We start from the raw sequence: 288,358 nt of genomic DNA, 5'->3' as shown, positions 1-288,358 counted from the left end.
TAATTATGCACACCCATAAAACGCCCGTTTTGACCTTTAAGCACGCCTGCGATCGGATCTCCACTCCCCGTTTTCAAGCACCTTCCCCTGTTACCACCCACATACGCCTCATCCTGTCACTCAAAGTAGCAGGCATTCGCTATATAGCGAACAAATGATTTTCGGCCGCACTGACTGGTTCGCGCATGAGTATTATAAACCGTACGCATGCGCAGATGGGCGAACATCGCTCGGAACGAGCGTACTGCCGCTTACGAGCGGCTTTGAATCAAGGCCTTAATGTTGTGTACCAAGCCAACGTGTGATGCAGCAGTTCCCAGCATTGGCATGTGCATACGCACTTGCTGATGACAGCAGCGATGGCGCGACAGCCGGGCCATGCTGCATTTTGCATGAATAGCGTAGATATCTCATGCTTTAACCAAAATAAGGCTCAACAACACTGTCTCCATCATTTTTTTTCTAGCAAACTGCAGTCTACAGCGACCTGCAGTAATTTACTAACCTCTAAAAGTGCACTTTCTGTAAGGATGGCACTAACAGCCAATGGCCACCGTACCACTTTGGTAGAAGTAGAGGCCAGGATTTTGTCAGATCCCTCCCCTGACAAGCTATCGGCGCATTCAATGATTTGGGGACATGCAGGTGCAATTAGGTCAATTGGGGTGATAAACTGGGATCGTCAATTACACTGCACTGAAAGCAATCTCATTGATATGGTCTTTGCCAGGACAACCTCATATAGGAGCCAATGCCCCAGCATGATTAGGATCATAAATTGATCAGCGCTCACGCTCAGCGGCAATAAGAGATGCTGCTTTGCAGCCCTAAAATGAGATGGTACATAAATCGGTGCCTTAGGGGCATATTCAAGTGGCCGCAAGTTATCCCACGTAAAAAATTCTGAGGACCAATTCTGAATTGCCGCGGGCATGCGCGCTCCCAATATCCATGGTATCCAATTTAAAAAGATGCACGTGGGTTTTCTGCATTGAAAACTCTGCGGTGTGAGAAACAAAGAAAAGAACCACTGCATCCTCTGACCGCTGGGCTGGCTCCTGCGCTCCCCTGCATGAAGAAGGAAGCCGGCCAGAGAAGGTAAGTGTAGTGTGTGTGGGAAGAGGGTGCAGAGTGAGAGGTAGTAGAGTGTAGTGTGGGCAGGGAGAGGGTGCAGAGTGAGAGGTAGTAGAGTGTAGTGTGGGCGGGGAGGAGGGTGCAGAGTAAGAGGTAGTAGAGTGTAGTGTTGGGAGCAGGGGCGTTTGTAGAGAGGAGGGGCTCCGTGTGCAGTCTCCGACACAGGCCCCCTCCTCTCCGCCCGGCGGCCAGCAGCGCACTGAGCTGTGCGTGGCCAGCGCCGGAGTTATAGACTCTGGGCACTAGAGTGTGCCCAGAGTATATAGTGTTTGCACAGGTCGCTGGGTATATGGCCATGGCGGGCATTTTCCCTGTACTGCGCATGCGCAAACTATGGGAAAATGGCCGCTGTGGTCATTTTCCAGTTGTATTACAGAGCCGGACCCCTGCGCCGACGTGAGACTCCAGAGAGGTAAGTAAGATTATTGGTACAGGGTGTGCGGTGTGGGGCCCCCCTGGACCCAGGGGCCCGTGTTCCCCGCACACGCTGCACCAATTATAGATACACCCCTTGTGGGGAGGGGGGTGCAGGGTGAGAGGTACTTGAGTGTGCAGGGGTAGGGATGTGGTCAATATTCTGGTACATGGGATGCTGGCGCTTAGAATACTGGTGCCAGAATCCTGACACCTGTCAGAAACCAGGTGGTGGCATCCCGACCGCCGGCATCCTGAAGGTAAGTAGCAGGGTTAGTGGGAGGGTTAGTGTTAGAGGTTAGGCACTACGGGGAAGGTTAGGTTTAGCCACCGGAGAGGGCGGGTTAGAGTTAGGGCAGTGGCGAAACTACAGGGGGTGCGCTTGCTATGGGGCCTGGCGGCTTGGGGGCCCGCCAGCCCAGCAAGAGCCCCCCTGACCCTCTGTAGCTGGTGCAACTGGGAACACTGGTCTCTGAATCGATCAGAGACTAAAGACACCTCTGCTCGCTTCAGAGGCCAGCATTCCCAGTGATGCAGTGCGCGGGTGTGTGGGTGATGTGATGACGTCACCTACATCACCCGACATGTGAGGAGCCTGCGCACCTGCTGGATCTAGCAGGCACAGATGCCGGAGCAAAGCTGGAGCGCTGACAAGCTTGAAGACAGGTAAGTACTGCACAGTGGAGGGGGCACAGCATGTGGGGCATTACCGGGGGCACAGCATGTGGGGTATTACCGGGGGCACAGCATGTGGGGCATTACCGGGGGCACAGCATGTGGGACATTACCAGGGGCACAGCATAAGTGGCATTACAGGGGGCACTGCATAATGGGCACTGTATAAGGGGCACTGCATAAGGGGCTCTATTACAGGGGGCATTGCATAATGGGCACAACTTCAGGGGCATTGCATAATGGGCACAACTACAGGGGGCATTGCCTAATGGGCACAACTACTGGGGGCATTGTATAAGGGGCACTACTACAGCGGGTATTGCATAATGAGCACAACTACAGGGGCACTGTATAGGTAGACCTTTGGGGGCCCCAAGGAAATTTTGCTATGGGGCCCGCATATCTGGTTACGCCCTTGGCTTAGGGAGCAGGAGCGGGGGATTCAGGTAAGTGGTTTTTTTTTGTTTTGTTTTTTAGAACGTGTGTCTCTACTGGGGGGGGGCTACAAGGGGGGATTACTACTGGGGGCACTTGAAGGGGGATTACTACTGGGGGCACTTGAAGGGGGGATTACTACTGGGGGAACTTGAAGGGGGATTACAGGGAGCACTAGAAGGGAGGATTACTACTGGGGCACTTGAAGGGGGGATTACTACTGGGGGTACTTGAAGGGGGGATTACTACTGGGGGAACTTGAAGGGGGATTACAGGGGGCACTAGAAGGGAGGATTACTACTGGGGCACTTGAAGGGGGGATTACTACTGGGGGTACTTGAAGGGGGGATTACTACTGGGGGAACTTGAAGGGGGATTACAGGGGGCACTAGAAGGGAGGATTACGACTGGGGCACTTGAAGGGGGATTACTACTGGGGGCACTTGAAGGGGGGGATTACTTCTGGGGGCACAGGAAGGGGGGATTACTACTGGGGGCACTTGAAGGGGGGGATTACTACTGGGGGCACAGGAAGGGGGGATTACTACTGGGGGCACAGGAAGGGGGGATTACTACTGGGGGAACTTGAAGGGGGGATTACTACTGGGGGAACTTGAAGGGGGGATTACTACTGGGGGAACTTGAAGGGGGGATTACTACTGGGGGAACTTGAAGGGGGATTACAGGGGGCACTAGAAGGGAGGATTACTACTGGGGCACTTGAAGGGGGGATTACTACTGGGGGCACTTGAAGGGGAGGATTACTACTGGGGGCACTTGAAGGGGGGATTACTACTGGGGGTACTTGAAGGGGGGATTACTACTGGGGGAACTTGAAGGGGGATTACAGGGGGCACTAGAAGGGAGGATTACTACTTGGGCACTTGAAGGGGGATTACTACTGGGGGCACTTGAAGGGGGGGATTACTACTGGGGGCACAGGAAGGGGGGATTACTACTGTGGCACTTGAAGGGGGATTACTACTGGGGCACTTGAAGGGGGATTACTACTGGGGGTACTTGAAGGGGGGATTACTACTGGGGGTACTTGAAGGGGGGATTACTACTGGGGGAACTTGAAGGGGGATTACAGGAGGCACTAGAATGGAGGATTACTACTGGGGCACTTGAAGGGGGGATTACTACTGGGGGAACTAGAAGGGGGGACTACTGGGGGCACTTGAAGGGGGGATTACTATTGGGGGCACTACTACTGGGGGCACTTGAAGGGGGGCTACTACTGGGGGCACTTGAAGGGAGGATTACTACTGGGGGGGACTACTACTGGGGGCACTACATGGGGGGGAAACCTCCACTAGGGGCACAACAATGGGGGGACTACTACAAGGGGGGGGACTACTACTGGGGGCACTGTATAAGCTTACTAATGGGGGCACAAGGGGTACTGCACAGGGGTGACCACTACCGCGGGCACTGCATAGGGGGGGCGCCAAAAAACCTACTCGCTTACCAAAAAATTTGGGCTAGGGCCGGCCCTGCACGCAGGCTATAGATGTATGATGTATGTACGCAGGCTATAGATATATGATGTATGCACGCAGCCTATAGATATGATGTATGCACGCAGGCAGCTTTGCAATTGCGATCCTTGCAGATATGGTAATGCACAAGAGGCACCACGCCTCCTGTGCATTACTTAACTGAGCTGCATTGTCCAACGCAGCATCGGTTAATCTGCGTACCATCGGCCGGCTGCGGTGACCCATGGGATCCTGCAACCGGCCGCCGTAGTTTAGGGAAGAGGCCAGGAAATCTCCGTCAGCCGACGGAGATCCTAGCTTCTTCCCTCCCCTGCAATGGCGGCAACATGCCTCCGTTTCAGAAAAAGGATCCTCCGTTCACTGCTGGATCAGGCCCTAAGTAAGCTAATTGAAAACCTCCAATTGCTTAATTAGCCCTTGGGAAGGGGGGGGGGGTGCAGGGGTTCCAGAGCAATTCCCAACCACTTTGTGTGTTCTGGGCAATATTTCTTGTCTTGAAAGTTGTGCAGCCACATGTAATCACCCGATGGTAGATTGTAAGCTTGCGGAAAGAGAGTATGATTCAGGAACGCACGCTAGCAGACGCACACGAGTATATGCTAATCAATGCATACGCACGGAGACCGCGGCACAAGGTGCAGACGCCCAGCCTCATACTAAGCCGCCCATCTCCCTTTACTCACAGCCTGATCAACACACAAGATAGCGTAAACATCGGTAACATCGAGAACCATCGGACCCCTTAGTGCAATGGTGGTTGACCTGACCTACCGCAGGAATTTGTCCGCTTCCTGTGTACAGCTTACGGTATGGCTCGTGACCACTCACAAACGGCAGTTCCTGTCAATCAATTTCGGTAGGGTCTGCGTACACACTGCGTGTAGTCTGCGTACCCTAACCTGATCGCACTGGCTAGTTTGTGCATGCGCAGTGCATAAACATCAGCCAAGTGCGTGCGTTCTCTCCTGTGCGTTCCTTGCTGAATCAGGTACAGAGCCCTCTTACCTCATTGTCTGTTATTAACAAGTGTCGTTTTTTTTTTTTACTTTTTTGCTCTCAATTGTAAAACGGAACAGAATATTTTTGCGCTATAGAAAGAAATGTTAAAAAGATTCAATTTATGTTTTTGTCCAACTCTGGATAAGGCTCAATGTCAGCAGTATGTGAGTATCCAGCGTCATTTTCTGTGATGACAATATCCGGTCATTAGACCGGAGTGCAGAACGGCTGTGTCTAGCTGTGTAAGAAAACCTTAAAGATGGCCATGCACGTATACATCTGACTGGCCTCTTGTGTACCCCATGCTGACTCTGACCCTGATTCAGAGCCGGACGCTCTGAAAGAGCGCTCGCTCTGAATCAGGGCCGGCCTTCTTGTTTTTTAGAGCGGCCTCCTGGTCGCTCGCATAGCTGTGGGTGACCACCCACAGCTATAGCGAGAGGCCAGGAAGATGGTCGCGATGGTCAAGACCATCGCGACCATCGGGCTTGCGACGAGACCCTTGTGGTAGGGTCTCGTTGCCGCAAGCTCCAGAGAGATTTCGGCTCTCAAAGAGCCAAAATCTCTCCCACTGACATCACTCGTGATGTCAGTGGGGCCGCCCCCAAACGGAGGCGTTCACATGGGAACGCCTCCGTTTGGGCAGCCACTCCCCCGGCCCGCCCACCAAAGGGGGCATGCTGTCACTCAACATCGACAGCACGCCCCCTTTGGTACGAGACCCGGAGCGACGGTTTGCCCGTCGCTATCCAGGTCTCGCGCATGCGCGTGATGGAGCCGGCTCCGTCGTGCGCATGCGCACTGGGCCACCATCGACCCGCTTGCAAGCGCATAGCGCTCGCGAGCTGGTCTGAATCAGGCCCTCTGACTGATGCTACTCCACCTTCTCCACCTAATATGCTGCTGCGAGAGTTAATCAGTTTGTATTAAGAATTAATTGTATTTAATCTTTCTTTTGTTTTTCTTACGTATGCATTATGGGGGGTGGGGGATTGTGCTGCGTGAGAGAGGTTTCAGCATTTAAATTGATGACTAATAATAAATGCAAATGTTACACATAAGCAAAGTGGTCTGAGATGCATTTCGATAGCGGGGGTCATGAGGGTACTGCATGTGTTTTGCTGTCTTAAATCAGACGCATATGTTGCAGTTTTAGAATAAAATAACCTCGGTCGTAGCTATGGCATATGGGTGAAAAAAAAATGTCTGTCATACTGCTCTTCCACCAAAAACCCAGATCCAACCTGGATTTTCAGACATGCATCCAACCCAGTCAGACACCATTTACACAGCACCATCGATCTGGGTTATTCTCAGGTCAGCCCCGTTCACACTGAACCTGGGTCTGCCCTGCTAAACGTGTGAGGTCATAAAAAGTGGGAGGTGGCTGCTCCACAATCACCAGTCAGCTCATTTTAGGCATGACCCAGGTCGGATAACCTGGGTTGCGCAGTTTACACTGCACCATTACCCAGGTCCATCCTGGGTCTGACCCTGATAGTTACCTGGGTTGGATTGCAGGGTCACTTGACCCGGGCTGTTTTTCAGGGACCCTTTTACACTGAACTGCGATCCGGGTAGACCCAACAAAAACCCAGGTTTTTGCTCTGGTGTAAAAGTGGTATCAGTAAATGTTTGATATAGCCCCAGAAATACAACATTAATTTAGATTGATTTGAATGCGATTCAAATCGATTGAAATATTCCCCCCTGGAGTTACAAATCCCTGGTACAGTGAAGTGTGTAAAAATATTACATTCAACTAAAAGGTAGTTTCAAGATTTCCAATAATCGTAATGTTTTACACCATGTTGAGGGAATATCAGTTCAACATGTGCAAAAAAATTAAAATAAAAAAACACAATAGTGTACTCTGATTGATAAATTGATTTAAGAATGGTTATGCTATCTGCTCACCTTTGTGCCTCCAAGATACCTGATATAAGGTAGCATTTATCATCCAAAGTGGATGTTGCAGCCACTACTATTACGCGTTTCACAATTTACCTCTTGCTTCCTCAGGAAACGTAGCCTGTGTCACAAACTCTTTTACATATCTATGAACTATGTTGGCCTAAAACCTCCACCTCTGCATGTGTGAGGTTATTGGCCAATCTGTAAGTAAAGGGAGAAAAGCAGACGGACGTGCTGTGGGATTGGCAAGGATGGTACCTATTTGACTCAGTGTCACTTGCATACTAGAAATTATTAATTTAATATAATAACAGGATTCCTTTGCACAGAAAAGCCTGAATATACAAATGTCCAAAGAAATAATCCAGTCTCTCACCTGTTCACCTGTTTTCTAGGAACAGTTGATCCACAGAAGCTGGTAGCGTGAGACTCAGGGCCTGATTCAGACCCGCTCGCGAGTGCTATGCACTCGCAAGCGGGTCGATGGTGGCCCTGTGCGCATGCGCACGACGGAGCCGGCTCCATCGTGCGCATGCGCAAGACCCGGATAGCGACGGGCAAACCGTCACTCCGGGTCTCGTACCAAAGGGGGCGTGCTGTCGATGTTGAGTGACAGCACGCCCCCTTTGGTGGGCGGGCCGGGGGAGTGGCTGCCCAAACTGAGGCGTTCCCAGGTGAACATCTCCGTTTGGGGGCGGCCCCACTGACATCACGAGTGATGTCAGTGGGAGAGATTTCGGCTCTGTTAGAGCCGAAATCTCTCTGGGGCTTGCGGCAACGAGACCCTACCACAAGGGTCTCATCGCAAGCCCGATGGTCGCGATAGTCTTGACCATCGCGTTCATCTTCCTGGCCGCTCGCTATAGCTGTGGGTGGTCACCGACAGCTATGTGAGCGGCCAGGAGGCCGTTCTAAAAAAAAAAAAAAAAAGACTGGCCCAGATTCAGAGCGAGCGCTCTGTCAGAGCGTCCAGCTCTGAATCAGGGCCTCAGCCGTCTTATCGTGAACAGTAGACAGACACAGTGATGTCAGACAGATGGCAAATCCAGTTCTGTCCAGGGCCTGATAACAGATTATCTGTGTGTGGGACAAATGCAGAAAGCAGGCCCGGTCCAGTCTAAAAGGTCTGGTAACAGAATATCCAAGCCTGCAGGGCAAAGGCAGAAACAGGTCAGGTTTGGCCCGCGGTCTATTAAAGTTGTAATAAGTAATCAGGGCAGATGCTGGTCTGAACCAGAGTCTGATAATGAGTATGTAAGGCACTGCTGGCAGGCACAGGAATTAGGATGCAAGCATTCATGAGAAGACTAATCACATAACAATTACTGTTATGCCCTTATATACTGACCCGCAGGCTAAATGTTTGCGCTGGCCTATGCTTCCTCTACCGCCCAGGAACCCGAACTTCCGACTGCTGCATTCCAACAGCGCAGAAACTATGACGCCTCTAGTGTTCACTCTAGGTCCAGTGCCGGGCAGGGAAAGGGAAGGGGGCATGTTAATGAGAAAAGGGGGAGTCTGTTAAGATGCGCCCCCTTTTCATCACTCTTGAGGAGTGTCCAGCACTTACGAACATGCAGGGCTGCCCCCAAACTCTCCTCTCTCTGTGAATAGATGCCGTGCGCACCGCTATTTTTCTCACCCGCGTGCTGTGGGTGGGGACGGCACCTGCCATGATGTTTTAGCGGGGCACCGCAAAAAAAGGCATGGCACATTCTGCCTTTTTGAAATCCGTCAGGGCGCGGCACCCCGCTAAAACAGCCTAGCGGGAACGCTAGTCTCTGAGCAGTTGCCTTACCTCCATCAATTTTATTAGCAGTTTATTTATCAGTTACTTATATCGCGCCCCCATATTCTGTTGCGCTTTACAATTGGGATCAAACAGTAATACAATAAGACTGGGTGATAACAGAAAGATATAGATTTTGTCAGGATGCGGCCTGGGATCGGCCTTTAGTCACCGCTGAACTGGCGTTCTTCAGCTCTGAGGCGTTTGGACGCCAGAGGTAGTGGTGAGTTATGGCTGAGTATTCTCCACGGTGTCCGCTAGGACTTCCATGTGTGTGTCCTGGTGCCCGTGGTGGCGGGCATGGGCGCAGCCATGTTAGTTCATCTCACCTGATCAGGCTCCTCCAATGGCAGTCCTGCGGTCTCTCAGCTGATCTCACGATCCAATGACCAACTGCCTAGGGGTATTTAGGTCCGACTCCTGCTACAGGAAGTTGCCTGAACAACATCACTGTACGTCTGTATGTCGCTGTTTCCCTGTGACAACCTTCTTATGTTCCAGAGGCTGTATTACTTTCCTCAGTGTTTCTGGCTTCCTGTTGTCTTCTGTGACCTCCGAGTACTCACTACCTGTGTTCCTGTACCAGTCAGTGTCCGCATCTCCAGTGCGCCTCAAGTAGCATCTTTGGCCCTGATTCAGACCCACTCGCGAGCGGCTGTCCGCTCGCAAGTGGGTCGATGGTCTGCAATGCGCATGCGCACGACGGAGGGAGCTCCGTCCTGCGCATGCGCGAGACGCGACGAGCAAAGGACTTTCCTTCGCTCGTAGTGTCTGATCAAAGGGGGCGTGCTGTCGATGTTGATTGACAGCATGCCCCCTATGGTGGGAGTGCCGGGGGCGTGCCTGCCAGACGGAGGCGTTCCCAAGGGAACGCCTCCCGTCAGAAGCCGGCCCCACTGACATCACTAGTGATGTCAATGGGAGTGATTTTGGCTCTGATAGAGCCAAAATCACTCCTGGCCTTGCGGTTGAGAAACTCAACCGCAGGCTTCTGCTCGCAGTGGTGATGGTCGCGATGGTCAAGACCATCGCGACCATCATCCTGCACGCTCGTATATGCTGTGGGTGGTGACCCACAGTTATACGAGCGTCCAGGAGGACGCTCCATATTTATGGAGGTGTGCCCTGATTCAGAGCGAGCGCTCTGGTCAGAGCGTCCGGCTCTGAATCAGGGCCTTTGTGTACTAAGTTCCTGTGTCTCAGTGCAAGTTCATCTCTGCACCTCCAGTACGACCCCGGTGCATCTGTGTGTACTCTGGGCCTGATTCAGACCCGCTCGTGAGCGCTGAGCGCCCGCAAGCGGGTCGATGGTGGCCCAGTGCGCATGCGCAAGACCCGGATAGCGACGGGCAAACCGGCGCTCCGGGTCTCGTTCCAAAGGGGGCGTGCTGTCGATGTTGAGTGACAGCAACCCCCTTTTGGTGGGCGGGCCGGGGGGGGGTGGCTGGCCAAGTGATGTCAGTGGGAGTGCTTTTGGCTCTGTTTGAGCCGAAAGCACTCTAGGGTTTGCGGCCACGAGACCCTGTCACAAGGGTCTCATCGCAAGCCCGATGGTCGTAATGGTCTTGACCATCGCGACCATCTTCCTGGCCGCTCGCTATAGCTGTGGGTGGTCACCCACAGCTATACGAGCGGACAGGAGGCCGCTCGAAAAATCAAGAAGGACGGCCCTGGTTCAGAGCGAGCGCTCTGTCAGAGCGTCCGACTCTGAATCAGGACCTCTGTTCCTGTGTTTCAGTACAAGTCCGTTCCCGCACACCTGGTGCGTCCCCAGTGCATTTTTATGTACTCAATACCCAAAACACAGTACAAGCTCATCCCTGCTCCTCCCGTGCGTCTCAAGTGTATTCCCGCGTACTCACTCCCTTTACCAGTTTGTGTCAGGGGCTCCAGTGTGTCAACTGCAACTCCAAGGTTATTCCCTTTGTTTTCCTGAGCAAGCCTACCTCTGGAACATCCTCTCCCAGTGCTTCTAGTGCCTCTTAATTTCAGTTAATTTTTAATGTTTATCCATCCCCAGTCTCCTTGTGTTATTTCTAGTGTTCCCAGTGTTAGTGATTTTCTCGTTATATTTGTTACGGTCTTCTGTCACTCCCAGGCACCTGTCCAGAGGGCCGCGACCTGCTCACTTGGTGCAGCGAAAACCAAATACCTACTGGTGGGGTCACTGCAGAAACCACCAAGTGAGTTAGACTCCGCGCCTCTGGGCAGGTCTAGCCAAACCTGGGTTTGGCCGCAATTAGAAGACTTAGGCCCGTATTCAATTAGAAGTGAAAAGCCGAGATCGCCGATTGCGACTTTTCGCCAGTCGGAAACTTATCTCCCTATTGAATTGCAAACACTTTTCACGTACGCGAAAACGCAATGTAATGTAATAGGCGAAAAAGATTCGCCTCTGAATACGTGGAGGAAAAAAACCCAAAATCGCTATTTTGGGGTGCAAAGGTGGGGAAACCACTCTGCACCCTTGGGACAGCCCCTCCCCAAAGGATAACTGCGTAAAAAAAAACTAATAAAAGTGAGGAACACCCCAAAAAAGCACTTTGAAAATGGGGCCGAAAAAGCGCAAAGCGCGTACTAACATAAAAAGTAACGAAATGGACTTTTGGGGGGTCTGCAAGTATGGATAAGGTGCGTTTTTAAAGTTTTTTAAACGTTATTTTAGCGACTTTAAACCATGCTTGCACCTATTTTCAAGTACCCAGAATTCGACAGAACTACTTATTTTCTCCAAAAAAAACTGTGTAATACTATTCTTCAGCACTAGTGCAAATACTAGTGCTATTCGGGGGCATGTACATTGATCCCTAATGTTAGTGCGTCATTTAGGGGGTGTCAGGCAGATTTCCCCATTTCTGTCAGCACTTTTCGCCTGGTATGCATTTGCCAGGTTGCGTTTTCGCATCTTTTGGAACTGAATAGGGCAAATCGCAGGTACGCGCACGATTAGTTTCCGCAGCTAAAATACACGATGTGGGTGAAAAGTATGGCAGGCGAAACTTTATCGCGTACGCGAATCTAATGGAATATGACCCTAAGAGCCGTATTCAGTTAGCGGCAAAAACGGTCTTTTTTTTCACCATCGACGACAACGCCCGTTTTTGTTTTTTTTTCGCCCAAAATTTGCGCTGTCGATTTTTTTTCTGGCAATTTATCATTAGGGGGGGGGTGCCCTAAGGGTTTTAAAAGAAATCCCCACATTTTTAGCCAAAAATTGTGATTTTGCATTTTTTTTCTCCTGGTCTTGGCTGGACAAAACTTTTCTCCAGTTTTTTTTTCGCTTGTTGCCGTTTTCACCTCTTTTTTGGTGAAAAATTTTGCATTTTTTTGGTCAAAAATGGCAGTTTTTGCCGCTAATTGAATACGGCCCTTAGTCTGTCATCCCCGTCATTGCTTCACAGCTATCCTAAACCCCCCCCCGGTTCTTGGTATTCCTAGTGCCCGGTTGTGACAGTTTGATCAGGCCCAAACATGCAAGCCGCCTCCGGGTTACAGGTTCAAGCAAGTTTCCTGGGATTACTTTCTGGAGTAGCAACTCCTGAGTCAACAGCTGCAAGAATTTTCTGGCCAATTAAAAAAATGTTGTTCTGTTCTTGCTATTATTATTATTTATTTATATGGCACCACAAGTGTTCCGCAGCGCCTTACATAGTACATAGAACTAATAGGTGAACAAGAAACAAGTAACTTACAGTACATTACAGTGCAGGACAAGGACACGATTTATATACATTGCTGCAATAGTGATTAAAGCACTCACAATAAGCAGCCGGGAGTTGGCAGTCACGTATTAGGTGCCCTAATGGGGAGAAAAGAGTAGAAGAAACTGTAAAGAGAAGCACATGAGGGAAGAGGTCCCTGCTCGTGAGAGCTTACATTCTAAAGGGTGCTTTATAAGTCCCGTAGTGCCCCCATAGTTATGCCCCTGTAGTAGTGCCCCCATATAATGCCCTTGTAGTAGTGCCCCCATATAATGCCCCTGTAGTAGTGCCCCCATATAATGCCCCTGTAGTGCCGCTTGTACAAAAAAAACAGTTACCTTAATCCCCGCTCCTGCATCCGCCTCAGTCCTGTCCGCCCGGCTGCTCCACGGAACTATGGGAGAGACGTCATGACGTCTCTCCCATAGTGCACATGGAGAGAGCCGGAAGCTGGAGTTCAGAAGAGAACTCCAGCCTCCGGCTAATGTGGCGCTGCAGAGAAGGAGCCGGGCGCCCGTTGGTAATAACATTTCAGTGGGCGTCCGGCTTAGAGCTTCGCTGTGGCACATATGCATGCCCGGCTGTCCATCCATTACCCCAGGAATTTCATTTTTACCCAATGTGGGGTAATTTACCCCTGTTCCTGACCACTGAACTACAACATCTTCACCCCAGAATTTTTCATGGTCTTTCTAAGTTTTCTAGTGCCACTTCTGAATCAGTTACCATCTCCTCCAGTCAAGATAGAGTGAGGCATCGCAGTTTCCTGCGTCCTCGGCTTACTGAGCTTGAACGCCAGCGGACCCGGAAATTACACCTCTGCTTATATTGTGGTGCTGATGATCACTTTATTAGAGACAGTGGGCCTGATTCAGACCCGGTCGCTAGGAGCGTACGCTCGCTCGATGCGTATGCAAATATTTGAAAGTGACACGGCGGGGAGCGGTCACTCGCCAAGGCATAAGCACGCCCATCTTACCTGTACGAGTGTTCGCTTTGTTTATGCAGACTCCCCTTAGCGAATGCAGAGACGCCCACTGCCCCACGTCATCTCCTGGAAGTTTGTGAAAACATTGGTACATCGAGCACCATCGGATGTGAACGCAGTGATTGTGGTAGCTTTTTTCTACCGCAAGCATTGCAAGGAAAACAGAGTAAAAAAATGGCTGGTGACGTGTACTATGACGCTGCCTGTTAATTATGCACGCCTCTAAAACGGCGTTGAAACACTCGGGCACGCCTGCGTTCGCACCTCCACTCCCCCATTATTACTGGACTGCCCCTGTCACCACCCACAAACAGCCTCTCCTGTCACTCACTCTGCTGGGCTGGCTTTGCTGTGCGAGCGAGGGATCTGCGAACGCACTGTGTAGTTTGCGCACGCGCACTGCGATGCATACGCATGCGCAGATTAGCAACCATCGGCAATAGCGAGCGCACTTCGGATAGCGTCCTGGTCTGAATCAGGCCCTGTGTTGTTCGCTCACTGGGAAATGGTGGAAGATGTGAGACCCCCAAGGTCTGCACTTTAGGTTCTTCCCATCAATCTTCGGTGATTCCTACAACTCTAGTATCAGGCGAGGAGGTGAAGTCTATCAAGGACAAGAAAATTAAAGTTTTCAATTGGGGCCCAGTTACAAGATGTTATTACCCTCGTCAGGGCAATTTAGGGGAAGTACTCTTCCCTACGAAGGTCAAAGAGACACAAGTTTCTAGTGATCCCGGTCTCAAACCGGACGACGTCTGTTCCAAACCCTGCACCAAGAACACTTGTGATTCATTGGGTTCTGGAGGGGCAACTATTTTGCTGTCCACTGGAGGGGAGTCTGACGTCAGTACGCCAGAAGAAGCGATTGTGCTATCACCTTCAAAGTAGCAATTTACCTTGCCTTAAACCAGTGTCCTACCTGAGTTTTCAGTACCAATAAGGGTACGCTGTACTAAAGTTTCTAGGGGAATTTTCAATACTCCTATATCAGCTTCTAGTATGGTTCAAGAAGGGTCTTTGGAACAACCAGTTTCTATTTCTGTTATTTCGAGTTTCAAGCCCCAGGAGGGGAATTCAAGTGGTATACAATCGGGAAGCCGGCTGCCTTAATACCGGCAGCCGGCTTCCCGACTGTCATATCCCGGCGAGGGTGAAATGCCGGGCGTCTAGATGTAGATGTCTGACATTTCCCCGATGCCGGGAGACCGGCGCCCGGCATCCCGATACTAGGGATGCCAGACGCAGCGAGCGGACAGCCGCGGGGGGGGTTTAGGTTTAGGGCACCCAGGGGGGACTTAGGGTTAGGCACTCCCCCGGGAGGGGTAAGGTTAGGCTAGGGGGAGAGAAGGTTAGGGTTCGGCACCCCCGGGGGGGACTTAGGGTTAGGCACCCCTCCGGGGGACTTAGGTTTAGGCAGCGGGGAAGGGGGGGGTTAGGGTTAGGCACTTAGAAGGGGGATTACGGTTAGGCACTTGGGGGGGAGGTTAGGGTTAGGCACCCCTAAGGAGGGTTAGGGGGTTAGGTTAGGTTAGTCAATACTTACCTATCGACGATCGGGATTTCCAGCGCTGTCGGGCTTCCGCTGCCGGGAACTCTGCTTTGGTCGGCCAGGCGCTGCCGGGAATCAAACCGCCGGCCATTTCATACTTATTCCATTCAAGTTTCATTTCTCAGGGGGAGATTTCAAGTGCTGTACCACAGGAGAGGGTTTTGAGTTTCTCACCCCAAGGGAACATTTTGAGTTACAATCCCCAGGAGGGGAATTCAAGTTTCAAGCCCCAGGATGGGGATTCAAGTTTCATTCCTCAGGGGGAGATTTCAAGTGCTGTACCCCAGGAGAGGGTTTTCGAGTTTCTCACCCCAAGTGAACTTTTCGAGTTTCAAGCCCCAGGAGGGGAATTCAAGTTTCGTTCCTCAGGAGGAGATTTCAAGTGCCGTACCCCAGGAGAGGGTTTTGAGTTTCTCACCCCAAAGGAACTTTTTGAGTTTCGAGCCCCAGGAAGGGGATTCATGTTTCATTCCTCAGGGGGAGAAATCAAGTAGCATACCCCAGGAGAGGGTTTCCAGTTTTTCATCCCAAGGGAACTTTTTGAGTTTCAAGCCCCAGGAGAGGGATTTAAGTTTCAAGCTCCAGGAGGGGATTTCAAGTTTTGTACCCCAGAAGGGGGTTTCTAATTTCTCACCCCAGGAAGGGGTCTCAAGTTTTTCATCTCAGGAAAGGATTTTGTGTTTTACACCCCAACAGGGACTTCCAGTGTTATGTCTGAGAAGGTAGCTTCAAGTGACTTGTCCATTCCAGTCTGTTTCACTACCATGTCTGAGGTACCTACATTTCAGAAAGGAAAAGGTTCCAAGTTAAAGACCAAGAAAATTTCATGTTCACAGTCAGATCTTTCATCTTTGTCTGTAGATAAGACCAGTTCTTCAGCTAAAGTTCTTAGCACTAAGCAAAGTCTCCAGGGAGCAGATAATTGCATGAAGGGCTTAACCTTTGTAATCACGGGAGTCTTGGAGTCCATTGAGAATGATGAATCCAAGTTGTTAATAGAGAGTTATGGAGGCAGAGTTTCTGGGAAGATTTGCAGTAAAACCAATTATCTTATTATGGGCCATAACGGTGCATAATCCAAGCGAGTTGAAGCAAAGCGATTCGGGACCAAGATTATTAATGAGGATGGCTTGTTTGAATTGATTGGCATTTTGTTCAGCAGGGAATTATTTTTTGAGCAAATAATCTCAGGGTGCAATATTCTAGCACCTTCTAGAGTTCCTAGTTTCAATTCCATCTGTTGATTCGTGAAAAGAGTCTTTCCTACGTGTCCTCCTTCAAATACCTTGTATATCAAAGTTTTTATTGAGAGTTTATCATCCTCTGATATTAAACTCAGATATACCGCTTTAAGCCCTTCTCCAGATTGTATGGTACAGATGCTTACACTCCGAAAGAAAAATCTTGAAGAGCTATTAGAAATCAGCAAATTGATACCATCAAGATTGGTAAATCTACAAATTCCTCATGCCAAGTCTGAATTATTTTTTTTGGGGTGTCTCAAAGTTTCGAGTTCTTGAAGTTCAATTTAAGATTGGAAAGCCTACAGTTCCTCACACTAAGGAGTAAATTTACTAAAGTGAGAGTTTTTAGAAGTGAGTTTTAGAAGAGATGTTGCCCATAGCAACCAATCAGATTCTATTTAACATTTAACTAGCACCTTCTAGAACAGTGATTTGCAACCTTTTTTAATTGGAGTCACACTACAGAAGATCATAATATTGACAAGGCACACCATTCGGCGATGCGACGTGCGTGACCATGGAAAAAACATACATTACGGACACATTAAAAAACCACATACATTGGCTCTCACAGGAATAACAGGCAATACATTGGCCCCCACAGTAACAAAAAAAAAGACATTGTTGGCCCCCAAAGAGAAAAAAAAAACCCACATTGCTCTCCCCAAAAAAACGAAGTACACTGGCTCCCACATAAAATATTAATGTACATTTTTTTGTCATTACCTGTTCAACAGAGTGCAGGCAGGCTGGCTTGTGGCCACGGGGCTGGCTGGCTGGGCGTGCAGGTAGAGCTGGTGACTGCGGGGCTGGCTGGATAATGAGGCAGGTAGGCATGTTGGGGGTGCTGGTGGTCGCGGGGCTGGCTGGTGAGGCAGGCTGACTGGGGGTGCTGATGGCCTTCATGCAGATCATCTGCAAGGGCTGCGGAGCTGGCGGGCGGGCAGTCTGACTGGAAACGCGGCGTGCGTGACCTGTGATGTCACGCTGCCGCGTCTGCATAGATGATGACCCGGGTGCTCCTGAGACTCCCAGAAGAGCTCAGCGCTGCCCGGTCCGCAATACGGCAGATCTGACTGGCAGCACTGACCGGCAGCTCTGACCGTGCGGCACGCCTAACAACCGCTCGCGGTACACCAGTGTGCCACGGCACAGCGATTGAAAAACGCTGTTCTAGAAGATAATAGTTAGATAATAGTTAGAATCTGATTGGTTGCTATGGGCAACATCTCTTCTAAAACTCACTTCTAAAAACTCTCACTTTAGTAAATTTATCCCTAAGCCTTTGTGTGCATCATTTTTTGAAGGTACTCCTTTTTCAGGCATTACTAAAGAATTCGTAGATGTCTGAAAATGTGTTTTTCAAGTTTTGTGGAACCTAATTCTGCTCCTAGGGAAGATCTTTCAACTTTTTTGGAAGCTTTTTTCTGTATTCCTGGAATTTTTTCTGTAAAGAAATTCTTGAAAGTTTTTGGTGTCCAGAGTCCACCCTGAAAGGGGGGGTACTGTCAGGATGCGGCCTGGGACCGGCCTTTACTCACCGCTGAACTGGTATCCTTGGGCTCCGAGGCGTTCGGACGCCAGGGGTAGTGGTGAGTTATGGCTGAGGATTCTCCACGCCGTCCGCTAGGATTTTCATGAGTGCGTCCTGGTTCCTGTGATGGCGGGCATGGGCGCAGCCATGTTAGTTCATCTCACCTGATCAGTCTCCTCCAATGGCAGTCCTGTGGTCTCTCAGTTGATCTCACGATCCAATGACCAACTGCCTAGGGGTATTTAGGTCTGACTCCTGCAACAGGAAGTTGCCTGATCAACATCACTGTATGTCTGTATGTCGCTGTTTCCTTGTGACAACCTTCTTATGTTCCAAAGGCTGTATTACTTTACTCAGTGTTCCTGGCTTCCTGTTGTCTTCTGTGACCTCCGAGTACTCACTACCTGTGTTCCTGCACCAGACCATGGCCCTGATTCAGAGCCGGACGCTCTGACCAGAGCGCTCGCTCTGAATCAGGGCCCACCTCCATTAAAAAGGAGCATCCTCCTGGACGCTCGTATAGCTGTGGGTCACCACCCACAGCATATACGAGCGTCCAACAATATGGTCGCGATGGTCTTGACCATCGCGACCATCGGACTTGCGAGTGAAACCCTGTGGTCGGGTTTCTCAACCGCAAGGCCAGGAGGGATTTTGGCTCTATCAGAGCCAAAATCACTCCCACTGACATCACTAGTGATGTCAGTGGGGCCGGCTTCAGACGGTAGGCGTTCCCATAGGAATGCCTCCGTCTGGCAGGCACGCCCCCGGAACGCCCACCAAAGGGGGCGTGCTGTCAATCAACATCGACAGCACGCCCCCTTTGGTGCGAGACCCGGAGCGACGGAAAGTCCTTCGCTCGCCAGGTCTCGCGCATGCGCACGACGGAGCTCCCTCCGTCGTGCGCATGCGCAGTGGGGACCATCGACCTTACATCGACTCGCGTACTGCCGCTCGCGAGTGGGTCTGAATGACCCCCCATGTCTGCATCTCCAGTACGTCACAAGTAGCAACTTTGTGTACTCAGAGCCTGATTTAGAACCGCTCGTGAGTGCATAGCGCTCGCAAGCGGGTCGATGTTTGGCCCTGCGCATGCGCCGCCTCCAGCATACGCATGCACGAGCCCCAGTGAGCCACTGAAGTTCAGTCGTTCCGGGGCTCGCTACAAGACGGGGCAGCTGTCGATGTTGATTGACAGCTCGTCCCGTTTTGTAGGCGGGGAGGGGGGGGGGCTGCACAAACGCAGGCGTTCCCATAGGAACGCCTGGCGTTTGTGGGTGGCCCTAATGACATCACTCGTGATGTCAGTAGTGGACTTCCTGCTCTATTAGAGCAGGAAGTCAACTCGGGCTTGCGGGAGCCGAGACCCTACCACAGGGTCTTGTCGCAACCCCGATGGTCGCTATAATCGCGACCATAGCCAGGTCGCTAGCACAAGCTGTGGGCGGTCGCCCACAGCTATGCGAGAAGCCTGGGGGCGGAAAAAACAAACGAAAAAAAACCGCCCTGATTCAGAGCGAGCGCTCGCAAACAGCGAGCGTCTCTGAATCAGGCCCTCAGTAACTGTGTCTCAGTACAAGTTCATCTCTGCACCTCCAGTACATTCCCAGAGCATCTTTGTGTACTCAGGAGCTCATTCACACCCTCTCGCTATGATGCGAACGCTCGTAGCTGACCGATAGTTGCGATCTGCACATGCGTATGCATCGCATTGCACGTGAGCGAACCTCAGCGAGAGAGCTACGGTCTACCTTAAGCGCTGCGATCGCATCTGATGGTGACCGATGTACCAATGGTTTCAAGAACTTCCAGCAGATGACGTGCGCAAGTGGGCGTCTTATGAATGTCAGGTGGGCGTCTGCATACACATAGTGATCGCACGCCAAGACATGGTGGGCGTGCTAATGCCTTGCCATGCTTCATGACTATCCTAACCCCCCGGTTCTTGACCTCAACAGAGGTATTCCTAGTGCCCGGTTGTGACAGAGGTAAGAGGGCCCTACTCGCAAGCTTACAGCCTATAGGGAAATAGACATGGATACACAAGGATAGCTATTATATATCGGCCCAGCCAGGCTGTAGAGGTTCTTGTGGGCTGTATGATCCAGTAACACAGGAATGTTGGCCTGGGGCCAGGAGGGTGGTTCTGGCATTTGAAACACTAATATAGGATCCGGGTACAACAGCCTGCTCATGGCGAACAGACCGCTGAAGCTGACACATGGGGCTATATTTACTAAAGTGAGAGTTTTTAGAAGTGGAGAAGTTGCCCATAGCAACCAATCAGATTCTACTTAACATTTAACTAGCACCTTCTAGAAGATAATAGCTAGAATCTGATTGGTTGCTATGTGCAACATCTCTACTTCTAATAACTCTCACTTTAGTAAATATACCCGTGTGTGTGTGTGTGTGTGTGTGTGTGTGTGTGTGTGTGTGTGTGTGTGTGTGTGTGTGTGTGTGTGTGTGTGTGTGTGTGTGTGTGTTATGGGGATCTATTTATTAATAACACTGCACAACAATGAAAATGTTTCCGATGTGAAAATAACTCTCAGTTAGCTCTGAGTTCTGAGATATAGCCCATGTATGACGATGTAGGGGTATTCCTAGTGAAGTGGGCAGAATGGAGAGAATCTTACCAGCAATCTGCGTTCCGCGCAGAGGGGGCGGGGCCTAATGACCCAATTAAATGAATCAGTTATTTGTCCCCTCCCCTATTCAAATATATGCGATTCACGGGATTCCCCACACAAGGTAACTGTGGTGCACTGAGTGACAAGCATAGTGAGTGATTCCACCAAGACATTTCAGCAATGGAACAAAGATATCAGGGTAGGTGACAGTGACAAAAGATGGCCCAGAGGAGGAGTACAAGCGACAAGCAAAGAGAAAGCACCCCCATGAATAGGCCACTATATTACATAGTACTTTCCTATGCTGTATGTTTGTTTCGTATACTGTATGTTTGTTTCGTATGCTGTATGTTTGTTTCCTATGCTGTATGTTTGTTTCCTATGCTGTATGTTTGTTTCGTATGCTGTATGTTTGTTTCCTATGCTGTATGTTTGTTTCCTATGCTGTATGTTTGTTTCGTATGCTGTATGTTTGTTTCGTTTTGTGTTCTTATTTGTGATTGATTGAATTAAAGCAACTGTTATTTATTTTCTATCAAGAAAATATCAGATTATTTTAAAATAGCTTTTCACTATGACTATATTACTAATGTACATACAGTATAGTGCAAGTAGTGTAGCTCAAAAAATAGAGCTAGTAAAAACATTCTGAAATCATTTTAGTTTTTCTTGACCTCAAATTAGTAATGTATGACTATTAGTAATGTATGACTATTAGTAATGTATGACTATTTTTAGAAAGGAAACAAATGAAAAGTATTAATTTGTTGTACAGTGTAATCAGTGTTACTAGACTGAATCACTGTTTATCACAGCAATACGGTTTGCACTTGCGCTGGTATTTACCATGTCAGGGCTCTTCTTGGAGTTCTGGCAAAAACCCGTCTTCTCTGCCTATCCCCCTTCCCCAATTAGTAAACATAGGTAACACCAGCTCAAGATAAATCGCATGATTCCGCAGTTTCCATAGAGGTCTGTTGGGGATGGGCATAAGCGGCGCTAAATAGGTGAGCTACGGAGAAATCTCTAATGACTTTTTTAATATGAACAAATTCCATGAAGTCAATAAAATGTATAAACTTGTGATCTCTTCTTACAGTGTATTGTGCAAAACACAAGGGTCACTCGTTGTAATTGCACAAAGTCATTCTGCCACCAGGGGGGGCTCATTCTACTGTGAGAGTATCTGCTGGGCCGACTCATTAAGGGAATTTACCTTATTATATGGTCAAGAACCTGAGGCTATGGGGTTTATTGACTTAGCCGGTATTTACCAAAACCCGGCACTTCCGATCGAATTTATGCCCGAAATATAAAACGCCAGTGCTTTTACTAGCTGCGTTTTGCTAGTAAAAGCTTGGCCCTTTTAAATTCCAGGCATGTAATACACGATCGGAAGCACCAGGTTTTAGAATCCAACGCTTAGTAAATAAACCCCTAAGTGTTCGCGTCCAGTACGGGGGCCAGCGGGTGTTTGAATTCCTCTGAAACGGCACATAATTTGGGAAAAGATTTAATTGATTATGCTGGGCATACACTATACAATTATCTGTGAGGGAATCGGTATGATGTCATGCCTGGCGTTTGGAATCCCGATAGCGGCATCCCAGCAGAGGAGGAAATCCCGATCATCCAAGGTAAGTATATACTAGGGGTGTGCACCGGCCACTTTTCGTGTTTTGTGTTTTGGTTTTGGATCTGGATCTTTCTTCGTGTTTTGGATCTGAATTGGTTTTGCCAAAACCACCCTTCCGTGTTTTGGGTTCGGGGTTTTGTGTTTTGGATCTGTATTTTTTTTTAAAAAAGCATAAAAACAGCTAAAATCACAGAATTTGTGTGTTTTTCTGCTCCTATGCTATTTTTAACCTCAATAACCTTAATTTCCACTCATTTCCAGTCTATTCTGAACAACTCACACCTCACAATAGTGTTTTTATGTCCAAAAGGTTGCACCGAGGTAGCTGGATGAATATGCTAAGAGATACGAGTGGGCGGCACAAACACGTGGTCCATCTAGGAGTGACACTGCAGTGGCAGACAGGATGGCAGTTTGAAAAACTAGGCCCCAAACAGTACATAATTCAAAGAAAAAAAAGAGGTGCAAGATGGAATTGTCCTTGGGCCCTCCCACCCACCCTTATGTTGTATAAACAGGACATGCACACTTTAACAAACCAAACATTTCAGCGCCAGGGTCTGCCACACGACTGTGGCTGAAATGATTGGTTCGTTTGGGCCCCCACAAAACATGCTGGCAATTAATCTGTCCCTGCACAAACTGGCTCTACGGAGGCAAGATGTCATCCTCATCCTCCTCATCCACCGATTCCTCACCCTCTTCAGTGTTGTGTACATCCTCATCCTCACAGAGTATTAATTCTTCCCCGCTGGAATCCACAACCACAGGTCCCTCTGTACGTTCTGGAGGCTGGTCTCCCTGGAAGAGTTGATAATTAATTTTATGGACATCATCTTCTCCACATTTTGTGGAAGCAACCTCCTACGCCTTTCGCTGACAAGGTTCCCGGCTGCACTAAACACTCTTTCGGAGTACACACTGGAGGGGGGGCAATTCAGGTAAAATAGAGCCAGTTTGTCCAGGGACCTCCAAATTGCCTCTTTTTCCTGCCAGTACAGGTACGGACTGTCTGACATGCCTACTTGGATGCTGTCATCGATGTAATCCTTTAACAGACAGACGCATGCTTGTCGCTGCTGCTTTGAGGATGCAGGTGTGGCTACAGCCCACACAATTCACAAAGACAGAAAAAAAAGATTTTTTTATTTTTTGTGGAGCGCACTTTGAGGGTTACACCACCCTTTAACAGACAGACGCACGCTTGTCGCTGCTGCTTTGAGGATGCAGGTGCGGCTACTGCGCATACATTTCACACACAAACACAGAAAAAAAGAAGATTATTTTATTTTGTTGGAGCGCACTTTGGGGGTAACACCACCCTTTAACAGACAGACGCACGTTTGTCGCTGCTGCTTTGAGGATGCTGGTGCGGCTACAGCCCACACAATTCACAAAGACAGACAAAAAAAGAAGAATTTTTTATTTTTTGTGGATCGCACTTTGAGGGTTACACCACCCTTTAACAGACAGACGCACGCTTGTTGCTGCTGCTTTAAGGATGCAGGTGCGGCTACAGCCCACACATTTCACAAAGACAGAAAAAAAAGAAGAATTTTTTTTATTGTTTGTGGAGCGCACTTTGAGGGTTACACCACCCTTTAACAGACAGACGCATGCTTGTCGCTGCTGCTTTAAGGATGCAGGTGCTGCTACAGCCCACACATTTCACAAAGACAGAAAAAAAAAAAAAATTTTTTATTGTTTGTGGAGCGCACTTTGAGGGTTACACCACCCTTTAACAGACAGATGCACGCTTGTCGCTGCTGTTTTGAGGATGCAGGTGCGGCTACTGCGCATACATTTCACACACAAACACAGAAAAAAAGAAGATTATTTTATTTTGTTGGAGCGCACTTTGGGGGTAACACCACCCTTTTAGCAGACAGACGCATGCTTGTCGCTGCTGCTTTGAGGACAGTATCATATGCAGTGACAGTAGACTTGTCAGAAATTGTTGGCACGTCCTTCAGTCCGGACCAGATGTCCAAACCGGCCCTTGATTTATGACACAGGCGCACGCTTGGCGCTGCTACTGTGTTGATGCACGTGCGGCTACATCGCACACAAGTCACAAACACAGAGAAAAAAATGTTTTTTATTTTTTAGAGCACTTTGGGGGTTACACCACCCTTTAACAGAATTATGGGACACAGGCGCACGCTTGGCGCTGCTCCTTTGTTGATGCACGTGCAGCTACAGTGCACACAATTCACAAAGACAGAAAAAAAAGAATTTTTTATTGTTTGTGGAGCGCACTTTGAGGGTTACACCACCCTTTAACAGACAGACGCACGCTTGTCGCTGCTGCTTTGAGGATGCAGGTGGAATCTAGACGGGATTTGGAACCGGGGACACACTACCTCCATCAATTGTCTAAATCCCACTGCACTAATGGCAGATACCGGACGCACGTCTAACACCAACATAGCAGTCAAGGCCTCAGTTATACGTTTTGCTTCAGGATGACTGCTGTCGTACTTCATCCTCCTCGCTAGGGACTGTTGGAGGGTCAATTGTTTAGTAAAAGTAGTGGTGTTCCTACTTCCTCTCTGGGATGATGAACAACTCCCAGCAGCAGCAACAGCACTAGGAGGAAGTGGTTCTTGATCTTTCCCTATTTTATTTTTATCGGAGAAAGTTTGGTCCTCCATTTATGTTATATTGATATATACGTGCATCTAAGGCGCACACAAACGCAGAAAATATTTTTTTATTTTTGCTGGAGAGTAGTGCACTTTGTGGGTTACACCACCCTTTAAGAAATGAGCCAGCCGGCCCTTTACTTATGGGACACAGGCGCATGCTTGGCGCTGCTCCTTTGTTGATGCACGTGCAGCCACAGTGCACACAATTCACAAACACAGAAAAACATTTTTTATTTTGTTTGGAGTGCCCTTTGGGGTTACAGCACCCTTTAGCAGTCAATCCAGCCAGACCTTTATTTATGGGACACAGGCGCACGCTTGGCACTACTTTGTTGATGCACGTGCGGCTACTGCGCACACAATTCACAAACACAAAAAAATATATATTTTTATTTTGTTTGGAGTGCCTTTTGGGGTTTACAGCACCCTTTAGCGGTCAATCCAGCAGGCCCTTTATTTATGGGACACAGGCTCACGCTTGGCACTACTTTGTTGATGCACGTGCGGCTACTGCGCACACAATTCACAAACACAGAAAATATTTTTTTATTTTGTTTGGAGTGTACTTTGGGGGTTACAGCACCCTTTAACAGTCAAGCCAGCCGGCCCTTTACTTATGACACAGGCGCACGCTTGGCACTACTTTGTTGATGCACGTGCGGCTACTGCGCACACAATTCACAAACACAGAAAATATTTTTTTATTTTGTTTGGAGTGTACTTTGGGGGTTACAGCACCCTTTAACGGTCAAGCCAGCCGGCCCTTTATTTATGGGACACAGGCGCACGCTTGGCACTACTTTGTTGATGCACGTGCGGCTACTGCGCACACAATTCACAAACACAGAAAATATTTTTTTATTTTGTTTGGAGTGTACTTTGGGGGTTACAGCACCCTTTAACGGTCAAGCCAGCTGGCCCTTTCCTTATGACACAGGCGCACGCTTGGCACTACTTTGTTGATGCACGTGCGGCTACTGCGCACACAATTCACAAAAACAGAAAACAATTTTTTATTTTGTTTGGAGTGTACTTTGGGGTTACAGCACCCTTTAACGGTCAAGCCAGCCGGCCCTTTACTTATGACACAGGCACACGCTTGGCACTACTTTGTTGATGCACGTGCGGCTACTGCGCGCACAATTCACAAACACAGAAAATATATTTTTTTATTTTGTTTGGAGTGTACTTTGGGGGTTACAGCACCCTTTAACGGACAAGCCAACCGGCCTTTTACTTATGGGACACAGGCGCACGCTTGGCACTACTTTGTTGATGCACGTGCGGCTACTGCGCACACAGTTCACAAACACAAAAAAATATATTTTTTTATTGTGTTTGGAGTGCCCTTTGGGGGTTACAGCACCCTTTAGCGGTCAAGCCAGCAGGCCCTTTACTTATGACACAGGCGCACGCTTGGCACTACTTTGTTGATGCACGTGCGGCTACTGCGCACACAATTCACAAACAAAAAAATATATTTTTTTATTTTGTTTGGAGTGTACTTTGGGGGTTACAGCACCCTTTAACGGACAAGCCAACCGGCCTTTTACTTATGGGACACAGGCGCACGCTTGGCACTACTTTGTTGATGCACGTGCGGCTACTGCGCACACAATTCACAAACACAAAAAAATATATTTTTTTATTGTGTTTGGAGTGCCCTTTGGGGGTTACAGCACCCTTTAGCGGTCAATCCAGCCGGCCCTTTATTTATGGGACACAGGCGCACGCTTGGCACTACTTTGTTGATGCACGTGCGGCTACTGCGCACACAATTCACAAACACAAAAAAAGATATTGTTTTATTTTGTTTGGAGTGCCCTTTGGGGGTTACAGCACCCTTTAACGGACAAGCCAGCCGGCCTTTTACTTATGGGACACAGGCGCACGCTTGGCGCTGCTCCTTTGTTGATGCACGTGCAGCCACAGTGCACACAATTCACAAACACAGAAAAAAAAACATTTTTTTTTAGCACTTGGGGGGAGCACCCCTGGAGGACAGAGCACCCCCTGGACAGCACTACAGCACCCCTTTAGGACTGGGACACTGTACAGGACTTTGGAGTGGACACAGCCCCTATGGACAACTGACTGCACAACACAGTCCAGCCAGCCCCTATGGACTTTGAAGTAGTGGACACCCAGCCCCTATGGACAACAGCAGCACAGCGCAGCACAGCACAACACTACACTGCAGTACACTACACTACACTACAACACTACACTACGCTACACAGCCCAGCCAGCCCTAACTCCCACCCTCCCTCTTCACTGTCCACAGCTGAGTGAGAAAATGGCGCCGACGTGGGTACCTTATATAGGATCCAAAACCCGCGAGACCCGGAAGGCGGGATGATGACGTTTTGCCTCGATTTCAGATCCGAGTCAGGCGGGAAAAGTCGAGCCTAACTCGGATCGGCCTCGGATCGGGGGGGCTCGGGGGGGTTCGGATTTCAGAAATTCGAACCCGCTCACCCCTAGTATATACTAACCTAATTCTACCCCCTAACCCTCCCTTTGGGGTGCCTAACCCTAACCTTCCCCCCAGCGAGCGCTCAATTTAAATAGCCAGCCCCTTTTTCTGAACGAGCGTCCGCAAATAGCGTCCGGCTCTGAATCAGGCCCACAGTGTAACAAGTTCAAAACATGATCAATGCAAGTTATGTACAATGTAGAAGTGAGTTACAGGGACATATCAGAGGCTTTACTCAGGGTACGTTTACACATAGGGTCTGATTCCGAGGGGGACCCATTGTCGATGTCGGACGCAGTGGAGCGACTTTTTGCTACTGGCACAAGTGGCACGCCCCTAGTTACGGCCCTGGATGTACAACACTGGAGTTGGTCGTGTCTGTGAACAAGCCATCAGCTAACTCACTACCATATTTTTGAAAGTCCGCTATGTACGGAATCGCAGTCTCGAAGGTAGTTGTGTGTGCACGCCGGAATTAGGCCCCATAGACGCTGGAAACCTGGGTAAAATGCATGAATGTGACAAACACTTTATTTTAGTTTTGCCCTTTGGCAACTCATTAACAATAGCTCCTGCCACCAATTCCACAATCGATTGGAAACTGTCCACCCTACATTGAATGCGTTTCTCAGGTGCTAGAGGCAGAAATGGATATAATCATGGGGGAGGCGTGAGTATGACCAATTAAGGCTTCAAAGAAATGGAAAATAGCAACCAAAGCTTTGATGTTGGCTGTATATAAACAAAAACAAGTGATAACGTCTGCACTGGTCATTTAGGAGCATACAAGACACTGGTTCCCCGTATGTGTCCGTGGTTCTCTGTGACATGGCTGACATAAGACAGATGTGGCCAAAGTGACTTCATTTCATCCTAACCTATCACAGCAAGCATAAGCTGCCTGTGTCTGACTAGCTGTTGGGGAACTACAAGCCGCAGCATGCCTAGACAGCTGGAGAGCCACAAGTTGATCATTCCTGTTCTAAATGTTGCATTATTTTATATACTGCTTTTGCACTTATGGCCTGATATAGAATTCGGGCGCAGTTGCAGCCGCGGTTGTGAATTTTATGGAGTCGCGGCGGCGGTAATATGCAAATGCTACTTTCAGCTTCCCCCTTGTGTTCTGGCGTGCAATCTCTGGGATGCCCACTTTCAATGTCTGCGGATGGTATATCTCCGTCGGTGGCACTAAATACTGCGCCATCGGAGCACCGTCATATCTACCATCGACACTTGCACCAGCCTATGGCTGGCTTAGTGTCTCTGAACTCCGGCTAAACCTGGCCCCTGTGGCTGAGGTTCTGCATTTGCAGTCACTGACACGTCCATGACACTCCCACGACACGCCCATGGGGGCGGCCTTTTTTGGCGCTTACTTCAGGCCATCTGCCAGTCACCGCCCAGAAACACCCATGGTTTGTCCCGCTGGTTCTAATGCCAGCACCTCCGTACACAACAGCCAAGGGCCATCTTATCGTATGGGCACACTGGGACATCTGCTTAGGGCCCCACAATTCTAAGGGCCTTCGAACAGGGGCATCTACATGGAATGTGCGGCCATTTGCTTAGTGCATAAGGCAGCCAACTGAGAGGCAGTCAGAGAAAGAACGCTCCCTGGCCACTCTGAGCTGCCAGGTAGCATTCTCTCCCTGCTTCCCAGCAAAGGAGTTGGTGACCCCCTGGGCCCCCATCTCTCAAGAGCCCCCCCCATGCTTTAGTTACAGCTGCACTGCGAGCAGGAGAAGAGGGAGTCCATAATCCTCATCTTACATCGTTTTTTTTTTATGTCTAAACATTAACTTTGCTGAAAGTACCAATTAATGTAAAGGTTTAATTTTATTGACCACTGACATTTTTATTCCCGCGAATGGGTGGGTAGGGGTCCTAGTGCATTGCTTTGCCCAGGGCCCACAATGCTTTAAAGACAGCCCTGCAACAGCCGACTCCACATACACTCAGGGGAACACATGCGCCGTAGGGCTTTACAGGAGTTTTCACGCATGTGCAGTAGCAAATAATCGCTCAACTGCGCAAACATCCGTGTTGTGTTCACGGCTGAATCAGGCCCTTAGTGTATAAATAAGTATGCTATACATTATTTCCCTGATCCAGAGATGCACGCCAACTGTCCGCAACGCCGATATGCACCCAGTTGGCCGATGTCGGTAGCACTGTGCATGCGTCCGATTCACACTGCACATGCGTCCCGATGGTTAACGGGAGATGCAGAACGAATTTGGATGCAAGAGCCGAGGATTTGAATGAGCCTTCCTGGGAGGTAACGGGTCTGTAGTCAGACGCAGGCGTGTCGCTGACGGCGACTTGGTCTACAGAGTCAGCAGTGCAGACACAGGACACCAAGATGGAGAAATCGGATCTGCATAAGGCTGGTGCCAGCGTCGATGTTGGTCTAAAGAGAAGCACTGAGACTGAATAGAGCCTCTGCCAGTGGGCGTCTCAGTAACAACAGGATCAGCAGCAGCATTAGCATAAAAGATGCAGTCGCAGGAAAATGGCGCACTTGTCACTGCGTGCCAAGGCTGCTGCTTACAGTTATCTACATTCTCTTCATACTTGCAGACTGTCTGGCTGCTCCCTCCAGGAAGGGCAGCCAGGTTGCCACAGCAAGCAATACATTAAACTCATCTGAAAGTATAACCCCCTCCATTTCCATTTTAAACAAGTAGAGGACCCCTTTAACTAGTCTACTGAGTCCCACTCTGACTCTCTAAAATCTGTCAAAATAAAAAATAAATGATCGCCCCATCACTGTGATCACAAAGGCACCTGTGATAAAAGTCGCTCTCCTAGTTCTACGCGCTCACAGACTACGAGGCCAGGTTTCAGGGGAAACTCCGGTTGCTCCCTCCTGAGTCTCTGAGGTGAGGACAACACCTGGGAGCTGGCAGACAGGGAGAGTGCTGTGCAAACAGCAGATTTCTGTCTGAATATGTAAATATGTCTCACATAGGCCTGGTGACAAGTCTTATCAGGTTCACAGCCTCCCCCTGGTAAAGCTATCTCCCGCAGTATGCCAAACCACCTTGTTTTTGAAAGGTGGGGTCAGGCAGGAGCAGGTTACTGTCGGGCTGTTGGGTTCTGACCTAGATGTGGTAGGATATTTCCTGGCGCAATACGGCTGGCAGATCCATTGCGGGAATCCATACGAATAAAAGTGCAGAACAAACGGCAGGTACAGACAAGCTAACTGCAAAGGAGCTATGAGACTGAGGACCTCATTCAGAGCCGGTCGCACAGAGCGTGCGGTCGGTCTGAATGAGGGGAGGACCTCTTGAATTTTCAAGACGTCCTCCTTTGGGGTGGTAAGGCTGTGCGTTAACACCCACAGCCTTACGACCGCCTAAGGTGATGGTCGGGGCTTACGACGAGACCCTAGGGTAGGGTCTCCCTTGTCGTAAGCCCCGGAGAGCTTTCGGCTCTGTCTGAGCCGGAAGCTCTCCACTGACATCACTAGTGATGTCAGTGGGGCCTCCCCCAAACGGCAGGCGTTCCCATGGGAACGCCCCCGTTTGGGCTGCCACCCCACCAGCCCGCCTTCCAAACAGGGAGAGCTGTCAATCAACATCGACAGCTCGCCCCCTTTGGATCGAGAACCGCTACGACCGGCACTGTCGGTCGTAGCGGGTCTCACGTATGCGCACGATGGCGCCGGCGCCGTCGTGCGCATGCTCTGTGGGGGGCCATCGACCCGGTCCGAGCGCATCGGCGCTAACGACCAGGTCTGAATGACCCCCTGATTCCCAGATTTACGCTAATGCAATCGCAGCTGAAGTCTCTCATGGATCGCAGTTGCTAAAATATGCTAATGCATAGTCAAAGATAGGGACGCCCACTGCTGCCTTGCTGCATATGTCTAGTAGCCCACCAATCGGCTGCTACTAGACATTTGGCTGTCAATTAGCAGCACTCTAAATTATTTTCATTTGGTCCAATTTTTGGTCTTACTGCATAATTGTCAAATGTCCCTAAATTCCAGGGACAGTCACAAACTTTACAGATTTCTCCCAGAAAGTCACAGTCCCTGGATAACGTTATGTTCTGCATAACATACCGTGAGGAGCATAATTCCACTGAATGTATTTTACACTACTTATATTTATCCTTAGGGCTTTATACATTAATATTTCTAGTGCTGGTTAGTTATAGTGGACACAAATTCTATTATAACATAATGTAGGTCAGTACATATATCATCCTGGGGATTATAGGCCTAGACAGTACCGTGCTAGATGCTATGCTACTGCTATATAGCAATGGTAAATATATCATCTAATACCTGACATCAGGCTGTATTTTAAAAGTAAATAATATACAAATTCTGCTTATACTTGCCTACACTCCCGGAAGTTGCGGGAGGCTCACGATTTTTCGGGTAACCCCCCACACCCCTGGAAGCAGGGCTGGATTAACAATGGGGCTGATGGAGCTTCAGCTCCAGGCCCACTATCAGAATAGGCCCACAGAAATATTTGCTGCGTGCTCTGCTGTAGACAGGACTTTGTTTTCCTCCTACAGCAGCCTGCCAGTCAGTAGCTGTCCGAGGCCCCGCCCCCCTCCCGGCCGACATCAACCCCCCTTGGCTGCGGCGCCGGAGGGTTAAAAGCTGACAGCACATGATGGCGGAGCAGTGGAAGGCTTCACACTAGCCTTCCCAGCATGGCTAACTCACAGTGACTCGGCACCGCTTCCGCGCCGCCTGACGTCACTGCGTCTGACATCACATAGATGCCGCCCTCCACCAGCACCGCGCCCTGGTCTGAACTTGAAGAAGCCCGCCCCGGCCATGTCCTCCAGCAGAAGGCTCAGCAATGCAGACACAGCAGCTCTGTGAAGATGGCCTGGCAGTGTTGTCTGATCCACCGAGTCCTGACTGAGGTGAGATGCTGGTCAGTCCTGCTGGCCAGGCTGCCTGGCTGCTGCTGATAGTGTAGAATAAATGTAGTATAATGCAGGGCAGGCCACTTATCAAAATAATATCAAAATAAATATATATATTTAGAGTATAATCTATATTATATACTGTCTGTATATAAATATATATATATATATATATATGCTGTGTTTATAATATATGTGTGTGTGTATGTGTATATATATATATATATATATATATATATATAAAAAAATATTTGTAGGGGTGCACTCACCAGACTTCAATCAAAGGCCTCAATGACAACTTTATTCCATAGAACATTAAATGTAGGATTAATGTTCTATGGAATAAAGTTGTCATTGAGCCTTTGATTGAAGTCTGGTGAGTGCACCCCTACAAATATTTTTTATATTGGTGGTTTTTGGTCTTACCTGGACCACATTTTGATGTTGCACCCCAGCGACTATTGTTCTGAAAAGAGTGCGGAATAGACAGACATATATATAACTATTTACCAACACAAGGCCAGCACTTCACAATCAAAGTTTAAACTTTCCCTGGTGCCCTCAAAAATATACAATACTTAATACTAGAAACCAAGCTGCGGCACTCACGGGTCTTGAAATAAAGTATGCACCACACAGGGTAGTTTGTATGAACGAACTGTCTTGTGTGGTGTTATATAATTAATTTCAAGAACCGACGATGCTTGGTTTTGTGTGTGTGTGTGTGTGTGTGTATCGTATTATATATACATATACACTGCATATATAATATATACACACAGTGTATTATATATATATGTGTATGTATGCAGGGCCGCCATCGGGGGGACCATCGGGACTACTGTCCCGGGCCCGGACAGTAAAACAGAAAAGGGTGGCCCGGCCTGCTCCTGCCCGCTGCCGCTACAGCCAGTGTAGGTTAAAGAGTCCTACACCCGCTGCTGCTGCTACTGCCAGGGCTAATGATGTACTGTATATGGGACCCCCGGGCGGTCCACTCCCCAACCTGCCGCTACTAAAAGGCCCTCCAACCTAGGGGTGCCTAACCCTGACCCCCCAAAAAAAACCTAACCCTAACCCTGCTATGCTCCATAAACCTAACCCTCCCCTCCCTAAAGCTAAGGCGCCCCGGACCGTGCGTCTAGCTCTGCATATCAATATACAGCACGGTAAGGAGAGGTGGGACTAGCCGTACATACTGTCAGCTGCAGCTCGCACCTTATATATAACGTTGGTGATATCAATCACATCTTCCTGTGCTGTTATTTGGATTTCAGAGTGCCGCCTGTGTGGACTTCTATATATATATATATATATATATATATATATATCACACACACATATATTTAGAGTATATATATGTGTGTGTGTGTATAGCTATATATATATATACAGTCAGGTTCATAAATATTGGCCTCTATTCACCACCACAATGGCTTTGAAATGAAACAAACAAGATGTGCTTTACCTGCAGACTTTCAGATTTAATTTGAGGGTAATTACATCCAAATCAGGTGCACGGTGTAGGAATTACAACGGTTTCTATATGTGCCTCCCACTTTTTAAGGGGCCAAAAGTAATGGGACTATCAACTCAAAAGCTATTTCATGGACAGGTGTGGGCTATTCCCTCGTTATTTCATTATCAATTAAGCAGGTAAAAGGTCTGGAGTTGATTCTAGGTGTGACATTTGCATTTGGAATCAGTTGCTGTCAACTCTCAATGGGCTCTATTTACTACAATCCGCATATTGAATGCGGATTGTAGTGTGATATTACCGAGTGAATTCGCATTGCGAATTCAGGCAATATCACAGGGATTTACTATAAATCCCTTGCAGGGACAGAGCTTGCGATAAAGCTCTGTCCCTGCGGATCCCATCCGCACTGTAGTCGCGGTATTTTCGGAAAAATACCGCGACTAAGAGCCCGCGCATGCGCCGACCGACCACCGCTACTACCCCCCCACCGACGCTAAGCCCCGCCCCCGGCACTGAGCCCCGCGATCACGGACCCCCTCGCGACCCCCCCTTCATTACACTTACCTGCATCCTCCTGGCCTCCGGTGATCTTCTCCGGGCTTCCCGATCAGGTGATCTCCCATACTGCACTGGGGCCCGATCACCTGATGACCGGGCCCCAGTGTACTATGGGAGACCAGCTGACCGGAGAGGAGCCATCACCGAAGGCCCGATCACCGGTCCCTGGATTCAGGTAAGGAAAAAAAAAAATGTTTAATTTTTTTTTTCTTTTTTGTACAGCAATCAGCTTGCGGTCTGCTTAGACCACATAGCTGATTACTGGTACCGGCTCCCGCCTCTGCTCTCCCTGTTAGAGCAGAGTGTGAGCCCGGTAACCAGGGGAGACCCTGGATAACGCCACCTTCAGGTGGCGTTATTATCACAGGGCTTCCCCCGGTATTTTTTTACAATTTATTTTTAGTAACTTAGGTCGGATCACATTTCCCATTACAATTATGGGAAATGCGATCTGCTTTACTAAAAATAAGTGATACTGGGGGTTGGAGCAGAATTTTACTAATTCTACTCCAATTGCCCTATAGTAACTACAGGTGAAACTAAAATAATGTGAAAAGGGTGTGAAAACACCCTTTTTCACTTTATTTTAGTAAAAATAATGTTAATAAATAGAGCCCAATATGAGATCCAAAGAGCTGTCACTATCAGTGAAGCAAGCCATCATTAGGCTGAAAAATCAAAACAAACCCATCAGAGAGATAGCAAAAACATTAGGTGTGGCCAAATCAACTTTTTGGAACATTCTTAAAAAGAAAGAATGCACCAGAGCGCTCAGCAACACCAAAAGACCCGGAAGACCACGGAAAACAATTGTGGTGAATGACAGAAGAATTATTTCCCTGGTGAAGAAAAACCCCTTCACAACAGTTGGCCAAATCAAGAATGCTCTCCAGGAGGTAGGTGTATATGTGTCAAAGTCAACACTCAAGAGAAGACTTCACAAGAGTGAATATAGAGGGTTCACCACAAGATGCAAACCATTGGTGAGCCACAAAAACAGGAAGACCAGATTAGAGTTTGCCAAACAACATCTAAAAAAGCCATTACAGTTCTGGAACAACATCCTATGGACAGATGAGACAAATATCAACTTGTACCAGAGTGATGGGAAGAGAAGAATATGGAGAAGGAAAGGAACTGCTCATGATCCAAAACATACCATCTCATCAGTGAAACATGGTGGTGGTAGTGTTATGGCGTGGGCATGTATGGCTGCCAATGGAACTGGTTCCCTTGTATTTATTGATGATGTGACTGCTGACAAAAGCAGCAGATTGAATTCTGAAGTGTTTCGGGCAATTTTATATGCTCATATTTAGTCAAATGCTTCAGAACTCATTGGACGGCGCTTCACAGTGCAGATGGACAATGACCCGAAGCATACTGCAAAAGCCACCAAAGAGTTTTTTAAGGCTAAAAAGTGGAATGTTATGCAATGGCCAAGTCAATCCCCTGACCTGAATCCGATTGAGCATGCATTTCACTTGATGAAGACAAAACTGAAGGGAAAATGCCCCAAGAACAAGCAGGAACTGAAGACATTTGCAGTAGAGGCCTGGCAGAGCATCACCAGGGATGAAACCCAGCGTCTGGTGATGTCTGTGCGTTCCAGACTTCAGGCTGTAATTGCCTGCAAAGGATTTGCAACAAAGTATTAAAAAGTGAAAGTTAGATTTAGGATTGTTTAGTTTGTCCCATTACTTTTGGCCCCTTAAAAAGTGGTTGGCACATATAGAAACCGTTGTAATTCCTACACCGTTCACCTGATTTGGATGTAATTACCCTCAAATTAAATCTGAAAGTCTGCAGTTAAAGCACATCTTGTTTGTTTCATTTCAAAGCCATTGTGGTGGTGAATAGAGGCCAAAATATGAAAATGCTGTCAATGTCCCAATATTTATGCACCTGACTTTATGTATGCATATCTATATATGTGTCTATAAATAAATATATATAATACATGTGTAAATATTATTAATAAATGCACAGAGTATGATTGATTTTTGGATGTCTGAAAAAATGACAAATAAAAGCACAATTTTTAAATGAGATCGGAAGGGGTAGGTGCGAGATTAATATTTTTATCAGGGTGCATACAAACATAACAATTCCGAAGATAAATACCCAGACTGGACCAACAATGGCGCATCATGATCCCAATCACATTCTTTATTTACAGCCTACTTGTGGTATGGATGCTCTGGGACACTCAATCTCGTGAGTCCTGTGACATCCTCACTTGCGAAGAAACGGTGCCATGAGGAAAGGGTCCTACGCATACTTGCCGACATTCAGCTCCCTCCCTCCTTCCGGGAGGGAGCTGAATGTCTGTATACAGCGGGGGGCGTGGTGGTGATAAAGTAATGGGGGCGGGTGCGTGACCGAGCGACCGTGTCTTCATGGCCCTGCCCCCTCTTCACATGCTGAAATTAACGACATTGCGAAACGGGTTGGGGCCACGATGACGCAACTCAGTGTGAATCACATCACCGCCCCACCCACTGTGTGGGTTTCTATCAAAACTGCGGGGGCGGCCGCCAGGAGGCTTGCCTTCCTTTCCAGGGGGCTGGGAGCAGCACACAATATTTGGGAGGCTCCTGGCCAAATTTGGAGGGTAGAGAAGCCTGGTCCTACGTGGTCCTGGAACATCGTTGAAACATCGCACCCTCTGTCACAGCACACAATAGGCCCTTCTTAAATTTCAGCTCCAGGCCCATGAGAACCTTAATCTGGCACTGCCTGGAAGTGTAGGCCGATCTCCCACATCCTGCCCACTTCCTAGTGAAGCGGGCAAGATGGGAGATTTAATGAGGAATTTGCGGGTTCGAGATGAGGGGGCGGGGCTAAATGATGCAATTTGCATCTGTTAACGCCGCCCCCTCTTTGCGGACCCGCGAATAGCGAGGCATTTCTCTGGAAAGGGGCGGGGCCTAATTACATTACCAGCCCAGCCCTGCCCCCGAACCAGCCTGCAGAAGTAGCTGTCCAGGCTGCAGGAGTAGCTGTCCAGGCTGCAGGAGTAGCTGTCCAGGCTGCAGGAGTAGCTGTCCAGGCTGCAGGAGTAGCTGTCCAGGCTGCTCCCGTAAAAGGAGATCTACAAGTCGGTTAGTAAGATTATAGTACAAGAGATAAGATAATCTAGCTCTCATCTTTTTATATATGGTGTAGTATGATTATGGTATAGATTTTTAGTGTGTAAACAAAATTATAATGCTGTGACTACCTTGCACACTCTCTGTAATGTGGTGTGGTTGTAATGTTTATTGTTTGTGCACAATAAAAAATCGGTGATGTGCCTACCTGGCACACCCCCTGCCAGGTATGTTTAATTTACTACTGATTATATATTAAATGCAAAAAAATATAATTCAGTAAACAGAATTTTACATTAATTTATTTCTATTTTAATTTTGAAAATAAATTGTATAGTTTTGCTCTTATGGACACATCGGGACAGACGTACCAACATAAAACAACATGGGATGGTATGGAATAGGAAAAAAAATGGGGGAGAGGGGTGGGATGAAGAGGTGTGAGGGGGAGGGGAAAGAAGGAACAAGTTTAGGTGTGGGAACACAATAAAAAATAAATAAATATGAAGAAAAAAATAAAAATAAATGTGAAGATATAAGTAAAAATAAGTATAAATTAAAAAAATATATATTTTAAAAAATCCATTTCCAAAAGGGTTAAAAATGAGTAAAGAGTATATTTCTAAGAGAACAGTTCTAGCAGTCCGCTTGTTACACAGTTGCCAGTGTGGATATATGACAATGTAACAATAGTATCTTGATGTAGAAAAAACTCCAAAGTTATCCACACAGTGGGTTCCTATCAATAACGTTAGAAGTATGGTGTTTTTGGGAATCGATCTCCAAAAACACCATTCTCTGCGGCAAGTCAGACCTGCTGTAAATGCTGCGTGAGTGGCCAATGTGCGTCGATGGCATCAATGTTTACGCAGATGAGCGACATTGGACGGATGTGAGAAAGCAGCAGTGGGCGTCTTTTTGCCGATTGAGCTTTGGCAAGCATTACCATATATTAGCAACTGCATTCCGTGCGAATTCGCAGCTGTGATCGCATTTGCGGTCCGTACTGAATCAGGCTCTGTGTGTCAGGCCAGCCCAAAGTCTTAAGGTGGGTACACACTATACAGATATATCTACAGATGATGGTGGTTCGTACACACTGAATAATCATCATCTGTGCCTGTCCGCAGGGTCCCGGCGACCAGAGGGCGTGTCCCGGCGGGCGGGGAGCGCCGGGACACGCCCCCCGCTGCCTCTGTGTGTGTACGGGCGGTCTGCTGACCGCTCGTACACACCTACCGATGGACAGATATGTCTGCAGACATATCTGTCCATCGGCTGTGAAGCTCAGCCAATGCGATATGTCGATGAACGCCGACGTTCAGCGACATATAGCCCGACGGGCGGCAGATACTTTGGCCAATCAATTGATCCGCCAATGTATTTATCAGTGTGTACGCAGCATTAGCTCTGATTGGTTCCAAAATTTAATTTATACAGTAAATAATGGAAATAGTGCAGCACTTATTAAGTCTATGGAAAATATTACAAAAGAAACATGATACTGGGCATATTGCCCCACCCCCCGGGCCTATGTGGTCTTTCCGTAACTCCGAGCCTGGACGGGAAAGTCACTTAAGCCTTTACTTGCACACTTGGGAGATGGAAACGGCAGACCGCGTGTTGTGTTATTATGGGGATTTGTCTGATTTCTAGAACTGTTGACATGACATTGTGCTACTCTCCTTTGCTATGTACACACAATGATTCTTTGTTGCCCGTCCCGTCCTTTTGGTGGCTGTGATGACACAACAAGTGAGATCCTCACCAGGACAGATAACAAGACGGTGAAAGCTGGGACACAACTACCAGTCAGTCTGAGGATCATCATTAGACGGAGATTAGACCATCTGTCACCAGCCGGGTACACGTCTAGTTATGTTTTTACCAATGCTGTTTTTTTACTTTTTTGTTGCTGGGTGCAGTTATACTAAAACAGGCTTTTCTCAAAGTTTGCCCAGTTATTACTGGTACCGTTTATATATCTATATAAGTTTCCATTATCCCAGGTAATGTGTGAACTACATAGGGCACTTGATGGCTGTAAATATAAATACTTCACTCAATTACCTTCTAACATAACGGGGACAACTGCTGGACCCAGGGGGTCTTTCATTTCTCCTCCATCTCTTCAATCCACCGCACATGGGGCCTGATTCAGAGCCGCTCGTAAGCGGCCGCTCGTTCGTTCTGACCGATGTTCGCACATCTGCGCATGCATACGGATTTTAATACGCATGCGCGAACCAGTCAGTGCGGCCGAAAATCATTTGTTCGCTATATAGCGAATGCCTGCTATTTTGAGTGACAGAAGGAGGCGTATGTGGGTGGTAACAGAGGAAGGTGCTTGAAAACGGGGGTGTGGAATTAGAACGCAGGCGTGCTTAAAGGTCAAAACGGGCGTTTTAAGGGAGTGCATAATTAATACAGCAGCGTCATTGACCACGTCACTTGTTTTTTTTTTACTCCGAACTGCTCGCAAAATAGCGGTTGAAAAAACCAACCACAAGAATAGCGAGCAGTTCATACGCTGTTCGATGTGCTCGATTAATCTAATAAATAGCGGACATGACGTAGCATGCGAGCGGCCAGGGGGCGTATTTTTCAAAATTACAACCGCAAGTTTTGCTCGCTCGTTCAGACTTAGAGGCGTGAACAGACCGCAATTAGCGAATGGTTCATTTGAATAGCCACCCCTTGTTTTAGAACGAACGACCGCAAATAGCGAGCGGCTCTGAATCAGGGCCATAGATTATATATTCACTTTTTAAATATAAAAAACCCAACAACATTGTAATTGAATAAAGATGAACAACACAAATACATTGTTTATTTATTAGTATTGCACTAGATTGGGGATAGCTATTGGAGCTCACATCTGCAGCCAGGTGTAGCTAGATTGATAACCAGTGGTATGTACAGCTTTTGTAATAAATAGCCACCGCAGTAATGCCCACAATTATTCCTCTGTAATAGGAATGCCCAATATTATGCCATCTGCATTAGTTATACCCAATAATATCCTCAATTAGTAAAACCCATTAATATGTTAACATTGGTAGCAATACCAGTAGCTGTAGCCATACTTGTCTACTCTCCCTGGACCCAGGGGAGGTTCCCGATTTTTCGGACAACCCCCCCACCCCCCGGGAAGAGTAGGCACTTCTCTCCCACTTCCAAGTGAAGAGGACAGAATGTGAATAGTTGGCGGGACCTAATGACGTGTGTCTATGAGAATTTGGCCCTGCCCATAGTTAAATATGCGGGATTCCCAGCATTTTACAATGAGGGGTGGGGCTTAATGACACCAATAGTCTGGCCCCGTCTTTATCGCCGCCCTCCTGCATCTCCTCTCCAGGCAACTCCCAGAGAGAGCAAATATTAAAGTGGGTAAGTACTGTATGGCTGTACCGTACAATAATGTCAAGAATACGATGGAGTGAATTTAATAAAGGTTGTTTTTTGTCGATTGTGTGTTTTTTGGGGTGATTTTCCCAGTTGGTTTTGCAATTCGGAGATTTACCAATGTCAAAACAAACAATAAATCGACCAAAAACCCGACTTTAGAACACTTTAGAACAATGAATCAGCAATCAATAGTTTTACATAGATGGCTCTAGACACCAGAGCTTTACCAATGCAAACAACTACAGCTACCCCCCCCCCCCCCTTGTAGCAGGCGGTGTTTAACAGAAGTGCTGCACAGATCACTATGATCTGTGCTGGCTTCATCAGGTTAAAAAGAAAGTGTTTGTTTAAAAAAGATCTCCCCCAAATCCATAACCAACCCTGGACCTCTCAGCCTGGTCTGGTACTGGAAAATCACGGTAAAAAAACGGTGTGGGGTACCCCCCGGTCTTCTAATAACCAGCACCAGGCTGAACCAGCTGGGGGCTTACGGTATAGCAGGGAGACACACAGCATAGGGTCTCCCTACCCAGGGCCGTAACTACGGTAGTGCGGCCGGTGCCATCACACAGGGCACCACAGGTCAGGGGGCGCTGTTTGGGCCTGTCAAATTTCTGTTTATTATCATTCTTGCTTGTAGTTTCCTCTTATTTCATCCCCGGGATCTCCTGGTCTCCCCTATCTCTTCCCTGGCCCTTCCCCATGAGGCCATGGCCCATTTTTGAGTGCATTATGTCCCTTTGAAAAATGAGGGGGCGCCAATGCTCTTTCTGGCACAGGGCACCAAAAAGTCTAGTTATGGCTCTGCCCCTGCCATACAGTAAAACCAGAACAAAACTGATAAGCCTAGGACTGTAACTCCTTGGAAAAGTGGGGAGCTCAAAAATAAAATGGGGTCCCCCCCCACCAAGGAACAACCAGCTATTCCCCCTCATCCATGGTGGTGGCAGATGCGCGATTAGTGGTGTAAAAATAGACTGTAATATTACACTTTACAGTGGGACCATAGGTCCCAGAAAGCCTGCCCCGGCATGCTGGCACTTGTGGAACAAAATGTGCCAGCATGTCTGACATTAAGGGCCTGCTGGCACCTGTAATAATGACAAGATGCATACAAAAGAGGGAATATGATTTTGTTTTAAAAAATAAACACCAAACTCACCAGCCACTTGGACCGGATTTTCTTGTGTCCATGTAGTAGGCCATCGGTCTTCAGAAAATGCAAAAGAAACCAAAGCCGAGCCCAGCCGGACACGATTTTGTACATGGTACGATATACAATCGGGAAGCCGGCTGCCGGAATCCCGATAGCTGGCTTTCCGACTGCTTTATCCCGGCGTGGGATAAATGACCGGGTGTCTATAACTACACGCCTGTCGTTTCCCCGATCCTGGGAGACCGGCGTCTGGCATCGCGATCGAAGGGATGCCGGGCGCTGCGAGCGGACAGCTACGGGGGAGGAGGGTTAGGTTTAGGGCACCCGGGGGAAACTTAGGGTTAGGCACCCCCCAGGAGGGTTAGGGTTAGGCTAGGGGGAGGGAGGGTTAGGGTTAGGCACCCCCGGGGGGGACTTAGGGTTAGGACCCCCCCGGGGGACATAGGTTTAGGCAGCGGGGAAGGGGGGGTTAGGGTTAGGCACTTAGAGGGGGGATTAGGGTTAGGCACTTGGGGGGATGGTTAGGCACCCCTAAGGAGGGTTAAGGTTAGGGGGTTAGGTTAGGTTAGTTTATACTCACCTTAGCAAAGATCAGGATTTCCAGCGCTGTCGGGCTTCCGCTGCCGGGAAATCTGCTTTTGTCATGCGGCCGGCGGTATTTCATACCGATTCCCATGGTACAGTGCCTAACATGAAATGACAAGGTCACTCGCAGTGATTCCCATTGAAGTTATTAGGGAAGCGCTGGGCACGACTCTCTCAGCCAAAAAGCTCTTCCCCATTTACTTCAATGGGACTGACCGTGAGTGACCTGGTCCAAATGGGCTCGTGTTTGCGTTTTTGTATTTTCAGAAGACCAACGGATGTCTACATGGTCCCAAGAGGATCCGATCCAAGGGGTTGGTGAGTATGGATTGTTTTAAATAAAATAAAAAACCCTTCGGTGTCCATGCCCTGCCATTATTTAAATATTTTCTTCTCAGTGGGTCCTTAATGTCCGGACATGCTAGAACTTGTTGTTCCACAAGTGCCGGAATGCCGGGGCAGGCATACTGGGACCTGTAGTCTCACTGTAAAGAACAATAATACAATATATTTTTACATCATTAACCCCGCACCCGCTGGCACCAAGCATGAGTGGGGGAAGCCCTTGGCTTTCAATCTAAGGCAGTAGTTCCTCAGGAGGGGGGGACCCATTTTATTTTTGGGGTCTCCAGCTGTGGTTAATGTGATGGCAGTAGAACCCCACACTGTGTGTCCCCCTGCTATGGCATTACCACCAAAGCTGGTTCAGTCTGATGATGGTTATAGGAAAATTGGGGGTACCTCACGCTGATTTTCCCCCATATTTTTCTGTACCAGCCAGACAGAGAGGTCCGGGGCTGGTTATGGTTTTGAGGAAGGGACGGGGGACCCACGCATCTTCATACTGATCTGCGCAGAGCTTCTGTTTAGGAGGGCTTTGCCATCGGTTCTGAAGTCAAAGATCAAAACCGACGGCATTTAGAGCGGCGAAAACCGACTGACATAGACGTCGGGTTTCATTTAAAGCTGAAAACTGATGGATGATAAATACTGATTTTAACAGGGCGACTTAGCTTTGGTATGGCCCGTTGTTCCACCTCAGGGGCAAACGCAGGATTTTTACAAGGGAGCATGTATATAATTCTCTATGGAGATTTCCGTTTTTTACGATTCAGCCTTAATATAAGGGCAAGACTAAATATGTATGTATGTATATATATATATATATATATATAAATAAAATACATACACACACATATATATACACTAGGAGTGTGCGCTGGCCACTTTTCATATTTTGTGTTTTGGTTTTGGATCTGGATCTTTCTTCGTGTTTTGGATCTGGATTGGTTTTGCCAAAACCACCCTTCCGTGTTTTGGGTTCTGGGTTTTGTGTTTTGGATCTGTATTTTTTTTTAAAAAAGCATAAAAACAGCTAAAATCACAGAATTTGTGGGTTTTTCTGTTCCTATGCTATTATTAACCTCAATAACCTTAATTTCCACTCATTTCCAGTCTATTCTGAACACCTCACAATAGTGTTTTATATCCAAAAGGTTGCACCGAGGTAGCTGGATGACTATGCTAAGCGACACGAGTGGGCGGCACAAACACGTGGTCCATCTAGGAGTGACACTGCAGTGGCAGACAGGATGGCAGTTTGAAAAACTAGGCCCCAAACAGTACATAATGCAAAGAAAAAAAAGAGGTGCAAGATGGAATTGTCCTTGGGCCCTCCGACCCACCCTTATGTTGTATAAACAGGACATGCACACTTTAACAAACCAATCATTTCAGCGCCAGGGTCTGCCACACGACTGTGGCTGAAATGATTGGTTTGTTTGGGTCCCCACAAAACAAGCTGGCAATTAATCTGTCCCTGCACAAACTGGCTCTACAGAGGCAAGATGTCGTCCTCATCCACCGATTCCTCACTCTCTTCAGTGTTGTGTACATCCTCATCCTCACAGAGTATTAATTCGTCCCCGCTGGAATCCACCACCACAGGTCCCTCTGTACGTTCTGGAGGCTGGTCTCCCTGGAAGAGTTGATAATTAATTTTTATGAACATCATCTTCTCCACATTTTGTGGAAGCAACCTCCTACGCCTTTCGCTGACAAGGTTACCTTTTGCACTAAACACTCTTTCGGAGTACACACTGGAGGTGGCGCAACTCAGGTAAAATAGAGCCAGTTTGTACAGGAGCCTCCAAATTGCCTCTTTTTCCTGCCAGTACAGGTACGGACTGTCTGACATGCCTACTTGGATGCTGTCACCGATGTAATCCTCCACCATTCTGTCAATGGTGACAGTATCACATGCAGTGACAGTAGACATGTAAGAAATTGTTGCCAGGTCCTTCAGTCCGGACCAGATGTCCAAACTTGGTCGTGCCTGCCCTGCATCACCGCCAGCGGGTTGCTTAGGATACCTAAGTTTTTTCCTGGCAGCCCCAGTTGCGGGAGAAAATGAAGAAGGAGCTGTTGACGTGTCACGTTCCGCTTCAGCGGACAGTGTTTTCACCAGCAGGTCTTTGAACCTCTGCAGGCTTGTGTCGGTCAGAAAGAGAGACACCACATAGGCTTTAAACCAAGGATCGAGCACGGTGGCCAAAATGTAGTGGTCTGATTTCAACAGATTGACCACCCTGGAATCCTGGCAAAGCGAATGAAGGGCTTCATCCACAAGTCCCACATGCCGAGCGGAATCGCTCCGTCTTAGCTCCTCCACTTTCTCCAGCTGCTTCTGCAAAAGCCTGATGAGGGGAATGACCTGACTCAAGCTGGCAGTGTCTGAACTGACTTCACGTGTGGCAAGTTCGAAGGGCTGGAGAACCTTGCACAACACAGAAATCATTCTCCACTGTGCTTGAGTCAGGTGCATACCCCCTCCTTTGCCTATGTCATAGGTGGATGTATAGGCTTGAATGGCCTTTTGCTGCTCCTCCATCCTCTGAAGCATATAGAGGGTTGAGTTCCATCGCGTCACAACCTCTTGCTTCAGGTGATGGCGGGGCAGGTTCAAGAGTGTTTGCTGGTGCTCCAGTCTTCGGCATGCATTCGCTGAATGGCGAAAGTGGGCAGAAATATTTCGGGCCACCCAAAGCGTTTCCTGCATGCCCCTGTCGCTTTTCAGAAAATTCTGCACCACCAAGTTTATTGTGTGAACAAAACATGGGACGTGCTGGAATTTGCCCAGATGTAATGCCCGCACAGTATTGGTGGCGTTGTCAGATATAACAAATCCCCAGTAGAGTCTAAGTGAGGTAAGCCACTGGGCGATGATTTCCCTCAGTTTCTCTAAGAGGTTGTCAGCAGTGTGCCTCTTGCTAAAACCGGTGATACACAGCGTAGCCTGCCTTGGAAAGAGCTGGCGTTTCTGAGATGCTGCTACTGGTGACGCTGCTGTTGTTGCTGCGTAAGGTGATACATCTACCCAGTGGACTGTCACAGTCATATAGCCCTTAGTCTGCCCTGTTCCACTTGTCCACATGTCCGTGCTTAAGTGGACATTAGGTACAACCGCATTTGTCAGGACACTGAGGACACTTTTTCTGATGTTTCTGTACAGTCTCGGTATCGCCTGCCTAGTGAAGTGGAATCTAGACAGGATTTGGAACCGGGGACACTCTACCTCCATCAATTGTCTAAATCCCACTGCACTAATGGCGGATACCAGATGCACGCACGTCTAACACCAACATAACTTTTTATGAATGCGCTGCAGGTGCCGTATAAGGGAGGATGTTCCTAGGTAGTTAACGTCCCTACCCCTACTTATTTCACCTTTACATATGGTACATATGGCAAGACAGTTGTTGTCCAGATTTGGATAGAAATATTGCCAGACCAAAGAGGTGGAATGTTTGATCTTCTGCCCAGGCATGACCATGATGGGCTTTTTCATCCCACGGACAACAACTGTCTCCCACAGAGCCTGATTTAAACAAACCATATCACCATCATAATCCTCCTCGCCAACTTCCTCCTCAGTGCCAGCTACACCAGTATCCTCATCCTGTTGTACTTCAACAGTGACATCTTCAATTTGCATATCAGCAAGTGGACTGTGGGTGCTCCTTTCAGCACTTGCAGGGGGCGTGCAAATGGTGGAAAGAGCCACCTCTTCCCGTCCTGTGCTGGGAAGGTCAGGCATCGCAACCGCCACCACACTTGGACTCTCCTTGGGGATTTGTGATATCTTCTTAGAACGCACAGTTCTTTGCTGTGCTTTTGCCAGATTAACTTGTTTGATTTTTTTAGCGGGAGGAGGGCTTCCATCGTCATGTGAAGCCAGGGCCGGAATAAGGGGTGGGCGACAGGGGCGGTCATCCCTGGGCCCCCACACATGGAGGGGCCCCCACTAGCTAGTGTAGTGTAGACCGTGCAGTGAGCGCGGCCACACTACACAGTGACATACACACAGCCGCCGGCGGCAGCTGTGTGTATGTTACAGCAGCCGATGAGAGTCACACAGACTCTCATTGGCTGCTTCGTCAGCTGAGGGAGCCGGCTGGAGCTCACTCATGAGCTCCGCCTTCCGGCTCCCCCCAGCAGCTGGTGATGATGGGAGAGACGTCATGACGCTGACGTCTCTCCCATCTCTGCAACAGAAGAGCCGGGAGTCACGTCAGGTGTGGGGATTCAGGTAAGTTGTTTTTTTTCTTTTTGCGTGTGTGTGTGTGTGGGGGGCAGCACTGTCACTGCATAGGGAGGAGCGCTACAGGCGTCCCTGTATAGGGAGGCCACTTCATGGGGGCACTGTATAGGAGGGATTGCATGGGGGGGTACTACTGGGGGCACTGTATAGGGGGTACTGCTACTGGGGGCACTGTATGGGGGGGACTACTATTGGGGGCAGAGCATGGGGGGACTACTACTGGGGGCACTGTATAGGGGGGCTACTACTGGGGGCACTTTATAGGGGGGCTACTACTAGGGGCAGAGCATGGGGTGACTACTACTGAGGGCACTGTATAAGGGTGGACTACTACTTCGGGCAATGCATAGGGTGGACAACTATTGGGGGCACTGTATAGGGGGGGACAACTACTGGGGGCACTGTATAGCAGGGACCACTACTGTAGGCATTATAAGGGGCACTGCATAGGGAAGACCAATACTGGGGGCACTGCATAAGGGGCACTACTACAGGGGGCACTGCAGAGGGAGGACCACTACAGGGGGCACTGCATAGGGGGAACCATTACTAGGGACATTGCATAAGGGGCACTTCTACAGTGGGCATTGCAAGAGGGGCATTAAGGTGAATAGAAAGAAAAAAAATCCTAGGGTGACGAGAAACGGTGGTATATAGGGGCCCCCACAAGTTTGTTGCCCAGGGGCCCCAACAGACCTTAATCCGACCCTGTGTGAAGCTGAACCACTAGTCATGAACATAGGGAAAGACCTTAGCCGTTCCTTGCCACTCCGTGTCGTAAATGGCATATTGGCAAGTTTACGTTTCTCCTCAGATGATTTAAATGTTTTTTTTAAGGTAATTTTCCTGAACTTTGTCATTTGGAATTGTATGTGCCCTCTACTATGACATTGGGCATCGGCCTTGGCAGACGACGTTGATGGCATGTTATCGTCTATGTCATGACTAGTGGCAGCAGCTTCAGCACTAGGAGGAAGTGGTTCTTGATCTTTCCCTATTTTATTTTTATCAGAGACAGAGCGCTCACTCTGAATTAGGGCCGGTCTTTTTTTTTTTTTAGAACGGCCTCCTGGCCGCTCACATAGCTGTGGGTGACCACCCACAGCTATAGCGAGTGGCCAGGAAGATGGTCGCGATGGTCAAGACCATCGCGACCATCGGGCTTGCGACGAGACCCTTGTGGTAGGGTCTCATTGCCGCATGCCCCAGAGAGCTTTCGGCTCAAACAGAGCCGAAAACTCTCCCACTGACATCACTTGTGATGTCAGTGGGGTCGCCCCCAGACGGTAGGCGTTCTCATGGGAACGCCTCCGTCTGGGCAGCCACCCCCCCCGGGCCGCCCACCAAAGGGGGCGTGCTGTCACTCAACATCAACAGCACGCCCCCTTTGGGGCGAGACCCAGAGCGACGGCTTGCCCGTCGCTATCCGGGTCTCGCGCATGCGCACGACGGAGACGGCTCTGTCGTGCACAAGCACTCTGGGCCACCATCGACCCGGTTGTGAGCGCTCAGCGCTTGCGACCGGGTCTGAATCAGACCCACAGTTTGGTCCTCCAATAATGTTATATTGATATATACGTGCGGCTAAGGCGCACACAAACACAGAAAATATTTTTTTATTTTTGTTGGAGACTAGTGCACTTTGTGGGTTACACCACCCTTTAAGAAATGAGCCAGCCGGCTCTTTACTTATGGGACACAGGCGCACGCTTGGCGCTGCTCCTTTGTTGATGCATGTGCAGCTACAGCCCACACAATTCACAAAGACAGAAAAAAAAGAATTTTTTATTTTTTGTGGAGCGCACTTTGAGGGTTACACCACCCTTTAACAGCTTGGCGCTGCTGCTTTGAGGATGCATGTACAGTGCAGACATTTCACAAACACAGAAGAAAATGTTTTATTTTGTTGGAGTACACTTTGGGGGTTACACCACCCTTTAACAGACAGACGCACGCTTGCCCCTGCTGCTTTGAGGATGCACGTACAGTGCAGACAATTCACAAACACAGAAGAAAATGGTTTTTTTTTGTTGGAGTGCACTTTGGGGGTTACACCACCCATTAACAGACAGATGCACGCTTGCGCTACTGCTTTGAGGATGCACGTACAGTGCAGATAATTCACAAACACAGAAGAAAATGTTTTTTTTGTTGGAGTGCACTTTGGGGGTTACACCACCCATTAACAGACAGACGCACGCTTGGCGCTGCTGCTTGGAGGATGCACGTACAGTGCAGACAATTCACAAACACAGAAGAAAATGTTTTTTTTTTTGTTGGAGTGCACTTTGGGGGTTACACCACCCTTTAACAGGCAGACGCACGCTTGGCGCTGCTGCTTTGAGGATGCACATACAGTGCAGACAATTCACAAACAAAGAAGAAAATGTGTTTTTTTTTGTTGGAGTGCACTTTGGGGGTTACACCACCCTTTAACAGGCAGACGCACGCTTGGCGCTCCTGCTTTGAGGATGCACGTACAGTGCAGATAATTCACAAACATAGAATAAAATGTTTTTTTTGTTGGAGTGCACTTTGGGGGTTACACCACCCTTTAACAGACAGACGCACGCTTGGCGCTGCTGCTTTGAGGATGCACGTACAGTGCACACATTTCGCAAACACAGAAAATAATTTGTTATTTTGTTTGGAGTGCACTTTGGGGGTTACAGCACCCTTTAACAGACAAGCCAGCTGGCCCTTTACTTATGGGACACAGGCGCATGCTTGGCGCTGCTCCTTTGTTGATGCACGTGCAGCTACTGCGCACACAATTCACAAACACAAAAAATATATTTTTCTATTTTTTTTGGAGTACACTTTGGGGGTTACAGCACCCTTTAACGGACAAGCCAGCTGGCCCTTTACTTATGGGACACAGGCGCACGCTTGGCGCTGCTCCTTTGTTGATGCACGTGCAGCCACAGTGCACACAATTCGCAAACACAGAAAATAATTTTTTATTTTGTTTGGAGTGCACTTTGGGGGTTACACCACCCTTTACCAGACGAGCCAGCCGGCCCTTTACTTATGACATAGGCGCACGCTTGGTGCTACTTTGTTGATGCACGTGCGGCCACAGTGCACACAATTCACAAACACAGAAAATAATTTTTTATTTTGTTTGGAGTGCACTTTGGGGGTTACACCACCCTTTAACGGTCAAGCCAGCCGGCCCTTTACTTATGACACAGGCACACACTTGGCGCTGCTTCTTTGTTGATACACGTGCAGCTACAGTGCACACAATTCACAAAGACAGAAAAAAAGAATTTATTTTTTGTAGAGCGCACTTTGAGGGTTACACCACCCTTTAACAGACAAACGCACGCTTGGCACTGCTGCTTTGAGGATGCACGTACAGTGCAGACAATTCACAAACACAGAAGAAAATGTTTTTTTTTGTTGGAGTGCACTTTGAGGGTTACACCACCCTTTAACAGACAAACGCACACTTGGCGCTGCTGCTTTGAGGATGCACGTACAGTGCACACAATTCACAAACACAGAAAAAAAAATATATTTTTTTGAGTGCACTTTGGGGGTCACAGCACCCTTTAGCGGATGAGCCAGCCAGCCCTTTACTTATGACACAGGCGCACGCTTGGTGCTGCTCCTTTGTTGATGGACGTGTGGCTACAGTGCACACAATTCACAAACAGAAAATTATTTTTTATTTTTGTTGGAGTGCACTTTGGGGGCTTACACCACCCTTTAAGAGATGAGCCAGCCGGCCCTTTACTTATGACACAGGCGCATGCTTGGCGCTACTTTGTTGATGCACGTGCAGCTACTACGCACACAATTCACAAACGAAAAAAAATAAATATTTTTATTTTGTTTGGAGTGCCCTTTGGGGGTTACAACACCCTTTAACGGACAAGCCAGCCGTCCCTTTACTTATGGGACACAGGCGTACGCTTGGCGCTGCTCCTTTGTTGATGCACGTGCAGCCACAGTGCACACAATTCATAAACACAAAAAATTATTTTTTATTTTGTTTGGAGTGCACTTTGGGGGTTACACCACCCTTTAACAGATGAGCCAGCCGGCCCTTTACTTATAACACAGGCGCATGCTTGGCGCTACTTTGTTGATGCACGTGCGGCCACAGTGCACACAATTCACAAACACAGAAAATAATTTTTTATTTTTTTGGAGTGCACTTTGGGGGTTACAGCACCCTTTAATGGTCAAGCCAGCCGGCCCTTTACTTATGACACAGGCGCACGCTTGGTGCTACTTTGTTGATGCACATGCGGCCACAGTGCACACAATTCACAAACACAGAAAATAATTTTTTATTTTGTTTGGAGTGCACTTTGGGGGTTACAGCACCCTTTAAAGGTCAAGCCAGCTGGCCCTTTACTTATGACACAGGCGCACGCTTGACGCTACTTTGTTGATGCACGTGCGGCTACTGTGCACACAATTCACAAACACAAAAAAATATATTTTTTTATTTTTTTTGGAGCACGCTTTGGGGGTTACAGAACCCTTTAACGGACAAGCCAGCTGGCCCTTTACTTTTGGAACACAGGCGCATGCTTTGTGCTGCTCCTTTGTTGATGCACGTGCAGACACAGTGCACACAATTCAGAAACACAGAAAATATTTTTTTATTTTGTTTGGAGTGTACTTTGGGGGTTACACCACCCTTTAACAAATGACCCAGCCGGGCCTTTACATATGAGACAGGCGCACGCTTGGCGCTACATTGTTGATGCACGTGCGACTACTGAGCACACAGTTCACAAACACAAAAAAAATATATTTTTTTTTTTGGAGTGCACTTTGTGGGTTACAACACCCTTTAACGGACAAGCCAGCTGGCCCTTTACTTTTGGAACACAGGCGCATGCTTGGTGCTGCTCCTTTGTTGATGCACGTGCAGACACAGTGCACACAATTCAGAAACACAGAAAATAATTTCTTATTTTGTTTGGAGTGCACTTTGGGGGTTACAGCACCCTTTAATGGTCCAGCCAGCCAGCCCTTTACTTACGACACAGGCGCACGCTTGGCGTTTCTTTGTTGATGCATGTGCGGCTACTGCGCACACAGGCCCTGATTCAGAGCCGGACGCTCTGACAGAGCGCTCGTTCTGAATCAGGGCCGTCCCTCCTTCATTATAGAGCGGCCTCCTGGCCGCTCGCATAGCTGTGGGTGACCACCCTCAGCTATATCGAGCGGCCAAACTGATGGTTGCGATGGTCAAGACCATCATGACCATCGGACTTGCGACGAGACCCTGCGGTAGAGTCTCGCTGCCGCAAGCCCTGGAGTGCCTTTGGCTCTATCAGAGCCAAAGGCACTCCAACTGACATCACTAGTGATGTCAGAGGGGCCGGCCCCAGACAGTAGGAGTTCCCATGGGAACGCCTCCTTCTGGGCAGCCACACCCCCGGCAAGCCCACCAAAGGGGGCGTGCTGTCAATCACCATCGACAGCACGCCCCCTTTTTTTGCAAGACCCATAACGACAGTTTGGCCGTCGTTATTTGGGCCTTGCGCATGCGCACGACGGAGCCGACTCCGTCGTGCGCATGCGCACTTGGGCACCATCGACCCGCTTGCGAGCGGGTCTGAATCAGGCCCACAATTCACTAACACAATTTAAAAAAAAAATGTTTTTTTTTGGAGTGCACTTTGGGGGTTACAGCACCCTTTAACGGACAAGCCAGCCGGCCCTTGATTTATGACAAAGGCGCACACTTGGCGCTACTTTGTTGATGGACGTGCTGCTACTGCGCACACAATTTACAAACACAGAAAAAAATGACCACCCACAGCTTTTGCGAGCGGCCAGGATGATGGTCACGATGGTCAAGACCATCGTGACCATTGGGCTTGCGACGAGACCCTTGTGGTAGGGTCTCGTGGCCGGAAGCCCCAGAGAGCTTCTGGCTCTAATAGAGCCGGAAGCTCTCTCACTGACATCACTGGTGATGTCAGTGGAGCCGCCCACAAACGGCAGGCGTTCGCTTGGGAACGCCTCCGTTTGTGAAGCCACCCCCCAGCCACGCCTACAAAACGGGGTGAACTGTCGATCAACATCGACAGCCGCACCTTTTGTAGTGAGCCACGGAGCAAGTGCTTTTGTGCTTGCTCCGGGGCTCGTGCACGCCACTCGTGTGCACTGGGCCACCATCGACCCGCTTGCGAGCGCTATGCGCTTGCGAAAGGGTCTGAATCAGGCCCTCAGTTCCCGTATTTCGTCTACAGTATATTTGCATTAGGGAAACTGTGCTCTGGAAACCAGAAGATTAATGGTGAAAATCTCAATACATTGGTTCCAGGAAAACCCAGTTTACATCCCAGCATTGTAAATTAGAACTAACTCGGAAATATTTTCTATGTAGAGGAGATTGACCTGTACGAGAATAATTTACTGATAATCCGCTAATTCCCGCATTATGGCATATAACAGAGTCATTTACCGGCTAGATATTGCCAAGGTGGTGTCGATTATTTTTTGAATCCTTCTTAGATGCAGAGCTTGCCAAACCTTAGCAGATGGTGACATAGCAGGCAGCATACATGTGCCTGATGCTAAAACATTAATGCAGAAAATACAGTTTATTTTGCCTCTAATGCTGTTTAGTATTTTAGATGAAAATAGGAAAAGTTTTAAACTAATGTAGGGGGGAGGGGCAGGTTAAAGAAATTAGTGAGCTTGTATGCAAGATTAGTGCCAGGATCACACAAATCTGAGCGTATGCTGAGTGTATTCCGTCTGTGTGTGACTCATTACAGTCTCTCACCATGTGCAGTTCCTTACAGTGTAATAGCCACATGGTCACTATGTACAGTTGTATGCCTAGTGTTTTAGCAGGGCCGTTCCCAAGTCTACTAGCACCCTGTGCATGAATTTTTGGAGTGCTCCTTACCCTCATTGGCTCATATTGTTCCAAACAGGATGAAAAAAATACACATTGGCCCCCACAGCAAAAAAAAAACATGCATTGGCCGCCACAGTAACAATAAATACACATTGGCCCCCACAGCAACAAAAAACACACATTGGCCCCCACAGCAACAAAAAACACACATTGCCTGCCACAGCAACAAAAAGAAGCATTGGCCCCCAGAGTAACAATAAATACACATTGGCCCCCAAAGTTAAAAAAAAAAACCACACATTTGCCACCACAGCAACAAAAAACACAAATTGGCCCCCACAGCAACAAAAAAATAAACATTGGCCGCCAAAACAACAAAAAATACACATTGACCCCCACAGCAACAATAAACACACATTTGTCCCCACAGTAACAAAAAACACACATTGGCTGTCACAGCAACAACAAAAAGACACACATTGGCCCCCATAATAACAAAAAACACACAATGGCCCCCATAGTAAAAAAAAAACCCCACACACATTGGCCCCCACAGTAAAAAAAACAAAAAACACACACATTGGCCCCCCCCCAAAAAAAACACATTTGTCCCCACAGTAACAAAAAACACACATTGGCCCCCATAGCAACAAAAAATAAACATTGGCTGCAAAACAACATACACATTGGCCCCCACAGTAACAAAAACACACATTTGTCCCCACAGTAACAGAAAACACACATTGGCTCTCACAGCAACAAAAAATAAACATTGGCCGCCAAAACAACAAAAAATACACATTGGCCCCTACAGCATCAAAAACACACATTCATCCTGACAGTAACAAAAAACACACATTGGCCCCCACAGTAAAAATAAACAAAAACACACATTGGCCACCACAGCGACAGAAAACACACATTGACCCCCACAGTAACTAAAAAAACACATTGGCCGCCACAGTAACAATACACATTGGCCCCCACAGCAACAAAAAATACACATTGGCCCCCACAGCAACAAAAAACACACATTGCCTGCCACAGCAACAAAAAAAAGCATTGGCCCCCAGAGTAACAATAAATACACATTGGCCCCCAAAGTTACAAAAAAAAAACACACATTGGCCCCCACAGCAACAAAAAAATAAACATTGGCCGCCAAAACAACAAAAAATACACATTGGCCCCCACAGTAACAAAAAAAACACACATTGGCCCCCACAGTAACAAAAAAATAAACATTGGCCGCCAAAACAACAAAAAATACACATTGACCCCCACAGCAACAATAAACACACATTGGCTGTCACAGCAACAACAAAAAGACACACATTGGCCCCCATAGTAACAAAAAACACACAATGGCCCCCATAGTAAAAAAAAACCCCACACACATTGGCCCCCACAGTAAAAAAAAAAAAAAACACACACATTGGCCCCCCCCCAAAAAAAACACATTTGTCCCCACAGTAACAAAAAATACACATTGGCCCCCATAGCAACAAAAAATAAACATTGGCTGCAAAACAACATACACATTGGCCCCCACAGTAACAAAAACACACATTTGTCCCCACAGTAACAGAAAACACACATTGGCTCTCACAGCAACAAAAAATAAACATTGGCCGCCAAAACAACAAAAAATACACATTGGCCCCTACAGCATCAAAAACACACATTCATCCTCACAGTAACAGAAGACACACATTGGCCCCCACAGTAACAAAAAACACACATTGGCCCCCACAGTAAAAATAAACAAAAACACACATTGGCCACCACAGCGACAGAAAACACACATTGACCCCCACAGTAACAAAAAAAACACATTGGCCCCCACAGTAAAAAAAACAACACACATTTGTTCCTACAGTAACAAAAAAACACACTTTGGCCCCCACAGCAACAAAAAACACACATTAGCCCCCACAGTAACAATAAATACACATTGGCCCCCACAGCAACAAAAAATAAACACACACTGGCCCCCACAGTAACAAATAAAACACACATTGGCTGCCACATCAACAAAAAACACCCATTGGCCCCCACAGCAACAATAAATACACATTGGCTCCCACAGTAACAATAAATACACATTGGCCCCCACAGCAACAAAAAACACACATTGGCCCCCACAGCAACAAAAAACACACATTGGCTGCCACAGCAACAAAAAAAAAAGCATTGGCCCCCAGAGTAACAAAAAATACACATTTGTCCCCACAGTAACAAAAAAAAACATAAATTGTCCATCACAGCAACAAAAAAAAACCAGAAATTGGCCCCCACAGTAACAAGAAAACACACATTGGCCCCCACAGTAACAAAAAAACAAACATTGGCCCCCACAGCAACGCAAATCACACATTGGCCCCCACAACAACAAAAAATAAACATTGGCCGCCAAAACAACAAAAAATACACATTAACCCCCACAGCAACAAAAAACACACATTTGTCCCCACAGTAACAGAAAACACACATTGGCCACATGGCCACCATATATAGCAACAAAAAATAAACATTGGCCGCCAAAACAACAAAAACTACACATTGGCCCCTACAGCAACAAAAAACAACATTGGCCCCCACAGTAAGAATAAACACACATTGGCCCCCACAGTAACAAAAAAAAAACATATTGGCCACCACAGCGACAAAAAACACGCATTGGCCCCCAGAGGAACAAAAAAAAACAACACACATTGGCCCCCACAGTAACAAAAAACACGGCCCCCACAGCAACAACAAACACACATTGGCCCCCATAGAAACAAACAATAAACACACACTGGCCCCCACAGTAACAAAAAAAACACCCATTGGCCCCCACAGCAACAAAAAACACACATTGGCTGCCAAAACAACAAAAAATACACATTGGCCCCCGCAGCAACAAAAAAACATACATTGGCTCTCACAGCAAAAAAAACAAAAACGCACATTGGTCACCACAGTAACAGAAAAAACACATATTGGCCTCCACAGGAAACTGATTTGATCAAAATAACTGTGGCTTGCACAGGATTGCTAACCACAATAGATCATCTGTCGTAGCAGAGTGAGGGTATTAACCTTTAATAAGCATATTAAAAATAAAACAATACACTTTATTAATGGCTTACTTTAGGTGGTAGTGTTAATTTTTATATCTATGAATACCTGAGGGCCAGCCCAGATCATTCTCCCATTCCTGGCCCTGACCTGCACCGCTGGCAGAACTGCAGAGATCTGCTAAACAGATTGGGGTAAATTTACTAAGATGGGAGTTCTATTTAAGAAGTGATGTTGCCCATAGCAACCGATCAGATTCTACTTCTCATTTATCTAACACATTAAGATAATACCTGGAATCTGAATGGTTGCTATGGGCAACATCACTTCTAAATAGAACTCCCATCTTAGTAAATTTACCCAAATGAGAGGGGCAGCCAAGATGTATAGCAGACTGCAGTGCATCTGTCCTGAGGTCAAACATAGAGCCGCTGGACAGCACAACCTCGCAGGAACACAAAGAACTCTGGGACTGATTCAGCAGTGGACGCAATTTACTACTACGTTCGAAGATCGGTCGAATGTTCAGTACTGCGCATGCGTATGTACCGCACTGTGTGTGCCGTGCAATCGCACTGCAATTATGCATGCACATAGGGATCTATCACAGAGTGAGTGACAGGCCGTGAGCGTTTGGGGGGTGGTGATGGGTGAGTGGTTTGAGAAACGCAGCCTGTCCATTTGAACGCAGTTTCCTGGGCGTGTATAAATTAACGATTGCATACGCAGCTTGAGTACTCACTGTACTGTGTGCGACGAAACTTGCAGTTTCTGCGATCAGTCAGACCTGCTGTAATTGTGCCCGATTGGTACAGATATATACGCAGGACTGCAAGGTATTACGGATTTGAGAAAGCAGCAGTGGGCGTCTCTATGCTGGCTGAGCGGTGGCAGGCATTAGCATATTTTCGCAGCAGCATTGCATGCGATTACGCAGCTGCGATCGCTATTGCGATCTATACTGAATCAGGCCCTCTGTCCAATACTTCCATCTCCATTCCAGGTATTATGAGTCCCAGTGTTGTGACTCCGTGGGGAATAGTCAGCTGAGGAGACGGGTTCAGGGAGGGCCGGCGGGCCTGACACTCATAACCACACTGCGGCCCCCTAAAAGGTGGCGCCCACATGCGCCCGCTCTCCTCGAATGGCCCATAAGCTGGCCCTCTGTATAGTTAGAATGGCCACCATATACAGTTCCATGATTAGGATAATGGCCTGATGGCCACCATGTAATGTTCCATGTCTAGTGTATAGTCACATGACCACCATGTATAGTTTAATGGCTAGCATAATAACCACATGGCCACCATATATAGTTCCATGAATAGTACAAAAGCAACATGCCACCATGTACAGTTCCATGACTAGTGTAATAGCCACATAAGCAGCATATACAGTTCCATGCCTAGTATAATAGCCACATGGCCACGATGTCCAGTTTCATGCCTAATATAATAGACATACTGTATGGCTGCCATATACAGTTCCATGCCTACTATAATAGCAACATGGCCACCATGTACAGTTCCATTCCTAGTGGAATAGCCAGTTTGCCACCATTTACAGTGCCATGCCTACAGTAGTATAATAGACAGATGGTCAGCATATACAGTTCCGTGCCTAGGATAATTGACACATGGCCACCATATACAATTCCATGCCTAGTGAATAGCCAGATGGCCACCATGTACAGCTCCATGCTTAGTGTAATAGCCACATGTCCACCATATACAGTTCCATGACCAACATTATAGTCCATGACAACCATGTACAGTTCCATGCCTAGGTAAATAGCGAAATTGCCACCATGTACAGTGCCATGCCTACAGTAGTATAATAGTCAGAAGGCCAATTTGTAGAGTTACTTGCCTAGTAAAATAGCCACATGGCCACCGTGTACAGTTCCATGCCTAGTGTAATAGCTGGATGGCCACCATGCACAGTACAATTTCACGCATTGTGTAATACCCACATGGCCACCAGGTACAGTTCCATGCCTAGTGGAATAGCCACATGGTCAGTTCCATGACCAGCATTATAGCCCATGGCCCACATGTATATTTCCTTGCCTAGTATAATAGCCAGATGGCCACCATGTACAGTTCCATGACTATTGTAAAAGCCACATGGCCACCATGTACAGTTCCATGCCTAATGTGAATTAGCTAGGTGGCAACCATGTACAGTTCCATGCCTATTGTAAAAGCCACATGGCCACCATGTACAGTTCCATGCTTACCTTTCTGTGAAGTCATTTTTCACAGAAAGGGTAGTGGACAAGTGGAATAGCCTCCCATCAGAGGTGGTAGAGGCTAAGACAGTAGAGTAATTTAAACATGCATGGGATAGACATAGGGACATCCTTCAGAAGAAGTAAGGATCTATAAGGGTTGAGGTAACAATATGTTTAAAAATGGGGCAGACTAGATGGGCCAAGTGGTTCTTATCTGCCGTCAAATTCTATGTTTCTATGGGTAAATGTACTAAAGTGAGAGTTTTTAGAAGGACCCCTAGCACCCCTTCTTTGTGTAGTTTGTATGTTTTTCCTGTGCATGCATGGGTTTCACGAGGGTGTACCAGTTTCCTCTGAAAGTATGATATTGGTTCACACCTCAAATTGGCTCATTTGCTGTGATTAATTGAGGAGTCTGCTTTCTTTGTTGAATTGCAGGGATAAAACAATTCTTAAATATGTAGGAGATGATAAACTCACTGGCTGTTTGACTTCCCAAGAACCAACTCATGGCTGTAAAATGTCTACTGAATGACTTGTTTTCCTAAGAATAGACCATCTTTACTTTATTCAGCAGGAAACAAAACTTCCTCTTTAAATGGGAGGGCTGGTCACCTGACCCTTGCCCCACTCGCTGTCAAATGGGGACATTACAAGAGTGTCAGACTCATGAATCAAGTTGAGTCAGTAATATAAATGTGATCGCTGTTACTGTGTCTACAACATGCTGCTCCTGGGGCTGGGGTCCAGCTGTTGCAAAACTACAACTCCCATCATGCATATGCTTACCATACTATGGGGTCTATTCACTAAGCCTTGGATGGAGATTAAGTGAACTGAGATAAAGGGCCTGATTCAGAGCCGGACGCAATTAGCGCTCGCTCGTCCAGAAAATAGGGGTGGCTATTCAAATGAACCGTTCGCTGTTTGCGGTCTGCTCACGTCTCTAGGTCTGAACGAGCGAACAAAACTTGCGGTCGTTTTTTGGGAAACTACGCCCCCTGGCCGCACGCATCCTACGTCATGTCCGCTATTTATTAGATTAATCGAGTACATCGAACAGGGTATGAACTGCTCGCTATTCTTGTGGTTGGTTTTTGCTACCACAATCTTGCGAGCAGTTCTGACTATAAAATAACCCAGTGACGTGGTCAATGACGCTGCTGTTTTAAATATGCACACCCATAAAACGCCCGTTTTGACCTTTAAGCACGCCTGCGATCGGTTCTCCACTCCCCGTTTTCAAGCACCTTCCCCTGTTACCACCCACATACGCCTCCTCCTGTCACTCAAATTAGCAGGCATTCGCTATTTTGCAAGCACATGAATTTCGGCCGCACTAACTGGTTCGCGCATGCGTATAACGATCCGTACGCATGCGCAGTTGGGCAAACATCGCTCGGAGCGAACGAGCTGCCATTTACGAGTGGCTCTGAATCAGGCCCAAAGTCCCAAACAAACAGCTTCTGTCATTTTTCAAACACAGCCTGTGACATGGCAGTTAGGAGCTGATTGGTTGGTACTTTATCACCATCCAAGTCTTAGTAAATAGACCCCTATTTCTTTAAACCGGGACACTCATGAATTACACACGTTCTGTGGCTGGCTGACTTTAAGCCTGCATTTCACCTGGTTTTAATCAGCCACAGAACCTGTGTAATTCACGAGTGTCCCAGTTTAAACTTAGTGATAGTATGGTAAGCCTAATAATGCATTGCATCCTTTGGTTATTCTTGCATGCTGTAAACTTACGAAGGAGTATAAAAATAGAAGAGAAACCCCCATGCTGAATCGTGTAATTTTGGCCCAGCCCCCTGCTTCACAATGCAGGTAATCTCGGCATTGTGTAGTGGGGGCGGAGCCAAAATTATGTGATTGCATGGCCACGCCCCGATCCGCCCGCAAATACAGGTAATCTGTCCACTCCCGCCCTCTTGTGCTGGCCACGCCCCCTGCTATGCCGGTCTGGCTGCTCCCTCCCGGAAGGGGCAGCCAATCAATCTGTGGAGAAAGTATGTAGGTGGTCCGGTGCGCTCTTAAACTGTAAGCTGATATGTGGGATGATATACAGTCAGGTCCATAAATATTGGGACATTGACAGAATTTTCAGATTTTGGCCTCTATTCACCACCACAATGGTTTTGAAATGAAACAAACAAGATGTGCTTTAACTGCAGACTTTCAGATTTGGATGTAATTACCCTCAAATTAAATCGGGTGAACGGTGTAGGAATTACAACGGTTTCTATATGTGCCTCCCACTTTTTAAGGGGCCAAAAGTAATGGGACTAACAACTCAAAAACTATTTCATGGACAGGTGTGGGCTATTCCCTCGTTATTTCATTATCCATTAAGCAGGTAAAAGGTCTGGAGTTGATTCTAGGTGTGACATTTGCATTTGGAATCGGTTGCTGTCAACTCTCAATATGAGATCCAAAGAGCTGTCACTATCAGTGAAGCAAGCCATCATTAGGCTGAAAAATCAAAACAAACCCATCAGAGAGATAGCAAAAACATTAGGTGTGGCCAAATCAACTGTTTGGAACATTCTTAAAAAGAAAGAACGCACCGGAGAGCTCAGCAACACCAAAAGACCCGGAAGACCACGGAAAACAACTGTGGTGGATGACAAAATAATTATTTCCCTGGTGAAGAAAAACCCCTTCACAACAGTTGGCCAAATCAAGAACACTCTCCAGGAGGTAGATGTATATGTGTCAAAGTCAACAATCAAGAGAAGACTTCACAAGAGTGAATATAGAGGGTTCACCACAAGATGCAAACCATTGGTGAGCCACAAAAACAGGAAGACCAGATTAGAGTTTGCCAAACAACATCTAAAAAAGCCATTACAGTTCTGGAACAACATCCTATTGACAGATGAGACAAAGATCAACTTTTACCAGAGTGATGGGAAGAGAAGAGAAGGAAAGGAACTGCTCATGATCCAAAACATACCACCTCATCAGTGAAGCATGGTGGTGGTAGTGTCATGGCGTGGGCATGTATGGCTGCCAATGGAACTGGTTCCCTTGTATTTATTGATGATGTGACTGCTGACAAAAGCAGCAGAATGAATTCTGAAGTGTTTCGGGCAATATTATATGCTCATATTCAGTCAAATGCTTCAGAACTCATCGGTCAGCGCTTCACAGTGCAGATGGACAATGACCCGAAGCATACTGCAAAAGCAACCAAAGAGTTTTTTAAGGCTAAAAAGTGGAATGTTATGCAATGGCCAAGTCAATCCCCTGACCTGAATCCGATTGAGCATGCATTTCACTTGATGAAGACAAAACTGAAGGGAAAATGCCCCAAGAACAAGCAGGAACTGAAGACATTAGCAGTAGAGGCCTGGCAGAGCATCACCAGGGATGAAACCCAGCGTCTGGTGATGTCTATGCGTTCCAGACTTCAGGCTGTAATTGCCTGCAAAGGATTTGCAACAAAGTATTAAAAAGTGAAAGTTAGATTTAGGATTGTTTAGTTTGTCCCATTACTTTTGGCCCCTTAAAAAGTGGGAGGCACATATAGAAACCGTTGTAATTCCTACACCGTTCACCTGATTTGGATGTAATTACCCTCAAATTAAATCTGAGAGTCTGCAGTTAAATCACATCTTGTTTGTTTCATTTCAAAGCCATTGTGGTGGTGAATAGAGGACAAAATATGAAAATTCTGTCAATGTCCCAATATTTATGGACCTGACTGTATATTGGGTACTTTTGTACCTAATTTTTATCTATATCCTAATGCTGCCTCAAATACCTGTGGCTTTCCTGTACCACTCTGTTTAGAATAAATAATATGGGCCATATATGGCGCAAATAGAATAAGGATATTTATTGGGTCATATGTAAAAGGTGATAAAAAAAATGGTAAAACTACATATATGTTGGAAAAATAGTCCTAATGAGACAAGGATTATCAATGGTGTAACCACACCATTGTCAATATAGGGATTCTGGCTTCATGTAGGAGTGACAGAATATCATCATCAATCTATGCTCTGGGCCCAAGTTCTGGACCCGAAAAAAATAAATAAAACAAAGTGTCGTTTTTTGTCTAATTTTCTTCTGTGTGTGTGCGTGTTAGGCTTAGCCTCACAAAATACAGCAACGCAACCTAGTGTTGCCCGACTCCAGTCGTCATCAATCTGTGCGCTGGGCCCAAGTTCTGGACCCGAAAAAAAAATAAAACAAATAGTGTATTTTTTTGTCTAAGTTTTTTCTCTGTGTGTGTGTTAGGCTTAGTTGCACAAGATACAGCAACGCAACCTAGTGCTGCCCGACTCCAGCCGTCATCAATCTGTGCGCTGGGACCAAGTTCTGGACCCGAAAAAAAAATAAAACAAATAGTGTATTATTTAGTCTAATTTTTTTCTGTGTGTGTGCGTGTTAGGCTTAGCCGCACAAGATACAGCAACGCAACCTAGTGCTGCCCGACTCCAGTCGTCATCAATCTGTGCGCTGGGACCAAGTTCTGGACCCGAAAAAAACAAACAAATAGTGTCTTTTTTGTCTAATTTTTTCTGTGTGCCCGACTCCAGTCATCAATCTGTGCTCTGGGCCCAAGTTCTGGACCCGAAAAAAAAATAAAACTGTTTTTTTTTTGTCTCATTTTTTTCTGTGTGTGTGTGCGTGTTAGGCTTAGCCGCATAAGATGCAGCACTAGGTTGCGTTGCACAAGATACAGCAACGCAACCTAGTGCTGCCCGACTCCAGTCGTCATCAATCTGTGCTCTGGGCCCAAGTTCTGGACCCAAAACCCCCCCCCAAAAAATAGTGTTTTTTGTCTATTTTTTTTCTGTGTGCGCACTACTGCACTTGTGTGAATTTTGTAACCGCACCTTGGCTACACTATGGTGTTTGTGACAATGTTTCAAGACCGTAGAAAATATGGAGGGCTGTCACATGACAGGAGAGCAAGGCCAAGAACCACATGTTGTAGCTGCCGCCAGCAGTCATCATGATAATGCAAGGCCGTCAACTTCCTCGTCCTCTATGAAGGCCCATGCCCCAGGGCTTATGTCACGCCATGGATATGGTAAAGCTACTTTTACTGTAGTTAAAAAAAAAAAATCGAAAGGCAAGTTGCCTTTAGATAAACAAAAAATGATCAATATGACATTCACTACACGAAGTGACAAGGAAAGGATAAGGCCTTGGCCTTTATTTATGTTGTCTGCTGGTTCTGATAGCCCTTCTGCTTGTAGTAGTAGTGATGGTGGTACCATTAAAAAATTGAAAGTTAAGAAGAGTAAGACAGCTCCAGAAAAACAAACTGTGTGCACTTAGAAATCGAAATCACAAATCCCAGAGGAGAGAGCAAGTGTGTCTGCGGTTGCCATGTGTGAGCCAGACCTAAATACTAGTGTACTGGTGGATCCTCCAAGTTCCAACATTTGCGTGCCCTCTGTAAATGTGGAGAAGGGCAGTCAACATCTTGCAGACGTAGTCAGTGAGGATGCTTCTGTGGAATTGCACATGGAGGAGGAGGAATTTTGGTAGTTGAAGGCACTAAGGATGATGAGAATATTGATGATGAAGATGTTGGTGATGAGGATGTTGATTTTGAGCATGTCCTTTGTGTAAGTAAGGCAACAGCTGTTGCCCATGGATTGAAAAAGCCAAAGCTCATTGTTGTCATGCCGCGGCAAAAGACAAAAAAATCCACTTCTCACGTGTGGAATTATTTCCACCCCAATCCAGACAACAGTTGTCAAGCCATATGTAACCGTTGCCAAGCAAGAGTGAGTAGAGGGAGGGACTTAAACCACCTAGGAACCTCCTCCTTGTCACGTCACTTGGAGCGCATTCATCAAATATCAAAGTGTACGTCGCCAAGTTCCAAAACTCAAAACGTAACAAGTCCAGTGTCACCTACCTGCTCTGTGGGATCCAAGTGCCTTCGATCTCCAACACCAACACCTGCATCATCAACATCCTCATTCGTCATCGGGAGTAGTCCTGCTGCATCCAATGTTGTTATTCGAAGCATGATTGACTCCTCTCCTATCTGTGATTCCTCAGAAGGATCCTTGATGACTACGCCTGTTGTTGCTGCTGTGAGTGGATCTTCATCCCAGAAGGGGACCAGAAGGAAGACTACTTGTAGTGTATCCTCCAAAAAACAATTAACTATCAAACAATCATTTGCAAGGGCAAACAAGTATGACAGCAATCACCCAGTTGCACAATGGATTACTGACGCCATAACAGCTATGCTGGTATTAGATGTGCGCCCAGTATTCACCATTACTGCAGTGGGTTTTCAACAATTAATTAAGGTCCTGTGTCCTCGCTACCAGATCACTTCTAGATTCCACTTCACTAGAACAGCAATTCCAAGTCTGTACAAGGACATTAAAAAGAACCTTATTAATGTCCTCAGAAATGTCGTGGTACCCACTGTTCACTTGACCACTGATAAGTGGACAAGTGGGACAGGGCAAACTAAGGATTACATGACTGTGACAGCCCACTGGGTAGGTATATTGCCTACACCAGCAACAGCAGCAGCAACATCTACCAAAAGACAGATGACACAGAGGCAGGCTACTCTTTGTATAACTGTATTTTTCATTCAGAGGCATACCGGTGAGAACCTCTTAGAAAAACTCAGGGAAATCATTGCTAAATGGCTTACCCCACTTGGACTCTCAGGATTTGTGATTTCGGACAATGCCACCAATATTGTTAGAGCATTACATGTGGGCAAATTCCAACACGTTCCATGTTTTGTTCACACAATTAATTTGGTGGTGCAACATTTTTTTAAAAATTACAGCGGCGTGCAGGAGATTCTCTCGGTGGCCCGGAAAATATCCAGACATTTTAGACATTCGGCAAATGCTTGTGGAAGATTGCATGACCAGCAGGTACTGTTAAATTTGCCCTGCCATCAGCTAAAGCAAGAGGTAATAACTGGGTGGAATTCTACCCTCTATATGCTTCAGCGGATGGATTCCTCCTTCAGTTTCAGCAGCTGCCAGGTAAAAACTCAATTTTCCTTACAGAATACCTACTGGTCATGCAGATCGTTCACCAAAAAATTACATCTGATCGTGCCTGAGAGAACTGCCTACTAGTGACTATGTGTGATACGGTCTCCATTCACAGAATGGTGGAGGACTATTTCAGAGATAACATCCTAATAGGCATGTCAGACGGTCCCTTTCAGTACTGGCAGGAAAAAGAGGCAATTTGGAGTCCCATACACAAACTGGCATTACTTCAGTTGCCCACCCTCCAGTGTGTATTCTGAAAGAGTTTTCAGTGCAGCTGGCAACCTTGTCAGTGATCGACATAGGAGGTTACTTCCTCAAAATGTGGAAAAGATGATGGTCATTAAAATGAATTACTAATTCCACAAGGAAGACCTCTACCAACAATTACATTAAAAAATTACAGAGGCGCCTATGGTGGATTCCAGCGGGGGCGAATTTATATTGTGTGAAGATGAGGATGTACACACTTTCTTCTGTGAGGGAGCAATGTGGTATATTCTGTGAGGGAGCAATGTGGTATATTCTGTGAGGGAGCAATGTGGTATATTCTGGTGGGAGCAATGTGGCATATTCTGTGGGGAAGCAATGTGGTATATTCTGTGGGGAGCAATGTGGCATATTCTGTGGTGGAGCAATGTGGCATATTCTGTGGGGGAGCAATGTTGCATATTCTGTGGGGGAGCAATGTGGTATATTCTGTGGGGGAGAAATGTGGCATATTCTGTGGGGGAGCAATGTGGTATATTCTGTGGGGGAGCAATGTGGTATATTCTGTGGGGAGCAATGTGGCATATTCTGTGGGGAAGCAATGTGGCATATTCTGTGGGGAGCAATGTGGCATATTCTGTGGTGGAGCAATGTGGCATATTCTGTGGGGGAGCAATGTGGTATATTCTGTGGGGTAGCAATGTGGTATATTCTGTGGGGAGCAATGTGATATATTCTGTGGGGAAGCAATGTGGCATATTCTGTGGGGGACGCAATGTGGTATATTCTGTGAGCAGCAATGTGGTATATTCTGTGGGGAAGCAATGTGGTATATTCTGTGGGGAGCAATGTGATATATTCTGTCGGGAAGCAATGTGGTATATTCTGTGGGGGGAGCAATGTGGTATATTCTGTGGGGAAGCAATGTGGTATATTCTGTGGGGGAACAATGTGTTATATTCTGTGGGGAAGCAATGTGGTATATTCTGTGGGGGAACAATGTGGTATATTCTGTGGGGGAGCAATGTGGTATATTCTGTGGGGGAACAATGTGGTATATTCTGTGGGGGAGAAATGTGGCATATTCTGTGGGGAGCAATGTGGTATATGCTGTGGTGAAGCAATGTGCTTTCTTCTATGAGGGAGCAATGTGGTATATTCTGTGGGGAGCAATGTGGTATATTCTGTGAGGGAGCACTGTGGTATATTCTTTGGGGGAGCAATGTGGTATATTCTGTGGGGGAGCAATGTGGTATATTCTGTGGGGGAGCAATGTGATATATTCTGTCGGGAAGAAATGTGGTATATTCTGTGGGGGAAGCAATGTGGTATATTCTGTGGGGGAGCAATGTGGTATATTCTGTGGGGGAACAATGTGGTATATTCTGTGGGGGAGCAATGTGGTATATTCTGTGAGGGTTGCAATGTGGTATATTCTGTGGGGAGCAATGTGCTTTCTGCTGTGAGGGAGCAATGTGGTATATTCTGTGGGGGAGCAATGTGGTATATTCTGTGGGGGGAGAAATGTGGTATATTCTGTGGGGAGCAATGTGGTATTTTCTGTGGGGGAGCAATGTGGTATATTCTGTGGGGGAGCAATGTGGTATATTCTGTGGGGGAGCAATGTGGTATATTCTGTGGGGAAGCAATGTGGTATATTCTGTGAGGGTTGCAATGTGGTATATTCTGTGGGGAGCAATGTGCTTTCTGCTGTGAGGGAGCAATGTGGTATATTCTGTGGGGGAGCAATGTGGTATATTCTGTGAGGGTTGCAATGTGGTATATTCTGTGGGGAGCAATGTGCTTTCTGCTGTGAGGGAGCAATGTGGTATATTCTGTGGGGGAGCAATGTGGTATATTCTGTGGGGGGAGAAATGTGGTATATTCTGTGGGGAGCAATGTGGTATTTTCTGTGGGGGAGCAATGTGGTATATTCTGTGGGGGAGCAATGTGGTATATTCTGTGGGGGAGCAATGTGGTATATTCTGTGGGGGAGCAATGTGGTATATTCTGTGGGGGAGCAATGTGGTATATTCTGTGAGGGAGCAATGTGGTATATTCTGTGTGGAGCAATGTGGTATATTCTGTGGGGGAGCAATGTGGTATATTCTGTGAGGAGCAATGTGGTATATTCTGTGGGGAGCAATGTGGTATATTCTGTGGGGAGCAATGTGGTATTTTCTGTGGGGGAGCAATGTGGTATATTCTGTGGGGGAGCAATGTGGTATATTCTGTGGGGGGAGAAATGTGGTATATTCTGTGGGGAGCAATGTGGTATATTCTGTGGGGAGCAATGTGGTATATTCTGTGGGGGAGCAATGTGGTATATTCTGTGGGGGAGGGATAGCTTTAGGCTGTGGGAACAGAGGGTTAGGATTCCTACTGACAGGTGTAGGTACCCTAACCCTGCCGGGAGGCCAGTGTTGGGATTCTCCCGTACCCAACCCATATTGAATAACTTAATAAATAATATAGCTGCTGAGGTAATAATAGATGATTTTCCTGACATTGTGCGGCAGTGTAGGTCCAGCCCAGGTGATCTTTTCACTTGCTAGGAGCCTTTACAATAAACCTCGAGATAGTTCTGCCTATGTTTTAATCTAATATATATTTATTTGATTTATTTCCCTGCAGTGAGTGAGGGGTGACTGGTGTGATACTGGTATGATACTGGCTGGCTGCTGCTGGATAGTGAATAACAAGCCACCATTTCCCCTATAGATGAGACACAGTAGATATTAGTGAGTGTGATAGCACAGAGCACAGACATACGTATGACTGTCACACACACACTGCTGGAAGAAGAGACATTGTTGTGCATCTCTCTCCCGCCTGGGGGCGTGGCCGGCCGGTGATTGGCAGCTACGCCCCGCCCCCTCCCAGGAACAGGCTCAGGCAGAGCTCCCAGCCCCCGGGATCTGCAGCCCTCCCAGTCCGTGCCCAGGCAGCAGCAACATGGCGGACAGCAGCAGCACAGGGCTCTAGCCGGAGATACCCCCTTCCCACCCTACCCCCACAGGGCCCCGGGGGGCAGAGGGCAGCCATGAGGCGGCAGTGAGGAGCTCTGCGGCCCGGGATCTGTGCGCTGCCTGCAGCCGCCCCTCTGGCTGCTCTGCAACTTCTTTGGGAGGAGATCGCACAGCAGCCTGGAGGGAGAGGCACCATTCCTTCCCCCGCCGGATCCCAGATTCCCCTACTGTGCCGGGTCACTGGATCCCCTGTTGCACCGGATCCCCCCTTACTGCGATAGTTCACTTGGCTCCCCAGATCACTGGATACAACCCCCCCCCCTCCCCCTGCTGCGCCAGATCACTGGATCCCACCCGCTGCTGCGCCAGGTCACTGGATCCCCAGATCACTGGAACCCCCGCGCTGCTGCGCCAGGTCACTGGATCCCCCAGATCACTGGATCCTCTGCTTCTCCAGATCAGCGGATCCCGCCCAGGGGTTGAGGGTAAGCATCTGGTTTTCCTGTGTCTGTAGCTGCCCATCCCCGGGCTGTGGGGCCCCTGACTGTCAGTGCTGCCAGTATCGGGGTGCTGCACATCCTGGGGGGAGGGGTGTGTGTGTAATATTAGGGTCACTGCCTGATCACATCAGATTCCAGCACAAGTATTGCCTGCCATAGTTATAGAGGATGCACAAGTATGCATACCCCTGAGCCATGCCTACAAATGAGTGCATTATGGTTCTATTGTATCTATTTAATATTTATCGTTTCTTAACCATCTTTTGATTTATATATTGTATCCTCCAGCTAGCAAACACATATACACACATCCACATACATAATATCATTTAATTTTTTTTCTATAAAGATCTGTACGACTTTCCCATGCTATACACTGAAGGGACCGGAATATAAATTGCTCCCAAGGACATGAGACAGAAGATAAACATGGCCTAAAGAGCTTGCAATCTGAGTGGTATGGGGAACAAACCATTCATAAGGCACTGTAGATGGTGGTGAGGAAAGTGTGTGAGACCACTGGCAGCCCCCAATAATAACGCCGCCGTTGCGGTGTGGGGCGGTTGGAATGAGAAGAGACATCGGAACGGTGGGGACTTGAAACTTTTAGACCAAGTCACAGATCACCAAAGGGGATCTTGGCTGCCAATCTGTGATCCATTCATATGAGTGTCCAGGGAATAGGGGCGGCATTGCTAGTCCTGCATGAAGTAATAGCCCTAAGGGGCAGATACACAGTGACAGGTGAAGGGGCGATGAGTTGCATGTTTTTCGGCCAGTTCTGGTATTCCGGTTCTATTTGCACTTTTCATACGCTGCGCGCAGAATCGGCCTTCCCAGAAATGATGCACAAAGCTTCCGCACATCTGCCCATTAATGTCACCCACAAGTAACATCTAGGAGACTATAAGCTGACACCAACTGGGCTCTTCCTGATACGTAGGACTGAAGCCGCTTTAGCAGAGGTGTCACCGTTCCTGAGCGCCAGAGCTGGAATTCCAATATAGTGTGATTCCGGAGTATTGCACTGGTCCATGTTCCCTTCCATACAGAATTTACTTACAGATAAGGTTGTTATGGTTGACCAGGTGAAAAACCATGGCCTGCAAACTTTTTAAATTTTTTTTTTTATTTTTCCTTTTTTGTTTTTGTAAATGCTGCCGTTTTGGGAATGTGCATATCTTTGTGTGACTGGATGATATGGGCAGTAAACAGGGTGGTTTTGACAATTAGAATAATTATTATTTGTCAGATACCAACCTATTACAGAGCACTGTACATTGAGGGGATCATAATACAAATTAAATACTTTGGACCTGAAATAGAAGGGGATAAATGGCCTTTGCATGCTGAGCTTACAATGAAAGAAGCGTGGTGAACTCCATATACGTAAGGTAATGGCTAGTGGGGAAAGCGAGTACGGTTCTTGTGGGGCAGAAGCATCATCGGACACCTAGGAGGCTCCTGCTCAGTTGGGATGGAATCGGCAGCAGCAATATTCGTTGCAGTGTCTGGTCCAGCGACTGAACTGAGATACTATTTCAGTAGCTCTATCTGCAGAGCAGCCATGTCCTTGGTGTGATGTAATTCTTCTGCTGCCACTTCTGTGAATCAGAATGACACTGTGCATTTGTTATACCGTTGGTATTTGTTCTGTGATGTAATAGGATTTAGCAAAGGCTGGGACAATGAGCTGCAGGAATGTATGCTGCAACTGGTGCAGTCCGCATCGGCTTTTCCGATGTAATTGATATAAATTTGCATGCAACTTCCTTCTGAAAGGCTGGAGTATATACATTTGTAATTCTGTGTTGCATGATGTTGTACGCTGTATACTACTTATTGCTAGGTTCAGCCAGTAGAGACCGAAACTCACCTCACATAGTAAATTGATTAATTGTGCTGGCAATAGCATTGGTGTTCTAGAGCGCTCTATCCTCTGTTCTGATACTAGCAGGTTCTAGATGAACGGTATACATAAATGTATTTATATTGGAATAGGTGCAGCTGCCCGCTGGTGTAGTGTGTGTATTCGGTTTTTATCCAATGTGTTCCAGGTAGGTGGTAACGTTCAGGCTTATCCAAATAGTATACGTGTCGCCCTCTGGTGTGGTTTTCAGTTCCTAGTGACTCCACAAAAGAACACAACGCGTGAGAACGGATAATAGTGCACGTTATTTACCAAAATATATCCAATATTTCTAATAAGCGTATGAGAATGCGTACCTGGCTTATGTAGGAATGGGGATCCAGTCGCCTTGTTGACAGTTACCATGTTGACATCGCAATCTTAGCTTGATGCAACATGTCGACAGACACCATCTGGATTTTCTCAGAATGCCTTTGATTAGGGTTAGGTGCCAATGGGAAGGTTAGGGATAGGGCCTAGCAGTAGGAATAGGGCTAAAATACTTACCAAAACTGCCGCTCCCTCAGTGGTCTCTGGTGAAAGTGACGGTAACTTTAACGCCGTGCTGGAGCCGCTGCAGCTGCCTGGACCAGGTAAATGACTGCAGGGCCACCAGGTAGGGATGTTGGGTCGACATTCTATCATGTCGACATAATGGATATCAACCTGCTCACTGTCGACATGCTAAGCTGAAGCATGTTGACATGCTAGTTGTCGACCAATTTTACCACACCTCCGGTAATGTTTAACATTGCTTTCCATGTATGTCCCTTTTTTTTTTTCTGCAATGGGTCCAAGTCCTTATGGTCTCAAACGTAAATCTGGGCAAGGGACAATGTAGTGTATAAAACACTGCTTCACAATAAAATGCATGCACTATAAAGCAAGGAGTAATAAAGCCTCTCTAATTGATAACAAACAGATAGGCCAGTCCAATGCGGTGTGATACTGGCGGCATGCAAGCGCTCATAAGGATTCACATCGGGACTACGACATCGCTCGCTTTACCCGCACCCACAGTACAACGTACGACTTTGGGCAATGTAACAGAGTGTGGTTTTCCCCATTTTGCTGGTGCAGGTCCCTTTAAATCCTGGAACGTGCTTGCAGTGACCTAGATCCAGTGCTGCTGAGGGTGTGGTGATACATGGGTCAAAAGTCCACTATATTTGGTAGAGTAATGAACTTTTTACATCTGCCGTAGACCTGTATTGTAGCCTTTAGGCCCTCTGAGGCTCCTGGGTGCCCCGTACGGGGCTAATACTTAGGTGCGTTTGCTGGGACCGTCGATTCCTGGGGAAATTTGGCAGTGACCGTCAATGTTCTCCATTTCATAAATAACCTGTCTCCCTGGAGCGTTCTTCTTGGAAAGGGTCTCGGAAGACTGAGGAGCATCAATGACTTCTCTAACTAAATCATGACAGATGCCTAATCTCCTGGGGATGGTGTTCACACAAACCCAATGCTCCACACCGAGCTGCCAGAGGAGCTGCTTCTACACAGGGACGGGGGCACATCCTGCGGATCTAATAGTGCCGGGCTCCATTTATTATGGAAGCCATGCTGGTGTACTGTGCTTCCTGACAGCAGGCATTTGTCCAATGTATAATGGCAATGGAATATTTCATTTCTCAAGATTAGTCATCAAAATGTAGGGCTTGGTAACAACTGGATGCTTAATTATGTCCTGGCGTGTGTGAGAGCACAGATGTGAAAGGGGGTGTACTCTCTTTTTCACAGCTCTTTATATGCAAGTCTATGTTTTGAATCTGTGTGTCTGTAATGAGGCATGGCGTTCCCTACTGTAGATTATAACTGTTCTAAGTCTGTGCTCATATAAGAGCGTAAGGCTGTATGCCTGTCATGCAGGTCACAGAAACCGGAAGCAACTTGCACACGTGATAGCATAGACCAGAGGTATGCAGTGTCCAGCACTTCAGCTGCTGTGGAACTATACACCCCAGCATGCAATAACAGCAAAACTGTAGCAGGGCATGCTGGGATGTGTATAGTTCCACAGCAGCGGGAGTGCAGTATGTCTACTCATGGCAATGTATAGAAATCTGTGCGGGCATAGGCGTACTTATTCACCTACATTTGTGTACTTAGTGGTTACAGGTTAATGTTGTGTATCAGTAGGACAGCTGCAGACGGACATTACTCTTGACTTGCTGTTAGTATGGGCCTGCAGGAAGGATTCACTTGTAGATCAGGGGGGGAAATGCCGATATGCCATGTCTCTCCTGCATGAATTCGGGCCCCGGGATCTTTTACCTTACTTTGCAACTGCTTGTTTCAGTCTGCCCCTGCTCACAGGGGGCCTGACCCAGCACAGATCGCTGTTGCGATCGCGGCAGCGTAATTGCACGCAGGTCTGCTGCGAAAATATGCTAATGTTCGGTAAAATGGTGGAGTGATGTGATGGCTGAGCGTGTTGCGGAGATGCTCTCTAGCTGGGTTGTTGTGACCCACTTTACTGATTATTATCTTATTTGCTCAGATCCTTTCGGCGATGAGCCTCATCCCGTCACATTTTATACCCACCGTTCGGTGTGAACCTGTTTGGATAATTGCGGTGTACGACGCCAGTTTTGTGTTGTCATTGGCCGAGCATCCACATGTAAGATGTTTACAGTCATTAATGAGATCTAAAGTTTCATTTTGATGGCACCAGGGTTAGTGTTACTACTTCACGGGTCCGGGGCTTTTGGGTTGATTACGGCCAGTGCCCCGTCTGGGAGGAGTTTCTCCATTCTCCCTGTGTCTAGGTTGCATCGCACGGTCCAGTAACATACAGGTAGGTTAATTGGCTTGTGAGGAGATTGAGGTGGTGTTCGGCTTGGCTGTGCATGTATACAAACTGCTCTGCGTATAACGAAGCGGAATATTAGGGGGGTTTTTGCATTCAGCGCGATGGATCCGCAACGGCACATCGCATGGTCCCCATGTTGGTAGTAGCATAACCGGCCAATATGTGCGCAGCCTAGCATCGCGTCCGTTCTCTGCAGTACATCGTCAGCAATTGAATTCTCCCTTATAGAGTCTAATTCGTTGCTATCTGTAAGTTTTACCTATTTAGTTTTTATCATTAAAGGAAATATCTTTATAGGTTGCTCTGGACAACGCTGCCGTTCCTACGCATTTACCTGTAGAACAGTTTGCATAAATGTCCCCTATTAGGTCACTCGGGGTTAGGCTGTAGAAGATCTCCGATCCGGAGGCCGTAGAGAAGCCTTGGAGGCTCTTACTGGAGTGACACTGAGGCTCATGTAATAGGGTTCATACGGGAATCCGTATAATTTACCACCGGCCAATGTAAGTATAAACTACCCTAACCCTCCTTTTAGGGGTGCCGAACCTAACCCCCCCCCCTTCCCGTAGCCTAACCCTAACCCCCTGGGGGGGGGTTGCCTAACCCTAAGTCGTCCCCGGGAGCCCCTAACCTAACCCTCTCTTCCCCCCCCCCCCCCCCCATCCCACTGCTGTCCGCGCCCGGCTTACGTTCTATCGGTAAGCCAGTTGTCGCGCTACCGGCGTAGGTCTAATGACAGGAATCGGGATTTTGACGCCTGTCATTAAGCACTTGCCGGGATATGACAGTCGGGAAGCCGGCGGGCGGGATTGCGACCGTCTGCTTCCTGACTGCATCCCGTGCAATGTGCAGCCGCTGCGGGAACTCCTGCGACACTTCCCATATTTTTAAAGTGCCAATCATTTTAAAGGCAAAGGAGAGCTTTTAAAATGATTGCCACTTTACATAAGCCGTTTTACGTGTTGAGTGATCCCCATGTCACGTTGCAGGAATGTTTAGTGGCCGGAGAGGCCAACGAGGGCTGGAAATCTGCCGCAAACCTGCGAGGCCCTTGAACTTCCCCGACATCAGTGTTTTCGCTGAGGATATTTGAGCTGTTCTGCGGGAGGCCTGTAAGAATCGCTCCCCAAATTGAGGAATTGCCTTAAGCTCTCTATGAAATAAGAACCACAAATAATGAACGCTGCAGTGTTCCGTCTGACTTTCAGAAATCCCCCCCCTCTTAACGCCTAGCAATTAATATTATTTAGCAGTGACCTCGCTGTAACCTTCTACTAAGTAGTGATTTTTCTAGTGGTTTCTTGCTTGTATTCTCTTCCCGAGATTTACGGCTTTTACTGTTTGTGTTTTTTTTTTTTTTTTTATATGAAGATCATGGTTACCGTACCACGTTGGAGACGGTTTGCACATATTTTAACAAATTGCTTTAGAAAATAATTTAGTAACCTGGCCGTTCTGGGTCTTACAGTTCTACAACTGGAGAGTTTCCGGTATTGCCTACCTCTGCTTTGTAAGGATATATATTTTCTGATTGATATTGAATGACTATATGTAAGGGGAAGGTTTATCATGCCATAGCAACCAATCTGATCTAGCTATCATTTATCTAGTATTCTATGAAATTATTGCTGGGATCTGATTGGAGATGTTGACCATAGTAACCAGTATCTGCCCTTGATAAAGTTCCCCTTTAGTATTTTTATTAAGAGATATTAGCTACCCCCCGCCCCACACACTTTTTAACATTAAGTAGCCCCTCTGTCCAGTTTTAGATTGGCATGAGACCCCAGGTTAACAGCAATGATTGGAGACCTATTGCAGCACCAGGAGGAAACCCATGCAAACACGTGGAGAACATACATGCTCCACACAGAATCGAGCCCATAGCCACTGAGCTGTGAGGCAGCAATGCTAACCACTGTGCCACCCGCACTAAATTGTAGCACTAAAGAAAATGAACTGCATTTCTTGTTAAACGGGACATTTGGCTGCAACAGGCTTGGGACTCTCTCCTGTAGTTCTGTAACAATTAGCCAATTGTCCCATTCCGGGAGTTCCCAGCTGAATAGCTCCTCGAGATCCGCGCAACGTGGTACCAGATGCAAAGAAATAGTTATGTCGGTATGTGTGAGACAATATATGAGCATCCCAGTGGCTATTAGTATGCGCAACACGCACGGTACGGAACCCTGGGGGACATCATTCCAAGTGCTGGGAATGGACAGTCAGCGTATGGACTGTTACGAATTGAATCGCCTAGGGTGTTGCAAAGGGCGTAACTGCGTTATCAAAAAGGCCAGGGGTCCGGGGTGAATTTCTTTGTAATCTGAATTCAAACATCCTTCCATTTCTGTCGATGGAAATTGTTGAGGCTGAACAAGAAGAGGTTCCCAAAATGTAATCCGTTCTGAATAATGGGGGTAATGTGCAGTTTTTCATACATGCAGATTAAATCCAGTCTACCAGAATAGTGGAAGTGATGCTGTGTATTTCTCCATTCACACAGAATAACAGCTGGTACTGAGAATCGCAGGTTACAAATCAAGGAAATGAGCGTGTTCTGTATACACTGATTTAGTGCCCGATGGAGTGAAACGCGTCAGTGAGTAAAACGCGTCAGAAGGGGAATCTCGTCCCGCCTATGGTCGCATTCTATCAATCTTGAATAAAGTTTTAAATTGCAGCAAGTACCCCGAGTGCATGTGAACAGACGTTTGTTACAAAAATTGGCACACTTAACATTTACTGGAAACTACTGGGTGATATTCAATAGTTTTTTTGATAATTAATGGGCGTCCTGTTGCAGTAATTCAGTTGTTTTGGGTGCCCATTAATTATGGTGCTTGTCGTACCCAAAAGAATCTGTGTGTTGGGATTTTGACGGGTTAACACCAGAGTCTTGTCACATTTCTGCTCGCCACCTCGGGGCTGCGAGCAGAACTGTTGTGCCAGTGGCTTTCGCGCCGAACGGAGCAACACTTTAATTACTCTATTGGGTGCCCATTAGTTAAGGCGCCCCAAAAAAAGCTATTAAATTCCCCCTTCTGGGGTGACGGACGTCTCACAGGCATCCGACACAGTCACTGTGCTTGTGATTCTTCCAGACCCGTGTGACTTTTGTGCTTGGCTTGGGCTAATGTCATATGACCATTTGCAACATCCTAATACATTAGATCTGCTTAAAATTCGGAAAAAGAAGCAGTTATATTAGGTCTGTACATTCTAGACACCTAATGTTGGCTTTTTGAAAAAAAAAAACGCAAACCCAATATGGTTACTTTTATCCAGTTTCATCTTTCCTACAGTACTCGTTCTTGTATGGGCTTGTAAGTCTTTTAAATCCATAGTTCCCAAAGTTGTTTTCAAACAAATGACAAATTCCTCTTGTGAAGTTGGAAATGGGATTGTTTGTGTAGTGTCAGCCTACACCTGGGCACATACTCACTTTTAGGAGCCTGAGGTGTTTAGCCAAAGTGTTTTTGCTGTAACTTTGCACGCCTAAATATGTATTTTTTTTTGTATTACGGCATTGGGTCACCGCTAGTCGCATTACGTACCTGTCTCTTCAAGAGTAAAGAAAATAAAATGATCTTTGCAAGTTACGAACATAAACAATTAGTATTATTCCATGGATGTACAGACAGGAAAATATAAAATCACTGAGGTTGGACAAAAGGCTGAAAACTTGAATGACTGTTTAGGCCTTAAATGGAGCCAAGTGTGATAAATACAAGACCCCGCTAACCCCTTAGGTTAGGTCTGCCTTCTCTGAACCAACGTGGGTATTAAGTGGCATATTCAATTAAGTGCGAGGATAAGCTTCGGGATCCCCGAGCGCTATACCCCAGAGGCTGCATTTGATGCAAATTTCAGCATGAAAACATCACTGTTTGCTTGGGGTTGGACCTAATTGAATAGTTCTGGGCTGTCGGTTGCCTCCACGGCTAATTGGATTTGCCCCTAAGGGGACAAATCAATTAGAGTCGTTGTCCGCAATTTACGGCGCTCCTATTCCGTGCATATGGTAGCCACAGCACTAGAAAACCCAGAATAATCCCGGTTGGAGCTGCTCATATATACAAAGCAGGACCCACAGATGAGTGTGTAAGACCTGCGGAAAGGCTCGTATAGTGAGCCACAGAACTTCTTTTTTTTTTTGCAAACGCAAATCTAATCTCCAAATGAAGGACTACTCCGGAGTCCTGGCCTACAATCTCACCCTGAAAAGTAACTTTCTGAAGTATACAAAACAATTCTTGTAAAAGCGGTACACCTTGATTATCGGAGGATCGGGCCGATAATCGCATAGTGTATGGCCGCGATGATAGTACAGTCCGTCATGAAAAATAGTTCAACATGCTCTATTCATCTGATCATTGGTCGGCCGCATCTAGCACTGATGCGGACGACCGCCCAACTTTTTTCCCCTGTTACTTCACGAGGGAGGAGTGGGGAAATGTTCCTCCCCAGGGGAGGAGCCCAGATATTGTGTAGCCATACACTGTAGCGTTCCCACTAGGCTGTTTTAGCAGTGCGAACCGCCCTGTTCGATTTCAAAAGGGCAGAATGCGCCCTACTCTTTTGGTGTCACCCGCCTAGAACAACATGCTGGGTGACGTCCCCACCCGCAGGCTGCAGTGTCCTGCAGGTGGAAAAAAATTGCGGTGCAGCAATCACTGCCGGTGAATAGATGCCATGTGCACGGCAGCTATTCACAGAGAGGGGAGAGCTTGGGCGCAGCCCAGCATGTACGTAAGTGCTGGGCACGCCCCCAAGATTGATGAAAAGGGGCGTGTCTTAAAGACTCGCCCCCTTTTCCTGTGGACACTCCCCCTTTCAGACGCGCAAGAGTGTCCTCTCTACGATCCGGTGCAGGGCCTAGACCACTGGAACCACTACGCTGTGAAATAGGAGCTGAGAAATGACCAAACGAAATCTGAGCTTTTCAGCTGTAACCACAAAAGGTACCTTTTGACGTTTAGGGAAAAATATTGTACTTTGGAGCTGTGTGGTGGCCTGTGGCACGGGGATTGTTATCCCAGCCGAAGGCAGAATGGATCCAGCTACCTTTTAACATATTTGAATAGCTAATGTCTCACAGTGCAAAAAAGCTAATGTCTCACAGTGCAAAAAAAGCTACTGTCCCACAGTGCAAAAAAAGCTAATGTCCCACAGTGCAAAAAAAGCTAATGTCCCACAGTGCAAAAAAAGCTAATGTCCCACAGTGCAAAAAAAGCTAATGTCCCACAGTGCAAAAAAAGCTAATGTCCCACAGTGCAAAAAAAGCTAATGTCCCACAGTGCAAAAAAAGCTAATGTCCCACAGTGCAAAAAAAGCTAATGTCTCACAGTGCAAAAAAAGCTAATGTCTCACAGTGCAAAAAAAGCTAATGTCCCACAGTGCATGGTGCATTAAGAGTATTTTTTTGATTATTACTTTTTTTTTTTTTTTTTAAATCAACCAGGTAAAAAGATGAATGTTTTTTAGCATAACTATTTTATCTTTATCAAAGTTATAAATGCAGCCAATAATAATTGTGCATTAAAATATGCAGAAATCTGTGTACAGCTTTGTAATCTGCAAAGACTGTAATGCCGCCGTTACGTTTTAGAGGTTCAGTGAAACTATTTGCCCATGTGTGCCGAATGTTTGCGTTCAGCTGTGTGTATAATATGCCCTCACAATGCTGGGAACATTTATTTATTAACAGATATTTATGTAGCGCATAACGTTTTTTTTTTTATAGAGAATGTTTAATCATTTCCATAAGTCTCTGCACCAATAGAATTTAGTCTGTGTGCTAAGCCTTGGAGAGAGATAAAGTACCAATCAAACAGATCCTAAGGCAAAGGTTCTCAAACGCGGTCCTCAAGGCTTCTCAACAGTTCAGGTTTTAGAGATATCCATGGTTGAGCACAATTAAGTCACCTGTGTTCAACCAGGGATATCGCTAAAACCTGAACTGTTGGGGAGCCATGAGGACGGCGTTTGGGAACCTCTGCCTTAAAGGTTATTTCGCACATAACGATTTTGTCCTGTGGATCAGTCCCTTTTACACACAACTGTTTTGTGCCGTGAGTGATGTTATTGCCGTGTGTTTAAATCTTTTGTCAAACAGCGTAAACATGGAGTGCTATCGATGCGTGTAAGCTAAACATAGACCTGACACTGCCGCAGGACTTGAGAGACTCCTGCACGCAGAGGGACGCCCGGCTACGGGCGGGGCAGCTCAGATTAGTTTATGCAGGCCCCTGTAACGGCGTACGAACGCACAGGCACCACTGCGTCACCACCCATAAACGGCACTTCCTGTCAGTCGACATCGAAGATCTCTGCAGGCTCCCTGCGTACTCTGAGAGCGCACTTACCATACTCGGCGACCTGTTATGCAATGCGATGCCTACCCACGCGCAGATCGCAAACATCGGCTTGCACCGTGCGTTTTGCTCTCTCTTGCGTTGCTTGCTGAATCACAGACACACACATTATCACGCTAGGGTTTATTTTATTTTTTTTGTCAGAAACCAATTAACCTACCAGTATGTTCTGGAGTATAGGAGGAAGCCAGAGCACTCTGAGGTAACCCACGCAAACACTGGGAGAACATACAAACTCACGACCACAGTGCTGTGAGCCATTAATGCTAATCAGTACACCATCCGTGCCACCATAAATTGGTTCAATTATCTGTCAATTTGTGTGGGGTTTGTTGCCCCCGGTGTGGGAAGAAACCCACATAAGTTACTAATAGGGTACCTGGCTACTGACATAAATGGACCCCAGTGTGTATGTGTGATTTTATGGTAAGGACTATAGGGGCTGATTGAATTCTGCGGAAGTTTGGAAGCGCAAATTCACACCTTTAAAAATTGTGCACATTGTGACTAATTTTCATGGATTGCGTTCCCGCGATTCTTAAATTCAATTGTAAACGGCAATTCCTGACAGTCGCAGCGACGCACTGCGTTAATTTTACTGTGCGCGACCCTGAACCCTATCAAAATTGCAAATAAGATGGCAGAAGGTTATTAGTGGTTTTAAACAAAATATTGGCTGTGCTTAAAAGGTGTCAAATAGTTGATTGTTACATGTGTTAAAAATGTTAGAATAACGATAGCGAGCAAGTCTACCAGCAAACGTAAGGGCCTAATATAGAGATGGGCGCTAATGTGATCGCTGCTGCGATTTCGGACGAAACACAGCTGCGAAAATATGCCTTCTCGTGTGTACGACGCCGCTTACCTGTGTAAATATCGGTAACATCAACGCACATCGAGTAGGCATCTTGCCGTTGCGGCAGGTCTGACCAGTCGCAGACATTGCAGCTCTCCTGACACGCAGAGAGCTCTCGCGCTGCGTATGTAGTCGCAATGGCTAATTTATGCACGCCGATGTATCTGCGTTTAAACGGTAAACCTCCCCCAGACACTGACTCCCTGTCATGCACTTTGCAAATTAGTTCTCTGTGTGTGCGGAATCGCAAGACAATCGCCGTGCGTGCGCAGTGCAGCTAATATGCATTCGCAGTGGCAAACAATCACTTGATCTGAGTAAAATTCACCATTGCGTCAGTTTCTGAATAGGGCCCTAAGTCTTTCCTGTAATTTTCGGTGCACAAAAATGCCTTTAAAGTGATTTTTCAGTGTTTCTGTACAAATAAAATGAAGGAAAAATGGCTTTTAGCTCCTATGTGTGAGGTCAAAACCACTCTCCAATACAACACCTCCACCTACCTGTCCCACATCATTTACATCTCCATATACCTGTCCCACATCATTTATACCTCCACTTACCTGTCCCACATCATTTACACCTCCACCTACTTGTCCCACATCATTTACACCTCCACATACCTGTCCCACATAATTTACACCTCCACTTACCTGTCCCACATCATTTACATCACCTACCTGTCCCACATCATTTACATCTCCACCTACCTGTCCCACATCATTTACACCTCCACTTACCTGTCCCACATCATTTACACCTCCACTTACCTGTCCCACATCATTTACACTTCCACTTACCTGCCCCGCATCATTTACACTTCCACTTACCTGTCCCGCATCATTTACACTTCCACTTACCTGTCCCGCATCATTTACACTTCCACTTACCTGTCCCGCATCATTTACACTTCCACTTACCTGTCCCGCATCATTTACACTTCCACTTACCTGTCCCGCATCATTTACACTTCCACTTACCTGTCCCGCTTCATTTACACTTCCACTTACCCGTCCCGCATCATTTACACTTCCACTTACCCGTCCCGCATCATTTACACTTCCACTTACCCGTCCCGCATCATTTACACCTCCACATGCCTGTCCCACATCATTTACACCTCCCCATGCCTGTCCCACATCATTTAACCCATTTGTGAGTTTTTTTTTTCCAACTAGATCACCTGAAAACTGACGCGTTTATTGTCCAAATTGTACTATTAAAAGCCTCCAAGTGTGTGATTATTCATTGGCCAAGATGTACCCATGGGTTCTGCACTGTGTCCTGACTTTTTTACCTTTAAAATAAGGACTCTTCCCAGGTCAGGGGTGAGCGAGAAAAAAACTCCCCACAATTTTGTTCTGACAATTGTCGGGCGTTTGGAACTGAATTGCAGATACCACGGAGATGACTTGTAGTTCCATTTTTCCCGGCACATCGTGCTGAATCGAATTGGCCCCATAGATTGTAAGCTTCACGGGGGCCGGCACTGATGTGAATGATTCGCCCTTCTCTATAAAAAGTTATGCAATATGTTGGAGCAATATAAATATAGGATAAATAAATATATAAAATACACTGCATTTTTTGATGTCGCAAACCTCCTTAGGGTGTGCATTTACTAACAGGCGCTGTAACTTAACTATGTGTCGGCTTAATGAATCCCTTCTGTTGTAGGGAACGGTCTCGATGCAGACCTGGGATACAAAGGGTGGTGGCTATGTAATTGTACGGTTTCACCTTTCGGCAGTGCTCATTAACGGGGCTGTGATCTCTGCCTCTTGCTGATGTCGGCAATTCAGGATCCTTTTCAGATAAGCAAAGCGGGAAGAAATTAAGAGAGACTTGAGGCATTTCAGCTGTACCCAGCTATTGCTTCGTCTGACATAAGCCCACAATTAAGAACGGTAGTGAGGTGTCAGGTGCTGTTATTTAATCCCCTGAAACTTCTATTGTCCTGTTTTATACCAGTCTTCTATCATTTAAAAATGAAAATAATGTACTTCTCGGGACTTTATATGTCGGTCGTTCCATGCTGATGCTATACTTTGCCCAACCCAAATGCAATCTTCCATTATATTGAAGCCTTCAGCAATGATCTACCGTACAACAATTGATCGTTTCGGCGCTCGTTAATATCCACCGCTCATCACCTGGTTAGAGGATGTATGCAACCTCTGTGCCGGTTTATCCAGGTTTTATACCTTTTTGTTTGTGTCCGTTATAGAAACTTTTTCCACTATGGCGCCCGCAGGATCTGCGCTGTCTATGACACAAACCGTGTTAAATACTCTCAGGCCTCCTTCAGTTAATGGGGTAGATGTATTACTTAACTTAACGTGCCGCTATAACACTTCCCGCTTCGCCTCTTTACCGAGGCGAAGCAGGAAGCACTACCGATGAGATGTATAAACATCTCATCGGCCGGAGAGGGGGAGCGTTAACTCCCCCCTCCGGCGCTACCCGCTAGAGACAGCAGCGCATCAGCCTAGTGCTGATGCGCTGTCTCTCTCCCGGCCGGCTCCACTGAGCATGCGCGGGATCTCGCAAGTATCGCGAGATCCCCGCGTGGAGCCCTGGAGCCGGTAGCCGCCGCAGCAGGGACAGCGCTGTCCCTGCTGTGGGTATAGGCTAGCGCCAGGCTGTAGCTGTCGATAACGACAGCTACAGCCGGACGAACGGTCAGACGATCTGACCGTTCGTACATAGCCCAGGCTATCAGCGCTGCTATCTTGTAGATAGCAGCGCCGATAATGACGGGCACATAGCGCACATACATCGGGCGCATACATCGGGGAGAAGCGGTATCGGCGCACATAACGTGCGCTGATACCGTTTCTGGGCTTCATACATCTACCCATTGCCTCTATGTTGTAGAAGGTCATTTGCGCTGTCCTACAATTTGAGAAGCTGTTCTCTATAGAAGTATAGTGGCACCGTCGTTCTCAACTCTGGGAGTTGGGGCGGGGGGGGGGGGGGGGTCGGGTTGTCATGGGTTAGATTCCGACCAGGGTCATGGGTTAGATTCCGACCAGGGTCCTGTCTGTTTGGAGTTTGTATGTTCTACCCATGTTTACATGGGTTTCCTCTGTGTACTCTGATTTTATCAGACAATACAAAAACCTACTGGTAGCTTGATTGGCTTTCGTCAAAATGAGACCCCCGTGATTGGGAACATAGCTCTGCCGGGTGAGGAATTAACGCGAATGATTGCTCACTGTAAAGGTCAGCAATAATACTTATATAAAATAAAGGATAGTATTAATTAGTTTACATTTTGTCTTTAGTCGTTTTATAGCAGATTTATATGGCGGTATTTTAAAAAGAGTCAAATACACAATGTGAATTCACGGCTCCTAATGCTAGCTTGGATATAACCCCCCATCCGCTGACCCGCTGCCGTTACTCTGACCTGATTCATGCAGACACACAGAGACAATGCAGATTTATTTTGTACCGGATTCTGGAAGGACAGCCCTGAATGTAAGCTTACAGTCAGCAGTCATGCGAGGCGGGGAGGGGGGGGGGGGAATCATTGTCGCACGGGAGCGTTCTGGTTGTAAATTTGTGTGATGTGGTTTTTTTTTTCTTACATTGTCCAACTTGCTGCACACACAAACACATCTGTTTACCCATCTATCAGGGGCTGAGAGCAGGGCTAGTGGTCTTGGCGTTCGTTCTGAATGACTCAGCGCTGAGGGGAGAACACACAGATCTAAATCATTCTTAGGCCTGAAGCGGGTGCAAAACATTGTCTGCTATTTACAATTGGTTCATGACCTTCATTAAAAATAAATAAATATATATATATATATATTTTTTTTTCTTTCTTCTTATTGGTATAAAGCTGTGGCCTGTGGTGCTGGTTCCCTGTAGTAGGTTGCCCTAAATTGTACAGGAGGAGAAGGTTCGTTCAGTGTAGTGATGTATTGATCCCCGAGGACCGCGGTGCGTTGGACAGATCGGGGAGCAGCCTGCAGGATTTACCCAGTGTTTGAAGTCGGAATGATATGATTATTCCATAGCTGGAGAATGCAGGGAGGGGAACGGACTACTCCCATGTACTAGCAGCTAACCCTGGCTGAGCAGGGCTGTGTTAATCGGCACATTAAGCTCTTTCCTGTAATATATTGTATTAAGTACAACTGGAGATTTAATCAGCACTAGATATAAGGCCTAGTTTCAGGTGTATATGGCAACTAAACTGTGTTCATAACTTCTATTTTCTTTTTTTGGGCCTCTTTCCATTGATGCCAATTACCTAGGTTCTGGGCTGGCTCCTGATCTGCATAATTATCTTCCTGAACGTTGTTTTGCTTACACCCGCCTGCTGCTTGTTTGGTTCAGATGTAATATTGGGTAGGTGGGGAGGGGCAGGATGGTGGTAACGGAGCAGCGCAGGATGGGTGTTTGTGCGAAAACGCCGTATTCTGGTAAAAGGAAATCGGGTAAGGACGACTTCATCTCCGGTTTACTGACGCAACCTCCACATTGCAGGCAAACTGGGGGAGCAGGTCGGCGCTTCCATAGCGATCACAAACGCACTGTTTCTTTAATTAAACCGTCTTAAAGCGTTTCAGCAAAAATGACTCCGCTTTACCCTTGAACAACTCTGACTTCACGAACAATTTTTACCGATAAGTTCAGGGCACAAAACTGTTCCGAGTCTATTTACTAAGCAGTGTTAGGAGTCAGATGAAAAGTGATAGGAGCTGATTGGCTGGCACCTTATCACTTTCTTATCACTTTTCACTCTGTCTCCTAACACTGCTTAGTAAATAGACCCCTTAATCTTCTCATATCTTGGCTACTGCAAACTCCTCCTACCTGGTATCCTGGTACCCGTTTATCCCCACATCTATTCCTGCTAGCTGCTACAGCGCGACTAATCGCCATGCCCGACATCCGCTGCCGCACTCTGCAAATCCCCTACACTGCCTCCCCGTGCTCTGCACCCCTTACCCAACTCCCACACTAATGCCCCCTCACACCTCCCCTACTGCTATCTCTACTAGTGTTAATTCTAGGTCCAGCGCGGGGCAAAAGGGCACTTGTCTAAAAAGGGGCGTGTCCTTAAGACGTGCTCCCCCCCCTTTTCATCACTCTTGGGGGCGTGCCCAGCACTTACGGATATGCTGTGCTGCCCCCCCCCCCGCCCCCCAAGCTCTCGCCTCACTGTGACTAGATTCTGTGGTGAGCTAGCTGCACTACATGCTCTAGCATGCTCTGCAGAGGTCTTAAAGACACAGCGCCTGTCATGGCAGCTCCTCTCTGTTGCTAGACCTTGGTGCTGCTGGGAGACTGATCACCATTGCTAGGAGCAGACATTTGCAGTTGTTTGTGATGCTCTGTCTGAAGAATGGAAACTGCAATAGGAAGGAAGGGAGTTTTTCTGTCTTGTACACAGTGCTGCGCGGCCCAGCCAGGGAATAACTTTTATCTGATACCGATTTAGCCTCTTCCGGATAACACCAGCTATTAGGTCACCCTCTAATGAGGTGGGACTGGCCCGCGAATGGGAGCAGCATCAAATCATTTGCAGGGATCCCGTTTGACGGCAGCCCTGTAATTTTCTGGTTACTCTGTGGTTAATCCAGCAAAAAGCGCACACCACAATGATCTCTTCCCGTGCCATCTCCACAGCTCGGCTTCCTGCTCGCTGCTGTCCTACATGTGCTATTTGAGGAGAAATGTTTGTGCATATAGTATACCTAGTTACAGTATGCTTTTATTCACAAAATAGTCTATCTGGGCGACATGGTTGGCGTAACGGGTAGCATTACTGCCTCTCGGTGCTGAGGTCTTTTGGTCCATCCCCATAAGGCCCTCTCTGTGTGAAGTTTTTATGTCCCTCCCTGTGTTTGCCTGGGTTTCCTCCCACACATCAAAAACATACTGTTCGGGTAATTGGCTTCTGTGGGAAAAAATTAACCCTACTGCCTATTTATGTGTTGTGTGATAAGGTATATGGATTGTAAGCACCACCGTGGCAAGGACTGATGTGATGAATGACTGCAATAAAGCACTACGTAAAGTGCGCTATATAAATATTAATAAATGAATACATGATCTATAGATCATAGTAAATGGGTAAGGAAGGGAGTGTGTATGTGTAAATAATAATAATTAAAAAAAATACACACACATATATATATATATATATATATATATATATATATATATATATATATAATTGTATAGCCCAGTGCTCCAGGATATCCTGTGGCAGGCCGTCAAAACTTTACATTTAATATGAACATTAAAAATATAAAAAAATGAACTGCGCTTGGTGGTTAAATAAAAGCTGCTCAGTTAATGAAATAACGTAGTAAAAAATATGTTGAAACGAGTACAAAAAATTTAAAAATTATAAAATAATAAAAAGGAATAAGGAAAATAAAATGGAAAAATAAAATAAAAATATTTCATATGTTTATTTTATTTCCATTTTATTTTCTTATTCATTTTTATTATTTTATAATTTTTCTATTTTTTTGTTGTGTCTCTTTTCCTAACTACTTTCATTCTCACCGTTTCCCTACCCCAAAACATGAGCGCTCGTTTCAACATATTTATTAATCTGAACATGGCATAGGCAAATCCACAGTAAAATGGTTTTTTTCTACATTCAGGGCGAAATGTGTTATAACGGACGTGATCACCTTCTTACCTGAGGTATATTTTGCCGCCATCTATCATCATCATCTTGCCAGGATAGCACTGGCGATTTCTTAACTTCCAGGTTTATGACCCGGGCGGAGTAATACGCATGAGCGGCCATCAGGCTGTGCATACGCCAGTGGCTACTATCGGTGAGGGATCCTTCGGATCTTCTATGTAGAAAAATCAAAATGGCTGCCTCCTGACACTATAAATTTACCTCAGACTGGTAATGGTAAGGCTGCCACTGTATATCAACCTGTCCAGGCCTGACATGGGTGATACGTGAATAATGAACCCCAGCAGTGCAAGGATTTATTTTCTGTTAATTTGGCTAAAACTTCTTCATATATGCACATTAAAAATATGTAAAGAAAAAGCCTATAATAACTACTGCTATTATAACTCCTGGCTGTTTGTTTATTGAGCGATGGGGGGGGGGGGGGGGGTGCACTTAAATATTGTTGCGCAGGAAAATGCAACGTAAACCATAACACTGAGACCTTTCTAAACAAAATGATCACCAGTATTTATAATTATACCTAAATTAATCTCTTGCCCTTGATTCTCCACTGTGGTGGAACTACAAGTAGCAGGCAGTCGGCACTGTCGGGGCATGTTAGGAGTTGTAGTCCCATGGTTGCTGTAGAGGGTGCAGCTGCTGGCTGCACTGTGTTGTGTGCAGGTGACGTATGGGTGAGTCCCCCCCCCTTCCCATAGACTGCAATGAATGCAGGGTATGAGTAAAGCTTTTGCCATGTGCTCTGTGGGGTCCCTGTGTGTCCTTCCTGTGAATGGGTTGGCAGGAGACGGGCTCCGTGCATGATGTCACCCTTCGCCCTTTGATGTGTGTTGACATTCCTCAGCACATTCATGGCAGCCTGGGCTCCCTACACATCCAGCTTTGCAGCGTGCTTGCTGATCTCCACACCGTTTAGGATTTCCTCTGCTGTGTTACTGGCGTGTGTTTGCATATGTATGAGTACAACTTATGGGTTCCACCAAGCGCATGCAGAGCTCTCCTTGTCATTACGTCATACATCCCTAAATTAGTGTTTTTAGATCTTAATTTACTAGAGAGATGACTAATTGACCCTGAGCTGCACGCGCTGTCGATATCGAACGAGGTGGAGGGTTTTCTTCCTTCGCATGTTTACCAATTGTGTTCATACCGAGTCGCAGTTGCGATTTCAGACGCACGCATGGAGAGGTGTATTGAAAATGTAGTGGGTGGTTTAAGGGAGGGGGCTTAGCTTACAAAGGTTTTTTTTCTTTCTTTTATACTGTGTTACTAGATCTGGCAGCTGCTCGCATAGGGAGGGATGCACTATACTGAGAAATGAGGGTAAACTTCAGAAAACGCCGTTTTCAGAAGTTTTCCCGCAATCGCCATATGCACCAAGTTCCTTAAAGCTAAACTTCTGATGGTGTTGCCTAATAGAAACCGGTAGTCTTAATATGGGGACTTAACTGAGAGCGATCCAGTAGGCTCCCTCCCAGGGTCCCCCGTGGCTCGCGCTGGCAGATAGCCGTGCAAGCGCAGCCGGACTCCTGGCTCATAAATCCGTAAGTCCCCACACCACAAAGGACAGCGCTTAGCGGGAGAGCTTTCCCCTTGCTTAATAGTACAAGCATAGGGCGATACTAAACGCTGTTATGAATGCTATCATTGGCGTTATCCATCGCATCCGAAATGCGATGCCTGATGTATGCCACCATAATTCTGATTTTAAAATGCATTTTAAGTGAATTGGTAATGTGCTTTGAATTGCGATCAGTTTGATTCTGAAATTGGCATTATCCATGCTGGGTTGTCCCTTGCTTGCCACCCGGAGTGTCAGGGCAGCTCGCTACACTTTTTCTATCACAAGCCCCACCTCCTGCATGGCATCATGGGTTAGGGGCAGGGCCAGCACGGGGTTCCTTCGTATAACTCTCTCATGCAGATAATTTTTGGTGTGCACAACGCTGCACTGTAGTTAAGGATCTTCCCTTAATTCCTAACAAGCTGAGAAGTTGGAAAGTCTGATTTATTTATTCCCCTTAAGGAACAGTCTTCCCGTCTTCATTTAATACCTAACGAGTCCATCAAGTTTTTGTACGTAGTCGCTTGGATTTGTGAAACCGCCGCTGGGCGTCTCCATACAGATCGCATCCCCCCCCCCCCCCCCCGGGGGGATGCGTGCTGAAATGCATGAATAGTGACCTGTTGCGGCGACCCAAATGCGATCGTGTCCAGCACTTTGGTTGTAGCTGTTTTACCCAACTATACCTGACCTCTGTGGGCGCGATAATCTGCATAAATTGAATAACGCCCCGCGATCTCCTGTCACTTTTGACGAGATATCTGGTGCGCTAAAACCATTGAAAATTGCCCTTAGCATCCTGACTTTTTTTTTTACACTTTTTTTTTTTTGAAGATGACTTATTGCTTTTTTTTAAAGGGACTGTTTAAGGACTTAATGTCACTACAGGGAGGTTAGGTAGATCTGGGATATTATTTGATAGCTGCTCCCTACTTGTGTGCTAGTAACATCTGGGTCATGTGTTACATGGGTCGCGTGTAAGCATTAGCCCTAAGGCTGTGTAAGGGCTACCACTGTCTCTATAGGATATGTCCACCTTTAGTGAAACCCTTTATACATTTACAAGCAAAAGACGATTGCTTGTTTTTTGTATAGGGGGTAATTTTGATTCTCGCTAGTGTACGCAATTTTCGTTACGCACAACACTGTGTATTACGTTAGCCAAACATTTGGTTATTTACCTGCATACTTGTGTGAGGGAAAATAAGCTATGTTGGCTGCAAAATGCCGTTACCCAACCATCCCGGGAGGCACTTCACGGCGTTGGCGCTCAATTGAGCTTCCTGCCTACAGTCTATCTACAGTTGTACAGCGATTTTTATATGGACGATGATTATGTAGAGACCTAGTAAGGGTGTGTATTACTTCTATTTATGCACAATAAATCCACGAGCTTTTCGTCTCTTCCAGACTATTTCATCCAATGGTAAAAGAGGTGTCTGCGCTAGTTCCAATTCAAAATATTTCATCAAATGGATCTGGATTCCGTACCTGTGTATCTTTACCAGTAACAAGAAATAAAATATCACCGAGAGCTGAACGGTTTTCTATATATTTAGTTGCGTTGTATAGATCGGTCGCGTTCCTGTAGGTTCATTCTTTCCTTATGTAGATGTTTGGTATGTCAATATAAGGAAGCAGCTTTGATCATTAATTCAGTAAATGGTTTGTAGAGACTCTTTGGGCTGAATTAACCGCGGAAGCTCGCGTATTAAGGGCCTGATTCAGAGCCGCTCGTAAGCGGCCGCTCGTTCGTTCCGAGCGATGTTTGCACAACTGCGCATGCGTACGGATCGTAATACGCATGCGCGAACCAGTCAGTGCGGGCGAAAATCGTTTGTTCGCTAAATAGCGAATGCCTGCTATTTTGAGTGACAGGAGGAGGCGTAAGTGGGTGATAACAGGGGAAGGTGCTTGAAAACGGGGAGTGGAGATCAGAACGCAGGCGTGCTTAAAGGTCAAAACGGGCGTTTTATGGGTGTGCATAATTAATACAGCAGCGTCATTGACCACGTCACTGGGTTATTTTATAGTCAGAACTGCTCGCAAGATTGTGGTAGGAAAAACCAACCACAAGAATAGCGAGCAGTTCATACGCTGGTCGATGTACTCGATTAATCTAATAAATAGCGGACATGACGTAGGATGCGAGCGGCCAGGGGGCGTAGTTTTCCAAAAAACGACCGCATGTTTTGTACGCTCGTTCAGACCTAGAGGCGTGAACAGACCGCAAAGAGCGAGCGGTTCATTTGAATAGCCCCCACTTTTTTCTGAACGAGCGAGGGCAAATAGCGTCCGGCTCTGAATCAGGCCCTAAGTCTCAGCAGAATGATTCTGCTAGCAGCCTACGGAGATACGAGCAGAATCCGCCTACCATAACTGGCCGGAAAATGGGCAACGTGGTGACAGCTTGTGGCACATTGAACCCGTCCATTTGAGTGGGTCAGTGACACATTCTTGGAGGAGTTAGAACCATAGCTATAGTTCTGTGGTGCAAGCCCAGCTCTCTCTTGTCAGTCAGGTACCTTAAACGCAGTGTTGTAATAGACTGTATGAAAATAGGTAACTGCGTGGAATTCTGTGAAACGCAGATAAACATTAGTGTTTTCCGTTGGTTGTTTTCCTTTCACTCTTTCCTCTCATGCCCGATGATTTTGTCCCATCCTGATGGCTGGAATGTGATTGGTTGATATCAGTAACTCCTCCCTTCCTATGCGGACTCTCGTGAATGCTCCCCAACCTTTCTATGGAAATAAAAATCTTCCATAGGGGGCTGTTACTAATGGATACCAGCCTGAGCGATTCAGTTGTTACTCCGGTGCGAATGCCGCAGACGCACACATTTCTTCTGAACCCCCCTGAGGTTGCGAGTTGGAAAAGTCCTGGTTTTGGGCGCCCAAACCGCTGTGTGGGAGCGCTAACCGAGACTTTACATTTGGTTTTGCCGTTTTCCATGGCCAAACCCAGTTTATTTGTTTGGGTGTGGCATAGGCTCCCAAAAACAACTGAAAATAGGCCCCCCCGATCTCCCGTCACTTTAGATGGGACATCGGGTGCGGTAAAATAATTAAATTCCCCTCATAGACTCAATACTTAGGGGTCTATTTACTAAGCAGTGTTAAGAGACAGAACGAAAAGTGATAAGGTGCCAGCCAATCAGCTCCCAACTGTCATTTTTCAAACACAGCCTGTGAGATGACAGTTGGGAGCTGATTGGCTGGTACCTTATCACTCACTTATCACTTTTCACTCTGTCTCCTAACACTGCTTAGTAAATAGACCCCTTTATCTGATGTTGTGAAGATTTTTTTTTTTTAACCGTATAGTCGGTCGGATCGTGAGTGAAATAGTTAAGCTGTTTACCTAGCATTATTATTTGCCAAGAAAGGGAATTGAATCTCCTTGTTTACCGTGCTTTGAGCTTTGTGTATTTAAATAGGGGCAGTGGTGTGTATGGAAGGCTGACAATGCATGCTGGAACTTGTAGTTTCGCAGTGGCTGGAGACCCGCAGGCTGTATACCTCAGGCTAATACCATTTGCAGGGCCTGAAAGAGTTATTTCTGCTTGATTACCCGGAGGACACTAGCCAGGCCTTTTTACTGCAAGATGTCTTCACCCAGTAATTACATCACCTCCCCAGCTCAGCTCTGACCATAGCGGAATTTCCTCACTTCCTTACCTGTTCTCCAAATATGTTTTCAGGCTGCACGCCAAGGCGGGCTGACCACACGAACCCAGCGTGCCGCCGGTGCCAGGGATTTGCAGTGTGGTTATGTTCTTGGCGTTTCTACTGCGGTGATCCCTGCCTTGACCCTTTCGCTGCTGATTAGTATAGAAACGGATGGAAAGGTACAAGCCCTTGTCAGAGCTGAGCTGTGCGGTACTAGCTGGTGAGGTCCCTGTCTTTTCTGATATAATGCACCCAAACGATGCAGGGGTCACATGGGGGGCTAAATCGGATACGAATGTGATGCTCTTCTTGGCGTGGTGTTGATAAATCTAGCCGTGCATGAGAAATCCAGCTAGCGATGTGTCAGTACCATGTGAGCATATGGTATTCTAACACACACACATAAATTTAAAATCCATAATACACACTAAACAATAACGGCCTTTAATTCAGCTGTGCCCGGACCCTGCTCTCTCTCCGCTCCCTCTGTCAGACACGATGAACCTGCCTGTAAGACCACAAGGTAAATGACTTTTAAGCTGGGCTCTCTGCATTTTGAGGCCAGAAGACATTGGCGTCAAGTTCATTATTTAAAAACCATTCTAAAATCTGGTTCCAGAGGCTGATGAATCCGAACTCCCCGAGAAGCATTTGCCACTTACACCTCACGTTATATCGCCAATATTCCCGAGATGGCTTCATAATACTCACTAGGGAATGGTGATAACATAAGGTGACTGTTTGCAGTGATTTTATAGGCCACGTTTTCCCCAATATCGGTTAAGCTCACGAAACGGCCACATATTTTATAAATGCAAATTCTGTCCTACAATAGTAATCCTCTCTGGTCCTGTGTGCCAGTCGTTCCTCGCTATTTTGGTTTTATGAGGCGTCTGCTGACAAACGTGGAAAAATGATTCAGTATTTTTTTTTCTTTTTTAACAGCGCCATAGTGTAATTTGTTTTTCTATGACCATCTCCGCGCTGGTTGCGACGGCCGCCGTTCTCTTGCCCAAAGGCGCAGGATTAGTCGTGTAAAAACTGATTCTCTAGTGTTACTTGCGGGGCGCTCTGCAGTTGAGGCCCTCACGCCCCCGGAACCATAGCCCCACCTCAGGCGTATTTCTGCAAACCCCTCAGAAGGTTATGCGCAGAAACCCACGATAAGTGCAGCCTCGGGGGCTGTTCGCCCCCAAAACAATTGCATTGCCCCCCAGTGTGCGCAACCATTTCTGCGTACCAGATAACCCGGCATGTGGTAGTTCTTTCGGTGTTATGAGGCCTCACGTGTTTCCCTGTGTTACACTGTGACCTAGCTGGGATCAGGGCGTGTGCGTGTTAGCTTAAGAATTCCACTCCAGCAAAAGTGGAGCCAAACCTTCGGTAATTATATTTAACTTTGTAATAGACCTTCTTTTTTTCGTGTCTCGTTCTGAAGTTGGAAAGTGGAAAAAAAATGTTTAAGGCAGGTTAGGAAATATTTCATTTCACAACACATGGTCCAGCTCGGGGCAGCAGATGCCTGGCTGAGTCAGCGAGGGGCCTGTGTGTGGCTGCAGGCAGCTGACACACAAATGTATGGATGTATAAGTGCGGTTCCTCAGGACTTGCAGAGGAAACAGAGAACTTGTGTTCTCCTGACTGGATTGTGATCATTGCTTGGTGCAAAGGCCTCTGGCAGTGAACGACCCGGCCTTTAGAGAGAGGAATATATATATATATATATATATATATATATATAAATTATTTTTCCCCCCTTTTGGGGCGAAAGGTAATGCCTACAAGTCACTTCCTAAGAACAACAGTCGCTGTGACAATGGCTTTGAGCTTGATGCTGCTTTGAGATTGGTTTAAGGATTTGATTGTGTAGGTTTAAAAAGCTCGGCAATATGTACATTTTTTTTTTAATGGAGCGATCCCTTATTTTGTTACTTAAGATGTATTTGTGTCATATGGGAGGAGGAGGGAGCATCGGGAGACCGGTGCTCAATCACTATGGGCACCTAACACATGACTGCCAACTCCCGGCTGCTTATTGTGAGTGCTTTAATCACTATTTCAGCAATGTATATAAAACGTGTCTTTGTCCTGCACTGTAATGTGCTGTAAGTTACTTGTTTCTTGTTCACTTATAAGTTCTATGTAAGGTGCTGCGGAACACTTATGGCACCATATAAATAAAGGATACCGTATATACTCGAGTATAAGCCGACTTTTTCAGCACATTTTTTGTGCTGAAAAAGTACCCCCTCGGCTTATACTCGAGTGAAGTGTAGCGCTGACCGGACGGAGTTCGGTCAGCGCTACACAGCACAAACACACAGCCGCCGGAACTGGCAGCTGCGTGTTTGGTGTAATCAGCAGCCGCTGAGAGTCTGTCAGACTCAGCGGCTGCTACTGCTCCCACTGCGGGAGCCATCTTCCGGCTCCCGCAGTGGGTAATGGGAGACACGTCGTCATGACGACGTCTCTCCCATGCAAAGCGGCCGGAGGAGCGGATAGCGACAGGACCAGGAGCGGGGGTTTCAGGTAAGTGATTTTTTTTTTTTTAATTCTTATCACATCTCTCTCTACTGGGGGGGGGGACTACAGGGGGCACTACCAGGGGGCGATTACTACAGGGGACACTACCAGGGGGCGATTACTACAGGGGACACTACCAGGGGGGATTACTAAAGGGGGCACTAAAAGGGGGGATTACCACTGGGGGTACTAAAAGGGGGGATTACTACTGGAGGCACTGAAAGGGGGGATTACCACTGGGTGCACTACCAGGAGGGATTACTACTGGGGGCACAACCAGGGGGGATTACCACTGGGGGCACTACCAGCTGCTGCCATTTCCCACACTAGGCTTATACTCGAGTCAATAAGTTTTCCCAGTTTTTTGGGGTAAAAGTAGGTACCTCGGCTTATATTCGAGTCGGCTTATACTCGAGTATATACGGTAATAATAATTAGGACCATCATTTATGAGTCCTGGAGCCAGGGCCAGTGGTGCGAGTCTTCACAATGCCTCAATCAAGCAGCGTTGCATGTTTGTTGGAGGAGCCTTTGTGTTGGTTATTGTTTCACCTCTGTTTTAATAATAGATTTATTTTTATTTTTTTTGTTTAAATACTGACCACTTTTCCCTAAAATAAGTATCCAGAGGTCACTGATTGCAGGGGGCGGATGCTTGTGGCCTGGGCAGCGTTGGTACATGAAGGGATTGTGCTTTCAGTTTGCCGAATCCATGCCACATTCATCCCAGTCTGCCCTCCCACCTGTATTCTGTTCTAAGTGCCCTCCCACCTATATTCTGTTTTAAGTACAGCGTTGCTGCTAACGTGGCTTATGTCTGTTTTCTGTGCGCTAATAAAACTTTCCATGTAAGAGTTGGGGATTTACTGAAGCGATGTCCTAATTTTGCTTCCACTGGCCTTCACGTGTTCCCTGGAGGCCTCCCCCCTCCGTTCCCTCAGCCCTCACACAGGAAGCCTCGCTGCAGCCTCCCTGTTCCCAATCAATATTCCTTTACCATGTAAATTAGATTAGCTCCTATTCATATTTATAAGCGTGCACGGCCTGCGAGTTTCCCTGCAGAGAGTTAGCAGCATCCCTTCTACCAGATGCATTAACCCTTCACCAGCGTCGAGCACATTAGTGGCAATAAAAGTGTGTCCAGCAGATGCTTAAGATGGCCATATTGTGGGACGAACCAATGTTGTATCCTGTCCATCCACTGAGACATGAGGTGAAGAGTACCTCATGTTGCCTCATGTTACTGTGAGGTCACCAGTTCCTCGTGTATTGTTCGGTCCTGTCCACAAAATGGCTGCCAAATTAAACCCCTCATATTTTTTCTTTTTTTTTCTTTCAAAATGTTTTCATGTAACCTGTTTGTAGCAGGAATGTATGAAACAACCAAGGCCGTACTGCCTGTCATTTATCATTTACGCCTATTGCTTCAGCGCAATACAATTACATTTCCCCATTTGGGTGAGACTGGGCGCTAGTCTTGTGAAGGCCAGCTGAATCTGATTGGCTGTATGATCTGCAGACGATGGTCTCATATGTATGTATCCAATGGCAGCACTTCGGGGAAATAACATCACTCAAACACCATAGCTTAGAGTAGTGGTGGCAAACTCTGGCCCTTCACCTGCAAATGGAACTACATGTCCCAGCATGCACTGCCAGAGTTTTACTGTTAGGGCATGCTAAAACTGTGGCAGAGCATGCTGGGATATGTAGTCCCACAGCAGCTGGAGGGCCCGAGTTTGACACCACTGGCTTAGAGCTATGGTGTTTGAGTGAAGTTATTTTCCCGGAGTGCTGCCATTATATTTCAGTGTTTTCTGGTCACATTATGGAGGGCACCCGGATTAGTAATCTTCTATTTACCTAAGGAGTGCCGGAACTTGGATGCATATTTAATCTATCTTTCGCTCTCTCTCTTTCTCTTTCGCTCTCTCTTTCTCTTTCGCTCTCTCTCTTTCTCTTTCGCTCTCTCTCTTGCTCTTTCGCTCTCTCTCTTTCTCTTTCGCTCTCTCTCTTTCTCTTTCGCTCTCTCTCTTTCTCTTTCGCTCTCTCTCTTGCTCTTTCGCTCTCTCTCTTTCTCTTTCGCTCTCTCTCTTTCTCTTTCGCTCTCTCTCTTTCTCTTTCGCTCTCTCTCTTTCTCTTTCGCTCTCTCTCTTTCTCTTTCGCTCTCTCTCTTTCTCTTTCGCTCTCTCTTTCTCTTTCGCTCTCTCTCTTTCTCTTTCGCTCTCTCTTTCTCTTTCGCTCTCTCTCTTTCTCTTTCGCTCTCTCTTTCTCTTTCGCTCTCTCTCTTTCTCTTTCGCTCTCTCTCTTTCTCTTTCGCTCTCTCTCTTTCTCTTTCGCTCTCTCTCTTTCGCTCTCTCTTTCTCTTTCGCTCTCTCTTTCTCTTTCGCTCTCTCTCTTTCTCTTTCGCGCGCTCTCTTTCTCTTTCGCTCTCTCTTTCTCTTTCGCTCTCTCTCTTTCTCTTTCGCGCGCTCTCTTTCTCTTTCGCGCGCTCTCTTTCTCTTTCGCTCTCTCTCTTTCGCGCGCTCTCTCTCTTTCGCGCGCTCTCTCTCTCTTTCGCGCTCTCTCTTTCTCTTTCGCTCTCTCTTTCTCTTTCGCTCTCTCTCTTTCTCTTTCGCTCTCTCTCTTTCTCTTTCGCGCGCTCTCTCTCTCTTTCGCGCGCTCTCTCTCTCTTTCGCGCTCTCTCTCTCTTTCGCGCGCTCTCTCTCTTTCGCGCTCTCTCTCTCTTTCGCGCTCTCTCTCTCTTTCGCGCTCTCTCTCTCTCTTTCGCGCTCTCTCTCTCTCTTTCGCGCTCTCTCTCTCTCTTTCGCGCTCTCTCTCTCTCTTTCGCGCTCTCTCTCGCTCGCTCGCTCTCGCTCGCTCTCGCTCTTTCGCGCTCGCTCTCGCTCTTTCGCGCTCGCTCTCGCTCTTTCGCGCTCGCTCTCGCTCTTTCGCGCTCGCTCTTTCTCTTTGGCCATGTTCATGTTGTGTGTCAGATTGCAGTAGTTGGGCAATGTCATTCCATCTTACGAGGTTGTAGAGTAATTGGCTGAGAAGATGCTTCTTGCTTTCAGCATTACTGTCCGGCCACTAATAGGCCCTTTGTATTAATGAATCATTTCCCCATTGAGATTTCTCTTTTGCGTTCTTTCGCGCTCTCTCTCTTGTTCTCTTTCGCGCTCTTTCTCTTTCGCGCTCTTTCTCTTTCGCGCTCTTTCTCTTTCGCGCTCTTTCTCTTTCGCGCTCTCTTTCTCTTTCGCGCTCTCTCTCTTTCGCGCTCTCTTTCTCTTTCGCGCTCTCTTTCTCTTTCGCGCTCTTTCTCTTTCGCGCTCTTTCTCTCTTTCGCGCTCTCTTTCTCTCTTTCGCGCTCTCTTTCTCTCTTTCGCGCTCTCTTTCTCTCTTTCGCGCTCTCTTTCTCTCTTTCGCGCTCTCTTTCTCTCTTTCGCGCTCTCTTTCTCTCTTTCGCGCTCTCGCTCTCTCTCTATCTTTGGCCATGTTCATGTTGTGTGTCAGATTGCAGTAGTTGGGCAATGTCATTCCATCTTACGAGGTTGTAGAGTAATTGGCTGAGAAGATGCTTCTTGCTTTCAGCATTACTGTCCGGCCACTAATAGGCCCTTTGTATTAATGAATCATTTCCCCATTGAGATTTCTCTTTTGCGTTCTTTTGCGCTCTCTCTCTTTTTCTCTTTCGCGCTCTCTTTCTCTTTCGCGCTCTTTCTCTTTCGCGCTCTTTCTCTTTCGCGCTCTTTCTCTTTCGCGCTCTCTTTCTCTTTCGCGCGCTCTTTCTCTTTCGCGCGCTCTTTCTCTTTCGCGCGCTCTTTCTCTTTCGCGCGCTCTTTCTTTTCGCGCTCTCTTTCTCTCTTTCGCGCTCTCTCTCTCTTTCGCGCTCTCTTTCTCTCTTTCGCGCTCTCTTTCTCTCTTTCGCGCTCTCTCTTTCTCTTTCGCGCTCTCTCTTTCTCTTTCGCGCTCTCTCTTTCTCTTTCGCGCTCTCTCTTTCTCTTTCGCGCTCTCTCTCTATCTTTGGCCATGTTCATGTTGTGTGTCAGATTGCAGTAGTTGGGCAATGTCATTCCATCTTACGAGGTTGTAGAGTAATTGGCTGAGAAGATGCTTCTTGCTTTCAGCATTACTGTCCGGCCACTAATAGGCCCTTTGTATTAATGAATCATTTTCCCATTGAGATTTGACTCAGCAGTCCTGCCCCCCCCGACACTGGCATCTGCTTGTCTGTTCCATCGCTGTAGAATATTATTCACTTCCGTATATCCTCTGCCAGGCTGAGTGGCCCTTCCTGATCTCCGATCGTTACTAATACAGATGAGCCAAGCTCCATTTACAGTCTATACAGACAGCTCGGTGAGCCGCTGGGGGGTAGACGTTACGCCCCAAGGAAAAAAGATTCACGTTGAAGCGAATGTTAATACAGAAGAAAGAGAGCCAGCATTGCTGTAACTAATGTTTGTGGGATGGGCTGAAGTGAGCATTTGTGCTGATTGCAGGAAGTGACCGCGCACGGTTCACTAGTGGTAATCGGGGTGAGTGACCTTAATTGAGCTCGCTGCAGGGAGAGTCTACGTACAGCAGCGTTCCGGACTGCAAGTGCCATAATGTGACCTGCAAAATGTTTTCTAGAATAAAGGGGGACTATACAAATTTAAATGTGTCGCCTTGATTTTTAAAGCCTGAAACGACATGAGTCATTTAAATGTTTTACGGAATAGTAGATGACAGGAATTTTTTTGTTGTTTGTTTGTGGTAAAATTAAACCGGGATTGAACATTCCTAATCTGAGCAAATCTGTAATTGTAATCCTGTAGAGCAGGGATGGGGAACCTCAGGCCCAAGGGCTGTATAAGGCCCCCGGAGCTATTTGGTTTGGCCCTCTGAGATTTTTTTCTACCAGCCTCATCTGGATAGCAGGGTGCCTATAATGGTGCCCTGCAGCCAGAATCTATGCAACAATGCCGCCTGGAGCATCCTTAGGACGCTTCAGACGGTCATACCGCTGCCCTTACAGCTCCCCGTAGCATCCTCGGGATGCTCCAGGCATTGTAATCACTGGCGATTGTGGCCCCGTCCCCGTGTGACATCACACGGAGGGGGTGTGGCCTGCACGGGGCCGGCGAATAATGTTATATATATCAAAATGGCCCTCGGCATAATAAAGGTTCCCCACCCCTGCTGTAGAGGATGAATCCCAAGAGTAATGTGTTAGAGAGGATCAGCTTTAATGGAATTTTTAGCACATGCAAAAAACGGTGCTGGTAGTTCTGGGCCCAACCTCCCGCTTCCTCTAACAAGTGCAACGTTTGGCAAACCGGGAAGTTGGGCCCAGAATTACTAGTAGCATGGGGGTCTCAAGAGGTGAGAATGACACTGCCACCAATAAATTGATTGGCCTGATGACACCCTCCTGGGCACTATGCCAGGCAACTTTCATCTTGGCAGGGCATTCATTGGTGGCAGTGGATTTATGCCTCTTAGCATGGCACATATATAGTGTTCATCATCGTTCTCTCTGCTCTGGTGTTTCTAGCACACTCAGCTGATGCAACAAACTGCTGAGATACAGACCAGAGTGTGCTAGAAGCACCAGAGCATAGAGCGACACTCCAGGCAGGAAAGAGGAACTGCACGGGTTGTGACAGGGGCAGAGAGCTAGAATGAACACTAAGCATCTGAGATGTAAGGCTTGGTGGGTGTCATCCCGCCAGCCACTTCATTCACTGGTGGCAATGGTTAGCTTGGCAAGACTTCATCTGCTGCTACACTTGGAAGATGCCACCTTGCCAGGCAGCTGCAGAGAGGGCACTGCAGGCCAGCAGTTGCTTTGCTCTGGTATCCCGTTTCCACCTCTTTGCCAAGAAAACATTGAACCGGGGTTGCAGTAAACAGCCGGGTCGGCGGCTCACTGAGTACAGTGTTATGCATTAGTCTAATACAGTTTTTAGCTGCATGCATTAGAATCTTGTGAGTGCTGTGGCTCCCATTCTCAGCACCAAAAAATCTGGAAGTGGATTGTAATGCTCTATTGTGGATTATCGGATTTGGCATCCCCCCCCCCCCCCCCCCCCCCCCAGCGTCCAGCTCGCTCCGGACTTTGGGATTACTCACCCAGTGGTGCACTTACTGCAATGCGTGGGCCTCCTCGCTCCAGCCCTGACCTTCTCCGCACCCTGCTGGAGGCTGGAGCTGGGCTGTATAGTGACTCATCCCTGTATCACTGAAATGGTAGATTCCATGCTTCAGCTATTACAGGGAAGATATTACAGGGACGTTACTCATCTTCATTATAATGCCTGGTGGACGGACGGACTTCCTGCTGAGGAAAACGTACTCCCATAGCTGAGCTATATATGTCTTCAGAAGTTGTGACCACTGAGATTTTGGAAAATTTTAAGGTAGAATTGTGGAATTATAGGGGGGGGGAAAAAATCAACCAGAAAACTAGATACTAGTCAATAAAATAACTAGAAATGATTAGGGTGCTTTCATCTCTTGGTAGAATTGTCAATAACCAATATTAATGGGGGTCCCCTACTTTTCGGTGATGCCATAAACTTGCCGGTGTTTGGTTCCCTGCATTGCCCGCTGGGCAGAGAGCAGATAATCCCAGCAGAATGCTACCTACAGGGAGGCTGGTTTTGCCTTTGCTGAAGCTCATCAGTGTTGGATGGGGGTTTCCTGCTCGGCAGGTGGAACTGATCACAGGCAGCCTCTGTGAAACAATGAAGATGGCTTTGATAAATAATTAGGGACAAATAGGGGAGACGTCTATGAAACGTGATGACACTATGAATTGCTTTTATCCGCTGCCTTTTCAATTTAAGGGGGCAATTCAGTGCAGTACAGTGGCCGCCATGCGCCATACACCGCGTGTTTTGCCTCGCACCCCATAGTGGTGCAAAGGAAAACTTTCGATTTCGCGCAACGGCCGTTCTGTGCGAAGGCGAGAAACGTGGTGATGCACGGCAGCGCATCAACTGTAATTGAATCCCCTTTCCCTGAAAGAATCATAATCTTTTCATTTTTTTTTTTTTTTATGAAGAACCAAAAAATTCATATTTAATTTAACTCTTAATTCTACAATCCCAGAAAGCGTCGCCATGGCGACAGGAGTATGTCGTTACCCTGTCCTGCATGTTTCTCCAATTGCATTAACTTAGTATTTCATTGTGTTTGTGTGCCCGTTCGTGCCTTATCCCCCATCTAAACTGATGGGGTGATATTCAATTATTTAATTTAATTTATTTTTTTTGCATGTCACAGCCAAATAGCTCGGTTTTAGCTGCGTAATTTGGCTAAACTCATCTAAAGACCTGGTTAGTGCACCCAAGCAGCCGTTTGCGCACAGAAAACAAGTCTTTTTGGCGACTTCTACTCGCCACCGAAAAGGGCTCTTAGCAGAAATCATTCTACTGCGCCCGCCGGCGCCAAATGCGCAGTACTGCTGGGGGTTGCAAAAGTAATTGATTCCCCCCCCCCCAATGTGCCCTCAGCGTGTTCACTGCATGAATCGGCCCCCAGCACTCGGCTCTGGTGGTCCTGTTACATACAGGTGGTCTGTAGGAGGACAGCAGCTGCTCCATGTGACTGCCAATATTCCTGGGACACGTTTCATTCTCTGTTGCTCTCCGTCTCTTCATTCTGTGTTTTCCTGTTAACTGTTTGTCTCCTGGATGGGTGTTTGGGGCGGCGGTGCTGGGGTCCTCACATGTGACATGCAGTAAATGCACACCGCAAACCGCTTTGGTTCTCCACCAGTACGTGTGCATGCCCTTATAGGAGCCTGGGCTTTGCGCCAATTATTAACTTTGGGTCTGCTGCAGATTTGGGAATAGAGGAAGTAAGAGCAGGTAACTGTGCCTCTTGGTAATACCGTGTTACATTGCGGGTGGGGCAGATGTAACATGTGCAGAGAGATATTAGATTTAGGAGCTGTGTGTCCAAACTGAAATCTAAACTGCAGTGTAAAAATAAAGCTGTCCAGCATTTGTGGGCTACATGCAAAAGCAGCCGGTGTTTACCCTGCATGCAAAACAATGTATGTATCTGCACCGCTTGCATTGCAACATGGTTTGTCCAGTTACAAAGTACTTGCTCCATCTTACTCTATTCCCAAATCTGAATCCGGACTTATGCGCAGAGAGCAAGTTAAGGGACAGTTCACCCCCAGTGCTGTGACATCCCAGTGTTAGTCTTTATCTCAGGTTCCACTTTTTCAATATTCTAGTTATAGAATCTTTTTTTTTTTTTTCCTTTTTTATATATCATTTATGATGGATTTTTTTTATTGGATATTTATGTGAATAGAAATTTTAACATTTAGTTAAATTGTCCCCCTCCTCCCCCATCATCTTCATCCCTTGGGCTCGATTCACTTCAACGCGAATTGAATAGTGCCAGGAGGAAGCTCTTCAATTCGGCGCAGTGCTAAAGCCGCAGCAATATTCAGTATAATAATTCCCTTGGGACTAGTGACATCACTGAGACATACAGTACAGGTAACTTGCCGCCTTGGGAATTGGGTTCAGACTGCAAAATGCGCCTCTGATGAGCACTGGTTAAAAACTGAGGCAGTTGCCGGTTACAAGCTTCCAGTCCCCTGCGGCTGGGGACCAGGCCCAACGGGCCAAGTTGGCGCTGCGGCATTGAGTTGGATAATTCCCTGTGCTGCGGTCTCCTCCAGCGTCTCTCACTCAGTGGCCCAACTGCTCCGGGGAGAAGAGGGTGGGCGGCTGGAATAAGGCTCTTCAGGGGCCAGGAGCAAGGAACGTTCGCCGCTGAAGATGGGCAGGGCAAGCATGGTGGTCTGCGGACATACCGCCCCCAGGACACCTCGCGCCTTACGTCCCTGGCCTCAGCCAATAAGAATCTACCAGTTGAGTTTCCGCGCTCGTCCGTTAAATCGCGATCAATGTGTTGGCCACCCCTGGTTTACAAACTCTGCTATATATTAACCAATTGGCGCCCCTAATTTTTTCATGTTGAGCTATTTTGCGGAGTTGCAGGACACATATTATATTAGCGCCAGGGAGCAATACTGTACTTCGCTCGTTGTGTACGCATGATTGTGCGCTCCTGTGGCTGCAAGCGACGGTCGCCAAGTTTGATATTCTGCACATCAAACCTAGCGATATCGCTAGCAATTTTGTGCCTATCGTGCAGTGTGTACAGCAAACCGGACAACAAACGATTGTCGGCCCAATTTTGACGTCGCCTTCATCCTAATGTCTGTTGTTCTAGTGTGTACAGGAGGAACGAGAAATCGCCAGCGACCAAGCGATACAATATATGGTTTGGTCGTTCACCTAGATTGCAGTGTGTGTACGCTCAATATAGCTTGTCCTGGGCTCAAGGGAAATCGTCGGTAAAGTCCGGGGCGATGGCTGATCCCTCCAGTGTGTACGCAGCTTAAAAGCGCACAGTTCGGGTTGTGTACTGCATTAACCTACTGTGATTTGGCTTCTGTCCGCCTGCAGTTCTTACCGAAAGAATCTATTTTTTATTTTTAATGGTGTGAAACTATGCTGCTTATTTTAGTTTTGTCTGCTTGTGACTTTTTGTATAAATATACTGCAAGTGCCAAATGACTAAGCAAACTTTCAGGTACGTGCTTTTTTTTATTTTTATTTTTTCTGGAATACACTATTGTCTGTTTAAAAAAAAAAAAAAAAAAAAAAAACTTCCGGGGAGGAAAATATCTGATCCACAAGCCGTTACACATCTGCGCTGTGCCTGGCGTCTCTGCCTTGTCTTGTTCATTTGCTTGCTGGTGTCCTGTAACGACATGCACGAAATATGTATTTTTCCCGAACAGTGATCTGCCCCTCTCAGATTATTTGTTTTTTGTTTGTATACAAGTCCCAGTAAGTAAAATAAAGAAATATGATAGACACATTTCTAATTCAAGCTGTTGCCTCTGGGACTTGTAGTTCCACAATAGCTACAGTTCCTACTTTTTTTTTTTTTACGTTATAATTTTATAGTCCACTTTACGCTATACACAGCATTTAATCCTATGCCGGCAGTAATGAATATGGCAGTTTCTACTCCATGGTGGCGATTCAATACAGCACAATGCTGAATAGCCCCGGGAAGGAGTTCTCTGAGCTATTCAATTGATTGCGCTGTTGGCCCGACTAAAGAATTTCTTCTCTCGCCCTCCTGAGGGTGTGCAAGCGGAAATCCCACTGAAGTGCCAGCTGTGATTAGTGTTGTCCACCTTAGAGAGGCGATAGCAGGCGGCACTTTGGGCCTGATTCAGACCTCGCGAGCGGGCCGATGTTAGGCCACTGCGCGTGTCGGAGCCGCCTCCGACGTGCGCGAGACCCGGCTAGCGACGGGCGCTCCGGGTCTCGCACCAAAAGGGGCCGGCTGTCGATTTTGATCGACAGCTCGCACCTTTTTGGAGGCGTGGGGGTGGCTTCACAAACTGAGGCGTTCCCATGCGAACGCCTGCCGTTTGTGGGCGGCCCCACTGACATCACCAGTGATGTCAGTGGGAGAGCTTCCGGCTCTATTATAGCCAGAAGCTCTCTGGGGCTTGTGGCCATGAGACCCTACCACAAGGGTCTCGTCGCAAGCCCGATGGTCGCGATGGTCTTGACCATTATACTGGCCGCATAGCCAGGAGGCCGCTCCAAAAAAAAAACACCCTGGTTCAAAGCGAGCGCTCTTTCAGAGTGTCCCGCTCTGAATCAGGGCCTTTAGCCTTAGAAAATGGTCCAAACCACGCCCATGTACTTTAACATATCAGATTAGAGCTATTATTTTTGTAGTATAGCTTAGAAAATGGAACTAACAAATCTGATTGGCTACTGCAGGTTATAGCATACTGCATGCCTGCACCATTTTATCAGATGACCCCTTTTTTAAAGTAAAACTGAGGCTCTGCCCTGATTTGAGGTATCCGCTGATACTGTTATGGTTTCCACACCTACGCACTCCTCCTTCCTGTGTCTGGGCTGTTCTGTGATGCACCCAGGCTCTGGGCTTAGACAATAAGAAGACTGTTGTTTGGGGCTGGCGTGCTCTTGAACTTGCTGAATAAAGAGGGAGAGTGCACGACTATTCCATGCCTTGTAGTTTATGTCCTGAGAGAGATTCCCGATGTAAAGAGAAGAGAGCGTGGCTCCCCTTACAAGCGTCCTATTGTTTGTCGTGAGAGAAAACATTTTGCTTTCTGCTAAATTGGTCCTGACTTGATTTTTCAACCACTTTTAGAAGCAATACGATTACTGGCGATGTGCGGTCGCAATGCTTGGCGGCACGCATCACCGTTTATTACAGTGCCTCGGAGACATTGCAGATTTTCCTGTGCGCTTCTGCGTTGCTGGTGTTGTTATTCTTTGCACTATTTTGGGTGGAGGAGGCTTATACATTTTTTATAGAACATTATTGAAATAATAATTGTCTGCGATTGTGGCATTTTATTGGGTAAATGGGTTTATTCCCATCCTAATTTTTTTTTATATAGTTGATATAATAATAATAATAATAAATATTAATAATAATAATAATAATAATATTCTTCGGATTCCAATTTTATTCCTTAAAAAAAAAAAAAAAAAAAAAAATCCCCATTGGATTTTATTAGGTATAATCCTTCCCATCGCTTTCGGGTGGTAATTCTTGATGTATGTTGGCCATCGGTTTTTACATAAAACACAATTTTGATGGTGTTTCTATGGAAAAACATCCCACCCTCCCCTCAAATCCAACCCTGTATGCATTTAACAAAAAAAAAACGTTTTATTGAAGCTGCGCAAATGTACGTACATACAATAAATAAGCAATAGTTATTTAGCCTAAATCTTCGGAATCTGAGACGCATTATAACGTCCCTATGCTCCATAGACCATTCCACAACATGCATCTTGTTTTTAGTTCTGTAGGTCCTGTAAAACCAGTGTAGTGAACGACCATTGTGCCTATAAAACCGCCGCTGGGATGGCCTTCGCAAATGTTTGACGTGTTAGAATCCAACTATGAAGATATTTGAGGTCAAGTTTGGATGTTGGAGAAGGTGGGTCACATCTCTGAACATCAGACTTCCAATTGGTTGAGCGTACTTAATGGTGACCGTAGACCTGAGTCTGACATGGCTGGTTACAGGAAAGCATCGTATACTTGTCCACTTCACAAATGTAAAATTATTTGTCAAAATTGCAGTGACTTTGAGGAGGGTGGGAGATGCTGAGCTCTCAGGATAGCTGCTCACTGTCTTGGGTGATTCCATAAGCACCTGTTCATGGCTTAAGGGAGCCGTACAGTGTATTGGCGGGCATCGATGACCAGTGATCCGTAGACTGAGCAAGGAAATTCTGCATGTTAAAATTCCAATATTTTTTGGTCGGGATCGACAAATTGGAGAAATCCAACATGTTGGATTTCCCTGATCTCCCGGGTAAGGTGTCGGGGAATTTCGGCAATCTGTCACAGATGAACGTTGCCATTTACTTGTACACCTTGCCGCCAATTACATCAGCAAATTTTTTTAGTTTCTTCATTTTTATTTTTCGCTGTTTACCTGCATATTGTTTGTGGCCTAACAAAAGACCAATAAAGAAGTAATGCGATAATTTAAGATTATTTATTAAGTCGCTCTTAAATCGCTTCAGGCGCTGGCTGGTTACAGTTTCCAAAACTCGCGTGTAAATTTAAAATTGGTCAAGTTAGGAGCAGTCTAATGCTGATGCTTGGAATGTTCTTGGGATGTCCAGTTTTGAGTGCATGTCGTCTCAAACAGTCAAATTAGCCGAATTCAGTCGCTTGTGGTCTAGAAAAAAGATTTTCCGTATCCTCACATTTACCAACCTAAATACGATCTCTGATTTTTCCCTTTGAAAACTTACATAGATTACATCTGTCCTCTGTAGTTATGATGTCAAGTATTAGACCAAGAAAATGATTTTGTTTTATTATTGTACATAGTTGTCGAATATTTGTCAAAATTTAAAACTCGTTGCGTGTGACAATGTTGCTCCAGCCAATCGGCCCCCAACTGTCATCTGTTTGAAAAATGACAGTTGGGCATTGATTGGATGGAGCAACATTTACCAGTTATTTATATAGCTCACACATATTCCGTAGCGCTTTACAGATAATATTTGGCCATTCCCATCAGTCCCTGCCCCAGTGGAGCTTACAATCTACTTTTTTTTTTTTTTGTTGGAATCCAATTAACCTACCAGTATATTTTTGGAGTGTGGGAGGAAACCGGAGTACCCGAAGGAAACCCACGCAAGCACAGAGAGAATATACAAACTCCACACATGTAGGGCCGTGGTGCGAATCGAACCCACAACCTCAGTGCTATGAAGCTGTAATGCTAACTATTACACTGTCTGCTGCCCTATATACTTATGCTGGCTTGTCTGACTGTTTTATATAATGGGTGTACTGTGTACTATCCCCAGAATGAACCTATAGAATTGGTATTTTGATAACGCAAATGAGTTCTGTGTTAGCTTAGAATCTTCTATCATGGGTTAGTTTGCATTATTGAAGCTGCATGACTTGGTTATATAATACAATAGAATCTGAGGCCTGCTGGTATGGTCTTAGGGGGGAATTAAATTATATCGGGTGCACAATGGGCGATATTTCAATTGTTTTGCCGATGGGTGGAAGAGCTGTGGACTTATTGCGTATGTCGTGCCCAAGTGCACTGGGATTAGTCGCGTAAAAAATGCCTAAACCTGCACAAACTACTGGGCCCAATTGAATTTGGGCGCCAAAGAGCCCAGCTTTGGGCGGATTTAAGCTCGGCACCTGCGGCACTTGTGCCCATCAGCGCATACAATCGAAATTGTTCCCGGTCACTTTAAATGGGAGATGCGGCAGCGCTAAACGATTTAAATTCCACCCCTTGAAAAAACAAAATAATGACTTCCACAAAGAGGCGACAAACGGTTTGTCCACTGAGCCAGGATTTAGGACGATACAATCTAAGCCATTCATTAAGAGAGAACCACCTCTCGGATGAGGTATGAGGCACCAGGTGATGTCACTGACTGACTGGATGCCTATGAATGTTTTTTCATTTCATTAAAACGGCTGTCTTTGCAGGTTTCTATATGTAAGGGTACCTTTTAGGAAGGCCCCTAATCCCAACCTGCAAGAGAACCTCTCATTTCGCTGTAGTGTATATGGTGGCAACATCTCTGAGGCAATTGCTTACTTTAAAGATGAGGGTCTAGCCTGCTTTTGGGCATGTACCCAGCTTCTAGAAAGGAAGAGTGACAATCTGTGCTTCTTGCAGTGTGACGGTTAATGCCTCTTTGTGCCTGTTTTCCGTGTAATGAGTAGAATACAGAACTGTTTCCTGCGTGTTAACCAGCAGCCGCACATTTCCTGTCAGTTAGTGTTTGTCCTACAACGGCTGCTCGAGATGTATTATTAACCACTCCGGAACATAGAAGCATCCCCCTCTTTACCCTCTGGCTCGGATATACTTTTTATATGTTGAATTGTTTATGGAAGTTGTGAGGAAAATGTGAGAAACGTTTGAGAATAAGCCCCTTTCTGCGACATGCAGTTGAAGTAGAAGTAGCATTGACTCGTGGTACTGCAGTATAATATCTGAATTAGAGGTATTTGAAGTCAGATATTCTTAATGGGGGGGCTGGCCTTTTTTCCTATGCAAGTCCCGGCTGGTCGTGTTTGGGGTGGCAGTTGGTGTTTTCCCTATTAGAATTTTGGACTGCTCTACAGCCCCAGCTCTGGAACCTCCACTGGGTGACACCTCTGTGTGTAGGTAGATAATCTACTATAAAATGGCTGCCTCTCTGCTTGCAGATAAATGGCACACTATAACATGGTAGTCCCAAATCCTTATTGCTATTACCGCTGGGGCAATTGACTGGTGTATTCCCTCGTAGCGGGTTATAAATTCATAAGGTGCATACACACACAACGATTTTATGAACGATTTTTATGAACGATTTTCTGTCAGATTATCTGTCAGATTTTTTAAAGTGTAATGAACGATTTTATGAACTACAAACGATTTTTGCATATTCCCTTAATGAAAATCGTTCAGTTGACAAGTCTGACTGAACTACAAACTACAAACGTGAACGTGCATGAACGATAATCGTTCATCATTTGACTCAGGAAGTGAACGATTTTTTCAAACGATTATCGTTAAACGATATTCGATAAAAAAATCGTGTGTGTATGCAGCTATAGGATTAAAAGGATCAACACCAATTTATTTTTTTTTTTTTTTGGATGAGCGACAGAGAGAAACCTCTCGTCAAGGTCCAAATTCGTCCGTCGGCACGATTCTGTGTGACCTATTTCGATGGATTGCCCCTCCAACGTGGCATACTTGATTTTTCTACTTCAGGGTCCATAGGGTATCCACAGGATACCTTGGGGTATAGGTGTGACGTCAGTCGCAGGGCACCAAAGAGTTAAGCTTTCAGCCTCCCAGGATGCACTAGGTCCCCCTCCTATACCCCGCCCCCGGGCCAAGGCACCTCAGTTTAGTTTGGTGCCCGGCCGGAGTCGGGTGCACCTGTTGGAGTGGGGGCTAGAAGAGCCCCTGAAGCTTATTCTTCATGCAGCTGTGGCTGCACAACTGGATGAACAGCATGGACAGTCAGTCCTGACGTCCATGCTGTCTTCCCTACACCCCGCCGGTACCAGAACGCCGGTACTGATCCGGGGATGCTGGTGGGCGTCTGGGGTCACAGCTAGCGGTGACCCCAGATGCTCCGGACCATGGCCGGATTCAAGGGGGACAGAGGTAAGCAGCGGGGTCCCGCGGTGGGTCCCCGCTGATCACATGGTCCTAAGTCCCCAGGCAGGGGGCTCCCTGGGGACTGGCTGCAGCGTGGAGCCAGGCGACCAACCTGCGCTTCCACTACCCCCTGGGACAGCGGACCGCAGCAGAGCGGTAGCGCTGCGGCGTCCCAGGGGTTAAATGCATGCCAGGGGAGCGCGCCTTCCCTGTCTCACAGCCGGCGCCTCCCCCGCTGCACACAGCCCTCTCTGCATGCTGCCGACTGGTCCTGTGGCAGCGCTCCTCCCCCAGGCCAGCCTCCTCTCTGCTCCTCGGCGGCCATCTTCTCCAGAACGCATGGTGAACGCTGCTGGAAGCGCTGGACGGAAGCATCGTGGTCTGGGTCCCCCCGCATACCTCTCCTCCGCTGTGGTCAGGTCTGTGTATGCAGCGCTGTGTCCTACCAGGCCCTGTGTCTGTGTAGTTGAGTGATCAGCGCTGTTAGTGCAGGAATTGTTATTTTTCTGCATTGTATGTGACTGTGCTAGCGCTGCTGCCTGTAATCTTTTCTTCTCTAAACTGTCAGCTTTATTACTGTCCCTGTTCTTTCTGCTAAAGCCCTTGCGGTGCGGTGCTGCAGGGTGGTCTCTCGCCTATTTAATACTTAATTGGTGAGAGAGGTCACATACGTGGTGCCATCATGTCTGAAAGTGATTTTCCCCTCCGGCTACAGTGTACCACGTGCAAAGTACCGTTAGCGGAGGGGGAGGGTAGCGCGGAGGGCCTTTGCCGGCAGTGTTTGTCCATGGCGCGGCCTATTACGGTTACAGCACCGGTACAGGAGCCGCCCTGGGCTTGTTTCGCTCAGGCGTTAACAGCTTTAGTGGGCCAGTTAGCTCCGCAGCCCGCGTTTACTCCGATGGGTTTGTCCCAGCAGTCTGTGGTGTCGTCACCCATGCAGGGGTTCCCACGACAATTGGTGGTACCCCACAGTCTCCCTATTTCCCCGCTCCCGGGTTCTCAGGAGCCAGCGTGGGTTAACTCCCTGACGAGTTCTGTACAGCACTTGTCGGATGTGTTGCAAGGGGAGTCTGTGATGCGGTCTCATAAAAGGCCGGTGGCGTCTCTGTCCGCTCCTTATGAGGATGACGAAGGGACGTCTGATGATGGGGAGATTCTAGATCCTTACGATCAGGAACCTCTCCATACTAAGGACGCTGATGCTAAGTCCAAAGTATATATTCCTGGACTTATTCGGGCGGTCCGCACAGCCTTGGTGATTGAGGACGAAGTTCCCCCAGCGGCTAAATCTAAGTATGCCTTTTTCAAAGATGTGAAGGGCGATGCCACAGTCTTTCCTCTTTCGGGTCAGTTGGTGGACCATTTAGAGGAGGCGTGGAAACAACCTGGCAAAAGATACCAGCCGCAGAGACGCCTGGCGGTGGCTTATCCGTTCGCAGATAATTATTTTGCGAAGTGGGAATCCCCTCCACAGGTGGATTCTCACGTGACCCGTCTTGTCCGTAGTGCCACATTGCCGATGCCATCCATGTCCTCCCTTAAGGATGCTACGGACCGCAAGGTTGAAATCTGCCTGAAGTCCGCTTATTCCCTTGCAGGGGGGGCAGCACGGCCGGCTATGGCCATTTGCTGGGTTGCCAGAGCGATGGAGCGCTGGGCGGATTCATTAGAGGCTTCTTTTGAATCCGACTGTCCGGCCGATCAGGCGGAGTTGATTGGCAATCTCCGTGATTCGGCCACCTACATCAACGAGGCGGCTCTAGACATTAGTACTCTGGTGTCTAGAATTTCTTCAGCAGCGGTAGCTGCTCGTCGCACCTTGTGGCTGCGATCCTGGAAGGCGGACGCAGATTCCAAGAAAGGTCTGGAAGCGTTGCCGTTTACCGGAGAAGTTCTCTTCGGTCCGGATCTGGATAAGATTGTGGCCACGCTGGCGGCAGCCAAATCTGCCTGTCTCCCGTCGGCCGCTGCTCCTTCTGGTTCGGGACCATCGTCCTTTCGGTCATCTAGGGCCCAGGGCAGGCCCAAACCACAGTCGTTTCCTCGACAGGCTGGCCCTAAGAAATCGGTCAAGCCCCGGAAGCAGGCATGGAGTACCAGACGTCCGGCCCCCAAGCCAGATGACAAGCCTGCGGCCTGACGGTCCGGGCCTCCCTTTGGGGGATCCCAGGGTGGGAGGCCGCCTGCTACAGTTCGCCCAGTGTTGGTCGACCACTACGACAGACACTTGGGTTCTGGAGGTGGTTTCCCACGGATACGCCCTCTCCTTCCGGCACAGACCCCCGGCTCGCTTCTTCACCACGGGTCTCCCATCAGACCGGAACAAGGCTACGGAGCTGCGGAAGGTATTGCACACTATGCTCCAGGCTGGAGTTATAGTGGCGGTTCCATTCTCCCAGAGGGGCCAGGGTTTCTATTCAAATCTATTTTTGGTACAGAAACCCAATGGGTCATATCGTCCGATTCTCAACCTCAAAGCACTCAACAAGTCTTTGCGGGTCCCGAAGTTTCGGATGGAGACCCTACGGTCCATCATTCTGGCGCTGGAACCTGGGGACTACTTGGTGTCATTGGACATACAGGACGCTTACCTGCATGTCCCTATTCTTTGGCGCCATCAACAGTTCCTCAGGTTTGCAATCAGCAGCGACCACTTCCAGTTTTGGGCGTTACCTTTTGGCCTGGCAACAGCACCACGTGTTTTCACCAAGGTGATGGCGGTCATGGCGGCTTCTCTGCGGCTGCAGGGAGTCCGCATGTTGCCGTATTTGGACGACCTGTTATTGGTGGCAGGATCTCCAGAGCTCCTGTTACGCCACTTGGACCTGACCATTGCACTGCTGCAACGGCACGGCTGGCTAATCAACTGGCAGAAGTCCACTCTAATCCCGTCTCGGAGGATTCTGCATCTTGGAGCCTTATTGGACTCGGGACAGCAAAGGATCTTCGTGACGGAGGACAAGATCTCTGCTTTACAGTCAAGGGTGCGCAGTTGTCTGCACAGCCGCCGGGTGTCCTTACACTCGGCGATGAGGTTACTGGGCTCCATGGTGTCGGTGTTCGACATGGTGGAATACGCCCAGTTTCACTCCAGACCTCTGCAGCACCTGATCCTGTCCAAGTGGAACGGGCTGACTCAGTCTCTGAAGTTCCAGACGATTGTGCTCACCCAGGAGGTTCGCCTGTCCCTTACGTGGTGGTTACAGACGACCCACCTCAACAAGGGACGTCCGTTCTGGGTTCCAAATTGGGTCCTGTTGACAACGGACGCCAGTCTTCGGGGCTGGGGAGCAGTTTCGGGTCCACACTTGTTCCAGGGCAGGTGGACGCCGTCAGAATATCTTGGAACTCCGTGCGGTCTTCAATGCTCTCCAGCAGGCACAGCGGTTTCTCCAGGGTCGCCCGGTGCAGGTCCAGTCGGACAATGCTACCACCGTGGCCTACATAAACAGGCAAGGAGGAACTCGCAGTCGGGCGGCTCTCGTAGAGGTCTCTCGGATCCTGGTTTGGGCGGAGCGCAATCTTCCGGCCATATCAGCGGTCTTCATCCCGGGAGTGCTCAATTGGGAGGCGGACTTTCTAAGTCGCCAGGACGTTCATCCGGGGGAATGGTCCCTGCACCCGGACGTTTTTCAACTACTGGTGGACAGGTGGGGTCTTCCAGAAATCGACCTCATGGCGTCCCGGCAACAAGTTGCCGGTGTACGGGTCTCGCACAAGAGACGAAGGGGCGTCTCTGGTGGATGCTCTGTCCGTCCGGTGGACGTTCCGGTTCGCATACCTGTTCCCTCCGGTCTCCCTTCTTCCACGGGTAATCCGGAAATTCAAACAGGAAGAAGGGACGCTCCTGTTGATAGCTCCCGCGTGGCCCAGACGGCACTGGTTCTCAGACCTTCAGGGTCTGTCCATGGACATTCCTCTGCGGTTGCCGCTACGACCGGACCTTCTGTCTCAGGGTCCTTGCCTTCACCCGGACCTGACTTGGCTGTCTTTGACGGCGTGGCTGTTGAGACGGCCATGCTGAGGTCCCGGGGGTTTTCCAGCTCTGTGGTGCGTACCATGTTACGAGCTCGGAAACCGTCTTCCGCGAGGATATACCATCGCGTGTGGCATACGTTCTTCCAGTGGTGTCGACCGAGAGGTTATGCACCGCGGGAGTTTCGTCTGTCTCGGATTCTCGCCTTCCTGCAAGCGGGACTAGATCATGGGCTTCGCCTTGCTTCTTTGAAGGTACAGGTTTCGGCCCTATCTGTCTGGTTTCACCGTAGGATTGCTACAATCCCGGATGTGCGCACCTTTATGCAGGGTGTTCTCCGCATTCAGCCGCCCTTTGTTCCACCTGTGGCGCCTTGGGATTTGGCTGTGGTCCTGAGGGCTCTCCAAGGACCGCCGTTTGAACCACTGGGCTCAGTGGATCTTAAATGGCTAACAGCTAAGACTGTTTTCCTTCTGGCCATTGCTTCGGCCAGACGTGTTTCTGAGTTAGGGGCTCTTTCTTGTAGACCCCCTTTCTTGGTTTTTTATGGGAACAGGGCAGTGCTCCGCACTCGGCCCGAGTTTCTTCCCAAAGTTGTTTCCCAGTTTCATATTAACGAGGAAATAGTTGTTCCGGCCTTTAACTCACCGGGTCTTTCCGTGGGTGAGGCCTCTTTGGATGTTGTGCGGGCCTTAAGGACTTATGTTGACCGCACTTCTTTGTTTAGGAAGTCGGACGCTTTGTTTGTCCTCTTTGGCTTCCGTAAAAAGGGTTGGCCTGCTTCAAAGCAAACTTTGGCAGCCTGGATCCGTATGGCTATTTCTGAAGCTTATCTTCATGAAGGCCTACCGGTCCCTCCTTCTCTGAAGGCTCATTCCACTAGGTCTGTGGGTCCTTCGTGGGCAGCTCGACGTGGTGCCTCGGCAGTTCAGATCTGCAAGGCTGCTACGTGGTCTTCTGTCCATACCTTCGTGAGGTATTACAGGTTTGACACCTTCGCCTCTCAGGATGCTTCCTTCGGGCGGCGGATTCTCCTTTCTGCACAGGAGCGTCCCCACCCTTAAAGGATACTGCTTTGGGACATCCCCAAGGTATCCTGTGGATACCCTATGGACCCTGAAGTAGAAAATATGAGATATGGTAAGAACTTACCCTTGTTATCTCTATTTCTACGAAGTCCATAGGGTTCCACAGGACTCCCGCCCTGTTGCACCTGTGCTGCAGATGGGCTTTGCTCTGGTCACCGGTTTTCCGTCTCCCTCTGGTGAGAATGTGATTCTTGTATGTGTCCAGATCTTTGTTCTCTCTCTTCCTTCTCCTCCTCCGGCCTATGGCTTGGTAACTAACTGAGGTGCCTTGGCCCGGGGGCGGGGTATAGGAGGGGGACCTAGTGCATCCTGGGAGGCTGAAAGCTTAACTCTTTGGTGCCCTGCGACTGACGTCACACCTATACCCCAAGGTATCCTGTGGAACCCTATGGACTTCGTAGAAATAGAGATAACAAGGGTAAGTTCTTACCATATCTCATATTTTCTATCGCATACTTGATTTTTCTATCGCATACTTGATTTTTCTATTGCTGCACAATTGTCACTTTTCGCTCACAGCCACCGACTGTCATATGTGTATTAATATGGAAAATGCCAGCTTTGGCTGCGTTACACCTTGAAAAAACGTTTATACAGCGAGAATAGATCAGAAACGTAAAGCGGATGATATTATGTATTCTATATACTACATTGTATGTTACCCAAATGGGTTTCCGTTTTGTAAATATTACCCCCCAGCTCTGAATAGGGCTATTGGGCATGTCATAGAATAATGAAAGTGTATAACTGTGGTGGAAGGAATGGCTAAATACCTATTAAGTCGTGTTCCCAGAATAGTCCAGCAAGGCCGGATGTGGCGTCTGTCCAGCTGTAGCCAGATCTGTAACAATGTGAATAGCGGCATTATTACATTATGAATTGCCATTTCCTGCTTTGTATCCAGTTCACTGCTTATAAAGATGCATGGTATTGTCCTACATAACCCCACGCGCCCTGCATAGGATCAATACATCTGTCGTTGTGCTAGTCACAGATGTGAACGCCTATTGTCCCTGTGCTATCATACTTATATACGTCGTCCTGGTAATGCATATTATCACATGGGCTAAGAAGCAGATTATTAGTTAAAGCGACACGTGCCTCCTGAATGCTGTGTGCGCGTCAGTCGCTGCTACGCATCGCAATTCTACTGTCACCTACAGCTTCGGCGGTCTCGCTGGTTCACAGTGAACGGATAGGATGCAGGCCTCCAATATTAGTTTACCCCTCAAAATGGCTGCCACCAGCTATGTACCACAGAGGTTTATCCAATCCTTTAATTGCTGCTCAACCTTTTTTTTTTTTTTTTACACCTACTTAAGGTGCGGATTTATGTAATTTGTAATAATCTGTGATTTTAGGGCCTGATTCAGCGCGCCCTGCTGATCGCAGATTCCCGATTACCGCATGTGCAGAACGGGTTCTGCGAAGTCGCACGCATGCCCCCGTATGCCTCTGCCTGATTGACAGTCAAGGGCAGGGACGGCCTGCGTTCCCAGAAACAGGAGCTTGTCGTCCCCGTTTTCCGGGAGTGGCAAGGCCAGGGTAACGCGTCCATGGGCGCAGACTTCCTGGCCTCGCAGGCTGATGGGAACCAGCCAGTCTGCGATAAGCTGCAGCTACCGTAGACTGACCAAAGGAGCATCCATTTTTGCAGGCTAGAATTGCACAGACACTTGTGTGCGGCTTTGCAATTCCATCCTCTGCTGAGTCAGGCTTACAGTGCGCTAGATGTAGATGTAGGTTAAAGTAAAGGAAAGGGCATACAGGGCGGGACCGGGTGATCATTGCAGTTAGACACACACACGATTGTTACTCATTGTAAAGGAAAAATCCTGTCACTGTTGGCTAAAATAATCGCATCCTTACGCCATACGGCAACCACGTGCTGTAGTAGTATTGCTGGTCCCGTGGCCACTGTGTGAGGTGTTGGGTTGTAACTTCTGGAGCAGATATTATTTGCTGGTCCCTATACCTGCTGCTTGCGATCTTCTTGTGATTCACTGTACTCAATGGCAACACAACCACGTACATATACTGTGCAAAGTTTGGTCAACATAGAGAAACTATTGACAGAAATAAGGGGTGTGATGAAATGTTGAAATAGTGTTTGGGCTGTGGTTAGGACTTAAATGCGCTAGAAACGCTAACATACTGTCGGCATTTGGACTGTCGACATAATATCCATGTTGACATTCTGGTGTCGACATTTTGATTACAATAAATAAGCATATATTATTCTACACATTCTCTATTTTACTTTATTTATAAGGGGAGCACAGCCTTTTTCGATCTGAGGGCCACATAATCCATTTTACTCGTTTGAAGGGGCCACGATTAAACGTGCATAGACATTGTTGGGGGGCGCTGAAGTGTGCTCTTCGCGGCGTTACATCACCAAAGGAGTTGCCATACCATCTAGTGGGTGTGGTCACTTCACATAGGAATTCATCTTAATGGTGGTGGAACAGTCACCAGGTGGGAGAGGATTTGGCATTGCCGGGGACCCAAGGTCGACGTACCTGTGGAAGTTCCGCCACTACGAGTACAAGCGTCGTGCCGCTTTGTCTAATAATCTTGTTTTGTGTTTTCCCACAACTATAAAGCCCTTCGGTGTCTGCAGGTGCTATATAATAAATATTAATCGGAATGACTCTCGCCTGTAAAATTTTTGGCCATCCTCACATTGGTAGTTACCCATTTCCTCTGCAGACTACTTACCAGTACATTATGGGTTGTGTGCGGGTGGGCAGCCATGTTGGGAGGGAGGGAGGGGGGGGAGAATAAAGAAGGACCTTGGCAGGTTTAGTACAGTAGTCTCCCTGTAGCTTTCTCATGCTTAATGTGTGCCACGTTAAATAACATTGTTGGCCATGTGCTTAGCATCCGTGTATCATAGTGTTGGTGAAGATGGCTGGCACCTGACTGGACGTTGCTTGGTTCTGCAATGACATTTGTGTCAGATTGGAAGTAATTGAGCCGGACATTTTGGATTTTTGTCATCCACGATGTTTCATTGAACAACTTCCGACCATATATATTCTTATATTAATGGCTGTTGCTAAGACATTGTACCTTGCTTTTGAACAATCTTGTAAATTACGCCGGAAACTTTTTTACAAGGCTGAATAAATCCTAGTTGCCTCCTCTGCTGGGACACAAAATGGCGCTTTTCAGCTGCAAGTAGACAACAGATCTGCTTGGAGAGATTACATTTCTGTTTCATCCACTAGGGGACAGTGGAGGTGCTTACGCTGGGGTATAGAGGCGTGGATAACTGGAGCCGGCACTTTAAATAATTTAGAAGTGTGAAGCTCCTCCCCCTCTATGCCCCATCAGCCCTCAGTTTAGAAAATGTGCCTCTAGGAGCTGGTCACATTATGCTGTGCTCCAGCAATACATTTATTATTTATTATATTTTTTATACATTTTTTTACATACTGTAGGTACCCTTCGTCACCTCTTCAGAGGTGGGGTCCGGGTACCTGGCACCCTGTCTTATTAGAAGCAGGAAGGAGTGCACAGTGCTTACATTAAAAGCACTGACAGCTCCTTATTGCCACAGCACAGGGAGAAGTGCTGAAGCCAACTGCAGAGAGAGACCGCAGTGCGTATCAGCGCTGCACATCCCCCGGCTCCCGCTCCGCTACCCAGCGCTATCTCTGCACTTAGTAAGAAGTGCCTGCGCTGGGTTAGGAAGAGTAGCACTACAGCACGGCTTCCTGCTTCTTCCTCTCCCCACTGACAACATGCGCGTAGCGCGGAGGGGGAGGAAATGACAAGCAGCCATCTTTGAAGCCCTCGAGGCATAAAAGGGGGCAGAGCTTAGGCAGCGCGGGCTCTCTTCTAAGCGGCAAGCGGCTGTGTAAAACAGCGTGGCTGCCGTTTGTTATTACTAATGCTGCATCTCTCCTTCAAACAGGAAGTGTGCAGTTTTTAACAGGATCCTTGGCAAAGGATTACACAGAGGGCTGACCTGACTACTTCCCTGGTACAGAGGCTGTGAGTATTAACGATACTGCCTTTGAACCTCTATATACCCCTGCCTATACCTTCTAATATCCTGCCTATAAACCTCTAAGGATGACGCTAATTTGCGTACGCAGTCATACAGGAAATAAAGACTCCAGACTTAGAACCTGTGGTTCCAAAGCACAAAGTATTATTCAAGTAAAAGTACAGTCAGTTACACGCTATGATCCTCATATAATCTTAGCGCAAAGAGATTATACAGACCCAAGTACAATTAAACATACGCATGCGCTCTCTGGTCCAGATGTTAGGCATCAGCAAGAAACCCCTCGTCAATCAGCATTCAGCACGAAGACTAGGAACCCAGGGTCAGAGCACACATATTTATACCCCCCAGAAATAAACAACACAATAGAGAAGTTTGTTGCTAATACCATTGGTCCTAAAGCAGAGGGCATATGTTACAAGGCATTTAACAGGTTGGTTCAAATAGACACAATCCAGCCTCTAACAACTGAGGGTCTCTGGTTTCCCGCCTCATGCAAATCCTAACAGTTGTTCATATAATGTACATTTTGTTGCTTGAAGTCTCTGCGGTCCATAAGTTGAGAATGCATGTTGCGATCTCTCCATCGATATTACCGGAATACTGTTGAGAGAGTACGCATCAGTACAATACCAAACATGGCTTACTTATCACGTATAAAACCTTTAGTTACGAAATAACCTTTATTTCCTAGCAATGATAATAAATGTGCATACTCGAATCTTATACCTTAAAGCTTATGGAACCTTGTATGTGAATATGTAATTTGTTAGTATGTGGGGTTTGATGTAAAGACGCTAGTTAACTTGGGGCAGATGCGTGTGCATGGAGCTAATATTCAGCGTTTTCATACAGGATCTTATGCATTCGCTAATATGCGACTAGTTAACAGCACAATTGTGTTTATTAATGTGTGTATGAGAAATGGTGAAAGATGCAATCACATGATGCTAATAGTAATATCGCCACATGTACTAAAGTGTGAGTTTATCTAAAATGGCGCTTAGGCGGCCATTCGCAAAATGGCGTCTTGCAATCTCATTTCCAAGATGGCGTCTTGCGGCCATTCGCAAGATAGCGTTGCTGCGATCCAATTTTAAACTGATCTTGTCTCAGCCATTTATCCAGCTTCGACAGTATCACTGGGGTGTCAGCAGGGATTCTGATCTGTGGGAAGGGAGTGGGGTGTGCTCCTCCTCTGTGTCCCAAACCAGCCTTCTGTTTATTCTGTTATTCTGTCCCTCTGTGTGGAGTGACTGTGTATCCATGTCAAACAGAACTGAAGCTTCTCAGAAAATGTTTGTCTGTTTTAAAGTGTAACAACAAACTAACCAAGCCGCATGCCGCTGGGTCCACGTTATGTGATGCTTGTATAGCAATAGATCCATCTATGGCTATTACAGCCTCACCTGCGCCTACATGGGCCGCTGACATGGTAGGAGTTATGTCAGACTTAGCGTCAGAGTTAGCTGAGGCACGTAAGTCCTCAACCTCCCTGGGTAGCGGGGCTAACCAAGTCTCTAGACACCTTGGTACAGGTTATGGGTAGAGCGGCATCTGCACCCTCCACTTCCTACCAGAGACCGACACAAAAGCGTACTCTGACGACTGCTCTCCAGTCAGAGGAGTCGGACGAAGAATTTCTCGCTATGGAGGATACCGAAGAAGGGGAATTGGAGGAAGCTTTACAGGATGATACCCCTCAGGAGTTAGAGTCCACCTCTCCCGGGATGGAATCTCTAATTTTGGCGGTCAGAAGGACCCTTAATTTACCTGAGGATATAATTCCTGCACCACAGGAGCTTGAATTATTTCAAGAACAACCTAAGAGCTCTGCGGTTCTCACAGCAACTTCAGCAACCGCTCTCGGTGGCCTGGAAACAGCCGGATAAGCGGTTCCAAATTCCGCAACTGTTTTCGTCTAGCTACCCTTTTCCATCATCCATGATGGAGAAGTGGGAAACGCCTCCTCCAGTAGATGCGTCTGTCTCCCGTCTCTCAAAGAAAACAGCATTCCCAGTACCGGGAGCTTACAGTACTAAAAGTTCCGTCAGATCGTAAGTTGGAGACAACGCTAAGATCTATTTATACTGCAGCTGCTCAACTTAGGCCCACCCGTGTTACTACTTGGGTTAACAAAGCGGTGGTTTGCTGGGCTGACCAGTTGATTACAGGTTTGGACTCTGGTACTTCCAGAGCAGAGTTACGTCTACTAGCAGAACACATCCGTGAGTCTGCAGTTTACATGGGAGAAGCTTCTAAAGATATCAGTCAGATTAGTGCTCGCATATCTGCTTCGGCGATTTTGGGCCGCAGAGCCCTCTGGCTGCGCGCTTGGCAAGCTGACGCTGAATCCAAGCGTGCGGTGGAGGGTTTACCATTCAATGGCGATATGCTGTTAGACAAATGGATATCCCAGGCCATGGGGGGTAAGTCTTCCTTCCTCCAGTCTACTACACCGGCTCCCAGAAAAGCTTACACTGGGCCTTCGTTTCATTCCTTTCGTGCGCCACATTCCTTTCGTTGTAGAGCCAGAGGGTCTCCCTCCCAAGCAAGAGGCGGCAGAGGTAAAGGCCGCCCACACATGGTTGCACGCAGACAGGAACCTAAGCCAGCTGAAAAACAGGTGGCATGACCGTCTTCACCAAACTCATGTCAGTCATGATTGCTCTCCTTCGGTCATCGGGAGTGAACATAATCCCTTATTTGGACGACCTGTTACTCAAAGCGCAATCAGTATCTCTTCTTACAAGTCATGCCTTACTGACATATCAGACTCTAACCCAACACGGTTGGATAATCAACTTCAAGAAATCAAATCTCAATCCGTCCCAGAAGCTCCTGTTTCTCGGCATGAACTTAGATATGGCATCACAGAGGATCTTTCTTCCACTAGACAAAGCCCGGGATATCCGGTTGTTAGTTCAGCTGGTCCTCAGACCAAAGAAGGTCCCTCCTTCTTTGTCTGCGTTTCCTGGGGAAGATGGTAGCTGCTTTCGAGGCACTACAGTTCGGCCGGTTCCACTCCAGGGTGTTTCAGCTGGACCTACTGACACAGGGGTCAGGGTCTCATCTGCTTCTACATCGACAGATCCGTCTGAGCCCAGCTACCAGAGTGGCCCTTCTCTGGTGGACACAATCCATCAATCTTTTAGCGGGCCGGAGATTCAGAGTGTGGGACTGGATCATCGTAACAATGGATGCCAGCCTTTGAGGATGGAGAGCAGTAGTCCTCGATTATCACTTTCAGGGTCGATGGTCCCCTCTAGAACAAAAGTGGCCCATAAATGTGTTGGAACTCAGAGCAATTTACAATGCTCTGATAGAAGCAACAGAGTTTCTAAGGACTCGTCCGGTAAGAGTTCAGTCCGACAATGCGACGGCGGTCGCATACATCAACCGCCAAGGAGGGACTCGGAGTCGCATGGCCATGCGAGAAGTAACTCAGGTCTTCAGGTGGGCCGAGAGCCAGTCAGTAATCCTGTCGGCGCTATTCATCCCGGGTGTGGACAACTGGGAAGCAGATTAACTAAGCCGCCAGGATATCCATCCCGGGGAATGGAAGCTTCATCCAGACGTGTTCAACGCGCTGATATGTCGATGGGGATTTCCTCAGGTGGACCTCATGGCGTCACGATTGAATCGTCAGCTCCCGGTATACGTTCAAGAACTCGAGATCCGCAGGCGGTGGCAGTAGACGCTCTGACAGTTCCGTGGAACTACGACTTGGTTTACCTCTTTCCTCCGATTCCACTTCTTCCTCGACTACTAAAAAGAATAAAACACGAGTCAGCCTCTGTCTCCGTGGCTCCGAACTGGCCTCGGAGAAGTTGGTTTGCGTCCTTCGGTCCCTATTGGCAGACGATCCGTGGCCCCTTCCTCTGTGCCCGGATCTGCTACAGCAGGGTCCTTTCATACATCTCAACCTAGCGCAACTGTGTTTAACGGGGTGGCTCTTGAAACCGATATCCTAAGACGGAGAGGAATCCCAGACTCTGTCATTCCCACCATGCTACGCGCCAGGAAGCCAGTTTCGGCTGCGCATTATCATCGCATCTGGCATTCTTATATTTCGTGGTGTTCCAGTCGGGATCTTCCATCTAGGACTTTTGGGTTGTCCCGGTTTCTGCTTTTTTTTCAGACTGTGCTGGATTCTGGCCTTTTAAAAGTGCAGGTTTCTGGCCTTTCCATTTTCTTTCAACGGAAATTGTCCCTCATTCCTGAGGTGCAGACGTTTCTTCAGGGGGTCTTGCTTGTGCAGCCTCCTTTTGTACCTCCGATAGCTCCCTGGGACTTGAACTTAGTGCTTTTGTTTCTTCAGTCGTCAATGTTTGAACCTTTTTGGAAGAGGTTGATATTAAGTATTTGTCTTGGAAAACGGTCCTCCTCCTGGCTCTAGCTTTGGCTCGTACAGTTTCGGAATTGGGTGCTCTGTCCTATAAGCCACCTTACCTTGTATTTCATGCTGATAGGGCGGAACTCCGGACGGTAGCCGCCTTCCTTCCCAAGGTAGTGTCGGCTTTTCATATTAATCAGCCTATTGTAGTACCGTCTTTGGTGGAGGACTCTGGTGGTTCATCTACCTTAGATGTGGTTAGAGCTCTCCGCATCTATGTTGACAGGACTGCTTCCCTCCGTAAGTCTGAGTCGCTTTTTGTCCTCTATGATGCGGTTCGGAGAGGTTGGCCGGCGTCTAAGCAGACTCTGGCACGTTGGATCTGGCTGACTATTCATGAGGCTTATGTTGGTGCCGACCACTGGCCTCCTTCGTCCATTTCGGCTCATTCCACACGTTCAGTGGGTGCGTCATGGGCGGCCGGTAGAGGAGCCTCCACGTAACAATTATGCCGTGCCTCCACTTGGCCTTCAGTTCACACGTTTGTCAAGTTTTACAAATTTTATACGTTTGCTACTTCGGCATCCCGTTTTGGCCGTCTTGTTCTGCAGGTCCCTCAGAGCGCCCCCGCCCGTGGGGAAAACTTTGGAACGTCCCCAGCGTAAGCACCTCCAGTGTCCCCTAGTGGATAAAAGAGAAAATGGGATTTTGGTACCTACCGGTAAATCCTTTACTCTGATTCCACAGGGGACACTGGACGCGCTCTTAGCCTTTCTGTCTGCTTTGTTACATATGTTGTATGTTTTGATTGTGTGTTCTCTCACTTTTACTTCGCTTGTTCTCCATCTCCTCTCGGTCTCCATTTTCTAAACTGGGGGCTGATGGGACATAGAGGGAGAGGAGCTTCACACTTCTAAATTATTTAAAGTGCCGGCTCCAGTTATCCACGCCTCTATACCCCAGCGTAAGCACCTCCAGTGTCCCCTGTGGAATCAAAGAAAAGGATTTACCGGTAGGTACCAAAATCCCATTTTTTCTGTGCAATCCACACACATGGGTTTTCACTAAACCAGTATTTCTTTTATGACGTTGATTAGTCCGTTGTGAGGTAAATCTTGCAGAAGGATACTCCCCTCTCACAGACACTTTTTCCTTCTTCTTTCAATGACTGTCTTTTTCCTATAAATCTAATCCTAAATGGGAAAACGCTGGTCCCTCCTTAAAATGAAACTCCCAGAATGAGATTGCAAATGAATAGGACGTAAAATCTGTATGGCGGCTAGTCTTGTTTCGTGGAAGATTTCCAGCATTGCAAAATCCTCCTTCCCTGCCAGGGACCTGGGTTTGCAGTATACAAAAGATGCTTTATTTAGAAATTAAGCAATAATGCAGCTAAAATAAAATGCTCAGGCTAATTTTCATTTTAACCCATTTATTCCTGAATACCAGACACACTGCCATAATCCCTGATGGGCAAACCTGTCTCTTGTACGGATGGTGAAGTCAGACATTCTCTGGGGTGTATCAATAGTTGAGAATGTACAGCCATGGCCAAGAGTGTTGAGAATGACACAAGTATTAGTTTTCACAGTCTGCTGCTTCAGTTTTTATGATGGCAATTTGCATATACTCCAGAATGTTATGAAGAGTGACCAGATGAATTGCAATTGATTGCAAAGTCCCTCTTTGCCATGACAATGAACTGAGTCCCAAACATTTCCACTGCATTTCAGCCCTGCCTCAAAAGCACCAGCTGACATGTCAGTGATTCTCTCGTTAACACAGGTGAGAGTGTGTTGACTAGGACAAGGCTGGAGATCACTCTGTCATGCTGATTGAGTTAGAATAACAGACTGGAAGCTTTAAAAGGAGGGTGGAGCTTGAAATCATTGTTCTTCCTCTGTTAACCATGGTTACCTGCAAGGAAACACGTGCAGTCATCATTGCTTTGCACAAAAAGAGCTTCACAGGCAAGGATATTGCTGCTAGTGAGATTGCACCTAGATTAACCATTTATCGGATCATCAAGAACTTCAAGTAGAGAGGTTCAATAGCTGTGAAGAAGGCTTCAGGGCGCCCAAGAACGTCCAGCAAGCGCCAGGAGCGTATCCTAAAGTTGATTTAGCTGCGGGATCAGGGCATCACCAGTGCAGAGCTTGCTCAGGAATGGCAGCAGGCGGGTGTGATTGCATCTTCACGCACAGTGAGGCGAAGACTTTTAAAGGATGGCCTGGTGTCAAGAAGGGCAGCCAAGAAGCCACTTCTCTCCAGGAAAAACATCAGGGATAGACTGATATTCTGCAAAAGGTACAGGGATTGGACTACTGAGGACTGGGGTAAAGTTATTTTCTCTGAAGAATCACCTTTCAGATTGTTTGGGGCATCTGGAAAAACGCATGTCCGGAGAAGGAAAGGTGGGAGCTACCATCAGTCCTGTGTCATGCCAACAGTAAAGCATCCTGAGACCATTCATGTGTGGGGTTGCTTCTCAGCCAAGGGAGTGGGCTCACTTACAATTTTGCCTAAGAACACAGCCATTAATAAAGAATGGTACCAAAATATCCTCCAAGAGCAACTTCTCCCAACCATCCGAGAACAGTTTGGTGAGGAACAATGCCTTTTCCAGCATGATGGAGCACCTTGCCATAAGGCAAAAGTGATAACTAAGTGGCTCGGAGAACAAAACATCGACATTTTGGATCCATGGCCAGGAAACTCCCCAGCCGTTAATCTCCTTGAGAACTTGTGCTCAATCCTCAAGGCGGATGGACAAACAAAATCCCACAAATTCTGACAAACTCCAAGTATTGATTAGGCAAGAATGGGCGGCCATCAGTCTGTATATGGCCCAGAAGGTGAGTGACAGCATGTCAGGGCGAATTGCAGAGGTCTTGAAAAAGAGGGGTCAACACTGCAGATATTGACTCTTTGCATAAACTTAATATAATTGTCAATAAAAGCCTTTGACACTTATGAAATGCTTGTAATTTTTCTTCAGTATACCATAGTAACATCTGGCAAAAAGGTCTAAAACTGAAGCAGCAAACTTTATGAAAACCAATACTTGTGTCATTCTCAAAACTTTTAAACATGGCTGTAGGCTTGTCCGTTCACTAGAGATCAGTGACATCACTGCGCCACAGTGATTTTTTAGTGGTTCAGCCAACACATTTGCTGCCTCAGCAGTATAAATGATCATTTATTAACTACTAGCTGAAGTACCCAGTGTTGTCCAGGTTTATATCTTCAAGTTATTAAGTTTTATGTGATGTCGTCCAAATCCATCCAGTGGAAGGCCTAGAACAGGCTCCCTAGGTCATAGTTCTGCGCTCTGTCGTGAGGTCCGACCGGGACCCCAACCACTCCATTGGGCATCCCGGACCTATTGCCACCCCTCCTGAAGTTTTCATCCAAATCCATCCAGTGGAAAGCCCACCACATGCTCTCCGGGTTAAAGTTCTGCCCAGCGTAAACCTATGGGAGGTCTGACCGGGACCCTAACCCACCTAAAACCTGGCCAGGATTCAACTGGACAACCTCGCGTTGGTTTCATCCCAATTGGTGTAGGGGTGTCAAAAGGCATAACCGGATAGTCTAATTTTAGCAGAAGAAGATTGTGCTTGTCTAAATGGGTAAACCATTCAAAGATTGGTCTCCTGTTTGTATCCATCAGGATTTGTCCATAAGACTACACTGAAGGGTCAACAAATAACTAAAGTGAGGAATGAAGTGTGGAGATCTATAATAGAGCTGTACATGACTGATGTGTGTAGATGAATGCTATAGCTATACATGAATGATGTGAGGAGATCTATTATAGAGCTATACATGAATGATGTGACGAGATCTATAATAGAGCTATACATGAATGATGTGAGGAGATCTATTATAGAGCTATACATGAATGATGTGAGGAGATTTATAATAGAGCTATACATGAATGATGTGACGAGATCTATAATAGAGCTATACATGAATGATGTGAGGAGATCTATTATAGAGCTATACATGAATGATGTGACGAGATCTATAATAGAGCTATACATGAATGATGTGACGAGATCTATAATAGAGCTATACATGAATGATGCGACGAGATCTATAATAGAGCTATACATGAATGATGTGAGGAGATCTATAATAGAGCTATACATGAATGATGTGACGAGATCTATAATAGAGCTATACATGAATGATGTGACGAGATCTATAATAGAGCTATACATGAATGATGTGACGAGATCTATAATAGAGCTATACATGAATGATGTGACGAGATCTATAATAGAGCTATACATGAATGATGTGACGAGATCTATAATAGAGCTATACATGAATGATGTGAGGAGATCCATAATATAATTATGAAATGAAATGCGCAGATTATAAAAGATCTAGAAATGATTGAAGCATGGCAGTCCCTAAGATAGAGCTACAAATTAGTAAAATGCGGAGAGCTTTAACAATAAGGAAGTGATTAATAGGCACCCAATGTAAACATTTAGATTGTTTTGGGCACCTGTTACTTATCGCGCTTGGTGCGCCCAATTAGGCTGGGTTTAGCACTTCAGTGTAGATATAATTGAGTGCATAGAAGTCTTATCGGGGGGTGCTGAAGACCATTACCTGCTGCAGTTTCAGTTATAGGGGGGTAATTGTGTAATGTGAGCAATTACCTAATCATTTAGAGAGGTTTGCTGCCATGGTTCAGTGTAACACAGCTCTGCTTAACACAACAAGATACATAGCGTCTGACCGACACACAAACACACCAACATTGTCTGCCTGCAGCTTCTGCTCTCCATAATGAGATGTGACTGGATAACTCTGAAGATCTCTATAATCAGCCAGGGGCAGAGAGGAGGCGCTGGATGTCCGGTACATTATCTGCTGCACACGTTTAGTTTCCAGTGAGCCGCTTGTCAGATGCAGTGATCACATTCTGTTGCAGGCTCGCGTGTAAACCTATAGAGCAAGCTCCAGCGCACTAAAGGGGCTGATGCTGAACACAGATGTCTGATTATTGGGGATCTGCGTGCTCGCACGCAGCCCCTGCTAGGCTTCTACCTGATTTGACAGACACAAGCATTTGAGGTGCGGTGGCAGGAACACTCAGCGTTTCTGGAAACTGGGCGCGTCGACCCTATTTTACGGGAGTGGCCAGGGGCTGCGCCCACAGACGCAGTTTCCTGACCTCTCAAGCAGGCCAGCCGTGCGTAAGCTGAGGCTCACTGGCCGGCAGCCCGGTGCCGTCCACCATCACCATCAGGGGGTCCGACACCTCCCTGCTGCATTTGCATGTTAGCAAGGACGAAATTGCAAAGCTGCTTGCGCGCAGCTTTGCAATTTTACCGTGAGCTATTCTCTGTAAAGCGCTGTGGAATATGTGTGCGCTATATCACTAACTGGTAATACATACGCTGATTCACCCCCTAAGTGTATACAAATTAGGGATGTGCAGGCTCGGTTCTACTCTGTTCTGTTCGTTTTTTTTTTACCGAATCTTATTGGCTATCCAAAACTCGTGACAGCTGAAACCCAATAAGATTCGGGAAAAAAAAACGAACGGAACCGAGTAGAACCAAGCCTGCACATCCCTAATACAAATACAGAGGGAATGAAAGGTAAATCTGTAAAATGCATATAGGTATCTGTATAACGCACACAAGTATAAACCATGTTTACCACCCCCTGAGACGAGTCACCTATACCGGCTCTACGACTCACGCCCCTAAGGATTATGGGTAGCATTTTTAGCTTGAATGAAAATTAAATTTGTGTAAAATTGGGTAAAAAAACAAACAAACTTGATCTGGCCACACACAGGCTTTCGGTTGAGATCCGTAAGATTGGCCATATCCGATTGATGGGCATGACCTAAAAAGAAACCCAAATGGTTGCAACCAGGCCCATTCATATACATTAACGCCAGGGTACTCTCCTATTTTCACACCGGGGCCCTGCTCTCATAGGACAATGTTTTATTGTTTTAGAACCACATCCTTATAGCCCAATGTAGCTGCATACATTGTCCCCATTACTGAGCAACACTTTTTAGTATTAGGGGATCTGTAATGTTCTGGCATCTCGTTGACAGTGCAGTAAAAAGTATGTGTGTGTGTATATTTATTTATATGATATATGTGCGTGTTATTGCACCAGATGCCTCTTCTGAAATACAGTAATTGCACTCTCTGCTTTCCAGACACTGCGGAGGCAGCCGTTTTTGTGGGTTGGATAAATATTCATGAGTAGGAAGCCCATCAATACTAATGGTATCACTGAGGAATATAGAACGCCACCCCCCCCCCCCCCCACCATTGCATAGAGTGTCACAGACCATGGACCACTTACAGTATCTGCACGGTCCATTATACACAGCAATATGCAGCCGTGGCACATGGTCCAGCAGAAACCCTGATATGGCTGCAGGTCTGTGTCATGTCAGGGGTAAACCTGGATTTCCCAGCAGGAATTCCGCTGTCCTGCAAAAGAAATGCTCCAGGCTATTTATAACTGGCTCCCGCTTCCTGGCCAACCAATCTGTCTTCCCTGGAAAATGGGTCACACCCTACCCTGCTGTATGGGCTATTATCTGTGTGACAGGCTGACTTCTGATGGGAGATGGGCACTATGTACTATTCTCTGCTGCCACCGTGGTTTGGCTTAGCAAATAGGCTACCTGGCCACCAAAAGTGTGACCTTTTATTCCGGATTCATTTTGGCCTGTGCTGTCAGCCCTGTGAGACTCTTTGGCACCGGTTTAGCCCTTCAAGATGCAAGAATGACACTCAGACTGTCACTTTTTGTTTTTAAATGAGGTTTTTAACGTGTCTATTAGAGGAAAAATGTAACATATCACCCTATATATAGACAGGGGGCGATGTAACAATCTACAAGGCTATGGGGGATCGTGTGCCACATACTCTTGTTACTGCTTTCAATACCCCCCCCAAAATGTAAATGATGAAAAATAAGATATTATCGATGTGGTAGACCTGTATCCCAGCCCCTGCTACTTATCACCCCATTAATCCCATAGAGGGGGACGGGATTGTTCTAGTTATCAAGAAACTACAGGAACACAGTGTTTCAATTAAAGAATGCACAAATCATGAAGATCGACATCTACACTGAGGAGGCGGAAAGGATAGGGAAAGTGCAATAAACCTTATACATACATTTAGACCTGTCTTACTATACATTATTATACAATGCATAGCTACACTATGATACCCTATATATACATGTAAGCACTCCCAGCTAAGCATTGTTTTGGAGGTGCTGACTGATTACTCTATCTACGTTTCTGGGTGGCCACCATGCATACAAATTACCTGGCCTGGGGGATTGTGTAATCCGGCTGCTCACTTGTAGTCCGCAGACAGAGTGGGGGTAGTGCACTTGTATAAGGTGGGTCATTTGCACCCGGTGTACGGTCCAATACCAGTGATGAAGGCTGCTGATTTTCAAACAGGTCGGCCTTCCTGTTGCAGACACGTGGATAATCAATATAGTCCGGCATCTGGTGCTCGCATTCACGTAGGGTAATGAGCGGGCTGTCGCGGCCATAATGAAGAGCGGGCACAGGTGTTTGTGTGTGTGACTCAGAATTAGGTCCATAGAGCGCAATGAAAATAGGATATAGAAAAATAGATCGAGAGGCAGAGACACGCACACACAACACAGCGTTACATCTACCAATGGAATCGCGTGATAGGTGATGCAGTGCACAACTGGAGCCTGGCTGGTGGTGGAAATGTCTCGGGCGTTGTTCAAGATTATACCACAAATACTGGTTTATGTTCAGATCTGGTGGCTGCGAAGGCAACCCTGTGGATTGGTACAATTGTCAACCTTGGAGACTCCCCTCCCATGTGTAAGTGACCACTCCAAACCCATAGTACATTTTTAGCATTGACCTTGCCTTCTAAGGGACTAACCAGGAATTGTGTCCCAAAATGTTACAGAATCACCAGAACCCGCTGCTGTTGGGTATGAGTTTGGGTCGGGATGTCGGCTGTCGAAAGACAGACAGCGGCATTCCAATGCTCAGAACCCCGAAGGGCTAGGTAAGTATCTTAGCCCCTCCCCCCCTTTACCTCTAACCGTCCCTTCCTGGATCCTAATGCTAACCCTTCCTGGATCCTAATGCTAACCCTCCCTACCCCGCACCCGTACCCTCCAGGCTAGCGCCTAAATCTAACGCTCCCACCTTAGTGCCTAACCCACCTCCCGTGGGTGCCTAACCCGAACCTCTCATCCTGGCAGGCTAACCCTAACCCACCCCCCCCCCACATCCACCACGGCTAACAGCTAATCCGGGCCGCTAAACTTGCGAACGGATGCCGGCGTCTGCATCACACCTGATTTCGGGATTCCGGTGTTGTGGTCGCAGGTTGGAATTCGTAGGTAAACTGACTACATCCCTTTGGGTACAAGCCCTCTTCCGTTGGTTTGGCACCACACGTGCACCTGTCAGTTGTTGAGAACGCAGTAAAGGATGATCCATCTGACCAAGTCACCATTCTCCAGTGACCTGTAGTCCACGACCTCTGTTCGTTGCATTACTGGACTTGCAAACCTATATTACCAGGCATGGCAATTTCTCTTCTCCAAACCGACCATCATTTCCTGCTGTGTGGCATTCTCGTCTGTGTTTGATGGAACTGCCTCATCATTGACATTTCCAGTAATCTAATTTTGCAGTTGCTCGTCTGTTTCAAATTAATGGAAAGATCTCACAATCCAGGAGTCGGCGCTTCCGCCCCGCCGTTGCTATTTGTGGATGTTTTTCCCTCGGAGCTCCAGGCTGACATCACCTAGGGTTTAATTGATCAGGGAAACATTAACTGCCCAATAAATACAGTCAGGTGCATACATATTGGGACATTGACATAATTTTCATATTTTGGCCTCTAATCACCACCACAATTGCTTTGAAATGAAACAAACAAGATGTGCTTTAACTGCAGGCTTTCAGATTTAATTTGAGGGTAATTACATCCAAATCAGGTGAACGGTGTAGGAATTACAACGGTTTCTATATGTGCCTCCCACTTTTTAAGGTGCCAAAAGTAAGGGGACTATCAACTCAAAAGCTATTTCATGGACAGGTGAGGGCTATTCCCTCGTTATTTCATAATCAATTAAGCAGGTAAAAGGTCTGGAGTTGATTCTAGGTGTGACATTTGCATTTGGAATCAGCTGCTGTCGACTCTCAATATGAGATCCAAAGAGCTGTCACGATCAGTGAAGCAAGCCATCATTAGGCTGAAAAATCAAAACAAACCCATAAGAGAGAAAGCAAAAACATTAGGTGTGGCCAAATCAACTGCTTGGAACATTCTTAAAAAGAAAGAACGCATTGGAGAGCTCAGCAACACCAAAAGACCCGGAAGACCACGGAAAACAACTGTGGTGGATGATAGAAGAATTATTTTCCTGGCGAAGAAAAACCCCTTCACAACAGTTGGCCAAATCAAGACCACTCTCCAGGAGGTAGGTGTATATGTGTCAAAGTCAACAATCAAGAGAAGACTTCACAAGAGTGAATATAGAGGGTTCACCACAAGATGTAAACCATTGGTGAGCCACAAAAACAGACCAGATTAGAGTTTGCCAAACAACATCTAAACAAGCCATTACAGTTCTGGAAGAACATCCTATGGACAGATGAGACAAAGATCAACTTGTACCAGAGTGATGGGAAGAGAAGAGTATGGAGAAGGAAAGGAACTGCTCATGATCCAAAATATACCACCTCATCAGTGAAGCATGGTAGTGGTAATGTCATTGCGTGGGCATGTATGGCTGCCAATGGAACTGGTTCCCTTGTATTTATTGATGATTTGACTGCTGACAAAAGCAGCAGAATGAATTCTGAAGTGTTTCGGGCAATATTATATGCTCATATTCAGTCAAATGCTTCAGAACTCATTGGACAGCGCTTCACAGTGCAGATGGACAATGACCCGAAGCATACTGCAAAAGCAACCAAAGAGTTTTTTAAGGCTAAAAAGTGGAATGTTATGCAATGGCCAAGTCAATCCCCTGACCTGAATCCGATTGAGCATGCATTTCACTTGATGAAGACAAAACTGAAGGGAAAATGCCCCAAGAACAAGCAGCAACTGAAGACATTTGCAGTAGAGGCCTGGCAGAGGGATGAAACCCAGCGTCTGGTGATGTCTATGCGTTCCAGACTTCAGGCTGTAATTGCCTGCAAAGGATTTGCAACAAAGTATTAAAAAGTGAAAGTTAGATTTAGGATTTAGATTAGATTTAGTTTGTCCCATTACTTTCGGCCCCTTAAAAAGTGGGAGGCGCATATAGAAACCGTTGTAATTCCTACACCGTTCACCTGATTTGGATGTAATTACCCTCAAATTAAATCTGAAAGTCTGCAGTTAAAGCACATCTTGTTTGTTTCATTTCAAAGCCATTGTGGTGGTGATTAGAGGCCAAAATATGAAAATTATGTCAATGTCCCAATATTTATGCATCTGACTGTAGTCAATTACAACCGTGCCAGCCTGCCTCTGTATGGCAGACTGCGACCAATCAGAGGTTTTCTTTCATTTCACACATACTATTCTTGATTGCTATTGGTTACAGATCACCTTTCTCTATACCTGTTCCTGTACTATGATTCAGAAATGTCATCTATAGCAACATTACTGAAATCTGAAGCAGCAGCATAACATAGTCACACAAACCTGTGGAACACCGATTATTTATTGCTATTTGTAATAAAGTGTGATTGATGCCAATCTTCTGTCCGCTAACCTGTGTTTGTCTTCTGCGGCCACACTGTAATGACGTGCACATGGGTGATGCTGTGTAGAAACACATTGGTGAGCATACCTGAAAACTACTGAATGTATGGATCTGCGGGGACTGCACTCTTCTCCTTCCATTTTGTTGCTTCCCACTTTTACACCTGAGATTGTGGGCGAACACCTCTGGGATCAGTGTTTTACCTGTACCTCAGGGAGGTGAGAGTGAGTCTTCCATCATCTCACCTGGAGTTGACCCAAAGGCCTGCACATAATCCTTGTTATGAAATATGTTGAGGTAGAATTTTTGTGGGGAAAGTAGTAGAACGAAGCCATTCAGATTTCCAGGGTCTTCATTTCAAGGGATCGATCCTATTGGCCGCGAGGTTGGCGAGTTGCCGTCGCTGGCAGTTCTGCGCCGTTGCAGCGGCAGCTCTCCAACCTCGCGGCATGATCACGCCCCGGATTTTTGCACGCAGCTGTGGAACAAAAATTTGCTAGTTTGGTGGTACCGTAAGTGGTTCATCTAGCCGCACTTGTTTCCGGGCTAATAAGAATAACTGTAAGGGGCATATTTACTAAAGTAAGGGTTTTAGAAGTGGAGGTGTTGCCCATAGAAACCAATCAGATTCTACTTAACATTCAACTAGCACCTTATAGAAGATAATAGCTAGAATCTGGTTGCTATGGGCAACATCTCCACTTCTAAAAACCCCTAAGACTAAAAACATCTTCCAACATCTCTTCTATTACAATTTAACAATCTATATTGTGTGTCAAATGTAAAAATGTCTAATGTCTTGATGTCAGGATACTGAGAATGCTGGCATATAGCACTCATCTTCCTGTTTGTTACAGGTGTGAAGAGCGCGGGCCCGACAGATGGTTCTTTATGGGACCTGGTGGTTCTGAGGACAGACGGTTGACTCGATTCTTCCTCTAAGGTAGTGCATCCATACTGACATCTGGCTTTGTGCGGAAAGAGCTTGTTTAGAGACTATTGCGATTTAGTCATGTGAATGTATATCACGTATAGTAGGTTTTGAGGCAGTATTGTTAAATGTAATGTCAAATTATTGTATTTTAATCAGTGTTCCGGTTACAGTGGGCTGAACCATGAACTGGGGGAATTCAATATGTTTTTTAGGCGCCCCAAGTCCCGTCTAAAGTGACCGGGAGCTATTAAATTGTTTGTTAATGGACACGAGTGCCGCGGTTGCCCATTATTTCTGCTTGCACCCACTTGAGGCGGCGAGGCGAAAAGTTGGGCTTTTGAGCTCCCAATTTTCCGTCACTTTGCACCAGTTTACGCGTCTGAACTCTGCATTAGGGTGTGACATGCTCTATAAGTAATGGACGCCCGCAGCATTTGTGCCGTCGGCAAAACAATTTATATCGTCTGACCATGACTTACGGGGGCGAGTAAACAATAGAATTTCAGACTCACAGGGGCCTCTGTGATGTCACTGGTATTCATCGATTGTTTGTGAAAAGTGTAGTTTGTAGAGATGCTCGGTTCTCCAGAAATCCCAATCCACACAAATTTCATGAATCCGGGTAAATCTGAGTCACGGTTCTAATCTCCTGAGGAGATCCGGGTCGCTGTTCTGATCTTTTTGCGGGTCCGAATTCGGATTTTAAATCTGAATCTGGGGTTTTTGATTGCATAAATGACATGATTTTAATTTTTTTTAATTTTTAATCTATTTTTTTACTTAAAATATCCAGATCCAAAACCAAAACACTTCAAATCCAGATCCAAACCTTGAAGAAGATCTAGATCCAAAACCAAAACACGGGGGTCGGCGCACATCCTTAGTAGTTTGCAGATGTTACTATAGAGGGGGGGAAAGTAGAGTAGACAGGTTTAGCCGTTTTACATGGCTAAACTCTGTGTGTTAGGGTGCGACCAACGCAATAAACGAACAGGCGCCCAGAGCCGGAACAAGAATTGATTATCGCCCAGTCTATAGTGACAGGGCGGACAAAAACAGTTGAATCGCCTACAGAGTTTTGAACTTTTTATAAAATTTTAATTGAGTTTGTGGACTTTTATATTTTGTTTTGGTTAAGAATTAAAATAGATCTGGTTATCTTGCTGTTAGTAATAAGTTTTCTGCATGTGATTTATTTGCTTGGTCCCTTTTTTTCCTGTTACTAAGATTATTACAGGGCATGTGTCAGTATAAGCTTCCTAGGAGTGGCCATCTTGGGCTGAGTTCTGTTAATGTACGGGTCATCTACTGTGAGGAGACAGCCATTTTGTGGGTTCACAGATTATTAATGTTAAGGCATCTTGCCAATTGGTAACTAGATATGTGTGGACACCTGAATTTAATAATCATCTGCTGCTGGATATACAGTGCCTGATTAACTATGGCTCGCAATTGCAATAGCGATTACGCACGCAGTCTCTCTGTGATTAGTATGCTAATTCATTGAGATTGCTATGCTGTCACCGCACTACATAAGAACGCCCACCTTACCTTAAACACATCCGTAATGTTTAGCAAGACTGCAAATCCATCGGTACAATTGAGTACAAGCGCAGCCTCACGCACACTTGCACAAGCTCTGACCTTACTCAGAAATTGCTAACCTCGTCGCATGCTATGAGGCCTCAGGCTGCGTAAGGCATCGCAGTGGATAATTCATGCACGCCCATGCAACGCCGTTAAAACGCACTGCCACGTCTGCATTCCGCCCAAATCGCCACCCATAAATGGCACTTCCTGTTACTCACTCTGCGATAGGTCTGCCTAGTCACTGTGATTGCAGTGGCTGGTTCGCGCACTTTGATGCATGCGCAGAATGCGATAATCGGGCGATTGCAGGCGTAATCGCAGTTACGATCGGTAGTGAATCAGGCCCACAGGCATTACAGTTTGTATTGAATCTTTTTCTGATCTACCATATTAGAATGAAATGGCTGCTTGATCTAGAAGTGTAGAGGTCGCTGCTTGTTTGAATGATGGTGACTAACAAATACATGATGCATAATAATTTTCTTCTAGTAAATGTCACAGTCCATCTGCGATCCGCTCAGTCCTGCGGCCCTGTTTCACCTTTCACGCTGCTGCACCTGTCAGTGCTGCTTAAATATTTTTCTACGGTGGTGTGGATTACACCTGTGACCTCGCTTCCACAACATGACCTTGTATTGTGCACATCACTGGTTCCACAGTCCCCCATACCATGTACAGCCTTTACTGAGCCTTATGATTTTTCTTTAAAAATATTAATCTGAAAAAGTACTATACAGTATGTTGGTTCGATACAAAAAATGGCACTTTTATCATAAAGATGCAGCATTCAAAAAATGTATGTATGTAGGATGTTCCATGGCATGCCATTCTATTTCCTTCAACAGCTGCCCCCCCATTCTCTTTCCCACTTACCTTCTTTTTTCCTTCCCCTCTCTTGGCTTTGTACCCTCCCTCCCATGCCCTTCTTACCTTTTTGCTTCTCATTCTCTTTCCTTGCTTTCCCTTTACTGCCTATACTGCTTCCTTCCCCCTTCTTTCTCCTTCATTTCTCTTCCTTTTCCTCATGCTCTCCTTTTTTTTTTTTTTTCCTCTCTCCTCATTTTTTTCTTCCCTCGCTCTTTTTCTCCTTCACTCCTCTTCCCTTACCACGCTCATTTTCTCCTTCACTCCTCTTCCCTTTCCACGCTCTTTCTCCTTCACTCCTCTTCCCTTTCCACGCTCTTTCTCCTTCACTCCTCTTCCCTTTCCACGCTCTTTCTCCTTCTTTCCTTTTCCCTTTCCACGCTCTTTTTCTCCTTCTTTCCTTTTCCCTTTCCACGCTCTTTTTCTCCTTCTTTCCTTTTCCCTTTCCACGCTCTTTTTCTCCTTCTCTCCTTTTCCCTTTCCACGCTCTTTCTCCTTCGCTCCTTTTCCCTTTCCACGCTCTTTCTCCTTCGCTCCTTTTCCCTTTCCACGCTCTTTTTCTCATTCTCTACTCTTCCCTTTCCACTCTCTTTTTCTCCTTCTCTCCTATTCCCTTTCCACGCTCTTTTTCTCCTTCTCTCCTATTCCCTTTCCACGCTCTTTTTCTCCTTCTTTCCTCTTCCCTTTCCACGCTCTTTTTCTCCTTCTTTCCTTTTCCCTTTCCACGCTCTTTTACTCCTTCTCTCCTTTTCCCTTTACACGCTCTTTTTCTCCTTCTCTCCTTTTCCCTTTACACGCTCTTTTTCTCCTTCTCTCCTTTTCCCTTCCCTCGCTCTTTTTCTCCTTCTCTCCTCTTCACTTTCGACGCTCTTTCTCCTACTCTGTGAATAATGTGGTTCTCTGAGGAACAGAACTGTGGGATTGCTGAGTAAAATAACTTGTATGTCAGTAAATATTATGAATATACAGGTTGCAACTTGTTATCTCCATATCGCTAATTGAGACCTTTTCCTTTGTACTGTTTTCTAGGCCTTGTTCGTGTCGGCTTTACTTTTGTGTAAACATAATTAAAATGTACTTGTGGACTCCACAGACTGTGATCGTGGCCATTTGTGGGCTTAGCCAATATTCATATCTCCGTGATCTATAATAGTATCATCACTGAGGCATGAGGCACTGTATTTTTCTTCTTTCACAGAGCTAACACAAATACTACCGTAATAGAGCAGCTTCAACTGATCTGCAACTCCCAGTAGTTCTTAAATCATAATACTGTATCACATTTTAAAGTTTAGCAGTACTATAAAGCATTGAATAAATGCTGAAAAGATCAGAGGGACAATGGAACAGAGATACAAGGATTGCTAAAAGCCTGTTGAAGTCCTTCAGCTCGTGGTCGGCTCTACAATAAGGGCGCATATTAATAAAAATGACCCTCGGTGCCACCAGCAAGTAAAAGCAGATGCATTTTAGGATCTGCATTTGTACGTCCTGTACCTCATACCATGCTCACACTGCCTCTTCCAGGGCACATAGTTTAAGCATGACTGGAATGTGTGTTTTTTGAGAGTGAAATGTGACTCCCGGACATTTCCTTCAGGGTTGTCCTCTATAAGTGAATGTAACAGACCTGCTAGTAGCTTTTACATCTGTTTACAGTGATGTAAGCTATATAGTGGAAATTGGTGTGTGCGTATATGAACCACCCACGTTGCCTCCATAAGCTGTTCTACCTCATTAACCCCCCACTAAACTGTTCCCACAAAACTTACATGTGTTCTCTTTCCACACTCGGAAAAGCTCTGGCCCCAGTCTAACACTGCTTTGCAAATGGATGATACAGCCCACCAGGCACCTCTGCAATCTACCTGGACAAATTCCTATCTGCCTATAGAATGTAAGCTTGCGAGTAGGGTCTTCCTGTCGTAGTCTGTCTGTTATTACCTACTGTAGTCTCCTTCTGTTCCCGAATGTAGAGCACAGCAGATTGCAATAAAAACAAATGATAAATGTGAGGAATCAAATATAGATACAGACATAGATGTGTGTGTCTGTTCCCGGTAGGCTGTTTTACCAGGGCGTCGTGGCCTACCCCATTTTAAAACTGTAAAATGCGCCCTGCCCTAGTGGTGAGGCCCCGCTGAAACGGTTTGCCGGGTTCCGTCCCCACCCCCGGGCCAAGTTACTGTAAAAGTGTCCCCGTCGGGTGAATGCTTTCACACGGCATCTTTTTCACTCTGCAGGGAGAGCTTTGGGGCTACAATGACGAAAGGGGGTACTGGACACAACGCCTCACTTGGGCTTGTGACGTTAATTGGGCCCTGGAGGACTGGCAACGTGTGGCCCTGGCCTGATGAGTCATGGTTCCAGTTGTTTTTGGGCTGATGGTGTGGCGTAGACCCCATGAGGCCATGGACCCCAGTTGTCAACAGGGCACATGGCAGGCAGATGCTGATAGGGTGTGGGGTGTTTTCACGTGGCATGGGTTTGGTCTGCTGGTCTGAACATGTCATTGACCGGTAACTGCTACATTCCATTGCTTAATGACCATTTGCAACATTTCATGGACTTCATGTACCGCCACAACTGTGGAATATTCCAGCAGGATAATGCACGATGTCCGCAGTTCCACGTTGTTCAGAATTGGTTCTAGGAGCCCTCTGGAGAGTTCAGACGAATGGTGTGGCCACCACGTCCGCCCGACATTAACCCAATCGAGCAGTTATGGGACATGGTGGAGAGGTCCATTCGCACCCAAGATCCTGCACCTAAAAATATCAGGGAACTGTGGGAAGCTATCTAGGCGGCATGGGTCACCACCTCCAGAGGTATTCCATCCACTTGTGGAACAGATGCCGGGGCTAGAGTGGGTCCTACACGATACTAGCCATCTATCCCATGACTTCTAGCACTTCCCTGTATAATACATGCAAGTGATCTGTCATCCATAGTAAATCTGATATCTTTTCTGTGGGGGCCACCGTGTTTACGCTTATCATTTGCCCATGTTTAACCGATTTTCCTTTGGCTGAGAATTGTAAAAGTGTGTGTGCGTATGTATGTACTGTGTGTGTGTGTATGTATGTACTGTGTGTGTGTGTGTGTGTGTGTGTGTGTGTGTGTGTGTGTGTGTATATATATATATATATATATATATATATATATATGCAAATAGAAACAATGGACAGCACTGTCGGCTTTCAAATCAAAATAGACTCTCTCACTGCAATGTGGATATGGACGTTTCAGAGACTTAACTCTTTTATCAAGACATAGCATATATAAAAAACACATATCTTATTAACATGATCACCCAATGTGAGAAACTCCATCAGCGCAGACCAGGTGATGTCATCAGACAGCGCAGCGGCGCTCGGCTTCCCAGCTGCCCACAGGGGAGCTAGCTGACCATGTTGCCTATCACCATAGCAACTTAAAAACATTTGATGTGCAGCAATGAGATGCTGTACATCAAACCTGCGCTGACATCAATAGAGCAAAAGAAATACAAATCTGGCAGCCAATAACAGTACCCCTAAGTATGCAGATGTAAAAGGCTTTTTAAAGTGGGCTACTATATATAAGGGACTGTGGGGTCTATTTACTAAGCAGTGTTAGGAGACAGAAAAAGTGATAAGGTGCCAACCAATCAGCTCCCAACTGTCATTTTTCAAACAGTCTGTAAGATGGCAGTTAGGAGCTGATTGGCTGGCACCTTATCACTTTTCACTCTGTCTCCTAACACTGCTTAGTAACTAGACCCCTGTATGGCTAAATGTCCCACATTTTAGGAACTAATAACAGACTATTAGGGGTATTCAATATGGAGCGAAAACTCAGTTTTTGCGATGTTTTCACACCGATGACGTCATTTTCTGAGGTTTTGGTTTTACACCGTATTCAATTTCAAAGACTTTTCGCAGGTTCGAAAAGTTTTTGAAAAAAAACGGGGATAACTTTTCACCACTGAATAGGTGGCGAAAAAAAGTGCAGAACTGGGGTTTAGGGGTGCAGGCTTAAAAAAATAGCCTGCACCCTTCAGAATGACCCCTTGAAACGATCTGTGTCAAAAAAAAAAAAAAAAAAAGAGAAAAAAATCGGGACACCCCCAAAAAAAGCACTTTGAATTTGGGGGCCAAAAAAAAATATGTTGGGGGACAAAGTTAAAAAATAGCGAACTTGACTCTGGGGGGGTCCCCAAGTATGCCCCAGGTGTTTTTTTCATTGCAGTTGCTTGCGGCAGGTGGGTTTTTCACGATTTTTTGGAGTCACTTTAGCAACTTTAAAATATGCTGACCCCCATTTTCAAGTACCCCAAATTTGCTGGGCATAGTTATTTTTCCCCCCAAAAAATTCTAAATGCTCTTCTGCATAATTTTCTTCAAAGTCGCATTTATGCACTTGCCGCGGCTATTAGAAACCCCAACTTCCTTCAGTAGTTAAAAATGGGGGTACCCATAGTGATCCCCCATGTCTACACATCTTTAGGGGGGTCCCTAGAATATTTCCCGAAAATTCCCGTTTTTGTTGAACCTGTAAAAAAAAGTAGCAAAAATTTACAAACAAAAATGACATAAGGTCCCCCCCCCAAAAGCAAAAGCCAAAGCAGCCCCAGGCTTCCGCTGACCGACTTGGGGTGTAATGCTTTGGACCTGGAGCCCCGGTGATTTGATCTCCAGACTGTGGCATTACACCCCGGTCGGTTGGGTCTGGTGCTGGCCTTAAATATAGGGGGTACCCCACGTCTTTTTTACCCCCTATATTTAAAACCAGCACTAGTTCCTGCAGCCTGGTGTTGGTTTCTAAAATACGGTGGAACCCTACACATTTTGTTCCCCGTATTTTTAGAAACCACTGGCTGGCAAGCCTGGGGCTGGTTTGGCTTTTGGGGGGGGACCTTATGTCATTTTTGTTTGTAAATTTTTGCTACTTTTTTTTACAGGTTCAACAAAAACGGGAATTCTCGGAAAATATTCTAGGGACCCCCCCTAAAGATGTGTAGACATGGGGGATCACTATGGGTACCCCATTTTTATCTCCTGATGGAAGTCGGGGTTTCTAATAGCCGCTGCAGGGAAAAAGACCTGGCAAAGCTATTTAAAAATCCGACTTTATTTTGCAGGCAAAAACAGGGGTAGCCATAGTGATCCCCCATGTCTGGACATCTTTAGGGGGGTCCCAGGCATATTTCCCGAAAATTCCCGTTTTTATTCCTTAATGGGGTCAAGGGTCATTTTTTAAAAAACAGGCAATTCACTACAGCAAGTGAAAAAAAGTGCAGAATTGGGGTTTGGGGGTGCAGGCTTATAAAAAAAAAAAAAAAAAATAGCCTGTACTTTTGGGAATGTCCCCTTAAAAGGAAATGTTCAAAAAAAATTGTTTAAAAAAAAAAAAAATCGGGGCACCCTAAAAAAAACCAACAAAAAAAAAACACATTTGTTGTGAAAATATAAAAAAAGGAAAAAAAAAAATAATACTGGTGGGGTCCCCAAGTATGTGGCAGGTGTTTTTTTCATTGCGCAATGTAGTGGCAGGTGCATTTTTGCAGAATTTTTAAAAAATAACTTTAGGGACTTAAAAATATGCTAGTACCCATTTTCATGTACCCCAAATTTGATGGGACCACTTTTAAAAACGAAAAAAAAAGCTAAATGCTCTTCTGCATCACTTCTTCAAAGTCAGGAAAAAAACACCTGCTGCGGCTATTTAAAACCCCCGACTTTCTTCTGCAGGCAAAAACGGGGGTACCCATAGTGAACCCCGAGGTCTGGACATCTCTAGGGGGGTCCTGCAACTATTTCCAAAAAATTCCCATTTGTTTTCGCCGATCCAAGTATCGCCAGGTCCCGTTTTAGACGATTTCATATTGAATACGGGGATAAGCGGGAGCGCGCGCGATACTTTTTCGCCGGCAAAAGCTCCGATGTGCGGCGAAATCTTCGACAGTGAGGTTAACGTTTCATATTGAGTACCCCTCTATATCTGGACATCCAGCAAATAAATCCTAAAGTAGAATCCTAAGGATACTGCCCAGAAACATGGCACACTATACTGTCCAAAAAATTACACAAGGGGAAAATGGGGAAAAAAAAAAAGAAATATTATAAAAAAAACACCTGAAAAAGAAAAACGCTCATTCAGCGCATGTGGTTGGACCGTGTTTTAGAGTATGGATCCATCTTGCCTCTCGTTGTAGAAGGAGGCGACCACGATCACCTCCCCTATGCTGCTGTGTTTGGACATGCTCGATAATTTTATATTTAATTATAGATAATCCATGTTTATGGTCACGGAAGTATCCGACGATCGGCTGGTCGGACTCCTTCCCCTCAATCGCTGCTCGGATGGTGGATCTGTGAAGTGCTATCCGCTCTTTAAATTGGCGGGTGGTCTTTTCCACATATATAAGTCCACATGGGGCATCTGATGAAATAGACTAAAAATTTGCTTGAACAGGTGAGGGGGGGGTATTTGATCTGAAATCTTCTGCCCATGTGCGGGTGTGCAAAGGAAGCAATATATTCAGAATGGCATTAAGCTACGTTACTTTTGGTTAAACTCGCTGTATGTCTTCCGTATCAGCGTATGGTGATCAGCTCTCTTTGGTTGTTTCAGTCCGATAAGCAAAGACTAGAGCAGGTGAATGTTCTCTCCCCTAAGGTTTCATGTGTTCGCTGGAGTGTGTCTGAGCTCTGCTAGTCCCCATCTGGTTCATGGAACGTGTTCCCGGATCCACCCTGGCCCATTCTGATTAAATTTCGAGCCCTTATGACGGCCAAGGGTAAGTTAAGGAAGAGTCGGGAAAGTCTAATGATTGGGGGGAGCATTATGTTCCTCTGTGCAAGAAACTTAGGCCCTCATTCAGAGCCGTACGCTCTGAGCAGAGCGCACGCTCTGAATGAGGGCCGCCCTCCATGAAAATGGAGCGTCCTCCTGGACGCTCGTATAGCTGTGGGTCACCACCCACAGCCTATACGAGCGTGCATTTTGATGGCCGCGATGGTCGTGACCATCGCGACCATCGAAACTGCGAGCCGGAGCCTGCGGTTGAGGTTTTCAACCGCAAGCTCCGGAGTGATTTTGGCTCTATCAGAGCCAAAATCACTCCCACTGACATCACTAGTGATGTCAGTGGGCCGGTTTCTGACGGGAGGCGTTCCCGTGGGAACGCCCCCGTCAGGGAGGCACGCCCACCAAAGGGGGCGTGCTGTCAGTCAACATCGACAGCATGCCCCCTTTGATCAGACACAACGAGCGAAGGACTTTCCTTCGCTCGTCGCGTCTGGCGCATGCGCACGACTGAGCTCCCTCCGTCGTGCGCATGCTCAGTGCATAACATCGACCCACTTGCGAGCGGACAGCCGCTCGCGAGTGGGTCTGAATCAGGCCCTTAGTCACTCAAGGACTTCAGAAAATGGCTAATTATGGTTAACAGCAACCGTATCATTATCACTATTGAATCCTGTATTACATGCTAAATATTGCCAATCAAATTCTTTTAATTTTACCCAAATCGGTGGTTATTGAGGGGTGAGACCATGTATGTAGTGTGTATATATGTATGTATGTATTTGCGTTCATCAGCTATCAATGTTTAACAAACATCGATAGTCAGGGCCCAATGGCTTCCCACCATCAATGGTTCTAAAGCACAGGTGTTCCATGCAGTGATTTTAAGTTATACAGGTAAAGCGAATCTGCTTTGTTTTACTCGCAGAATTGGCATTGGCTCCTGGTGCTGTGACATAGGTAGCCGAAGGCGGAGCTTCATTCATGGATGTCCAGAAACATTTATTCCTCACAATACATTGCACCTGGACACCTATTTTTCGCTAGTGGTTCTATATTGTAGCGAGCTACCACTTTCTAAGGTATACAATTCAGATATCCCCCCCCCCCCATCCCTCTCTTGCCCTGCAGGTGCCAGCCGTACTCTGAATAGCCCTGGCAAGGGGTATTGTGTGAAGGCCCATGGGTTACTCATTGTTATAAGTGCTTGGTACTTATAGCACTAATTTGACCCCCTTGTGGCCAGTCAAGGTGACGGCAGTTTCACATATTACCTGTGTGGTAATCCGAGCGGCCAGTCCGTGAATTGTTGGGGTAAGCGCACATGTGCTGGGCTTTCCCACCCTCCAGGTGACCTGGCTCTTTAGTGTACTGTAAAACATTATGGAGTGGCTGGGAATGAGCACGTGGAGATACCTCGTCACTACTCTGTAAGGCTCTGCCTGGGATACCAAAACCGTTATACAGCTGATACCTCGTCACTGCTCTGCAAGGCTCTGCCTGGGATACCAAAACCATTATACAGGCTGATACCTCATCACTACTCTGCATGGCTCTGCCTGGGGTACCAAAACCATTATACAGGCTGATACCTCGTCACTACTCTGCCTGGGATACCAAAACCATTTATACAGGCTGATACCTCATCACTACTCTGCAAGGCTCTGCCTGGGATACCATAACCATTATACAGGCTGATACCTCGTCACTACTCTGTAAGGCTCTGCCTGGGATACCAAAACCATTATACAGGCTGATACCTCGTCACTACTCTGCCTGGGATACCAAAACCATTATACAGGCTGATACCTCATCACTACTCTGCATGGCTCTGCCTGGGATACCAAAACCATTATACAGGCTGATACCTCGTCACTGCTCTGCCTGGGGTACCAAAACCATTATACAGGCTGATACCTTGTCACTGCTCTGCAAGGCTCTGCCTGGGATACCAAAACCATTATACAGGCTGATACCTCGTCACTACTCTGCATGGCTCTGCCTGGGATACCATAACCATTATACAGGCTGATACATCGTCACTGCTCTGCAAGGCTCTGCCTGGGATACCAAAACCATTATACAGGCTGATACCTCGTCACTACTCTGCATGGCTCTGCCTGGGATACCAAAACTATTATACAGGCTGATACCTCGTCACTACACTGTAAGGCTCTGCCTGGGATACCAAAACCATTATACAGGCTGATACCTCGTCACTGCTCTGCCTGGGATACCAAAACCATTATACAGGCTGATACCTCATCACTACTCTGCAAGGCTCTGCCTGGGATACCATAAGCATTATACAGCTGATACCTCGTCACTGCTCTGCAAGGCTCTGCCTGGGATACCAAAACCATTATACAGGCTGATACCTCATCACTACTCTGCATGGCTCTGCCTGGGGTACCAAAACCATTATACAGGCTGATACCTCGTCACTGCTCTGCCTGGGGTACCAAAACCATTATACAGGCTGATACCTCGTCACTACTCTGCAAGGCTCTGCCTGGGATACCAAAACCATTATACAGGCTGATACCTCGTCACTACTCTGCAAGGCTCTGCCTGGGATACCAAAACCATTATACAGGCTGATACCTCGTCACTGCTCTGCCTGGGGTACCAAAACCATTATACAGGCTGATACCTCGTCACTACTCTGCAAGGCTCTGCCTGGGATACCAAAACCATTATACAGGCTGATACCTCGTCACTACTCTGCAAGGCTCTGCCTGGGATACCAAAACCATTATACATGCTGATACCTCGTCACTACTCTGCAAGGCTCTGCCTGGGATACCAAAACCATTATACATGCTGATACCTCGTCACTACTCTGCAAGGCTCTGCCTGGGATACCAAAACCATTATACAGGCTGATACCTCGTCACTGCTCTGCAAGGCTCTGCCTGGGATACCAAAACCATTATACAGGCTGATACCTCGTCACTGCTCTGCATGGCTCTGCCTGGGATACCAAAACCATTATACAGGCTGATACCTCGTCACTACTCTGCATGGCTCTGCCTGGGATACCAAAACCATTATACAGGCTGATACCTCGTCACTGCTCTGCAAGGCTCTGCCTGGGATACCAAAACCATTATACAGGCTGATACCTCGTCACTGCTCTGCATGGCTCTGCCTGGGATACCAAAACCATTATACAGGCTGATACCTCGTCACTACTCTGCATGGCTCTGCCTGGGATACCAAAACCATTTATACAGGCTGATACCTCGTCACTACTCTGCATGGCTCTGCCTGGGATACCATAACCATTATACAGGCTGATACCTCGTCACTACTCTGCATGGCTCTGCCTGGGATACCAAAACCATTATACAGGCTGATACCTCGTCACTGCTCTGCAAGGCTCTGCCTGGGATACCAAAACCATTATACAGGCTGATACCTCGTCACTGCTCTGCATGGCTCTGCCTGGGATACCAAAACCATTATACAGGCTGATACCTCGTCACTACTCTGCATGGCTCTGCCTGGGATACCAAAACCATTTATACAGGCTGATACCTCGTCACTACTCTGCATGGCTCTGCCTGGGATACCATAACCATTATACAGGCTGATACCTCGTCACTACTCTGCATGGCTCTGCCTGGGATACCAAAACCATTATACAGGCTGATACCTCGTCACTGCTCTGCAAGGCTCTGCCTGGGATACCAAAACCATTATACAGGCTGATACCTCGTCACTGCTCTGCATGGCTCTGCCTGGGATACCAAAACCATTATACAGGCTGATACCTCGTCACTACTCTGCATGGCTCTGCCTGGGATACCAAAACCATTTATACAGGCTGATACCTCGTCACTACTCTGCATGGCTCTGCCTGGGATACCATAACCATTATACAGGCTGATACCTCGTCACTACTCTGCAGGGCTCTGCCTGGGATACCAAAACCACTATACAGGCTGAAACTTTAACCTTAGCTGCCATTTTCTGTAAATAAGACACTCGATGTCGACATTTATGATGTCAACATTGTTGAACTCTTAACAGCTACAGTGAACAATTGCCAAGTGTCAGCATGTTCAGGGTGAAGGCGACACCGCGGATGTCAACATGTGAAATTCCGCTATTTTGGGAAATGCAGACGTTGGGTTTAGAGATAGGGACATGCTTATCGTGCGCAACTGTTGTTTTGTGACCTTCGCCGCAGGTGCTGGGGCTATGTAGTTTCATTTTTAGGGTTAGGCTTAGGAGAATTACTGCCGTAACAGCCGCATCGCCAACTGGTGGCATTGTGAGCATGTTGACATTTCATCAGTGTCGACATTCTGATTTGTGTTGACATGCTAACTATCTGCAAAATATACTGAACCCGTATGAAGGTTGCTAGACCTGCTGTATTGCTCTTTATGTGGTTTTGATCAGGTCAAGACCAGTGGGCATTTCCAGTGTAATGGTAGCTGGTAGGTTTAACATCAATAGATGTTATAGGTAATTAACGAAACCACATTAATGACGTTTAACATCTATTAACATTGTATAATAATGACCTATTTCCTAGCGTGAGCCATGGGGGAACACACATGTTCTACACAAGACTTATTCCTACAGGGAGACCAAATCACTCGGAACCTAGAAGATCAATGTATGGTGCTACATCTGGGAGAGACTTTGGCCCTGATTCAGAGCCGGACGCTCTGACCAGAGCGCTCGTTCTGAATCAGGCCCACCTCCATAAATATGGAGCGTCCTCCTGGACGCTCGTATAGCTGTGGGTCACCACCCACAGCATATACGAGCGTGCAGGGTGATGGTCGCGATGGTCTTGACCATCGCGACCATCGCCACTGCGAGCAGAAGCCTGCGGTTGAGTTTCTCAACCGCAAGGCCAGGAGTGATTTTGGCTCTATCAGAGCCAAAATCACTCCCACTGACATCACTAGTGATGTCAGTGGGGCCGGCTTCTGACGTTAGGCGTTCCCTTGGGAACGCCTCCGTCTGGGAGGCACGCTCCCGGCACGCCCACCAAAGGGGGCGTGCTGTCAATCAACATCGACAGCACGCACCCTATGATCAGACACTCCGAGCGAAGGAAAGTCCTTCGCTCGGCGCGTCTCGCGCATGCGCACGACGGAGCTCCCTCCGTCATGCGCATGCACAGTGCAGACCATCGACCCACTTGCGAGCGGGTCTGAATCAGGGCCTTTGTGTACACTTTACAGTAACATTTTGCATTTAGCACATAATAGGGAGACATATTATGAAACTTGGTGGACAGATTACGCTGTCAAAAGCTTGTGTAGCTAATGGCGTCCCTATCCTAGCTTTGATATTTATCTATGAATCTGCTGTTTTCTTGCTGCTGTGGAACTACAAGTACCAAAATGTTCTACCAGCTATGCTGAGATTAGTCCTGGAACAGCCGGGGCTTAAGGCACATTTGGCATAAGAACCCTTTATTATAACTTATCATTGCACTGACCTCTATATATTTTATCTTTTATAACATTCTTCTAGCGTGTCCTCTGTCGCTCTCCTCCCCAATTCTATCTGGGATTTAAGCATTTGATCCCTTTATCCTGGGACCTCGTCTCATTCTGTGTGCTAGGCACTTGGGACCAGCGATGTGCTAGGCACTTGGGACCAGCGATGCTATTTGGAGGCAGCCCTGTTACGCTTTGTTCCCGGTGACATCTGAAAGGACAACTTTCTGCATTTTCTATTTTTTGTTTGCGGCAGGGGCTCGGGAGCACACTAAGCGCTCTATCCCCCGCCAGCTTTTTATTTAAATGATATGGTTGCAGTGGCTTGTGTTTTATTATCCATATTTGTGTCATTATTTTATAGAAATATATAGTTATAGATTTTTTTTTAGTATGTTGACTTTGGGCTATTTCACATTTGCTGGTTTTGGCCTTTTGTTTTTTAGCCGGGTGTGAAATCTAGTAAATGCAGGGAATCAGCGGTTCCTTTCATACGACACGGCTACGGCACGGTCGCCGTCCAAAAGCCGGAAATATCTACCTTCAGGAACTGAACACTGGTTGTAAAAAGTTGAATTGGTTGAAGGGGGGAGAGGCGTCCATTTTGTAGCCTAAACAAATCTTTATTACGGTGCATACACACCGTCAGATAATCAGGACGATATAAACTATATTGTTTATCGTTTGATCGCTTACTTCGTCCTCATTATTAGCCCCTTTCAACGACCAAACGATGGTCAATGCGCGGACATGGATGGTCGATATAGATATCGACCATCGGCCCTTCATGCAGGCCAAACTGGTCGATATCGTCCAGGTTAGCCTGGTTACTATAGGGACCCTCTCGTTATAGTAGTTGGGAGGTTGGTGCAAGTGCATCGGATCGTTGTCTGATCTGACCGTGTGTATGCTCCGTTAGAGTGTACGCTGATCATTATCTGGGTGACGGTGATGTTACTGAGGCATGAGGCACTTTGACACTGGCTCTCGGTAAATGGTCAGGCTGCTGGGATATTCTGTTCCTCACGTCTTTGAAATGCCTGCAAGAAAATAAGAATCATATGTATTTCTCACAATGTCCTAAATTCCGCTAAGCCTCTGTGGCTTTCCACTAATTATCCTTACCCATACTTTTAATTAGAATAATTCTGTGCAAGGTCTGTGTTGTTCTACAACAATTGGGTCATGTTAACTCATGAAAGAATCTACACCTTATGCCAATGGTGCCTCCTAATGTAGAACAGATATTTTTTTAATTTTATTTTACAGTTTTAGAATATTTTCCATAACAACTTGGTGGAAAGTGGCGTCTGCATGACGTTGTGTGAGCTGGCAGACCTCATGAATGCTGAGAAGTAAACTTTTGAGACGGAGTTTAATTCACACGAAATGGTGTTTTCAGTCAGGGTTGTCTGTATTGGTCACTTAGAGGTAGGGATGGCCATCGACGATTCATAATCATTGATGGTTTATGGCCAGTGTTGACTCTCCGTCCATCGATGAAAAAACATAACCGAATAGTTTTTTTTTCTTTTGTTTTAGCTTCGCCCCCGACACCCGTGAAGCCACGTTCCCTGGTTCTGATTGGTCCACGGGCCAGTCAGCCATGGAACAGGGATGACATTTGGTTGGTGAAGCCATTGATGGTCATCCATTGCATAGTTTATTACCATCGAAGGCCACTTTCTATTTTGTCATCGATGGTAACCATACCGATGGCCATCCCTACTTAGAGGGCCATGTGATCAGGTCATACAAAATGACTGCTTCACCTTGGCTGTCAATGCATTTGGTCAAGGTTGCTGCTAGATCCTAGTTGGAGAAAGGACCTCTCTGACGTTGCAACCACGTGACCGCTTTGGCAGCGCCGGACTGCTCCAATGTTACCATCCACGTGGGCATAGAGGGGTTAATATATTCGCAAGCCCGTGAGGGGACACTTTTGGCCCCCGTTCAGAACCTTTGGTCGCGGGTCACGTGGGTGTGACGTCAGAGGTCCTTTGCAGCACCCGATTTTAGACCTAACCTGTACTGGCAGATCTATTTGCAATCTCTTCTCCGCATGGCTGCTGACAGAAAGTGTGGTGGGTGTGCATAGGAAAAACTCCCCTCCCCCACAATCTCTACTTTGTTATATATATTTAGGGTCTTTATGATTTTTTTTTTTTTCCTGAATGTTTTACCTTTATGTTTATGAATGTTGCTACCTGCAGCAGCTGTAATCTTATTCTCCTTAATAAATAAAAGGTTTTATCTTTAGGACCATGTGTAAGCTTTCTTTAATCCGCTCCTAAAAACGAAGAAGAAATACTTAGCAATGTTTTAAAAAAAAAAAAAAAGATTTTAAAAGTCTCCTGTTGTTGCCAACATGATTCCGAAATATAAAATCTCCCGACCCCCGGAAGTGTGTGTTGTCTGGAAATGTCATCTTATCAAATATGGCATTTTGGTAACTGGTTATTTACCTCCAATTTTGCGTGAATTAAGGTGCAGAATATACGGAATTAAAATGGCTTCTTCCTGTAGTTGGTATTTGTTACAGCTTCACCTGTTCTAAGTCTGGGCAATATGGGCGCTTCCACAGTAAGTTTTACTATAATGGCAATCAATGGTACTTACTGGACAGTATAATATACTATAAATTATGCCCAAATGATTATTATGTTTTTTTCATTCCTGTGTTGCAAACCTGTTCTGCAATGCCAGGTGGTGTACAAATTGGCCATAACATTAAAACCAACTGCCTAATATTGTGTATTTCCCCCCCTGTGCCACCAAAACAGTTCTGACCCGTTAAGGCATAGCCTGCACAAGACCTCTGAAGGTGTCCTGTGGTTATCTGGCACCAAGACAGATCCTTTTAAGCCCTGTAAGTTGCGAGGTGAGGCCTCCATAGCTCGGACATGGATTTTCCAGCCCATCCCACCAGAATCTCTTCCTCAGGTAAAAGACGTACATGCATCCGGCCATCCATATGACGTAAAGGAAAACGTGATTCATCAGACCAGGCCACCTTCTTTCATTGCTCCATGGTCCAGTTCTGATGCTCACGTGCCCATTATAGGCGATTTCGTCGGTGGACAGGGGTCAGCATGGACATTCCGACCGGTCTGCGGCTATGCAACTTGTTCTTCCTTGGACCACTTTTGGTAGGTATTAATCACTGCATATCGGGAACACCTCACAAGACCTGCTGTTTTGGAGATTCTTTGACCCAGTAGTCCAGCCATCACAATTTGACCCTTGTCACCAGGGCCATATCTAGGGTAGTGCAGCCGGTGCCTTCGCACAGGGCACCACAGGTCATGGGGTGCTGTTTGGGCCTGTCAAATTTTTCTGTTTATTATCATTCTTGCTTGCAGCTTCCTCTTATTTCATCCCCAGCATCTCCTGGCCTCTCCTATCTCTTCCCTGGCCCTTCCCCATGAAGCCATGGCCCTTTTTTGGGTGCATTATGTCCCTTTGAAAAATGAGGGGGGCACCAATGCTCTTTCTGGCACAGGGCACCAAAAAGTCTAGTTACGGCTCTGCTTGTCACAGACGCTCAGGTCCTTACCCTTGGCCACTTTTCCTGCTTCCAACACATCAACTTCAAAATCCGAGTGTTCACTTTCTGCCTAATTTACCCCACCTCTTGCCAGGTGCAATTGTAACGAGATAATCAATGTTAATCACCTTACCTCTCAATGGTTTTAATGTTATGGCTGATCACTGTGTATATATTTCATTTATTAAGTATACTGTATGTAATGTGTACGTAACAAAGCAGAGGTCGATGTTCAGAATCTGCCCCCAAGTGTGAAGTTCCCTCTCTAAAAACGAGCAATGTGTCACGGAGGGGACTCACGTATCCGCCTTCCCACACACAAAAAATTATGGAAGACAACACAATTCCCACCCTGCGCTATCTCCATTCCAGAACATTTCTCTTGCATCAGTGACCTTTGGTGCTTCATGTTGCTGTGCAGCGGCGGAGGGGGTTAATGGATTTACTGCGTTTTTGTATCATTTCCTGCAGGTTAATTCGCGGCTGGGAGGCTTTGTGAGGTTTGTTTCGCGTCCAGCTTTGTGAGCTGCCATGGCAACCGGTCCTACGCAGCAATTTGGCTCCATTCGAAATGCCGAGAGGTTTCTGACATGACAACGATCTGTATATGCAGCTTGTCTTCAGTCCCGGGCAGGAACAAAAGCACCGTACAGTGGGGGCCTCTCGTTGTGAATCTGCATAAAATTAAAATAGGTTTTAAATTACAGATACGTGTGTTACATTTATGAGCTTGTCCCTAGTGTCTGATTTGCGTGAAAAACATGCATAAAATCATTGTATATTTTTTGGGGGGGCCTTTTTCAATTTAAATGTTGGACTATGATAAACCCAACGCTTTCTGTGATCCGATTGTAGGAATTAATTAATTTTTTTTTTTTTTTTTTTTTTAAGCATGTAAGTTTTTAAGCTGATCTGTCAGAGCTGATATCTGCACAATAATATGATATGCTCGGCTTATATTGCTGACTCAATACAGTATCCTAGCTATTCATTCCTGAACAATACAATCTATAACAAAGCTTGGTAAATCATTTATTTTTAAAGATCACTAGATTTTTATTTTTTTTTTAACCCCTTTGCAGCTTCACAATATTTCCTCAATAAACTTCAATGAGCAAAATGGCTTGCAGGTGCAAATCTGCATGGCAACTGGGCGGACATTTGTGTTCGTGGAAGGAATAGAACTCTTTAAGAAAAATTAGGGCAGCGGGTTTCCAGGAAAACTCTTCTTCCTTTTTGCTTGGCAAGAATTTCTAATCGCAGTTAAAGGGACTATTAGGCCATCAGACTAAATATCTTGTACTTGAAGCCTAGGTCAGTCTGGCTGGATTCCCGGGTTTTCACCTCCTTATCATGGAGATTGAGGTTTAATAGTCTTTGTTTCATCAAATAAAAAAACTTAAGGCGTCCGCATCTCTCTCTGATAAAAGTAGGGATGTGCAGGCTCTGATTAGTTTGGATTTTCCCGCCAAATTCAGATTTTTCCCGCCAAAAATCGTGTCTCAGGAAAGAGGCCAAATGTCATCTTTCATGGACTTTTGTCCAGGAATGATGATGATTGTCCATGAAAGATGACGTTTTGCCTCTTTCTGAGACCCTATTTTTTTTTGTGTGGGAAAAATCCGAATTTGGCGGGAAAATCTGAACTAATCAGAGCCTGCACCTCCCTAAATTAAAGTGCACTTGTTGCCTGCATACCGTGAAGGCAGCCATTTTATGGACTCAGGGCCATAATGCAGAGTGTGCGGCCGGTGCCACAACCCAGGATATCGTGTATCAGGATTCTGGGCACCCCTCTACTTGGAGAGGTGCACAGCTCTGTGCTCCCAAATGGGGGGGCTTTGCTGCCGGCAATGGGGGTGTAAGGGAACTACTACACCTGTGTATGCCCTGAACAGTGTTCATTAGCATATAGCCTTTTGATTGTGAGGTGATGTCGTATTCTGTCCCTATAAAATGGCTGTCTATGCGTTCAAATAGATGTGACGGAATGGGATTGAAATACCTGCGGCTGTATAACCTGCAGATGCCCGACAGGAGGAGATCCAGACTGAGGCAGGTAAGTACCCTAACCCTCCCTTAGTGGTCCCTTGCCTACCCCCTTTTGCCTAACCCGAACCTTCCCCCGGGGGTGCCTAACCGCCTCTTACTGCTCCCCAAACCTAACCCTCCCTGGGGGGGTTGCCTATCCCTAATACTAACCCTCCCCCCCCCCCCCCCCCCGGCTAACGTTAAGGCGCCCCAGACTTACCTTCGTTCGGGCTGGCGTTCCGGCGTCAGGATTAACATATAGGTGTCGTTTTTTCGACGCCTATGTTAAATCCCTTGCCGGGATTGCGCTGACGCTATTCGCCGGTCTCATAACTACATCCAGGGTGGGACGTATAGAATACGTAAACAAAATATAATTTAGAAATGTAATGTTTCCTGTAGTGTCGCATTGTGAATGTCGGCAATACCTGCTTTACAGCCAGCAGAATCCATGTTAGATTATCCATTTGCATTCATTTGGCCTTTTTAGTGCATAAGAAGTGCTATGAATTTTTTTTTTTTTTAAAAACACAAAGGCTGCTGCTATATCCACACTACTGAATGCAGGAGAACGGTGGGGAGAAGTAGAAATTAATTAGCCATAGGTGTTTGTTTTTTGGTGGACATAGCCTCAAATTTTTTAACATGTGATGCTATGAACTTGAAGTTTTTAGTGAATTAGTGGAGTTATGGGCCCACACATCAGCAATCAATTGGGGCAATTCTGCGTTTTTGTGTAAAAAAATAAAAATAAATCGGCGATGTATGGACTTCACCAATTGCCGATTCCGAACAAAAAGCTATCTGAATCAGGTTGTCCAATATGCTGGATTTCAACGACCAATCGGGGCTGTAAATTGCGAATGCATGGTCATAACCAGCCCATTTGCAGACAGTTACTGGTATTTTAGTAGTAAAATTGGCACTTTCATGATTCGCAGATCTCTGCAAATCATTGACCATGTATGGGTGCATTTCGGTGGATTGTTAAATCGGGGGGGGGGGGGGGACAATGAATCTGAATCTTTTTTTTTTAGTGATTGCTGATGGTTTAGATATTCTGCGCTGCCATGTACCTAGACTTCAGGAAGGGAGCTGACTTGTGTGTAAGTCCGTCTTATGGATGAAATTTCAAAATATCTATATCCAGATGTCTGTTTAGGAGACTTACAAAATCCTCCCTCTAAATCTTTGGCGTGCCCTCATTCAAACCTGATAAGCCGACCTTGATCTACTGATCATTTATGTTGTTACCGCATCTAGCGAGAGGACCACATCGATTATTGTGCCGATCTCCAGGTCTTTGTGTCAATGCGAATAATTTTCATTACTACAGAGACTTAATCGCGTCTTATTTCTCTCGTTACTTGTTGGAACGGATCAAGGGGGGCATTAGTGCAAGAGGACTACCCTGATATTAAAGGGTCGCAAAGGGAAATTGCAGCGTAAATCCCCTTATCCCCCGTGGAGCAGGCTCGTTTGTCACTCTAGATTATAATTGTTTTTTAAATGCCAGATCCACCCGTGTTTTTGTGACTTTTTAATTTTTTTTTTTATTTCTATGTTCTATATTAGAACCGGATTTTTACAAAAACAAAATTGTGCAAAATGAAGGGAAACCTACGGTAATTGCCAAAACTTTACAAGTGAGAAAGGGAAAAACCAAATGAGACAAACAGATTTAAGGGGGCTCATTCTGAGTTGGAGATCTGTGCATGGATGCAACTACGAGTTATAGGGCACCCGCGCAGATGCAAATTTACACGCTTGTATGCATTGTTGCACATCTCTGTTCTATTCTAATGCTGGGCATACACTCTACAATTATCTGTCAGATATCTGTGCAATCTGTCTGGTGGGAAGGAAAATCTGGTCCGCTTTCTAGTGTTTGGAAGCAAATATCTATTGTCATTTGCTCCCATACATCACCAGGTTTACATTCCAATCAGCCAGATTGGACAGATATCTGACAGATAATTGTATAGTGTGTGCCCAGCATAAGTCACACTCTGAAGAATCTCCTTCCGTGAAATTTGCCATTTCAGGGGCAGTAAACAAATTACTTGTGGGAGTGTCGTGGACTTGTATCAAAAGTCCCGTGCCAGTCAGAGCCGCATGTACGGTGAAGGGATGCCTGTTTCTGATGGATCTCTTGCACCTAGCGTGGGGCTCATGCAAGTACCGATACGAACGATGGCGGCTGGCGTAAAATCGACGGGCGGCACAGGTTTCCGCTAGCAGACAGATGGACACACCCCCACCCACATTCCGCGGCTGCCCGCAACTGCAACCACTTTGTGGGCGTCTCGGAATCAGTCCCTTAGCGCCCAGTAACCGTATACTGTAAGACTGACCGCACGTCACCACTACACACACTAAGCAATCACTCCATAGAGGGAATTCAATTGTTTGTGGACGAGCAGTCTACCGTCTAAAGTGACCGGGATCTATTCAATTGATTATGCCAATGGGTACGAGAGCTGCGGACGCCCATTATTTCTGCTCGTACACTCCTGAGGTGGCCAGCAGAAATCCGTGAAGGGTCGGGCTTTTTGGCGCTCATCACTTTGCACTGGGTTTGGTCACTTAACACGTCTAAACCTGGTGCATTTGGAGGCGACATGCAAGATAAGTAACGGGCGCCCGCAGCACTCATGCCCATCGGCAAAACAATGTAATATTGCCCATCGGGCACCCATGAACTATGAGCGCACAAAAACAATTGAATTCTGTCCCATAAGTCCAAATGTTTGCGAAGAGCTGGTGTGTTTGGCCAGCAGCTGGTAACGTGTGTTTCATTTGCTTGCATTTGGAAGCTAATGCCATTTGTGATGAAAGCAATGTTGGTACTCTAGGCTTTCGGATAATTCTAGTTCTAGCACCTTTACATCAGTCGTTGCTTTCATTTTTTATTATTTTTGCATCACTCCTGAGTTGTGTCCTGAGGCAGATAGTAGCTTTCGTGCAAGGATTGTGTAGAAACGAGGATGAGATTGATCAGTAAAGTAAGCTTTCAGTAAACTGGTAAATATTTTTTATTCCTTAGGAAAAGTGATGGTCGTTAATACTATATAACATTGCTTAGCTACAGGTGGCTGAGAGACCGGCTGTGCCCTCCTGACCAAAGTAATGTCTCACTACATGGGTCTCTCTTCCTGCGTGTCCAGTTACTGCAGTGCTGGAGAAATGCCAGGCTCCAGGGGGCAATCGACCAATCAGTGGGCCTGATTCAGCAAGGATCGCAACTGCCGTTACGCACGCAACCTGACGATTGTTGCGTTCTGCTCACTCCTATGCATCGCAGTGCGCGTCCGTGAACTAGTCACATATCGCAGTGACTGCGCAGAGTGATCGACACTTTGCTGGAGTTGATGGGGAATCAGCGAAACGCAGACGTGGCATTGCGTTTCAATGCCATTGCAGGGGCATGCATAAATTATCCACTGCGCTGCCCTACGCAGCTCGTGTACTCAGTGCGTGCGATGAGGTTGGCAATCCCTGAGTAAGGTCAGAGCTTGTGCAAGTGTGCGTGAGGCTGCGATGTTACTCCGTGTTACCGATGGTTTTGCAGTCTTGCTAGACATTACGGATGTGCGTAAGGTAAGGTGGGCGTCCTTATGTAGTGCTGCGACGGCATAGCGATCGCAATGGATTAGCATACTATCGCAGTGAGACTGCGTGTGCGTTATCGCAGCAGCGATCCGTAATGCATCAGGCTTAAGGTCTGCTGGTGCCTAGCGTATGGAAGGGTCTGTGTAACATTGTATCTATGTCCATGGATGGTCTTGGGTCGTTTCCTAAGGATTAATGTCTAGGTCCCACTGCCTGAGATCTTACATTACTTTATCCTTCCCTGGTTTATAGGATTGCATAGCAGAGGGAGCTGCTTTACCGATTACAGTGAGCAATGAAGAACTGTGCCGCGAAGCCTGTCCAGACTACACTGCATGGGACGTTTACAGGGCGTGATAAATGCGGACAGGGTGTGGATCAGCAAATTGTCCACCACCGATGGCAATCTGCACTGGGAATCGATGTGACGTAATGCAGCAACGCGTAATCTCACTAGTGCCAGCGCGTGAACTGTCTCCCTTTCATGCCAATAGAAACAGACTGTGCAGAGGAAAGACAGTGTTACATTGTGTTCCCGGCTAATGTGCTGTTTGGACAATGTGGAAAAAAATATTTTGTGTTTTGTGCTCCAGTGTATTGTACTGAGTCAGTGCTACGCAGAACATGTTTTCCTTCTTGTGCGCTTAGCTTACAGGCCCGGGAACCTTGCAGAGCAGCGAGGCCTTGTTTGGTGCTAGATAGTCTGTTCAATCCTTAGACTGTCTCAGAAGAAAAGTGTTTTGGGCCGGTCTCCTTAACAATGTCTGATGTGGTCTTGGTGGAACCGAGGAATCAAATAATTTTGGCCAGTGATGACTTTTGCCGCTATTGGGGGGGGGGTATTCGCTAACTCGGGAAATAGCCTGGGGGAAGACGGCACCATTAGATCTGAACCCGCAGTCGGGCCATAATCCATTTGGCGCTACAGTAAATTGGATTGGTCAAGTAATTTAGGGGGGCAAGCTACAGATTTGGTTGGTTAAAGTGATTGCTCTGCACGATGTATAAAGGCACGGCCTCTGCACACTCAGATTCCACATCCAACTAAAACTAAAATGTGACATTTATTTGTGCATGACCTGTGAAAGCTGCCACTTCAGAAAGCACCTGCAGGATACATTGTCGGGGACGCCAGATGTCGGTGACGGTGTAGTGGTGTAGGCAAAGGTGTGGTTTTAGTTTTTTATTTTATTTTAGCTAGGGGCCAGACTTGGATTCAAAATCGGAGCTGGTGTTTAAAAAAAAAATCGAGCAGTAATAGGATTTAAAAAAACCACAATCCCACCTTGCCGACCGCGTCTGGCTCCTGGCATCCTCCTCTTGGCTCTTCGAGAAGAAACATCTTCGCGCTTTACATCCGACAACTTTGCGCTTTACATCCATCCAGCAGGTAGAGCTGCTCAGCCTTGTACTGCTGACTTTGCCGGGCTGGCCAATCGGCAGCTCTGTTATATGCCAAAAGTGCCTGTACCGAGTCTCCTTTGGGACATGGTGGAACGAGAGGTTCGAGCATGAATGTGCAGCTGGTACATCTACAGTGACCATGTGCTGCTATCATGTCACCATGGGCCAGGATCTCTGAGGCGTTTCCTCAGCACCTTGTTGGACCATAGCATGCCGTTGTGAGGGCAAAAAATAAATAAAGGTGAGGGTGGGGGTCTGTACCGAATATAGGAGGCGATTTCAATTCAAAATGAATCGAATAGCGCTGGGAGGAAGTACTAATGTTTAGTCCTACTAATTATTTCTCTGTGCGAGCAGAAATCCGACTAAAGTGCCAGGCTGATTTCCGGCTTAGCGCGGCGCTAACACCCTCGGTCGTAAAATGCCGGTTCTCGCGACTAAACACCCAGGTTAAGCCGAGAGAACCGGCATTCTACGTCTTAACTACTTCCCGTCGGAGTAAACATCGCAGTTAATTGAATTACTCCGGGGGCTCCCTCCCGACACTAGTCCCCCCCTTCCCCTATAGAATGTAAGCTCTCACGAGCAGGGCCCTCTTCCCTTATGGGCTTTTCCTTCCCTCACTCATACGATCATCTACTCACAACTCTCCACAAGGGCACTTGACACTTGGTAGATGACGCCCTACTGCTATTTTGAGTGTCATGATCGCTGCAACAATGTTTATAAACCATGTTCTTATTCTGTATTGTCTTGTACTGTAAGTCGCTGTTTTACGAGTTTGCTCATCTGTTAATGTACTTTGTGAACCCTCATATAAATAAAGGATGATGATGATAATAATAATAGTGTCCTCTGAGTGTATAGCTCTGTCATTTGCAATATATTAGTGGCCTTTACCTGTATAGCAGTTATTTTAATTTGCCGTTCTAGAACATTGTGGCTGTGCTGTAGCCATGGATTCCTTCTTCCCATAAAGGTCTTTCTCCCACACACACAGCGATACTGGCAATAACTGGAAGTGTTACTGGCTGGTGAATAATTCCAAGAGCACATCACCCATTTTAAGGTGGCGAGAACCCCCCACCCACCTCCGCCCCTCCCTCCTATTCATTTTTCGTTCAATGCTTCTGGCTGCTGCCTTTGCACTCTGTTTGCAGTGCTTTTCATGGGTCATTTGCATGGGCAGAGGTAACAGGCTGTATTTACATTCAGGTCAGGACAGGGAGACAGTCACTACGGATGGTGCAGGCTCTGTGCTGAGCCAATTCATGTATGAGACGCAGCCCGCAACAAAGGCGAGAAACGTTACAGCTGCAAATATTCAATTAAGAAAACAAAACAAAACAAATATATCTGGTTTGCCTATAGCAAGGGGTTGCCCTAGTAACTGGAGCTTTTGACGCCCACTGTACAGCGTTGTTTCCTGTACCATACATGGTAATTATCCGTTTCGGCTCATATCTGCTCCTGTGTCTCTGCATGCTGGTGAGGGAATGGCCCATTCATAATGAAAGCCGTACAGTGATCGCGTTGCGCCTGCCTGGGATTGTAACACCCCCAGGTTGTCTGCTAGGGTGGGCGGCAGAGTGCGAAGATGCTTCATTGGGGGAGATGTATCAATCTTCTAAAGAGTAAAATAAAAAAAAAACTGAGAAGCTGCCCATAGCAACCAATTATCTATCACTTATCGAGTACAGTCCATAAGATCACAGTTAGAAGCTGGTTGCTATGGGCAACTTCACTTTATCTATTAAAGCCACTGGCTGTGAGACCTTAAGCTGGATACACACTGGGATGATGTCGGCACGATATGTCGTTTCCAGGCCGGATCGTAGAGAGTGTACACCCAATCCGCGCTGTCCCGCGGTCGCATGCGATATCATCCGGTCGCCCGCTCTGCACGGCCAACCGGACTATCTCGCAGGTAATGAAGGACGGAACGAGGGATCGTTCCGTCGTTTGTTACATTGCTCTAATATTTACTCGCGGTACGATATGTCGGCCTTTCACTTGAAGATGCCGCATTGAATGTGCCCTCTGTCCTACATACAGAGATTGATGGTGTCCCAAGGGAGAGACCCTCACTAAATTGCTATTGCTGGGAATTAAATTCAGTACAGTGTGATGTCTGAAAAACATCCGATAACGGTCAGGAAATTCAAGTGTTGCTTAAATAAGGTATCTATAGAAAATTGCTAGGTTTGTTTTTGTATGTTTCTAGATCTCCCTGTAGAATCTGGCTTTGCATTGGTAAGGACCTCATCAGGTGTAACAGCGTTTTAGTGCCGACCTGTCCATATACATTGACGGTTATGCACCAAACCAAACAGCTGCGTATGGTGTCCGGAAACATCTGTGGAAACCGTGTTTTCATCCCTGTCTGTGATTGTGGTTTCATGAAAGCACTGTCCTTATTGCTATCTAGGTATAATGTCTGTCAGGCGTGTGGTTACAGAACAAGCTCGCTCTCCTTTTTCATATAGACCTATATCAATGTGTATTTCTTACTGTGTGTTCTGTTCTCTCCTTCACGGCAGACATTCAGTGCACTATTGGTCATACAGATGTCGTCCTACATCTAGCCTCAACGCGCCAGGCGGTGTGACTTGCCTGGCGTGAATGAGCCGCCAGGTCCCGTGCTACTCTGGTAGCGTCGGGTGTCTTTTTTTTTTTTTGCAGAAATGCGCAATGCCACTGTATATGAACCACAACGAAACTTGGAATGAAAAAAAAACAAACTTTGTATATAGATTCAGAGGCTATAGGTGGGAACACACTAGACAGGATCTAGTTATGAGAGGCTGTCGGTCTCAATCCCGATACAGGAATCCCGGCAGGGGATTTAACATAGGCGTCGACATACCGACGCCTATGTTAATCCCGAAAGCTGGAACGCCGAGAGGACGCCGGACCGAGCGTCCTCAGCTGCGGGTAAGTATACACTTAGCCTGGGGATAGAGGGGTTAGGTTTAGGGACCCCCGGGGGGACTCAAGGTTAGTCTGTCTGTTAGTAAATGTGTGCTTTAGCCCCAGAAACACAACATCGATGTTGATCAATTAAATGGTTTTAATCGGCCTTTAGTAAATATACCCCTTAATACTGTTTTATCTGCGCTGCCTGCTACTTGATATGAGTTAGGATTATCAGGTGACTTTTGGCAATAGACTTGAAGTCTTGGAATGTTCACACTGTCTATTGCCCCAGCTAAACTCTGGCCCAGCGGTCGGCCGCACTTGTCCTGCCTGATCTCTGGCCCAGGGGTCGGCCGCACTTGTCCGGCCTGATCTCTGGCCCAGGGGTCGGCCGCACTTGTCCGGCCTGATCTCTGGCCCAGCGGTCGGCCGCACTTGTCCTGCCTGATCTCTGGCCCAGCGGTCGGCCGCACTTGTCCTGCCTGATCTCTGGCCCAGCGGTCGGCCGCACTTGTCCTGCCTGATCTCTGGCCCAGCGGTCGGCCGCACTTGCCCGGCCTGATCTCTGGCCCAGCGGTCGGCCGCACTTGCCCGGCCTGATCTCTGGCCCAGCGGTCGGCCGCACTTGCCCGGCCTGATCTCTTTTCTCTCCAAGGCTTGGTACATTTCCCCCATGACGATGGACAAGGCTCTACTAGCACAATTTAATTGCCCCCAAAACTAAAGCTTATGTAGCTCTTTGTGGTACTTTTGCTGTAAATGGCATTTCTAGAAGCACTTTGTTTCAAAGTTTTAATTATTTTGTATAAAGTCCCACCTATAATAAAGATAGTCCCACTGCCCCCTCATTCTCATTCATGGAAGCAATAAATCAGTATTTTCGGGGGAAAAATCTGAACATGAATGAAGGGAGGGGATTATGTCTGCCATTTTGTGCGACAGGCACAGGGGCACCTCTATTGTAGTTTGCAGATGAATTTGAATGATTAAATGATCCGTGAAATAGGTGTGTAACATCAGACCTGTTTCCATAGTGACGCGCTGACCAGAGAATCCGCATTACCAGACGTTTTTCCTTGATCTCCGCAAAGTGCTATCTTCCATGATCTACCTCAGTATGGCAGCCAGTATGCAATAAGCAGGAAAAGAGCGTAAAATGATATATATTTATTTACCTTATAGATTAATCACATTCACCTCTAGGAATAAATTACACAACTTTGTGCTTTTTTTTTTTGAAAGGGAGAATTTGCATGTTTGAGGTGTATTTAAACCCACTTAACAGTAAATCGCAATTTATGGTTCCACAAAGCGGTGTAATTAGTCTCTGCAGTATGGGGCTGCGATACATTGTTGCCAGTTTTGTGTTGGTTTTTTTCATACCAGGGGATGTGAGCCTACTTAAAAACAAAAAAAACCCCCTCTTAATTTATGCAAATTAAACTGCTTTAAATAATTGTGCTTCGCCCTATTCATACTGAGGAATCCTTATTTTTGTTCCCCCTTCCGCCATAATACAGTATCTCTCATTCATATGTAAAACCCTGGTGTGTTATCAGGAGGGCAGCAATTTGTTAGAGGTGTTTTTTGTATTTTTTTTCCCCCCCTTCCTTCGTCCTGGGCACCTCTTACTAATCAACTGAGGGGAGACGAAGTGGATATTACCAGAATGGCTGGTGATTGTGGGGATTATGTCTTCATTCACCGTGACTGTGGGAGACTAGAGCCATTTCTCTGAGGCCTAGGGCTGAGCAAACTGTGGGCGGGGAACACAGACATTTGAGTGGGGGATATAAAGAACACTCAGGGGCTGTGGAGAGGTCACCGCTGACCACCTCCTCCGCGCTTCATTATTTGAAATGTTTCTCCAGACCACTGTACACTTAAACACCATTCACAGGCTTCTTCAAAATGGCGTCTTCATTAACTAGCTGCTTTGTTGTGTATAGAAGTATAATCGCGGTTGGGTTGGGATGTAGTTATCAGACCGGCGGCCGCGATGTCACCGGTCTAAATTCCAAAGGGGGAAGCCCGACAAAGGACTTAAGATAGGCGTCGAAATACAGACGCCTGTCTTCATCCCGATGCCGGAATTCAGGAGGATGGCTGCCCAACCTAGGTAAGTCTGATGCGCTAGCCGCTGTGGGGGGGGGGGGGGGGGTTAGGTTTAGGTAGCATAGTGGGGCTAGTGTTAGGTTTTTTGGGAGGGGAGGATAGGGTTAGGCACCGTGTGGGGGGTGGGGTTAGGTTTAGGCACTAACGGGGAGGGTTACGGTACGGGGTGGAGAAGCTTAGGCTACAAGAAGGGGATGGTTAGGGGGAGAAATGTTACCTCAGGATACCAACCATCGGGATGCCGCTGTCGGTATTTATACATTAGGCATCCCAACAGCCGCCATTACATACCGATTCCATTGTGGTTATATAGTGTACGTTAGCAATTGTTGTACATTTTATAAGGCAGCTAAGATTACGCTATAGCTATAGCTTCATCTACCACTAGGACACGTTCTCCTTGCCCTTTTTATAAATTGAACACTAGAGGTAACACAATACATTCGCTTCCAGTATGTGTGGGCACTAACGGAGATCGCCCACAGTAACACTGACAAAGTGGGCTAATAAATCGGAACTACTTGAATGGGATGACTGTTAGGCACAGGGATATCCTGATTTTTCACCATAATTGAAAGTAAAAAGAGCAGGCGTGGGCACAGATCACATGGGTGTTCTAAGGGCACTCTGCAGCTAGCAATAGGGATCGTCAGATCCCCACCGGAAAGAAAGAAATGAGAGCGTTAAAACGAGCGCTACTGTGACCTACGCTAGTGCTGATGATGTAATTCCGTACCACAGCAGTAGAATAAATGTACTTCACTAGTATAGTTTTACAGACTCCCGTGGTCGTTTATTCGCATACGATATCTGGCAAGACAAACCGCGATTAGAAAAGACCATCTGATTATCACAGAAATCCTTGATTTATCCCTTATTTTTGTGAATAAATGTGCTGTAGTATTCAATAGTGACTGACAAGCAAAGACCCCAAGGGGGAGATGTATGAAACCTTGGAGAGAGACACAATGGGATAGGTGACCCTAGCAGCCAATCATTTCATAGACTGCGCCAGATCGACCACCGCAGCCGTCATCATCATGTATATTGACCATGGCACCCGCCCCACGGCCAGGTGCAAGAGATTGGTCAGAGACACCCATACGCAGCTCTCAGAATCGCCCAGATTATTGGATACACTCCCACAAGTCAGGGCGGTTCCGTGTACTCGCATTGATCCCGCCCTGTCACGCCATATTTTACAAAGATCCGTCAGTTACATCCGACTGAATAGGACGGACACACGCAGAATGCCTCCGTTTGCATGTGTGAGTGCGCTGTGTGCAATAACTCGCCATTTGCGTCTGTGCGCAGTGATCTGTCAGACACTGAATCAGTGACCCTGGGAGTCTATTTATTCATTTAAAAAAATACGAGTGAAGTACATTTATTCTACTGTTGTGCTGGTATTTGCAATAAAAGGTGACACTAGCCGTCCCTATACATATTACATTTATATGTATATTTGTGTGTATACATAATGGGTGTGTGCGTGTGCTGTGTATATGTAATAATAAAAATATAAGCATGATATATGATTCCTATTTATTAAGGATACATGTGCACATTTCTCTCCGTGGTGTTGCTGGCTATTTGTTGTTTTTGTAGTTTCCAACTTCCCTTTTCCAGCCTCAAAAACCTTTTGTCCGTTATTTTAGTTTTTTTCCGCTCTGGTAAGTTGTCTCCTATCCGCCATCTGTTACCCCGCCCTGGTTGGTGGCCATTGATAGCGTTGCTGTGCTTCTGCAGGTTCTGATACACTCACCCGTCACAGGCCAAACTTACGGGAGTGACTGGAGTTTTATTAAAACACCAGATAGTTACCTGCGCATGAAGCAGAGATCGTTCTACTGACTCGACGTACGTACGCAGGTTCAGTATCATCTGGGCAAACCCGATTTATGTAACCTAAGGGGGCGAGTAGTGTGATGTAGAAGTGTAAGGCTACCGATCGCACATCTTTGTGGAAGAGCAGATGTCACAGTGCCTGTGCATTAGGTGCTTCTCAGTTACGTTAGAGAGTGTAATCATGTCTAATTGAAGCCACACAACACCAACTCTTAAGGCCCCCATACATCAGAGATTGATTGCAGCAATCGTGCAATTTGCAATCGATTGTGTATAAAAATCTTTCCCTATTTCAATCGATTGCAGAATTGCCACAATCGATTGAAAAAGGGAAAGATTTTTATACACAATCGATTGCAAATTGCACGATTGCTGCAATCAATCTCTGATGTATGGGGGCCTTTACACTCGAATCACTAGATTGCAAGGATCACTAATTTATGCAGCGCGCAGATTCGATATGAAATGATTCTGCCATTAAAAAAAAAACAAACAAAAAAACCCAGTAACTTCATTTCCACTTTGACTTGTTTGAGATTTTGGGGCCGATAGTCAGAATGCAGCAGCGATGTGAGATGTAGCCGAGCGATGTTTTATGACTGAGGTGTACCTCGCATTCGACCCCCATTTTGTACGCACAGTCGCAGTACAGATTTGGGTGCATGGTAGCAGAGATGTAAGGAGCGTTTCTGGACGATGACGTAACGGGTGGCTAAAAAGACGCGCGAAGGTGGGGCGTCTATAAAAAAAAAATAAAAAAATGCAGCAGGCGGTATTTCAGCGCCAACGGCTATGGACAGTGGGAGTCTCACTCCTTGCGCATTGGGATGCGCGCATCTTCACCAGGGAAGGACTATGTAGCAGGTTTGGCGTAACTTGTGCAGACGCAACTACGGAAACGCACTTTTTTTTTTTTTTTAGTGTCCAGAGATCCTTTAATTTGTACGGGGAATGGAAATGAATGGCAATGTAATTGGAAGATAAATAAAGCTCCATGGGACCAGTCACGCTGTCCATCTCCACCAATGGCTCTGAAGGTAGCCCTGTATACCAATGTCCAGCTTTATAGCATGTCGGATGCCGTGATATTTATTGCCCCAAAACGAAGATAATGTTGGTTTGAGAGGAAGCTAGAGACAGATGATATCTTAGTATGGGTGCGTCCTGCCGCCTTTATATTCTGAGTGAAGGACGCCGATGATAGTCCCGAGTACACTTACTGTATGTCAGAAGTCTATACCGTGTCCCTTGTTCAGTTATGTCATATATAAAATATATTGTCTGGGTGCCAGAAGAAAAATAGGGATATGGAAAGAAATCGTCGGGATATCGGCAACCTGCAATCAAGAATAGGGGCGATTTCAGTGCAGTGCGATGTGAATAGCGCTGGGTAGGCGTTCCTGGGGCTATTCATAGTCCGACTATAGCAGTGATGGGCAGTAAGCAGCCCTCCAGCTGTTGTAGAACTACACATCCCAGCATGCCCTGCAACAGTTTCAGCATGGCCTAATAGCAAATCTTTGACAGGGCATGCTGGGATGTGTAGTTCTACAACAGCTGGGGGACACTGATTGCCCACCCCTGGGCTTAGAGGATTTCTCCTCGCACCCTCCTGAAGTGGGAGCAGAAATCCAACTTAAGTGACGGCCGCGATGCTGTTATCCGGCGCTAACAGCATCGTGGACGGAATTGAAGTTGGAGAATGCCGGTTACAGTGACGGACCACCCGGCGTAAGGCGCAGTAACCGGCATCTCCCGATTTAAGTGCATGGTCCCCAATGAGTGTTTGTTGTGAATCGCCTGATCCAAAGCGTCTGTCTGTCTGTCAGCGTTGCTAGCCCATACATTAATCTCTCATACAATGTCTTTCTAACTTTTTATTATTATTATTAAATGGCCCCATGCATATCACTTTGTTTTCTGTGATATACACTAAGATGCAGGTCTTTAAAAGTGGGCAAATCAGAAAGTGGAATTGAAGTAATATCATGTTTTTTGTATTTCATATGTAATCTATTTTCAGGGCAATTTACTTAGATTTTTCTACTTTCAAAAAAATACCCCCTATGTCATGCTTTTAAGCATATTTTATAAAGAATTAAGATTGCATAAAAATATATTTATTTTGGCATCTGAATTGACTGCCTCTTTGTTCTGTATAGGAAGTTCATATAAAATAAGACGTGTTAGGAGATCGCCACCTTGTGGTCATATTGGTTCTAGCTGCTGCCTTCATTCTCTTCCTCACTGCCCCTGTCACATGCAGCCCTGTCCTCACTGACTCATCACTCATCTCCTGATATACTCTGTACTGCTGGGAGCCCTGCTACGTCCACACTATAGCTCTGTCTGTGGCTTCCTGCTGCCTCCATTCCCCTCCTCACATCATGTCACTGCCCCTGTCACATGCAGCACTGTCCATACTAACACATCACTCATCTCCTGATATACTCTGTGCTGCTGGGAGACCCTGCTCCTTCCTCTATATAACTCTGTCTGTGACTTCCTGCTGCCTCCATTCTCCTCCTCACATCATGTCACTGCCCCTGTCACATGCAGCCCCGTCCTCACTGACATATAACGTATCTCCAGGTATACTCTGTGCTGCTGGGGAACTCATACTTCCACACTATAACTCTGTCTATGGCTGCCTGCTGCCTCCATTCCCCTCACATCATTTCATAGTCCAATTAAAACCATTATCAAAGCAGTGCTGTAATCTTAGACCTAAGACCCTGGCTCTTCTTAGCTCAGGAAATTATAACCGTATAACCTGACTATCTGCTCCATGCTGGACAGCCCATTTTAATTCTGGTCTGTTGTCTGTGTTTCAGAGACATGGATTCCTGGCACGTGCTGCTGGTGCTGGTCTGTTCTGTGTCACGCCTGGTAGCTGACAACATTACCGCAGGTAAGAGGAGGGGCGCAGTGTATCTTGGGCACAGTTTTGAAGCCCATTGGAATGTACAGTCTAGTGTCTGTGCTGTGGGGACAGGTTACAGGGGGTTCCTGAGACCTAATGATGCTTACTCCAGGGTTGTCTTACGTGAGTGTCATTGGGCCTGATTCAGACCCACTCGCGAGCGGCTGTCCGCTCGCAAGTGGGTCGATGTTCTGGACTGAGCATGCGCACGACGGAGGGAGCTCCGTCGTGCGCATGCGCCAGACGCGACGAGCGAAGGAAAGTCCTTCGCTCGTTGTGTCTGATCAAAGGGGGCGTGCTGTCGATGTTGATTGACAGCACGCCCCCTTTGGTAGGCGTGCCGGGGGCGTGCCTCCCTGACGGGGGCGTTCCCACGGGAACGCCTCCCGTCAGAAGCCGGCCCACTGACATCACTAGTGATGTCAGTGGGAGTGATTTTGGCTCTGATAGAGCCAAAATCACTCCGGAGCTTGCGGTTGAAAACCTCAACCGCAGGCTCAGGCTCGCAGTTTCGATGGTCGCGATGGTCAAGACCATCGCGGCCATCAAACTGCACGCTCGTATAGCCTGTGGGTGGTCACCCACAGCTATACGAGCGTCCAGGAGGACGCTCCTTTTTCATGGAGGCCGGCCCTCATTCAGAGCGTGCGCTCTGCTCAGAGCGTACGGCTCTGAATGAGGGCCATTGTTAGCAGAGCTCTGGGAAGGAGAGTTGGGGATTATAACACAGAGACTGAAAATAGTACAGAAAAACCTAGTAATATAAACCTATTGTTACATGTTTATTTCTCAGTATTTCCATTCTATTCATTCTTAAGAAAACAAATTGGTCTTGGCCTATGATTTTCTTACTGTCACCAAGCTATTTTTGTATTTAGCTATATATGGCTCTTTTTAAAACCGTTGTGCTCTTTTTATTTGGGGAAATCCCTTTTTTATTTACAGTAAGTCGCATATAATTTAGTTCTATGTTTCACACTCTTGGTGTCCTGTTCCCACAGTTGCCCCCACCACCGCAGCGCCGAACACTACATCCGGCCCGACGCACCAAATCCCCCATGCGCTGCCGAGCACGGGCATCAATGCCAGCGCCGATACCGATCCGACTTCCGCAGTCACAACCACAGCTGCGGTTATCCTCGCACCTACGCCTAATGTCACAGACGGCGTCTCCAGCTACAGCCCCGCCAGCAATGATTCGGATGCCGTCAATCACACGCTGTCCGACAACGCCACCGCACCTGCCACCACCTTGACTGTTGTCGGAGCAACCAGCACCTTGGTTCCGCCGGTTACTGATGTAAAGACAACCGCTGACGGTTTCCCGGAATTGATGTCAACTGTGAAAGTCTCAACGGACGACATGGTCACTTCAACAGGTACAGAGAGAACGTTGCGTTGTGGTGTTTCGCCTGGCCCTGTGAGCTAACCTGTGTGCGCAAAACCCTCACCTGCTGTATGACTCCACCACAAACGCTATGGTTGTGGTGGTTCAATAAATATGAGAAAGTACAGTGGCAATACCTGTATGCAGCGTAATATATTTTCTGGGAACCGTTAGGTCACTGCCTGACAATGTTGGGCCATCTGTTGGTGCACTTTACAAAATACAGATCTGTTCGTTCATGGTCTTATGGCCAGTATGTTATCGCTACCCTGTATGCTCCTTCCAGCTTTAGATGCCAACGGCCTTGTGTCTAGTAAACAATACAGAATAGTCATTCCCTTATGGCCAGTACGCAATCGCCACCATCCCCCATGTGTAGATGCCATTAACCTTTGCAGTAAATATCTGATAGCTTCTCCGTTTTCTTTCCTTATCATTGACCCAGGGAGCCAATCAAAGTTCAGCGCTCACCTGGAAATAATAAAAAAAAATAATTAGCCAGTAATACTAAAGGGCTTACAGCATTCAGTTTCAGTTGGTGCACTTAACACTGCTACTGGTGTTCATAGATGGCGAGAGACAACTAAGCTATAATAAAAGAACCTGGTAGAAGGCTGGAGACTGCGTATGGTTTCCCACATGGTCTTCATGTAATAGTGGATGTGGACTACCTCGTAGAGTAGTGGAGGAGTTGGCAGGGGTGAGATGTGCAGTTCTCCATCCACAGGACCCTAAGCGACTACTGCCACTGCTGGCCCTGCAGTTACCCCATGGTAAGGATACAGCATGTTGGATCAGCAGACAACACAGCGGCCTCACAGTAACATAGGTGATTGATGATTATAGAAAATGTCACTTGTTAACGCGTTTTTGCCAGTTCCATATTCCATAAACCAGCTTATGGCAGCAGTGGTCTTCTGCCCCCTCATACCATTGGCACATTCTGGCATGGTAATACCACCTAGCATCTTATGGGTTGCCTGCCAATGTAAACACAGCGGAGACTCATCCATTTGGTGCACCTATAAATCAGACACAGTCTGGCTAATACGCGTGAGGTACAGACGGGCTACGCCCTCGTGATTAATGCAGCCCACAAATTGGCTGCCTCAACTTTGTGTCGGTGGCAGGTCCACCTCAAACAACATGGCTATGCTTTGGTCCTCCATAGAGGCACCTAATTTGTTTGTATGACTTCATCCATTCTAAAGTTCTTTGCAGTTATCCTGTGAGACGTGACGTTGTTGTCCTGACGTATAGTGACGTCGCTAGTTTCTAGTCTAGGCTCCATCCTCCTGAGGTTCATAGGTGGGTCTTTACCTTATCAGACGCTGAACCATTGGTTTGGTGAATGCGGGGTTGTAGTAGTATCAGAAGGGTGTCCTAGTTTTCCTAGTTTATTAAATTCTTTTTCTTTCTTATGGTAAAAGTCTGGCCGCAGTCTTACTGACTGTCAGTTCATTTATGGAAAGCTGGCAGTCATGCTGTGTGTACCCAGACAAGCTGCATACGCTAATAGCTGATTTGAATAAGTTTTCTTTAAATGAGGGCTTTAAAGGTTTCCAGAAATGACTCCTCTCCCCTCCCATCCCGCCCGCTGCGGACTGGCAGCTCCTGCATGCGTAGAATACCGGGACTTAATTGCTTGTCTGGAGAGTACGTCTCTGTTCGACCTGTTGGTCTTCTCTTCTTGTGGAAACTGCTCAGCTGCTTTACAAAACTCCTGGCAACATCCTAATGATATATATCTTTATGTGGTCTTCAGCTTGTCTGTGTGCTTGACCGCCCTTCTACTGTTCCCTGTTATCCTGGACCTGATAGCATTCCTTTCTTGTCAGGAGACCATATTCCTTCCTACTAATTTCTTACCTACTGATATATATTTTTGTTCAGAGCTTAAAAGTGAAAAGCAGGAAAATAAAATTAAAACAAACAAAAAACCTCTGTAGTTGGAATCAGGGCTGTAAAAGTCTTTAGCGTCTTTCTGGTGTTTAGGAAGACTTTAAATGACATTACTATGGGCGCAGCGGTCTCACATGTATATAACTGCGAGCCACTCTACTTTTTTTTCATTTCTTATTTGTACCCTGAACTTTGATTGGCTGCTGGAGTGCAGGAGCAGAATTGGGATGCGATCTGACATTATTTAGAGGCTGATGGCATTTAGGAAATATAGTTGGAGCATAAGGGAAAATTACTACATACTGGGGGAAATGAAATAGCCGCTGATAAAAACTGCCGATTTTGTCCGACGAGTTTGAAGTCGTCGTATATAATAGAGTGAGAATAGAGGCAGAATCGCCAGAAACCCACCAGAATCACCCTGCACTGGATACAATTGCCGTATGTAATAGACGAAACTAGAAGCAAAATCACCAGGAAGCCGCCTGAATCGCTCTGCACTGGCTACAAGTCACCGTATGTGTATAGAGTGAGACTAGCGGCAAAGTCGCCAGAAATCTGCCAGAATCACCCTGCACTGGATACAAGTCACCATATGTAATAGAGAGAGACTAGCGGCAAAGTCGCCAGAAATCTGCCAGAATCACCCTGCACTGGATACAAGTCACCATATGTAATAGAGAGAGACTAGCGGCAAAGTCGCCAGAAATCTGCCAGAATCACCCTGCACTGGATACAAGTCACTATGTAATAGAGGAGACTAGGGGCAAAGTCACCAGACATCTGCCAGAATCACCCTGCACTGGATACAAGTCACTGTATGTAATAGAGGAGACTAGGGGCAAAGTCACCAGACATCTGCCAGAATCACCCTGTACTGGATACAAGTCACTGTATGTAATAGAGGAGACTAGGGGCATAGTCACCAGACATCTGCCAGAATCACCCTGCACTGGGTACAAGTCACTGTATGTAATAGAGGAGACTAGGGGCAAAGTCACCAGACATCTGCCAGAATCACCCTGCACTGGATACAAGTCACTGTATGTAATAGAGGAAACTAGGGGCAAAGTCACCAGAAATCTGCCAGAATCACCCTGTACTGGATACAAGTCACTGTATGTAATAGAGGAGACTAGGGGCAAAGTCACCAGAAATCTGCCAGAATCACCCTGCACTGGGTACAAGTCACTGTATGTAATAGAGGAGACTAGGGGCAAAGTCACCAGAAATCTGCCAAAATCACCCTGCACTGGATACAAGTCACTATGTAATAGAGGAGACTATGGGCAAAGTCACCAGAAATCTGCCAGAATCACCCTGCTCTGGGTACAAGTCACCATATGTAATAGAGGAGACTAGGGGCTAAGTCACCAGAAATCTGCCAGAATCACCCTGCTCTGGGTACAAGTCACTGTATGTAATAGAGGAGACTAGGGGCAAAGTCACTAGAAATCTGCCAGAATCACCCTGCACTGGGTACAAGTCACTGTATGTAATAGAGGAGACTAGGGGCAAAGTCACCAGAAATCTGCCAGAATCACCCTGCACTGGATACAAGTCACTGTATGTAATAGAGGAGACTAGGGGCATAGTCACCAGAAATCTGCCAGAATCACCCTCTACTGGATACAAGTCACCGTATGTAATAGAGAGAGACTAGGGGCAAAGTCACCAGAAATCTGCCAGAATCACCCTGCACTGGGTACAAGTCACTGTATGTAATAGAGGAGACTAGGGGCAAAGTCACCAGACATCTGCCAGAATCACACTGCACTGGGTACAAGTCACTGTATGTAATAGAGGAGACTAGGGGCAAAGTCACCAGACATCTGCCAGAATCACCCTGCACTGGGTACAAGTCACTGTATGTAATAGAGGAGACTAGGGGCAAAGTCACCAGAAATCTGCCAGAATCACCCTGCACTGGGTACAAGTCACCAGAAATCGGCCAGAATCACCCTGCACTGGGTACAAGTCACTGTATGTAATAGAGGAGACTAGGGGCAAAGTCACCAGAAATCTGCCAGAATCACCCTGCACTGGGTACAAGACACTGTATGTAATAGAGGAGACTAGGGGGCATAGTCACCAGAAATCTGCCAGCATCACCCTGCTCTGGATACAAGTCACTGTATGTAATAGAGGAGACTAGGGGCAAAGTCACCAGAAATCGGCCAGAATCACCCTGCACTGGGTACAAGCCACTGTATGTAATAGAGGAGACTAGGGGCAAAGTCACCAGAAATCTGCCAGAATCACCCTGCACTGGGTACAAGTCACCAGAAATCTGCCAGAATCACCCTGCACTGGGTACAAGTCACTGTATGTAATAGAGGAGACTAGGGGCAAAGTCACCAGAAATCTGCCAGAATCACCCTGCACTGGGTACAAGTCACTGTATGTAATAGAGGAGACTAGGGGCAAAGTCACCAGAAATCTGCCAGAATCACCCTGCTCTGGATACAAGTCACTGTATGTAATAGAGGAGACTAGGGGCATAGTCACCAGAAATCTGCCAGAATCACCCTACTCTGGATACAAGTCACCGTATGTAATAGAGAGAGACTAGGGGCAAAGTCACCAGAAATCTGCCAGAATCACCCTGCACTGGGTACAAGTCACTATGTAATAGAGGAGACTAGGGGCAAAGTCACCAGACATCTGCCAGAATCACCCTGCACTGGATACAAGTCACTGTATGTAATAGAGGAGACTAGGGGCAAAGTCACCAGACATCTGCCAGAATCACCCTGTACTGGATACAAGTCACTGTATGTAATAGAGGAGACTAGGGGCAAAGTCACCAGACATCTGCCAGAATCACCCTGTACTGGATACAAGTCACTGTATGTAATAGAGGAGACTAGGGGCATAGTCACCAGACATCTGCCAGAATCACCCTGCACTGGGTACAAGTCACTGTATGTAATAGAGGAGACTAGGGGCAAAGTCACCAGACATCTGCCAGAATCACCCTGCACTGGATACAAGTCACTGTATGTAATAGAGGAAACTAGGGGCAAAGTCACCAGAAATCTGCCAGAATCACCCTGTACTGGATACAAGTCACTGTATGTAATAGAGGAGACTAGGGGCAAAGTCACCAGAAATCTGCCAGAATCACCCTGCACTGGGTACAAGTCACTGTATGTAATAGAGGAGACTAGGGGCAAAGTCACCAGAAATCTGCCAGAATCACCCTCTACTGGATACAAGTCACCGTATGTAATAGAGATAGACTAGGGGCAAAGTCACCAGAAATCTGCCAGAATCACCCTGCACTGGGTACAAGTCACTGTATGTAATAGAGGAGACTAGGGGCAAAGTCACCAGACATCTGCCAGAATCACACTGCACTGGGTACAAGTCACTGTATGTAATAGAGGAGACTAGGGGCAAAGTCACCAGACATCTGCCAGAATCACCCTGCACTGGGTACAAGTCACTGTATGTAATAGAGGAGACTAGGGGCAAAGTCACCAGAAATCTGCCAGAATCACCCTGCACTGGGTACAAGTCACCAGAAATCGGCCAGAATCACCCTGCACTGGGTACAAGTCACTGTATGTAATAGAGGAGACTAGGGGCAAAGTCACCAGAAATCTGCCAGAATCACCCTGCACTGGGTACAAGACACTGTATGTAATAGAGGAGACTAGGGGGCATAGTCACCAGAAATCTGCCAGCATCACCCTGCTCTGGATACAAGTCACTGTATGTAATAGAGGAGACTAGGGGCAAAGTCACCAGAAATCGGCCAGAATCACCCTGCACTGGGTACAAGCCACTGTATGTAATAGAGGAGACTAGGGGCAAAGTCACCAGAAATCTGCCAGAATCACCCTGCACTGGGTACAAGTCACCAGAAATCTGCCAGAATCACCCTGCACTGGGTACAAGTCACTGTATGTAATAGAGGAGACTAGGGGCAAAGTCACCAGAAATCTGCCAGAATCACCCTGCACTGGGTACAAGTCACTGTATGTAATAGAGGAGACTAGGGGCAAAGTCACCAGAAATCTGCCAGAATCACCCTGCTCTGGATACAAGTCACTGTATGTAATAGAGGAGACTAGGGGCATAGTCACCAGAAATCTGCCAGAATCACCCTACTCTGGATACAAGTCACCGTATGTAATAGAGAGAGACTAGGGGCAAAGTCACCAGAAATCTGCCAGAATCACCCTGCACTGGGTACAAGTCACTGTATGTAATAGAGGAGACTAGGGGCAAAGTCACCAGACATCTGCCAGAATCACCCTGCACTGGGTACAAGTCACTGTATGTAATAGAGGAGACTAGGGGCAAAGTCACCAGAAATCTGCCAGAATCACCCTGCACTGGGTACAAGTCACTGTATGTAATAGTGAGATTAGCGGTAAAGTCACCAGAAATCTGCCAGAATCACCCTGCACTGGGTACAAGTCACTGTATGTAATGGTGAGATTAGCGGTAAAGTCACCAGATATCTGCCAGAATCACCCTGCACTGGGTACAAGTCACTGTATGTAATAGAGGAGACTAGGGGCATAGTCACCAGAAATCTGCCAGAATCACCCTCTACTGGATACAAGTCACCGTATGTAATAGAGAGAGACTAGGGGCAAAGTCACCAGAAATCTGCCAGAATCACCCTGCACTGGGTACAAGTCACTGTATGTAATAGAGGAGACTAGGGGCAAAGTCACCAGACATCTGCCAGAATCACCCTGCACTGGGTACAAGTCACTGTATGTAATAGAGGAGACTAGGGGCAAAGTCACCAGAAATCTGCCAGAATCACCCTGCACTGGGTACAAGTCACCAGAAATCTGCCAGAATCACCCTGCACTGGGTACAAGTCACTGTATGTAATAGAGGAGACTAGGGGCAAAGTCACCAGAAATCTGCCAGAATCACCCTGCACTGGGTACAAGTCACTGTATGTAATAGAGGAGACTAGGGGGCATAGTCACCAGAAATCTGCCAGAATCACCCTGCACTGGGTACAAGTCACTGTATGTAATAGAGGAGACTAGGGGCAAAGTCACCAGACATCTGCCAGAATCACCCTGCACTGGGTACAAGTCACTGTATGTAATAGAGGCGACTAGGGGCAAAGTCACCAGAAATCTGCCAGAATCACCCTGCACTGGGTACAAGTCACCAGAAATCTGCCAGAATCACTCTGCACTGGGTACAAGTCACTGTATGTAATAGAGGAGACTAGGGGCAAAGTCATCAGAAATCTGCCAGAATCACCCTGCACTGGGTACAAGTCACTGTATGTAATAGAGGAGACTAGGGGGCATAGTCACCAGAAATCTGCCAGAATCACCCTGCACTGGGTACAAGTCGCTGTATGTAATAGTGAGATTAGCGGTAAAGTCACCAGATCTCTGCCAGAATCACCCTGCACTGGGTACAAGTCACTGTATGTAATGGTGAGATTAGCGGTAAAGTCACCAGATATCTGCCAGAATCACCCTGCACTGGGTACAAGTCACTGTATGTAATAGAGGAGACTAGGGGCATAGTCACCAGAAATCTGCCAGAATCACCCTCTACTGGATACAAGTCACCGTATGTAATAGAGAGAGACTAGGGGCAAAGTCACCAGAAATCTGCCAGAATCACCCTGCACTGGGTACAAGTCACTGTATGTAATAGAGGAGACTAGGGGCAAAGTCACCAGACATCTGCCAGAATCACCCTGCACTGGGTACAAGTCACTATGTAATAGAGGAGACTAGGGGCAAAGTCACCAGAAATCTGCCAGAATCACCCTGCACTGGGTGCAAGTCACCAGAAATCTGCCAGAATCACCCTGCACTGGGTACAAGTCACTGTATGTAATAGAGGAGACTAGGGGCAAAGTCACCAGAAATCTGCCAGAATCACCCTGCACTGGGTACAAATCACTGTATGTAATAGAGGAGACTAGGGGGCATAGTCACCAGAAATCTGCCAGAATCACCCTGCTCTGGATACAAGTCACTGTATGTAATAGAGTGAGATTAGCGGCAAAGTCATCAGATATCTGCCAGAATCACCCTGCACTGGGTACAAGTCACTGTATGTAATAGAGGAGACTAGGGGCAAAGTCACCAGAAATCTGCCAGAATCACCCTCTACTGGATACAAGTCACCGTATGTAATAGAGAGAGACTAGGGAAAAGTCACCAGAAATCTGCCAGAATCACCCTGCACTGGGTACAAGTCACTGTATGTAATAGAGGAGACTAGGGGCAAAGTCACCAGACATCTGCCAGAATCACCCTGCACTGGGTACAAGTCACTGTATGTAATAGAGGAGACTAGGGGCAAAGTCACCAGACATCTGCCAGAATCACCCTGCACTGGGTAAAAGTCACTGTATGTAATAGAGGAGACTAGGGGCAAAGTCACCAGAAATCTGCCAGAATCACCCTGCACTGGGTACAAGTCGCTGTATGTAATAGAGTGAGATTAGCGGCAAAGTCACCAGATATCTGCCAGAATCACCCTGCACTGGGTACAAGTCACTGTATGTAATAGTGAGATTAGCGGTAAAGTCACCAGATCTCTGCCAGAATCACCCTGCACTGGGTACAGGTCACTGTATGTAATGGTGAGATTAGCGGTAAAGTCACCAGATATCTGCCAGAATCACCCTGCACTGGGTACAAGTCACTGTATGTAATAGAGGAGACTAGGGGCATAGTCACCAGAAATCTGCCAGAATCACCCTCTACTGGATACAAGTCACCGTATTTAATAGAGAGAGACTAGGGCAAAGTCACCAGAAATCTGCCAGAATCACCCAGCACTGGGTACAAGTCACTGTATGTAATAGAGGAGACTAGGGCAAAGTCACCAGACATCTGCCAGAAATCACCCTGCACTGGGTACAAGTCACTGTATTGTAATAGGAGGAGACTAGGGGCAAAGTCACCAGAAATCTGCCAGAATCACCCTGCACTGGGTACAAGTCACCAGAATCTGCCAGAATCACCCTGCACTGGGTACAAGTCACTTGTATGTAATAGAGGAGACTAGGGGCAAAGTCACCAGAAATCTGCCAGAATCACCCTGCACTGGGTACAAGTCACTGTATGTAATAGAGGAGACTAGGGGGCATAGTCACCAGAAATCTGCCAGAATCACCCTGCTCTGGATACAGTCACTGTATGTAATGGTGAGATTAGCGGTAAAGTCACCAGATATCTGCCAGAATCACCCTGCACTGGGTACAAGTCACTGTATGTAATAGAGGAGACTAGGGGCATAGTCACCAGAAATCTGCCAGAATCACCCTCTACTGGATACAAGTCACCGTATGTAATAGAGAGAGACTAGGGGCAAAGTCACCAGAAATCTGCCAGAATCACCCTGCACTGGGTACAAGTCACTTGTATGTAATAGAGGAGACTAGGGGCAAAGTCACCAGAAATCTGCCAGAATCACCCTGCACTGGGTACAAGTCACCAGAAATCTGCTAGAATCACCCTGCACTGGGTACAAGTCACTGTATGTAATAGAGGAGACTAGGTGCAAAGTCACCAGAAATCTGCCAGAATCACCCTGCACTGGGTACAAGTCACTGTATGTAATAGAGGAGACTAGGGGGCATAGTCACCAGAAATCTGCCAGAATCACCCTGCTCTGGATACAAGTCACTGTATGTAATAGAGTGAGATTAGCGGCAAAGTCACCAGATATCTGCCAGAATCACCCTGCACTGGGTACAAGTCACTGTATGTTATAGTGAGATTAGCGGTAAAGTCACCAGAAATCTGCCAGAATCACCCTGCTCTGGATACAAGTCACTGTATGTAATAGAGTGAGATTAGCGGCAAAGTCACCAGATATCTGCCAGAATCACCCTGCACTGGGTACAAGTCACTGTATGTTATAGTGAGATTAGCGGTAAAGTCACCAGAAATCTACCAGAATCACCCTGCACTGGGTAGAAGTCACTGTATGTAATGGTGAGATTAGCGGTAAAGTCACCAGATATCTGCCAGAATCACCCTGCACTGGGTACAAGTCACTGTATGTAATAGAGGAGACTAGGGGCATAGTCACCAGAAATCTGCCAGAATCACCCTGCTCTGGGTACAAGTCACCATATGTAATAGAGGAGACTAGGGGCTAAGTCACCAGAAATCTGCCAGAATCACCCTGCTCTGGGTACAAGTCACTGTATGTAATAGAGGAGACTAGGGGCAAAGTCACTAGAAATCTGCCAGAATCACCCTGCACTGGGTACAAGTCACTGTATGTAATAGAGGAGACTAGGGGCAAAGTCACCAGAAATCTGCCAGAATCACCCTGCACTGGATACAAGTCACTGTATGTAATAGAGGAGACTAGGGGCATAGTCACCAGAAATCTGCCAGAATCACCCTCTACTGGATACAAGTCACCGTATGTAATAGAGAGAGACTAGGGGCAAAGTCACCAGAAATCTGCCAGAATCACCCTGCACTGGGTACAAGTCACTGTATGTAATAGAGGAGACTAGGGGCAAAGTCACCAGACATCTGCCAGAATCACACTGCACTGGGTACAAGTCACTGTATGTAATAGAGGAGACTAGGGGCAAAGTCACCAGACATCTGCCAGAATCACCCTGCACTGGGTACAAGTCACTGTATGTAATAGAGGAGACTAGGGGCAAAGTCACCAGAAATCTGCCAGAATCACCCTGCACTGGGTACAAGTCACCAGAAATCGGCCAGAATCACCCTGCACTGGGTACAAGTCACTGTATGTAATAGAGGAGACTAGGGGCAAAGTCACCAGAAATCTGCCAGAATCACCCTGCACTGGGTACAAGACACTGTATGTAATAGAGGAGACTAGGGGCATAGTCTCCAGAAATCTGCCAGCATCACCCTGCTCTGGATACAAGTCACTGTATGTAATAGAGGAGACTAGGGGCAAAGTCACCAGAAATCGGCCAGAATCACCCTGCACTGGGTACAAGCCACTGTATGTAATAGAGGAGACTAGGGGCAAAGTCACCAGAAATCTGCCAGAATCACCCTGCACTGGGTACAAGTCACCAGAAATCTGCCAGAATCACCCTGCACTGGGTACAAGTCACTGTATGTAATAGAGGAGACTAGGGGCAAAGTCACCAGAAATCTGCCAGAATCACCCTGCACTGGGTACAAGTCACTATGTAATAGAGGAGACTAGGGGCAAAGTCACCAGACATCTGCCAGAATCACCCTGCACTGGATACAAGTCACTGTATGTAATAGAGGAGACTAGGGGCATAGTCACCAGACATCTGCCAGAATCACCCTGCACTGGGTACAAGTCACTGTATGTAATAGAGGAGACTAGGGGCAAAGTCACCAGACATCTGCCAGAATCACCCTGCACTGGATACAAGTCACTGTATGTAATAGAGGAAACTAGGGGCAAAGTCACCAGAAATCTGCCAGAATCACCCTGTACTGGATACAAGTCACTGTATGTAATAGAGGAGACTAGGGGCAAAGTCACCAGAAATCTGCCAGAATCACCCTGCACTGGGTACAAGTCACTGTATGTAATAGAGGAGACTAGGGGCAAAGTCACCAGAAATCTGCCAAAATCACCCTGCACTGGATACAAGTCACTATGTAATAGAGGAGACTATGGGCAAAGTCACCAGAAATCTGCCAGAATCACCCTGCTCTGGGTACAAGTCACCATATGTAATAGAGGAGACTAGGGGCTAAGTCACCAGAAATCTGCCAGAATCACCCTGCTCTGGGTACAAGTCACTGTATGTAATAGAGGAGACTAGGGGCAAAGTCACTAGAAATCTGCCAGAATCACCCTGCACTGGGTACAAGTCACTGTATGTAATAGAGGAGACTAGGGGCAAAGTCACCAGAAATCTGCCAGAATCACCCTGCACTGGATACAAGTCACTGTATGTAATAGAGGAGACTAGGGGCATAGTCACCAGAAATCTGCCAGAATCACCCTCTACTGGATACAAGTCACCGTATGTAATAGAGAGAGACTAGGGGCAAAGTCACCAGAAATCTGCCAGAATCACCCTGCACTGGGTACAAGTCACTGTATGTAATAGAGGAGACTAGGGGCAAAGTCACCAGACATCTGCCAGAATCACCCTGCACTGGGTACAAGTCACTGTATGTAATAGAGGAGACTAGGGGCAAAGTCACCAGAAATCTGCCAGAATCACCCTGCACTGGGTACAAGTCACCAGAAATCGGCCAGAATCACCCTGCACTGGGTACAAGTCACTGTATGTAATAGAGGAGACTAGGGGCAAAGTCACCAGAAATCTGCCAGAATCACCCTGCACTGGGTACAAGACACTGTATGTAATAGAGGAGACTAGGGGGCATAGTCACCAGAAATCTGCCAGCATCACCCTGCTCTGGATACAAGTCACTGTATGTAATAGAGGAGACTAGGGGCAAAGTCACCAGAAATCGGCCAGAATCACCCTGCACTGGGTACAAGCCACTGTATGTAATAGAGGAGACTAGGGGCAAAGTCACCAGAAATCTGCCAGAATCACCCTGCACTGGGTACAAGTCACCAGAAATCTGCCAGAATCACCCTGCACTGGGTACAAGTCACTGTATGTAATAGAGGAGACTAGGGGCAAAGTCACCAGAAATCTGCCAGAATCACCCTGCACTGGGTACAAGTCACTGTATGCAATAGAGGAGACTAGGGGCAAAGTCACCAGAAATCTGCCAGAATCACCCTGCTCTGGATACAAGTCACTGTATGTAATAGAGGAGACTAGGGGCATAGTCACCAGAAATCTGCCAGAATCACCCTACTCTGGATACAAGTCACCGTATGTAATAGAGAGAGACTAGGGGCAAAGTCACCAGAAATCTGCCAGAATCACCCTGCACTGGGTACAAGTCACTGTATGTAATAGAGGAGACTAGGGGCAAAGTCACCAGACATCTGCCAGAATCACCCTGCACTGGGTACAAGTCACTGTATGTAATAGAGGAGACTAGGGGCAAAGTCACCAGAAATCTGCCAGAATCACCCTGCACTGGGTACAAGTCACTGTATGTAATAGTGAGATTAGCGGTAAAGTCACCAGAAATCTGCCAGAATCACCATGCACTGGGTACAAGTCACTGTATGTAATGGTGAGATTAGCGGTAAAGTCACCAGATATCTGCCAGAATCACCCTGCACTGGGTACAAGTCACTGTATGTAATAGAGGAGACTAGGGGCATAGTCACCAGAAATCTGCCAGAATCACCCTCTACTGGATACAAGTCACCGTATGTAATAGAGAGAGACTAGGGGCAAAGTCACCAGAAATCTGCCAGAATCACCCTGCACTGGGTACAAGTCACTGTATGTAATAGAGGAGACTAGGGGCAAAGTCACCAGACATCTGCCAGAATCACCCTGCACTGGGTACAAGTCACTGTATGTAATAGAGGAGACTAGGGGCAAAGTCACCAGAAATCTGCCAGAATCACCCTGCACTGGGTACAAGTCACCAGAAATCTGCCAGAATCACCCTGCACTGGGTACAAGTCACTGTATGTAATAGAGGAGACTAGGGGCAAAGTCACCAGAAATCTGCCAGAATCACCCTGCACTGGGTACAAGTCACTGTATGTAATAGAGGAGACTAGGGGGCATAGTCACCAGAAATCTGCCAGAATCACCCTGCACTGGGTACAAGTCACTGTATGTAATAGAGGAGACTAGGGGCAAAGTCACCAGACATCTGCCAGAATCACCCTGCACTGGGTACAAGTCACTGTATGTAATAGAGGCGACTAGGGGCAAAGTCACCAGAAATCTGCCAGAATCACCCTGCACTGGGTACAAGTCACCAGAAATCTGCCAGAATCACCCTGCACTGGGTACAAGTCACTGTATGTAATAGAGGAGACTAGGGGCAAAGTCATCAGAAATCTGCCAGAATCACCCTGCACTGGGTACAAGTCACTGTATGTAATAGAGGAGACTAGGGGGCATAGTCACCAGAAATCTGCCAGAATCACCCTGCACTGGGTACAAGTCGCTGTATGTAATAGTGAGATTAGCGGTAAAGTCACCAGATCTCTGCCAGAATCACCCTGCACTGGGTACAAGTCACTGTATGTAATGGTGAGATTAGCGGTAAAGTCACCAGATATCTGCCAGAATCACCCTGCACTGGGTACAAGTCACTGTATGTAATAGAGGAGACTAGGGGCATAGTCACCAGAAATCTGCCAGAATCACCCTCTACTGGATACAAGTCACCGTATGTAATAGAGAGAGACTAGGGGCAAAGTCACCAGAAATCTGCCAGAATCACCCTGCACTGGGTACAAGTCACTGTATGTAATAGAGGAGACTAGGGGCAAAGTCACCAGACATCTGCCAGAATCACCCTGCACTGGGTACAAGTCACTATGTAATAGAGGAGACTAGGGGCAAAGTCACCAGAAATCTGCCAGAATCACCCTGCACTGGGTGCAAGTCACCAGAAATCTGCCAGAATCACCCTGCACTGGGTACAAGTCACTGTATGTAATAGAGGAGACTAGGGGCAAAGTCACCAGAAATCTGCCAGAATCACCCTGCACTGGGTACAAATCACTGTATGTAATAGAGGAGACTAGGGGGCATAGTCACCAGAAATCTGCCAGAATCACCCTGCTCTGGATACAAGTCACTGTATGTAATAGAGTGAGATTAGCGGCAAAGTCATCAGATATCTGCCAGAATCACCCTGCACTGGGTACAAGTCACTGTATGTAATAGAGGAGACTAGGGGCAAAGTCACCAGAAATCTGCCAGAATCACCCTCTACTGGATACAAGTCACCGTATGTAATAGAGAGAGACTAGGGAAAAGTCACCAGAAATCTGCCAGAATCACCCTGCACTGGGTACAAGTCACTGTATGTAATAGAGGAGACTAGGGGCAAAGTCACCAGACATCTGCCAGAATCACCCTGCACTGGGTACAAGTCACTGTATGTAATAGAGGAGACTAGGGGCAAAGTCACCAGACATCTGCCAGAATCACCCTGCACTGGGTAAAAGTCACTGTATGTAATAGAGGAGACTAGGGGCAAAGTCACCAGAAATCTGCCAGAATCACCCTGCACTGGGTACAAGTCGCTGTATGTAATAGAGTGAGATTAGCGGCAAAGTCACCAGATATCTGCCAGAATCACCCTGCACTGGGTACAAGTCACTGTATGTAATAGTGAGATTAGCGGTAAAGTCACCAGATCTCTGCCAGAATCACCCTGCACTGGGTACAAGTCACTGTATGTAATGGTGAGATTAGCGGTAAAGTCACCAGATATCTGCCAGAATCACCCTGCACTGGGTACAAGTCACTGTATGTAATAGAGGAGACTAGGGGCATAGTCACCAGAAATCTGCCAGAATCACCCTCTACTGGATACAAGTCACCGTATGTAATAGAGAGAGACTAGGGGCAAAGTCACCAGAAATCTGCCAGAATCACCCAGCACTGGGTACAAGTCACTGTATGTAATAGAGGAGACTAGGGGCAAAGTCACCAGACATCTGCCAGAATCACCCTGCACTGGGTACAAGTCACTGTATGTAATAGAGGAGACTAGGGGCAAAGTCACCAGAAATCTGCCAGAATCACCCTGCACTGGGTACAAGTCACCAGAAATCTGCCAGAATCACCCTGCACTGGGTACAAGTCACTGTATGTAATAGAGGAGACTAGGGGCAAAGTCACCAGAAATCTGCCAGAATCACCCTGCACTGGGTACAAGTCACTGTATGTAATAGAGGAGACTAGGGGGCATAGTCACCAGAAATCTGCCAGAATCACCCTGCTCTGGATACAAGTCACTGTATGTAATGGTGAGATTAGCGGTAAAGTCACCAGATATCTGCCAGAATCACCCTGCACTGGGTACAAGTCACTGTATGTAATAGAGGAGACTAGGGGCATAGTCACCAGAAATCTGCCAGAATCACCCTGCTCTGGATACAAGTCACTGTATGTAATAGAGTGAGATTAGCGGCAAAGTCACCAGATATCTGCCAGAATCACCCTGCACTGGGTACAAGTCACTGTATGTTATAGTGAGATTAGCGGTAAAGTCACCAGAAATCTGCCAGAATCACCCTGCTCTGGATACAAGTCACTGTATGTAATAGAGTGAGATTAGCGGCAAAGTCACCAGATATCTGCCAGAATCACCCTGCACTGGGTACAAGTCACTGTATGTTATAGTGAGATTAGCGGTAAAGTCACCAGAAATCTACCAGAATCACCCTGCACTGGGTAGAAGTCACTGTATGTAATGGTGAGATTAGCGGTAAAGTCACCAGATATCTGCCAGAATCACCCTGCACTGGGTACAAGTCACTGTATGTAATAGAGGAGACTAGGGGCATAGTCACCAGAAATCTGCCAGAATCACCCTCTACTGGATACAAGTCACCGTATGTAATAGAGAGAGACTAGGGGCAAAGTCACCAGAAATCTGCCAGAATCACCCTGCACTGGGTACAAGTCACTGTATGTAATAGAGGAGACTAGGGGCAAAGTCACCAGACATCTGCCAGAATCACCCTGCACTGGGTACAAGTCACTGTATGTAATAGAGGAGACTAGGGGCAAAATCACCAGAAATCTGCCAGAATCACCCTGCACTGGGTACAAGTCAACAGAAATCTGCCAGAATCACCCTGCACTGGGTACAAGTCACTGTATGTAATAGAGGAGACTAGGGGCAAAGTCACCAGAAATCTGCCAGAATCACCCTGCACTGGGTACAAGTCACTGTATGTAATAGAGGAAACTAGGGGCAAAGTCACCAGAAATCTGCCAGAATCACCCTGCACTGGGTACAAGTCACTGTATGTTATAGTGAGATTAGCGGTAAAGTCACCAGAAATCTGCCAGAATCACCCTGCTCTGGATACAAGTCACTGTATGTAATAGAGTGAGATTAGCGGCAAAGTCACCAGATATCTGCCAGAATCACCCTGCACTGGGTACAAGTCACTGTATGTTATAGTGAGATTAGCGGTAAAGTCACCAGAAATCTACCAGAATCACCCTGCACTGGGTAGAAGTCACTGTATGTAATGGTGAGATTAGCGGTAAAGTCACCAGATATCTGCCAGAATCACCCTGCACTGGGTACAAGTCACTGTATGTAATAGAGGAGACTAGGGGCATAGTCACCAGAAATCTGCCAGAATCACCCTCTACTGGATACAAGTCACCGTATGTAATAGAGAGAGACTAGGGGCAAAGTCACCAGAAATCTGCCAGAATCACCCTGCACTGGGTACAAGTCACTGTATGTAATAGAGGAGACTAGGGGGCATAGTCACCAGAAATCTGCCAGAATCACCCTGCACTGGGTACAAGTCGCTGTATGTAATAGAGTGAGATTAGCGGCAAAGTCACCAGATATCTGCCAGAATCACCCTGCACTGGGTACAAGTCACTGTATGTAATAGTGAGATTAGCGGTAAAGTCACCAGATCTCTGCCAGAATCACCCTGCACTGGGTACAAGTCACTGTATGTAATGGTGAGATTAGCGGTAAAGTCACCAGATATCTGCCAGAATCACCCTGCACTGGGTACAAGTCACTGTATGTAATAGAGGAGACTAGGGGCATAGTCACCAGAAATCTGCCAGAATCACCCTCTACTGGATACAAGTCACCGTATGTAATAGAGAGAGACTAGGGGCAAAGTCACCAGAAATCTGCCAGAATCACCCTGCACTGGGTACAAGTCACTGTATGTAATAGAGGAGACTAGGGGCAAAGTCACCAGAAATCTGCCAGAATCACCCTGCACTGGGTACAAGTCACCAGAAATCTGCTAGAATCACCCTGCACTGGGTAAAAGTCACTGTATGTAATAGAGGAGACTAGGTGCAAAGTCACCAGAAATCTGCCAGAATCACCCTGCACTGGGTACAAGTCACTGTATGTAATAGAGGAGACTAGGGGGCATAGTCACCAGAAATCTGCCAGAATCACCCTGCACTGGGTACAAGTCACTGTATGTAATAGTGAGATTAGCGGTAAAGTCACCAGAAATCTACCAGAATCACCCTGCACTGGGTACAAGTCACTGTATGTAATGGTGAGATTAGCGGTAAAGTCACCAGATATCTGCCAGAATCACCCTGCACTGGGTACAAGTCACTGTATGTAATAGAGGAGACTAGGGGCATAGTCACCAGAAATCTGCCAGAATCACCCTCTACTGGATACAAGTCACCGTATGTAATAGAGAGAGACTAGGGGCAAAGTCACCAGAAATCTGCCAGAATCACCCTGCACTGGGTACAAGTCACTGTATGTAATAGAGAGAGACTAGGGGCATAGTCACCAGAAATCTGCCAGAATCACCCTGCACTGGGTACAAGTCACCCTGCACTGGGTACAAGTCACTGTATGTAATAGAGGAGACTAGGGGGCATAGTCACCAGAAATCTGCCAGAATCACCCTGCACTGGGTACAAGTCACTGTATGTAATAGAGGAGACTAGGGGTAAAGTCATGACCATATAATTGTCTGCGTAGCTTTGGAATGTTCTTGTATATTGTACACTAGTTACCAGGCAGAGGGATCTGTATTATGTACTAGCCTCCATGCAATGGACCTTGTATTATTTCCTTACCTCCCGGCCCTGGGCTCTGTATTATACGCCAGCATCAGAGAGTGAGGTCTGTATTGTATACTAGCCACAGCAATAGGCTTTGCTGGTGTGTGGGTGACTTACTATGGCTGGGTCACAAACCTGCTGTTCAATAATTGTTTTTTTTTATTTCCAGGAGGAACAGCAGAAGGCCAAGGTAAGCCTGAGCCTTGTACCCGTACTAATATCACTAAGTGGTGCACTCTGGGGCCACGGCATAACTATTACCATTACTCCATCCGATAACACACACTGATTATATCTTTGTGTATACTAATGTCCCTGCTCTGGTATTTATTTCTCCTGCAGCTGTGCATTAGCAACCAATGCTACAGTGATTTTATAACCCATAATAAGCATTGTCTGCACCTAACAAGCAACTAAGAAAATGAGTTTTCTGATTGGCTGCTGGATGTACAACCTATTGTACTATTGGTTCTTTCTTACTAAATTGATGAGCGGAGTCACAGGCTCTACAACCACTATGTTGCATTTTGATTTAAAAAACAAAAGAAACAAAACAAAAGACCATCTAAATTTTCTGTAACCAAAAAATGTTTGTGTTTCTGGATAAAATGATTTTACAGACCTGATATGTATTCTTTTGTTTTGTTGGCATTTTATCCATTGTTTTGATACAAGCCCTCCACTGGCTACCCCCTCCTCTTCAGAACCCAATTCAAGCTTCTCACTCTCTCAAAGCCCTCAGCCATTTCTCTCCCATTTACATCTCTTCCCAGCCTCTCCTGCCAACTTGTTACTTCCTCTCTCTCCCGCCTCCCAAGATTTTGCCGGCGCTGGTCCCTACCCCTGGAACTCTCTCCCTCTCCCCAACAGACTGTCCATCTCTACAAATCTTCAAATGGTCTCTCAAGACCCACTTCTTCATTAAAGCCTCCTAGCTCTCATCCAAACCTGTTACTATATGACCCTTCCTCTCCGCCTACCCCATCTGTGTCACCCCTGTTTGTCTTCCCCGCCCCTTTAGGACGTAAGCACTCACGAGCAGGGCCCTCTACCCTCATGTGCTTCTCCTTGCTTCTCCTTTCATCTCCTAATTCGGGCGCCTAACCTATGTTTGCTTACACCCTGTTGCTTATTTGAGTGGTATGATCGTTAATGCTGCAATGTGTATAAACTGTGTCTTTGTCTTCCCTGTTTTGTACTGTAAGTCACCGGTTTCTTGTTCACTTATTTGTCTATGTACGTTGTAAGGTGCTGCGGAACACTTCTGGCGCCATATAAATAAAGGGTAATAATAGTATTGACTCTCCGGTTAAGCATATATACTTTCCACAGTTTGCTAGAAAACCTCTGTCTTTAACCATCAGCAATATGCGGCCATGTTTAAGTTCAGAGTAACGAGTCCCTCCCACCCACAGCTGCCATGACGGTTCTATGTCCAGGTCTCGCACGCTATTTACCTGTCTTGTGACTTCTCAGCAGTCTGCTCTCCTCCCTCTGCTGGTGGTAGGTGGAGAATTGCTATATGTAGTATGACTGATACCGTGTGCCAGTCAGCTGCTATCACCTCATAAGTGGCAGCAAGGTTACAATCGACAGTTATTAATTTCGGCAGCACTTAATGGGCGGTATTCAATTGTTATAGTGCGCCCGATCTCCCGTCTAAAGTAACGGGAGATCATGGGGCGCTATTCAATTGTTGCTGTTTTTCGCGATGATCGCGCCCAAAGTGGTCGGGTTTAGCTGCGTAAAACAGCTACCCCCGCCCGACCAAAGTGCTGAGCGCGATCTCGAAAAAGTGATGTTTGGGCGCCCAAACATTTCACTTTTCACCCATCTCAGCCCGCACCCCCTGGGGCTGCGAGCTGAAATGGCGCACCGGCATCTGATCGCGTCCGACAGGAGACACAATTGAATAGCTTCTGTTGGGCTCGTACAGGGGCGCAACAATTGAATACCGCCCAATGAGTCTCAAGTGGTGAGTATGGGAAGGAACTACTGTCTGCACACCCTGAAGGCAGCCATCTTGCGTGAGCCAGCAAATCTTCATCCAATAAGCATCAGTGACCACGTTTCTAGTAAAATAATGAGGAGCAGTTTCAGAAAGTATCAGATCAGCCCTGAAATGTCTGCCGCCTGCGTAGATAACACAGATGGCCCCCCGGCGCCCGTTACCTCACAACGTGTGGTAATGCACTATTCTGAGAACTCTGCCTATCTGCATTGGGTGCAATTCCTCAGGGCATAGTAGGATTTCTCTTCTGTGCACCTGCTCACAGAATTAAGAGGCAGAAATGTCATCTGATTTTCCCACTTCTTTGTATATGACAAAGAACAAACCATTCCTATGTATTGGAGATGAGCGCTTGTCGTTCCTGCGACGTTTCCTGTTGCGCTTATATTCCCTCTCTGTTTTCTTTCAGATGAAACCCCCATTATAGCAGTCATGGTCGCCCTCTCCTCCCTGCTGATTATCGTGTTCATCATCATCGTGCTTTACATGCTGAGGTAAGTACCTGCACTCTTCTCCGCGCCGACTTGTTACGCCTGCGTATTCAGCTCGTAAGTGATTTTTAAGTAACCTACGTCTGTACTACTGTATATTCATGTCTGTCGGTTATATTATACTATATATTTGATATATTAGTCAGGAAAGTGTCCCTGGAAACTCATAGTGTTTGCACATATCAGTAATACCATTTATAAATAGGAATCTGTGTTTTTATTGGGGGGGGTTTGGTTCCTGTTACACCATTAAAAACAGGACTTGCACTTAATTTTGCTTTACATCTCTGCTGCCTTATGGTGGAAATAAAGTATATGCTGAGGTAATGTAATTCCGCAGCAGAGGTGTTTGGCCGCAGAGGGCTTCCCGTGATTGGATGCGAGTGTCATGTGATCAGTTCACATCTCCCCAGAGCTCGCTCACTCTCTCGCACGCACCAAGGACACTGCTGCTCCCCTGGCTGCCACAATAATTGTTTCCTATCTGTTTGTGTCCACTGTGCTTGTAACACTCCAATGAGAAAGTACCTAGTAATGTGAATTTTCACATCCCCCTCAGTTCCCCATTCTGTACAATAGAACATTGTGACAGCAATGGGGAAGTCTCTCTGTAACACAGTTGCACTCCTAGTGCCGTGCGCCAGCCGGATGTTCGGCATTTTTAAGCATTTGGCTACATAGTAATAAATAACAATGTTTTCCAATCATTTGTATCAGAAGTTGAGGAATATGAATGGAAACTAGTGTGCACATCGCCATGGTGAGAAGAAAGATTAATCAATTATTCCAAACCGGGACATGAAAGGGATTCATTATCCAGCTGGCTGCTTCCCCTGACCTTGTGCTTGTCCTCCTATTTGCAGATGAGAAGAAACCTCCTGTATAGTTAGAGCTGCACTGGGCGATAGCCTCTCTCCCAGCTCTGCTTTCTGCAGGTTTACTTCATCTTTGCACTAATTACTTTCCTAGATTCCAGTCACCGTTGGGGGAGCCGGATTCCCAGTGTGTTACGTACTGCTATATTATTTACGCCGAATGTCTTCCGCCCCCCCCCTCCTCCCCCACTGGGAGACCACTCTGCCCCAATCACTGTAATGAATCCTCTGTTATATTTCCATCTTTATGCAGAGTGGTAAAGATTCTTCCGAGCGCATTATTGGCGTTTTGTTGGGCCCCGGATGTCACCGTTGTCTACATTTTGAATGTTGAAATTAGAACCGCGGTCCATTGGTTCTGATGTGTACGCTCTTACCGTGTTCCTCTTTTCTCTCCATCTCCTGTGTGGACGATGGAAACAAAGTACGGCGCCGGTTGTACTGGAGCGGGAACCTGCCGTTAGTAATCCCACAGTGTTATTAGGATTGGACTGCACTCGTCTTTAGATGACTTTAGATTGTATACGTCACGAGCATAGCTTATTCTCTCCCCCCTTGTATTTTCTACAGGCGTGGCCACGTACACCTATACTCAAATTGCGCAAGTTATCCCCATTTGGTGTGACGCAGACTTTGCTGCACCAGGTGTCCCGCCAGAGACTCTCTCACAAAATATACATCTAATTGGCATCACTAATGCCCCATGCCTCTGAGATGTCATAAATTCCTGTTGAGTTGCTAAGCTGGATATTGGGTTGGTAAGAGTAGAGACAAGTCGTAGCCTTCGCCCAGTGTAGGTGATGAGCCTAATTCGGTAACTGTTAGGGGAACTGATAAATCAGCAGCTGTACATGAGTCCAGGACCAACCCCTGGAAATGTGCACCACCACTTGCATTATGTATTATGTCTTTATAGAAGAGTATTCATTTATTGGTTTCTAAACTTTTTTTCCTGTAGGTTCAAAAAGTATAAGCAAGCCGGAAGCCACTCCAACTCTTTCAGGTTGTCTAACGGCCGAGCTGATGACATGGGTAAGCGGCCAACATTATTTTCTGACAATTGCGGATTGTAAAATCTGTGTGCGTCATGGCATTTGGGGCGGCACGGCGGTTTGTACGTGCGTAATAGAGAATGTAAACGGTAACCTCCACTCGGGCAGGGACTGAATTGAATGATTAATTATTCCCCGTAGAGTGCTGCATATTATGTAGGATGACTAGATCAATAACCATTAATGATAAAGAAAGATTTGGAGCATTTTGACAGGAAGTATTTTGATAGTGCTACGTCTTTATATCAACGTTGGCTTGTAGGTGCTGGTGTATACCCAACTATATATCTTGGGGGTGATGGAGCTTAGAACCCGCCAAGGTGAAGCCTACGCACAGATCACAACGGTCTCCCAAAGACAAAAGGCCGTTGTTTAATGGATGGGCTTCATGCATAATCACGTGACTCGCTCTCATACCTACGGTATGGCGGTTATGTCAGGCCTACAGCTCCCCTTGAAATCCAACCACATCATTTATATTCATGGTAAGAATCCAGCTGTGATCGGAGCATTCGGGTCATTATCCAGACCAAGCTGTATTAGATCCGGAGGATTTGCAAAAAAAAAATTACCTAGGCGACTGCTTATTGCGTTGGCTGCTCTGTGTGAAAGGTCATACATCCAAGCCGTTTTAACGGAGTCTGCCCCGAAAACATGCCTTTTAAGTTACGTGAAGAAGCGTCTTGGCACAATCGGGCAACTTAGGATCCCCAAATATTTTCTCACACTTAATATTAATATTAAGTGTGAGAAAATATTCTCCCTAACAAAACAATGTAGAAAAACCGCAGCGACTCCACCACGCACATTTACACGCCCCATTAACAGCCAAATTTAAGAAATATTGTTGTACTTACTGGCCCCCTTGAGTATAATGTAGCCTGAGATGTCTCTCGTGCTTGGGTGGGTCTTGTTTGTGTTGTCGGAGTCCCTCCCCATGAGCAATCTGGCATGTGGGAGTGGTTTTGACAACCCTGAATAAGGCCAGTGCTAGCAGTTTGGGAAACTCTCCTGCCTGGAACGTTCCAATGCATCCGGGGTCTGGACCACTTCATCTACCCATAGCGACAGTTGTTTAAGTTCTGTTGGAATGGGCCTTCATTCACATGGAAGTATGTCCTATGAAATGCTTCATGTTATTACAGAACCTCAGAGCATGCCGCTCCTGGCGAGGTCGCCCAGCACGAATCGCAAGTATCCGCCGCTGCCTGTCGATAAGCTGGAGGAAGAGATTAATCGCAGAATGGCTGACGACAACAAGCTTTTCCGGGAGGAGTTCAATGTGAGTGCCCGGGAATAGGCAGAAATAGCAAAGCCACCTGCTGACCCTGCCCCATACCTGCGTAATCGGGCTCTTCTATCCTGATGGTCACCAGTATACCTCTATGTACACTAAATCCCCCAGACATTAGACAATGGGATGTAGTCGTCATGTCAAAAGGTCGACACCCTATTGTTGATAGAATGTCGACTCACAACATCGACACTGTCAAAATGTTGCCAATAGAAATTTTAACGTTTAGTCTTAGGATTGGGTGTTGACATTATGTAGCTGACGTTCTTGGACGTCGATATTGTGTCTGTCCATATGTTGAACATGTCTACGTTTTGTACGTCGACTATTCTGTGCCTGATGACAGTATGGTGGCTATACAGTGACTGTCAACACACTGATTGTCGATAAAACTTACCAAATCCTCAGACAGTGTCGGTTTTACATGGCAGAGAGGGTGTAACATTGAAATATGAATTTGAGTGGGCATCGCCTTTTGGTAGTATTCTGCGGTTAAATGCATGACGGCCATTGCCGACACAACACTTCGGTATGTGGATCACATCCTACAAATATTAAGTGGTGTTCAAGTCGTCTTCGCAGATGAATGCCTATTATAATGCTATTAATACCCCTTTCAGACATACGGCCGGGGAAATTTCCCGCTCAGACCTGGGAATTTCTCCTGTGCAAATTCCTGGGTATTTGGTCGAGACCCCCTTTCACACTGCAGCGTCTACCAGGGAAATTCCCAGGTAGACTCCTTTCAGATATAAGCCGTGTTTTTTAGTTTTTAATATTACCTGTCTTTCCTCTGCCCTTCCTAGCCTATCCCCTCTCCGGCTGCCGCTGATGATGTCATCATCATGCAGCAGCCAGCCGACCAATCACTACAGCCATTTTATTTTATTATTAGAAAATTATTTAAATGTGCCCTGGTGGTCCAGCGGGAGTGCGGGTGGCCCGCTGTGGCAGAGACCCGCCGGCGGGTGTCCCCAGCGCTGGGGGTGCTGAGCAGCAGCGCTGAGCGTCCTATAGGACGCTCTAAACTGCCAAATCAATGTTAAAGCTGCTTGGTGCAGCCCGGGAGTAGTAAATTCCCGGGTAGCACCATTCAGACATAAGCAGGGTAATTTCCCGGGACTTGCGTCCCGGGAAATTCCCTGGTCGATTGAAGGGTCGGTACCCGGGTAGGTACCTTTCAGACATACGCACCAACCCGGGAATTTGGCTGAGGCAGGCCATATTCTTGGGATTCTCGGCATGTCTGAAAGGGGTATAAGTTACTGTTGTTATACTGATTTGTGCTGCGTCAATACAATTCGTGTCCCTGCCAATGATTTGGGCGGCTTTAATAAGTACTGAGCATTCTGTGTATTGTAAACTGTAGCAATGGGGCTTATGTATCAAGCAGTGAAAATAATGGAGTAGAGGTGCAGTTGCCCATAGCAACCAATCAGCTTTGAAGTAGCATGTATCACGTACAGACTATAAAATAGGAGCTGATTGGTTGCTATGGGCAGTTTCTGCACTGGTCCACTTTCCCGCGTTTTTCACTGCTTGACAAATAAAACCCCTATGTTCATTCTTCTGTTACCCACAAGGCAACCTAGGCAAGTGCCCACGACTGGTACATAAACTCCTGAGATGGGGAAAAACCAAAACTGGCTTCAGAACTGGAAATTGTGTCTCAGTTGCCATTGGGGAATCTCTAGGTCAGCAGCATTAGCAGATACAGAGTAGAGAGCACAATTTTCTAGTATCCCAAAGGGATTTAATGGATTTCCGTAGTATTGGAGAGTGCCGTTATGTAAGTGACTTCCGTGTGTACAAATATCACTTCCCATCTGCTGATTTTTTCCCTCTCACTTCATTTTAATGCTTAATGGATTATGTCACCAGCGAGGGTCCTTGTCTGTCTTTGCATCATTCATCTTTAATTAGTTTCCTGTCCAATTTATTGTGAGATTTTCCAGTTCTATGTTCCAGTGACTTTGCTGCCACCCAGTGGCCACTTGAAGAACAGCTTCTTTTGTCTTTCAAATTTAGAATGAATATGTAATTTGTCAGTGAATTATCCCTTTCTCCAATGTTGTCTCTCTGACTTTAAAGGCTCTTCCTGCCTGTCCAATCCAAGCAACATGTGAGGCCGCCTCAAAGGAGGAGAACAAAGAGAAGAACCGATACGTCAACATATTACCTTGTGAGTGTTTATATTCAATGTTCATCTTTTATATGGATCCTCGTTTCAGTCATGTCGGGCATCTTGCGCTTTATGGCGTATAGATGCTAGGTGTATGAGAACACATCTGTACGTGTACCCTGTACACCACTGATGGATTTGTGCGCTATAGCATTGCGACCAGGACGCTGATCTTCGAAAAAAGCAGGATGATCGAGGGCCAAGATTACTGAACTGCGCCATCTAACCTGCCACGCAATATTGTGCTAATTGACACCGCCACAATAAGTTCCCATCTCCGTACGCATACTCCAAACAAGCACGGAAGTTGGCCTATATGCCCATTCCCAGAATACATTTCCGTTCCCTGCTCCCCATGGTACCCCCAGTTGCTCCCCAGAAGCGCCCATCTCATGCAGAATGAGACTTCACGCACTATCACTCTCCGTCTGTGTGCGCACTGATAGTCTAGAGCACGTGCAGGTTGTGAGCGCTTTCTACGGTGCATGCGCAAGCTGGAGAGATCCGCGAGGTCCGTCCACATTTCCGGCCCTATACGTGTTCGCTGATGCCCCCCACTCGCAGTGGATCCCCCCCCTCTATGAGCTGATGAGATTAATGTTGCTTCCTCGGTTGTTGCGTAGTACAATAGTTGAAAATTTAACATAGAACCAGCGTAAGCTGTAAGTGCACAATGTCTGTGAATAGTGATCATTATAAAGTGCTTCTCAATAGATGGCAATTCCTGCTCATTGTTGCAGCATTTTCAACCGTTAATTGTAAATGTATTTTTTGTTTCAAAAACGGAATCGTACTTTGTAGATAGAGTTGTCTGAGAGGTCTCTGCTCATACAAATCATTTCTCCCCATGCGGGAATAAGATTCAGCTGTATTGTCAGCTTATTCTCATGTTCTACACATACTGGTTGGATGAGCACATTTACTGCTACTATGTATGTGCTGCTTTATGGAAACACAATCACTGGTACTACATAGACTATATGATCATCTGTATACACGTTTATCTCGGGTACGGATCTTGACTGTCAGAATGCCAACAGATTTCTGTACTTATTATAATCCTAACACTCCTCCTAACCCACTACTCCCTCTGCCTAACCCACTACACCCTCTGAGTAACCCTAACCAATTCCTCCCGTAGCCTAACCCACTCCTCCCTCTGAGTAACCCTAACCAATTCCTCCCATAGCCTAACCCATTACTCCCTCTGAGTAATCCTAACCAATTCCTCCCGCAGGCTAACCCTCCCCCTAGTGCCTAACCCACTACTCCCTCTGAGTAACCCTAACCAATTCCTCCCGCAGGCTAACCCATTACTCCTTCTGAGTAACCCTAACCAATTCCTCCCGCAGCCTAACCCTCCCCCTAGTGCCTAACCCACTACTCCCTCTGAGTAACCCTAACCAATTCCTCCCGCAGCCTAACCCTCCCCCTAGTACCTAACCCACTACTCCCTCTGAGTAACCCTAACCAATTCCTCCCGTAGGCTAACCCATTACTCCCTCTGAGTAACCTTAACCAATTCCTCCCGCAGCCTAACCCTCCCCCTAGTGCCTAACCCACTACTCCCTCTGAGTAACCCTAACCAATTCCTCCCGCAGCCTAACCCACTACTCCCTCTGAGTAACCCTAACCAATTCCTCCCGCAGCCTAACCCTCCCCCTAGTGCCTAACCCACTACTCCCTCTGAGTAACCCTAACCAATTCCTCCCGCAGGCTAACCCATTACTCCTTCTGAGTAACCCTAACCAATTCCTCCCGCAGCCTAACCCTCCCCCTAGTGCCTAACCCACTACTCCCTCTGAGTAACCCTAACCAATTCCTCCCGCAGCCTAACCCTCCCCCTAGTGCCTAACCAACTACTCCCTCTGAGTAACCCTAACCAATTCCTCCCGTAGCCTAACCCATTACTCCCTCTGAGTAATCCTAACCAATTCCTTCCGCAGGCTAACCCTCCCCCTAGTGCCTAACCCATTACTCCCTCTGAGTAACCCTAACCAATTCCTCCCGCAGCCTAACCCTCCCCTTAGTGCCTAACCCACTACTCCCTCTGAGTAACCCTAACCAATTCCTCCCGCAGGCTAACCCATTACTCCCTCTGAGTAACCCTAACCAATTCCTCCCGCAGCCTAACCCATTACTCCCTCTGAGTAACCCTAACCAATTGCTCCCGTAGCCTAACCCACTACTCCCTCTGAGTAACCCTAACCAATTCCTCCCGCAGGCTAACCCACTACACCCTCTGAGTAACCCTAACCAATTCCACCCGTAGCCTAACCCACTACTCCCTCTGAGTAATCCTAACCAATTCCTCCCGTAGCCTAACCCACTACTCCCTCTGAGTATCCCTAACCAATTCCTCCCGTAGCCTAACCCACTACTCCCTCTGAGTAACCCTAACCAATTCCCGCAGGCTAACCCACTACTCCCTCTGAGTAACCCTAGCCAATTCCTCCCGCAGGCTAACCCTCCCCCTAGTGCCTAACCCAATACCTCCGCAGTCTGTCGCTAGTCTGTTTGCCGCTGTCTGTATTGTGACCATTAGCATCTTGACTGTCAGGATGCTGACTACTTCCCGTTTGTCTCCCATTGCGGCGTCAACACTGAATATCGGGCGCTTCTTAAGACACTTCATCTGAAGGCTGTCACACAAGATAGAGAGAGAGCCATTGAGTCCGCAGTTATATATTTATACTGTATATTACTCTTATAAAGTAAGTTTTAACAAATGGGCTTTCAGGTATGAGTCATAAAAGCATAGTGATAAATATTTAGTTGCTTTGAACTGTATAATAAGGATGACCATTTGGCCAGCGGTGAATTATAGGCGATTTGGGGTCCTTTGCAAACATCGGAAATCCAAGAAATCAAATCAGAGACCAGCAAAATGCGTCATTCATCACCAGCGCGTTTCACGTCTCCAGAAGAAACCTATTATTCCCAAAGCTGTGCTTAATGTTTTCATTATTCTTTTGTGTTGAATATTTGATTAGAAAGCACTGATCAGACAGGACATCAGGATACTCACATTAATGAGGATACAATGGGTCTTCTGTATTGCGCTGTTTTTGCATTGAAATATTTTCATTTCAATTATTTGTGTAAAAGGTTTTGGTTTTTTTGTGCCTAAAACCGGTTTGTGCATCTCCGTTCCCCTATTGTGTAACTGGGGATTAGTCAGCTCTTCTTCAGTGCTGTAATTTGTTCTAACAATCTGTTTTATTATATCTGTCCTCTGTATTAGAATTTGTACATTTGGGCTCCCTACAAAAGTACAGCGTGCCCTTCATCCTTGGTTACTGTGATATTTCACGTTATAGCGTGAACTAAAATCCTAGTGCCAAGCCTTGACTGTAATACACATTTAGATTGTAAGCTCATTGGCTCAGGGTTTCTCTAACAACAAGTCCGTGAAAACTGTTGTTTTTTTTTTCGTTTGTTTGTTTTTTTGGTTCCGCTGACTGTAGACACGCTGCCATACAGATGTGTAGGAAACCGGTTCTGTGCATCAGTCGGTATACAAATAATATATATATGTGTGTAACTTTTAACACCTGTGACCTTTCTGCTCTTTGCAGATGACCATTCCAGGCTCCACCTGAGTCCAATTGAAGGAGTGCCTGATTCCGACTACATTAATGCTTCTTTTATCAACGTAAGTTTTACTTTCTTGCCTGCGGAATGTTGACTACCGGCTAAAACTGTCCTACCCAGCCGGTGTGTCGGCATCTCCACGCGTTTCTCACACAAAAGGAATATTTCACTTTAAATTAAAAGGGATCCTGTTTTATTTTTATAGAAGCGTTTAAATAGAATAGTGATAAAATACACACTAAGGGGACCTATTCATTATTCGGGGCCCCCAATATCGAAGTTTCCTACTTGCCGTGAGCGGTGGCGGATAGTAGGGTGATTCTATGTTGCTTCGATGTGGGGACAGCTGCTCCGAAAAGCCGGAATCTCTACGACACCTACAGCTGATTGTACCGCTGCTAATGAGCAGTATATTACACTGCCGGGACGGAACCAGCAGTGTTAGTGCGCGTGCGTCACCTCCTTCCAATAGCCTGGTACAGAGTTTGCTGAATACAGGGCGACCACCTCAGGAGCCCATTAAAGAATGGGCCTGGTACTGATAACATGAGGAAACTAGCCCCTAAATGATAAAGATTAGGCCCCTTATGTACATATAAACTCAAGTGAGCAAGACCTGTGTAAAAGGTGAATTCTGATATCATCATTTCATGTGTTCATTAGGAAACCTTGTGTATGACCCTCTATGACGCATCAAGTCTTGGAGGTCAATCCAATTAGGTGCGAATTTCGAGTAGCGAGTTTCTTTCTTTCTAACTCGCACACTTCTCCGCGAGGCGCGCTCCCGAAAATTCTTCAATCCAATTAAAAATGCCTATTCACATTGCTCGCATGAAAATGTGTGGAGACCATCCTGGACCCCCCAAAATGCCGTATAGACGGCTGTTTGTGGGCATTAGGAAGGTACTGTATGTCTTTAAATGGTGTGAAATGGCTGATTTGTGGGGTTTTTATTAGATGCATGAAAATTATAAAAACCATACTTTTTTAGTTTCATCTCAAATGCATTAAACGAGAAATGCAAAAAAAAAAAAGGAAAAAGGGTGATTTTGGGGTACTTTGAGGGCACCTTGGAAAAAAAAAATTCTAAAAACAATTGTTTCCAATAGAAAATTATTGCAGTTAACTTTGGGGTGCCTAAACTAATGTAAAAAGTTGATTTTAGGGTCATTTGAGGACATTTTTTTTGACATGTAATTATTGGACTAATTAAGCTAATTGGAAACTTCCAGTTGCCTAATTAGCCATTAGGGGGAGTTTCCAAGGGGTTCAGCACAGTGTCCCCACATTTTGACCTTATAATAAAGATTTTCCTTTCCATCTCTCACCCTCAGGGAGGTGCGAGTGGAAAGTTTCGAATTCAGTCTGACTGACCAGTGCGAGTTGCTGATTGGATTGCAAAAATAGCACCTCGCACCTTGCCATTCGCCCCTGATAGGATTGACCCCCCTTGGTATTGTTTGCTTGGAAATTGAAACTATACAGAGTTGTATTTTTTTAAATTGGATAATTTTTCACGCTGTCTCGTTGCCGTCTTACAGGGTTACCAAGAGAAGAATAAGTTTATAGCTGCACAAGGTAAGACTGAATTGACTGATATTTCGCACTGTCGTACAGTCGATAAGACAACCTGAATGCAGCCTATCCATTCACCGGGAGCTGCTGACCTCACTGAGGCACAAAGTGCCTCATCGCTGTCATTCGTTCTAGTGAATTGATAATCGGGTCATTCATTTACTGCACAAAATAGCTGCTACCACTATATATATATATATATATATATATATATATATATATATATATATATAATGAAGAAATGCTGGCACTCACTGCTTGAACATGTCCATCCCACCTGGGTGCCTCCAATATACGTGATGCACAAACCAATCCAAAGCAGTGGCTCTCGCAAGACTTGATACAGCAAATAAAGTCGTGGTGTAAAAACACAGAGCTCACAACAGATACCTCCGTGCGGTCAACGTTTCATTTCATAAAAAATTTCATCAGGACGATTTGTGTGTGTGTGTATATATATATATATATATATATATATATATAAATAAAAAAAGGGGGGAGGGGTAGCACTCACCAGTCTTCTTAAAAACATCTCTTTATTGCATCTCAGTAAAACCTTGACAAAGGTCCATGCACAGGACCGAAACGTCGGATTTTGAAATGGTGTAACATTTTTACTGAGATGCAGTAAAGAGATGTTTTTAAGAAGACTGGTGAGTGCTACCCCCCCTTTTTTTCTACTTTTGCATGAAGAGGATTATTGTGATCCCATGTGGGTGTGTCACCCCAGCAATTAATTATATATATATATATATATATATATATATATATATATATATATATATATATATATAATAATGTGACAGGTTTACTTTTAGCGTATTCAGTTTAATCACACAAATTTAAATTTACCAATTTTTGTATGTTTAAGTCTCCATTTGGAAACCAATTTTACCTGGTTGCATTATTGCTGCAGCACCAGCACGGATGTATCGCTACATTCACCCAGCAGGTGGCGTACATACGTCTTTCGGGTTTCTCATGGGCTTATTATCAAAGTGTTCTACTTACAAAATGTCAAGAACTAGTATAGAACTGAAGGCAAACCTTCATCAGTCACTCAGGATAACGCTTTCCACACCATAAATAGCAATGTGCCTCTTACAGCTGAGTTCTCACAACAGGTTTTTCTTTGCTTCCGTCTGAAATAAAGGTCCGAAAGAGGAGACTGTGAATGATTTCTGGAGAATGATCTGGGAACAGAATACGGCGACCATTGTCATGGTCACCAACTTAAAAGAAAGGAAGGAGGCAAGTATTAAGCTTTGTTGCTCCGCGTTTCATAGGTTTTGCCAGGTCATAGACCATCTGTTGCACAGTCCTTTGCCAGATTAATGAGCATGGTTTTAACTGTCTGTAAACCTCTGGCATTGGTAAAGCTGCACAATGGTTGCTGAACGGGGATGTGAGTGCTTTGTCCAATGAGATGCTGGAATATCTGTCACCTGGTGTCTGTTATGTTTCACGAGTCCGTCTCAGGGCTGAGTACCTTGGAAGAGGTATTGTTACCCTCCAGTGCAAGGTTTCTCCTCCTGTAGTATATTTGCCACATGGTAAAACTTGAGGGATTGTATCTACAAACATATGTATGTGGCTCAGGCTCCCTTATCTTCTATTTTTCCCTGCAGAACTCTTCTAGTCCCTATCTTTGTCCCGCAGGTTTGACACTCCCACAGATCAGTATTTTTCAAGCTTGGGATTGTTTTGACCGTTCCAAAACCTTATTATTTACCTGAAGTCCATTGAATCCAACCCCCCTGTGCCCATGGCTGCCACACTACCGTACTGGATCCCTCACCCCATCAGTAATGTTTACCTCCAACTCTCGCCTGGTTTCCTTCCGATTTATCTTCTCTGATCGCGGGCAAAAAGCTAAAAAAAAAATAATAATTTCAACCGTATATAGCTCATGGTAGAAATGTTCTGGATTGCCTAAGAAGCAAGGTTGCATAAAATTGGATTTAAAAAAATAAAATAAATCAAAAACGGATTTATTTGATTTAAATCAGTTTTTTTGGATTTAAATAGGATTTTTTATTAAAACATCTTTTTAAGTAAACGTTTAAAATTTGTAAACGTTTATTTACTTTTTTTTTTTTTTTCTTTAAAAAATCCTTTTTAAATCAAATAAATCCATTTTTCAAAAAAAAAAAAAATCCAATTTTATGCAACCCTGCAAATTGGTTGCTTGTTTTAGATGTTGACTTCTGAGATACATTTGTATGAAAGGTCTCTTTCTAGCACTGTTCCCATGCAGACCATTGTTGTGTACTGTGAATCACTACTGCAGGGTCAGCTAATCCTTCTTACTGACCCTTCTCAGTAATGTATGGCTGTCTAGGGGACTAATAGGAGTCAGTTTAGTGTTTTGGGGTTGTCTTGTTTTTATTACTGTAGGTGCTTTTCAGTCAGATTGCTCCTTTCACAGGACTAAAGTTGTTACAGATGTATGAAGCCTGTCCCCGTTTTCTCATCACATGTCACGTTGGTCCCCGCAGTGTAAATGTGCGCAGTACTGGCCAGACCAGGGGTGCTGGACGTACGGGAATATCCGAGTGTCAGTGGAAGATATGACTGTATTAGTGGATTACACCGTGCGCAAGTTCTGTATCCAGCAGGTAACGTAGTGGATTATTATAAATATTATAATGAGCATTTTCCTGTCACGAATCACAATTAGCTCCTGACGGGCGACACTGTTCATTCCAACTGATGTTTAGTCACAAAAAAAGCGGTTTATAAAAATAGAAAGTTGCCTTGTTATATCATAGTGTAATTGTACTGTCATGTCTATACTTGGTTATTAGAATGAGGAGGAGATGTATCTAGTGGTGGAGAAGTTGTACAAAGCGACCAATCAGCATCTAACGGTCGTTTATGTAGCACCGTCTTTTAAATATACAAAAACAAAAGAAAATATCTGAGCACTGGTCTAACTGTTGACAATAAGGGCAAAATTTACTAAGCGGCGGTTTCTATTCTATTCTAAACCCCAGCGGTAGAATAGACTAGAACAGGGCTGTCATTTAGAAACCACTGCAAAACTGCCACCAAACCCCCGGGGTCTAGAATAGATTAAAAACTGCCACCAAACCGCCGGGGTTTAGAATAGAATAGAAACCGCCACCAAACCGCCGGGGTTTAGAATAGAATAGAAACCGCCGTCAAACCACTGCTTAGTAAATTTTGCCCTAAATCACTAATCAAATTGCAGCTTTCTAAAAACTTCCATAAAAAGTGAGCGCTATTCAATTCGTTAGAATTTAAACATTTATTAAAAATAATAATTCCATAAAAAATCTATAAAAATTATCATAAACAGCAGCAATAACTATTAGATTCAATCCTGAATATAATCTTCCAGAATCCAATATACAGACATTACTTCACAATAAGGAATCAATACATTTGTTAATAAAGACATTTTTTATTGCAGGTAATTTCTTTAAGACAATTTCACTATACACACACCTGCTGCTTGTTTATTCCTTTACACAACGTATTAGTCATGCATTCATTGTTAGTACGCAGCCAGTTTCTTATTTATAAAAAACACTTGTTATTTAAGAAGTTTGATCTTGAAAGCATGCTGAGTAAAAAATCAGTAATAAGGTTTTATTTGGGTCTCAGAAAAAAGTCCTTTATATACAGTCACTTAGGGCTCTATTTATTAACATTCTTTTTACTAAAATAAAGTGAAAAAGGGGTGTTTTCACACCCTTTCCACATTATTTTAGTGTCACCTAAATTTACTAAAGGGCAACTGTAGTAGAATTCGTAAAATTCTACTCCAAGCCAAAATGATCACTTATTTTTAGCAAGCAGATCGCATTTCCCATAATTGTAATGGGAAATGCGATCTGCCTGAGATTTAATAAAAATAAACTGTGAAAAAATACCAGAGGAAGTCCTGTGTTGATAACGCGTTATCCAGGCTCTCCCCCGGTTACCGGACTCCTGCTCTGCTCTAACCGACCACATATATACATATAGACCACAATCTGATCTTCTAGAAAATAGAAAAAAAAAAAACTTACCTGAGTCCAGGGCCGGTGATTGGTGCTCTGGTGATGCCCTCCGTGGCTCCGGTCAGCTGGTCTCCCATCCTGCAGTGTGCAGGATGGGATTGGGGATGGGGGGGGGGACTGGGTAGTAGTGGCGGCCGGTCGGCGCAGGCGCCTTATCGCTGAATTCTTTCCGAAAAAAAAGAGATAAGGCTGCGTAGGGGATTCGCAGTGACAGAGCTTTATCGCAAGTTCTGTCTCTGCAAGCGATTTTTAATAGATCCCTGTGATATTGCCCAGTAATATCACACTACAATCTGCATTTTAATGCGGAGTGTAGTAAATAGAGCACTTAATAACTTATGGATTGCAGTTGGTTAATAGGATCCTTTTCACAACTTGTTAGATTTACCACTATCTCTGACAGGCTTCTTGTAATAGCTGAACATAGACACAGTCCAGGTCCCCAGTAAGCTAAGTTGGTCACTTTTATCACCTGCTGCTGGTATTTACCAATCATGCAGCCTGGTCTAAAGAGATATTCAGAAAAGTAAATGCTTCTCAACTTGGTCTGTTCTCCTGTCATCAGCCTCCTCGGAGTGATAGGGGTAGTGTATAACGTGTTTCTCAGCCTACAGTGTCAGCGGCCTCCTGAGTGATAGGGGTAGTGTATAACGCGTTTCTCCGCCTACAGTGTCATCGGCCTCCTCAGAGTTATAGGGGGTAGTGTATAACGCGTTTCTCCGCCTACAGTGTCAGCGGCCTCCTCAGAGTTATAGGGGGTAGTGTGTAACGCGTTTCTCCGCCTACAAACAGCGGCTTCCTCAGTGATAGGGGTAGTGTATAACGCATTTCTCCACCTACAGTGTCAGCGGCTTCCTCAGAGTGATAGGGGTAGTGTATAACACGTTTCTCCGCCTACAAACAGCGACAGCGGCTTCCTCAATTACCTGCATGAAAAAATTCTTTATTAACAACAGATTTATTGAGTCATTATTGTGAAGTACTGTCTGTATATTATATTCTGGAAGATTATATGCAGAATTGAATCTAATAATTATTAGTGTCTTTTAAATGAAAGTAAAGAGCTTGATTGGTTGCTTTGGGCAACTACTCCACTGTATCTCTATCCAAGACTTCATACATCTCCCCATGTGTGCTTCCTCCCGGTGTTATCTCCCCTACCTATAAGAAGCTGCCAGGACAATGTGACAGCCTGATCAAACGTCACGGCTACATGTGTCAGACATTGGATGCTCAGTACAGGGGAACACGAGAAATATTTTACTGCTCCCTTAGGGGGAGATTTATCAAACCTTCTAAAGTGCACCACCTGTTGCCCACAGCAACCAATCAGCTCCTAGATATCCTTTATGTAGTATATTCTGTAAAATGATAGCTACGATCTGATTGGTTGCTATGGGCAACATCTTCACATGTCCTCTTTAGATGGTTTGTTACACCTCCTCCTTGTTACCATGGTAATGGCTTCTCTCTCAGTGCACAGTGCTACTGTTAGTCTACAGTCGCATGGTATAACGCAGGACATAAAGCAAATATTGTAACAGTAATGTATTTTTATTCTGTATCTGTGTCACTTTAATATGGTGCAGTCATCATAGCATGTCAATATACTTTCTAATATACATCAATCCAGCTTTTGACTTCTAAGCGCCTTGAGCGTGGTCTCACCCCCTGCGCAGTGCAATGGGTAATTGTGTTTGCAGAACCCATATTCAGCCTAGAAAATGGTGACACCAGAGCTGCATACAGCATGAATTATTGGCTCAGCCCACAAGGCGTCTGCCTCCACCAATCTTGTCATGTTCTAGTGTAAAAACCGCTATGCACCAAAATGGCGTCAGTGGGGATGAAGCTTACAGTATGTCCATGTACAGATGGAAGGTGGAATATACGCTTACTCTGAGATCATGTCACGGCCCAGCTCTGAGGTAAAAGTTGTCCTTTGAGGGGAGCAGTGGCAGAAAATGGCTGAATCTGTTTTGCCCTTCTCTCAGGTCGGTGATGTCACGAATAAGAAGCCTCAGCGCCTTGTCACACAGTTCCACTTCACCAGCTGGCCCGATTTCGGGGTGCCTTTTACTCCCATAGGGATGTTAAAATTCCTGAAGAAGGTGAAGACCTGCAATCCGCAGTATGCTGGGGCAATAGTTGTACACTGCAGGTCAGTGAGCCGGCGGCCACGTCCGACCATGGAGCTTCTGTTGTATGTAATGTAGCTATAAAGATGGCCGCAGACAGACTTCATGTATAGGACAGTTCACATCTCCTTACAGTGGTTTCAGCTCTAGCGACCTGACCTAGTCTCACATTGTGTGTATGCATTCCTTTACCTGGGAATTACTTAGTTTTAACCAATAGTGTATGTATTTTTATTTTGTGGGCAAAGTGAGTGGTGGAACCACGGGCCCCCTTCAGCCCTTGCCAGGTGTAGAGATGTCTCCTCTCAAGGGAGTTAGTATACCAGCCGCGCTCTAAGCCCAGCGCAATGGATAAGGCGCCCTGACTGTTGCAATTTGCAGGGAAAGTGACTTTGGTGACTTCACAACATCTCAGTCTCGCACAGAACCTGGACAGACTGTTTGTTAGCTCCACCACTGGCCAGCGATGGTACTGCATCCTTGGGGGGGCTACCAGTGGAATAGTCCAATCACAGTATAGCATTGTCGGGCTATATGTTGTGTGCTACAACTGTACTGCGTTACATTATTGTTGGCAGTTAGATTGTGGATAGATTATAGGATGTTTTTGGTCCCTGGCTGTGTGTTGCTGATACATTCTGTGTTTTGCTCCTTAGCGCCGGGGTGGGCCGCACAGGAACGTTCATAGTCATAGACGCCATGCTGGATATGATGAACGCAGAGAAGAAGGTTGATGTTTATGGATTTGTCAGTCGGATCCGGGCTCAACGCTGTCAGATGGTACAAACAGATGTAAGTAATGCACTCTTGTGTGGTGATGTCCTTCTATCCCCCATTAACGTTCTCCCATGCTTATATTATCTATACGGCGCATGATACTTGTAAGAACATGTCCATAACCTATTAGACAACTTATTATAATTCACAGGTAATATCTAGAGGGGCATATTCAATTGGGCGCGAGGGGGTCTCCGGTCGTCTCTGAGGCTCCCGGTGGCCTCCCCTCTATCTTCTCACTGGGGAAGGGGCTGCTGGGAGTTCTGGTGGCTGCTGGGAGGCACAAGGGGTACTGGGAGATGTTGTTCTCCCAGCGCCCATTACGGGGAGGGGGGGGGGCATACTCACACTGGACACACACACACCGGGGGTCACACACTCACGCACACACACTGAAATACTCACCGCTGCTGCAGAAGACAGCACTCCAAGAGGCGAGTAATACTGACTAATTGATTTTTGCTTTTTTTGCCCGCAATTGAATATCCCCCATAGTGTTATAATGTGCTCTCTGCCACATAGGGGCTTATATGTCCTCTTCTAGAGATTAGACATCCATTTATAATAGTGTAATCAGGTGTGTATTATTGTACTATTCAAGGCATGGTGAGGAGAAAAAAAATATATATATATTTAGTCCTAAAATTTGCTGATAGGGGAAAATATGGCGTTGTACAAGGTAAAATGCATGAAAAGGGACCAACGAATGAATAATTAATAGAAAACTAAAATGTTTGTTTTCCTCTTTGTAAAAACTGAAAGAACAATTTGGGATATTGGCACTACTGTGCTTTATAGCTCTGCTGATGGGAGAAATGCAAAACTTTACATGTATGCACGTTTTCTGCTCTCTGCAGCATGCACGTTTTACATGTTCAGAGGTCTCTGTACTAAGCTTCAGAGAGAGATAAAGTGGACAGAGATAAAGTACCAACCAATCACCTCCTAACTGTCACTTTGCAGGCTGTGTTTGAAAAATGACAGGAGCTGATTGGTTGGTACTTTCTCTATGCAAGGTAACGATATTAAAATGAACCTCTATATACCCCTGCCTGTACCTTCTAAAATCCTTCCTATAAACCTCTAAGGATGACGCTAATTTGCGTACGCAGTCATACAATAAATAGAGACTTAGACCTGGAATCTGTGGTTCCAAACCACAAGTGTTATTCAAGTAAAAGTTCAGACAGTTACACGCAATTGAGACGCACAATTCAAGTACAGTATACATACGCAGCGCTTCCGGACCCGAAGATAGGCATCAGCAAGAGACCCCTCATCATACAGCATTCAGCACGAAGACTAAGAACCAGCGTTTGAGCACACATATTTATACCCCCCCAGAATAGACAGGACAATAGAGAAGTTTGCTGCTGATGTCATTGGTTCCCAGGGGAGAAGCATCTGTTACAGAGCATTTAACAGGCTGGTTCAAATAGACTCTCCCTGCCTCTAACAGCTGGGGATCTTTCCCTTCCCGCCCCCTGTAACATCCTAACAGTTGTTCATGAAATATACATTTTGTTGCTTGTAGCCTCTGCGATCCATAACTCGAGAATGCATGATGCGATCTCCCCACCGATAACTCCGGAATACTGTAAAAAGAGTACGCATCAGTACAAAACCAAACACGACTTGTTTAGCATGTATAAAACCTTAGTTATGAAATATCTTTATTTCTCAGCATTTAAACTAACCGAACCTACTTAAATCATACACTTTAAAACGTATTGAACCTTATGTGTGAATATGTAATGTGTGAGTATTCGGGGTTTGATATAAGGACGCTAGTTAACTTGGGCAGATGCGTGCGCATGAAGCTAATAAAACAGCGGTTTCATACAAAGTCCTATGCATTCGCTAATATGCGACTAGTTAACAGCGCAATTGTGCGTATTAATGTGTGTATGAGAAATGGTGAAAGATGCAATCGCATGGTGCTAATAGTATTATCGCCACATGTACTAAAATGTGAGTTTATCTAAAATGGTGCTTAGGCGGCCATTCGCAAAATGGCGTCTTGCGATCTCATTTTCAAGATGGCGTCTTGCGGCCAATCGCAAGTTGGCATCGATTAAATCTTAAACTGAACTTGTCTCAGCCAATTATTCAGCTTCGACAAAGGCTTAGTACATAGGACCTCATTCAGAGTCTGTCGTTGCGGCCGCAGGGTCGAACGCCACCGATGTTCGCTATACTGCGCATGCGTAAAGTTCGCAATGCGCGTGCGCAAACTAGCCGCTACGATCATAAATGTCTCTCTCCTTGAACACAGCCAGGTTGGTAGTTTGAGTGACGGATGGAGGCGTTTGTGGGTGGTAACAGGGGAAGGTGCTTGAAAACGGGGAAGTGGAGATCCGAACGCAGGCGTGCCTAATTATGCGAACGACGTTTTATGGGAGTGCATACGGTTTATGGGAGTGCATAATTAACAAAGTAGTGTCATGGCACATGTGACATGGGAGGTTTTTACACTGACATGATCGTAGAGCTTAAGAGAGGGTATGGGCAACCTTAAGCTCTACGACCTGTTCCATTGGTTCCCGATGGTCTCGATTAATCCTTATATGCCCGGAGATGACGTGCAATGCGTACGAGAAGGGGGCGTATTTTTTTGAATTCTGACCGCTTCCTCCCCTTGGTCGGCCAGCTACCGATCCGAACTTAGGGACGCAACTTGCGAGGGAATCATTTACATATCCGGCCCCTTTTCCCGTACGACCGTGCTGCCGCCTCGACCGACTCTGAATGAGGACCATAGTCCCCTTAGTATGGAATAAAAATTTCAGGTTCAGTTTCTTTTTCATTTTTTTTTTTACGAAGCAGAAAAATTTAAAAAAAACAATAGTTTTACATTTTAGGTTTCCTTTTAGTTATTCATTTGTTGGCACCTTTTTCATGCATTTTACCTTGTACTGCGCCCTATTGGCAGGTTTTAGAACTATTTCTTTTCCACTGATTCTTCTCCCTGTGCCTTGAATATTCTACTTAGTAACTTTGGCAGCGTTTCTGTCTATTAGAGCTGCAGACAATAAAGAAACTTTAATTAGAGCTACGTTGTTTATAAGAACATTTGTGCCACCACGATAGTCCCGAATCTACCTTAAATTGTACCGTAGGGAGGAACATGTTATTATCTATGTAAGTATTACAATATAGGCCGGTATCCTATTAGCCGTAACACACAGGATCCATGAAAAGTCGCGGAGCTATGTATTTTTCGCAGCGAGATAGAGGGCTTCTTATTATGGATTTCCTGAGGAAGGCGGAACAAAATCCCTGATAAGTGCCGGCATTGGGGCTCATTGGAAAGCCCCAAGAGATGTAATTAGCCACTGTAACAGGATACTGGCCATACCGGCCTTAATGTGTATATTATAATGTAGGAGGGTCACATATGAGGTCTACAAGCCTGTAAAGAGACTGCGGATCAGCCGCCTTTATACAGGGCACAGACTTCAGAGATAGCTGCTCATTCTTTAGAGCGCCAGTTTAAAACCTTTTGGTAAGCGAGGGTGGGTGGCACAAAGAGGGGACTCTGTGTGTGTTATCCCTATTACGCTAGCAGCAATAACCCTGGTTATTACACATGAGCGCGAAGCAGCCTGGGTTACTGTGCAGTGTGAAAGGGCCAGGTTGAAATAAGCCAGGTCGGCATTTCAGCCCTGGTCACGAGAATGGTCGAACGTGTGTTCAACTCCGGCGCGTGATGCAGTGTGAACGGGTAACCTGGGTCGATGTGACTTGGGTCTTGTTCTCTGCATAGGAAGAGCCAGCGCTTGGAGATGAGATGATCTCATAGCGCCCGGCTCATCACGTGATGCCGATGACGTCACTAGTGCCAGTCTTTCTGTAAGGGGTCTCAGCCGGGTCGCACCCGGAATGAAGGCGTGAACATAATCCCGGGTGCGACCAGCCAGTCAGATGTAAAAGAGGTATTGCATACATTGGAGAATGAGGATGGGGGCGACTTAGCATCTTAATAATCAAGGTTACAGCAAGTTCTCCGCACCTAGGGAAAACCAGAATATGGCGTGAATTCGGTAAACAGTGATGTCATAGCGAGGCCTGGCCATAGGAATGTCATCACTAGTGGCGCTGATGTGTCTCCATGCCTTGGCCCCTCTCCCCCCCAAGCGCCGTAATTTCAGCAGTAGAAGTCATTTGGGAGGAGAGCATGCTTTGAACGTTTGGAAGGTCCTATATATTTGATGTGTTTTTCTGTTGTGTTAAACCCTTTTCCTGCTTTCTATGACGTAACCGTCCCTCCCGATTGCGTGCGCTCCTAGATGCAGTACGTATTCATTTACCAAGCGCTCCTGGAACACTATCTGTACGGAGACACAGAGCTGGAAGTCACGTCGCTGGAGACCCACCTCCAGAAGTTGTACAATAAGATCCTTGGGACCAGCAGCAATGGCCTCGAGGAAGAGTTCAAGGTCAGATTTATTTTTTAATTTTTTTTATTTTTATGTGAAGCTGATATACAAACCAGGGCTTTTCATCCACCGCCAGGGCTGGATCTATGTAATTATCCTTTATTTATACGGTGCCACAAGGGGTCCGCAACGCTGTACAGCAACGAGTATGAACAAAACAAGAAAGAAGTGACTTACAGTACAAAACATTGCGGGACATGGTTTTATAGACATTGCTGCATCAGCTGTCATAAAGCCCAAATCAGCAGTGCCAGCTGAACCCAAAGGTTTAGTGCCGTTGTTGGCAGTGGGGAGGAGATGATGGTATAAGTGAGGGAAGTAAAAGCACATGTGGGAAGAGGGCCCTGCTCGTGAGAGCTTACAGTCTAAAGGGGAGGGGCAGTCACACAGGGGTGACATATAGGGGAGGGTCCGTGAGGAAGGAGCATGGAGCAGTGGGTTAGGCTGAGAGCTGGATGGCTTTGATAAAGAAATAGGTCGTTGAAGCTTTGTAGAGAGGTAAACCAGTCTAAGAGGGAGAGAGTTCCAGAGGAAAGGAGCAGCACAGGTAGAGTCTTGGAGGCGTGACAGGGAGGGAATAATCAGTTTGGGGGAGAGGAGGTAATAATTTGTGGAGCAAAGTTGGGGGAGGGAGTGTGAAGACAAAGCAACAAGAGGGGAAGAGAGTTGACAGTGTAAAGGTTAGACAGACATTCCCTGTAGGAGATTGTATCTGAGCCTGATTGTGTCAAATCTGCTCTTGTTTTTTTTTTTTTTTTTGATACTACAGAAATTAACGTCCATTAAAATTCAGAACGACAAGATGAGGACGGGGAATCTACCGCCAAACATGAAGAAGAACCGCGTCCTCCAGATAATCCCATGTAAGTGTCTCACTGCGGTTCGGGTAGTACTTATTACATCTATAGCTGCCATCTTTAAAGTGGGCATGCCCTTCTTACGCCATCTCTTTTGTTCATTTTTCTGTTGTGCAGATGAATTCAACCGGGTCATTATCCCAGTGAAGAGAGGGGAAGAGAATACGGACTACGTAAATGCCTCCTTTATTGATGTAAGTCTTCTATTAGAGTGTGTTACACACATACTACTGTATTACTGAGTCATTATTTGGCTAAGGGTTATTTTCTGTAAGTACGGTATATATTAGTAGAAGGGAACACCTCATGGGTCAGCAGGGTCTTGGAGATTCCTGGTGAAGGGAACGGTTATCATTATCCTCTTATTTACAAATCGCTGACATATTACACAGTGCTGTACATTATCAACATACTATGTGCAATGACAGCAGGAAAAGGTGGCCCACGTGAGCTTGCAATCTGAGATGTGCAATTGATACGTAAGGTAGCTGGTGGTGGGGAAAGTGTAAGCCGCAACATTATCAGCCACCCGAGCCGTAGAGAGCCGGCCCGGGGGAGGAGGTGCATCCTAATCGCAGGAGGCGTGGCCCTGTCCCCTTAAAAAAACAAAAAAGCTATTTGCAGTGGCGCTGGGGAGGGGGGTGCTTTGAGCCCCTCAGTCCGGCGCAAATCCAGGTTAGGGCAGAGGTTCCCAAACTCTGCCATCACAGTCCATGTTTTAAGGCGATCCATTTTTGAGCACAGGTGACTTAATTTGTACCTCAGTCAATTTGATTTAACTATCTGGACACAAGAATGGATATCCTTAAAACCTGGACTGTAGTTAAGGAGTTTGGGAACCTCTGACCTTAAAGCTGCTTCATCCCACAAAACAGCCGAGCAGAGGGACAGGTGCTGAGAAACATTATTTTTCAAAGGGTGGCGCTTCTCTATCTCCCATGATCCTGGGTGCAGCACAGAAACCAAAATCTGAGGGGCTTTGCTTGCCGTGTACCGAAATACTGTGTGTAAGTTAATGGAAGAAGTGCTCTTATCCCTTATTAAAGCGCTGTTCAGCCTAAATGGCATTTTATGCTTTATTCATGGCAGTGATCTGGTCCTGTAGGTCACACAGCTGCTGTCACATGGTTCCGTCAGAGTCAGGAAGACATTGAGGCCAGGGTGAGACTTCCTGTGTATACAGTACAAGCACATCACATTAAGGGGTGCGGGCTGTGGTGTTACTGTGGCAGGCATTCTTCTGACGAGTCTTGCGAGCTATCTAAAATCACTTTATGACTACGTGGAAAGGATTATGCTTCGCAAGTCTGTCAGGAGGAAGCCCTCCATGGTGCACCCCGCAGCTCTCGCTGGGCTGATTGCTTTATTCATCAGAATGACGGTGCCCCATGGTGCCCCAAGCTCTTTCTGCTGCTCCTGATTTATGCAGCCAGTTTGATTTGGGAAGAACAAAATCTAATTCTTGTTTGTTCGGTAACAGGCAGTAGTTATGTGCGGACGGGGAGTTTGGCCTTTTGAAAATTGTTTGCAAACCCAAAATAAGAAATGGTGATTTATTTAACAGCATGAAGTGTACATAGCAGCCTGCCAGCGCGCTTATATCTGCAGAGACATTTATTGGCTGGGGAATTCTTTAATATTCACCCTTTAATTGCTTTTCACTGACAACTGCTCTGTAGGACAGCACATAAGTAAATCTATTCCTGACATTGTAGCCAAAGACCAGCGTGGCAATACACTGATTTCCTGGCCTGTTGTGCCTGGTCCAGTATCCTCAGCGCAATGCTTGTTCTCCGTATTGTGGAGCTGACAACACTACGTGATAACTTTATCTTCTGTGTAAAACACTGAGAGTCATTGCTCCTTAGCCATTTGTACATACACTAAAGGTCTGTTGCATGACAGATACCAAGGAAAACCCTGCTTTAGCACGGCTGTCATTCTGCAAATTGTGCTTCATTTATAAGTCACCGTAACTAATTCAGTTCTAAAAATGACGTACAGTACCCAACCTGTGTGTGTATTACCATCTTCATTTATTAACATTACATTTTGGCATCTTCACAGTACAGGATTGAGGGGGGGGGCTGTATCTTGTGCCCATGTGTTCAGAGAATAATGGAAGTGAGGGGGTTAATCTTGATATTTCTCTCTTTTTCCCTTTTTAGTCATTTGCACCTTCCAGTCACTCCACATGGGAAATTATAGCTGGATGACTTGGAGTTACGTATTAAATGTCCTCCAGATTATTTACGTAGCGCGGGTGCTAGCATTTACCTTGTCAGATGTTCCCCTCCGTCCTGTTTGTTTATGATGAGCGGTGCCTTTTATATTAATAGGTTAGTGGTGCCCTCATTTTCTGGAGAATAGTCTATAAATGGCTGTTGGGGTCTATACAGTAAAATGCAGGCTGGCTACATCTCACACACCCACTGCCAAAGGGTCAACATCTAAATTGTATGACATTCTATGTATAAAGCTATGCTTTCCACGCAGCCTGTGTCATGTCGCCTGTCTGACACTAGAGTGCGCTCTGTCCTGCATCTCGTACAGATATGTGTATATTGCTGCTTTGTCTTGCAGGGATATAGGCAAAAGGACTCGTATATTGCAGGTCAGGGTCCATTGCGTCACACCATAGAGGATTTCTGGAGAATGATTTGGGAGTGGAAATCTTGTTCTATCGTCATGTTAACAGAGCTGGAGGAGAGAGGACAGGTAATTCTCGCCAAAATGTAGGAATTACCCCTTAGAAAATGTATATAGCAGCCCCAGGGTGGTTCATTATTGTATTCTATGTAATCTTGGCAAAATCATTGCTTTGAATCTAGTTGCATAATTGTTTTGTTCACAAGTGTTTTATGACTGAACATTTAGTGCTTCTCTCACTGGTTTAAGGGCATTAAAATGGCTGCCACCGAATGAGAGTAAAAATGTTTCTCTCACTCGGTGGCAGCCATTTTGTGGCCTGAACCAGTATTAATGGCCGTGCCGTCTCCCCAGTACATTGGCGCCATTGCTGAGACATGAGGCACTTTGTTCCCAGCGAATGGATTGTCTGAATGTGGCTTTATCCTACAAAATGGCTGCACAGTTGTCAATCATCAACTTTTATTCCAAGTAGCAGATAGAGTAGATGGCCATTTTTCTTTGTTACCTCACGTACGTGCCATCTCCTATCTATTGATTGATATAATGATGAGGATCGTTACAGCGGACTTTCTCATCTCATTGACTGATTCAGAATTGGACGCAGTTTAGGCCACGCCGGCGTCTTTTTACTCAACTGCGCCTGCGTCTCTATGCAACAGGCCGCCGCCGATACTCGCTCTACTGAGTTGCCCACTGGCACCGGCAGTATTCTGTCGCCTGACGTACTAAGACGCACCATCGGTGACGACATCAAAGATTGCACCTACCCAATGGCAGGTGCAGTTTCTCCATCTGAACATGGCCGCCGTTGTCGGTGCAACTGCGTCTGGGTGCAGTCGCTGGCCGCAATAGCCCCCACTGTTTCCTCCCTGAAACGCCCACTGAAATTGCATCTCTCAGCGTGCAACGCCAATCTTCATCTCAGAGGTATAACCATCTTGGACACATTCGCGCTGGCTGACCACATTGGCGGTAACAACGTTCTGCGCCCCCGTGGATCAGGCCCTAGGTGTCGCACCTGTACACACACTGGTGTCATCCATGCGACTTTCTTTTTTTTTTTCCCCACAATGTTTTACTAATGTTTTCTTTAATCCCTGCAATGTAGGAAAAGTGCGCACAGTATTGGCCATCGGACGGCATCATGTCCTTTGGTGACATTACCATAGAGCTGAAGAAAGAGGAGGAGTGTGACAGCTACACGGTGCGAGATCTTCTGGTCACCAACACCAGGGTGAGGACTTCTGATGTCTCCCTCCTCTCATGTCTCCCTGCTTTATCTCCAATACTACTCTTTATGTGATATGGAAGATGAGAATCGCTCCTTTCCATGCTAGTACACCAGTTATATGCACACGTGAGAACATGGGCCCTGATTCAGAGCCGCTCGTTAGCGGCAGTACGCTCGTTCCGAGTGATGTTCGCACATCTGCGCATGCGTACGGTTTTTATTACGCATGCGCGAACCAGTCAGTGCGGCCGAAAATCGTTTGTACGCTATATAGCGAGTGCCTGCTATTTTGAGTGACAGAATGAGGCGTATGTGGGTGGTAACAGGGGAAGGTGCTTGAAAACAGGGAGTGGAGATCAGAACGCAGGCGTGCTTAAAGGTCAAAACGGGCGTTTTATGGGTGTGCATAATTAAAACCGCAGCGTCATCGACCACGTCAGTTGGGTGTCTTTTAGCCAGAACTGCTCGCAATATAGCGGTTGAAAAAACCAACCACAAGAATAGCGAGCAGTTCATACGCTGTTCGATGTACTCGATTAATCTAAGAAATAGCGGACATGACGTATGGTGCGAGCGGCCAGGGGGCGTTTTTATCAAATAAACGAGCGTATGTTCAGACTTAGAGGTGTGAACAGACCGCAATGTGCGTACGTACGGATCATTTAAATAGCCACCCCTTGTTTTTGAACGAACGACCGCAAATAGCGAACGGCTCTGAATCAGGGCCATAGATATGCCGCCAGTCCGTACGCTAGGTACCAGCGCTACACTTGGCCATAAAGGGCCTTTATGGTGGTACCAGTTCCCACAGATGTGTTTGCTCCCCACTGTATGTAGGAGACCAGGGTACATTCTGGTAGTTCTGTGGGGAGCTTTCAACACGATGGATGGGTTTCATTGGTTGCTTTGCACAATAATGGGTGGCTCTCATTGGTTGATTTGCACAATGATGGGTGGCTTTCATTGGCTGCTGCAGCAATGATGGTGACTGTTATTGGTTGCTGTAGGCCAGGCATGTCAAACTCAAAATACCAACTGGGCCGAATATTCAAGGTCTTAGAGTGTGGGCTGCAACGAAAATAAAAATTCTTCTATGCAATTTTGAAAGGTTTATTATTAATAAAAACCAATGCAGTGCCCCTTTTGCAATGCCCCCTGAATTTGTGCCCATTATGCAATGCCCCTTATGCAGTGCCGTAGTAGTGCCCATTATACAGTGTCCCTGTAATGCCCCTTATGTTGTGCCCCCAGTAATGTCCCTAGTAGTGCCCATTATGCAGTGCCCCTGTAATGCCCCTTATGTTGTGCTCCCAGTAATGTCCCTAGTAGTGCCCCTAGTAGTGCCCCTTATGCCGTGCCTCTAGAAGTGCACCTTATGTTGTGCCCCCAGTAATGCCCCTTATGCAGAGCATATAGTAATGTCCTTAGTAGTGCCCCTTATGTTGCGCCCCCAGTAATGCCCCTTATGTTGCGCCCCCAGTAATGCCCCTTATGTTGCGCCCCCAGTAATACCCCTTATGCAGAGCCCCCAGTAATGCCCCTTATGCAGAGCCCCCAGTAATGTCCTTAGTAATTCCCCTTAAGCAGAACACCTTATGTTGTGCCCCCAGTAATGCCCCTTATGTTGTGCCCCCAGTAATGCCCCTTATGTTGTGCCCCTCGTAATGCCCCTTATGTTGTGCCCCTCGTAATGCCCCTTATGCAGAGACCCCAGTAATGTCCTTAGTAATTCCACCTTAAGCAGAGCCCCTTATGTTGTGCCCCCAGTAATACCCCTTATCTTGTGCCCTCAGTAATGCCCCTTATGTTGTGCCCCCAGTAATACCCCTTATGCTGTGCCCCCTCCCAGTATAGAAAAGGCCCCACTCACCTGTCTGTGCAATACTTACCTTTCTTCACGACAGCCGCTGGGCACCGCTCCAGTCCACGCCGTCCCACGTAGCCGCTGACTGGATCTAATTAGATCCAGAGCGGCAGGCTCCACTCGGCGCGGGCGACGCGGCTGACGTTGTGCATCACTGGGAACGCTGACCTCTGAAGCGATCAGAGGCTTCTGAACACTTCAGAGACCACTGTTGCCAGCCTGTAAAGTAAACACTGCCCGATCGGAGCTGTGCTCTGATGGTCAGAGGTGTGGGCTGCATGTTATATATACGGTATGTGAGCCCATAGTCTGGGGCCGCAGAAAATGTTTATACGGGCCGCATGCCTGCTGTAGGCAGACGGTGGTTCTTATTGGCCACTGGACTTGTACATGTCTCTCTGTTTCGGGCATTATTTTTAAATCTCTTCGATTTGTCTATGTGGAGAGGACACTAAAGCTCCGCATTATAAGCTGCCGTGTGCTACACCGCACTTTAACAATCTGCTTCATTCCAACAGGAGAACAAAGCCCGTCAGATCAGACAGTTCCACTTTCATGGGTGGCCAGAGGTCGGGATTCCCACTGATGGGAAAGGGATGATTAATATCATCGCAGCTGTGCAGAAACAGCAGCAACAATCTGGGAACCACCCAATTACAGTACACTGCAGGTGAGTAACAATGGTACAGCGAGGTACACTGCAGGGGAGTAACAATGGTACAGCCCAGTACACTGCAGGTGAGTAACAATGGTACAGCGAGGTACACTGCAGGGGAGTAACAATGGTACAGCGAGGTACACTGCAGGGGAGTAACAATGGTACAGCCCAGTACACTGCAGGTGAGTAACAATGGTACAGCGAGGTACACTGCAGGGGAGTAACAATGGTACAGCCCAGTACACTGCAGGTGAGTAACAATGGTACAGCCCAGTACACTGCAGGGGAGTAACAATGGTACCTACAGGCAACAGCCCAGTACACTGCAGGAAATATGGATGTACAATGTAAGTGACACTGTAACGTAGCATTTCCCAATGTCAGCTCTGTGACACTGTAACGTAGCATTTCCCAATGTCAGCTCTGTGACACTGTAACGTAGCATTTCCCATGTCAGCTCTGTGACACTGTAACGTAGCATTTCCCATGTCAGCGCTGTGACACTGTAACGTAGCATTTCCCAATGTCAGCGCTGTGACACTGTAGCGTAGCATTTCCCATGTCAGCTCTGTGACACTGTAACGTAGCATTTCCCACGTCAGCGCTGTGACACTGTAACGTAGCATTTCCCATGTCAGCGCTGTGACACTGTAACGTAGCATTTCCCATGTCAGCTCTGTGACACTGTAACGTAGCATTTCCCATGTCAGCTCTGTGACACTGTAACGTAGCATTTCCCATGTCAGCTCTGTGACACTGTAACGTAGCATTTCCCATGTCAGCTCTGTGACACTGTAACGTAGCATTTCCCATGTCAGCGCTGTGACACTGTAACGTAGCATTTCCCATGTCAGCGCTGTGACACTGTAATGTAGCATTTCCCATGTCAGCGCTGTGACACTGTAACGTAGCATTTCCCATGTCAGCGCTGTGACACTGTAACGTAGCATTTCCCACGTCAGCTCTGTGACACTGTAGAGTTTTGCATGCAGATACACTTGCAGTCGCGCACAGTATATAGGCATGATGCATATCATTTTAATCAGCAGAAACTGCTTGTGCGTCCTATCCACACATTTGAATGTAAAGAGTCGCACGAAATTACGCTCAGCGCTACCGAGTCATGCTACGGCATGGCGCGACTAATAGGCTGTTTTAACGCACAAGGAGGCTAGATGAGGACACATCTGTAGTAATCGGATATGTGGTTATATTAAAGTGTCAGGACTGAATGTAATGGGATGAAGGGCAAAATTTACTGAGCGGCAGGTTCTAAACCCCGGCGGTTTAGCGGCGGTTTTGTTATCTGCAGATTTACTAAGGCCAAAACCGCCGTCAAAAGACACTTTTTAGAATAGAATAGGGCTGTCATTTAGAAACCGCTGCAAAACCGCCACCAAACCTCCAGGGTTTAGAACAGAATAGAACCCGCCGTCAAACCGCCACCTAACCTCCGGGGTTTAGAACAGAATAGAACCCGCCATCAAACCGCCACCTAACCTCCAGGGTTTAGAACCCACCGCTTAGTAAATTTTGCCTGAAGTCTGTTCGTGGTAAAATAGTTTTCTGTATTTGCATAAACCTTCACATGTGGCTCTAGCAGTGCAGCAGGTCTCGGATGTGCGGCACATGAGGGCAGGGAGAGAGCAGCTGTGTCCTGGGCTGGGGAGGCTTCGGGGTAGCTGATGCTTACTGACTCCGGGCAGAAGCTTTGTTACTTTTCGGAAATTGCTATATATGTTATACTCTCACACCGCATACAGGGTTTGGCAAATGAGATGGTCCTTACATTTCACGGCTATACCTGGTATTTTATATAAATAAAACCTTTGAGCAGTGTTTTGTGTAGTGAAAACAAGATAATGATCTGTAGGAGCTACAAAGATTATCAACTTAAGGGGTCTAGTTACTAAGCAGTGTTAGGAGACAGAGTGAAAAGTGATAAGGTACCAGCCAATCAGCTCCTAACTCATCTCACAAGCTGTGTTTGAAAAATGACAGTTGGGGAGCTGATTGGCTGGCACCTTATCACTTTCTTATCACTTTTCACTCTGTCTCCTAACACTGCTTAGTAACTAGACCCCTTAGTCTGTGTGAAGTCGCTGCTGTAGGTGTCTGTGTGAGCAAGCACTTACCTCGGCCCTGCGGCCAGTATGGATATGGTGTATGATTAGGGAAAGCTTTGCCCTGATAAAGTTATACTTTGTTCTCTGTAAACCGATATTTAGGGCTGGATTCAATTAAAGGCGAAAAACCGATATCGGCGATAAGCGCGATGTTTTCGCCTCATTCGCCTGTTTTGAGGCGGTTTTCGCCTACTTAACAACGCGCGCTGATGCTTTTCGCCCTATTCAGTTGTAAAACTGGTGAAAATGCATATGTGCGAATGCAGCGAATAGCGGAACTGGCGAAAAGGACAGTTTTGTGGGGGGGGGAATAAGTCTGTACCCCCTAAAAAAGCCTAACTGAGCCGGAGAATCAATATACAAGTGTATTAATATCCCTAATTAAAAGTAGAGATGAGCGGGTTCGGATTTACTCGGATCTCAAAACGGCATTTTATTGGCTATCACGTGTTTTGGATAGCCAATAAAATGAATCCGAACTTGCGATAAGAACTGAGTAAATCCGAACCCGCACATCTCTAAAAGTAATTAGGGATCTTATATTGAGTCAAGGGGCTGTTATATGCATATTTACATAAGTGTGGAAAAATTATCTAAAGCAATGTCTTGTGAAAAATAATTTCTGTAGTTAAATTGGGGGTACATGTAAATGGGTGCTAGTATATTTTTGTGTCTGTAAAGTGCAGATTTAACCAAGACCCCACATTTTACTCATAAATAGGGATTTTGCACATCTTTTCTCCTGCCTTTGGGTGGAGAAACTTTTTCGCCTGTTTCTGCCTATGGAGTTTTTGCGAAAAACATCCTGGAATTGAATAGGGCTATACTTCGGGAAGTGGCAAAAACCGCACATCGGCGAAAAGTTTTCGCTAATCGCGGCTTTTTGCTTCTAATTGAATACGGGCCTTAGTGTAAATAAAGAAATGGAGCTCTGTGGATGAGGAACGGGGACGTTGACAGATGCGTGGCAGGGTCCATTGAGGAAGTAAAGTCTCTGTTGGTCATGGGCGTCCATACTGTGTTTGTCTATAGTGATTGTATCTGGTTTATTGATCCTTCTTCTCACACTGTGCTTTCTGCCCCAGTGCCGGAGCCGGGAGGACGGGGACGTTCTGCGCTCTGAGCACCGTGCTGGAGAGAGTGAAAGCAGAGGGGATTCTAGACGTCTTTCAGACCGTGAAGAGCTTGAGGTTACAGCGGCCGCATATGGTCCAGACACTGGTAGGTGCACCACAAGTCCGTCTGTTCGCAGGCATTCTCTGCGCCACTGTACAGTTGTACCTACTACATTGCCCATGACTCACCGTACCCTACAATACAGAGCTCCTCCTCACACTGTCCATCTCCCATGGTGAATCCTGTTCCTCGGGTTTAAGCCCTACATTTTATTAAGCCCAAACATACCTACTAGTCATAGGGGCCTGTCCCAACTTATCCTGGGAATGTGATCGCATCATGAGGAGTTCATTTTAGCACCTTAATTACTACGGGCGGTGATCCCCGGCTCTTCTGTACTCCCCAAGCTGCAGTCTCTTGGGCATATTAAGGGGAAGATGTATCCATGCTTCTAGAGTGGATAAGCTGCCCATAGCAAGCAATCAGCCTATAGCTAGCATTTATCCAATACAGTCTATAAAGTGATTGCTGAAGCTGATTGGTTGCTATGGGTAACTTCTCCACTTGTCACACGATGCGCATAACCCCTGAGCAACAAGAATGGAGCTGTGACTGAGCTCAACAGCCAAAGGCTTGGCTCCAAAATAACCTGGGGCATTTTAAAGGAGGGAGACCCCCTCCCCCCCCTTTTAAACTAGGATGCCACGGTCTACCTGGTGATCGCCAAACAAAATAGAAAACGCAACGCTTATGTAAATACATTGCGGACCCTTCATTACTTCAATGCATCAGGGCCCCCACATTTGAAATCTGGGAGCTCACTATATAAATCAAGAAAGTCCCTACACAAATATACATATAAATAAGGGACTAGGGGGGTCATTCAGACCCACTCGCGAGCGGCAGTACGCTCGCAAGTGGGTCGATGTTCCCCACTGCGCATGCGCACGACGGAGGGAGCTCCGTCGTGCGCATGCGCGAGACCCGGCGAGTGACGGGCTTTCCATCGCTCGGGGTCTCGCACCAAAGGGGACGTGCTGTCGATGTTGATTGACAGCACGCCCCCTTTGGTGGGCGTGCCGGGGGCGTGCCTGCCAGACGGAGGTGTTCCCATGGGAACGCCTACCGTCTCAAGCCGGCCCCACTGACATCACTAGTGATGTCAGTGGGAGTGATTTTGGCTCTGATAGAGCCAAAATCACTCCTGACCTTGCGGCTGGGAAACCCGACCGCAAGGTTTCCCTCGCAAGTCCGATGGTCGTGATGGTCAAGACCATAGCGACCATCTTTTTGCACGCTCGTATATGCTGTGGGTGGTGACCCACAGCTATACGAGCGTCCAGGAGGACGCTCCATTTTAATGGAGGAGGGCCCTGATTCAGAGCGAGCGCTCTGGTCAGAGCGTCCGGCTCTGAATCAGGGCCTAGGTTCATTAGGTTTTATCTGGTCACCCCTTTATACTAAATTAGCCCATACAAATGGGGCACCATTATTACCATATATACTCGAGTATAAGCCGACTTTTTCAGCACATTTTTTCGTGCTGAAAAAGTACCCCCTCGGCTTATACTCGAATGAAGTGTAGCGCTGACCGGACGGAGTTCGGTCAGCGCTACACAGCACAAACACACAGCCACCGGAGCCGGCAGCTGTGTGTTTGCTGTAATCAGCAGCCGCTGAGAGTCTGTCTCTCAGAGGCTGCTGCAGTTCCCACTGCGGGAGCCATCTTCCGGCTCCCGCAGTGGGTAATGGGAGACACGTCGTCATGAGTAATGACGTCTCTCCCATACAAAGCGGCCGGAGGAGCGGACAGCGGCGGGACCAGGAGCGGGGGTTTCAGGTAAGTGATTTATTTTTTTTTTATTCTTATTACTTTTCTCTCTACTGGGTGGGGGACTACAGGGGGCAATTACTACAGGGGGCACTAAAAGGGGTTATTACCACTGGGGGAACTACAAGGGGGGGATTACTACAGGGGGCACTAAAAGGGGGGATTACCACTGGGGGTACTACCAGGGGGGGATTACTACAGGGGGCACTAAAAGGGGGGATTACCACTGGGGGAACTACCAGGGGGGGATTACTACAGGGGGCACTACCAGGGGGGGATTACTACAGGGGGCACTACCAGGGGGGGATTACTACAGGGGGCACTACCAGGGGGGGATTACTACAGGGGGCACTACCAGGGGGGGATTACTACAGGGGGAACTACCAGGGGGGGATTACTACAGGGGGCACTACCAGGGGGGGATTACTACAGGGGGCACTAAAAGGGGGGATTACCACTGGGGGCACTACCAGGGGGGATTACTACTGGAGGCACTGAAAGGGGGGATTACCACTGGGGGCACTACCAGGGGGGATTACTACTGGAGGCACTGAAAGGGGAGATTACCACTGGGGGCACAACCAGGGGGAATTACTAGTGGGGGCACTACCAGCTGCTGCCATTTCCCACACTAGGCTTATACTCGAGTCAATAAGTTTTTCCAGTTTTTTGTGGTAAAAGTAGGTACCACGGCTTATATTCGGGTCGACTTATACTCGAGTATATACGGTATTATTATTATTAGGTTATTTCTATGGCACCACAAGTGTTCCGCAGCGCCTTACAAAGTACATAAAAAAAATAAGTGACCAGTGACTTACAGTACAATACAATGCAGAACAAGGACATGGACAATATACATTACTACATTAGCGACCATAACACCCACATAAGCAGCAGAACATAAGCAGCCAAGTGTTAGGTGCCCTAGTGGGGAGTAAGAAGTAGATGACACTATAGTAAGGAGAAGCACAAGAGGGTAGAGGGCTTTCTAAAGGGCAGGGGCAGACGAGAGAGAGGAAGGAACATGTAGCAGCGGGTTAGGATGAGAGCTGGAAGGCTTTAATGCAGTAGTGGGTCTTGAGAGCCCGTTTGAAGGATTGTAGAGTGGTGGAAAGTTAGGCGACAATACCATTCCGAGATTAGCGGCTAATCCTCTTTCATTTGGTAAAGAAGCGAATAATAATTTCACTATTGCTTAACTTTCGGCAAACTCCTTCTCTTTAATGGGTTGTCTGGTTTTGTACATGGTATGCCACGTCTGGTTTTGTACATGGTATGCCACGTCTGGTTTTGTACATGGTATGCCACGTCTGGTTTTGTACATGGTATGCCACTGAAATATTTGCTTAGTGTGTCTGTGACCTCTCTAAGTATTTCCCACACTTACCAGGAGACCGGGGACTATTCATAAGGGTTCAGTATGATAATTGCTGTGTTTACCCAACTATTTAAATTTTTTTTTTTATGTTGACGAAGTAAATTAAATGTTGTTGCGCAATTTTCTAAATTGTAGTCTTGTCCTGGAGAAAGCGATGGTGGTTTTTTGACAATGCAACTTGTAATTCTTGTTCTCGCACCAATCGCCCTGCAATGACTGACACCCTCCCTCCCCCTCGCTGTTTCCCCCATGCACAGGAGCAGTATGAATTCTGCTACAGAGTGGTGCAGGAATACATCGACGCTTTCTCGGACTACGCCAACTTCAAATAAAACCAAGGGGAGGACGCGACTGTGGCCTTTAATATTTTGTAATATTCTATTTGTTAATATATCTAGATCAGTGTATATATCTTAACTGTTTTAGAGGATTGGTACAATGTGCTTTATATTAGCTGGACATTTTATATGTAGCAAAGTGATTAGTGCCGATTTAGCCATTTAGGTTTTTTTTTTCTTTTTATTATTATTTGAATACAATAGCTTGAGGTTTGGATTAATTTTTTTTTTATTTTTTTATTTTTTTTTATATCCTCTCCTTCATTTGCATCGACCCATTGTCCATTTATAACCTGCCAGGAAACGCCTTTGGAGACTTGTTCTAGAAAGATCTATGTGACGCACAGCAACATAACTCACATTTACCGCCGTTCCAAACACTTTGCGTGACTTTATTCTGTAAATAAATATATAAATAGAAAATATATCATAGATTTTTGTATTAAAAAAAAAAAAAAAAAAACCAACAAAAAAAAAACAACAAAGAAATAACCTAAACCTTTTAGTCTTGCAATTATTGCTACACAGCTGTAGGCATTTCCGCTGCTGGCGAGCTCTCGATTTGTGGTGGGCTCTTCTCCAGCAGGTAAGGGGTTAAAACGGGCCTGTAACGCAAGGTGGATCTCCGGGGGGCTTTATTGTTTATAACCTGAATATGCTGCTCTGTATCAAACAGTGCTAATTACTACTGTACATTCCAAGGTCTCAAAATTATCCAACCATATATATCTGACTGGTCAGCTACTAAAGTCATGTCAGAAGCCCTGCTCGAAAAAAAAAAATAAAAAAATGCTATACATTAAAAATGTATTCACTCTGTATTTGAAGCGGAGGCAGCCATTTTGTGCGCTGAACCAATGACTCTTGAGAAAGCAGCCTCTCCTTGCCCTAGGACACAGTGACATGACAGAGTTCCTCGTAGTTTAGTTGTATCACTGATTCTTAAGGAATTCTTGTGCACATTGGTTAAGTCCACAAAATGGCCGCCCTATGCCAAGTTCTGTCACATTGGGTCTACCCTTAAAATGGCTGCCTCAGCTGTGTAGACCATGGGTACCCTGTGGTGTTAGACTCTTTCAGTCCATTGGCTGGATAAGATGATCTTTTCATGGATTGAACCCCCGTTGGTCAGAGCACTGGTGTCTACATCATATGACCATCCATTATCTTTGTGCTAATTGTCAGCAGTTTGTTGGGCCTTCCACCAGTCACAAGTACAACTCTCAGCCACAGGCATGCCTCATACTAGTATCCTTAGCAATGACTAGATACATGGACCGTATTAAAGCCTAATACTGGCCGGTTTGGTTTGTGGACTTTGAAATCCTTTTACTACCCACCACAGTTAATAATGTTTTCTATATGAATGTTTTTTTTGTTTTTGTTTTTTTTGTGGCGCCTGATTCATGTGTTTACTTTTCATTCCCTAAATTGTCTTATACTTAAAGTATCGATGATGACAATAAAAATAAAACAATGTACAGTAGTGCCAGTGTACAGAATTGTGGCCAGGGTACCTAATGTGTGTATGCCAGTGTTTTATCTAAGCCAGTTGTTACCACTCCGCTCCTGGATTCATGGCTATTGCCTGATTATAGCCCACACTACGGGAATGGGCAGTGGAAGATATTTTTCAGGGTATTCATGTTTACCCAGGTTGAGGGGTGAACTAAATTGCCGCCGTGGCTCAGCTCCAGTCACATGCAGTATTGTTATAACACTTTGTATAGCGCAGAGTTATGTGGCTGGCACTTGGTCACTGGGGGAGGGGATCCCGTGGTTGATGAGTACTCCATGTCAGCACTATCTAGAGGAGGAAGGGTATCTTCTCAGATATAGAGGTTTATGAGCCTCCATACGTTGGCTTCTCCCAATGCTTCAGAAATGTATCAGCATGTAACCAAAATGACTCTGCATCCAAAGAGGGTCTGGGCTATCTCTTCATCTTATTTAACTTTTTAGCACTAGAACTGATAATGCAGATAATGTAACAGGAGGATATGGAATACACACAGTCGTGTCCTTCTACCACAGGTCCATAACGAGGAACGACCACCTCTCCCAAACACATAACATAATTTAGAGCACGCATAGCAGCAGTTTTATCATGACCATCCACCATCGTTGTGTTGTCACCACTGACTGTCCAAGCACTTCTGGAATAGAACTGCTGGGGTGTCCTGTCGAGACAGATATGGAATTGGTGTGCTCTCCCTATCTTTATGGTGGTGGAGTTGCTAGGGAAAGGTAAAGGTAAAGCGATCACCGCCGGTGAATAGATGTCGTGCGCATGCTGCAGCCCGGCGGATCGTCCATTGGAGATACCAGACATGCAGTTGGCAGCCTGTTCCGCATCGGCGGTGCTGCTGTCGGCACTGGCGCTGGCGGTCCCAGCATGACATATTAACATCACGCGGTTGGAGGGCTTGTCCTGTTAAGGCTCTGCACCCTCATAATTATTTGGACTGTTGTGCGAGATGGTACAGGAAATATAATTTAAAATCATAACACTCAGAAACTCTTTTGTGATCTGTTGGCCATCTGAGAATGCGTGCGTTATATAGAATAGGGATTGACTTCGGTCGGTTAATAAACCGCCATATTGTTATGGGGAAATGAACTATTTGGGGGACAGTGTATACCTTTTACAAACCATAAAAGTGTAAGCCTGCAGTACGGATTCTCTGGCGACTGCCTACTTTTACGTAAATGTGCCATTTGTACAGGGGAACATTAATTCTTGCCCAAGTTGGAGGCCGGAGGGTGCAAAAGTGTACGACGGCAGTTGGTTTGGGAAACTTTCCTGCAGCATATGCGCGTAATGTGCAAAATTAGGCCACGAGTGCCCCTAATTTTGCACAAACATGCACAGAACAAGATTTGGTTATGAGGGATGGTGATTATTTTAATTAAGAGGGTTCGGAAAGGAACCATTTACTGGGTTGTTCCCTGCTTTGCCTGGCCCCTTTTCTCCCGCGAGAGGATTCGATTTTTCCGGCACTGTTGAGGCGCAGAAAATCTCTTCCCATTCTGTACTTATAACTTGATACATTTTGTACCTTCCAACTGCGTTTTTGCAGTAAAGTGCTCTTCGTACACTTGACCTTCAAACACAAAAGGTGCCACATACAACAAACAGCCCTAATGAAGCTAAACCAGGCTGCATTCTCAAAGTTAAACTTACATGTATAAATTAATAAAGGGGCTGTTATGTGATATATGATGAATGAGAAAGTAATTATGTTCAGAAGTTTTGGGAGACATCAGCATGTATATCCAAGTAGTAGCCGTGCTGATCTCCTTCAAGAGTGTTATACTGCCTTTGGCCTAACTCCCCCCCTCGTTTAGGAAGCGGCTGTCACACGAGCCTTGATGTGTAAATCCCAAGTTAGTCTTTTGGTCAATATCACCTCACATTTGTCCCATCAATTTTCTGAGATGTTTACATCTCTCCCCACGTCCGACCATGAGTTGACAGCGGGATTGCCGTGTCATGCGGGCGCCCATATTGACGAAAGCTCACCAAAAATCCAATTGTTAACCCTGGAGCTGAACAGGTCAACATCCGCAAACACCCAGATATAATTACTCTTCTACATTATATGTGCTCAGTGATGTTCTGGGGTGGCCTGTTTATTTGGCCAATACATTGCATTGGAGATTGGTGCTTAGGAAAAATGTCTGTTTGTTGGAAGTCTTTCATTAATTGCTGGAAATTCGCTTGTGTTTTTAATTATTTTTTTTATTTTATTTGGTAACTTTCAGTGTTTCTGGATTTGTAAAATCCTCTCCTGATATTGTACTTGTAAAGTCGTCATGTATTATTGCATGTGTAATTGCCTATTATTATGTCGTGCAGTAATGTAACGTAAAACTTTCAGAGCAGCCATTTTGTGCGCTTGGCAGTATGCAGGAGAAAACATCCAGTCCGTTTACTAGGAATCAATTGATGTCACTGAGGAATGGACTAGCTTTAAGCCTCTGGAGACTCAAAATGGTTTCCCCTGCAATATGTCAGTGACTGGCGCAGAATATAATGCCTTAATAAGTTTCACAGTTAAAGCCAAAACTACGTTTATATTTCTTTTATCTTCTAAAAGCCATTTACACCTCTCACTTTAGAAACATATTTCCAAGTAATAATATGAGCTTTTTTTTTTTTTATAGCAGATTGTACATTGCTTTCTTTGTTTTGATTCAGCAAAGTGGAGTAATTGTTTTGGGATTATTTTCTTCATTCACATGAATTGCAGCTTAAATTTACTTTATATTGGTATAGGAAAAAAAAACTACAATCTATTGCTGTAAATGTTAACATCAGAATTACAAAACCAAATTGCACAATTTTTTTAGTTTTACATCAGTTTTTTTTAGTTTTTTTTTACTGTTTTTGATCATTTGTATTTTTTTAGAATTTTTTTTTAGCATTCTGAACTATAAAATTATTGTAACACCTCCAGTAAACATACATTGCTCCTTGGCAGAATCATGCCATTACCATGAATTTTACTTAATTCTATTCTAATTTTTTTTAGTTTGGTCTCTTTTTGCTTTAAATGTTGAAAGAATTGTATGCAGATAAATAATTTGGTATATCCCTATGAAGCGCAGAAGACGTCCTTGCCTTCCAAAACTATGCACTTATCTTACTTCAGGTCCAGCATATGACATTAGAAGTGATGCTCTATGATTGACATAACCTGCCAATCCAGTGAGTTTTCCCATCAACATATCTGTGCTTTTTACCTTCCTTTTAAAAAGAAACACAACTGTGGAATTAAAGGGTAACTGTCAGTTACACAGAATGAGGCAGCTGCTTTTCAGTTTAAATTCATTGGTGACATCACTCAAGCATTGTGGTACAATGTGATGTCACGAAGTCCAACAAAATGACTCTCAACTGCATATAATGGACTACGTATTAATCATAACAAGTCTCAAAATTAAAACATTTTTTTTGTTTTATTTTTAAACATTAAGAAATGGACCAAATCTATTTTCCAATCCGCTTCACACTTGGGAGTTTAATTTTTATTTTGCATAGCGGATTTGAGATTCCACCATGTACCCTGGGACCCCCGGCATGGTTTTACACACTGGTTTTAATTCAGTGATTTTTGAAATGTACAGTATACCACCCGCTTAATTAATCGTTACATCTGTCACTGCTAATAATGTTGTAAATAGGCTTGGTCAGTTCCTGATTTTTCGGAAGTTGATTAAGCTGTAGGTTTTACTCTGAAATAAATGTGCTAATTCCAAAAAGAATCAGACGTCTCTGCGGTCTTTTGTTTTTGTTTTGTAATAACTGCATGGCTTTATTCTTTTAGATTCTTATTTTTTTTTATTTAAAAATAAATAAAAATAATCCTATTTCATCTATCTGGGGGATGCCATTACGTCTGGGTTATGTGTAGTGAGGTGTGGAGTTGGACACAAATTAAACTGGTTCCCACCCCCTATATAACTTCTCCCCTTCCACCAAAACCTCAGTCTTGTTTTTAGTGCCTTGGAGTAAGGCACTAGCTGGGTCCTAGCTTTCGGTTAGGTTTAATTTCTTTATATTGATGTTTGGTTCGGGTGCTTCGTTCCTGGCGACCAGCACTAGGGGAGTGGGAGTAGATAGAATGTGTGTCTGTGTGAACCCTGTATCCTACTCTGAAGACGGCCCCTGAGAGAGTCCCTAAACTACATAGTCCCTGGGTCTCTCTCCATACCAGACACATCTGAGGGGGCCGCTGGAAAAAGAAAAGGTAAACTTTATACATTTTATGTAAAAGGCCCTGTTGCAGTATTTACTGCCTCCCGGCCCGACGCTTTTTAAGCAGAGCTTCCGGGCATGTTATTGCTCACGTGGCTTCAGCTGTAGGGCCAGCGTGTCTCTCACCTCCCTGGGCTTACACAGCACCCGCCGCATTCATATACCCCGACGGTTCCTCCTGTAGGACTACGGGCTGGGATTACAGTGCAGCAACATGCTGCCGGCTTTGTGGGAGAGAGGCTCGTTGAAGACCCCAGGACGCAGTGCTGCTCCAAGTGCAGGTGCGGCGTCTGTGACGTCATCAGTATGTGCTGCGGTATCAGTAAAGGTCTCTGGGTGGAAATGCCGGAGGCTAGGATGACGTCAGGTGGCCTGAATGAAGCAGGACGTCGATGGCGTGCCCGGTCACTCCTCCCCCAGGTATATGAGTATCAGCAGCTCACACTGCTTCAGAGCCGCACACAAGTGTTGATAGCTGCTGGCGTTCTGCTTGGAGGAGACTACAGAGGGAAGGCTGTGTATTAACAGATGAGCAGTTTAACTGGGACTATTACTTTTGGGTATTAACCTGGTGATCTATGTTGAGCTTATATGGTGATGTGTATATATAAGCACCTTTACTGCACTGTTTCTCAGGAATCTAGGCAGTAACATACAGGGGTATACTGTAGATTATTTGTTTGCCTTTTGTTTTTTTTGCAAATGAATATGGACTGCAAGGAGTCAGGTTTTTTTGCATTTAAACAGGTGAATTATACCAAAATCCCGGGTCAGACCCTGGATTTGGAACACGTTTCCAACCCGGGCCAGACCCCTTTTACACCGCGGCACCGACTTTGGCTATGCCTGGGTCGGCACGGCTCGTCCAGCGCAGGTAAGCAGCGCTCTTCCCTCTTATCTCACTTTCTGTAGCGGCCCAGAAGGAGGGTGGGTGGGGAGTGCTGGTCGAGCCGACCCTGGTTGCAGTGGACGCTTACAGATGTCATTTCCAAGCGCCACTGAAGCCGGCCAATAAGGCAGCATGCGACACGATCCGGGTCATGACCCAGCTCGCTATGTTTACACTGCAGGGTGACACAATGACCCGTGGCCAACCCTGCAAGCTACCAGAGTCTGATTCCCCCTGGACCTGGGTGGGTCCATTTACACTGACAAAAATTCTGGGTTGATGTGCGTTCATATGCATCAACCTGCGATTTTTAAGTCGGCATAAAAAGGGTTTTAGAGTCTTATTTAGCCCCCCTTTTTTTTTTTCTTCTATTCGAACAGTTCTACACTTTTGCCAGAGGAATTTAGGTAGCTATCTGTGTTGGTTAGACTTGTCTAGTCTTTCTTTCTTGCTATGCATAAGCCCGACAAGGGCTCCAAAAAGAACAGGGATCAGTCACTTTTTATACTTGAACAAAATGTGAGAAAAAATTGCCAAAAGGTACAGACCCAGGGTCACTCTGTGCTGGTTGTTCACAGGGGGATTCATTACCGGGAGGTTCAGCTGAACAGCTGGTGATGCCTGATTGGGCCAGGTCTATGGTTGAGGCCATAGGTGAATTATGATACCCTGGGCTCAAGCTCCTCCGTTGGATCCCTTGGTAGAGCCCAGATGGGCCCAGGATATGGGATGATGTCTCACGCAGATGGCAACGTCCCTAAATAAAATGGTAACGTCAGCAGGGGCCACAGCTGCAAAGAGATGTTCAGGACATCCCTCTCTGGATTTTCCTGGAGAAGAGGCTTCAGCTGCCTCTTCCCAGGAAGAAGGGGAGTTGGATTATGACTGGGAAGACACCTCAAACTGGGAGGATGACTCCCAGTCTGATTCAGGAGTTTCTATGTTGATAGATGTGGTCAAGGAGATTTTGCATCTACAGGAAACCGCTATTCCAGTAACTAGTTCAGTTTCTTTAATTAAACGTAAGAAGAAACGTGTATCTGTTTTCCCAGAGTTTTAACATTTTGAGGAAATATTAAAAGAAGCCTGGTTAAAACCTGATTCCAAATTTCATATTCCGAAAACATGTAAGTATCTTTATCCTTTTTTGGAAGTGGATACCAAGCTTTGGGAAATTCCACCCATGGAGGATGCTCCTATTGCTTGGTTGGCCAGGAATACTGTTATTTCCACAACAGTCTGTAACTCTTAAAGATCCTTTGGATAGGAAGAATGAGGCTGTACTTAAATCTATATTTACTTTGTCAGGGGTCTCGCTGCGCCCAGTTCTGGCCAGCGCCTGGGTGATGAAGGCTTTCAATTCCTGGATGAACCAGATGATTACTGGATTTCTATCAGGGGATTTGTCTGAAGGTAGTTCTTTAGCTGATCAGATTTTGGAAGCGCTAATCTATATAGGTGATGCTTTAATAGATACTATTTAGGTTCAGTCTCATATTTCAGCTTTGGCCATTTCCCGCAGGCACTCGCTATGTCTTAAAACATGGAAGGCAGACGAGACCAAGCATGCTTTAGAGGCATTGCCTTTTGAAGGAGCTTTTTATTTGACCTGAGAAATAATTTTAGTTAATTCTGGACCACAGGAGGAAAAAGTTGTTACTTTCCTGTAACAAAACCAAAATCCCCTAGGTTTCGTTCCTGTTGGACTCCAGGCAGGGGAAGTTTTCAGGCATTTCAGGGTGTACCTAGGGGTCCCCAGAGAGGGGACATGCTGTCCCTGGAACCAGGTCAATCCACATGACAGTCACGGGACTGAGACCCATTTTCTGGTGGGAGGTCACTTGCTCAAATTCTGGCAAATTTGAATTCAATCCAATCTGTATTTTTGGGTAAGTCAAATAGTAACCAGGGTTACATTTTAGATTTGGGGGGTCCAGTTCCAGAAAGATACTATTCCACTCCTCTAGATATGGATGGTTGCAGAATGGCGGCTCTCATATAGGTAATTTCTGCGCTTTCCAATTCTGGAGTAATTATCTAGTTTCGGTATTACAGCAAGGCCTGGGGTTCTACTCCAGTCTCTTCTTGGTAGACAAACTAGACTGGTCGTTTTGTTCTACTCTCAACCGCAGGGGGTTAAATGCTTATCTAAATTTGGAAAAATGCAAGATGGAGTCCATAAGGTCAGTTATTTGTTCCGTGGAGGAAGAGAATTTTCTGGCCTCCATAGATATCAAAGATGCTTACCTCCATATTCCTATATGGAGGGGTCATCAATATCTTCAGCGGTTTGCAGTGGGGCATTTTCAGTTCCAGGCTCTGCCATTCGGTTTGGTCACCGCTCCCAGAGTCTTTCCAAAGGTTATGGCACACATGATCTCCCTACTCAGGAGTGGGGGGGATAAATGTGTTATCTTATCTGGATGATTTGTTGCTAAGGGCATCCTCAATAGCCCTATTGCAACAACATCTTCAGATTACAATAGGCATGCTCCAGAGATTCGGCTGGATCATCAATTTTTCCAAATCCATATTTCTACTTCAGGGTCCATAGGGTATCCACAGGATACCTTGGGGTATAGGTGTGACGTCAGTCATCGGGCACCATAGAGTTAAGCTTTCAGCCTCCCAGGACGCACTAGGGCCCGCTCCTATACCCCGCCCCCGAGCCAAGGCATCTCAGTTTAGTTCGGTGCCCGGCCGGAGTCGGAGGCACCTGTTAGAGGGGGGCCATGAAGAGCCCCTGAAGTTTTCGTTTTGCAGCTGTGGCTGCACATCTGGAAGTACAGCATGGACAGTCAGTTTTGACGTCCATGCTGTCTTCCCTACACCCCCGCCGGTACCGATCTGGGGATGCTGGTAAGCATCTGGGGTCACAGCTAGCGGTGACCCCAGATGTTTAGGACCATGGCCGGACTTAAGGGGGGCAGCAAGGTAAGCAGCGGGGTCCCGCGGTGGGTCCCCGCTGATACATGGTCCAGAAGTCCCCAGGCAGGGGGCTCCCTGGGGACTGGCTGCAGCGTGCAGCCAGGTACTAACCTGCGCTTCCACTACCCCCCTGGGACAGCAGGACCGCGGCAGAGCGGTAGCGTTGCAGCGTCCCAGGGGTTAAATGCATGCCAGGGGAGCGCGCCTTCCCTGTCTCACAGCCGGCGCCTCCCCCGCTGCACACAGCCCTCTCTGCAACACGCCAACTGGCCCTGTGGCAGCGCTCCTCCCCCAGGCCAGCCTCCTCTCTGCTCCTCGGCGGCCATCTTCAGTACGCATGGTGAACGCTGCTGGAAGTCTGGACGGAGGCATCGTGGTCTGGGTCCCCCCGCATACCTCTCCGCTGTGGTCAGGTCTGTGTATGCAGCGCTGTGTCCTACCAGACTCTGTGTAGTTGATTTATCAGCGCTATTAGTGCAGGAATTGAGTTTCTTTGCATTGTATGTGACTGTGCTAGTGCTGCTGCCTGTACTTTCCTTTCTGACTGTCAGCCTTATTACTGTCCCTGTTCTTTCTGCTAAAGCCCTTGCGGTGCGGTGCTGCAGGGTGGTCTCTCGCCTTTTTAAAAATTGGTGAGAGGGGTCACATACTTTCTTCCATCATGTCTGAAAGTGACTTTCCTCTCCGGCTGCAGTGTACTATGTGTAAAGTACCTTTAGCGGAGGGGGAGGGTAGCGCGGAGGGCCTATGCCGGCAGTGTTTGTTGTTGGCGCGGCCTATTACGGTTACAACACCGGTACAGGAGCCGCCCTGGGCTTGTTTCGCTCAGGCGCTTACAACCTTAGTGGGCCAGTTAGCTCCGCAGCCTGCGTTTACGCAGATGGGTTTGTCCCAGCAATCAGTGGTGTCGTCACCCATGCAGGGTTTCCCAAGACAATTGGTGGTACCCCGCAGTCTCCCTATTTCCCCTCTCCCGGTTTCTCAGGAGCCGGCGTGGGTTAACTCTCTGACGAGTTCTGTACAGCACTTGTCGGATGTGTTGCAAGGGGAGTCTGTGATGCGGCCACATAAACGGCCGGTGGCGTCTCTGTCGGCTCCTTATGAGGATGACGAAGGGACGTCTGATGACGGAGATTCTGGATCTTTCCGATCAGGAACCTCTCCGTACTAAGGAAGCGGACGCTAGGTCCAAGGTGTATATTCCTGGACTTATTCGAGCAGTCCGCACAGCCTTGGTGATTGAGGACGAAGTTCCCCCAGCGGCTAAATCCAAATATGCCTTTTTTAAGGATGTGAAGGGTGACACCACAGTCTTTCCTCTTTCGGGTCAGTTGGTGGACCGTTTAGAGGAGGCGTGGAAACAGCCTGGCAAGCGATACCAGCCGCAGAGGCGTCTGGCGGTGGCTTATCCGTTCGCGGATAATTATTTTGCTAAGTGGGAATCCCCTCCACAGGTGGATTCTCATGTGCCACATTACCAATGCCATCCATGTCCTCCCTTAAGGATGCTACGGACCACAAGGTGGAGATCTGCCTGAAGTCCGCTTATTCACTTGCGGGGGGGTAGCGAGGCCGGCTATGGCCATTTGCTGGGTTGCCAGAGCTATGGAGCGCTGGGCGGATACGTTGGAGGCGTCCTTCGATTCCGGCTGAGCAGGCGGGGTTGATTGGTAATCTTCATGATTCGGCCACTTATATCAACGAGGCGGCCTTAGACATTAGTACCCTGGCGTCTCGAATTTCTTCGGCAGCGGTGGCTGCTCGTCGCACCTTGTGGTTGCGATCCTGGAAGGCGGACGCTGATTCCAAAAATGGAACGGAGAAGTTCTCTTCGGTCCAGATCTGGACAAGATTGTAGCCACACTGGCGGCAGCTAAATCGGCTTGTCTCCCGTCGGCTGCTGTCCCTTCTGGTTCAGGACCATCGTCCTTTCGGTCTTATAGGCCCAGGGCAGGCCCAAACCACAGTCTTTTCCCCGACAGGCTGGCCCCAAGAAATCTGCCAAGCCCCGGAAGCAGGCCTGGAGTACCAGATGTCCGGCCCCTAAGCCAGATGAAAAGCCTGCGGCCTGATGGTCCGGGCCTCCCTTTGGGGGATCCCAAAGTGGGAGGCCGCCTGCTGCAGTTCGCCCGGTGTTGGTCGGTCACCACGACAGACACTTGGGTTCTCAAGGTGGTCTCCCACGGGTATGCCCTCTCCTTCTGGCACAGACCCCCGGCTCGATTTTTCACCACGGGTCTACCATCAGACCGGAACAAGGCCACGGAGCTGCGGAAGGTATTGCACACTATGCTCCAGGCTGGAGTTATAGTGCCTGTTCCATTCTCCCAGAGGGGTCAGGGTTTCTATTCCAATCTCTTTTTGGTGCAGAAACCCAACTGGTCGTATCGTCCGATTCTCAACCTCAAGGCTCTCAACAAGTCTTTGCGGGTGCCGAAGTTTCGGATGGAGACCCTACGGTCCATCATTCTGGCGCTGGAACCTGGGGACTACATGGTCTCATTGGACATACAGGACGCTTACCTGCATGTCCCTATTCTTTTGTGCCATCAACAGTTCCTCAGGTTTGCAATCCGCAGCGACCACTTTCAGTTTCGGGCGTTGCCTTTTGGCCTGGCGACAGCACCGCGTGTGTTCACCAAGGTGATGGCGGTCATGGCGGCTTCTCTGCGGCTGCAGGGAGTCCGCATGTTGCCGTACTTGGACGACCTTCTCTTAGTGGCAGTATCGCCGGAGCTCTTTCTGCGTCACCTGGACCTGACCATTGCCCTACTGCACCGGCACGGCTGGTTGATAAACTGGCAGAAGTCCACTCTAATCCCGTCTCAGTGGATTCTGCACCTCGAAGCCTTATTGGACTCGGGACAGCAAAGGATCTTTGTGATGGGGGAAAAGATCTCTGCCTTACAGTCGAGGGTGCGCAGTTGTCTGCACAGCCGCCGGGTGTCTCTACACTCGGTGATGAGGTTACTGGGCTCCATGGTGTCGGTGTTCGACATGGTGGAATATGCCCAGTTTCACTCCAGACCTCTGCAGCACCTGATCCTGTCCAGATGGAACGGACTGCCTCAGTCTCTAAAATCCCAGACGATAGTGCTTACCCCGGAGGTTCGCCTGGTGGTTGCAGACGACCCATCTCAACAAGGGACGTCCGTTCTGGGTACCGAATTGGGTCCTGTTGACAACTGACGCCAGTCTTCGGGGCTGGGGAGCAGTTTCGGGTCCACACTTGTTCCAGGGCAGGTGGACTCCGACAGAAGCAGAGCTTCCAATAAACATCTTGGAACTCCGAGCGGTTTTCAATGCTCTCCAGCAGGCACATCGGGTTCTCAAGGGTCGCCCAGTGCAGGTCCAGTCGGACAACGCTACCACCGTGGCCTACATAAACCGGCAAGGAGGAACCCGAAGTCAGGCGGCTCTCGTAGAGGTGTCTCGGATCCTGGTATGGGCGGAGCACAATCTTCCGGCTATATCAGCTGTCTTCATCCTGGGAGTGCTGAATTGGGAGGCGGACTTTCTCCGTCGCCAGGACGTTCATCCGGGGTAATGGTCCCTGCACCGGGACGTTTTTCAACTGCTGGTGGACAAGTGGGGTCTTCCAGAGATCGACCTCATGGCGTCCCGGCACAACAACAAGTTGCCGGTGTACAGGTCTCGCACAAGAGACGAAAAGGCGTCTCTGGTGGATGCTCTGTCCGTCCGGTGGACGTTCCGGTTCGCTTACCTGTTTCCTCCGGTTTCCCTTCTTCCACGGGTAATCCGGAAATTCAAACAGGAAGGAGGGACGCTCCTGTTGATAGCTCCCGCGTGGCCCAGACGGCACTGGTTCTCAGACCTTCAGGGTCTGTCCGTGGACAGTCCTCTGCGGTTGCCGCTACGACCGGACCTTCTGTCGCAGGGTCCTTGTCTTCACCCGGACCTGACGGCTGTCTTTGACGGCGTGGCTGTTGAGACAGCCATGTTAAGGTCATGGGGGTTTTCCAGCTCTGTAGTGCGTACTATGTTAAGAGCTCGGAAACCGTCTTCCGCGAGGATATACCATCGCGTGTGGCATATGTTCTTCCAGTGGTGTCGACCGAGAGGTTATGCACCGCGGGAGTTTCATCTGTCTCGGATACTCGCCTTCCTACAAGCGGGACTAGACCATGGGCTTCACCTTGCTTCTTTGAAGGTACAGGTTTCGGCCCTGTCCTGGTTTCATCGTAGGATTGCTACAATCCCTGATGTGCGCAAGTTTATGCAGGGCGTTCTGTGAATTCAGCCGCCTTTTGTTCCACCTGTTGCGCCTTGGGACTTGACTGTGGTCCTGAGGGCTCTCCAAGGACCGCCGTTTGAACCACTGGGCTCAGTGGATCTTAAATGGCTAACAGCTAAGACTGTTCGTTTTCCTTCTGGCCATTGCTTCGGCCAGACGTGTTTCTGATTTAGGGGCTCTTTCTTGTAGACCCCCTTTCTTGATTTTTCATGGGAACAGGGCAGTGTTACGCACTCGTCCTGAATTTCTTCCCAAAGTTGTTTCCCAGTTTCATGTTAACGAGGAAATAGTTGTACCGGCTTCTAACTCACCTGGCCTTTCAGTGGGTGAGGCCACTTTGGATGTTGTGCGGGCCTTGAGGACTTATGTTGACCGCACTTCTTCGTTTAGGAAGTCGGACGCCTTGTTTGTCCTCTATGGCTTCCGTAAAAAGGGTTGGCCTGCTTCAAAGCAAACTTTGGCAGCCTGGATCCATATGGCTATTTCTGAAGCTTATCTTCATGAAGGCCTGCCGGTTCCTCCTTCTGTGAAGGCTCATTCCACTAGGTCTGTGGGTCCTTCGTGGGCAGCTCGACGTGGTGCCTCTGCAGTCCAGATCTGCAAGGCTGCTACGTGGTCCTCTGTCCATACCTTCGTGAGGTATTACAGGTATGACACCTTTGCCTCTCAGGATGCTTCCGTCGGGCGGCGGATTCTCATTTCAGCACAGGAGCGTCCCCACCCTTAAAGGATACTGCTTTGGGACATTCCCAAGGTATCCTGTGGATACCCTATGGACCCTGAAGTAGAAAATATGAGATATGGTAAGAACTTACCTTTGTTATCTCTATTTCTACGAAGTCCATAAGGTTCCACAGGACTCCCACCCTGTCGCACCTGTGCTGCAGATGGGCTTTGCTCTGGTCACCGGTTTTTCCGTCTCCCTCTGGTGAGAATGTGATTCTTGTGTGTATCCAGATCTTTTTTCTCTCTCTTCCTTCTCCGGCCTATGGCTTGGTACAAAACTGAGATGCCTTGGCTCGGGGGCGGGGTGTAGGAGGAGGAACCCTAGTGCATCCTGGGAGGCTGAAAGCTTAACTCTATGGTGCCCGATGACTGACGTCACACCTATACCCCAAGGTATCCTGTGGAACCCTATGGACTTCGTAGAAATAGAGATAACAAGGGTAAGTTCTTACCATATCTCATATTTTAATTCTATCTGAAAGGATGGTATTTTGGGGTCTTCTCTCAAGACACCCAGTGTCACAGAGTGTTTCTTCCGCAGACAAAGATTCAGGATCTTCAATCCAAGATAAGGACCATTTTACAGATGTCTCATATCTCAGTCCTCAGGGATATGCAGCTTCTGGGGAAAATGGTGGCTTCATTCAAAGACGTTCCTTTCGCCAGATTTCTTGCCCAACCACTGCAAAACCAATTGCTTCATCGATGGGTGAAGCCAGACCTTCGATTAAAAAGGCAGATGTTCACATTATCTCTGCAGACCCGACAGTCACTTCTTTGATGGCTACAGGATGCAAATCTGAACAGGAGTTGCAAATTGTCAGTAATAAATTGGATTATTGTCGCCACAGATGCTTGCCTAACAGGCTGGGGAGCAGTGATTCTAGACAGGCACCTACAGGGTCTTTGGTCTGCCCAGGAAACTTCTCTTTCCATAAATAAAGTGGAATTAAGGGCAATTCGGTATACATTTGTTCAGGCTCAATTCCATCTAAGGAGTCTACCAGTGCGAATGCAATCGGAAAATGCCACGGCAGTTGCTTATATAAACAAGCAGGGTGGTACACGCAGCTGGCTAGCAATGAGGAAGGTTTATCTCATCCTAACCCACTACTCTATGCTCCCCATCTGTGTCACCCCTGTTTGTCTGACCCTCCCCTCAGAATGTAAGCTCTTGCGAGCAGGGCCCTCTTTCCTCACGTGCTTCTTCTTGCCTTACTTTTACAATGGCACCTAAAACTTGGTTACTGACACCCTGCTGCTTACTTAGGTGTTATGCAACATTGTTTATAAATCATGTACTTGTCCTGCATTGTCTGTACTGTTAATAACTGTCTTGTGTGCTCATTTGTTTCTGTACTTTGTAAGGCGCTGCGGAACCCTTGTGGTGCCATATAAATAAAGGATAATAATAATAATAATCCTTCATTGGGCAGAAAATTGGGTTCCAGCTATTTTGGCAATTTACATTCCAGGGGTGGACAACTGGGAGATGGACTTCTTAAGTTGCCACAATGTGCATCCAGCGGAATGGGAATTATCCCAGGAGGTGTTTGCGGAAATAGTTTCCAGATGGGGATCTCCAGACTTAAATCTAATGGCTTCTCATCTCAACAAGAAACTTCCAAGGTACAGATCTCTGGATCCTCAGACATCTCTGGTGGATGCCATGACAGCACCTTGGGTGTTCCAGCTGGGATACATCTTTCCTCCTCTGGTAATGTTACCAAAGGCAATTTAGACAATTCATTCAGTGGCACGGCCGGTCATTCTGGTGGCTCCAGACTGGCCGTGTCGTCATTGGTACACAGTTCTTCGGAACATGCTGGCAGATCTTCCGTATCACCTGCCCCTGCATCCAGATCTGTTACTTCAGGGTCCTTGTCACCCCGATTTGCCTCGATTTGGCTTTGACGGCATGGTTCTTGAATCCAATATCTTGAGGGCCAAAGGGTTTTCAGAATCTGTTGGCAAAACCATGATACATGCTCACAAACCAGTCACTTCCCAGATTTATCATCGGATATGAAAGATATCGATTTCTTGGTGTGAACAACACTAGTTCAATCCTGAAAGATTCCGAGTCTCGTCTCTTGTCTTCTCTGCAAGAGTGGTTGGTTAAGGGTCTTAGATTGTCCTCTCTTAAGGGACAATTTTGGCCCTATCGTTCCTGTTTCAGACTAAATTGGCCTCCATTCCTGAAGTTTAACCTTCTTGCAGGAGGTTGTCGTATACAGCCTCCTTATGTCCCGGCGGTTCTTTCTTGGGACTTGAATTTCATTTTGGAGGCACTTCAAAAGGCACTGCTTGATCCTTTGAAATCTGTAGAATTGCGATATCTCAATTTGAAGGTTGTTTTCCTTTTGGCCATTGCCTCAGCCAGAAGGGTATCTGAGTTAGCGGCTCTTTCTTGTAAATCTCTGCTTCTCATGTTTCATGAGCATAGGGTAGTGCAGTGGTTCTCAAACTCTGTTCTCACACAGTTCATGTTTTGCATGTCACCCAGCAGGTGCACAGGTGTATTCATTACTCACTGACACATTTTAAAAGATCCACAGGTGGACCTAATTATTTCACTTGTGACTCTGTGAGGAGACCTGGAAAACATCCTGAGGTCCTACTTTGAGAACCTGTGGGGTAGTGTTATGCACTAAACCTTCCTTTCTTCCGAAAGTGGTATCGGCTTTTACACATTAACCATGATATTGCCCTTTACAGCTTCTTGCCTGGATTCAGTGACTAGTGAAGCTTCTTTAGCACTGTTGGATATAAAATTCTTTCAGTGGTCGGTTCCGATGCTCCCTTAATTGGCTTGCTTTGTTATATGCCAGAAGTAACAGCATACCCCAGATGGATGAAAAAGAAAATTAGATTTTTACTCACTGTAAAATCTCTTCCTTGGAGATGCCGGGATTCCTCCCTTGTCTGGTTTCATACTAGTTACCTGTTGGTTTCTGGTTTCTAAGTTCTTCCATGGGTCTTTCTCTGGCTTTGTTAAACAGACTGACCACCTGGCGAAAGGGAAGGGGGTTATCTAGGGGGTGAGAGACAGTTTTAATTAGTTAGTGTCTGACTGCGCACCTCACTACGCATAACCCAGAAGTAATGGCATCTCTCAAATGGAATCAAAGGAAGAGATTTTACAGTGAGTAAAAATAGAATTTTCACTATAGAATAGTACAACAGTTTGTAGCAGAATAAACTTGAGCTGGCGGTCATATGCTGCTAGAAATGTCCATACATTTTTATTATTATTTCAAATTCCTGCCAGTAAGTTAGGTGAAATCTAATATGCAAGCCACTAGGGGAACTGTGGAGATAGAGCTCTGTGCAACATCACCATAAAATAACTGAGCAAATTTAGATTTATTTTTTTTTGGGTGGTGTTTCCGATTTATGGTTACCATTCACAAGTCTATATGGAGGTCTAAGGGATAAATATACCTCCCTGCTGAGGAACAGTTGTCAGGGAAATGCCTTCCTTGTGTGCGCTTGACATGAGATGCTACTCTATAAGGGCTTTTCAAGTAATCAACAGTCTATGGAAATGCTGACTTATGGTGGGTACACACTACACGATATGCTCCCTGAGCGATATCGTGTAGTGTTGTCCCCGGCAGGCTGTGCTCAATGTCGTTCATGACATTGAGCACAGCCGCTGAACGATATCATTAACGATATCGTTCAGCGCCGGGCTCTCTCCCCCATTCCCTGACATGCAGCAACCTGACGAGGTCGTCAGGTTGGCCTGCATATCAGCCCGATGAACGATGATGACGAACGACCCGCGGGAACGCGCGTCGTCGTTATCGTTCATCTTTTTGGGGTTAAAAATGTATGATAAAGTGGACGACTGAACGATAACGATATAGTTATCGTTCAGTCGTCCACTTTATGGCCCAGTGTGTACGCACCATTACTGCCCCAAACACAGTCTGACATAACCACGCCTTCTTCTGCCACAACCCACTATAAGTTTGATCATAGATGCACATAGATCCAGGCTTGCCTACCCTCCCGATTTGGTCGTGAGCCTTCCGAATATCGGGTGCCGCTCCCGACCTCCCGGAAAGGCAGGCAAGCCTCCCGGCTGCCGCCTGCCCCCCGCACAACTACTTGTAACCCCCGCAGCGGGGATGCCCGATGACGCGATTCGCGCTGAATCGTGTCATCGTGGCTCCGCCTACCGCTTCACAATGCCTTTATTTTTGGCATTGTGAAGAGGGGGCGGGGCCACGATGACGCGTTCGTGCACTCACGCCCCTGGCCCTGCCCCCAAACGTCGTCATAGCCGGCCACGCCTCCCCCTCTATGCTTGCATTCAGCTCCCTCCCGGAAGGAGGGAGCTGAATATCGGCAAGTATGCATAGATCTGATAGTATAACTATGAACAATTTGCACGGTAGCACTTAAAAGGTTAATTACTTTACATTCAACTTTTAACAAGGCCTAGCAATCTTTATCTTCAAGGAGGCTTATGAATTCTTTTAGAGCACCAGGACACAACTTATTGAATTTATCTAATATACAAAAGCTAGTAAAGCAGTTAGTTACAAGAATTGTTTACAACATGCCTTACAATGCGTTCTCAAAATACAGTTTTATGGCCCTTGTCGAACACTTGAAACGTAATTCTTTCTCACATTCCCCGGAACCTCGCAGAAACAATAATAATCTTGGTCGTTCAGTTTCTAGATCTCACATATTGAGCCTGATTTAGAGTCTTGTGCTACTGCTGCTGCAGCTGCAATTTTCGCAGCTTTGCATGTGCTAACGCAACAGCAGCCGTGACTTGTACTGAGAAGCCTACCGGAGTAGTCGCAGCTGTCCGCAACGGTGTACACAAATATACTCAGCATCGGAAGTAGATCATGCAAACATCAACTCCTTAATCGAGTCTATGGTCACTCAGAATGGCCACCCCAAGTAAGATGCCGCAGCCACGTTTCCAGTGTACGGGATCCCAGTCGCAGGGTGTGTCATGCCCCCAAAATGTTCAAAACACACCTGTGTTTTTAAGCAGACAGTCCCCGTTGCCTCTTCCAGATGTTCCCTGACTGTCAATGGCACTGCGGATTAGGACTTGCAGTGTGTGACTACGGTAATGTACTTTGGCGCATGCACAGTGGGAAAAAATCCTACTAATGCGCATGAAGTCTGTTGATTGAAATGTCCAGAAATGATCTGATCAGGTATATATATGTAGCGCAGCTGCATCCCAGCTCCAAGCCACGGAGCGATAAAATCTAGAGGTAAGCAAGTTGAAAGTAGGGATGTGCGCCGGACCATTTTTGCCGGATTTGGATTTGGTTCTAATTCGTCGTCCAGCTTTGGATTTGCCAAACTGCGGTGACTGGATTTGGATTTGGATTTTTTTACAAAAATTGACAAAAAAAAGCTAAAATCACATAAATTGGTCTTTTTTTTTCTTCCTAGAGTATTATTAACCTCAATAACATTAATTTCCAGTCAATTTAGACCATATCACAGCTTATAATATTGTTTTCAACATTATTGGCCAAAGGTTGCAGTGAGCTGACTGGTTACTAAGCGACAAAGCAGCGGCACAACGACACAGACACCACAGTATAAAGCACATCTATGACACATTGCCACACAGCAGTGGCAGAAATGAAAAGTAGTGCACCCACCCAGTGGGGTACGGCCAGCAGAATCACAGTACTTGTTTACATAGTGGGCTATGGCCCAAGGAGTCACAGTGCACAATCTTATTCACATTACACCGCACATAGGGCCTGATTCACATTACACCATAAAGTAGTGTCTCTTATTTATGTTATGACACACAGTAGTGCCCCTTTTACACAATGCCCACAGTAGTGACCCTTTTACACAATGCCCACAGTAGTGGTGTCCCTTACACAATGCCCCCAGCAGTGGTGCCCCCTATGCAGTCCCCTTAGTAGTAGGGTCCACTATGCAGTGCCGCCAGTAGAATGCCCCCCATTAGCAGGCCCCCCCATTAGCATGCCACCCAGTAGTATGCCCCCCATTAGCAGGACCCCCAGTAGTATGCCACCCAGTAGTATGCCCCCCCAGTAGTATGGCCCCCCAGTAGTATGGCCCCCCCAGTAGCAGGCCCCCCCCAGTACTAGGCTGCCCCAGTAGTAGCCCCCCCTGTAGTATGGGCCCCCCCTGTAGTAGGCTGCCCCAGTAGCAGGCCCCTCAGTAGTAAGACCCCCCCAGTAGTATAGCCCCTCCAGTAGCAGGCCCCTCAGTAGTATGGCCCCCCCAGTAGTGCAAACCCCCCCCAGTAGTATGGCCCCCCCCACACCCCCAGTAGCAGACCCCCCCCCAGTAGTGCCCCCGGCCCTTGCACAAATAAAAACTTACCTGTATCCCCGCTCCCGCGCCGTCCGCTCTGCTGTCACACTCTGAGGAGGGAGCCGGAAGACGGAGCTCATGTGTGAGCTCCAGCCGGCTCCCTCCGTGCAGCAGCCAATGAGAGTCTGTGTGACTCTCATTGGCTGCTGTAACAAACACACAGCTGCCGCTGGCGGCTGTGTGTTTGTGTCTGTGTAGGGAAGAGCGCTATCACAGCGCTCTGCCCTACACAATAGGAGCCCTGATGTCGGATTCTCTAGTGAGAATCCGACATCAGGCGGCTGTCGTTCGGCCCCGAACGGGGATCCGAGTCAGGCGGTGAACACCCGAACAGGGTTCGGGTGGACTCGGATCCCCAATGTTCAGAGCGGTTCGGATTCCACAGAATCTGAACCGCTCATCTCTAGTTGAAAGGAGAGCGCACTCGTCATTATGTGATAAATAACAATTTTACATATAACATATGCTCACGTACATCAAAGTTTAAAACATTAAACTCCGCCATGGACGGTCTTCCGGATCCTGGTGTAATCGACAGGACACGCTGCAGACAGCAATTCAGCGGACCACCGCCGGTTCTGGGAATACCGGATAACGTCACACATCCACGTCAGTAAGCCACGCCCAACATGTTTAAATTACATCAGATCCATAACAAATATAAAATCTGACCACCGCGGGCGTGCATATCTTCAATGTCGCAGCGATATCCGTTCATGAATCCATATTAATATTATGTTATATAGTTTGGGTTTGTTCCTCTTAATTCTGTCTAATATGTTGTATGTTTTCTTTTTATAGAAATCTGCTTCAATTCCATACGATTTTATATATTTTTTACTTATTTTTATTTGGGAACATAGGTTATGTATCTCTTCTAGATATCTGGTGTGCTGTAAGAATATGTCGATCAGTTAAAAGGATGTATAATGTTACATAGGTGCTGTTACTCCTAGAAACAGCTCCCTAATTGATTGCCTATTTTGAGTCTTTCTGATGTTTTTTTTATGGCTGTCTTGTATTTTTTTTTTTTTTATACATGAAATGTTATTGTTATAGATTTTATATTTGTTATGGATATGATGTAATTTAAATTGATGCATATATACTATAGATATATTTACTATAGATAATTCCATTTCACAATATTAAAACAATCTTTCAATTATTATGTGGAGGAGATGGGTATATTCACAGTTTTGAGGTTAGCCACACCCCCTGATGAAGTCAACATGTTGGGCGTGGCTTACTGACGTGGACGTGTGAGGTCATCCGGTATCCAGAACCAGCGGTGGTCCGATATATACTGTATGTGTGTGTGTGTGTATATATATATGTATGTTTTTCAGTGCATCCGGAAGTATTCACAACGCTTCACTTTTTCCACATTTTTTTATGTTACAGCTACATTCCAAAATGGAATAAACTCATTTTTGTCCGCAAAATTCTACACAGTACCCCATAATGACAACGTGTAAAAAGTTTTTTTTGAGAAGGATGAGGATGGATTCTTTTGATCTCTTGGCATCTGATTATTAATTCTACTGAAGCCAGTCTCCTGTCTAAAAGAACACAGCACTTAAATTTCTACTTTGAGTGGTGATAGCGCCAATCCTCTAATGAAGGCTTCATGTAAGAATTCTAGCACTTGTGAGACTGTTGCTTCCATCAGATTAAACTTTGGGGGTCATTCAGACCCGCTCGTGAGCGTCAGGACGCTCGCAAGCGGGTCGATGTTCCCCACTGCGCATGTGCACGACGGAGGGAGCTCCGTCGTGCGCATGCGCGAGACCCGGGGAGCGACGGGCTTTCCATCGCTCCGGGTCTCGCACCAAAGGGGGCGTGCTGTCGATGTTGACAGCTCTCTGGGGCTTGCGGCAGGCGAGACCCTACCACAAGGGTCTCGTCGCAAGTCACGATGGTCTTGACCATCGCGACCATCAACCTGGCCGCTCGCTAAAACTGTGGGTGGTCACCCACAGCTTAGCGAGCGGCCAGGAGGCCGGCTTTTTCAAAGATGCGGCTGCCCTCATTCAGAGCGAGTGCTCGCATTTTGCGAGCAGCGCTGAATGAGGTTCTATATCTGTAGTTGTGGAGATCATCCCCAGCAGACAAATTCCTGTGTGAATCTGAATCTTGTGCTGTGACTGGACCAAGGTTGACAACAGAGCCTGAAATTTCTTACACCTCTCTTCTGACAGTGCCACGGGGTCTTATCTATCTGCAACCACAAACAAATGTATTTGCTGGGTTTGTTGTTAATTGACTTCTCTTCCATGCTCTTTTGGGAACCATATACCTGATTTACTCTGGCCTGTACAATTTGTCTGGACTTTCCTGCAATCAGCAAATTGTTAAGCTATGGCAATATTATTATGTTCTGTTTTCAAAGTTCTGCAACAAAAGGGTCCAAAACTTTTGTACATGTCCATGGTGGCATCAGTCCAAAGGGGAGGCATCAGTCTAAAGGGGAGGCATCAGTCCATGGTGGCATCAGTCCATATGGGAAGCATGAAAACTGATGATTGTTGCCGAGAATGCAAAAGATTGATGTCTGGAAATTGGGATATGGAAAAGGTGTCATCTAGATATATATATATAGAGGGCAGAAACGCCTTTTTTTATCCTGGTGAGGACTGGTTTTATAGTTTCCATCTGGAAATGATTCACCTGGATGTACTTGTTTAACGGTCTCAGATCTAGTGTTTATTTAGTAGGAACGGATGTGTGTAACAACCTTTTCCTCTCTGTATAAGGGGTACAACAGTTGCCGCCTGATTATTGAGCAATTTTGCCAGACTGTCTTCTAGAGCTTTGCGCTTTACTGACACAAGTAGAGTTCTTGATAAAATGACCGCGTCCTTTAAGTGTACGTGTTTGGACTCTTCTGTACCCTTGCCAGACATCTATGACCCAACTGTCTTGTACAGAGTGGCTCCATCTTTCAGTACATTTTAGAAGCATGCCATTCACAGGAATAGATGGCAGAAACTGAGCGCACAGTCATTATATTGATTTGTGGTCAGGCCTTCTGTTAGACTGAGGAAAGGACTGCCTTGGTGTACCAGCATAGTATTGCCTGCCATACTTACAGCGAACTTGACGGGAATATTGGAGCCAAAACCAAACTGCTCATCTCTAGCCCAAAATTATAAATCAATTAAGGGGAATACAAAATCATTCCCCAATTACGTTGTCCCTTATCAGGCCGACAGTGGTACCTTTTGCTCTTATATACAGTATCCGCCAAGATTTCACGTTATTGCTGCCCAGGCACTGAGGGCCTGATGTAGGGTTTGACTTAAACTGTACGCCACTCCAAAGAGATTTGCACAGGAGCGTTCACATAATGCATCTCATATATACAGTATATATTTTTTTGCTTACGTCCATATCTGCATAGTGCGCAGTTGTGTAGACACATCTTCTCCATGTTACTACCTACGTGAGAAAGTCCTGTTATGCACCTTATACATGTACTGTAAATGTAAATACAAAATGCGTGTCGTACTGCATCGCCTGTATTTTGTGCGTCCAGTTCTGGTGTGTTTGGGTTTGTGCTTCTTCGATCAGATTGTAAATATTCCCGGGAGCTTTGTCGTCTGATTTGTAAAGGTAGACAGGTGTGTGTGTGTGTCCGCGTATGTGCGCACGCGCTGAAGTCATTGTACACACGTGGATGCACGTAACACAATCCCACATGCACGATGATGTCATTGTATACTGCACAAATGGTGCAGTGTACATTCAAGGGTCAACGTATTGCCATGCCATACAGTATGTGGGATGTGTGTGTGACCAGTGACTGTTCTCATGTAATTTATACATAATCACAATCAGCCGCCTTGGGACCATCCATTATGTACATTTGCAAGCATATCTGGACTACTCTTAAAGCATAAGATATATTAAATAGAACATATAACATCTCTCAAACTGAGGGGTCTAGTTACTAAGCAGTGTTAGGAGACAGTGAAAAGTGATAAGGCACCAGCCAATCAGCTCCCAACTGTCATCTCACAGGCTGTGTTTGAAAAATGACAGTTGGGAGCTGATTGGCTGGCCCCTTATCACTTTTTACTCTGTCTCCTAACACTGCTTAGTAAATAGACCCCTAAGGTTTGTATTACAACGGCAATTGTCCAATCAAGGTACCTACCTGCAGGGAGTTCCTGTTCTTCTAACACCTAATCTGTATCAGGCTTGCCTACCCTCCCGATTTGGCCGGGAGCCTCCCGATTTTCGGGTGCCGCTCCCGGCCCCCCGGAAAGGCAGGCAAGCCTCCCGGAAGCTTGCGACCCTCCCTACCTCCCCCCTGAAAAAAACGGAAACCCCCGCAGCGAGGGGCCCGGTGACGCGATTCGCGCAGAATCGCGTCATCGTGGCCCCGCCCCCTGCTTCACAATGCTGAAAATTACAGCATTGAGAAGAGGGGGCGGAGTCAGGATGACACGATCGTGCGTCCCCGCCCCCAGTGTGCCACCAAATGGCCGCCCCCACCCCCAGCTCCGCCCCCCAATGGCCGGCCCCGCCCCCTGCTATTAGCCGACAATCAGCTCCCTCCCGGAAGGCTGGAGCTGATTGTTGGCAAGTATGATCTGTATACAATATACCCTAAGAGAATCTTGGGTAACCACCTCTTTCCAATCTCTAAACTCTCCACATAATCCGGGATAGATACCATATGAGATTGGGGTCTAGTATTGGTACACTCATGGAAATGCTTAGGGTCGCCATCAGGGGGGTACGGGGAGCACCTGAATCAGACACTTTTATATTATCTTGTTTTTTTGTAATTCCATTTAAAGTGCTGCAGTTTGGCCCCAGGAAGGGATGAGGGTTTCACTGCTGCATATTGTGACGACTAGAGGAGCGGGCTTGTTATTCCGATGCCTAGCTGTGTCCATTGGAAGCAACCAGGATGCATGGCCATGCCACCTAATACTGTCCAGCCTCCTGGAAGCATGCAGCAGCTTATTTATGGTGGGTGAGTAGTGATAGTGCTTTATATAAGGGTGAAGGTGATTTTTTTTTTTTAAATCTATGTTGTGACTACTCATTGTTAATAAATGCTGAACTATTCAGGGGCCCTGGCTGTGTCACTTGTACTGGGCCCCACAATTTCTTACATCTGGCCTGGGAATTCTGTTCCTATCACTTCTCTTCTGGGCTGTCGCTGAACATGCAGTGACAACCAGGGCCGCCATCGGGGGGGGGGGGGACGACTGCTGGGACTGGAGTCCCGGGCCCGGAACGCTCTGGGGGCCTGACCGCTCCTACACCCGATGCTGCCACCGTACAAGCCCAGGGACACCCTCCCGCTTCACCTCCTAACAAAGCCGTGGCTCGACACTCGGGGGGCCTGCCCGCGCCTAGTATCACCGGCTACTACAATTATCTTGTTTGTGAATGACAGGTCCAGCCGGGGACCAGCTCCTACCTGCACGATGCCCACTAGTAACTCCACTGCCGCAACAATAGAAGAGACTCCTTCACTTTTCACCCAGCCACCCTCCCGCTCCACCCGGACCGTGCAATAAACTTTTTCTTGATAGCCGGCGCGACATGACGTCATAATGTCATGCCGCGCCACTGAATGAAAGAGGAGCCGCGGTGTGTGCGGACTGAGGAGCAGCCAGAATAGGAGAAGACTGATGATACTAATGATGGGTACACACTAAACAGATATATCTGCAGATGATGGCTGTTTGTACACACTGAACAACCATCATCTGTGTTCATTGTGTAGGAGGGAGTGGGTCCCGATAAGCGGAGGACAGGTCCGTCCATCTCCCCACTGCTGCAAACCACCCGTACACACTTGTCGATGGACAAATATGTCCGCAGATATATCTGTCCATGGGCTGTGCAGCGCAGCCCATGCGATATGTCTGTGACCGACGTCGTTCACAGACGTATCGCAGGTGGCCGACTGGCAGCAGATATATTGCCCGATCAATTGATCTGCCAATATATCTGTCAGTGTGTGTCCAGCTTAAGGTAAGTGTCTCGGGTTGTGGGGCTGCCTATTTTGGTAGTCCCAGGCCCCATAATTTCTGATGGTAGCCCTGGTGACAACAATTACAGCCAGGAAGCAGGGCAGGAGTTTGCAGCCGACTGGAGAGGTATCACAGTATCCGTCGCTGGCAATGATTTATCCATAGGTAATGTCGAAATCAGATAATTGGATATGATCGCTTGCAACTATTATCTGACAATTTAGTCGTCTATGGTCTGATGACGAATTGCTTGGGCGCTACTCTACGTCAGCACAATTCCAATACGCACAAATATATATTTATATTACTACAAGGTTTAGTCAGAGTGCGGAAAACAGGTTTAAGGTGTATGTCTGTGGGTCTTTGCATATGTTTTGAGAAACTCTGCATACTAATATAATATGCCTGTAACAAATAATTAAAATGTAACACAGATAGTGATCTGATCAGAGAAGGGTTCTAAATGCAAAGTTAGGAATCATTGTCATGAACCTGCAAATCCTTAACAATTGTATACCTTTTGTTCGATACTACTGCTGTTCAAAGGAACTGGCATTTAGACTTTGAATAGGCAGAAGAAAAGCCTGTCACAAGCTACCAGACAAGGTGGCAACAGCAAACAGCTATGGGTCTCCCCCTGCTTAGAAATAAACCTTACTGCTTATAACACCTTGGACTGTAGTTTAAGCAACTTATTAAAATGTCAGAAATGGATAATATATATATATTAATCCATCAGAAATACACTGAATTACATAACACACACACATAGACTTACATGCATACACATACGCACGCACCTTTGAGTGCGCATGCACCCACATACGCGCAATGCAAACTAGCGAAACGACACAATATTCTCACACTTACACATACAATAACTTATAAAAAGGTTCCTTCACATTAAATGTGATATTAGAGGTTTTAGTAGCATGTAATTATGTTGTGAAATGTATGTATATGGTATTTAAAGGGAATGGGTATGATATACCGCATGGCCGGCGGTTCGATTCCCGTCAGTGGCAGCCCGACAGGAGCAGAGTGCGAAGCAGCGGAAGCCCGACAGTGCTGGAAACCCGATTGTGGATAGGTAAGTATGTACTAACCTAACCCCCCTAACCCTAACCCTCCTTAGGGGTGCCTAACCCTAACTCCCCCCCCCCCCCCCCCCCAAGTGCCTAACCCTAATCCCCCCTCTAAGTGCCTAATCCTAACCACCCCCCTCCCCGCTGCCTAAACCTAAGTCCCCTGGGGGGGTGCCTAACCATAACCCTCCCTCCCCCTAGCCTAACCCTAACCCTCCCAGGGGGGTGCCTAACCCTAAGTGCCCACCAGGAGCCCTAAACCTAACCCTCCCCCCCCCACGGCTGTCCGCTCGCGGCGCCCGGCATCACTACGATCGGGATGCCGGGCGCCGGTCTCCCGGCATCTGGGAAATGCGGGCGTCTACATCTAGACGCCCGGCATTTCACCCATGCCAGGATAAGACAGTCGGGAAGCCGGCTGCCGGTATTTAGGCAGTCGGCTTCCCGATTGCTTCCCATTTAAAGTATAGAACATAGTAGACAAGTCATGTTTGGTACCATTCTAAACCCCTGTTTATTTGTAGATATCTGGTTCTATCGGCAAGGAATTCACAGCATGCGTTCGCAAGATATGAATTATAGGTTAGAATGTATCTCTGTATGTAGTGTTTCTTTTATTAGTTCTTCGGAGGGAAAACCATACAAAGCAACATCTGAAGATCTGGGACATACCCCCAGTGATACCATATGAACTAACCAATGAGCATCTGAGTGACCTGAAGCAAGAACCAATGAGCATCTGTTATTCTGTGCCTTTGTTGTCTCTGTAACCTGTACCGAATATAGGCTTGTGAGCTGGGGCAGTAGTCAGTCATTTCTCCATATCCTTGGGTGACGGTGACTGCAGATTCAGGATTGAAATACTGCATACTGGGCCAATGCGCACGTGTATGTATTGGTTTGTACCTTTGTACTTACTTGCTTTTTGAGCTAATTTTGTTAGATCTAAGCGTGTAACTTTCTTTTTATTGCAATATAACTTTTTGTGCTTTGGGACCACAATTGGATTGGAAAGCAATTATTTCTTATGCGACTTGTAGCGCTAAATAGCGACATTTTGGGTATATAGATTTAGGGGTATCAATAGTAAGATGACGATCGCTATCAGAGACCATCTGTGCAGAGTTAAAGTGCCCTATTTAGCCGTCCCAAAAGAGAACTAGGGGTACAGTGACTGATACAGCATGTCTTGAATGCAAGTGATATCTGCTTATCCACTCTCCTGAAATGTCCAGGAGGCTCACAAATTCCTGGGGAGCCCCCCGGACCCTAGGGAGGGAGTAACCAAATGAAAGTAAGTATGCAGTATTGTTAAATAGTGCCGTCACTTTCGCCTTATACCGTCAGAGACAGATGTTTTTTGCCTGATTTAAGGATAGAAAACTTTGATAAATAGGTTCCGTAGGCTCCACAGTCCCACTAAGTACAAAAAAGTATTAAAACATTGCTGCCTACAAAATGCTTTATTCTAACTAGGGGTGTGCACCGGCCACTTTTCGTGTTTTGTGTTTTGGTTTTGGATCTGGATCTTTCTTCGTGTTTTGGATCTGGATTGGTTTTGCCAAAACCACCCTTCCGTGTTTTGGGTTCTGGGTTTTGTGTTTTGGATCTGTATTTTTTTGAAAAAAAGCATAAAAACAGCTAAAATCACAGAATTTGTAGGTTTTTCTGCTCCTATGCTATTATTAACCTCAATAACCTTAATTTCCACTCATTTCCAGTCTATTCTGAACACCTCACACCTCACAATAGTGTTTTTATGTCCAAAAGGTTGCACCGAGGTAGCTGGATGACTATGCTAAGCGACACGAGTGGGCGGCACAAACACGTGACCCATCTAGGAGTGACACTGCAGTGGCAGGCAGGATGGCAGTTAGAAAAACTAGGCCCCAAACTGTACATAATGCAAAGAAAAAAAGAGGTGCAAGATGGAATTGTCCTTGGGCCCTCCCACCCACCCTTATGTTGTATAAACAGGACATGCACACTTTAACAAATCAATCATTTCAGCGCCAGGGTCTGCCACACAACTGTGGCTGAAATGATTGGTTCGTTTGGGCCCCCACAAAACAAGCTGGCAATTAATGTGTCCCTGCACAAACTGGCTCTACGGAGGCAAGATGTCATCCTCATCCTCCTCATCCACCGATTCCTCACCCTCTTCAGTGTGTACATCCTCATCCTCACAAAGTATTAACTCGTCCCCACTTGAATCCACCACCACAGGTCCCTCTGTACCTTCTGGAGGCTGGTCTCCCTGGAAGAGCTGATAATTCATTTTGATGAACATCATCTTCTCCACATTCTGTGGAAGCAACCTCCTACGCCTTTCGCTGACAAGGTTCCCGGCTGCACTAAACACTCTTTCGGAGTACACACTGGAGGGGGGGCAACTCAGGTAAAATAGAGCCAGTTTGTACAGGGGCCTCCAAATTGCCTCTTTTTCCTGCCAGTACAGGTATGGACTGTCTGACATGCCTACTTGGATGCTGTCACCGATGTAATCCTCCACCATTCTGTCAATGGTGACAGTATCATATGCAGTGACAGTAGACATGTCAGAAATTGTTGCCAGGTCCTTCAGTCCGGACCAGATGTCCAAACTTGGTCCTGCCTGCCCTGCATCACCGCCAGCGGGTTGCTTAGGATACCTAAGTTTTTTCCTGGCAGCCCCAGTTGCGGGAGAAAATGAAGAAGGAGCCGTTGACGTGTCACGTTCCGCTTCAGCTGACAGTGTGTTCACCAGCAGGTCTTTGCACCTCTGCAGGCTTGTGTCGGCCGGAAAGAGAGACACCACATAGGCTTTAAACCTAGGATCGAGCACGGTGGCCAAAATGTAGTGGTCTGATTTCAACAGATTGACCACCCTGGAATCCTGGCAAAGCGAATGAAGGGCTTCATCCACAAGTCCCACATGCCGAGCGGAATCGCTCCGTCTTAGCTCCTCCTTAGCTCCTCCTTCACTTTCTCCAGCTGCTTCTGCAAAAGCCTGATGAGGGGAATGACCTGACTCAAGCTGGCAGTGTCTGAACTGACTTCACGTGTGGCAAGTTCGAAGGGCTGAAGAACCTTGCACAACACGGAAATCATTCTCCACTGCGCTTGAGTCAGGTGCATACCCCCTCCTTTGCCTATGTCATAGGTGGATGTATAGGCTTGTATGGCCTTTTGCTGCTCCTCCATCCTCTGAAGCATATAGAGGGTTGAGTTCCACCGCGTCACAACCTCTTGCTTCAGGTGATGGCGGGGCAGGTTCAAGAGTGTTTGCTGGCGCTCCAGTCTTCGGCACGCAGTCGCTGAATGGCGAAAGTGGCCAGAAATTTTTCGGGCCACCCAAAGCGTCTCCTGCACGCCCCTGTCGCTTTTCAGAAAATTCTGCACCACCAAGTTTATTGTGTGAGCAAAACATGGGACGTGCTGGAATTTGCCCAGATGTAATGCCCGCACAATATTGGTGGCGTTGTCAGATATCACAAATCCCCAGGAGAGTCTAAGTGGGGTAAGCCACTGGGCGATGATTTCCCTCAGTTTCTCTAAGAGGTTGTCGGCGGTGTGCCTCTTACTGAAACCGGTGATACACAGCGTAGCCTGCCTTGTAACGAGCTGGCGTTTCTGAGATGCTGCTACTGGTGACGCTGCTGCTGTTGCTGCGTAAGGTGATACATCTACCCAGTGGGCTGTCACAGTCATATAGTCCTTAGTCTGCCCTGTTCCACTTGTCCACATGTCCGTGGTTAAGTGGACATTGTGTACAACGGCATTTTTCAGGACACTGAGGACACTTTTTCTGACGTTTCTGTACAGTCTCGGTATCGCCTGCCTAGTGAAGTGGAATCTAGACGGGATTTGGAACCGGGGACACACTACCTCCATCAATTGTCTAAATCCCACTGCACTAATGGCGGATACCGGACGCACGTCTAACACCAACATAGCAGTCAAGGCCTCAGTTATACGTTTTGCTTCAGGATGACTGCTGTCGTACTTCATCCTCCTCGCTAAGGACTGTTGGAGGGTCAATTGTTTAGTAAAAGTAGTGGTGTTCCTACTTCCTCTCTGGGATGATGAACGACTCCCAGCAGCAGCAGCAACAGCAGCAGCGGCAGCAGTAGGCGTAGCAATGCAGGATCCTCCGGAGGAATCCCGGATAGGAGAGTCAGTCATGCCAGTGATATGGCCTGCAGGACTACTTCCGATCCTGACTAAGGAGGAAATTGACGAGGAGGGAGTTGACGGTGTGGTTTGCAGGCGCTTGGATACAACAGGACAACGGGATTTAGGTGTCCCTGGACTGCTTACGGTCTGAGCCAAAGTTTCTGAACTTGACAGTAACTTTTTATGAACGCGCTGCAGGTGCCGTATAAGGGAGGATGTTCCTAGGTGGTTGACGTCCCTACCCCTACTTATTTCACCTTTACATATGGTACATATGGCAAGACAGTTGTTGTCCGGATTTGGATAGAAATATTGCCAGACCAAAGAGGTGGAATGTTTGGTCTTCTGCCCAGGCATGACCGTGATGGGCTTTTTCATCCCACGGACAACAACTGTCTCCCCCGGAGCCTGATTTAAACAAACCACATCACCATCAGAATCCTCCTCGCCAACTTCCTCCTCAGCGCCAGCTACACCAGTATCCTCATCCTGTTGTACTTCAACAGTGACATCTTCAATTTGCATATCAGCAAGTGGACTGTGGGTGCTCCTTTCAGCACTTGCAGGGGGCGTGCAAATGGTGGAAAGAGCCACCTCTTCCCGTCCAGTGCTGGGAAGGTCAGGCATCGCAACCACCACCACACTTGGACTCTCTTTGGGGATTTGTGATATCTTCTTAGAAAGCACAGTTCTTCGCTGTGCTTTTGCCAGCTTAACTCTTTTGATTTTTTTAGTGGGAGGAGGGCTTCCATCGTCATGTGAAGCTGAACCACTAGTCATGAACATACTAGGGATCGACCTTAGCCGTTCCTTGCCACTCCGTGTCGTAAATGGCATATTGGCAAGTTTACGTTTCTCTTCAGCTGATTTAAATGTCTTTTTCAAGGTCATTTTCCTGAACTTTGCCATTTGGGATTGTATGTGCCCTCTACTATGACATTGGGCATCGGCCTTGGCAGACGACGTTGATGGCATGTTATCGTCTATGTCATGACTAGTGGCAGCAGCTTCAGCACTAGGAGGAAGTGGTTCTTGATCTTTCTCTATTTTATTTTTATCGGAGAAAGTTTGGTCCTCCATTTATGTTATATCGATTTGATATATACGTGCGGCTAAACACAGAAAATAAATTTTTTTTTGGTTCGGACTGGAGTGTACTTTGTGGGTTACAGCACCCTTTAACGGTCAAGCCAGCCGGCCCTTTACTTATGACACAGGCGCACTCTTGGCACTACTTTGTTGATGCACGTGCGGCTACTGCGCACACAATTCACAAACACAGAAAATAATTTTTTTTTGGTTTGGCTTTGGACTGGAGTGTACTTTCGGGGGTTACAGCACCCTTTAACGGTCAAGCCAGCCGGCCCTTTACTTATGACACAGGCGCACTCTTGGCACTACTTTGTTGATGCACGTGCGGCTACTGCGCACACAATTCACAAACACAGAAAATAATTTTTTTTTAGGTTTGGACTGGAGTGTACTTTCGGGGGTTACAGCACCCTTAACGGTCAAGCCAGCCGGCCCTTTACTTATGACACAGGCGCACGCTTGGCACTACTTTGTTGATGCACGTGCGGCTACTGCGCACACAATTCACAAACACAGAAAATAATTTTTTTTTGGTTTGGACTGGAGTGTACTTTGGGGGTTACAGCACCCTTTAACGGTCAAGCCAGCCGGCCCTTTACTTATGACACAGGCGCACGCTTGGCACTACTTTGTTGATGCACGTGCGGCTACTGCGCACACAATTCACAAACACAGAAAATAATTTTTTTTTTGGTTTGGACTGGAGTGTACTTTCGGGGGTTACAGCACCCTTAACGGTCAAGCCAGCCGGCCCTTTACTTATGACACAGGCGCACGCTTGGCACTACTTTGTTGATGCACGTGCGGCTACTGCGCACACAATTCACAAACACAGAAAATAATTTTTTTTTTGGTTTGGACTGGAGTGTACTTTCGGGGGTTACAGCACCCTTAACGGTCAAGCCAGCCGGCCCTTTACTTATGACACAGGCGCACGCTTGGCACTACTTTGTTGATGCACGTGCGGCTACTGCGCACACAATTCACAAACACAGAAAATAATTTTTTTTTGGTTTGGCTTTGGACTGGAGTGTACTTTCGGGGGTTACAGCACCCTTTAACGGTCAAGCCAGCCGGCCCTTTACTTATGACACAGGCGCACTCTTGGCACTACTTTGTTGATGCACGTGCGGCTACTGCGCACACAATTCACAAACACAGAAAATAATTTTTTTTTGGTTTGGCTTTGGACTGGAGTGTACTTTCGGGGGTTACAGCACCCTTTAACGGTCAAGCCAGCCGGCCCTTTACTTATGACACAGGCGCACTCTTGGCACTACTTTGTTGATGCACGTGCGGCTACTGCGCACACAATTCACAAACACAGAAAATAATTTTTTTTTAGGTTTGGACTGGAGTGTACTTTCGGGGGTTACAGCACCCTTAACGGTCAAGCCAGCCGGCCCTTTACTTATGACACAGGCGCACGCTTGGCACTACTTTGTTGATGCACGTGCGGCTACTGCGCACACAATTCACAAACACAGAAAATAATTTTTTTTTGGTTTGGACTGGAGTGTACTTTGGGGGTTACAGCACCCTTTAACGGTCAAGCCAGCCGGCCCTTTACTTATGACACAGGCGCACGCTTGGCACTACTTTGTTGATGCACGTGCGGCTACTGCGCACACAATTCACAAACACAGAAAATAATATTTTTTTTGGTTTGGACTGGAGTGTACTTTCGGGGGTTACAGCACCCTTAACGGTCAAGCCAGCCGGCCCTTTACTTATGACACAGGCGCACGCTTGGCACTACTTTGTTGATGCACGTGCGGCTACTGCGCACACAATTCACAAACACAGAAAATAATTTTTTTTTTGGTTTGGACTGGAGTGTACTTTCGGGGGTTACAGCACCCTTAACGGTCAAGCCAGCCGGCCCTTTACTTATGACACAGGCGCACGCTTGGCACTACTTTGTTGATGCACGTGCGGCTACTGCGCACACAATTCACAAACACAGAAAATAATTTTTTTTTTGGTTTGGACTGGAGTGTACTTTCGGGGGTTACAGCACCCTTAACGGTCAAGCCAGCCGGCCCTTTACTTATGACACAGGCGCACGCTTGGCACTACTTTGTTGATGCACGTGCGGCTACTGCGCACACAATTCACAAACACAGAAAATAATTTTTTTTTTGGTTTGGACTGGAGTGTACTTTCGGGGGTTACAGCACCCTTAACGGTCAAGCCAGCCGGCCCTTTACTTATGACACAGGCGCACTCTTGGCACTACTTTGTTGATGCACGTGCGGCTACTGCGCACACAATTCACAAACACAGAAAATAATTTTTTTTTGGTTAGGACTGGAGTGTACTTTCGGGGGTTACAGCACCCTTTAACGGTCAAGCCAGCCGGCCCTTTACTTATGACACAGGCGCACGCTTGGCACTACTTTGTTGATGCACGTGCGGCTACTGCGCACACAATTCACAAACACAGAAAATAATTTTTTTTTTGGTTTGGACTGGAGTGTACTTTCGGGGGTTACAGCACCCTTAACGGTCAAGCCAGCCGGCCCTTTACTTATGACACAGGCGCACGCTTGGCACTACTTTGTTGATGCACGTGCGGCTACTGCGCACACAATTCACAAACACAGAAAATAATTTTTTTTTTGGTTTGGACTGGAGTGTACTTTCGGGGGTTACAGCACCCTTAACGGTCAAGCCAGCCGGCCCTTTACTTATGACACAGGCGCACGCTTGGCACTACTTTGTTGATGCACGTGCGGCTACTGCGCACACAATTCACAAACACAGAAAATAATTTTTTTTTGGTTTGGACTGGAGTGTACTTTCGGGGGTTACAGCACCCTTAACGGTCAAGCCAGCCGGCCCTTTACTTATGACACAGGCGCACGCTTGGCACTACTTTGTTGATGCACGTGCGGCTACTGCGCACACAATTCACAAACACAGAAAATATATTATTTTTTTAGCACTTGGGGGGAGCACCCCTGATGGACAGAGCACCCCCTGGACAACACTACAGCACTCCTTTAGGACTGGGACACTGCACAGGACTTTGGAGTGGACACAGCCCCTATGGAGAACTGACTGCACAACACAGTCCAGCCAGCCCCTATGGACTTTGAAGTAGTGGACACAGCCCCTATTAACAACAGCAGCACAGCACAACACAGCCAGCCCCTATGGACTTTGAAGTAGTGGACAACAGCAGCACTACACTACACTACACTACACAGCCCTAACTCCCACCCTCCCTCTTCACTGTCCACAGCCGAGTGAGAAAATGGCGCCGACGTGTGTACCTTATATAGGATCCAAAACCCGCGAGACTCGGAAGGCGGGAAGATGACGTTTTGCCTCGATTTCAGATCCGAGTCAGGCGGGAAAAGTCGAGCCTGACTCGGATCGGACTCGGATCGGGGGGGCTCGGGGGGGTTCGGATTTCAGAAATCCGAACCCGCTCACCCCTAATTCTAACCAATAAACGTTTTTAATGCTTTTGTTCTGCAGCATATAAATGTAGCTTATATAAGAATAATGCAACTATAATTACAATTATTAGCCAACTTAATATATTTTTAAAACGAAGACCCGTTACCTGCGCAGACTTTTCTGTACCTGCCCGAGCGAACTGAATTCTTTAAATTAACCGGCCAAAATAGAAGTCAATTACATGGGTATCATTGGTAGCAAATCAGCCTTTTTGTTTGCGCTGCTAAAAATAAGACAACTCCGGAAAAGTGATGTCAATCTTTGGCCTCACAGAGCCACCCCGGCATTATTGGCTGCGCTCCCCTGAGTATGGGTACTGTCACAGCTATTGACATTTCAATGTCTAATGTCTGTTGCACGCAAAGCCGCATCTGTCACTGTCGCTCTCCCCATTGGTTGGGATAACGGTATAGTAAATATCAACAGCATAATCCATCACCTCTTCAAACAAACTTTTGTGGTAGCAATAAACCCGAGCGGCCCCCTGGGACGGTCAGCAGCAGATGTGCTGTAAGGCGAATAGATTACACTTGGCGCACGTAGATGCATTAATCAGAATTCTTAAAGACTTCAGTGCGCTGGAAATAGACTTGCAGGAAGCCCCCACTGGAAGAATCTGGGCTGTGTTAGTCATGCTCAGGTAAATGTATGGAAAGGCGAAGGAATCATAAAAAGTTCTCACATGCGGGTTTATAGTCTAATGAATAGATCGTTACATACTGTGTCACATCCAGTCCTCATGTTTGTCCAAAAATGCCTGCCCATCCACCACGTCAAGGTTAACCCCATCAGATGGGTCTGTTACATTCCTAATATTAACACATTTTATCAGTTTATCAAGTGCTTACCTATAATACTGCCATTGTAATATGTAGACGGCAATGCAGGAACCTGTGCTGATTAAAATCACATAGAAAAAGGAGGGGGGTTTAACCCCCTATTGTTCCTCAGCACACTGAATAATACTTGCAACAATATATGAAGACTATATGGTCATAGAAATTCAGAGATATCGGTTGCATGCATTTGCAAATACATGGGAAGCTGCTAGGCCACGTCATGGCTTCTCTGTCACTAGCAGACCCCAACACTATGGGGTTCACGGGCGTGGCGCAGTGCACCCCGAAAAACGTCCAGGGGGCCCTGGGAGGTTAAGTTTAGGCTAGGGGAAGGGGGGATATGATAGTCGGGAAGCCGGCTGTAGGGATTAGGTCCGCCAGCTTCCCGACTGCATACCGGTAGTACCAGGCAGAAGGTCGGAGCTGAGAAACACTGGTCATAGTGGAAGTACAATGGACATTTGTAGTTCCATAGTCCTATTACTTGGTAGGGAGATGTAGCTACTATTTACTCATGTATGTGAAACTAATTTATGCTTAAATTGCTAATGTCACTTATCTACAGTGGAAGGAGCCATTTTGTGAGTGGAACCACTCTTCAGCCAACCATTCAGTGGGAACTGGCGATCTCTCTGAGGTATGAGGCACGGCTTGATAAGATACGTTCCTCTGAGGATTGGATCAGGTCACAAAATGGTTGACTCCACTGTGTAGTTGGTTGGTTGGTTTGACACCAGTACTGGTTCAACTGCAAATGTCTGACTTGTCAAGTGTTGCTAGCAGCAAGGCCAGGCAACCCGAGGATCAGGCCTGAGCTCGCAGACCTGCAGAAATCAACACATGGATTCATCTATGGAGGACCGTGAGGACCAGCGATCATCCCTCCTTGCCATTTTTAGAAGTGGAGATGTTGCCCCTAGCAACCAATCAGATTCTACTTAACATTTAACTAGCACCTTCTAGAAGATAATAGCTAGTATCTGATTGGTTGCTATGGGCAACATCTCCACTTCTAAGATCTCTCACTTTAGTAAATATGCCCCACGGTCTTGAGGATGTGTTTGCACGCCATTGCTCTGCCAGCATCAAAGATAGAGGATTCTTACTAAGACTTGTAATAACTTCCCTGTATACTATTTTTGTTTATGGTGTAATGGTTTTAACCCTTTCCTAAAAGCACTAGAGCCCTCTTAGTTATTTGTGTTCCGCAAACATAATCTTTGTATATTCAGAAATGTACCTGGGTGTGAAAATACTTTCCGCACGTCCATGGTAGACGATATGCAAGCTGACAGAAACAGCTTTAAATATACAATTTCTCCTCGGTCTGTTTCTTTAGGCTGCAAATAATGATTTATAAGTGCGTATCGGAACATGCTGAGAGAGAAGGAGGGAAGGGGAGGAGATTGCCTCCTCTTCCATACCTGGCCCGGGCCCCAGCAGAACCTCACAGATAACCCAGGTCGGGGTAATCAGTATCTGCCCCACGAGGTAGGCGATGCATACTTAAAAAAAAAAAAAAAACTTCCCCTACTACATGGGACCCCTGCTTTAACGCCTATAAACGGCGACCACCTTGAATGAAAAATGAAAATATAAAATTGCTTTATATACTGCATTTTTATTTTTGAATACCACATTTTAATGTACTTTGGCTAATGTAAATATTATACTGTACTTTCCCTTAGATAAGTGAGAGGTGGGAATCAGCGCCAGGATGTTCTATGCGGTATGTTAACTTTTCTCTGACTGTTGCTAATATAGTAGCAATTTTTCTCTGCACAATTACTAATCAAACTAATGAACTGTGCATCCAGTCACCATATACCAGGACATTGCGCACATTAGCTAAATCTAAGTGATGAGTGAAGCTGAACATCTCAAGCTGGCTCAATACAAGTGCAGCGAGCCGGGTGTCCGACCAACTGTTATCCATTAACCTGGAGTCTTCCTGGGGGCTCTGCAGCATGGGACCGGCTGCTGGTGTGGAGGTGACCCATCCCGCAATATACATGGTGTTCCAGAGCCTGGAGTGGGATTCCACTACCTCTGTCTATCTTATCTATAATATCTATCCTGTCTCATCTAAACCGTAATCACTATTTATCTGTACGTGCTGGTGTGTGACATGTTCTCTGCAGCGTATGCTAATATTTGGAGAGCATATGACATACATCTTATATTTGATGAGCGATGATGTCACATGCGACATGTTGTGTGTGAGTGTTCCGTGATGGAATGTAGTGTTTGATAAGGAGGGGTTAGGGAGGTAGTGCAGATAGGTAGTGGTGAGTATGGAGTGATCAGGGGGTAATGCAGATAGGTGGTGGTGAGTATGGAGAGGTCAGCGGAATGGTGTAGATAGGTAGTGGCGAGTATGGAGGGGTCTAGGAGGTAGTGCAGATCGGTAGTGGTGAGTATGGAGGGGTCAGGGAGGTAGTGCAGATAGGTAGTGGTGAGTATGCAGGGGTCAGGGAGGTAGCGCAGATAGGTAGTGGTGACTATACATGGGTCAGGGAGGTAGCGCAGAGAGGTAGTGGTGAGTATGGAGGGGTCAGGGAGGTAGTGCAGATAGGTAGTGGTGAGTATGGAGGGATCAGGGAGGTAGTGCAGAGAGGTAGTGGTGAGTATGGAGGGATCAGGGAGGTAGTGGTGAGTATGGAGGGATCAGGGAGGTAGTGCAGAGAGGTAGTGGTGAGTATGGAGGGATCAGGGAGGTAGTACAGATAGGTAGTGGTGAGTATGGAGGGGACAGGGAGGTAGTGCAGATAGGTAGTGGTGAGTATAGAGGGGACAGGGAGGTAGTGCAGATAGGTAGTGGTGAGTATGGGGGGGGGTCGGGAGGTAGTGCAGATAGGTAGTGGTGAGTTTGGACGGGTCAGGGAGGTAGTGGTGAGTATAGAGGGATCAGGGAGGTAGTGCAGAGCGGTAGTGGTGAGTTTGGAGGGGTCTGGGAGGTAGTGCAGATAGGTAGTGGTGAGTATGGAGGAGTCAGAGAGGTAGTGCAGATGTCACATGCGACATGTTGTGTGTGAGTGTTCCGTGATGGAATGTAGTGTTTGATAAGGAGGGGTTAGGGAGGTAGTGCAGATAGGTAGTGGTGAGTATGGAGTGATCAGGGGGTAATGCAGATAGGTAGTGGTGAGTATGGAGGGGTCAGGGAGGTAGTGCAGAGAGGTAGTGGTGAGTATGCAGGGGTCAGGGAGGTAGTGCAGATAGGTAGTGGTGAGTATGGAGGGGTCAGGGAGGTAGTGCAGATAGGTAGTGGTGAGTATGGAGGGGTCAGGGAGGTAGTGCAGAGAGGTAGTGGTGAGTATGGAGGGGTCAGGGAGGTAGTGCAGAGAGGTACTGGTGAGTTTGGAGGGGTCAGGGAGGTAGTGCAGATAGGTAGTGGTGAGTTTGGAGGGGTCAGGGAGGTAGTGCAGATAGGTAGTGGTGAGTTTGGAGGGGTCAGGGAGGTAGTACAGATAGGTAGTGGCGAGTTTGCAGGGGTCTGGGAGGTAGTGCAGATAGGTAGTGGTGAGTATAGAGGGGTCAGGGAGGTAGTGCAGATAGGTAGTGGTGAGTATGGGGGGGTTGGGAGGTAGTGCAGATAGGTAGTGGTGAGTATAGAGGGGTCAGGGAGGTAGTACAGATAGGTAGTGGTGAGTATAGAGGGGTCAGGGAGGTAGTACAGATAGGTAGTGGTGAGTATACAGGGGTCAGAGAGGTAGTGGTGAGTATGCAGGGGTCAGGGAGGTAGTGCAGAGAGGTAGTGGTGAGTATGGAGGGGTCAGGGAGGTAGTGCAGATAGGTAGTGATGAGTATGGAGGGGTCAGGGAGGTAGTGGTGAGTATGGAGGGGTCAGGGAGGTAGTGCAGATAGGGAGTGGTGAGTATAGAGGGGACAGCGAGGTAGTGCAGATAGGTAGTGGTGAGTATGGAGGAGTCAGGGAGGTAGTGCAGATGTCACATGCGACATGTTGTGTGTGAGTGTTCCGTGATGGAATGTAGTGTTTGATAAGGAGGGGTCTGGGAGGTAGTGCAGATAGGTAATGGTGAGTATGGAGGGATCAGGGAGGTAGTACAGATAGGTAGTGGTGAGTATGGAGGAGTCAGAGAGGTAGTGCAGATGTCACATGCGACATGTTGTGTGTGAGTGTTCCGTGATGGAATGTAGTGTTTGATAAGGAGGGGTTAGGGAGGTAGTGCAGATAGGTAGTGGTGAGTATGGAGTGATCAGGGGGTAATGCAGATAGGTAGTGGTGAGTATGGAGGGGTCAGGGAGGTAGTACAGATAGGTAGTGGTGAGTTTGCAGGGGTCAGGGAGGTAGTGCAGATAGGTAGTGGTGAGTATGCAGGGGTCAGGGAGGTAGTGCAGATAGGTAGTGGTGAGTATGGAGGGGTCAGGGAGGTAGTGCAGATAGGTAGTGGTGAGTATGGAGGGGTCAGGGAGGTAGTGCAGAGAGGTAGTGGTGAGTATGGAGGGGTCAGGGAGGTAGTGCAGAGAGGTACTGGTGAGTTTGGAGGGGTCAGGGAGGTAGTGCAGATAGGTAGTGGTGAGTTTGGAGGGGTCAGGGAGGTAGTACAGATAGGTAGTGGTGAGTTTGCAGGGGTCAGGGAGGTAGTGCAGATAGGTAGTGGTGAGTATAGAGGGGTCAGGGAGGTAGTGCAGATAGGTAGTGGTGAGTATAGAGGGGTCCGGAGGTAGTGCAGATAGGTAGTGGTGAGTATAGAGGGGTCAGGGAGGTAGTACAGATAGGTAGTGGTGAGTATAGAGGGGTCAGGGAGGTAGTACAGATAGGTAGTGGTGAGTATACAGGGGTCAGAGAGGTAGTGGTGAGTATGCAGGGGTCAGGGAGGTAGTGCAGAGAGGTAGTGGTGAGTATGGAGGGGTCAGGGAGGTAGTGCAGATAGGTAGTGATGAGTATGGAGGGGTCAGGGAGGTAGTGCAGAGAGGTAGTGGTGAGTATGGAGGGGTCAGGGAGGTAGTGCAGATAGGGAGTGGTGAGTATAGAGGGGACAGCGAGGTAGTGCAGATAGGTAGTGGTGAGTATGGAGGAGTCAGGGAGGTAGTGCAGATGTCACATGCGACATGTTGTGTGTGAGTGTTCCGTGATGGAATGTAGTGTTTGATAAGGAGGGGTTAGGGAGGTAGTGCAGATAGGTAGTGGTGAGTATGGAGTGATCAGGGGGTAATGCAGATAGGTAGTGGTGAGTATGCAGGGGTCAGGGAGGTAGTGCAGATAGGTAGTGGTGAGTATAGAGGGTTCAGGGAGGTAGTGCAGAGAGGTAGTGGCGAGTATGGAGGGATCAGGGAGGTAGTGCAGAGAGGTAGTGGTGAGTATGGAGGGATCAGGGAGGTAGTGCAGAGAGGTAGTGGTGAGTATGGAGGGATCAGGGAGGTAGTGCAGCGAGGTAGTGGTGAGTATGGAGGGATCAGGGAGGTAGTACAGATAGGTAGTGGTGAGTATGGAGGGGACAGGGAGGTAGTGCAGATAGGTAGTGGTGAGTATAGAGGGGTCAGGGAGGTAGTGCAGATGTCACATGCGACATGTTGTGTGTGAGTGTTCCGTGATGGAATGTAGTGTTTGATAAGGAGGGGTTAGGGAGGTAGTGCAGATAGGTAGTGGTGAGTATGGAGTGATCAGGGGGTAATGCAGATAGGTAGTGGTGAGTATGGAGGGGTCAGGGAGGTAGTGCAGAGAGGTAGTGGTGAGTATGCAGGGGTCAGGGAGGTAGTGCAGATAGGTAGTGGTGAGTATGGAGGGGTCAGGGAGGTAGTGCAGAGAGGTAGTGGTGAGTATGGAGGGGTCAGGGAGGTAGTGCAGAGAGGTACTGGTGAGTATGCAGGGGTCAGGGAGGTAGTGCAGATAGGTAGTGGTGAGTTTGGAGGGGTCAGGGAGGTAGTACAGATAGGTAGTGGTGAGTTTGCAGGGGTCAGGGAGGTAGTGCAGATAGGTAGTGGTGAGTATAGAGGGGTCAGGGAGGTAGTGCAGATAGGTAGTGGGGAGTATGGGGGGGTCGGGAGGTAGTGCAGGTAGGTAGTGGTGAGTATAGAGGGGTCAGGGAGGTAGTACAGATAGGTAGTGGTGAGTATACAGGGGTCAGAGAGGTAGTGGTGAGTATGCAGGGGTCAGGGAGGTAGTGCAGAGAGGTAGTGGTGAGTATGGAGGGGTCAGGGAGGTAGTGCAGATAGGTAGTGGTGAGTATGGAGGAGTCAGGGAGGTAGTGCAGATGTCACATGCGACATGTTGTGTGTGAGTGTTCCGTGATGGAATGTAGTGTTTGATAAGGAGGGGTTAGGGAGGTAGTGCAGATAGGTAGTGGTGAGTATGGAGTGATCAGGGGGTAATGCAGATAGGTAGTGGTGAGTATGCAGGGGTCAGGGAGGTAGTGCAGATAGGTAGTGGTGAGTATAGAGGGTTCAGGGAGGTAGTGCAGAGAGGTAGTGGCGAGTATGGAGGGATCAGGGAGGTAGTGCAGAGAGGTAGTGGTGAGTATGGAGGGATCAGGGAGGTAGTGCAGAGAGGTAGTGGTGAGTATGGAGGGGACAGGGAGGTAGTGCAGATAGGTAGTGGTGAGTATAGAGGGGTCAGGGAGGTAGTGCAGATAGGTAGTGGTGAGTATGGGGGGGGTCGGGAGGTAGTGCAGATAGGTAGTGGTGAGTTTGGACGGGTCAGGGAGGTAGTGGTGAGTATAGAGGGATCTGGGAGGTAGTGCAGAGCGGTAGTGGTGAGTTTGGAGGGGTCAGGGGGTAGTGCAGATAGATAGTGGTGAGTATGGAGGGGTCAGGGAGGTAGTGCAGAGAGATAGTGGGTCTCATTCAGACCCGGTTGATTGTCCCCACAGAGCATGCGCACGACGGAGCCGGCTCCGTCGTTCGCATGTGCGAGACTCGGCTAGCTACGGGCGCTCTGTCGCTATGGGTCTCGTAGCAGACGGGGCGAGCCGTCAATGTTGAGTGACAGCTTGCCCCGTTTGTTGGGCATGCCGGGGGCGTGCCCAGCCAAACGGAGGCGTTCCAGTCGGAACACTTGCCGTTTGGGGGCGGCCCCACTGACATCATTGATGATGTCAGGGGGAACTTCCTGCTCAAACAGTAGGAAGTTCCCTGGGGCTTACGAGTGCCCAGACCCAACCTTAGGGCCTGGTCGTAAGACCCGATGGTGATGACCATCGCGACCATCACCCTGATCGCAAGCTAAGCTGTGGGTGGTAACCCACAGCTTAGCTTGCGACCTGGAGGAAGCACTTCAAGTGTGCGATCACTTCTTGCAAGCGACTCTGAATGAGGGCCAGTGTTTGGTAAGGAGGGGTCAGGGAGGTAACGCAGAGAGATAGTGTTTGAGAAGGAGGGTGGAGGGTAGTGCAGATAGGTAGTGTTGAGTATAGAGTGGTCAGGGAGGTAGCGGTAAGCATGGAGGAGTCAGAGAGGTAGTGATGAGCCACCCAGTAACCATTGAAATGCTGGTCAGTTGTGGGTAAATTAGACCACTACACATATACTAACATTATGCCACACTGCAGTGCCCCCCACATTATGCCACACTGTAGTGCTCACACAGTGTACTCAACAGAAACCATAGTATCCTCAGGCAGCTGCAGAGCAGCAGTCACAGACTCACAATGAGTCACTCCTATGAGGCTGTGCTGTTGCTACAAATCAGTGGGGCTCTTCGGGGATTTCACTGAATCCCTGGCAGCCCAGTCAGAGCCTGTACACATATTACGTACATAGTTACACAAATATCTACATGTAAAGCTACAAACATAGGGACTGTTTCAGAGTTGGTAATAAAGCAAGAAAGAGCAGGTAACTGGGCACCTGAACAAACCATGTTGCAATGCAAGGGGTGCAGATACATACCTTATTGTGCATGCAGGGTAAATACCGGCAGCTTTTGCATGTAGCCCACAGATGCTGGAAAAGCTTTATTCTTACACTGCAATTTAGACGGGAGGGGCTGGGCTGCACATCCTAATATTAAACATGATAATAGGTGCTACCATGCTGAGACCAGTAGTTCTACAGCAAAAAGGAGAGGGGGGTGGGGAAGGAGCAGGTGCACACTATAAGCACTAAGAATACAAATGATCAAAATATCTATAATGGACTGCAATAAGTAACATGGTTTTAAATGTAAGGTTTCTTAGTACATGTTTGGCCAAAGATGTTTGCCCACCTATCACGTCGCGGTGAACCTTATACAGGTGGGTCCCTAACATCTCTAATACTGACACACTAATTAATTTATCAAGGACTTACCTATCATAGAGCCCATTAGATGTGTGTACTGCAATGCAAGGACCCATACCAATTAAAATCACCTGGGGCAGGCAGGAAGAGTGCTAGCCCAAAGAAGGGGTCTCACCTTCAGAATGTACCTTAAATACACACACACACAGGAAAGGGGAGGGGCTGGGCTGCACATCCTAATATTAAACATGATAATAGGTGCTACTGCAATTTAGATGTCTGTTTGGACACAACCCTCCCAAATCTATTATCTCATCTATATCTGCCCGGGTTATTTGTGCTTTCTTTCTTTATTCCCAATTAAGAGTCAGGCCTTTAGTGCACCCATTGCCACATACCCAGCTACACACATACTTATGTAGATATTTATATTAGGGGTGAGCGGGTTCAGATTTCTGAAATCCGAACCCCCTCCCAGCCCCCCCTATCCGAGGCCGATCCGAGTCAGGCTCGACTTTTCCTGCCTGACTCGGATCTGAAATCGAGGCAAAACGTCATCATCCCGCCTTCCGGGTCTCGCGGGTTTTGGATCCTATATAAGGTACCCGCGTCGGCGCCATTTTCTCACTCGGCTGTGGACAGTGAGGAGGGAGGGTGGGAGTTAGGGCTGGCTGGGCTGTGTAGTGTAGTGTAGTGTTGTAGTGTAGTGCAGTGTAGTGCTGTGCTGTGCTGCGCTGTGCTGCTGTTGTCCATAGGGGCTGTGTCCACTACTTCAAAGTCCATAGGGGCTGGCTGGACTGTGTTGTGCAGTCAGTTGTCCATAGGGGCTGTGTCCACTCCAAAGTCCTGTGCAGTGTCCCAGTCCTAAAGGGGTGCTGTAGTGTTGTCCAGGGGGTGCTCTGTCCGTCAGGGGTGCTCCCCCCAAGTGCTAAAAAAAAATAAATATTTTTTCTGTTTGTGAATTGTGTACACTGTGGCTGCACGTGCATCAACAAAGGAGCAGCGCCAAGCGTGCGCCTGTGTCCCATAAGTAAAAGGCCGGCTGGCTTGTCCGTTAAAGGGTGCTGTAACCCCCAAAGGGCACTCCAAACAAAATAAAAATATATATTTTTTTGTGTTTGTGAATTGTGAGCGCAGTAGCCGCACGTGCATCAACAAGGTAGTGCCAAGTGTGCGCCTGTGTCATACGTAAAGGGCCGGCTGGCTTGACCGTTAAAGGGTGCTGTAACCCCCAAAGTACACTCCAAACAAAATAAAAAAATATTTTCTGTTTGTGAATTGTGTGCGCAGTAGCCGCACATGCATCAACAAAGTAGTGCCAAGCGTGCGCCTGTGTCATAAGTAAAGGGCCGGCTGGCTTGTCCGTTAAAGGGTGCTGTACCCCCAAAGTACACTCCAAACAAAATAAAAAAATATTTTCTGTGTTTGTGAATTGTGTGTGCAGTAGCCGCACGTGCATCAACAAAGTAGTGCCAAGCGTGCGCCTGTGTCATAAGTAAAGGACCGGCTGGCTTGACCGTTAAAGGGTGCTGTAACCCCCAAAGGGCACTCCAAACAAAATAAAAAAATATATATTTTTGTGTTTGTGAATTGTGTGCGCAGTAGCCGCACGTGCATCAACAAAGTAGTGCAAGCGTGCGCCTGTGTCCCATAAATAAAGGGCCAGCTGGATTGACCGCTAAAGGGTGCTGTAACCCCCAAAGGGCACTCCAAACAAAATAAAAAAATGTTTTCTGTGTTTGTGAATTGTGTGCACTGTGGCTGCACGTGCATCAACAAAGGAGCAGCGCCAAGCGTGCGCCTGTGTCCCATAAGTAAAGAGCCGGCTGGCTCATTTTTTAAAGGGTGGTGTAAACCACAAAGTGCACTAGTCTCCAACAAAAATAAAAAATTATTTTCTGTGTTTGTGTGCACCAAACTTTCTCCGATAAAAATAAAATAGGGAAAGATCAAGAACCACTTCCTCCTAGTGCTAAAGCTGCTGCCACTAGTCATGACATAGACGATAACATGCCATCAACGTCGTCTGCCAAGGCCGATGCCCAATGTCATAGTAGAGGGCACATACAATCCCAAATGACAAAGTTCAGGAAAATGACCTTGAAAAAAATATTTAAATCATCTGAAGAGAAACGTAAACTTGCCAATATGCCATTTACGACACGGAGTGGCAAGGAATGGCTAAGGTCTTTCCCTGTGTTCATGACTAGTGGTTCAGCTTCACATGACGATGGAAGCCCTCCTCCCACTAAAAAAATCAAACGAGTTAAGCTGGCAAAAGCACAGCGAAGAACTGTGCGTTCTAAGAAGATATCACAAATCCCCAAGGAGAGTCCAAGTGTGGTGGTGGTTGCGATGCCTGACCTTCCCAGCACTGGACGGGAAGAGGTGGCTCTTTCCACCATTTGCACGACCCCTGCAAGTGCTGAAAGGAGCACCCACAGTCCACTTGCTGATATGCAAATTGAAGATGTCACTGTTGAAGTACAACAGGATGAGGATACTGGTGTAGCTGGCGCTGAGGAGGAAGTTGGCGAGGAGGATTCTGATGGTGATGTGGTTTGTTTAAATCAGGCTCCGGGGGAGACAGTTGTTGTCCGTGGGATGAAAAAGCCCATCACGGTCATGCCTGGGCAGAAGACCAAACATTCCACCTCTTTGGTCTGGCAATATTTCTATCCAAATCCGGACAACTGTCTTGCCATATGTACCATATGTAAAGGTGAAATAAGTAGGGGTAGGGACGTTAACCACCTAGGAACATCCTCCCTTATACGGCACCTGCAGCGCGTTCATAAAAAGTTACTGTCAAGTTCAGAAACTTTGGCTAAGACCGTAAGCAGTCCAGGGACACCTAAATCCTGTTGTCCTGTTGTATCCAAGCGCCTGCAAACCACACCGTCAACTCCCTCCTCGTCAATTTCCTCCTTAGTCAGGATCGGAAGTAGTCCTGCAGGCCATGTCACTGGCATGACTGACTCTCCTATCCGGGATTCCTCCGGAGGATCCTGCATTGCTACGCCTCCTGCTGCCGCTGTTGCTGCTGCTGGGAGTCGTTCATCATCCCAGAGAGGAAGTAGGAACACCACTACTTTTACTAAACAATTGACCCTCCAACAGTCCTTTAAGTACGACAGCAGTCATCCTGAAGCAAAACGTATAACTGAGGCCTTGACTGCTATGTTGGTGTTAGACGTGCGTCCGGTATCCGCCATTAGTGCAGTGGGATTTAGACAATTGATGGAGGTAGTGTGTCCCCGGTTCCAAATCCCGTCTAGATTCCACTTCACTAGGCAGGCGATACCGAGACTGTACAGAAACATCAGAAAAAGTGTCCTCAGTGTCCTGAAAAATGCCGTTGTACCCAATGTCCACTTAACCACAGACATGTGGACAAGTGGAACAGGGCAGACTAAGGACTATATGACTGTGACAGCCCACTGGGTAGATGTATCACCTTACGCAGCAACAGCAGCAGCGTCACCAGTAGCAGCATCTCAGTAACACCAGCTCGTTCCAAGGCAGGCTACGCTGTTTATCACCGGTTTCAGTAAGAGGCACACCGCCGACAACCTCTTAGAGAAACTGAGGGAAATCATCGCCCAGTGGCTTACCCCACTTAGACTCTCCTGGGGATTTGTGATATCTGACAATGCCACCAATATTGTGCGGGCATTACATCTGGGCAAATTCCAGCACGTCCCATGTTTTGCTCACACAATAAACTTGGTGGTGCAGAATTTTCTGAAAAGCGACAGGGACGTGCAGGAGAAGTTTTGGGTGGCCCGAAAAATTTCTGCCCACTTTCGCCATTCAGCGACTGCGTGCCGAAGACTGGAGCACCAGCAAACACTCTTGAACCTGCCCCGCCATCACCTGAAGCAAGAGGTTGTGACGCGGAGGAACTCAACCCTCTATATGCTTCAGAGGATGGAGGAGCAGCAAAAGGCCATTCAAGCCTATACATCCACCTATGACATAGCCAAAGGAGGGGGTATGCACCTGACTCAAGCACAGTGGAGAATGATTTCCGTATTGTGCAAGGTTCTCCAGCCCTTCGAACTTGCCACACGTGAAGTCAGTTCAGACACTGCCAGCTTGAGTCAGGTCATTCCCCTCATCAGGCTTTTGCAGAAGCAGCTGGAGAAAGTGAAGGAGGAGCTAAGACAGAGCGATTATGCTCGGCATGTGGGACTTGTGGATGAAGCCCTTCTTTCGCTTTGCCAGGATTCCAGGGTGGTCAATCTGTTGAAATAAGACCACTACATTTTGGCCACTGTGCTCGATCCTAGGTTTAAAGCCTATGTGGTGTCTCTCTTTTCGGCCAACACAAGCCTGCAGAGGTGCAAAGACCTGCTGGTGAAAACACTGTCAGCTGAAGCGGAACGAGACACGTCAACAGCTCCTTCTTCATTTTCTCCCGCAACTGGGGCTGCCAGGAAAAAACTTAGGTATCCTAAGCAACCCGCTGGCGGTGATGCAGGGTAGGCAGGACCAAGTTTGGACATCTGGTCCGGACTGAAGGACCTGGCAACAATTTCTGACATGTCTACTGTCACTGCATATGATACTGTCACCATTGACAGAATGGTGGAGGATTACATCGGTGACAGCATCCAAGTAGGCATGTCAGACAGTCCGTACCTGTACTGGCAGGAAAAAGAGGCAATTTGGAGGCCCCTGTACAAACTGGCTCTATTTTACCTGAGTTGCCCCCCCTCCAGTGTGTACTCCGAAACCTTGTCAGCGAAAGGCGTAGGTTGCTTCCACAAAATGTGGAGAAGATGATGTTCATAAAAATGAATTATCAACTCTTCCAGTGAGACCAGCCTCCAGAACGTACAGAGGGACCTGTGGTGGTTGATTCCAGCGGGGACGAGTTAATACTCTGTGAGGATGAGGATGTACACAACACTGAAGAGGGTGAGGACGACATCTTGCCGCCGTAGAACCAGTTTGTGCAGGGATAGATTAATTGCCAGCTTGTTTTGTGGGGGCCCAAACGAACCAATCATTTCAGCCACAGTCGTGTGGCAGACCCTGGCGCTGAAATGATTGGTTTGTTAAAGTGTGCATGTCCTGTTTATACAACATAAGGGTGGGTGGGAGGGCCCAAGGACAATTCCATCTTGCACCTCTTTTTTTTCTTTGAATTATGTACTGTTTGGGGCATAGTTTTTCAAACCGCCCACTCGTGTCGCTTAGCATAGTCATCCATCTACCTCGGTGCAACCTTTTGGACATAAAAACACTATTGTGAGGTGTGAGGTGTTCAGAATAGACTGGAAATGAGTGGAAATTAAGGTTTTTGAGGTTAATAATAGCATAGGAGCAGAAAAATCAACACATTCTGTGATTTTAGCTGTTTTTATGCTTTTTTTAAAAAAAATACAGATCCAAAACACAAAACCCAGAGCCCAAAACACGGATGGGTGGTTTTGGCAAAACCAATCCAGATCCAAAGCACGAAGAAAGATCCAGATCCAAAACCAAAACACAAAACACGAAAAGTGGCCGGTGCACACCCCTAATTTATATGCACAGCACCATACATAAATACATCCATAAATGCATACAGTACATAGCTGTATACATATTTACACCCATCACTATAAATCATACTAGCCTGCTCTCCTGGAATGACCGGGAGGCTCCCAAAAATTGGGTGCTGCTTCTGGCCAGCCGGAAAAGTAGGCAAGTCTCCTGCACTCTCCTCCACCGCCCAGATCCCCTTGCGGGCCCCCCTCCACCTGCTCGGCAGCAGCAGCTCTGAACTGGGAGAACTGAATATTCTTTGGGGCGGCCAGAAACACCATTCGAGATTTGGGATTGATTCGGTAGAGTATGTAAGTTTGTCATGCCTGGGTAAAGAGACTCAGCATCTCGAAACGCGTTGGGTAAAGGAGGTACTATCTAGTGGAGTTGCATACCGTCACTCTGGGTTCATGGAATCTGACTCAAAATTAGTTACTTAGTACCATCACCTTACACTCACTTCAAGGGTGATACGGCACCCACCGGGTAATACATTTAGTTTTGTTTAGCATATTCATGCAGTTCTAGGGTTAGGCTGTGGTTTTTACTGTCAGGATGTTGCTGTCGGTATTCTGACTGCCGGGATTTTAACCGCCCTGATCCCGTACCCAAACAATCTCAGTGTAAATTACTATACATTGTTGGATCCTCTTATTTATATATTATATATTCATAAGGAACGTACAGTTTAATTAGTTTAATTTATTATACTGTGCTAACAACATTGTATGCCTGTTAAGGAATTTTTCATACCTTAATATCTATTCCAGTTGGTGACATCATTGCTAGCGTCATTTTTCAACACTGTGTACATATATTAATACATAGCTACATAAGTCATTGCATATGTAAATTATATAGTTACATACATAGCTGCCGATGTAGTTAAATACATAAGTTTATTACAGTTATATATATTACATGCAAAACTGCTTTCAATGCTACGTAATTATTTATATAGCTGCATATATGACCAATATATTTGCATGAATCCCGGAAGACTTAGGTTTAGGCAGCGGGGGAGGAGGGGGTTAGGTTTAGGCACTAGGGTGCGGGGGAGGTTAGGGTTAGGCACCCTAAAGGAGGGTCAGGGTTATGGAGAGAAATTAGGTTAGTTTATACTTCCCTCTATAGACGATCGGGATTTCCTCCTCTGTCATGCTGCCGCTGTCGGGATTAGAACCGCCGACCATGCGGCCAGCGGTAAATCATACTGGATCCTATCACTACATACATACTTACATAGCGGCATGCATTGCTACATGCAGAGGTGGATGTGCTGTGAAACTAATGAAGCTTAAGCTTTGGGGCCCCTAACTCTGGAGGGGCCCTGAAGCAATTTTTTTTTTATGAGTGAATTTTTCAACACAATAATGGAGTTTTTGTGTCTGTTATTAAAATAAGGTTATTTTAGTGATAGAATCATAGCCATATAAACCATCACAGGCAAGCAATGATCAATCTCTTGTATACCAGTGGCATGTGCTGGGCGTGGACTGTGTGAGGAGTGAGGAAGTTGGGTGGGAGCAGAGGGTTAGAGGGAAAATTGTGTCCCTGTTACTTTTTGGGCCTATCTGCACTGTGGATGCTACCGCTACTGACAACTATCAGTGTGTAATGTTCCCGCTAGGCCGGGGGACGTGACCACCCGGTGAGGGACGTGTCCTTGTGATGTGCCCCTTCCCCATTCACACTTGGGGGCGTGCCCAGTACTTACGGAGGTGCTGGGCTTCCCCCAAGCTCTCCCCTCACCATGACTGGATGGCGCACGCATGCGCACATTATCTATTCACCCGGCGGCGTTCGGTAACCACAAACTTTTCCACCGTGGGACACTGCTGCCCACATTGTGGGGTTGGCATAGGGCAGGCTGCTTTAGTGGGAAGCCGCTGTAAGAGCAGGGCACAATTTTCCTCTTTACAAATCAGGCAGGGCGTGGCGCTCCGCTAAAACAGCCCTGCGGGTACACCAAGGGACATATTCAATTGGGCATGAGGTTTAGCGAGGTAAAAAAAAACCTTCCACCCAATTTTGGAATACCGCTGATATGCGCGCTCCCGATAGCGGCGGAATCCAATTTAAAAAAAGTGGTTGCGGAGTTTTCAGCTCTGAAAACCTTGCGCCGCGTTAATTTAAAAAAAAGTAATTCTTCACTTACCTGCCCGGGGGTCTCCAGTGGTCTCCGCAGGTCCCGGTGGCCTCCCCTCTATCTTCTCACTGGAGAGGGGGCTGCTGGGAGGCTCTAGGGGCTAGTGGGAGGGTCAAGGGCTGTTGGGACATGTAGTTCTACCAGTGTCCATTCCGGGGGCCAAACAGACACTGGGGGGGACACACATACACTGAAACGCACACACACACTTATGCACACACACACACTCGCTCATACACACTCACACATACTGACACACCCTGCTGCAGTAGCCTGGGACCCAACTCTGGATGAAGAAAACACTGCTTCGGAAGGTAAGTAATTAAGGACTATTTAAGTTAATTCGAAACCTCCAATTGCTTAATTAGTCCTCGCGGGGGTTCCGCCGGGGTGCCAGAGCAAGTCCCGCTGATTTTTCCTAAAATTATCGATTTTAGGAAAAATCACACTTGCTCAGGAGGTGCGTGATTTTAATTCTCCCGCTGTGTTAAAAAAATTAATAATCTGCACCTATTTGAATTGCAAAAAACACGCACCTGCAGGAAAAACCTCACAGGTGCGCGTTTTTTTGCTATTCTCGCCCCAATTGAATATCTCCATAAGTGTGTACTGGTTACATGAAGACAAGTTCTAACAGCCACTGCTGGCACTATTTTAGAGCTAGATGACTGCATAAAGGAACCCAGTGCTGTATTCCTCGTGCTAATATCAGCATTAATTCAGATTGGACGGGTGCCAGGGGCGTATCTATAATGGGTGCAGGGTGTGCGGTGCACAAGGGCCCCCAGGTCCAGAGGGGCCCCGCAGCCATATTATAAAAAACTCACCTGTCCGTGGTCCCACGTCGGGTGCCAGCATCGCACAGAACACCGGAAAATGGCCGCTGCGGCCATTTTTACGGCGTTCTGCGCATGTGCAGTAGACTCTGGGCACGCTGGGGAGAGAGGAGGGGGCCCGGCACGGGGATGAATGCACACGGGCCCCCTCCGCTTTTAAGATGCCCCTGGGTGGTGCGTTTTGTTTTTTACAGGAAACTCATGGACGGGTGTGCTATGACTTGCCGACTTTCAGAACGTTGACATTCAGAATGTTGACACCGGAATTCAACAGTCAGAATTACGACATGTTCATTAGGTCGACAACAATATGTAGACATAAGGTCAACATGGTTAAAATGTCCACATGCTCAGAATGTCCACATTTAACATGTCGACACCAAATTGTCGACTTTTTTTTTAGCCTAAACCTAGCCCTAACCCTAAAAAAAGTTGTCATTTTGGAGTTGACATGTTATATGTCGACATTCTGAAGGTGACTACATTTTAACCATGTCGATCTAAATGCACGTTTACATATTGATTGTCGACCCAATGACACCCTGACTGTTGACATTCAGAACCTGACGACATTCTGGTGTCGACATTCTGAAATGTTGACAAGTCGACCGGATACCCTCATGCGCATATTATTTGGGCTACTCTTAGAAGTAGATTGCTAGTCTTGCTTGTATTAAACTTGCAGCAAGAGGCTCTAAAAGGCTGAGTTTCCCTGTTTCATGTAACAAAGGAAAAACCACAGCCACCCAGTTGGATCATGTGGCATTAGGTGCTTCTCCCTGCATACTGCTTCATATTCTGGCTCAGGGGCGGAACTAGCGGCAATGCAGCCGGTACATTGCTTGGTAACGGGACCCGCTGTGGTGCAGGGGCCCATAGCTGCCGCTGCACCCCCGCTAGTGTCCCCCGGGGCCCAAGTGTAGGGCAGACCGCAGTGAGTAGCGGTCTGCACTACACAGTTTACAAGCACACAGCCGCTGTGTGTTTGTTATAGCAGCCAATGAGAGTAAGACAGACTCTCATTGGCTGCTGCGTCGTCCACAGAGGGAGAAGGCAGGAGCTCCCTCATGAGCTCCGCCTTCCAGCTGCCCCCGCAGTGGGTGATGGGAGAAACATCATGATGACGTCTCTTCCATCCCATAGTGCAGAGCGAGAGCGGGCCCGGAGGAGCGGACAGCGGTGGGCGTTGGCAGGAGCGGGATCAGGTAAGTTGCGTTTTTGTGTGTGTAAGGGGGCATGGAGACTGGAACAGCATAGGGGGGCGCTACAGGGGGCACTGTATGGGGATGGTGGCCGCTGCTGGGGGCACTGTACTGGGGGAGGCGCTACTAGGGGCACTGTATGGGGGGGTACTGCATGGGTAAGGTGGCCCCTACTGGGGGCACTGTATGGGAGGGGACTACTACTTGTGGCAATGCATAGGGGGGATTACTACTGGAAACACTGCATAGAGATGACTACTACTGGGGGCACTGCATAGGGGGATTACTACTGGGGGCAATGCATAGAGATGACTACTACTGGGGGCAATGCATAGAGATGACTACTACTGGGGGCAATGCATACGGGGATTACTACTGGGGCACTGCATAGAGGGGATTACTACTGGGGACAATGCATAGGGGGGACTACTGGGGCACTGCATAGAGGGGATTACTACTGGGGGCAATGCATAGGTGGGACTACTACTGGGGCACTGCATAGGGGGGATTACTACTGGGGGCAATGCATAGGGGGTTTACTACTGGGGTACTGCATAGGGGGATTACTACTGGGGGCAATGCATAGGGAGGACTACTACTGGGGCCACTGAATATGGGGTACTACTACTGGGGCACTGCATGGGGGGACTACTACTGGGAGCAATGTATAGGGGACCCAAAGCAGATTCTTGCACCTCTGCCCAATACTGCTCTGGCTCTCTGTCTCCTTTATACTAAGCTTTAGATGGAGATAAAGTGCAGAGTGATAAAGTACCAGTCAACCAGTTCCTAACTGCCATTTTTCAAACACAGCCTGTAGCATTTAGTTAGGCAGTTAGGGCCGGATTGGCTGGTACTTTGGGCGGGATGTAGTAAGCACCACATCCGTGATGCTGTACATCCCGCCTGTCTTCCGGTACATACCGTGGTTGATTACTGTGGTATGCACCTAGAATATTGTAAAGGACAGCTCTCCCGATAACAGCTGTCCTTTGCCATGGCTCCGGACGGACAGACTTCCGAGTTTAACACCCAGAATCCCTCTGCGCAGAAGGACACGGGCCGCGGGGTGTGATGGCAGGGAGCGTCCCGACAAGAAGCCAATAGGACTCTATTTTACCCATCGGGACGAAGCACAGGAATACATCGCATCCCGGTGATTTGTACATATGGGGAATGCGGTAAGACCCCCGAAAAATGCATTTTCGTGGGGGGTTTAACTGAATTTTCGCTATTTGGTACATCCCGCCCTTTATTTCCGTTCACTCTATCTCCACCCAAGGCTTAGTAAATAGAGCCCATTTAACATGTTGTGGTATCTTCCTCTTGGTGTCAGCTCTGTTTAATAAGTAACAGCCATGTGCTCAGTGATCTACACTGACGTGTGCGAGTATACAGCTCAAAGCAGCTCAGTGTTCCCCAGCTGGGTCACCTCTGCTTAGCGGGAGGTAGTTAAAATGTCGACAGTTGCACTGTGGACAGCCGCAATGCCGATAGTTTAATGTCGACCACACAATGCCGACATGGTGGGAATGTGATTCAAAGCATGTTAATCATGTCGACATTATAACTTTAAAGTAACATAATTACTTTACCATGATGTTTAAAGTTATAATGCCGACATGGTTAACATGAATTACGTCACAATACTATCATGTCGGGATTGTGCTGTCGGCATTAGATGGTCGACATTTTAACTATCAACAGTGCAACTGTTGAGCGCTCATATTGACCCCTTCTTAGCTTTTCCTGTCTACATCTCACTTTCTAAAGGCCATCAAACCGATTTCATTGTTGCGGCAACAGCCTACCAGCAATTTGTAGCGCCTGCACGTGGTTAGCCTTCAAAGAGCAAATGTATACAAAGCAGGGATATTTACGTAGGTGACCACTTGTCGGTAAACTTCATATACATCTAAATCCACTCCCACCATTCCAGTAAAGGGATGACATTATGTACTTAAAAAGAAACTGAAATTCACTTTACAATGGTTTGTATTTTGCTATAATCCTTGGAGGACTGTTTCCTTTTTTAAGAATAAGTTTTTCGTTTTCCTTTTTTTTATAAAAAAAAAACATTTTTTTATAAAAGTCCGAGCTACTATGCAGTATTCATAATTTATTTGTACCATATTGTTTTTTTTCCAAATTGACCTGACAAAGTAAAAGATCTATAAAAAACATAAATAAATAATGAATAAGCCTTTAATTCCTGAACCGCTAGATTACTGGTCTCGGGGGAAATATTGATACAGACAAGAGATA

At 46.8% G+C, this 288,358-nt stretch overlaps 1 protein-coding gene across 2 annotated transcripts; it reads left to right on the top strand.

The window, feature by feature from the left end:
- Positions 1-69,295: 69,295 nt before the first annotated feature.
- PTPRA (protein tyrosine phosphatase receptor type A) lies at positions 69,296-230,828 on the top strand. Of its 2 annotated transcripts, XM_088448934.1 has the most exons (24): positions 69,296-69,860; positions 137,057-137,142; positions 170,239-170,354; positions 172,152-172,228; positions 173,242-173,619; positions 192,311-192,331; positions 194,562-194,646; positions 196,477-196,550; positions 197,716-197,852; positions 199,956-200,046; positions 203,625-203,701; positions 205,182-205,218; positions 206,369-206,466; positions 207,714-207,833; positions 211,238-211,404; positions 212,038-212,173; positions 216,448-216,597; positions 217,367-217,460; positions 217,572-217,648; positions 220,038-220,172; positions 221,215-221,340; positions 223,720-223,871; positions 227,071-227,206; positions 230,571-230,828. In XM_088448934.1, the coding sequence occupies exons 4-24, from the start codon at positions 172,156-172,158 to the stop codon at positions 230,643-230,645; spliced, it is 2,439 nt and encodes an 812-aa protein (XP_088305060.1). In that variant the 5' UTR covers positions 69,296-69,860; positions 137,057-137,142; positions 170,239-170,354; positions 172,152-172,155; the 3' UTR covers positions 230,646-230,828. The 2 variants fall into 2 exon arrangements, with proteins under 2 accessions (XP_088305060.1, XP_088305059.1); XM_088448933.1 differs by lacking the exon at positions 170,239-170,354 and having other exon boundaries at positions 69,297-69,860.
- The last annotated feature ends 57,530 nt before the right edge of the window (positions 230,829-288,358 follow it).

The sequence above is a fragment of the Taudactylus pleione genome, unplaced genomic scaffold, assembly GCF_031769625.1.
Source record: "Taudactylus pleione unplaced genomic scaffold, aTauple2 ptg000472l, whole genome shotgun sequence".
Taxonomy (NCBI): domain Eukaryota; kingdom Metazoa; phylum Chordata; class Amphibia; order Anura; family Myobatrachidae; genus Taudactylus; species Taudactylus pleione.
This window is presented reverse-complemented; position numbering and strand designations above follow the sequence as displayed.

Bases quoted from the DNA above. Each gene is read 5' to 3' on its own strand.
- PTPRA (XM_088448934.1), top strand. From the start codon at position 172,156: ATGGATTCCTGGCACGTGCTGCTGGTGCTGGTCTGTTCTGTGTCACGC. The intron at 200,047-203,624 runs GTGAGTGTTTAT...TGCTCTTTGCAG, and splicing joins ATACGTCAACATATTACCTT to ATGACCATTCCAGGCTCCAC. The intron at 221,341-223,719 runs GTGAGGACTTCT...TCATTCCAACAG, and splicing joins TTCTGGTCACCAACACCAGG to GAGAACAAAGCCCGTCAGAT.